Source organism: Schistocerca americana, chromosome 9 (genome assembly GCF_021461395.2).
Source record: "Schistocerca americana isolate TAMUIC-IGC-003095 chromosome 9, iqSchAmer2.1, whole genome shotgun sequence".
NCBI lineage: Eukaryota > Metazoa > Arthropoda > Insecta > Orthoptera > Acrididae > Schistocerca > Schistocerca americana.
The window spans coordinates 9,909,855-10,153,855 of NC_060127.1; the positions used below are offsets into that span (position 1 = coordinate 9,909,855).

General features: G+C 40.3%; 2 protein-coding genes and 1 non-coding gene across 6 annotated transcripts; all 3 read right to left on the reverse strand.

Annotated features, from left to right (window-relative positions):
* Window positions 1–41,681: 41,681 nt before the first annotated feature.
* On the reverse strand, window positions 41,682–132,163 carry LOC124551273 (mitochondrial 2-oxodicarboxylate carrier-like). Of its 3 annotated transcripts, none has more exons than XM_047126273.1 (8): window positions 132,109–132,163; window positions 97,153–97,270; window positions 80,953–81,176; window positions 79,170–79,232; window positions 70,532–70,684; window positions 62,496–62,615; window positions 58,720–58,901; window positions 41,682–42,058 (listed from the first exon to the last, which is right to left on the reverse strand). In XM_047126273.1, the coding sequence occupies exons 2-8, from the start codon at window positions 97,196–97,198 to the stop codon at window positions 41,938–41,940; spliced, it is 909 nt and encodes a 302-aa protein (XP_046982229.1). In that variant the 5' UTR covers window positions 97,199–97,270; window positions 132,109–132,163; the 3' UTR covers window positions 41,682–41,937. The 3 variants fall into 3 exon arrangements, with proteins under 3 accessions (XP_046982229.1, XP_046982228.1, XP_046982230.1); XM_047126272.1 differs by lacking the exon at window positions 132,109–132,163 and adding an exon at window positions 118,279–118,502; XM_047126274.1 differs by lacking the exons at window positions 97,153–97,270; window positions 132,109–132,163 and adding an exon at window positions 81,889–81,919.
* A 10,834-nt stretch (window positions 132,164–142,997) lies between these two features.
* On the reverse strand, window positions 142,998–235,317 carry LOC124551060 (mitochondrial 2-oxodicarboxylate carrier-like). 2 transcript variants are annotated; one of them, XM_047125938.1, is made up of 8 exons: window positions 235,299–235,317; window positions 211,885–212,002; window positions 204,165–204,388; window positions 202,392–202,454; window positions 188,661–188,813; window positions 174,407–174,526; window positions 170,590–170,771; window positions 142,998–143,355 (listed from the first exon to the last, which is right to left on the reverse strand). In XM_047125938.1, the coding sequence occupies exons 2-8, from the start codon at window positions 211,928–211,930 to the stop codon at window positions 143,235–143,237; spliced, it is 909 nt and encodes a 302-aa protein (XP_046981894.1). In that variant the 5' UTR covers window positions 211,931–212,002; window positions 235,299–235,317; the 3' UTR covers window positions 142,998–143,234. The 2 variants fall into 2 exon arrangements, with proteins under 2 accessions (XP_046981894.1, XP_046981893.1); XM_047125937.1 differs by lacking the exon at window positions 235,299–235,317 and adding an exon at window positions 234,990–235,173.
* On the reverse strand, window positions 203,522–203,594 carry Trnaa-cgc. The gene has a single exon. It is a non-coding gene; the product is annotated as a tRNA-Ala (tRNA).
* Window positions 235,318–244,001: the final 8,684 nt, after the last annotated feature.

Genomic DNA, 244,001 nt, shown 5'->3' on the forward strand with positions numbered 1-244,001 from the left:
ATCCATTAGATGGCACAGAACTCTGATAATGACTGTAGGTCACTTTTTCATCCAGAAATGTCGTGTACAAGAAAGGTATTGACCACTTTACCTGTAGAAAATATCGTACCTTCTCATAATATGTATTTGGCACTTTTTTGTGGCTACAATTCTATTTGTAAATAAGTATAAACAAGTTTCATTCTCAAATGCTGTTGCTACATGCCTGATTCATGTAAGTTCATGTGTTTTTATTTATTTATTATTTTTTCAGAGCCACTGTACAAGTGGCCACCGGGCGATTAGGTTATGGAACTGGTAGCATGCACATTGTGTCCCCTCTGCCCTGAGCTGTTACTGACGAACGGTGGGTTGGGCTGACTAGCAGTTGCTGGACTCTTAGGTGACATAGTGACCCCAGCAGTTCATAGCAGTCCCAGTATTCCCTGGTCAGTCATCTTGGATTTGGACATCATAGTTATGCTGGTTACTTGTATTCCAAGACAGCCAGCAAGGCATGAACCATTTTGAATTTTCCACCAACTCGTACTTAGAACAACAACACTACTTCCACAGAAACACAATGGTGCTACTGGACTATTTTTTGAATTTCCTGCCAATTTGTACATAGGGCAATTGGCCTCTGTAAGAAGTGGAATGGGTGGGGAAATCTCATGCCTCACAGATAACATCAACATGCCACAACCCTCCTTACTATATTACTGTCTCACACAAGTCTGCACACCCAGGAGGTGCTCGCAAAATTTTAGTGAGCTCTTCTTCCTCACCCACACTATAGCCTGAACCTCGCATCCCACAACTTCCATCTGTTTGGGCCAGTGGAAGATGTACTCTGTGGAAAGCAGTATGTGGATGACAGGGAAGTTATTGATACAGCAAGATGTTAGCTCTGAGGTTGACCAATAGAGTGGTACCATGTGGACATCCCTCCCATTAAGATGGCATAAAACTATCGCAGTGATTGGAGATTATGTCGGAAAATAGAGTTTTGTAGCCAAAAGAGTGCGGAATAACATGGTGCATTACACACACACACACACACACACACACACACACACACACACTCTCCCCTCTCTGTCAAAATTCTTCTATGGAAATGGAGTAGTCACGCAGAAATGATTTCTTTCTGTGTTTACAGTTAATTTTTTTATCTGTTAAATTGTTTATCTCACTAGATAGGTGCCACACTACAGATCAATGAAGGATTGTTTTAGTTATTTCTTCTTCTAGTATTATGTTTATTGTTGTTTTCAACATGTGAGTGATTGCTGACAACAAGCTTCTGAGGAGACTTAATGTGCTGCGAGGCATGATGATTTTTTTTTTTTTTTTTTTTTTTTTATGATTCTGACTACAGACAGAGTTCTTTAATTTGTAAAATTAGATAGGTTAGTATTTAAATAGTGAGAGTCCAGCAAGCGAGCGTCTGCTGCAAGGCCAGCCACCAAAGCGGTCATTGGGATGATCCGGTGGCTACAAGGTAAGGCTGCATCTACAAGCTGCCATTTGTGGCAGACAGGAAACCAAGGACACTAGCTGTGTCACTCACATATAAAGCTGCTATTTCTGCAAACAACACTTCATTTGTGTTGCCTTTGTAGCTGCACTTTTTTCCAGCTCATTGTATCCCTGTAGGCATGGTTGTTTCAGTGTGCTGTTGTGGCCCTCATGGCTGATGAAGCAGTCACAGTGCCCATGAAGTTCGAATGGTACCTGACCCTCAACGGCAGTTGCCTACTTTACCATGCTTCTTCATTTAGACATATCATTGTTAACTACACCTTTAACCTACATTCTGTTGCTGCAACAGAATTTTCAACATATTACCGACTTTCTTTTGTTGGTGTTTTTTCTTGTATATTTTATAATACTCATCTTTCACATATTCTGTATATTCTTGTGCATTATCATTTCCCTTTTTGTTTATAACACAAATGATATAATTTCCAAGTATCCATAATATTACATTATTTTTTATGTTTGTAGGAGTAATTACACTACATAAAAGAAAACGCTTGCATGGATTTTACACTGGAAAAAGATCACTTTTATTATGCCGCACAAACACAATACAAACATACGTTGACACAGGAAAATGAACACTCCTTTTCTCCAAAGAACCTCATTCACAAAGAGAGTGTTTCAGTGTCCTCTTGACTATCGACTTGTCACTCTGCACAGCCCCTCCCCGAAGTGCGGAGCACCAGGTAAGGTGGGGTACTTACTAAACTTCACCTCTCGGCGCCAGAGAGGGTGGGTGCTGCTCGATGATTCCACTGATGCATTAGGTCCCGTGGTGGGGAGCTCCAGTGGGTCACGCTGTCTGGCTCTGTGACGGGTGTGGGCTCGTTGCGAGGTGTGTCTAACGTTGTCTGTGAGGTTGCAGTCGGTGCTGTCATTGTCCAAGTAGGTTTTACCTGCTCAATGGAAACCTTGCTCGGCTTCCCCTGGAGGAGGCTATCCATTGTGTGTGTGTCCCGTCCTAGCACTTGGTATGGTCCGGTGTACAGCGGCTGTAAAGCGTGACGTACCGGGTCTGTGCCGAGCATGATGTGGGAACAAGTATCGAGGGACTTGTGTATGAACACTGGGTGCATGCCATGCTGAGGCATCGGGGGTGTACGTAGCATCCCTGCCTGTTTCCTCTTTTCTTGCAAGAGGTGGGGTAGTTTTGTCTCATTTGGGAAAGGAACTGGTGTGAGGAATTCCACTGGAACACGTAGTGGTTCTCCATACACCACTGACGAAGCATGTTGGTCCAGGTTCCATATCACTAGCGTAAACTGTTCAAAATCATCGACTATTTGTTTCTGCATGAAAATGTTCTCCATAGTATCGAATCAAATTTCTGTACATTCAGGAACGAAAGGCGGGAGCCAAATTTGTAATCGCGATGCGGGTGGGATGCAAGAAAAATGGCTCTGAGCACTATGGGACTCAACTGCTGTGGTCATAAGTCCCCTAGAACTTAGAACTACTTAAACCTAACTAGCCTAAGGACAGCACACAACACCCAGCCATCACGAGGCAGAGAAAATCCCTGACCCCGCTGGGAATCGAACCCGGGAACCCTGGCGTGGGAAGCGAGAACGCTACCGCACGACCACGAGATGCGGGCTGGGATGCAAGAGCCGGCGAACGGAAAGTCTGAAACTCGTGGGAGCAGCATCGATGTGGGTGATGAAAGCGCGAGCACATTTGGTTTATCGGCGTGTCCTGCAGGCTGATTGTGTGAGGCAATACCCTGTGGGGGCGGCGTGGGAACTGCCGGTACATGCGGCACGGTTGGAAACGTAACGTCATGGATGAACTCGGTATGAGGTGTAGGAATCTGTGGCACTGAGAACTGTGTGAACTGAGGGGTTTGCTGCATCATGTCGAGCTCATCCTTGATATTCTGGATGATGTCGTCGATGTCGCAAAAGAGGTTCTGTGCAGACGACATGCCGATATGAAACGTCGTGGAAACTGTGTAAACAAACTTGTCTACTGCCACACCACTGGTGTTCAGGGGTCACCACTTATCTACGAGTAATTACACTACATAAAAGAAAACGCTTGCATGGATTTTACACTGGAAATGATCACTTTTATTATGCTGTACGAACACAATACCAACGTACATTAACACAGGAAAATGAACACTACTTTTCTCCAAAGAACCTCATTCGCAAAGAGTGTGTTTCAGTGTCCTGTCGACTATCGACTTGTCACTCCCACATGTTTAACTCTGTATTTATTATTTCTCCTCTGTCTCCCTGTCAAAAGAAAGTAACCTGCATTGCAACTTCATTCCACATATCTTTGTATCCATCACACAGTTTCATTGCAGTTTGGACATACAGTTGCAGCCTTGTGTCATACTGCAAACAGTTTTTTGTTAAGACTAATGATATTACTTATGATTCTGTACCATTCTACTTGCACATCTATTGTTTGCATTTTATTGTTTGTATTTTTCCATATTGTTTTCCAATGTTTTGGGAGAAGTTTTTACTTCCATCTTATTTCGGTTTTCATTTGATTTTAAACTCTCCAATACTCTTTATTTGTCTTCTATAATACAACTCAAGTGAATTATTTCTAGATAGAAATGCCTTATGTGTTCAACTTGTAATTAATTCTGCTAACATTTGCTGGTGGGTTTGAAAAGTTCCAATAAAGCTTCAGTGATACTGTTCAGAAGATTCTCAATGAGTCGTATTTTTTCCCAATTGTCTGTCAGTTCTAGTCCTCCATCCACAGGTTTTAAGGCAGTTGTGCCCAATGTTACTCTAAGGACATCGCCTTGTCAGACATATTTACAGATTATATTGTGTTCATGATAGCTTTCACTGTTTCTTTGGGTGCTAGTAATATATGATCTACATTTCTAGCTTTTGACAGAAGTGAACAGTTTATGAGGTTTATTCTTTGCCCGACATTCAGTTCTCTTGTTTTATGTAATATTAGGGCATATCTGATTTTCCCCAAATCCTGTCTCCATACTGAAGGCTATTTTTCTTAATGGGCAACTATTGAAACACCAAAGGCAGTGTGATGTTTCACCCGATTCGCCCACGATAGCTGCACCTTTAGAGACTCTTCAGATTTAAACATAAACTTTAACTCCCATTGTGTTACCATACAGGAGTAGTTTTTCCATTAGCTGGGTGGTGTCTTTATTGCTAATCAACAGAGTATGCACTTGTCACTTTTTCCATTTGACATATTATTATACCCTCTAATGTTGAATTCAAATTTCATATGAGTGGCTCTAGGGATACTATGCAAAGAACCGTTGATAAGGGACTTCCTTTTGGGACTCCATTTGAAATTGTAATGACATTGGTACATTATACATTAATCAACAAAATAAATAAATAAATGGCTGTGAGCACTATGGGACTTAACTTCTGAGGTCATCAGTCCCCTAGAACTACTTAAACCTAACTAACCTAAGGACATCACACACATCCATGCCTGAGGCAGGATTTGAACCTGCGACCATAGCGGTCGCGTGGTTCCAGACTGTAGCGCCTAGAACCGCTCGGCCACTCTGGCCGGCCATTAATCGACATCTTTGTTTTTCTTCCCCTTACAGTATTCATTAAAACAGTCAAGTTGTTCTCATTAAAACTTGCATGTTTCAGAGTTTTGAAAAAATATCCATGGTTAGTCATATCAAACACCTTTGCAGACTCTTTAAACGCATGGCAGGAGGACAAGAGGTTTCCACATGACACAGTTGTCAAGAAGTGATAACAAGCATATTCCCTTGCTCTGATATAACACTACTCAGCTTAAAACTACGAAAACTGAAGGACAGAGCAATTTATTACTGTTATTATTATCATCATATGCACCAACCACAACAAAAAAATCAACACATATTTTTAAAAAATATACAAGTGCAACTATTTATACTGTAAAAACATTAAATGGCTCAGACTCCACATGAATGTCAGTAGACTGAATCCGGTGGAGTACCTTGTTGGATGCTTCAAGTAGATTCTTGGGCCCACCAGGGAAATGTCTGTTAGGACACTCATTTACAATGTGGCTTGTTATCTGAATGTCACCACAGCCACATGTAGTGGTAGTGCAAAAGGCCCATTTGTGTTCTATTTACACATACCTTCTCCAGACCACAATCTGTTAAACTGTACCCACACTCTAGGACCATGAAAGCCTGGAACTTAAATAGTTGGGTTTTCATGGCTTGCCACATGTTTTTCTGTTCAGCATCCCAGATGAACCCAGTGCAGAGTGTTTGGATTCCTCGTTCATATGCTGCCCTTCAGGATCTGAGGTGTTTCCCGGACAGTGAGAGTAAGTCTTCGTGAAGAGGTATTGACTCATTTTTGGAAACATGCTGGCAAAAGTTGCAGGGAGGCACTTTTTGATGAAGGTGAACTGATGTTCTGTGGTTGGTAGCCAGCGTGTAGTTGTAGACCTGACTGTGTCACTAATGGTTCTCACAACTGCATTCAAACAAACATAAACTGCCTTCACATGAGCACTTCAGAGCCTGCCTGGTGTGCAACACTGTGCTGCAGAGTCTTCCAAGGCAAGAGGTGCTCTGCAGTGAATTGATAAGTTTGCTTCGACTTTTCTAAGTGCCAGCTTCCTCTGTAGGTTCACTCATGTTTGTACCGTCTTAGCTGTGTCGGAAAGGTGTTTACGACATGTCAGCGGTCTGTCCAATGCGACACCAAGATATTTTGACCTATCACTGTATCTGATTATGCAAAAGGGCCAAAGTGTGGGCTGATCTTTGCAGCTGCTAGACAATTAGAGATGTCAAAAAGACACACGGCTGTTTTAGAAACATTAGCTCCGAGTCACCACGTCTTAAAGTACTCATAGAGTTTACTGAGGCTGTTTGTTATGAGTTCTTCACATTCAGATAGATCTTCACTCTTAATATGAAATTTTGAGGCCATCTGCTTACTGGAATTTCCAGCATGTCAAGTTCAGCAAGCCTGTTCTGTAGAAATTGAATAACACTAGAACAAGAACAGAGTCTTGAACCAATACATCAATGAGTTCAAGTCATCTGCTCTTATTTTCCACCTTGGTGTACTTTAAACCGATAGTTGCTTAAGAGGTTACCTAGAGTTTTACAAGGTAATATTCCATAAATTTCGGTATTATATCCCCATGCCACACTGCATTATCAGCTGCTGACAGTGCAACGGAAACTACCCCAGTCTTGAATTGTTCCTGACAGACAGTTTCTATGTCACTAATCAAGGAGAGCTCTTGCATCACAATGAATTATGGGTACAATAGAAACAAACATACACAGGGGCTACATGTTGCTACTTTCTGCTACCACAAAACTCACACACTACTTTGCTTGAAATGATGAGAATGAAACTGTAAATTATGACTGCTCTTGACATACATATTTTATTACCCAATTTTTTCTATTAAAGAACGTCTAACTTGCTGTCTTCAATTTCAGTACTACTGCACACACAACACTCTGAAAAGTCATCAGTGTAGTAAACACACTGTGTACATAAGAAATGGCAATACTGTAGAACATCATTTTCACGGAGATATTAAGTAACAAGGAAATGCCATAACTTCAAGTGCTTGACATAGATATAATTATAAAGAAGCTTAAGAACAATCAAAATGCCAGAATGACACAGCAAAGAATTAGACACCAATATTTCCAACACTGGAAAACCCAGAAATGGTATAGCCATTGGTGTTGTTGTTGCTGTTGTCTTCAGGCATATTGGCATTCAGATATACACACTCCAAAAAAAGTTTTGATCACACCGGTTCCCAGAACTCGTGAAGATGGATGCTGACTGTGGATACTGTATCACAGACACAGTCCCTTTGATTATCCAGAGACGTCACTAAACCCACCCAATGATGTAAACAACCATGCATGAGCAGCACCTATTAGACAGAGGGGGTCCAACAGCTGATCAGTTCCAGTCATTCCACCGGGAAGGAGGTACAAGGTTATCTGTAGTTCGACCGTGCCTAGACGATCAATACTGCCATTCGATCGTGTCCACATAGTTACTCTGTACCAGGAAGGGCTAACACCAAGGGAAGTGTTCAGGCATCTTGGAGTGAACAAAAGGGATGTTGTTCAGACATGGAGTAGTTACAGAGAGACAGGAACTGTCAATGACATGCTTCACTAGGCCACCCAAAGGCTACTACTGAAGTGGATGGCTGCTACTTACTGATTACGGCTCGAAGGAACCCTGACAGCAATGCCACCATATTGAATAATGGTTTTTGTGCAGCCATAGGACGTCATGTTACAACTCAAACTATGCGCAACAGACTGCATGATGTGCAACTTCGCTCCTGACGCCCCTGGCGAGGTCTATCTTTGCAACCACGACACCATGCAGTGCGGTACAGATGGGCCCAACAACATGTCAAATGGACCGCTCATGATTGGCATCACGTTCTCTTCACCAATGAGTTTCACATATGCCTTCAACCAGACAATCATTGGAGACGTATTGCTTTCCTCTTCATGGATGACAATTCGCGCCCCCATCGTGCACATCTTGCGAATGACTTCCTTCAGAGTAAAGACATCGCTCAACTAGAGTGACCAGCATGTTCTCCAGACATGACCACTATCAAACATGCCTGGAATAGACTGAAAAGGGCTGTTTATGGACGACGTGACCCACCAACCACTCTGAGTGATCTATGCCGAATCGCTGTTTAGGAGAGGGACAATGTAGACCAACAGTGCCTTGATAAACTTGTGGATAGTATACCATGACAAATACAGGCATGCATCCATGCAAGATAATGTGCTACTGGGTATTAGAGATACCGATGTGTACAGCAGTCTGGACCACCACTTGTGAAGGTCTCGCTGTATGGTGGTACAACATGCAATGTGTGGTTTTCATGAGCAATAAAAAGGGCACGTTTATGTTGATTTCTATTCCAATTTTCTGTACAGGTTCCACAACTCTCAGAACCGAGGTGATGCAAAACTTTTTTTGATGTGTGTATTTAGCAAAACAATTGCACACCTCATAAACAAATATGTTTATATGTTTTCCATCAGCTAATAATTAAATAAATGCTTTCAAAACATTTTTTATTTTGTCTCAAAGAACTAATAGAACAAAAAATATGGAGTTTTGAACCTTTAACAAAACTACTCAAAAATTCATAGTCCTCCAATTTACAGGTTTTCACAATACTGCTTTCTGACCTGGGAAGAGTACTGCATACCTTTTTTTTTTTTTTTTTTTTTTGCAGATGTAGAAAACATGTGATGTCTTCTTTTTCTTGCTAACAGGACAGACTCTGCATGTTTTCCTATTCTTTGGGCCTACATCTGCTTCCACTGTTTCTTCTGTTGGAGCATCTAGGCCTAAGATCTGGCACGTTGTTAGTCACAACTCATGCAGAAATCATGGGTCCTGAGCCCAATTTTGCATAATGTTTTAACACAAGACTATAGGCTAGTTCTCTTGGAAACATGTGTGTCAACACGAGCTCCACCTGACACACTCTTCTGTAGAACATATGTATTTACTGTGCTGACACCCAATCACACACATTCGCCAACATTGAGTTCTTCAACTGCGGAAGTATACGGAGCACTTCAATCCAGTTCATCGACACCTCATTTAGTGGCATGTAATACGATATGAATTCTGGGTTTAGAGAAGACAAATCCTCATCAGGGCTATGATTTACAAATGAAACACGAAGACCCACTTTGTTTGTCTTTGATATATATGACAAAAGAGTGGTGCATTTCATAAAACAATACAAAGCTGAACCATCTCACCTATGCTTATTTGGTTGAAATGCTTCAGGAGTCTCTCTCTTATTCTTTTTTCAAGCTCCTACAAAAGTCAATCATCTATTTCTCAACTCTTCCACAGTCTGTGTTGAGCTGAATCAGCTATCAGCAGCAGTGTTCCAACTGTACCATGATGAATAAGACCACTTCTGCTGTACAAGAAATCTTTATTTGTGATACAACTAGTTTCATGGCATTAAAGCCACGTCTTCAGGGTACATACTTATTTCATAACTTTCTCCAAACAATAACCAGTGGATGACCCACCATTCTCTGTCCAACTGTGATAAAAATATTTAACTATCAAGAGATTGGTAGTCCAATTTAAAATGGAACAGAATGCAGGGATCATCATCTTGGGAGAGGAAATCTAAAGAACAACACTGTCATGACAACATGAGGTCTGTAGTCATCATCTAAACGAACCACAATACAAAAATGTTCTGTAGTGTTGCATTACAGTAACATTTCCGTGATAAATCATTAAAGTTCTAGTAATATTAATGGGATACATCAGTAAGGCAAAGACACAAATCGTTAGTGAACCTCCTGAAGGAACTCGTGGAGGCTATAGAAGCAGTGACAAGTCAAATATGCTTTAACAGTTGATTTAATTTGTGCGAGAAGTTTATTATAAATAACTTTCCCATATACAGGGTTCCTTTTTTATTCAGGTTGGTGGGCTCTAGATGAAAGTCTCCTTTTTGCCTGGTGTTATAGGAGTGGATATTTTCATTTTTCTGGAAAAGAGTGGGATTTTCCACTGAATATTTTTTCACAAACACCGTTATCTCATACACGTATATACATGGATGTGGGAGGATTTCTACCTTTTTAAAGAGTGGTCTACAGATTTTATTCCATTTTACACTTTCCATTATTCTTATAATTCTTTTTTTGTAGGCTAAAGAGCATTTGGCTAAGAGGCGAGTTACCCCAGAAAATAATTCCATATTTCAGTTGTGAGTATACATATGCATAATATACAGTTTCCAGAGAATCTTTGTTCCAGCATCCCTCTAATATTCTCATTAAGTATCATGTAGTGCTTAATTCCTTACAAACTTTTTCAATATGCGTCCCCCATTTAAGGTTGTGCTGGAGCCATACTCCTAAGAACTTAATGTTGTCTACATTCTGAAGGTCTTTCTCAGATACCTGAATCTGAACAGTTTGCTCATGTTGTTTTCAGATTATAGAAATTTAGTGCCACTGTCTTACTTGCATTTATTACCAATTTGTTGTGACTGAACCAGTTTTCAATATTGTTCAGTGTCTCTGTTGTAGACTTCTTAAGCACTTCCATTTCTTCCCCACTCACTAGCACTCTTGTATCATCAGCAAACTGGATGACGTTCCCGCAGAATTTGTTCAGGTCATTCACATATAATAGAAATGGAAGAGGTCCCAGAACTGAACCCTGTGGCACTCCACTATAATCGTTTCATAGTTTGAATAGTGTTGAGCGAGTTTGATGAAATTTTGATGTTGCACTTCAGCCACTTGTTTTCGACCATTTAGGTACCACTTTATCCAGTTGTTAGATGTCCCTCTATTCCCCATGTCGTCAAGTTTAGGCAATAGTTTTGTGTTATCTATGATATCAAAAGCCTTAGAGAGATCTAGACATATTCCAATGACATTTTCGCCATTATCTAGTCTCTGAAGTACTTCACTTAATAGTTCAAAAATTGCTGTATCAGTTGATCGGCCTTTCCTAAAGCCATGTTGTGCTGTGGATAGTATTTTGTGCCCTTCCAGATAATGTACTACTATTCTTTGAAAAAAAATTTTCTATGACTTTTGAGAATACAGATAGTACAGAAATGGGCCTGTAGTTAGCCACTTCATCCTTTTTACCTTTTTTGAATAGTGGTTTGGGCTTAGCTGCTTTTAGGCATGGTGGGAAAATTTAGGTTTGAAAGGAACTATCATAAAGGTGAGCTAATGGTTCACTAATGAGATCTCCACATTTTTTAATAAGGCTGTCTGGGATGCCACCTATTCCAGTGAAATGATTCACTTTTAAAGTTCTGATAACTGACAGGACTTCTTTCTGGGTTGTTGGAAAGAGAAACAGTGAAGTAGGATTTATGTTGGTATTTACAGATGATACGGGGCAGTTTATATTGCAAGGTTTGATTTCAGTGATTAATTGCTCACTTATATTGCTAAAATAAGTATTGAACACATTTGATATTTTTTTAGGATCATTAATTTCTTTGCCATTACAATTCAATTTAATATTGGAATTTTGAGGAGAAACATTGTCAGTTTGCTATTTCACTATACTCCATACAGCTTTCGTTTTGTTATTCGCATTATTTATATAGCAGTCATTTGCCATTACTTTAGCTTCTTTGATCACTTTTAAAGTATCATTTTATAATTCTTGAAATATGCAAGGAATTCATTTGATACTATGGAAGACTTGGAGATCTCATATAATCTTCGTTTTTCAGCACATGACTCTTTTATACCTGTTGTCAACCAGCAATTTTTTTCTGTTAAGCTTACTACACTTGATTTTCTGATTTTTAGCTGGAAATGTCATGGTAAAATAATGTGTAAACATATCCATAAATATGCTGAACTTCTCGTCTGTGTTTTCGTATCTGTACATTTCAGTCCATGTTTCCTTCTTTAGTAAATTCCTAAAGTATTCAATGTTTTGATGGCTGAAGGTGGTTAAGTTTGGTACTGAAGATATTTCAAGAAGCTGTGCATAGTGGTCACTGAAGCCTGTGTTGAAGTTTCTAGTTGCATATTCATGGCTATCATTGCTTATCAGTATCATATCAATAGTGGTGCTGAATACACTTGTAACTCTGGTAGGGGAATTTATAATTGGGAGCAAGTTGTATGTTGCACAAATAGCCATAAGATGACCACTATCTTTTGAAACTTTGTTAAAGTCTCCACATATTATAACTGTTTTGTGTAGGTCACTGATACTGTCAAGTTGGTTAAAGAATATTTTTACGTTTGAGCTTGAACTTCTGTACAGGCAAATAATGATTGTTTTTACTGAGGTTAGTTCTACAGCAAATACTTCAAAATCGTCTTCTTTTCCTAAATTTTCAAGAGATTTTAGGCAGCAATAGCTGATACTGTCTTTCACAAATATACATGTTCCTCCATTCCTCCATGTGTAGATATTTTTCTATAGAAATGAGATGTCATAACATAAACCTGTATACTTGTGATTGCTAACATCTCATCTGTTAGCCAATGTTCACTAAAACACATTACAGATACTTCTTTGAATTGATCTGACAGTAATACCTCTAGCTCATTCACAAACCCTAGGCAGTATGATGTTCTTATTGAGACTTCTGCCCCAATTTTTTATTTTTATTTTTTTTATTTTTTTTTGGGGGGGGGGGGGGGGGTGGTGGTCCTTTTTGCCAAATCTTCATGACATAATCGAGAATTACATCGAAAAGTGGAGTGTTTAATGCATCACCTTGTCTTTAACACTCGATTTTATTGTGAAATCTTTTGAAATTTTTTCTCTCACTACACCTTGGAATTTGTGTCAGTTAAGGTTAGTTCCATGAGTTTTATTTTCCATGGCCAAATGTCTGAGGGGGCATCTTCAGATGATGATGAGAGATAAAGAATGATGCTGTTATTTAATACAGATTTCTTTTGTTTTTGATCACTAACGTCACAGACATAGCCAACCAAAGGAACAAATATATCATATTATAATAAAAATGGGAAGTCAGAGCAAATTGTTTTGCTAGGCCACTACCTTTTGGAAATTTATTCAGTACGGACGGTTTTTCAGTTATTCACTCCAAATCTGAAGAAAAACTGTCAAACTATTCTTGTAACATGTTTTTGAGAATGCCAATTACACAATGTTTGTCTACACTTCTGTCAGTTTGGGCTTGGTTTCCACTTTATTTTCAGATCATACAAGTTTTTTCTTCTCGAGGGCAACTTTTTCTGAAGATATACGTTACAAGTGACAAGTCCATGAGAAATACTTATGTGGTGGACCTTATTAGTCTCTTTCTGGAATGAAATTAGCCAAAGCATTGAAAATAATTATATATAAATAAAGAATAATGTACTTACTCAGGCAGGTGGATATTTTTTAAACAAACTGAGCTTACCAACACTGCATGTCTTTGTCCCATAATTTAATAATGATGCAATGTGTTACACATACGCAAACAGAAAGAGAATAGTACACTGGCAACATTTCTTTTGTGTCTATATTACTTTCTGAAAATTAGGCTGTAGTGACAGGTGTATGTACTGCAATCCAAATCCCAAGTTAGGTTGGAACTGGCAGCTTTGTTGAGAGTTGATTGAAGCCAACGAATTTGAACATGAAATGCTGGATCTGATGACATACTCATCTGCAGCTTAGCCTACTTTGGTTGTGAACTAGTAAAGAGGTATTGAATACTTCAGTTAACCCACTTTTTTCTATATCTATCACTATATTCAGTTGTCTAGCGTTTCCTGTGTACAGTGTGCACACATTTTTTCTAAGTGTTTTGGATTTTACTGTGCAGCCCTCATAAATTTCTTTCGTACCAATGCACCATTGCTTGTTATCCTAAAATTTTCTTCCTATCATGTAGTATACATAAACAAAGCACCCTTTCCTGAAACTCTGAGAGGAAAGTCTTACTTACTGACTGGGTGAAAGGCATGATATCACAACTCCACAGACACTGCAATTATGTCTGATGATATCACCAGTGAGCTCACAGGACATTACTGAGGAACTTAGACCACAGATCCTATAGTCTAAGCTCAGTGCAGCTGTTCCCATGATACAGGAAAATCTCTATGTCCTGTAAAGTCCTGTTTGATGGATTGACTGAAAGATAATGACATCATTTAGAATAGTACTCTCAAGGGGTTACTAAAAATTCTGGTTTTCGATTTTCAGTCATTCATTTATGACAATTATTTCCACAAGAGAATTCTGTATAGTATTTTATGTCAACAAAAGAGAGGAAGCACAGAAAATATAATCAGTTATACAAGAAAATGTGAAATTCCTTGCAATTTTTCTAAGTTGCATCAATAGCTTCTGAAGGAGTAAGCTGTATTTCATATTTGAATGCATGGTTTATTTTAGTGAACTGACAGATGATGATGTTCTGAGTACATTCTTTTGAAACAGAAAATTAACTGTTTGCGGATACATCAACAAAAAATTTAAGGTTTCACTTACTGTTTACATGATACCACACTTGTTAGGGGTTGCAGTTATCGACCACGGTCCGTACAAGTATCACTGGACCTGCGAGTCATGACTAGTGCCACTCTGCAGCTTGTAACAAGTCTCTAGCGAGTGCTCGTCCACTCTTGCTTGGGACGTCAACTGGAAAAGTAGGATAGCCGTCACCTGATTGGAAGCAACCTCTAAAAAGGCGCTTAGTTAAAGTATGGCCTATGTGATGCCTCTATAGCTTTATGTTTGTAATTATATTCATCCTGACTATGAAGACTCCTGTACCACCAGTTAAGTACAATATGTTATTTTTTATCAATGCCTTCTAATTATTTTAGTCACTGTAGACCTAGACCATGCACCCAGCTCCTTATCGACTTCACTGACAAACCTGCTGTATATGCAAAGAACAGATTTGTACGCTTCTATTTAGCATTGGCCACCAGTCATTCACATTGGCGACGATTCATTCATCATCATCATCATCATCATCATCATCATCATAACAACTGGTGACGAGGGTAAAAGTATTTAATCGTTATTTAACAGTGTCGACAACATACAGTGTATATCTCTTGTTCGTTTCTTCCATCGTTATATGGGAGCAGAACAGTGAAAGCAGAGCTGATTCAACGATACATTGGAGACGAGACATTTATTTCATTTGTGTTTACACTATCTCTATTTACATGTGTTTACAGACTATATACCCAGCTGCACCACCCATCCTCTCTGCATCGTGTGACTGAAGAGTAAAAGACATTTTTCCTACTACCATTTGTGATTATTTGATTTATTTGTGATGGCAAATCTGGAGGAACACAAATGTACTGGCAGACCCGTTACGATTACAGAATCAGCAGTCCAATGCCCTACTGCAAGTCTTCGGACAGCTCATCCAGGGACAGCAACACGCTGTGCCACACGTACCGGCTGCACAGGAGCAGCAGGCCACAGCCCCGCCATTTCGAGCATTCGACGCCAGTGTGGAAATCTGGCAGCAGTGGCACGCGCAGTTTTCACACCGCCTTGCTGCATACGACATCCGACGTAAAACAAAGCTGCATGCACTTTTATCTCGTGTTGGAGTGGCATCGTACAGAATTCCCCTCAAAATCTTCCCAAGACGTTCTCAAGATCAGCACAGTTTCGAAGAACTTGTTCGGGCATTAACCAATTATTACAAGGAAAAAAAATATTGTGGCTAAGCGGTACATATTTTTCTGCACAACACGTGCCCCTCAGCTGAATTACCATGAGTGGGTAGCCACTTTTCAAGGCCTCACTTGCGACTGTGAATTTTCATGTTCTTGTGGAATATCATATTATGATATAATGGTAAGGGACACTATTGCGCAAAACGTGTTGGACGCGTGCATTAGAGAGCAAATTCTTAAATCATCCAACCCCACTTTAGAACAAGTGTTGGACATTTTGGACAGACAGGACACTTTGGACTTTGCTGCAAATTCTTTCGAATTGCCTCCTGCTGTCTGTCAGTTAGGAAGCCAGCTGCATGCGCATCACACATACATGCTGCTATATTGGCTCGGCACACTCCTGCCTAATTCACTTCCGGGAAACAGACACCTGTTACGTGCCGGCAGCAGCCACCTGCTTTGGGCTCATGCCTGCAATGTAATTCAAAGCACTCACACCAGAATTGTCCATCCCGCAAGGCCGTCTACATTTTTGCAACGAGAAGGGACACGTCCAGGCAGTGTGCCTCAAAGGACAAAAAACTGGCACTCAGTATCACGTTTCCAGAGAAAGTAACTTCTGCCAGACCGGTTCCTGATATAAGACTTCCTATCACAACGAGCCACAAGCAGTGGAAATAAACGTTGTAAATTCACCTCCAGTATCTGTGCTTTTGCCCAATTGTGACAATTTTGCTTGTAAGGCTAGTGCATGCCGACGAAAGGTGTCCCGCCATCCCCGATCTGCCTGTCCACATTTGCCAGTGAACATGGCTTCTCAGACTGACATTTTTTGCCGACGGCAGAACCAACTTTTTGTCGACTTGAACATTCAGAATCATATGATTCCTTTTCAGTTGGTCACTGGAGCGTCTGTTTCACTAATGAATTGTGAAACGCACGAATTGCTTGGTTCACCTCCATTGCATTGAAAGTGTTACATTAGATACCTACAGTGGTCAAAGTATCCTGGTATTAGGACTGTATAGTTTGCCAGTAACATACTGTGGACAAACTAAAGTGGTTTCTTTTCATGTACTGTGTTCCCCCTCATCTGTAAACATTTTTGGTCTTGATTTATTTGATGTGTTCTCCTTAACTGTGAGCAATGATGTACTAGCCTCACTAAAAGTGTTCCCCACAAACTGTGTTTCTGAACTATGTAAAGATTTTGCTGACATTTTTTCGCCAGGTTTAGGCTGCACGAAAAATTTTCACGCGCTTATTGAATTGTAGGACAATCCACAGCCTAAATTTTTCTGTGCTCACACAGTGCCTCACGTACTTTGCGAAGAAGTTGCTAAAACACTGCGTATCAACTTGAGGATCAAGGAATGATTGAACCAGTGACAGCATCACTATGGGCTTCACCGATGGTTATCTTAACAAAATCATCAGGCAAATTGTGACTCTGCATGGATTTTAAAGCCACCATCAATCCTCAAGTTGTTGTTGCAACATTTCCTTTGCCACATCCAGAAGACTTGTTTGACAAATTGTGTCCAGGCAAATATTTTTCTAAGTTCGATTTGCAAGATGTATATATTCAAATTCCTGAAGATTACCAGAAGATTCTTGGAGTGAATATCCATTTATGTCTCCACAAATTTAAGAGACTTCTGTTTGGATGTGCCTCTGCCCCGGCACTATTTCAGCAGTACTTTCAGACTCTTTGTGTGTCGATTCCTTTGGTGTGTAATTACCTATATGATGACATAGTTTCTGGTTCTACACAGCATGAACATTTGCATAATTTGAGACAGTTATTTGAAGTGCTACGTGAGAATGGACTTAGACTCAATAGAGACAAGTATAGTTTTTTTTTCTGGACAGTTATCCTACTTGGGACACATAATAAACTCTCAAGGCATCCATCCAAGTCCGGATCATTTACGAGCAATATCAGAGCTACCAGCACCCAGGACAGTTAAAGAATTACAATCCGTCCTTGGAAAGCTCAATTCTTATCACAGGTTTTTGCCTCACGCATCACCTCTTGCAGCACCATTACATCGACTACATTGAAAGAACGTTCCGTTCATTTTCTCACCTGAATGTGAACGTGCCTTTCAGCAGCTTAAATCTGCAGTGTTATCTCTTACACGTCTTGCACCCTTGATCCTACAAAACGTCTTGTCCCCATGGTTGAAGCTTCAGATTTCGGGATCGGAACTGTTCTTGCTCACAAATTTGGTTTGCGCGATCGCCCTATCGCATTTGCATCATAGCTACTCTCCTCTGCACAGCATAACTACTCGCAGATCAAGAAGGAAGATCTCACTTTGATTTTTGGAGTTACAAAATTCCACGGCTTTATATATGGTTGCAAGTTTACAGTTCTTACCGACCATAAGCCTTTGACGTCTTTGTTTCACCCGTCAAAGCCCGTGCCTCCGCGTATGGCTCAAAAGTTTATTCGTTGGTCACTATTTTTGTCGCAGTACCATTACGTCATCTACTGCCCAGCACGGTAATGCCGATGCATTATCTTGATTGCCAATAGCTGAAGACATGCTGTTCGACTCTTCTGAACAGGCTTGTATGTTCATAGATGTGCAAAATAATGATGTTGTGGAAAGTTTTCCTGTTGACTTTCGTCATATAGCCACACCAACAGCTACCGACCTAGTATTAAGTCTTGTTCTGTGTTATGTCACTATGCAATGGCCTTTGTCTGAAAATCAGATTGAAGATTCGTTGGTTCGTTGTCTTTTTGTGCACAGACAACAACTTTTTGTCCAACATGGTGTCCTCTTGCTCCGCACGGAGTCGATTGGTCTCGTGTTGTTGTTCCATGTTCTTCACAGTCAGCTGTGCTACGACTTCTTCACCAAAGTCATTGGGGGTATCGAACGGACAAAACAGTTAGCTTTTCGTCACTGTACCTGGTTTGGAATTGATGCTGACATAACCAAGAACTGTTCTTCTTGTTCTGTGTGTGCAGAAAACCAACCTGCACCTCCATAGAAAATTTTCTCTTGTCTTAAGGCAACTTTGCGGTGGAATCCTTACATTTAGATTTCGCTGGTCCTTTTTGGTACGCATGATGATTAATTCTTTTTGATTCTTTTAGCGGTTTTCCATTTGTTGTTCGCAAGTCATCAACGACATCGTCTGCTACAATCAAAGCTTTGTCTTCTATATTTTGCATACATGGGTTGCCACAAGTCACTGTCACCGACAATGGACCTCAATTTGTGTCTGCGAAGTTCGAAACCTTTTGTGAATATAATGGTATTCAGCATTTAACTTCAGCACCATTCTCTCCTCAATTGAAGGGAGCTGGTGAAAGATTCATTCTGATGTTTAAGTTGGAAATGTGTAAATTGCGCGCCTCTCATTCTCGCGAGGACGCTCTTTTGTTGTTTTTATCTTCGGACCAAAAGTAGCCCCGTGATGGTTCTTCGCCGTCTTAATTGTTGCATGGTCATCCTCACAGAACTTTGATAAATTTGTTGCATCCCCCGCACCGCGTTTCTTTGCCACAGCAGAGCCACAAATTCTTGCCAGATGATATTGTCTATTTTCATCATTTCCGTGGCAATCGCTGATGGTTGAAAAGGGTGCATTCTTCGCCATCTTGGCTGCACTATGCTTGTCATATCAGATCCACCTGGTGAAGTGTGCAGGCATCAGAATCAGATGTGCCTCTTTAGTCGTGAGGCCTCTGCCGCTTACTCTATGTTTCCAGTGTCGGCACCGACGGGGCTGCCCCCATGGGGACCTCTTCCTTGCTCTCCTCACCCCTGGGTGCCAGGGCCCATAGCTCCGCCTTTGCCACGTGCCGATGCGCTGGCACGGACGCCATGTCTCGCACTGGAGTCGCCCGCAGTACCAGCATTGCTGCGTCGAGCAGAGGAGCATATGGACATATGGACCAGGTGCCTTCAACTGTGATGGTGCACAGTGAAATTCCGGTTTCAGCGCATCACCCACCATAGAACAGTCTGCACTTCTGAGTTTCCAGTCCTTGTTGCCAGTCAGGTGCCCCGACCCGATGGAGGTTGGCCCTTTGGTTCCTCCCATAATTGCAGAAGTGCAGACACCTCATGTTGACGTGCACCCTGAAGTAGGTTTCCAGGTGTTTCCACTCTCCCCTTGGTCTGAATGGCAAGGTGGAGGTGGGCATGCCTTGCCTGCAGTCAGGCTCCCCGCCTCCTCAACTACATCAGCATGGGGTCCTCCACCCGGCGGTTGTAAGCCATATTCAACAGCCATTCGCAGGTTTGCGGGAGAGGAATGTCGTATCAACATTCGATACCACACTTGTTGGGGTTGCAGTTATCGACCGCGGTCCGTACAGGCATCAGTGGACCCGCGAGTAGCAACTAATGCCGCTCCGTGTCTTGTAACAAGTCTCTAGTGAGCACTTGTCCACTCTTGCGCCGGCCGTTATGGCCAAGCGGTTCTAGGCGCTACAGTCTGGAACCGCGCGACCGCTGCAGTTGCAGGTTCGAATCTTGCCTCGGGCATGGATGTGTGTGATGTCCTTAGGTTTAAGTAGTTCTGAGTTCTAGGGGACTGATAACCTCAGAAGTTAAGTCCCATAGTACTCAGAGCCATTTTTCCGTTCTTGCTTGGGACATCAAGTAGGAAAGTAGGATATCCTTCAGCTGATAGGAAGCAGCCTCTAACAAGGTGCTTAGTTAAAGTATGGACTATGTGATGCCTCTATAGCTCTCTGTTTGTAATTATACTCATCCGGACTATGAAGGCTCCAGTACCACCAGCTAAGTACAATATATAATTTTTTACCAACGACTTCTAATTATTTTAGTCGTTGCAGACCCAGACCATGCAGCCAGCTCCTTATCGACTCCACTGACAAATCTGCTGTATGTGGAAAGAAGAGATTTGTATGTTTCTACTTAGCACTGGCCACCAGTCACTCATATTGGCGACTATTCATTCGTCGTCATCATAACAGTTTATATACAATCTATCTACAAGTAGTTTATGTCAGATGGTAAATATTTTTGACAGTTTGATTTCATTTTTTTTAACTGTGTCTTAGGAGGTGGCTAACTGTATTCAAAATGTAGTTACTTCACCTACACCTGCTGTTAATAATTCCTAAAGTGACGTACATTTTCATATCGGCATGTCACAAAGAAATGAGATCCTCAGGATGCAAATAGTAAGACAAATGGAACTTATACAACATGTTTAAAAATGCAGAACTAATAATAGAACTAACTGGGATGACGACGAAAAAGAAGTTTGTAAACGATATCAGCAAAGTGAACTACATTGAATTTCACTGTTTCTTTTCAGACTTTTACAACAAATTAGTTTAAAAACAAAGCAATCCAGAAAATAAAGTGACTCAACAAAGTAAGATGCACTCTCTTTGCATTTTGTTTCTGACAGCAAATGTTTCTCTGTGAGTTTGTGAACTTGGGTTTCTACTGTAAGTTTTTTTATTTCTCAAAACAAAATGACAGTCAAAAATCAGCTGAATGAGTGTGCCTTAATTTGCAAATTTCAATTAGAAAGACTTCAGTTTGTGAAATTTCCATTTACTAAAAAGTTAAAGCAGTGCATGGTTGATTAATTACATCAGTTCACTTGTTACAAATATTGATATATAAGCAGTATTTGATTCTACAACAGGTTAAAAAATTATATCCATAGGGTAATGATATGAAACAGGATAGATTGCTACTCACCACATAGAGATCTCTCGAGCGACAGGCAGCAGCATTAAAAGAAGACTGTTAGATATTACAAGCTACCAGAGAGAATCCTTCAGATGTGGAAACACACACACACTCGGCCTCTGTCATCTCAGGGCACTAGTGCCCAACCGCAACAAATAGCGACCTCAGCTGGGCGGCTAATGGAAGTATATTAGAGGTATGGAGCAGGAGGCAAAATGATACTATAGTGCTGCCTGAGTGATTCAGCAGGGGGAGACAAAATGGTGGCAGATCCACTTGGGGATACACGGCATGTGTGAGGCTGGGCACAGAGGTAGATACAGGGACTAGCAAAGGTTAAGATCAGAGGGGCTATAGGAACAAATGACATACACTCATGATCGTAAAAATCACACCACTTTGAACGACTAGAGATAGGATATTCATATTCACAGGATGTGTACATTAGTATGCTATGCAGAAATGAGTAGCATTTGAACCATGTCGGCCTGCGAGTTCGAGGTCAACATCAATATCACAGTGCAACACCACCTACAGGTAAAATGTGCACGCGATTCTCATTGTCACTATAAACCGATGGTAATGTATCAGTGACAGCTGAGCAGGCATGCAGCATGCCTAGCAAATGTATGCACGACCCGTACTGTCAAACCAGCGAGTTTGAAAGAGGGCGCATTACTGGTATGAGAGAATGTATGCATCCATCTGGGAAATTGCAGCTCATGTAGACACAGTGCTTCAGTAGTGCAACAGATGTGTGCAGAATGGTTCACGGATGGACATACAACAGAATGAGATGGGTCAGGTCACACCACCCAGACAGCCCCCACCACCCGAGAAGATCGACACCTTGTCTGAATGGCACTGTAGGACACATCTGCGTCCTCCTCAGCTCTGGCACAACAATGGAGAAGTATAACACATTGTAAACTATCATGGGTGACAGTCGGTTGCCATTTATTACGTGTGGTGTGGGTTACATGTGTGTCGTTCACTTCTCCACCTACCTTTGAGGAATGTGCAGAAACATGCTTGATGACAACAGTGTATGAAACAACGTCACTGGAGACAATAATGGCTTCAGATAGTGTTTTCACATCAATCCAGGTTACATTAGTTTGAAAATGATGGCCACATTTTGGTTTGCTGCAGGCACGGAGAGTGGCATCACAGTGACTGCATTCACACAATATATACATTGCCAACTTGAGGCCTTATGATGTGGGGTGCTATTAGGTACAACCACAAATCAAAGTCGTCGTCTGTCCAGGGCACTGTGACAAGGGTGACATACGTGAATGAATCCTGCAACCCATAGCCATACTCTTTCTATACAACACCATTTTTCGGCAAGACAATGCACGATCACACTTTGCTGCAAGAACATGTGCCTTCTTGGTGTCACAGGACATCACCCTGGCCTGCCAGATCACCAAACTTTTAGCCAACAGAAGACGTGTGGGAAATGGCAAAATGATGGGTGCAGCGCTGTGACCCAGTGCTAACCACCACAGATGAACCATGGAACCAGATGAATGCAGCACAGATGGCTTATACACATCGATGCCATCACGCTTGGAACAAGTTATTAGGGCCCATTGCAGATCCTGTGGCTACTAGCTAACAGGACACTTGCTGAACCGAGGTGACTGAAATGCTAATCATTTCTGCAGAACATACTAATGTACACGTCCTGTGAATATAAACATCCTATCTCTAGTTGTTCAAGATGTCGTTTTTTCTGAACACGAGTGTACAATGGACTGAGATGCCACTTGTACTGATACATAAGGAAAAGCCCCGACACGGTACGATAAAAGTTATTACCAATGACAACAAACACTAGTGCGGCCACTGTAAGCGTCAGCAAAGATGTATTCTGCTACGCCGGAAGGCGAGTGACAAATGATGGAAACTCCATTAATTTTTTTTAGATGGGCTTTGTCTTTAGTTTTCTTGGGGAGAAGACATATTCTTGTGAGAAGTGTGTAGTAGACATTGTGATACCTGAATAATAATTTTTATGAAAGTATGAAGTCTGAGAGTTCTTTTTGGTGCAAAACCACGAAAGTTTTTTTTTTCTTCTGCGCACTATGCTAATGTCATATCACTTAGCTGCCTGCATCTGAAGAGGAAGTCTGATAAAAATCAGTATTGTATTCACAGTCAAAAATGGGAAGTATTTATAGCAGAAGAAGAAGCATATAACCAAACTGCATAAATCTCAACAGCATAGAGAATACATGAATCAATGTAAGTTCACTCCATCACTGACTCACAATTTACGAGATTTGTGAATTAAAAGTGAAAGAAAATTCACTAGCTGCAAAATCTATAAAAATCAAACATGACAATAGTGTAATTAGTTTGTTTAATTATATATTTATATATATATATTTGCACACACTGTCCCTTTTTTATAATCTTTGTTAAATGCTTTAGCGTTAAATCAAGAGATTCGAATAAGACTTCAACTTTTCCAAATGCTTCTACCTCAGACAACATTCCCTACTTGTGAATTATTGTTCCATTTTCTTCTGACAGGCAACTGTATCATTCAGTACATTACTCAGCTTTCTTTCGATTATTTCCTCTGAACAAGCATTTGCTACCAACTACGTTTGTAGAAACAACTGCTCCACTGATGCACACTCGAAAGTAACTGACCGAAAAACTCATTTGTCAGCCCAGAAATACTTATCAAACTTAACAGACATAGTGTTTGCACTCTTATTGTTAGTGAGACCCCACAAAATGTTCAAATGTGTGTGAAATCTTATGGGACTTAACTGCTAAGGTCATCAGTCCCTAAGCTTACACACTACTTAACCTAAATTATCCTAAGGACGAACACACACACACCCATGCCCGAGGGAGGACTCTAACCTCTGCCGGGACCAGCCGCACAGTGAGACCCAACAACAAGCACGTTTTTTTCTTCCCAGGAAACAATGGAACAGTATCAAAGGAATTTGGAAGTCAGCAAACTTGGCATCAATCTTAGCCCTGCTATCTGCTACTACACGGATGTAAGTGATTGAGAGAGTGCAAAAGCTTTCACACGACTAGTACTTAAGGAACTCAATGGACTAACATACCGACAAATAGAATTGTGCGCAAATGCTTAATACGTTCCAGATTTCTCAATGATATTAATGTCACTGAGACTGGTCAGTCATACTGTACAGTTGCCTTGTGGTGCTTATTAGAACCTGGAATGACATGCAGCATTTATAGTCATCTGGAATGCTTCATTGTGTGTGTGTGTGTGTGTGTGTGTGTGTGTGTGTGTGTGTGTGTGTGTGTTTTTTTTGGGGGGGGGGGGGGGCGGGGGGCTTACAGGCGCTCAATGTCTAGGTCTTTGGCACCCTGACACACATTAAAAGAAATGAATGTCAACAAATTTAGTAAAATGGAAGAATACACACAAAGAAAGCGGGGAAAGATGCAAAACAGAACGTAAGGAAAACGAGAAAGGAGCGTCAAGGATGCCACAGGCACTGGCTGGCCATTTACGTAAAATATGGGCGAGCCAGTTATCCTGTGAACAAATTAAGACTCTCTCTCTAAAATCTTGGTAAAAACATTGGACAAGTCACAGAACTTTAAAACTTTAACCACATTCATTTGAGTATTTCCTAAAAGAGATGGCATATCCGCCGGCAAGTCAGCCGTGGCCCGCTGGTCAGAAAATAAAACACAATCCAATAAAATGTGGCACACGGTGACCTGGACACCACAAGTACCACACATTGGAGGGTCCTCTCGCCGGAGCAGGAAGCCGTGCGTCATAGGACTGTGGCCTATCCGAAGCCAAGTAAGGATAACCTCGTCTCGTCTACGGGCCTGGAAAGAAGTACGCCACACATGAGTTGTAGGCTTACCTAAATGGAGCTTATTGTCAATCATTCCCAACCGCTCATCCTCCCACCGACGCATGATTCGTGAGCTCAACAGCAAGGAGAGTGCATGCACAGGGAGGGCACATTGAAATACTTGCGGATTGAGACAAGCCTCCTTTGTTGCGAGATCTGCCCTTTCGTTCCCAGAAATGCCAATGCGCCCTGGAACCCAGCAGAAAATCACCTCCTTCCGCAGTCATTGTAGTTGGAGGAGGGCATCCTGGATGTCCTGGACTATTTTATCTGCTTGATACAAACATTGCAATGAGTGAAGGGCACTTAGTGAATCGGAACAGACGAGAAATTTAGGATGGGAAGAGCATCTCATCTGCTCCAGTGCCTGCAAGATTGCAGACAATTCTGCATCAAAGAAAGTAAATGCTTGAGGCAGTCGGACATCGAGGACACGATCTGGAAAAACAACAGAGCAACCAACAGAATCCTCCTGTTTCAACCCATCCGTAAAAACAGCTACATAGTCTTGGTGCTCGGATATAATGGCAGAAAATGTTGCATTAAACACGGTGGCAGGAGTGCAATCTCTCTTGTAACACACCAAATCTAAAATCACTCTGAGCCTCTCCAGTAACCAGGTGGCAGGCAGTTAAAACCCTGGATTTGGGGCTGCATGGGCTCTACACCAAGGGACTCCAGCACACATTGCACACAGATCCCTAACAGCATTGTGGATCATGGGCAGTTGGAAAAAAGGCACTCCAGAGGCGGACGAGCAACAATATGGTGAGTGGGTGAGGTTGGAGCTGCAAGAAACTTACAAGCCTGGTGAACCAACAGGAGCTGCTGCCAGATGGTAAGTGGTGGTTCTCCCGCCTCAGCACAAAGGCTGGGTATGGGACTAGTCCGAGAAGTGCCCATGGCCAGTCAAATACCCGCACTGTGGACAGCGTCAAGCATCCGCAAATAAGAGGGTCTTACTGACCCATACACCGTGCACCCGTAATCCAGCTGCAAATGCACAAAAGCTTGATAAAACTAGAGAAGATGTGCTCTATCTGCTCCCCAAGACCTGTGGCTAAGGCACTTAAGGATGTTCAGCACCTTCAGGGTTCTGGCTTTCAAGTCTCGCAGGTGTGGCAACCTTGACAATCTGGAGTAAAAAATAAGGCCCAGAAACTGCACAGTGTCTCTGAAATGTAGGATAGTGTCCCCTACATGCAAGGGAGGCAAATTAAAAGGACGACGAGAACTATTAAAATGAACACGCACACACTTATTGGCAGCCCACTCCCCTAACCGTTGCACTGTAAGTTGCAACTGACGGCTTACCATTGCAACACTGGAGGAGGAACAGGAAGCAGCAAAGTCGTCCACAAATAAAGAGAACTGTACTGGACTGTTTACCCTAGATGTTATACTGTTGATGGTGATGGCAAAGAGGGTAACATTTAAAACACTGCCCTGGGGGACACCATTCTCCTGCTCAAATCGATCAGACGGTGTGTGACCAACTCTGGTCCGAAAAAACCACTGAGACAGGAAAGACTGAATGAAAATGGGGAGGTGGCCATGACAGCCCCATTGATGCAGTTGTGCGTGAATACTGTGTCTCCAAGTAGTATCGTAAACCTTACTGAAACTTAAGGAATCCACACTGAGAGCGGCTAAGGAGTTGCCTGGTCTCTAAAAGCCGGACGAGATGATAGTTAACCATCCATTCCAGGGTCTTTCTTACACAGCTCATCAAGGTGATACCCCGATTAATACTGAGACGTGTGCGATCCTTTCTTGGTTTGAGGATAGGGATTAGAATTGCCTCCCTCCACGAGTTGGGGAAGACACCTGTCTGCCATATTAGATTAAAACATTCGAGGAGGCTTTCCTTTGATGCACATGTCGAAGCATGAAGTACCAGATGTGGTCATGACCGGGTGCAGTGTCAGAAGTCTCAGTCAGTGCCAATTCTAGCTCCCACATTGAGAAAGGGGAGTTGCAGGCCTCAGAACTGTTCAACCTAAAGTCCAACTTTTCCCTCTCGACAGTCACGCGGTAGTGACGAAACGCTGGATCCTGGCTTGCATTGGCAGTAGTTTGTGCAAAATGCTTGGCCAGCGCCTGAGCAATGTTTCTAAGTGTTGAAACTTCCTGGCAGATTAAAACTGTGTGCCCGACCGAGACTCGAACTCGGGACCTTTGCCTTTCGCGGGCAAGTGCTCTACCATCTGAGCTACCGAAGCACGACTCACACCCGGTACTCACAGCTTTACTTCTGCCAGTACATCCCCCAGGCTGTGGCTAAGCCATGTCTCCACAATATCCTTTCTTTCAGGAGTGCTAGTTCTGCAAGGTTCGCGGGAGAGCTTCTGTAAAGTTTGGAAGGTAGGAGACGAGGTACTGGCAGAAGTAAAGCTGTGAGTACCGGGCGTGAGTCGTGCTTCGGTAGCTCAGATGGTAGAGCACTTGCCCGCGAAAGGCAAAGTTCCCCAGTTCGAGTCTCGGTCGGGCACACAGTTTTAATCTGCCAGGAAGTTTCATATCAGCGCACACTCCGCTGCAGAGTGAAAATCTCATTCTGGAAACATCCCCCAGGCTGTGGCTAAGCCATGTCTCCGCAATATCCTTTCTTTCAGGAGTGCTAGTTCTGCAAGGTTCGCGGGAGAGCTTCTGTAAAGTTTGGAAGGTAGGAGACGAGGTACTGGCAGAAGTAAAGCTGTGAGTACCGGGCGTGAGTCGTGCTTCGGTAGCTCAGATGGTAGAGCACTTGCCCGCGAAAGGCAAAGGTCCCCAGTTCGAGTCTCGGTCGGGCACACAGTTTTAATCTGCCAGGAAGTTTCATATCAGCGCACACTCCGCTGCAGAGTGAAATTCTCATTCTGGAAACGTCCCCCAGGCTGTGGCTAAGCCATGTCTCCGCAATATCCTTTCTTTCAGGAGTGCTAGTTCTGCAAGGTTCGCGGGAGAGCTTCTGTAAAGTTTGGAAGGTAGGAGACGAGGTACTGGCAGAAGTAAAGCTGTGAGTACCGGGCGTGAGTCGTGCTTCGGTAGCTCAGATGGTAGAGCACTTGCCCGCGAAAGGCAAAGGTCCCCAGTTCGAGTCTCGGTCGGGCACACAGTTTTAATCTGCCAGGAAGTTTCACATCAGCGCACACTCCGCTGCAGAGTGAAAATCTCATTCTGGAAACATCCCCCAGGCTGTGGCTAAGCCATGTCTCCGCAATATCCTTTCTTTCAGGAGTGCTAGTTCTGCAAGGTTCGCGGGAGAGCTTCTGTAAAGTTTGGAAGGTAGGAGACGAGGTACTGGCAGAAGTAAAGCTGTGAATACCGGGCGTGAGTCGTGCTTCGGTAGCTCAGATGGTAGAGCACTTGCCCGCGAAAGGCAAAGGTCCCCAGTTTGAGTCTCGGTCGGGCACACAGTTTTAATCTGCCAGGAAGTTTCATATCAGCGCACACTCCGCTGCAGAGTGAAAATCTCATTCTGGAAACATCCCCCAGGCTGTGGCTAAGCCATGTCTCCGCAATATCCTTTCTTTCAGGAGTGCTAGTTCTGCAAGGTTCGCGGGAGAGCTTCTGTAAAGTTTGGAAGGTAGGAGACGAGGTACTGGCAGAAGTAAAGCTGTGAGTACCGGGCGTGAGTCGTGCTTCGGTAGCTCAGATGGTAGAGCACTTGCCCACGAAAGGCAAAGGTCCCCAGTTCGAGTCTCGGTCGGGCACACAGTTTTAATCTGCCAGGAAGTTTCATATCAGCGCACACTCCGCTGCAGAGTGAAAATCTCATTCTGGAAACATCCCCCAGGCTGTGGCTAAGCCATGTCTCCGCAATATCCTTTCTTTCAGGAGTGCTAGTTCTGCAAGGTTCGCGGGAGAGCTTCTGTAAAGTTTGGAAGGTAGGAGGCGAGGTACTGGCAGAAGTAAAGCTGTGAGTACCGGGCGTGAGTCGTGCTTCGGTAGCTCAGATGGTAGAGCACTTGCCCGCGAAAGGCAAAGGTCCCCAGTTCGAGTCTCGGTCGGGCACACAGTTTTAATCTGCCAGGAAGTTTCATATCAGCGCACACTCCGCTGCAGAGTGAAAATCTCATTCTGGAAACATCCCCCAGGCTGTGGCTAAGCCATGTCTCCGCAATATCCTTTCTTTCAGGAGTGCTAGTTCTGCAAGGTTCGCGGGAGAGCTTCTGTAAAGTTTGGAAGGTAGGAGGCGAGGTACTGGCAGAAGTAAAGCTGTGAGTACCGGGCGTGAGTCGTGCTTCGGTAGCTCAGATGGTAGAGCACTTGCCCGCGAAAGGCAAAGGTCCCCAGTTCGAGTCTCGGTCGGGCACACAGTTTTAATCTGCCAGGAAGTTTCATATCAGCGCACACTCCGCTGCAGAGTGAAAATCTCATTCTGGAAACATCCCCCAGGCTGTGGCTAAGCCATGTCTCCGCAATATCCTTTCTTTCAGGAGTGCTAGTTCTGCAAGGTTCGCGGGAGAGCTTCTGTAAAGTTTGGAAGGTAGGAGGCGAGGTACTGGCAGAAGTAAAGCTGTGAGTACCGGGCGTGAGTCGTGCTTCGGTAGCTCAGATGGTAGAGCACTTGCCCGCGAAAGGCAAAGGTCCCCAGTTCGAGTCTCGGTCGGGCACACAGTTTTAATCTGCCAGGAAGTTTCATATCAGCGCACACTCCGCTGCAGAGTGAAAATCTCATTCTGGAAACATCCCCCAGGCTGTGGCTAAGCCATGTCTCCGCAATATCCTTTCTTTCAGGAGTGCTAGTTCTGCAAGGTTCGCGGGAGAGCTTCTGTAAAGTTTGGAAGGTAGGAGACGAGGTACTGGCAGAAGTAAAGCTGTGAGTACCGGGCGTGAGTCGTGCTTCGGTAGCTCAGATGGTAGAGCACTTGCCCGCGAAAGGCAAAGGTCCCCAGTTCGAGTCTCGGTCGGGCACACAGTTTTAATCTGCCAGGAAGTTTCATATCAGCGCACACTCCGCTGCAGAGTGAAAATCTCATTCTGGAAACATCCCCCAGGCTGTGGCTAAGCCATGTCTCCGCAATATCCTTTCTTTCAGGAGTGCTAGTTCTGCAAGGTTCGCGGGAGAGCTTCTGTAAAGTTTGGAAGGTAGGAGGCGAGGTACTGGCAGAAGTAAAGCTGTGAGTACCGGGCGTGAGTCGTGCTTCGGTAGCTCAGATGGTAGAGCACTTGCCCGCGAAAGGCAAAGGTCCCCAGTTCGAGTCTCGGTCGGGCACACAGTTTTAATCTGCCAGGAAGTTTCATATCAGCGCACACTCCGCTGCAGAGTGAAAATCTCATTCTGGAAACATCCCCCAGGCTGTGGCTAAGCCATGTCTCCGCAATATCCTTTCTTTCAGGAGTGCTAGTTCTGAAAGGTTCGCGGGAGAGCTTCTGTAAAGTTTAGAAGGTAGGAGACGAGGTACTGGCAGAAGTAAAGCTGTGAGTACCGGGCGTGAGTCGTGCTTCGGTAGCTCAGATGGTAGAGCACTTGCCCGCGAAAGGCAAAGGTCCCGAGTTCGAGTCTCGGTCGGGCACACAGTTTTAATCTGCCAGGGAGTTTCATATCAGCGCACACTCCGCTGGAGAGTGAAAATCTCATTCTCTTTCTAAGTGTTGTTTGGAGGCACCCCTGGTTCAACACTGAAGCTATCGATAAATGGCTGTGTTTACCAGAAATCCTCCGGATCGCTTACCATACTTTTGAGGAACAAGTGGTATGATAGATGGAGTTTAGGAACTCATGCCAAGACCGTTTTTTGCTCTCTTTAATGACACAGTGTGCTTTGGCTCTCACAATTCAAAAGGTTGAGAGATTGTCCGCTGTCGGGCGGTGTTTAAACCATCGAGGAGCCGAATGCCTGTACTGGATGTCTAAATAGCACTCTTCTGTCCACCAAGGGACAGGTCGCCTCTGAAGAGGGCCGAAAGACATTAGTATGGATAGATCAGCAGGGTGATGGATCACATGCGTGATGTGATTCACACATCCTGGACGCTGTCACGGTGTTCAAACACAGCCAACTGGCCGAACAGCGTCCAGTTAGCCCTAAAAATCATCTACGTTGGTGGCTCCTGTTCCAGCAACACACCATTGGGTAGCTGAAGGCGGATCAGGAAGTGGTCGCTGGAATTAAGGTTGTCAATGACCTCCCAGTGAACAGAGTTGGTGAGGGCTAGAGAGCAGAGAGATAGGTCGATGGCTGAGAATGACCGAGTAGCATCATAGAAATGAGTCGGAGTACCAGCGTTTAGGAGGCACAGCTCTCGAGATGTCAGGAGGCTCTCGAAAACTTGATCCCGATGGCAAGTAGATGTTGAGCCCCACAAGACACAGTGGGCATTGAAGTCTCCCAGGAGGAGAAATGGTTGGGGGAGTTGCGCGATAAGATCTGTGAGAGCCTCAGAGTTTACTGCATCCAGTGAAGGTAAATAAAGAGAAGAAACTGTAAGCCGCTGACGTGCAGAAATTTCAACTGCAACTGCTTGCAGGTCGGTATCCAGGGGAAGAGCAGAGGAGTGGTGCACATTATTGACAAACACAGCAACCCCTCCTCTGGCTCTTCCCCCGGCCATATCATCCTTGCGATCCTGCAGGGGCATCAGATGCTCTGAAATGTGTTTCCTGCAAACACAAGCACAGAGGGTGTTGCTGCGCTATCAGTTTCAGTTTCTCCATGTGCGTACTGAACCCATTCATGTTCCACTGTATAATGGGAGCTATCTATCGGGGATGGGGGGAGGGGGGGGGGGGTAGTACTACTTTCATCTTGACTTTCTGATGGGGAGGGGAACCCACAATGGGTGGAGGCTCAGGTTTGGAGCGAGATGGTTGCCCCAATACGACATCAAGCTCCATAGCCTCTACAGAAAAATCAACTGAGATATCAGAGAGGTCTATGTTGACATCGTCAGGCTGTTTTCTGCCCGATTCCTCTGGTGTTGGATGTTTTGCCTTAGATTTTTCTCCCTGGGTACACTTTGCAGCCACAACTGCAGTTGAGGGTGTGGCAGCATTTGACAGCATACCAAATGGAACCTTTGGAGAGACTGGGAGCTCCACAATGTCAGCAACCACAGCTTTTTCTGAAGTTCTCGGGGGAGGGACAGGCTTAGGCACAACTGCAGCAGCACAAGTGCAGGGACACACGCAGGTGCTTGTGCTGACAGCAGCAACCTCCGTTTGTGTAGCGGCATCAGTTTTCAGGACCTGCTGTTTCAGAACGGAAGAAAAGGAGGTGGCGAACGTGGGTGGCTGCATGGACTTATATAGCTTCTTCACTTCACCGTACGGGATGCACTTTGTGGTTTTAATCTCCTGGATCTTCCGTTCCTCAAGGAAAACTCTGCAGTCCCTGCTCCACACAGGATGATCCCCAGAGCAGTTGACACACTTGGGAGGAGAGGAGCAAGCAACTCCCTCACGGGTGGCTTTACCGCATTTGCCGCAAGTGGCTTCCCCTCGACAGCCGAGAGTAGTGTGCCAAAAGTGCTGGCATTTACAACACCGCGTTGGATTGGGGTAATAAGGCCGTACACTGAGACATAGGAGACCTGCCTTCACGTGCCCTGGTAGTTGGTGCTGTTAAAAGTAAGGATAAAGAAGTTTAACTTCACGAGAGTGCCATCCACCCGTTTCATAACATGTTGCGTGTCGACAATACCTTCCCGGGACCATTCAGCTTTCGGTTCTTCTTGGGGAATGTCAACGTGGTCCCTGCAAGTCACAACATCTTTGCTGTAGTTCAAGGTGTTGTGAAATTCAGTTTCTATCGCAAACTACCCAAGGCAATGTTCTTTCTGAAGGTTCTTGACTTGTTGGAAGCTAGATGTTTGAGCTAACAAGGTCCCATTTCGCAAGCGCTTAACAGATTTCAAGGTGCCAGAAATGCCTCCTAAGCTTTTCTGTATATAAGATGGTGAAAACTCCCCTCTTTTCTTTTAACTATAAGAAACACATTCTGCAAAGCAGCATGCGTTCTGTTACTACTGACTGAATCAGGAGGACTGTCTACAAGAGCCTTCTCGTTGGATTGGGTGTTGATACCTACCTAGCAACCCACCCTTTCTGCTGGGAGGAGGCAAAGACCATTTCAAAGGATCCATCTTTGTCCCATGAACAGCTAGTGTACTAGAAGTCCACCGAGACAAGAGCCACGCATGCCGCATGCCTAGGTAAGCCTTATACAACTGAGGTGCGGCAGGTTCCCCAAAGGTTGCCCGCTAACGACTGTTCCAATTCAACAGCCACGCATCTCATCAGCGTGCAGCACGTCTTGAGACTGAGGTTCTTTTTTTATAGAGGTCTATCTCATCCTCGCAGTCTGGGTGGTCGAGCCGATCCCCATTCTCTGAGACACACAACATTCCACCGCCGCGCCACACGGTGGTCGCTGAAGCATGCCCAGAGCTTACGGTGACAGGACACTGGCGGTGCTTACCAGTCCCCAGCTCAGGAACCCCAGGGTCGCCAAGCCAGTACTCAGCAAATGAATGCCAAGCCCCTGGGGGCATTGTGTTGGCAACAGTAGTTCTTAGAACTGTTATAAAAAGGGGCCATATCACCCACATCTTTAATTCTGAATAGAATAGCATCCCAAAGTGCCCAGTGTCCTGAATTGATGTCAGTTTCACACCTAGCTATTTCTATACTTATCACTTTAGCATGTGTAAAATAGTTAAACTTTGGGGCTGTTTGTCTTCAGTGAAGCAATTTTGAAAGACAAAATTCAGCATTTTAACTCTTCTTTCTTTCAAGTGAAAGGCTTTTTACACAAACTTTTACGAAGGAATTGAAAGGGAACCTTAAATATAATGAAATGTTGGTTGAGCTGCAGCAAACAAAGCCTACTACAGAATTTCAAATGAGATGATTATGGAACACTAGTACCTTAATGACAATATCCAAAAGCTGAACATTTCACATCTGGGAAGCCTTACATGTGTAACACCTAAGTCCAGTATTACACTATCAAATTTCTTTGTCAAAACTGATGTGTCAAATATTTATGTCAAAGAAGTTTGATGGTGTAATAGGGCACTTTGTCAAATATCGTCTGTCGTCAAATAAATTTGATTAAATCTACGGCCTCACTGTAGGTTTGATCATAAAAGTCTCTTGTCTTCTGTTCACTGAAATGCGAAATGTTACCACGTGGAGCACTAGCATCGCTGCAGCATTCTGTCATCTGTAGTGTGCTTATAAACATGGCCAGTAAATGCAATTGGTGTGTACCATCAACTACTAAATTAATAGGGATGTATGAAACTGATGAGGCGCTTTACAACATGAGGCACCCTGAATTCAAAAATAGATTAAGAAGATTGGAGCGCTATAAAAATATTGCGGAGGTCATTAGCCGTGAGATATGGTTTTCGGACAAAAAATGTAATTGATTTGTTTATAAAATAAAAATAGTTCTTAATGCACATAAAGTGTATCAAAAATTTATTTACATTCAGTCATTGGTCCTTTAGTTCTTTAATAAATTGCTACACACATTTCACGTATTATTTTCGTTAATGTGCACTGTGGTATTCGAGTGCTGTACCGTAAGCTAGAGTAACTCTCTCCTGTAGCAAGGAATCAGAGTGTTACAGTGAGCCCCTCTTCTGCAGATATAGCAGTTCTTAAATGAGTATTGTGCTCTGTGATGTGAGGATACACTTCACTGAGCACATACTGAAATATGTGCTCACCCATTTTTAAGTAATTTATGTATGACTTGACGTCTTCCACTGCACGCTCACATAACACGTTTTGTTGATGCTTTTATTGTCTCGTCGTAAAACCCACGGCTGCACCCAGGTAGGTTTGCTTTTTTTCCCCCACTCCTCTTCCACATCTGCACACAGTGCAATTGTGGTACATGGAAACTGCTGTGGTTAATAACAAGTAGTAGTTGTTGTTGTTGTCAGCCATCTTGATCTTTGATGAAAAATATGATGGCAGTGTAATACTCCTTTTTAGCGCTATGTCAAAGATCTTTGTCAAATAAATTTGATGAATATTTAATCATATCTTTGATCAAATCTTTGACAAAGAAATTTGATAGTGTAATACGGGTCTAAGCAATATCATCAAAACAAAATGTGTACACATATAGTAGCACAATAACCTAGATCGAGCTTCAAGAAGCCTCAGAGAGCTATTGGCAGCCGACTGGCAGAGACATTTACAACTCCTGCCTGTGAACAGTGGTTGCTCTGGCTGCCAGCAGCTGGTTGTAATAATGCGACTCAGCACTGCAGTTATTAAAGGTTGTGTCATCATAAAAGAGCCCCTGTTAAACAGCACAAGGTGAGCTGTGTGACAAAGTCTTTCAGGCATTTTTCTTGTCTGCCTGTCATCCCACATACAAGGAGAGGTAGCAGTGGAGTCATCTTTTTGAAACCATCTACACAGTGATGTAGGTTAAGAGCCCAGCTATACCACCTTGGAGCCATTCACCCTGGTGGCCCTTCATTTACAAGTTATGGGGGGGGGGGGGGGGGCAGAATTGATAATTTTGCATGACACTCAGTAACATTAGAAAAGTAGTATCATATTGACTGGTTGTGTGGTGTAATGGATAGGATAAGACATTGATGTGATGGATAGGGTAAGACATTGATGCGCGTACGGTCGTGGGTTCGGTTCTTGTAAGGTACTTTCATTTTCTTTTCTTTTTAAATTTCTATCAACATTATTCTGAACATTATTTTTATTCAAATAATTGGTTCAAATGTAATTTTTATTTCTATTCCTTTGTCACATCATTTTAATCGTTGTTTCAACTTCTTCATTTGCTCTCATTTTTCTCCCTATAATTCTTTTTCCACTTGAAATCTTTGTTCATGTGATTTTAATTAATTTTAAGTATTAATTTCAACTTAATCTGTTTTATCATCCTTTTCTATTGTCCATGTTATTGCATTCATTATTTCTATTCCTCATTTTGCTTGAATTTTGTTTTATTTATAATCCCTTCTTTCATTTAAATCTTCATCTGTGTTCATTTTTTCATAGCCCAATAGGAATTTAGGCTGTGTTTTAAATGCTTGTACAACAATTACACACACATCTTCTGCCAAAAAATACAATTTTGATACCATTGCACAGTCAATATAGATAGAGTGTTTCGTCTTTTGATTTTTAACCAACAGATCAGAATTCTTAAATATATAGTAGATAAGTATGATTAAATTCACATTCGAAAAAATTCCGAGTGGAAAAAGAATGATACAAACAAAAACTGAGAAGAAATATAAATAAAAAAACTACATTTAAACAAATTAATTGAATAAACATAATGATCAACGTCATTTAGACAAAGATTTTTAAAAAAATTTAAAATACCTAATGAGATTCGAACTCACAATCTTCAGCTCGAGAAGGCCTTAACCCTTTCAATTACATCACGCAACATGTCTACAAAATTTTTCTCTAAACACTACTAAGTGCCATGTAAAATTTCAGAACTTTTTTTCCATCGATTACTCACAAATGAGGGTCTACTTGGGTGTATGGCTGCAGCATGTAATACCTGAAATCATAACCTATATCACCTCTCCTTGTTAGCCCTGGATGGAAGGAGCACTGCTACCTCCACATTAAATGCGAAGTCATTCCACGTGGGGGGTTACAGCAATGTGTATATCACAAATGAGAGTTCAGGGTGGCTACTCAATCTTTGGGGGAGGTGGGTATAAAAATAAATAAATAAATAGCTGAGAATTCCTGGTTTCAGGAGGAAGATGGTGTCAAGAAGTTCCTGATAAATTAATAGTGAGTGGGAGGGGGAGGGCGGAAGTATACAACAATACTGACTTTTCTTTCCTCTCACTTGAGCTATATACCAGGCATGAACTGTATTTTATCCACCGTTTTAAACATTGATAATTTATACAGAATAATATCCATACAATTACCACAGTTTGAAATATTAAGTATTTTAAAATTTGTGTTTTATAAAACTGAATCTCAATGCTAGGTTAAAATGCAGGATTCCCAGAGATTTTACGAAATTCCCTGATTTTTCCAGATAAAATGTAATTCTCTGAGAATTCCGGGTTTTCCAGGAGAATCGCCACCCTCGAGTTACATACGTGGTCATCCTTCAAACACAGATATAGTGCCAATAATTAGCCAGCATACTCTGGTAATGTTTTATGTAATATGGGATGAGCAAGGACATGAAGAGGAATCTGTAGTAAGTATTTGTAGAACTGAAAATTGAGAAACACTGATAACTTTGTTTATTGTGATAACATATTCGAATTGTTGTGTCGTTCACACTTGCTCCTCGAGCATGTCACTCAGGCTATTTCCTCTTCATCCACAAATCTCATACTCACTTCCCCGTAATTATGTTTCCTCCATTGCTAATGGAAATGTCCTGACGGGATTTGTTGGGAACCTGTTAACAGTAATTCTTGTGTAATTAAAATGTGAAACCTATCAATGTGGGTACTGGATGGAAGGCTTTGTTCAACCCAACACGTGAAAACAATGTTTAAAACTCCAGAAATTGACAACATTCTTATCTGAAAGTTACAATAAGCAAGTGATTCAATTGGAGGTGAGGACAGTAATGTAATTGTAGTTTGTTTTCATTATGTCCTGTGTTTCTCTTTGCAACATGGTAATTTTACACTGCCGAATGTGTGAAACAGTCAGAAAAGTGGTTGGCCTATTATGTTACCAAATTCAACAGTGTGCAAGAATATAGAATGTGTAACTGTATCCAGTACAGAACCGCACAGCTGGTACCACATGTGCACTGTAAGGGTGAACCAATAACACTGCCCCCTTCCACAATTAAGTATCAATGCCTTTGTTGTTTCTACCTTGGTGTGTAGGATGTCCCATTTATCTTCATCACCACAAATAACTTTTGCCCAGAAGCAAAATAAAAAATAAATAAAATAAATAATAAAAATAAAAAAATAAATAAATAAAAAAAATGTATCAAGTAATTAATATTCTATAATGAGTAGACATTAACCAGCGTTACTGCCTCTCTGGTAACTATGTTTGTTATGAAGATAACAGCAGCAATAAGTCTTTTCTAAGTAGCAGCCTATATTTCTGACTTGGGAATTCACTTGCTATCACAGTGCATTTGTCACACAAACATCACATTATTACAAATGTAGTGGAGTAACTTTGGCAGATTCATCTGTGTGAGTTTAACGATGTCTGCTTTGCCTCATGTCAAAACTTCCTCTTTCCTGGAGCATCACAAGGCGAGAAATACTCTGCCTGAGTAGCGTTATGCCCACCTTCAATAACAGAAGAAAAGTAATGAAGATGCAGCTTTGAATCAAGGATTGCTAGTACTGTGCACAAGATATTACTTGAAAGCTGTAGTGCTGTCCTAAATACCTATAGTGTCAATAAGAAATAATTATAGCACTTACTGAATAAAAATTTCTCAGCTCATTAGCCACATCAAATTTGGATAAAATTCCAAGCTTTCAATGATATCCTCTATCACCTTCATCAGCGACTAAAACTAGCTGCCATGAAATGGCAAGATTTCCTCTGTTACACCCACAGAAGAACATCTGATTGGCCGGATTACACTACGATGGCACATACAGAGGTGGCGCCCCTCTACATCTGTAGATTTTGCTCGCACTCTATACCTAGCATTGCTTGCAGTAACACCCATCGCATCAGGTGGTGAATTGTGAGTATTCCTCTGTGTTTTTTCCTTATCAAGTGCAAGCTTCCATGCATTGCTAAGGGCATAACTGGTGTCTCTATTGAAATTGTTTTCACAAAGTCTAGTTTCAACTGCTTCTCCAATCATAGGGTCCCAATAGTTTGATTTGTGAGCAATTATTCTCGTACGTTCAAACAAAATCTTGTGCGTATTTGACAGGCTGTGCCCTCTGCCAGCACATGGAATTATTGGGACTCATGATCAGAGAAGCAGTTGAAATTAGACTTTGTGAAAACAACTTCAAAAGAAACACCAGCTGTGCATTTAGCAATGCACGGAAATGTGGACATGACAAGGAAAAAAACTCAGAGGAATACTTCTCGCAATTCATCACCTGAAGAGATGGATGCTGCTGCTAGATAGAGCGCACAAGCAAAATTCGCGGACATAGAGGACACCACCTCAGTACGCACCATCGTGATGTAATCCAGCCAAACAGGTGCCATTCTGTGGGTATAAAAGAGGGAACCTTGTCAGTTCGTGACAGTCAGTTTTAGGAGGATATTACGGAAAGCTTGGAATTTTATCCGAATTTGACACAACAAATGAACTGAGAAATTTTTATGCATGGACTCTGTCATGAAACACTTCATAGTCATTATTCTACTTACTGTTCTGCTAACTTACATTCTCCATAGATGAGTAGTGTTTCTACTTTCTCTTCATTAGTGAACACTGTACTCACACACTCCTTAACTAAAGACGGTTGACTGGATGATCAGGGTGCATTTTTTTTTGTGTGTTTCAATTTGCTTACTGTCACCTCCAGCAAGTGGACGAGTTAAGTTACCTCGCATACCTGCGGTGTATGCCAGTACTTGAGAGTCAAAGTTAATTTTCCATTATGTTCAAATAACACCACGTTTAAGTGAATATTACACTGTGATATGTTTCAGAGCATGTCTTGAGGAGAGGAAGTGAATTATCAAACAGAAAATATAGGCAGCTATTTAAAAAAGACTTAATGCTGTCCATATCTTCATAATTAACAAAGTTACAAGAAACTCCAGGTATGCAGAAAAAGACAGACTGCTATTTACCGTGTAGACGACATGTGAAGTTGCAGACAAGCACAATTAAAAGACACTTAACAAAGCTTTTGACTGCAGCCTTCATCAGCAAAAGAGAAACACGCACCATTCACACACATTAGCAAGCACACCACCAACTCTGGCAGAGTGAGACCCTCAGCATACAGAATAGGGAGTTCTCGCAACTGCAGATACGCCTTCCCCATCTCGCCAAGGGCTTCACAGACACTATGCCCCAGACCTAGTCCACAAACAGATCTCCCAGGCCATTTCCCCTCACACCCCCAATCCCCCCCCCCCCCCCCCCCCCCCATCCCCAAGAATCAGATCCAAAGGAGTGCCCCCTTCATCACCCAGTAACACAACACACTGGAACAACTGAACCACATCCTTCACCCTGAAATGAGAAACATTCTACCAAAGATCCTTCCCACCCCTCCTACAGTGGTGTTCAATGGCCCACCCAACCTCCAAATACCCTGGTTCATCACTAAGCCACTCCCAATTCCAACTCCCTGTGGAAGATCCAGGTGCCAGACCTGCCCAAATCCCTCCCTCCAAGCCCTTTCTACACCAGTCCTGTCACAGATTTACCCTACCGCATCAGGGACCCTGCCACCTGTGAAAGCAGCCAGGTCATTTACCACCTCTACTGCAATAATTGCACAGCTTTTTATACGGTATGACTACCAACCAACTGTCCACCAGAATGAACAGCCATCACCAAACTGTGGCTGAAAGCAAATTAGACCACCTGGTGGAACAACATGCTGCTGAAAATTACATGCTCGATTTCAATGGCTGCTTCACTACCTGAGCCACCTGGAACCTCCCATCCACCACCAGCTTTTCTGAACTGTGCAGATCAGAGTTATCGTTACGATACATTTTCTGCTCCCGTGATTACCCTGGCTTCAACCTAGTGTGACACACTGTCCCCACATCCTCCACCCAACAGTTTCGACCCCTCTGTCCTACTCTCTCCTCCCCATTCTCGTCTGAATGGTGTATGTTTCTCTTTTGCTGATGAAGGCTGTGGCCGAAATTTTTGTGTAAGAGTCTTTTAACTGTGCCTGTCTGCAACTTTGTGTCATTTTTATGGTAAGTAGCAGTCTATCTTTTCCTACATTGTTAGTAGAAAGCTGACTGTGCTGGTCGATGGCCCCCTCGTAGCTAAACAACATTTGCTTGATACATTTTTTATTTTGCTTCTGGACAAAAAGTTATTCAGGGTGGTCAAGAGAAATGGAACAGCTTGTAACTGGCCAAACACCTTTTGACATCAAATTATCAAAATTCCCGTCACCAACTTCTGTATTTCTATAAACACTTCAGTCATTTACCTCCTCCTCCTTTTCTGATCTGGGAAGAATGTTAAGTTTTCTGTCACCGAGCATGCTGACTGCTCATGGACATGACTGTCAGTCACTTTAACCAACAACAACACAAAATCAGTCTGTCCAATAAGTGTGACACCGAGACTGACAGTGCACAAAGAAAAACAATTTATATAAAATATGAATCCATAAGTTATTTTCATATCAAATTTCACATACAAAAATAGCATATCTGAAAATTTGAAATACATTTCTACACTCAAAACTACCAAATGGCCAAGACGGTTACAACTCCGTTACCTTGGAAGACTTTGCACACAAACACGAGTTAGCACCAATAATATTCTACACACATTGTAGGAAATGTTAAAATCTTTTCAGTGTTAAAAAAAAAAAAATCCATAAAGCAATCGCCAATATTTTCATTCAGCTCCCAAAGCGTTAACAGTGATCAAGGCACAGATAAGTTTCACAACCTGTTACCACATCACTTGCTCAGCTTAATGGCTACTGCCATATGAAATGTTCTAAAATACTAGTGTTTAAAATCCCAGGAAAAAGACCCGTATGCTCCCATGCAATTCTGTTGATGCACACACTCCGTTGCTGACTGGACTAGAGAAACTAGACAAAAACTGTGATTATATCACCAACAGAACTACTCTGAGAATCCATTGGTAAGGTACCGATACGTGTAGTCATAAGCAGCCACCATTAGGGCACTTCCAACACCTCTTCGCAGAAGTCTCGGAAGCAGACCTTTGAAAAGAGCTCGCAGTCTGTAAGAGGAAAAAATGCTTAGTTACACACAAGAAGATAATTTACAAAATTTTATATTTCTTATTTTTATGAGGTTTTTCAATAAATAAAGTCTTTTTTTTTTTCTTTTTCTTTTCCCAAGCTGTTAATATATATGGGGAACGTCCCTTTAGGTGCTTCAAATTCTATGTTTTTTCTGCTTGTGTGTGAAGTTTCAAACAATTCCAACAGATGACAGAGCTGTAGTGAAACACCATAATGGTATCAACACAAGACATGATTTACAAGGAATGTGCTGTAATTAAATTCTTGGTTGCAGAAAAAGAAACTGTGTTGAACATCTATAAACAATTGTGTGCAGTGTTTGATAATGATGCAATTAACAAGAGTACTGCTGGACAGAAACTGAGCTTCACGGCTGGCCTCGTTCAAGACATCCTGTAACAACAGCTGTTCCCCACAAGGCAAATCACGCAGATGCCATTATTTGTGTAGACCGTCACATCACAATTGACAGTTGGCTCTACAGGTACCAATGAGCACTGGAAGTGAGTCTACTATGATTGACACTCTTGGATATTCAAAGGCATCCTCAAGATAGCTTCAATGAACACTCATAACAATCTACAATTTTCAAAGAAAAGCCATTTCATCTGAACTGTTGGGGCAATTTGAGGCTGATGGAGGGGCCCTTCTGTCACAGATCATTGCAGATGATACAGACTGGATGGAATGGGAACAAAAGGACAGTCACTCGAGTGGCATCACCCAAAATCGCAAAGAAAAAGAAAGAAAGAAATTAAGGCTGCTCCCTCCGCTGGCAAAGTCGTGATGACAGTCTTCTGGCTGTGAAGGAGTCATTCTCATCAATGTGTCGGCAAAAGGATCAAACATTACTTCAGAGGCATATGTAATGACTGAATACTGGGCTGGTACCCACGTAATACCTCAGATAAACAATGTGTAAACATTTAACATGAGACTCAGGATGATGCCCACAGATGGGTGCACAGACTCCATCCCAGACGTGACCCTGTAGATATATGGGACAAGGCGAAGAAGAAGAAGAAGAAGAAGAAGAAGAAGAAGAAGAAATGTGAATACTGAACAAACTCTAGAATTGTTTTCAATGTGTTAGGTCTGACAAGAATACAAAAAAAATCTTCCTCCACACAACAATGCACATCCACACACAAAATTCAGGTCCTGGGAAGACATCGCCAAACTGGGTTGGATACAATTTGTCATCCAACCTACAGCTCAGACCTGGTGTCCTTGGACTTCCATCTGTTTGGGCCACTGAAGTATTATCTATGTAAGACACATTTTGAAGATAATGAGATCATAAGTTGTGCAGTGAAAATGTGGCTAACAGCACAGGAGAAGAGCTATTACCAACAGGATATTCATGCTCTTAAAAACACAGGCATAAGGCCATAGAATGTGATGGAGACCATGTACAAAAATAGTACATGTAAAAGAAATGTTGACTGATATTTTCTCCAAATTGTAACTACTGACACTTGGGCGACTGTGCCCGAGCATAGGTCGGGCCACTGAACTGCTTCAAAATGACCGCACCCGAGTATAGGTCGGGCGGCTGCTGCACACCACTCACAGCCTATTAGCCGTCTGGGAGCAGGCCAGCTACTGTGGTAGTGCTTCGTGGAACACCTTCCTATATGTCCCTCAACTGCTGCTTCCCTCTGCGTTCCGGTTTTAGAACTACGGCAAAAGAAATGGCAAGACACGCATAGCAACTTCCGTGACACGCTGCGCCATTGTGCATTGGTGTAGATGTGAGTTTCAAATGTTCTCATTACTGTTTGCCATTTCTTGTTAATTTTTCTCAAATATGTCATGTTTTCTGAGTGAGATAGAAATTTTAGAAGCCTTAGAAGAAGAATTTGATGATTCTGGTTCTCAGTGGGAATTGTCTTAATGTGAAGAGAATGAAGAAGACCCAGATACAGGTAAGGAGCTGTCTAGTGCAGCTTTTTTTCAGTGTTATTATTACAACTTATATTGCTCGAGTTGCTTCAGTTAGCAGAAAATTTATTTCTGTTCGTCTTGTCTATCTTGCAGAGGAATCTGATGAGCCTGCATCTGTGCAGTCAGTGTTAACTGACCAAAGTACATCCTCTGCAACACAGACATTGGCTGCAACAGAGCTGTCTGTACCTCCAACAAAGAGGCAACGAATTTTGCCGGAAAAACCCACTGGTGCCGAATTAGGCTGTAAATTTGCTGACAATCAGGGTATAGTGCCACAATTTGTAGAGAAAAACAGAGGAATGGCAGCTGTTCATGAGAATTCCACTCCTCTCAATGTGTTTTCAATCTTTTTCCCCGATTCCATAATGAAACACACAAAATCCGAAACGAACAGATATGCAAAGTCTGTTTATGACAAACTCAAAGCAGCTTCCAGCGTAAGGCCTCACAGTTTTTGTAATTTGTGGGTGGGAGTAAAGCTGCACGAAATGTATTTGTTTTTTGGCATATTTATACACATGTGTCTTGTGAAAAAAAGCAAAACTGACAAATTACTGGTCTACCAACAATTTTATTTTAACCCCTATACCTGGTTCTGTTATGGCCAGAAATATATTCAATGCAATATTATCAAACCTGCATTTGAATGACAATGCAAAATACATTCCAAAAAGTCAACCTCAGCATGACCCCATGCATAAAATCAGGCCAATCCTGGATCATTTCTTATTAGAATCACAAAAATCATTTTACCCATCAGAAAACCTCACTATTGACAAAGGCATGTGTGGTTTTTGTGGAAGAGTGGTATTTCGGGTTTACATAAAAAATAAACCTGACAAGTATGGAATCAAGATGTTTATTGTGTGTGATTCCAAAACTGGTTAAGTTATTAGATTGGATGTATATGCTTGGAAAGGAACACACGACAACTCTGTACTAACATTATTGGAGAGGTTGCTAGCAGATTACCTGGGAAAAGGCCACACAGTTTACATGGACACATTTTGTAGTTCACCAGCAGTATTCGATTTTCTGTGAAAACATAAAATGAAAGCAATAGGTTCATGCATGACTAAATGGAAAGAACTACCAAACGAAATTGTTTCCAAAAAACTGAAAAGGAATGAGTCTGTGTCAATGAGGAGGAATCATCTGCTTTGTCTGAAGTGGAAAGACACAAGAGATGTACCAAGCCTGTTCACTGTGCACAAAATGACCAGCTCTGACACATCTGTTCATACAAAGGAAGGTATCAAAGTACAATCAAAACCCAGATGCCATTCTTGACTATAATATTTACAAATCAGGGGTCGATAGGAGTGATCACATGACTTCTTACTATGCATTTAGGAGGAAACAGATGATGTGGTGGAAGGAATTGTTCTTCACATGCTTATAATGGCTGCAACAAATGCATTTGTCTTATACCAGGAAACCAGGACTCCTGCTCAAAGAAAGAGCTGCTATTTTTCCAGTTTTCTACAACAAACTGGTGAAGGACTGATTCACAAAGGTATAAATTTGGCACTAGACAATGTTCCTAATGAAACTCACAGCAACAGACTTCTAGGACACCACTTTGCAGAAATATTCCAGCCACTGAGACGAGGGAGCGTCCAACTAGAGTGTGAGTTTGCTCTGAGAAAACAAAAAAACTATCTAGTGGTAAAGCAGGTAGGAAGGAAACCAGCTGGTGGTGTCCAGACTGCAATGTACCACTCGGTGTGCCAGAGTGCTTCAAACTCTTCCACACTGAAGCTAATTGCTGTGAATTTACACAAAACTTAAAAAAAAAAAAAAAACACTTTTTTTTTGTGAAACTGAAACCATACATTTTATGTTTGTTGTTACTAATTTTGTCATCAACCAATATAATTAAAATAAACATTTAAAATAAACCATAAAGACTGTTATTTCATAATATGTTTTATGTTTCAAGATACCTTAAATAGAAACTTGCCAGTGACATTTTAAAAAAACGCTAAAAATGGCTGGTCCACTGGAGCAAGAATGTGTCTAAGCTGCCGGTCCTCAAGGTGTTAAGAACAAATATGTTCTGAGAAAAAAATTTTGAGTCCTTATTTACTGACTGACTCTCAAATATAACAAAATTCTGTCTGTTGGATCAAAAATTCTACTCACATCAAGATTTTCCCACTTCACAGTTCATTTACGAATTTATTGTTCTAAACACAAATGATCTCAGGAGAGAGGTTACGGAACTTAGCGTTGACTTGCACCCTTGCAGTTAATTTCCAGAAGTGTTTTTTTTTTTTTTTTTTTTTTTTTTTTTTTTTTTTTTTTTTTTTTTTTTTTTTTTTTTTTGCACTGAAGCACCTCCCTAACTGTGTTAGTGCTCAATGGAAGTGCCCCATAGTGTTCCATACACAGCCCACCACACACTGGGCCCTGCACCATCAATGCTAAACTGAGACATTGGTGCCAGCATCTGGATTGGACAATGGTCCTCTTTTCATATTTCCACTTGTAAGGAACTAGTCAATGACATTTTTCTTTAATGTACTTTTCGATACACCCAAATAAATGTACTACTCGATACACGGACATCATTCAAAAATCATAATAATCTTAATTATGGTTTAATAAGGTATAGAGTATTATTTTACTTATGTACAAATGTAAAAACATGTAACAAGAAATTTTTTCAAAAAGAGAATCTAACCAGTGAAGTTATGTCGAACATTTTTTGTTTTAATTCTGAAAAACATCTGAAATTATTATTATTATTATTATTATTATTATTGTTATTTTTCATGCTTTCCCAGCAATCTGTTGACATCTTGGATATTTGGGAATCCAGCCGGATGTTCGCATCGTTTTAGCACGATATTTCAACAGCGTGCCTCGCTGTCTTCTTCAGGTGCTACCTGAGACTGGTCCTTGGGTCGATCGAGTCCAGTATTTATGCCTGGAAGGAGCTGGGGATTCCCTAATTGGTCCACACCGAGTCGACTGCTCCGTCTGTGGTCTGTGCCTGCCAGACTCGGCTTCAATGGACCCCTCCAGTCGCAGACGTTCCGACTGTGCCCATTTTGGCCGTCCTCAACGGTTGTGGTCGTCATCTGAGGTGTGTCAGACCCGATCTGCGATGTTGGGTACTCTGTCTCATGACTGTTACTATGATTTCCACTTCTGTTTTGTGCTGGGTGCTCCATAATCGGTCTGCACCCACCAGACACGGCTACATTGGCCCTCTCTTGTCACCGGTGTTCCGACCGCCGTCTGCACCTGGCCTGGCCGTCTTCTGAAGTCGAGTTCATGATCTGGGGTGTGTCAAATCTGGTCTCTAATGTCCAACACTTTGTCTCACGGCTGTTCTCTCGGCCTCCACTTCTATTTCTTGTAGAATCCTGGAGTGTCCTGCGTTGAGTTTTCACAAGCTCAAGTGCTGGATTCCAGGCAGTGCTGATTTGGTATCCTGAGTCACGGTTGATTAGGTTGTCTGTGACCTTAATCTCAATGGCTTCTTTAATGACACTGTCCCAAAATCTTGAGGTCTTTGTCACAATCTTGGTGTCATTGTAATCCATTGAATGACCAAGTTCCAGACAATGCTCTGCTATGGCTGATTTAGTTGCATGTCTGAGTCTGGTATGTCTCTGGTGTTCTTTACACCTGATGTCCACAGTTCTGGTGGTCTGGCCAATGTATGACATCCCACACTGGCATGGTATGTTGTAAATACCTGGCTTGCATAGCTCCAGGTCATCTTTTACATTCCCCAGCATAGCCTCAATTTTGGTGGGTGGGCAAAATATGCTCTTGATGTCATATTTCTGGACAATCTTGCTGATTTTGGCAGAGATAGGTCTGGCATATGGCAAGTATGCCATCTTCTTTACCTCTTCTGGTTCTTCTTCTGGATCCTTTGGCTGATTGGCAGGTTGAAGTGGAGACAGAGAGAACAGCCGTGAGACAAGGTGTCGGACATTAGAGACAAGATTTGACACACTCGAGATCATGAACTCGACTTCAGAAGATGGCCAGGCTGGGCATGGATGGCAGTCGGAACACCGGTGACCAGAGAGGGCCAATGTAGCCGTGTCTGGCAGGCGCGGACCGCAGACGGAACATACAATGCAGCACAGACCGATTATGGAGCGCCCAGCACGAAACAGAAGTGGAAATCATAGTAACAGTCATGAGACAGAGTACCCAACATTTCAGATCGGGTCTGACACACCTTAGATGACGACCACAACCGTTGAGGACAGCCAAAATGGGTGCGGACGGCAGTCGGAACATCCGCAACTAGAGGGGTCCATTGAAGCCAAGTCTGGCAGGTGCGGACCACAGACGGAACACTCGACTCGGCAAGGACCGATTAGGGAATGCCCAGCTCGTTCCAGGCATAAATACTGGATTTGATCGACCCAAGGACCAGTCTCAGGTAGCACCTGAAGAAGATAGCGGGGCACGCTGTCGAAATATCATGTGAGAATGATGCGAACATCTGGTTGGATCCCTGAATATCCAAGATGTCATTATTATTATTGTTGTTGATGTTGTTATCATTGTTGTTGTTGTTGTTATTTAAATAATTTTTGTATTACAATTTGAAAAGCATTTCTAATGTAAATTTTATGAAATATTAATTGCATGTAACTTTTACCTTTGGATGCACAGATTGATGTCTAGATATAAATAGATCTGCCCTGTGAGTTAAGCATCACTGATCACTTTTGTTAGTCTCACATTTTTAGTGTGACTCAACACAGTTCTGTAATGTGGTATGGTTCAATTCTACATCTACATCTACATCCATACTCCGCAAGCCACCTGACGGTGTGTGGCGGAGGGTACCTTGAGTACCTCTATCAGTTCTCCCTTCTACTCCTGTCTCGTATTGTTCGTGGAAAGAAGGATTGTCGGTATGCTTCTTTTGTGGGCTCTAATCTCTCTGATTTTATCCTCATGGTCTCTTCGCAAGATATACGTAGGAGGGAGCAATATGCTGCTTGGCTCTTCGGTGAAGGTATGTCCTCGAAACTTTAACAAAACCCGTACCGAGCTACTGAGCGTCTCTCCTGCAAAGTCTTCCACTGGAGTTTATCTATCATCTCCGTAACACTTTCGCGATTACTAAATGATCCTGCAACAAAGCGCGCTGCTCTCCGCTGGATCTTCTCTATCTCTTCTATCAACCCCATCTGGTACGGATCCCACACTGCTGAGCAGTATTCAAGCAGTGGGCGAACAAGCCTACTGTAACCTACTTCCTTTGCTTTTAGATTACATTTCCTTAGGATTCTTCCAATGAATCTCAGTCTGGCATCTGCTTTACCAACAATCAACTTTATATGATCATTCCATTTTAAATCACTCCTAATGCGTACTCCCAGATAATTTATGGAATTCTAGAAATGCTGTGCTGTTCTGTTATGTGCAATGCTGAAGTGCTTTACTACTTAATCCAGTAAGTTGTTGTGAAAACAAGACATTATGTAAATAATAAAAATCAACAAGGCTCTGTTATATTTTATTTCTAACATTTATGCTTCAATAACTAGAAATCTGGATTCCACCAGGTAAAGCAGGAATATATCCTGAATTTGAGGAAACTGAAACAAACTGAGAAAATAACAGAAAGGCAATATATTACATAGCTTTTTTTTTATTATTTCAAATACTGCTTTCTAACCATATACACTAATTTGCCATATCTTTCTATTTTATCATATGCTGCTCTAAATAAAACTCGCCATTAAAGATTGCTGCACAAATACAAATATTAATTTTTGATATACCATCAATAGAAAGATGAGAATACACACTGTAATTACTTATGTCTCTGTATGTGTCTGTAGATGGTAGTTCTTTGTTTTTTGTGGTTTAGCTAGTAATTCTGCACTCACTGGCACTCCAAAATAGAAACCATTAAAGAGAGTACGAATGCAATTGTGAAAAGCTAGAACTCATATTTATGTAACATGAAAAATATGAAATACAAAATTACAAAACGTTTTCCTTGTCATCCCTTCCGGTAAGTCTCCCCTGATCCAGGATTCTGGGTAACATTGCCAGCCTCTACAACTTTTCCTAAACCTCTCCAGTCCTTTTCCTTCATCCCTCTTCTTTCCCCTTCAACCCTACTGCCAGAAGAAGGAGCCACTGGCTCCAAGACCTTGCATATGTAATACCTTTTTTATACTTGTATTCTATTGCCACCGCTTGCTTAGCAGATTTTTTTATCTATACAGTTACATTATATTTTCAAAAGCACAAGTAATCAAGTGAAGCACGACACATAGAAATCTATGGATATCGTTTGTGATACAGGTAGCTGCATGTGTCAGGGTCATCAGCTGTTGCAAATGTTTCAACATATGTCCCTTCTGGACTATACTGTTTGTAAACAATTGATGACAGTATTAGCAAAAGTCACAGTAAGATGATATTTGAGGGCTCAGGTTTTCACACTGTGACCCATTAATGGTGTGCTTCAGGTTGTTCAGTCTAGTTGTCGATTGAATTTTTCTACACAAGACTTTGATGACCGACCCATTTGTCTCCTTCAGGTGGTGCAAGTTGTGCTGTTGTGTGTACTTGCTGCCTGAATTCCAATCAGACTGTCACCTACTGTCAGTCCCAAGCTGCTACTTATAGTTGAATTTGACTCTCAATGCCTCTTTTTCCTTTTTGCTCATTTGTTTTTCATAGGCCACACTGACACTCTGTGAAATGCACTTTCCCTCCATTTCCCAACTCTGGTGAATATGACGCCCGGCAATATCTTAATTACTCGAGTGCCAGACCCCAAGCCCCTTTTTTAAACTGAAACCTCTAACCTGGCTCATCAGGTCTTCCAAAATCTTTATTTCGTTATTGGATAGGTAAAAAATCTACTCACCAAGTGGTGGCAGGAGAACAAACATACAAAAGGTACAACAGTGTGCAAGCTTTCAGAGTCAGTGGCTTCTCCTTCTGGCAGAAGGGTTGAAGTTGAAGGAAGAGTGGTGAAGGTAAAGGACTGAAAGATTCCTGCCCAGGCTTCAGGGCAGCTTTTTCAAACTCTACTATTTTCCAAAACCTCACCACTCCTTTTCCTTCGCCCCATTTCTCTCCCTTCAACCCTACTGCCAGAATGAGGAGCCACTGGCTCTGAAACTTGCATACATTTTATGTGTGCGTTCTGCTACTGCTTGGTGAGTAGATTTTTTACAACCCAATTATGTTTTCAAAAACTGATTATTTCTGTTGATATATTAACATCTTTACTTCAATAGACTGCTTAATTATACTGCCCCAGAAACATGGCATTTACACCACAGTACTCACCTCATCATATTTCAATTTCATGACTGTATTTGAGGCCTTGCACAGCGACAGCTGATTTGCTCGACTGAGTTAGCCGAGTGTGTCGTTATGTGTGTGATCTTTGCATATCATCCCAATTGTTCTAACAGTCTGCACCAGATAAGTCATTTCACATTGACAAGGAATGTGGTACCCAACCGAATTTTGATAACTAGAGTGTTGTAATGTTGCAAAGAAGACTTTTTATCTCTCCTGAAGAGAGCAAAATAAATAGGCACCAAGTTCCCAAATGAGTCTACTGATGTATCTGCAGACTGGGCCAATGTAAGGTAAATAAGTCATTCTTGGTTTTGTCTTTCTTTCTCAATTATAGTCTCTTCCTCAGTAGTTGATTTTGGCAGCATCAGCCATTTAATTGGTCAAATGGAATAGTTCTTTTTTCAGAGCTGTTGATATTCTTCAGTGAGGCTCTCCTTGTCTGAAAGTGTACAAGCTTTATGGTCCAGAATCTTCGGCACGGAATATCTTTCTTACAGATTGTGATAGCTCAAGGGATGGAGACAGAGGTCAGTGTTCCTGGGTTTTTGCATACACTGAGACCTAGAGATCCTAAATGTGAAGAAAATGTTGCTGGCCCCCTTTTTCAAGTTCATACCTTGAGCCATCATCAGCCATCACAAACAAATTTGGTGCTACAGACTTTCAGAGAAAGAGAGCCTCACCGAGCAATTAGATTAGAACACCTACGAATAGTGATCCACAACAATGGGTACTCTGATCGAAATACTGAGTGGGTGTTGCAATCAAAATGAATAATACTTGAAAAAGTGCTAGAAAGCATGACAAACAGAGAGAAGCCAAGAATCACTACCTACCTTCTGTTGGTACAATATCTGGAAAGACTGCTGGACTCCTACAGAAACATGGCATGCAGTGTATTTCACTGACATTAACAAATTCAAAAGGTGTTCTCTGTACTGTTAAAGATGATCTCGGTCCCCGAAAGCCAGGTGCACTGCGTGCGAATGTGGCACGCTGTAAGTGGAGCACACTATCAGAACAGTCAAGGAGAATGTAAGAAATATCAGCAACACAACCTGACAAAACAACCAAACGAATCAGCTGTCACTAAGTACTGCCTCAAATATAATCATGAAATAAATACAACAAGACCAATGTTGTGGTGCAAATGTCACGTTTCTGGGATGTCACGGTTAAGAAGTCTGTTGAAATAAAAATGTTGGAAAACCAAATAGCTGAGAGGGTGGTTTTAATTTAAATGGGGCTTGGGATGCGACAATTGATTTAGTAAGATCTCGCTAGCCATCATACCCACCAGAGCCAGAATAAGCTGAGAGAATGCGTGTTTCACGGGACATCAGTGTGGGCTCCTGGAGAGGAGCACATGGAATAACAGTGGGTAAAGTTTAAAAAAACAGTTGACCAGGTACTTGATAGATATGGATCTAGGAGAACAGCTCGTGAAGGAAATGACCACCATGGTACACAGTCACTGTAAATCAACTTCTAAAGAAACAGAGACAACTGCATAATAGGTGTAAAACAAACCACGCAGCTATAGACAGAGAGATGATGAATAAAACGTATCTGCCTGTATGAATTCTCCTTATTCTCCCCCCCCCCCCCCCCCCCCCCCACTCCTCCATGGATGGATTCTGTGCACCCCACCTGTCTGTGTCTGGAGTTAATCTCATATGAAAGCATGAGAACATTATCCCAATGTTTCCACAAAGTGTATCTGGAGCGGGACATGGGTACGTGCCAACTGTTCACCTACTGCAATGTCAGAAATGGCCTAAAAACCACAGCCAGGCTGACCAGTTCACTAGCCTTCCTTGTTAATTCACAAGGCAGATTTGATATGGATCAGTCTCACCTTCCTGTGTCCTGGAAGCAGTGCTTTAATGCGCTTGGCTATCAAGGCAAGTAACTTAATTTCTGAAAAGCATTTGACTCAGTACCACACTCATGCTTTTTACCATAAATATGATCATATGGAACATCAACTGAAATTTGTGACTGGGCTGAGGATTTCTTGGTATTGGTACGAACAATGCAACATCTTATTTCAGCTGGAGAGTCATCAATAACTGTACAAGGTTGTTATAATTAAAGTGCAGCAACTCACAGAGTTTGTGTGGATGGTAATTATTATATGGCAGTGACACTTGGTAGACTCTAATGCATTAATACACAACCAACTTTTTCCGAGTTGGGGGGGGGGGTCAGAGGGGGGGGGGGGGGGGGGTGGAATAGTTCAAATCTGACACGGTGAATGCAAGAAAGATGTATAGAAATGTTTCCATGTGTAACAGGTTAAGAACCGAACATGGGCAGAGAATGTTTAACAGGTGAGAAAGGCATAATGTTGATTTTATTAACTCCTGTCTACACAATTTGTTCTGTATGAGCACCAGAGACATCAACAAGATGCTGATCCATAAAACGGCATGATCAACAGTTGCTTGCAGCAGTTCTGGTGGAATCTAAGCAACATATTCCTGTATAATGAACTTCAGGTCAGGTAGAGACTGAATGGGTCCCTGGTAAACACATTCTTTAGATATCCCCAGATCCATAAGTTTCAGGGCATCAGATCAGGTGATCTTGCAGGCCATGCATCTGGAAAACCTCTGGAGATAACACATTTGTAGAAGGTTGCATTAAGCAGATCTTTCACTGGGCCCTCTTGGTGTACTCTCTTCAAAGAAGAACAGACCGAGAATAAAAACGTTTGTGAATCTACATCATACAAAAATATACGGCAAGTGCAGTGGCTCTTCACATACAACATGTGGTTTAAAAGTATCAAAATTTGGCACTTCTGTGTATTCACTGCACACTTAAGTGTAAAATGTGCTTTGTCACTCCATAGAATATTACATGGCCACATGTCGTCAACTTGGATCCGTGCCAGACACTGAAGAGCAAATTCAGAACATCAGAACATTGCTGTACATTATGAGTTTTCAGTGACTGCACCGCCTAGTTCATGTTTTGGTACCAGTATAGCCTAGATCTTGTGCTGGTAACAGTGTAAAACAGACTGCAAAAATTTCTGCATGTTGGGACTATGGTGTGGACAATTCTCATGACACTGTACAATAACTAGCACTACGTGGGGAACATGGTGCATGGTCAGTTACCTTGTCAATAACTTCCACCAGGATAGTAAACTCCCTCTTCCAGGTTTCACACAAAGCTCACCTGTGTTTTCAAATTTCATTATCATCTTCTTTTATCCGTTTAGTGATATCTGGCCTCTCCTCAAGCCCTTCAGTTGGTGATAATCTCTCAATGCAGCGCAGTAATTGCTGTTGTTCACATAAAACAGTTTCACTGAAAGCACACGGTCTCTCTTATAGATAGTCCTACTATTTACTCACCTTGTCAAATGACAGTGTGGATATCATAGAAACAGTGTACAGCATCAAATTTGCACCTGGTGGCAAAAACTGGAACTAATTTTTTTCTGGCATAAATCGGGTCTGCAATCACACGTCAGCATATGTGCCGAGTTTTTCTGCCATGAGGCAATTACAGCCCACACTGGACCCCTGTGAATTGCTACACTTTAATTATGAATATCTGATAGAAGTAAGTTCAGGTGTGCCTTAGGGAAGTATGTTGTGACCCTAGCTGTTCATGTGGTATGTTTATAACCTTTCAGACAATATTAATAGTAACCTTTGATATTTTGCAGATGATGAAGTTATCTACAATGAAGTATTGGCTGAAAAACATTTCTACAAATATTTAAATCGGATCTTGATATTATTTCACAGTGGTGCAAGGACTAGTGTCCTGCTTTACATGTTCAGAAATGTACACTCTGGACTTCAAAAAACAGAAAGGTGTAGTATCCTATGACCATAATGTCAAATGAGTCATAGTTGGAATTGGTCAACACATGCAAATACCTGGCTGTAACACTTTGTATGGGTATGAAATTGAATGGTCACTTAGTTCAGTTGTAGGCACAGCAATGGGCAGAATTCAGTTCATTGGTAGATTATCAGGAAAATGCAAATACTCTACAAAGGCATTGATTACCAAATAGTTGTACAACCTATCCCAGAATACTGCTCAAGTGTCTGGGACTCATAACAAATGGCACTGACAGCAGATACTGAATATATACAGAGAAGGACAGCATGGATGATCAAAGGTTTTTCTATAGTATCTGGCTTTTTCCAGATATTCTACATTGTCACTTGAAGCTCTGCACACTACACTTGTAGCTATTCAAAGCACTCAAGGGAAGAAGATCTGTAAGCTTGACAATGTGCCCGAGTACTGAAACAGAAACGCTGCACGAGCCACCGCGAACATCGCATAGGCCAGCATTATGCAGGGATCTGCTCTTATACAAGTGGCCCTTGCCACACTAAGTGCATCAGCTACCTTTCAGGACTACACACACTTCTGATGATGGCAAAATGTCTGTACATCTGAGACAATATAAAACTATTGAACTAGTTTAGATTCTTATCATTACACTCAGAAGATACTGGACCTGAATACTGTGGTGCAATTAGTTTTGCAGACAACTAATTAGCTCAGGAGATAAGATTCTGTAAATATGGAAGTCAAAAATTAATACCTAGCCAGTTTCTTTGTAGCCAATTTTTGCAAATTCTGAGAGGGTATTAAGTTCCTCCTAAAATGTTATATTTTAATAGCTATTTGCTAAATAATTTAAATTTTGGGCACCACTAATTCTTATACTGAGTCATATTTCTGAAATACGTGTCACAAACATTATAGCCCGAAATTTTCCAAGCACAATGGGGGTTTTACATTTCCAATAGCTCGTATCTTAAGATAAATACCCTAAATTTGAACCGAAATTCAGGGAACACTGCAGATGAAGCTGCACTGTCAACAAAGTAATGTCTTGTTTTCTAGAGAAATACCATTATACAAATTATGTTGCACTTGGAATTATTAGTCTTAAAATTAAGTTTGATGGACTTTATATTATTCAATTTTTTGTTTTATTATTCAAATTATCAATTATATGTAATTAAACAAAACAAAGAAGTTGTTAATTCCCGCCAAGGGGCTTATCTATAAATAGTGGGAATCGAAAGCTGACATGGCAATCACACAGTGTTTCTGGTTGAATACAGTCTACACTATACATATTGCTGAACACTGTAGTAATGTGTGGCAGGTATGAATACTGTAATAGAATATGAGCATTCCATATTACAAAGAAAATAGCAGGCAAGCTTTTATTGGGTTAGGAGGATTGTCAGGACATCACCATGGTAGGTGGTGTGAGTAAATAAACTGACCATAAGTTGTAATTAATTAATTCCAGTGTTTTTTTTCCATACCTGATGTACCACAAATGATGTAATTTTAGAAACTCAGTTCACAGTGTTACCTGACCCTGAGTGAAAGGATACAGAAAGGAATGGAAATGTTCCAGTAAAAAATCTGTTACAAGTGTCACTGCATACTACACACAGTATCATGAGAGCATACAGAGTAGGGAAGATTTAATCTGCTAAACAAAATAAGGGAAGAGGAGTTAAGCTAAGTGAGAATGACAGAAGGGCATTAACAATGGAAAGGCGAGGATGGAATAAAAATAATATCACGAAAAGGATAGATTACTAATTGCCATATAGAGGAGATGTTTAGTCGCAGACAGGCACAATGAAAAGACTGCTATACATTTTAGCTTCCAGCCAAAAGGCTGTCTTCTGAAGTAGAAAACAATACACATTCACACAAGCACAACTCTGTCTCTGGCTGCTGTGGCCAGACTGAGTTGTAACTGTGCCTGGTGGGAGTGTAGTGGGGGTTCAGAGGCAGCATGGGGCAAGTAGGGAGGGAGGGGGGATAGCAGAGTGGAGTGGGGGGAAGGTGAAGTGCTGCTTGTTGAAGCTTGCAGGGGCATGGTGGGGGCAGGATATAGCTGCTAGGTCCAGCTGGAGGTTGGGGGCAACAGAAAAGGGAGAAGTAGAGAAAGGGAAAAGGACTCGTGGATGCGGTGGTAAAACAGAAGGCTGTGTCGTGTTGGGGTGGGAGAAAGGAAGGGGAAAAGCTGGCGTCGGTAGGAAGGATCCAGATGGTGCCTACCATAAGAAAGAGTGCTGTAACTATGTCAAAAATAAATCACAACATATAAGGCAAAGTAAAGAAGCCACTGAAGTGCGGGATACCATTAGAAATACAATGTTGGAAGGAACACGAACAGAAAACAGAGAAGTGAAAAGAACAAGGAATAAGAAAGCGTGGATGACTGGAAATATATTGGATAAAATGGATGAGTTGGAAACCGAAAACTGACAGTTTGGGAGAAGGGACAAGACAGTAGAGAAAATTGAACTATGAACAAAGAAGGTCAACTGGCCAGGCTAGAGAGGAATAGGTGGGGACACCAATGAGAAGAATTAGAAGAATTGGAAAACAAAGGCAAGCTGGAAGAAATGCACAGAACAGTGAAATCTTTAATGAATAGAGAAGTCTGGAAAACAAGCAAACAAGGGCTGTTAAATAAATATGTGAACAATACAGTATGTACAGAAGAGAAGTAAGTTCGGACGGATTATGCAAAAAAATCATACGGTGCACAGGCAGATAACAGAAAATAGTTCTGGAAGGTGAAGAGAGAAAGATGGGAACTGGAAAAAACAAGTCAAGAGCTCCGGGAAAAGAAAGCATTGGGCTGTGACAGAATACCATCTGAGGCAATGAAATGCATGGATCTAAACTCAGTAGCCAGATTCACTGATGTAGTAAGCAGAATTTATGGACAGGAATCTGGCCCCAAGATCTACTTAAGATTACGATGGCTGTAATGAAAGTCCTTCTGAGGAGGATCAAAAGAAAACAGAAGAAAATACTGTGGAAGACCAGTACAGGTTAAGAAAGGGTAAAAGCAAGGAGATGCTATAGGCTCCATGACAGTGATTGGAGAAAGAATGATAGAAATGAACACAGAGGTGTGTAGTTGTTTTATTGACTGGAAGAAGGCATTCAATGAGTCAACTGGTGATACAGCTGAGAATTTTAAAGATGATGGTACAGACAGGAAAGATCAGAAAATTAATAAAAGGCATTTCAGAGCCCACATTTACTGGACTTTTCTCCCGTTTCGACCCATACTACCTCCTCTCAAAACATGGAATACTTTTTTAAACATTTTGTATATGCATCCCTACACTTACACAACATCGAAAAAACATATTACCTCAGGCATTAATCTATTTGGAGTTTCTTTACGAAGGAGATCATACATGTTGGATGCATGAAACATTGCACATGGGGAACCTTCCTCAAACTTACATTCAGCTTTAGGGAAAATATAGCCTCAAAACTGCACAATTTGTACTTACTCTGAATAAATAATATAGTTTGTAATACAAACCTCTCTTCTCTGTAAATAGTTGCCACAGTAGCAAGGGGGGACCGGTATTTTCTGACACCAGGTTCTGGCTGAGGGCCCTGTATTCGAGTCTTCGCAACATCAAATGGATTACTGGCTATGGATGCCAGCGTACCAGCTGCAAAGCCAATGCCCATTATGTGGTACAGATACAGCATTTCATCCTGCAGCACAGAGTAACTTAGATCAAACACTTACATCAAGTATCCTGTCTAAGGATGTTTTCATTATATGTTTTTCACATGTCACACACCTGAGTCCATTAAATAGCAATTATAATGTAGTTATTGTGTGTCAGGGATGTTCTACGAGAGTTTAGACTGTAAAAGGAAACAAGATTTAAAATAAAATGTTTATTTTATGTTCAGTTTCAGTGTTTTCCATGTGATGCTATTATATACACACAAGTCTGCCAAAATTCCACCATCCTTCTCATTGGGTATGAGGAGCTCTTTCTGAAATATCTTTGGTTTTGTTGTCATAGTAGCTGTTTCAGCTGTAACTATACTTATTCTGCAGCTCCATCTTTCAGATGAATTTACTCTAAAAAGGTTTGGTGACCCTCTGTTGTTTAAAACCATCATTTGGAACCTTCAGTAGAGATAAATTGTATTGAATTATCACGTTCTGGTGCTCTGTGCTCTGCACTGTCACAGCTCTCATCTTGTAAAAGAAGCTCATGTAACAACAGAGGGAGGTCCAGGTAACAATTTGGACCACAAGCCTGATTAGACATCAGAGGATGACATCAAGCACAATGCTGAGAATGCGCTCTTTGAGTGATATGATGCAGAGCTTGGAAAATCACTCAGGGAAGAGGTACGTTTACACACGAGTGTGGCCAATGCAGCGCCCAACACTCAGTTGCATAGTATATGTGTCAATTTATGAGGGGTGTTAAAAGAGGAAGGGTACAAAACAAAACTGTGGATGTAATTGAAGCCTTTATTCAAAAGTAATTTCCAGAGGCCGAAACACAACTATCAGACACTGTTTCAACAGCTGAAGGATTCCCTGTTCCCAGAATTTCTGCGGCTGTGATGGGAGTCAGTCCTCCACTGTGTCCTTCAGTTCGTTGTCGGAGTCTAAGTACTTCCCTCCAAGATGTTCTTTTAGTGAACCAAACATACGGAAGCACGTGAAAGGCGCAGGATGACACGTCTGCATCTTCATCTACAGGGTGACAATTATTGAACTATATGAAATAAAATTGTTATAACTTCTGAATGGTTTGCATTAGGATGTCAAACTGCACAGTCGGCTGCGGGGCACGATGCGAATTAGTATGCACTATACGGCTTCGTTTAGCAACGAAGTCGATTTTAATTTGGACGGGTTTGTCAATAATCACAATTGGTGCTCTTGGGGGACTGAGAATCCACATTTCGCAATCGAGAAGTCTCTTCACCCTCAGTGGGTGACGGTGTGGTGTACAGTGTCCGGTCACGGTATAATTGGTGTGATATTCTTTGATGGCACAGTGACTACTGAACGGTATGCGAAGGTTTTGGAAGATGATTTCATCGGCATTATCCAAAGTGACCTTGATGTTGACAAGACGCGGTTCACGCAAGACGGAGCCCGACCCCACTGAAGCAGGAGAGTGTGTGATGTTCTGGAGGAGCACTTTCGGGGCCGCATTCTAGCTCTGGGGTACCCAGAGGCCACTGGCATGGGCCTCGATTGACCACCACGTTCTCCGGATCTGAACACTTGCGACTTCCTTTTGTGGGGCTATATCAAAACCAAGGTGTACAGCAACAGCCCCAAAACCATTGCTGAACTGAAAACAGCGATTCAGGAGGTCATCGACAGCACTGATGTTCCGACACTTCGGCGGGTAATGCACAATTTTGTTATTCGTCTGCGCCACATCGTCACCAATGGTGGCAGGTGTATCGAACGTGTTATAACCAAAATCTGAATATCTGTAGTGACGTTTACGTGTTAATAACATGTGTGCATGCCATAATTTGGAACTAATTTACGTTCTGTTTTCATATTGTTCAATGATTGTCACTCTGTACATCTATACTCTGCAAACCACATCTGGGCTGTAGGATGGATGCTCAAGTGCTCCCACTCAAAATTGGCCATTACACTTTGTGTGACCTCGGAGATGTGTGGACACGTGTTATCGTGGAACAGGATCACTCCCTCTACGAGCAGCCCAGACCTTTTGGTCTCAACGGATTTGCATAGGCTATGGATTGTCTCACAGTACACCCCACTGTTAACGGCTCTTCCCGTGCTCAAAGAATTCAATGAGTACCGGACCTCTGATGTCACAGAAGACTGTGAGCATCACCTGCCTGGTCAGGGCACAGCTTTTAATTTTTTTGTAGGAAGTGACGACATATGCTTTGACTGCATACTGTCCCGATTTCTCTATGGCTCGAAGTGATGGCAACAGCTCCTGTCACTGGCAACTATCTACTCCAGGAAAGCGCGGTCCTCACGATAGCGGAACAGGTGTTGCAGTGCTCCATATGGAGCTCCTCTTGCGGTCTGTTGCACTTCTTCGGAACCTACTGTGCACACACCTTCCGGTAACCCAACCTGTCATGCACGGTCGTCCACACTGTTCCCCATCATCACAATCACCATGCGCATCGAGACAGGCCGATCACTTCTCCTCGAGTTGTTCACCTTGTCGATGAGTTTGGCCGTGATTACCGTGTTTGCCTGGCCTGTCACTCAAACACTCCTTACCTTCAAGAAAATGGCCACTAAAGATTATCACTGACTGTTAATATGACATCCTGCGATGAATATCGGCTGGTTTAACCCCTTTCACAGTGATAAATCTGATATTGCCTCACTGCTCCTCAATCGCTGAATCTTGCAATGTGAACACCACAATGTCCTCACACGCACTGCCACATCAGACGGACCAGATGGACAGAATACAACTGCCTGCTTCTCACCAGTCACGAGTCTGTGTGTGTGCACAACCACGGCGGGCACTACATTTGTCCCCCTGGATGTCTCACTACATTTTCCCAAAGAGGCATATGCAAATTTCAACTGGTTTGGTTGTTGCAATGTTTCATACCTTTTTATTTGAGCACTGCGTAATCCCCTCACCACCACCCTTCTTCCAGGGTTTACCATACCTCTCAAAGAGTGGCACACTCCACACACTAGTGCACAGCATTCTCAGCAATGTGCCTGATGTCTAATTGAGGTTACAGTCCAAAATGTTACCTGCACCTCCTACTATTATTACATGTGCCTCTTTTCCAAGATGAGAACTGTATTAGTGTAGATCACAGAACACCAGACTGCAAGGATTCAGTACAATTGACCTCTACTAAAGCTAGAAAGAGCTGCTAGTTCTAAATAGTGGTTTTAACAAGTTACCACACATTTACATAGTTATATTTCTCAAGTCTTACCCCCTGGCAGAATAATACTGACAGTTGCTTGGAACAAACATTATGGCAATTTGGATGTGGTTGTTGTCAGTTTAGGAATCCTGATGATAGTCTTGTCCCAAATTCCAGTAGAATAAAAATAATCTATTTTTACAAATGGATCATTTATCAAGAATATGAAAGCTGCATAGTGCTGATTATCTAAAATGTTACCTACAATTTTATGTAGACTGTATAAATATTTGTCACCACATTCACACCATATATGTGCTCGACTTTTCACTTTATTGACCATATTAACTTTTAATGAATAGTTTGGAAATTTATACAAATATTTTCATACACATAGGATTTCTGAGAATGTGGAAACAAAGAACTTACAGAAAATGGTCGAAGACGGCTCTTGAGCGTCTTAAAGACACCAAAATACACCATATTGAAAATCCCATGACTAATTATAGTAGCAGACATTCCCCTGTTGAGGCCTTCCACACCATAGCCCTGCAAAGAATGTGAGAGTGCTTAATTAATATTTATAACACAAAAACGATCAATTATTGATACAATTATTATATTGGATACATAAAAATCTACTCACCATACTCACCAAGCAGTGGCAGAACACACACATAAAAGACTGTTGTGATTGGCAAGCTTTCGGAGCCGGTGGCTCCTTCTTCGGGCAGAAGGGTTGAAGGGGAAGGAATAAGGATGAAGGAAAAGGACTGGAAATGTCTAGGAAAAAGGGTAGATTTTGGGAAAGTCACCCAGAACTGCTGGTCAGGCGAGACTTACCGTACTGGATGAGAAGGAAAGACTGATTGTTGGGGACTGTATCGGATGAGATTTGAAAACCTGAGACCTTACAGATGGAAGACAGGGTATTGTGCAAGACAGAGATTATTACTAAAACATTGTGCACAAGTTTATAAGAGTGAGAAGCTAAGTGCAATGTACGTAACATAGGTGGGAGCGGGCAGTGAAATATAGACAGGAAAGACAATGAAAGATGTTTGTGGTTATGTCATACAATGGCGCGTTTTCCGACAGAATTGCGCAGGCCTCCAGGAAAAACAAAAATTAAAATTGGGTTTCAGACAAAAGGTACAATTGGTTGTAAGCTATGGCACAAAGTTGGCAACTACAGCAATAAATAAATGGGATCTGGTGTTTATAAGATTAGCTGCCAGTACTGTGATAGATTTTACATCGTTCAGACAGGAAGAAATTTCCACTCGTTTTGGAGGACATACATACAGTCAAAATAAGAGCGCTTTCGCTACACATTTGGACAGAGCAAGACATTCAGTAGGATATATAGACAGTAATATGAAAGTGTTGCATAGGGCGTCAAAGGGATAGTTAAGAACCTGCTCGAAGAAATGGAAACTTATGTGCACAGAAAACAACAACCAGAATTACTGCTGAATGAACAGAAGGAGTTTAACCTGAATGCTCACTTTGATAAATTCAGAGACCTACTAGTTTGAATAGTGTGGAGCACCCCAGCAGATTGGCATGTGCCGGCCGCTGGCAACGAGGAGACTGGGCCGTCCTCCGTTAGCTCAGCCACAGGAAAACAAGGAAGTCATGCAGCGAAGCCATGACATATTTGCAATCAATGCCACACACTAATATAATATTGATTATAGATTTTCTATTTTTAACTAAGGGGTACTACTTTATTAATTGTATTATGATTACGTTCACTGTTAACTGATCTCTTAGGATAGAAGATGTGATTTTTTATTTTTATACTTTTTATATTGGCATTCAAAAAAGGTTGTATGTTACCTACCCAGGCTAGGGGCTGTATTGTGTAGTATTTGTGCTTTTTATGGGTTTCAAGTATGAGTCCAATTTCACATATAGTATATCAGCAAATGTTTTTAATGTCAGATGCTCATTTAGCCAAAGGAAATTTTTTAACTAAAGACAGTGCATACTGCATTTTAATCTTTATACTGGCGACATTGTTTTACTATGTACTCTAGCTAAAGTGCCCTCTGCTGGCATTAGGTTCTTGTATTAAATACCTGACGCAATCTGAGTATTATCAGCATGTACCATGTACTCACATGTTTAACTTGACAATGATTTTTATCAGAATATTTTAACGGTATGTATAACTGCTACACACGGCTATACATATTTTATATTTTTATATTTCATGCATCACTGATACTTGTATAGATTTAGTCTTAACTAATTGAACCTGGTCACTTAAACAACATTTATATCTACAACAGATCTTAAGATGGCCATAAGCCGAAACCGGTAATAATGTGTAAAGAAGTCTGTGTGAACAGGACAGACTTGAGAAAACAAAAGTGCCAAAAATAAAATGATTGCTGACTCATTTACAGACTTCATGTCTTTAATTGATAAAGATGCGAGAAATTAAAACGGAGTGAAGCAAAGAGTAGTTGCAATGAAGAAAACCTGAGACAGAAGAAATTAACCTAAATTAAGGCCACGTGAGTGGCAAGAACCAAGGACATGTTGTAGTGCTAGTTCCAACCAGCGAAGTTCTAAGAAACTGGTGTCTAAGGGAAGAATCCAGATGGCATGCGTGGTGAAACAGGTGCTGATGTCACGAATGTCATGTCGTAGAGCATGCTTTGCAACAGGATATTGTGAGTTCCCAGTATATACCCCGTGCCTATACCTATTCATTCTAATTGATAATTTGGTGGTAGTCATGCTGATGTAGAAGGCTTAACAGTCTTTACATAGTAGCTACTATATGACGTGTCATTTTGCAGGTGGCTCTCCCATTCATGGTATATGTTTTGCCAGTTACAGAACTGTTGTAAGTGGTGTTAGGAGGCTGCATAGGGCAGGTCTTGCAGTGGGGTGGTCACAGGAGTAGGAGCCACAGGGTAGGGAGATGGGTGCAGAAGGAGCATAGGGTCTAACAAGAATATTGCAGAGATTGGGAGGACGACGGAAAACTATTCTAGGTTCAGGCAGAATGGGTCTCATTTCAGGGCATGATTTTAGGAAACCATGGCCCTGTTGAAGTGGCTGATTAACACATTCCAGACCAGGATAATACTGAGTCACCAATGGTGTGCTCGGAAGCTGTTTTGTGACGGGATCAGGAGTACCAGGAATGGATGCGACGGCCTGGGAAATCTGCTTTTTTAACGAGGCTAGTGGGGTAATTGCGTGCAGTAAAGGCTGAGGTGAGAATGGTGGTATATTGCTGTAAACAGTCTGCATCTGAACAAATATGTTTGCCTCGGATGCGAAGGCTTTATGGGAGGGAACGTTTAAAATGGAAACGATGGCAACTGTCAAAATGTAAGTACTGTTGTTTATTGGTAGGTTTAATGTGGAAGGAAGTTGGTAGTTGGCCTTGTGACGACGAGAATAACATCAAGGAAAGTGGCGTGGGTTTCAGAATATGACCATGTGAAATTTAATTGGGAGAAGGTATTCAGGGATTCCAGGAATTGTAGCAGGTCAGCCTCACCATGAGTCCATATGGTAAAGATGTCATCTATGTATCTAAATCAAACCAGGGGCTGAAGACATGGATCCCAGAAAGTCGTTTCCAAGCGACCCATGAAAAGGTTGGCATAGGAAGGAGCCATCCTGGTTCCCATGGCCATACCCCTGATCTGTTTGTGTGTCTGCCCCTAAAAGGTGAAGTATTTGTTGGTAAGTACAAAGTTGATTAAGGTGAGTAGCAAGGATGTCAAAAGTTGAGAATCAGGTGGGCACTGACTGAGGAAATGTTCAGCAGCAGACATCCCATGTATGTGTGTGATGTTGGTATAGAGGGAAGTGGCATAAATGGTGACATGCAAGGTGGGAGTGGGATGGGTATGGATTTTAGACGATCTAGGAAATGGTTAGTATCTTTGATTTAGGAGGAGAGTTTTTGTACTATGGGTTGCAGGTGTTGATTGACTAAGGCAGATATAAGTTTGGTGGGTGGTTTGAAGCCAGCAACTGTAAGATGGCCAGGATGATTGGGGTTGTCCTCTGCAGAACTCCAGGCTCTATGTTCCCTAAAAGCTGATGACTCCATCATTATCCTGCCAGCAGTCAGAGGGTCTACCACTGTGGTACTTGACCAAAGGAAATATGCTAATGAAGATCTATGCCAGCTGTCTGACAACTCTACATACAGCGTCTGCCATCAAGATCTCATCCCTGTGATGAAACTGACCTGCAGATCCTCCTTAAAACCCAATCATCCTGGCTGTCGTATAGTTGCTTCAAACCACCCACCAAACCTATATCTGCCTTAAGTGAAACACCTGCCACCCATAGTACAAAAACTCCCTCTTACATCAGATACCAACCATTTCCTAGATCGCCTGAAATCCGTGCCCGTCCCACTCCCACCACACACCTTGCTTGTCACCACTGATGCCACCTCCCTCTATAGCAACATCCCCCATGTACATGTTCTGTCTGCCGCTGAACATTTCCTCAGGCAGTGCCCAACTGATTCCAAACCTATGACATCCTTCCTACTAACCTTAATCAAATTTATATTAATGAACAACTATTTCATCTTTGAGGGGCAGACATACAAACAGATTAGGGGTACGGCCATGGGAACCAAGATGGCTCCTTCCTATGCCAGACTTTTCGTGGGTCGCTTGGAAGGGGCTTCCCTGGGATGCATAAGTCATCAGCCCCCGGTTTGGTTTAGGTACATTGATGACATCTGTTGATCTCGTCCTCACTAAAGGCCAGCTACACACTTCCGTCCGCATTAAATCTACCAACAAACAACAGTACTTACATTTTGACAGTTGCCATCCTTTCCATGTCGAACATTCCTTCCCATACAACCTTGGCATCTGGGGATTTGAGGAGATGGGACCTGGATAAACTGAAATAACCAGAGGTTGTACAGAGTTTCAGGGAGAGTGTTAGGGAATGATTGACAAGAATGGGGGAAAGAAATACAGAAGAAGAAGAATGGGTAGGTTTGAGAGATGAAATAGTGAAGGCAGCAAAGGATCAAGTAGGTAAAAAGATAAGGGTTAATAGAAATCCTTGGGTAACAGAAGAGATATTGCATTTAATTGATGAAAGGAGAAAATATAAAAATGCAGTAAATGAAGCAGGCAAAAAGGAATACAAACGTCTCAAAAATGAGATCGACAGGAAGTGCAAAATCGCTAAGCAGGGATGGCTAGAGGACAAATGTGAGGATGTAGAGGCATCTCCCACTAGGGGTAACATAGATACTGCCTACAGGAAAATTAGAGAAACTTTTGGAGAAAAGAGAATGAATTGTAGGAATATCAAGAGCTCATTCTGAAACCCAGTTCCAAGCAAAGAAGAGAAAGCAAAGAGGTGGAAGGAGTATATAGAGGATCTGTACAAGGGTGATGTACTTGAGGACAACATTATAGAAATGGAAGAGGATCTAGATGAAGATGAAATGGGAGATATGATACTGCGTGAAGAGATTGACAGAGCACTGAAAGACCTAGGCCGAAACAAGGCCCCAGGAGTAGACAACATTCCATTAGAGCTACTGATGGCCTTGGGAGAGCCAGCCCTGACAAAACTCTACCATCTGGTGAGCAAGATGTATGCATTGAACTTACATGGAATGGATTCATAGCTTTGGCTGATGGAAGTCCTGGGCCTAGCTCTGGCTGGCATTCTCTCCACGATATGACACTTGGCATAAGTCTAAGGACACCCAACAGAGCACCAAGTACAGAACAGCACTGAAAATGCTTTTTTTGAAAAAATGGCACTTAACATGTTTTTTCCATTTTCAATCTACATTGATTCATCCATCTTTAAATATCAGCATGCAACTGATGTCAACCGTAATTTTTAAAAATTCCATATAACATTAGGAAACAAGGTCACTTATTCTATAGTAATATGCCAGGTGATCAAAAAGTCAGTATAAATTTGAAAACTTAATAAACCACAGAATAATGTAGATAGAGAGGTAAAAATTGACACACGTGCTTGGAATGACAAGGGGTTTTATTATGGAGGGGGAGGGGGGGGGGGGGGGGGGTAAGGTCACAAAATGTCCGACGGATGGCTCTGGACAGCAAAATGTCAGTGACTGTGCATGACAATCGTGTATAAAAGGAGCTGTAATGAGAGAGAGAATCAGATGCGCCAGAAGTCGCAGCATGTTGACTTTACCTGAAAAGGGGCCTTTAGTGAAGTTGTATTATCAGAATGGGGAATGTGCTAGTTCAGTGATACAATCCTATCGCCATATGAAGGGGATTCGAACGGGTAAAGGTCCATTGACAAATGCAGCTGTGGCGAGAATGACTTCGAAGTTCGAAGCCACAGGTTGTTTAGACAACAGACCCCGTAGTGGGCGACCGAGCACAAGGCGTAATGCTGCTGAGACCGTTCAGGAAGAAATGGAGACTATAGCGGGTTCGTCTATGCACGGGGAAGTCAGCGCTCGTGCAGTCGCACGTCGCACCGGCATTCCATACACTACTGTTTGGAGGGCACTTAGACGTACCCTCCGATGCTATCCGTACAAAATCCATCGGCATCATGAACTGTTACCTGGCGGTTTAGTGAAGCGGAGTGCATTTGCGGTGTGGGCGTTTCAAAAGATGGCGGAAGAAGATGACGATTGGTTGAGTAAAGTGTTGTGGACCGACGAAGCTCAATTCATGCTCCGAGGGTCTGTCAACGCCCACAACTGCGGAATTTGGGCTACCGAAAATCCTAGAACTGTCGTGGAAACTCCACTGCACGACGAGAAAGTGACGGTATGGGTTGGATTTACCACATCTACCATTATCGGGCCTTTTTTCTTTGAGGAAATGCGTGATTCTGGTTTTGTAACTGCTGCCGTGACGGGTGAGAAGTATGCCGATATGTTACAGAATCAAATCATCCCCAGCCTGGCTGATAAACACCTGCTGGAATGTACGATGTTTATGCGGGATGGCGCTCCACCCCATATTGCTAGACACGTGAAAGATCTCTTGCAAGTGTCGTTTGGTGACGATCGTGTGCTCAGCCGCCACTTTCAACATGCTTGGCCTCCCAGGTCCCCAGACCTCAGTCCGTGCTATTATTGGCTTTGGGGTTACCTGAAGTCGCAAATGTATCGTGATCGACCGACATCTCTAGGGATGCTGAAAGGCAACATCCGACGCCAATGCCCCACCGTAAGTCCGGACATGCTTTACAGTGCTGTTCACAACATTATTCCTCAACTACAGCTATTGTTGAGGAATGATGGTGGACATATTGATTATTTGCTGTAAAGAACATCATCTTTGCTTTGTCTTACTTTGATATGCTAATATTGCTATTCTGATCAGATGAAGCGCCATCTGTAGGACATTTTTTGAACTTTCGTATTTTTTTTGGCTCTAATAAAACCCCATGTCATTCCAAGCATTTGTGTCAATTTGTACCTCTCTATCTACATTATTCCATGATTTATTCAGTTTTTAAATTTATACTGACATTTTGATCACCCGGTATATACTATAAACTGAAGTGTATCACAAGCAAATGGATGTATATAAATAAAAGAACACTACACAAGAACAACTACATAATCCTTGAATGATGCTACAATCAGTCTTACAAATTACATGGTAATTAAAATCAGCTTTCACACATTTTTGAAATTCAAGTGTATAAAAAGCCTTTTCTTTCAGCCACTTCTACCAGAGAGACCTGATGCGCCTGTGACGGTAATTTCTTAAAATGCTTTATACATAGACATTCATAGTTGTACTGCATTTTTTAAGGCTGGTTATACGTATATCTACTTTTAATGTTTGGCAATTTATGAATACATTGCCTTAGGCTATTTCTGTTAGGGTCTTCTTTTATACACAAGAGACTAGTGTGTGTGAAAGTCTGCATCAAAGAACACCACTGCTCTTTCTTAATGCTTCCACAGTGCCACAGTGGTGTAGATTATGACATTAGCTCGATACAAGCAAATACTTGAGGCACTTCTTTACTGCCAGTTTTGGGGAGCCCTGTAAGTGATTACATTATCTTTGGAAGCAAAAGTCCTCGTCTGTCACATGATTACTCAAACAGCACCGGTCCCTCTTTTAGACATGACTGCATTCATTGCTTTGTATTCCCAGTTTGCATTAAGAGATGAACTGTTCAACAAAATATCCTTAGTATTCTTAGTCAAATGTTAATAACTTTAGTTAGTTATTCTGTGTGAATGTAGATTCTTTTGTTGCAGCCTCCATTCAGACTACACATATCGCTCACTTTGAGAATGTCGACCACACACAAAAATCATTATTGAAAACTGATGCAAACTCACTCTGCTCAAAAGTTCTCAAAACATTGCCAAATAAAATGTAATTGCTCCCAAAGTACAACTGAAGAGGCTGGGCTAGACTAGCAGCAGCTCTCAGAATGGACCAATACGGCTTAAGAAAGCTGTGTGCGTTGGCTACCTTGTTGCTGACGATCTTCTTTAGGACATCCCACGTGCTGGGCGCCTTCTCCACAGGTGACCTGTCTGCCATCAAGGTCACTTTCACATGCTCGAATGGATTCATCACAATCGCTTCGGTCACACCGACACACAACCCTGCTGTAAAATATGTCTGAAACATGTCACATTTCAAAACATTTATTACTTTTGTTCATCATATACCGTTGTGCAACTTTATACCTTTGTAGATAAATATGCAATAAAAGACATTAGAAACCAGTCGATTAATCTAGTTATTTTCTTTGGAGTGGACAATTCTCTACAGAGTGTTAAAAAAAGAATGACCTGACTTCAAAACTCCAATTTCAAAATAATCACAAAATCTTAAAGTTTTAACTATGCTATTACAAATGCTCTTCGTGCCCCACAGCAGGAGCACAAACTGCATCTAGACAATAGCTAAATTCATCACAATGCATCTGCTTTTACAGAAGTTGTGGCAGCTAATATTCTATTCTTCCCTTCTACTATGCCATGACATAAAGGAAGGATCATCATACCTTCCTTCACATATCCCTATAAGAAAAAAATCTCAGGGGGTCATGTCTGGCGATCTTGGAGACCACAAATGTAGAACAGCATCTCTGGGTCCCCGTGCACCCTATCCAGCATTGAGACACAATGTCATTGAGAAACTGACATACACTGTTTTCGCAGTGTGGTGGAGCTCGATCCTGGTGGGAAATGAAGTCATTGGAGCCCTCTAGAAATTTTGGAAAAAGCCAATTCTGCAGCATTTGAAGACAGCTCACTCCAGTCATAGTGTTTTCCTCATAAAAAGAAGGCACAAAAAATGTTCACTTCAGCTGAGTCTCTTTCATACTCAACAGAGTCATGAGGGTTCTGGAGCCCCATATGCGCACGTTTGTTGATTTATTTTACTGCTAAAATGAAATGTTGCTTCATCACAGAAAATTAACCGTGGTAAAAATGTATCGTCTTTCATGTCCTTTAGCAGACGGGAGTATACATGGACAAGGAAAAAAAATTCCCGGATTTCATGGTTAAAAATACGCTTTTTCCATGTTAAGTGACAGTATACTTTTCTTCAGAACTGTAAAACTTATCAGTCGTTTGAATGGTTATGGTTTCATACACCAGCGTAGAATTTCCCCAACACTTTAGAAAATGAAACTCAGGGGAAAAAAAAAACACATTTTGGAAAGATGTCTCATGTGCAGCAACATGTCTGATGGGCAGCAACATGTAAACAGCATATTTTTGTATTTCGAAAGTGTAAATTCGAATTCCACCAAACACCGCACTTTACTTTCCCAAGCATTGAAATCGAGATTGCATTGCGCTTATGTAAACCAGTCATAGCTCATGTCACGTGATCTTGCCAGCCAATGGCAGTGGCTGTTCAGAGCATAGGGCACATGATGTAGTCGGCCAATAGCAACATCACTGTTAAGTAGCGAGAACACACAAATATGAAAAGTTAATGCTTTAAATTAATATACATAGTGTTGCTACAAGAAAAGTAAAGTTTCACATATAATATTGGTCTCTAAGATTAATAAGCTGCAAGAGAAGCTAAGCTTTCACATATAATGTTGATCTTTTGTTTGCGTATTACACTTAAAGAAAGATACAACACACAAATGTGCCAGTAAAATTTTTAACGACTACATAAATGTCTTATCCTCTGGGCTCGAAATTATTCTAAATGGTCGTCCTCAAAGAGCTGGTAAATGTCTTATCCTCTGGGCTCGAAATTATTCTAAATGGTCGTCCTCAAAGAGCTGGTTTTTAAATGGGAGTCAAACGCTCTGTGATTTAAAAAATTCATCGTACATTCTCACACATAGTTCATCTTGTGTAAAAGGAAATTTACTTTGAAAGTAACACTTCTCAAACCACCACTCGCAATATTTTCCCGCAACCTGTTAAAAATAGACTTGTTTCAGCAGTTGCCAGAGAGCGCCAGATAATAGGCGTCACTGTGCTTGCGCAGCAATGATGACGCAGGAAGCCTGTATGTTCATATGTGTAAAACATTAGAAGATCTTACATTATGTCATTAAAGAAACAAGACATCAGAGGATACTCCTAGAGCATCGGAAACTCGTGAACCATACAGAAATGCATACTTCGGCTTAAAGTGCACATGCGTATGTCCAGAGTCGGATGTGAATTTTCTTGGAGTACCAGTACCGTATTAACTCATGTTTGGTTCCTTATAATGGCATAATGTGATACGTGCTAGAAGATGAAAATGTGCACTTGAAATGCAGCGAACATTTGAAACTAGCCAATTGTGTGGATTTAAACATGTCGTTTCAAATAAGTGGGCTGCCTCAGTGGAAAAGATTAATGAAAGCCAAATTTCTTTAGCAAACCGACAAATATAACTTCATTGTTCTGCGAGGCGATTAATGCTTGACTGTCAGAAAGGTGGACATAAAATAAAATCTGAAACTAATAACTTATTTTAGCCTTGGGTAATTATGTGAATGTATTTTAATTCACCTGATAGCTCCTGGCCATAGAAATCCGTTTCGTTTTCATTTGACATGACAGCAATAAACGAAGAGGAAACAGCAGAATCACTAAACGTAAACACAGGTCACGTGGAGACTACTCACCTCCGCACTACAACTCCGACTGCTTTGTTGATCAGTCCGGGATCTACGACATTTCCGAACCGGGGCAATACTAGATACTGGCACCCCCCTTTCCTCGAGCGTTTGAGGTAGGTCGGGGGAAAAAAAAAAAAAAAAAAAAAAAAATCGACTTTCCAAAAATATGTTTATTTTGTAGCACACATCTTTCTGTAGAGTCTGATACATAAGACATATATGTAAGACATATATGTTAGAGGAAATGTAAGACATGTTATTTGGCCTAAAGTGTGTCAAAGTGCAGTGCCATGCCTCTTCACACAGCAGTCTTCTATCGCATGTCACTGTATTTCACTCTGTGGGACTCAAATGTGTAATATTTTGTAATGGGTGCCATCAAACTACATTCAGGACAGTGGAAATTAAATGCCCTGTGGCGCCTCTATTGCTCCCAACTCGCAATTAATAGCGGATGGGATTAATTGGAACCTGGAGAACAAGAACTCTTCAGAAAATTTCCACTCTTTATTACCTATTATCTAATAACTTGCTGTTTTGTGAGACATCAAATTAAATATAACATACATAAAACCAGTAAAAACAAGAGACAAAAAGGATAGTAACATTTCTTCCATCCTTAACTCATAGCATTTTTTTCTCTCTAATCTTGCTATGGCTTTACATGGCGTGCTTTCCTTTCTGGGAAAGGATCTATTAAATATTGAAAAAACTGTTAAAACAATAGTATCCAAGACTAATGTGGTTTCTCGATCTGATTCCATGTATTTTCTCACTGTCTGCTAAATAAAACTAAACAAGCCTGCCTAATATTGCAGCAATTGTAACACACACCAAATAAACGAGACTGTTTTGGCACAAATGGTCACCTTTATAACGCAACTCAATTCACAAAGTACCAATATCAGATGCCTATTAGGCTTACTACAAGCAAAAAGTTTTATATTAGGAAATAGTTTCACATTTCATTCACATGCTCTAGCTTCTGAAGAATGAGATCAAAAAGCAGTAGTACGAAATTTTTATATAAATTTGGAATCATCATATTATTCCATAATTTATGTGATGCCCCAGTTTCTCCTCAATCCACTTTCTAACAAACGATCTTCTCATCACTAATTCTGTAACTATTCCCGCTGGTGTCAAAACTGTATTCTCCAGTTACATTCACTAACCCTGTTACAATCACTGGTTTAGTTATCCCGCATTTATTCTTCGGTTAGGTGTTATTACGTGTTCATACGTGTTTTCTGTGCTACTCCCAGAATATAACTTTAGCATCTGCTAGCTGGTGACTGTACAAATGGCCTTTACTAGTGGAGCGGTCTGGCCAAATATTTTCTGTCAAAATTTCATTTTCTTAGATACACCAAGAAGATAATACGTGATATTTCTTGCCTGTTACTCCAATTAATCATTTATTTCCACTCTGGTAGTCTGAATCTATGGATTTTGTTAGTAATTATAACAATGCTGATCATTCTCAAACCCTTTCAACCACATTGGCTTTCACACGTTTGGTTTTATTCCGCTTAACTCGTATAGCCCCGTCCCCTTTTGTCTGCAGGAAAGTTTATCTCTAGATGCCACAGGGATTCCCATAACAGAGACATCACGTACACTAGGAACGCATTAAAAAAAAAACTTACGATTCATTCAGGATCATCTTAGAATTTGTTCAAAAATGTTCAAAAACCAACAGGGATGTGTTTCAAAATCATACGAATAATCGACAGACCAACGTGCGCTGGATGCTAGGCGTTTTGTGAAACATGGTCTTTTTCCTCAAGAATATGAATTTGCCCTCCCCCCTCCCCTGAAATTGCCGCCCAGGGTAGATACCCCAGTTTGTCCCCCGACCCCTAGAGAAAGGCCTGTTGACCATGCATGAATCTGGCACCTTAGATGTGCCAGTAAAATTTTTCTGAGTAGTATTGGCTGCTTGCTGCTATTGCTTATACAGCTAACTTCCACACTTCTGTAGCTAGAAACGAGAGAAGATGCTACTCATATGCGACGCTACAGTACATGCGCAAGAGCTCGCTCGCAACTACTCAAACGCTACTGCAGTTGTGACGTCACACTCATCGGAAGCAATTCATTGTTGTGAAGCACTGCATAGTCTTCCTAAAGCCTTTGACACAATTTGCTGCTGGCAGACGATTGTATGAGCACTGAGTTTTGTAGTTGTATATAGCGCAATTCCTTTGCAACTTAAGTTTTATTTTCTTTTTTTTTTTTCTCTCGTTCATGTTTTATTGCTTCAATATTATTATTCAGTAGCGAGATACAGTAATATTCTTTGGTAGAGTATTGGTTCTTACCAGTCAAAGTTACAAAAATTTAACTGAAAACTAAAACAATAAAAATTCCTGGATTTCTCCCAGATGAAAAAATTCCCGGATTTTTTCCGGATCTCCTGGGTCGTATAAACCCTGAACAGAGCACTACTGAAGTCAATCTATTTCCTTTCATCATCAACCCAAATAGTTTGCACTAACTGTAGTCTGTATGGTTTACAGACCAAATGATGTCTTAACATTTCCCAGTCGTATGAGGCATTGTCAGTTCTCTGCCTGTGTGGCAAGCAGACTTTTGGACCTCGCTTAAACATTTATCGAATTCTTTCCACCGAGTGCGAGATCAACCTAGACTCTTACTTTCATACGAGCACACTGTCTCTTCAAATTGGCAATACTAATGACAAATGTTTTTGGGACAGGTAGATCAATGCTAAAACATGAATGAAAAGCACTCTGGACCAAAATCAATGACTCAGTCTTTGCAAACTGCAGCACACAAAACACTTTCTGTTGAGCAGATGTCATCTCACTTCTGACTCACTGCTAACTGAGACAACACATTGACTGACATCTAACGCTTATTTTCTGAAACTCTAGACCAGGCTCGTCCAAACTGCGCTCCTGGGGCGCTAGCGCCCGCATCGCCCACGGCCAGCGCCCCGGGAGAATTCGTTTGTTGTCGCAGTGACCGAGCCGTGTCGCTTAGCTGGCCGTGCGGACCGCCTGCCGAGCCTCGCCATGCCACTGTACGCGCGCTTCGTGCCCACAGAGTAGAAGATAAGGTCTCAGATATGGAGCAGCAATTAATGGAGAGAGCGGCAAACTTTATTTCACTTTCTATCGCTCTTGACGAGTCCGCTGACGTTGCGGACATATCTCAGCTCGTCATATTCATTCGAGGTGTTGACGACAATCTGCGTCTCGCCGAAGAATTTCTCGCTCTTATACCATTAAAAGACACAACCACAGGCATGGATATTTTTTCTAGCCATGGAAAACGTGTTAGAGTCAATGGGCTTAAAATGGGAACACCTGACCAGTGTAACAACGGATGGAGCCCCTGCGCTACGAGGGATATGACAGTCGGCTGTTCCTTATTCGCGGCAGTCCATTGTCTGATACACCAGGAGGCACTTTGTGAGAAGATTGTCAACATAAAAACATGTTATGGACACATTTCTTCGAATGGTTAATTATCTTCGATCGCAAGGACTCACCCATCGCCAATTAAAAGAATTTCTGGCTGATATCGAGGCGGAATACCCGGACATCCCCTACCACGCCGAAGTAAGATGGCTGAGCAGAGGAAAGGTGCTTCATCAGTTTTTCTCCTTGAGGGGTGAAATAAATACCTTTTTGGAAATGAAAGGACGTCCAGAAGTATTACTTTGTGATCTTAAGTCCGTGGTGAATTTGGCTTTTTTGAGTGACCTTACTGGTCATTTAAATTCTTTGAACATTTCACTCCAACGCGAAAATCACTATGTTGTTGATTTAGTGCAGATGATTGAAGCATTTAAAAAAAACTTATTTTTTGGGAAAAACAATTGCACAAGAAGAATTGTGGACACTTTCCTGCACTACATAGCGTTAAAGAAGATGCGGATTTTTCAGATTATGTTGAAATCATTTGCAAATTACAAGAACGGTTTGAAAACAGATTTTTGGAGATAAAGTGAGCTTCAATCGGCCTCAGATATATTTGTTCGCCCCTTTTCCCTTCAGCATAGGACGTCTCACAAGTGCTTAGCCGAGCGGTCTAAGGCGCTGCAGTCATGGACTGTGCGGCTGATCCGGGCGGAGGTTCGAGTCCTCCCTCGGGCATGGGTGTGTTTGCGTTTGTCCTTAGGATGATTTAGGTTAAGTAGTGTGTAAGCTTAGGGACTGATGACCTTAGCAGTTAAGTGCCATAAGATTTTAAAAAAAGAAGTTTCACAACTGCGTCAACTAGAGCTGATTGACCTGCAGTGCGATATCCGCCTCAAGGACCACTTTCTTTGGATGGCTTTTACAGCTGTCTTCCACGAGAGAAATATCCTCTTTTGCACAAGCACGCTGCCAAAGTTCTCTCAATGTTTGGTTCCAAGTATATCTGTGAGCGCTTTTTCTCTCTTTTAAAGCTTGCTAAAACTAAGAACCGTTCATAACTTGGCAATAAAAATTTGACTAATTCTTTGAGGTTATCAGTGTCAGGGAATATTGAACCAAACATAGACAAAACCGTTTCCTCAAAAAAGAAAAAAAGTGTAAAATGTTAATTGTCTTCTTTAACAATGTTAACTGTACGTATTAAAGAGCTTTAAAGCCTTAATTATATTTTTAGTAAGATTTCAAACTTGGTCGTTTAAAATTATTACGTACAAAACAGAAACTAAGGATCCGATTTCTAAACTCTGAAAAGGGATACAAAAAGATGTAGCCCAAAGTATAACAAAAAATATTTACTTGTAACTGCTAACAGTAAGAATTAGACTCTATATCCCTTACAGAAAATTATTTCTAAAATAGAATATTTATGACTCTAGTTCATTTAAGAAACTGATATATTTTTCAGAAGACGCCCACTGTACATATGACAAGTGTGCATGTGCAGTACTAATAGAATGAACCTGTGGCCCAGAAAACAACTCAGATGTTCTTCGATTCTTGTTTTGGATATTGTCGTCTAAAGCTTTGAGTAGTAATTCTGCCACACGGGCACTAGTTGTTACCTAAACAGTAAATCGTTTGCTTGTTTTACCGCTCATCGGCCTCTTTTACAGAGGTGCGCTTCCTCTGTTATCTTGTTTGCATTGGATCTGACTGCGGGACAGTCCACCGCAGAGCAGTGCTGTGCGGTCTCACTCACTCCGCAACTCTCTCTCTCTCGCTCCTATGCCGACACTAGCGACACGCGGTCGTGGCCGGGATGCTGAACTACACTGCCTGGGGCAATTCTTGGATGATCCTGCTCTAGACCGTGCCCATTCCAACACACTCTTCCTTTCTGGCACATCCCAATGTTTTATATTTACTGCCATTCAAAATCATGTCATTCTTTTTGAAACACCCTGTATTATTGGTACTACCTCCCCCACAATAGATTCATACACCATATTATTACTCATTGAGAAGTTCTTCCATGGAGTAGAAGTAGTTGTCAAGCATACATAACTTCAGTTTGTACGTATCAAGCAAACACAATTTCAATTTGTATTTGTCAAGCATACACAATTTCAGTTTGTATTTTAAGTTCATTTTATTATCTGTCGAATTCTTTACGTCAAATGGATAGGGGGGTCAAATATTTTTATGGCTCAATTCATTTATTTCTGCACTACCCCAAGGCTGAGGGAAGGATAGTGTACGCCATTACTCTTTCTAGTATTATATTTATGAATATTACTGTTATTTTCAAACTGTGTTTGATTGTTGACAACAAAGTTCATATGACATCTGAGGATGTTGTCAATATACCCAACAGTTTTATGAGCTGCCTAGAAAAGGTTCTAGCTCTGAGGGAAAGTTTTGCAATGCTTTCGATCTCATTTACTGTACTTGTAGATTAGGCTGTCTCAACAACATGGTGAGTCGGAGTGGTCTACAACTAAAATACAAGAAATAGTCTTATTTTTTACTCCTTCCATTATTTACAGATCCACATTTCTTTTATAAACACATTGTTAATAAAAGTAGTATAAAACAGGATCAATCTACAACATGTTATACTTACCAATGGTTTTGCTGTTTCAGCCCCAAACAAGAGGTACTGCTCATAGTTTTCAAAGAGAAGAAACTGTAATATGAGATAATTAGTTCAGATTAGTGATACGCAATACACTATGTCAGTCGTAAATTACAAGATGTAAGTGAAATATGCAAAAAAGAACAGAAATTTATCAATTACAAGCAAATAAGCATACCTGTGACAGACACAAGTACCAAATGAATTAAATACTATAATGAGCGCAAGAAAAAAAAAAGGATTTGAAATTTGGGAAAACAACACATGTGTCACTGAACAATATCTGCAACATTTAAAAACAAAGGAATACATGGGATGGATAGGCTGTCTGTATACTAGTGCCCCATATGATTCCAAGTCTCTGCTTGGCGTACTGAAGTTGCTCTGCAATATTTGTGTGCTATGCCCTTTAACCACCATGACATAGCCAGCCTGCTACACATTTTTAAATAGTATCTGCATGTAGCCTGCCAAAATTAGATGTCCTTGCACATATCTAGAAATCTAACACTTGCCTCCTTAGATTTCTGTCATTATTAGTTGAAGAAAAAGAGTTGTTATAACATCAGATTGAGGCAATTATGCTTCGGATTGGAAAAACTATTTCACAGGAAATCCCCAAAATTCAGCCTTAGGCTCCATTTTGTTTGCATTTTACTTAAATGATCTACTGCTTAATAATGACTGTCACTCAGTTCTCTTTTCAGTGATACATCTGTACCATTGAAACTACCAGTGCTAACTAAATTCCTCAAACTGCCATAAATGCGACATAAAATTAGACAACTGATTTAACCTGGATGGTTTAAAATTAAAACAGAAAAAAATCAGTTAATGCAGTTTTAAACAAAACAAAGAAAGTTAAATGAATTTCGAATCCATTACAAAAACCAGGATTTGCAGGAAATTCCTACGAATGCAACTGGACATAAACATGGTGGGTGGTGGTGGTGGTGGTGGTGGTGGTTAGTGTTTAATGTCCCGTCGGCAACGAGGTCATTAGAGACGGAGCGCAAGCTCGGGTTAGGGAAGGATGGGGAAGGAAGTCGGCCATGCCCTTTCACAGGAACCATCCCAGCATTTGCCTGAAACGATTTAGGGAAATCACGGAAAACCTAAATCAGGATGGCTGGAGACGGGATTGAACCGTCGTCCTCCCGAATGCGAGTCCAGTGTGCTAACAACTGCACCACCTCGCTCGGTATGGGACATAAACATGTCATGGAGCTCACACATTCAGACCCTGCAAATATATGAAACAGCCTGGCATTTGCACTGATGAGATTATACAATGCAAACCAGCATGAATATAAGCAATAATAATATACCCAGAACTATATTTTGAGGCAGCTTGAACAATATGTCCCAACCATTAATGCTTCAAACATCATCATTAGAAATTGCACAATGCAAAGCAAAGAATGTCGTGCCACCTACTTAAAAATAATCTCCTCATTATACTAAATGTTCCCTTGCTGTACATTTATGAACTGGTTATACAGGGTGTGGTGTGGGAACTTCCTTATTTGAAACATGCACCACACACCAGCCATTACTCATTCTTGTGTGGGGTTGATATGAAAGGATGGGACCTAATGTTTTTCTGAAGATCAGTTAAGTAGTTATTATTAACAACAATTTTGGTTGAAGCAAAATTATTACATATAGTTCTGAAAGAAAACATACAAAATAAGGTGAATACTTATATAAAACTACAGTGCAGTGACTATACTAGGAAGAGATTATCTCAGAAGCAAATTGAGTGACTCACATTCATTGCTCTCCTCGGAGTCTCAATGAGTACGGGAGGGACAACTCCCTTCCACAGTGAGAGGAAGCTCTCCTGGCGGTAGACAGTCCGAACACAGTTGACAACGCCAGTGTAGTAGTACTGGGCTACGCCCTTGGGCGTGGATCCGGCCACCGGTGAGTGCTGCAGCTGCAAACGCGTCTTCACCACGTCAAGGGGGTGCATAACGCATACTTCCATAAATGCTGTAACATTGTGCACGTCCAGGTAAGAGTAATGTGACCGTGTAAAATCTTGAACAAAATAAACATGACAAACGGGTAAACTATATACATAAAAAATGACTGACTTGCAGTTTCTTTTTAACCCTCCCCACACTATCCCCCAGGGAAGGTGCTATATTTCCTAAAGCTAGAAAGTGCCTCACTTTCACTTGGGTAGTTGTAATATAACAACCCTAGATTTTCATATAGTAGTAGCTGATACAGGCTTCTACTGAAGCACGTGATATGCCATCAGTTTTATTAACTCGTTGTATATTAACAATTATGTTTCTTCCTGTCATAATACCATAAAACTGGGCAGTATTGTGAGCAAGGTATTACTTTGTGATAACAGTGTGTTCCAGCTTTTTAAAATTCAGTCTTAATCACACCACGTACGTTACAAGAACATAGGTGACCGGTTTCAGTCATATCACATGACCAACATCAGACCCATGGCATCCTTCGAAGATGGTAGGTGGAGCACACTTCTCAGCTGCTGTGATATCACGTATGTTGTTGTAACATACCTGATGTGATTAAGACTGAATTTTAAAAACAAAAAATTTAAAAACTTTTTAATCACTGTTCCAAAAATGTTTATTACAATTGTTCCAGCTTTTTATTCTTGTATACTGTAACTTGGGTCAACATTCGACAAATACTTCTGTCACAGTGTGTTTTCAACATTTACCTTTGCTGCAGTGCATTTCTCCACAATGCTGCTATTAGTGATGGAAGCTGCGAACTGAAGGTAAGTTGGTATAAATAAGTGATATGTGCGAACCACTGTGTACGAGCTGAATTTTATAAAATTTTTCTACAGCCATAGAAAAGAAAAAAAAATTATTTCTGCAGATTATAGGGGTAACTTTGTGACAGCACACACACCTGCAGAAAGAAGTGTGAAAATTATAAAAAACAAGTCTCATTAAAGAAATTAGGGATGTTTGTGAATAGTTCACTAAAAAAGACAGTTTTATCTTACATTATGACTTTGTTTCTAAATATAACAGAGATGCTCAGAATATTGTATTTAAAGTATTGTGACCTTTTTTTATTTTTTATTTTCCATGCTGCTGAACTTGTTAAATGTCTAAGAATTTGAAATAACTACCTCGCTTAGAGGGCACTTTGTTAAATGTAAATGTTGTAAGCTGGTTCCACTGAACAGATGCATAACTACATGTGTGAGAGTTTTGTTTAATTACATTGCTTAATGCAGTTTCGTCTTTTTTCCATTTTTATTTTGTATCAATGATGATAAGTCTAGAATTGTTTCAATTTTAAGAACATTATAAGAAGAAATCTAGCCAAATTCAGAAATGATGAAAACATTTTACTGTGTGTGGGTAAAACAAAACTCATAAAATAGCACAAATACGTAACAAAGCTAAAAGAACCTAAAGCAGGCCATCTTCGAGACTGATGAATTTAACTCCACTTCCCTCATCTCAGACTTCACGTCACAAAGTTATGCAGAGCTGGAGAGAAACTTTGTGACATTTAATATTCGATGTTTGAAATACCTTATCGTATATCAGACTTCACTGCTATCGAACTTAAAGGTTAAATGTTATGAAATTCCAAATACGAGGAAATTAAACGTTGCAGTACATATCTGTGTAATGTTATGTTAAAAAGTGCTAAAAATGCCACAAAGCTGCCCAGTTTTACTGTATATTAATTATCACAGAACACTATTTGAAGTAATATAATGAACTGCAGTAGAAAAGTTCATTACCCCAAGTCTTCTGAAGACTTATATTCAGTCATATCAATAGTGGTAAATCCAGGAAGATAGAATCTCGTTAATAAAATGCAATTTTGTATACAATATGTAAAATGTTCTGATGGCAATTTCTGGAAAACATTATAAAACAACACAGCCAAACATTCAAAATGTAAATATTTAGCTCGTTAATAGTTTTCAGCACAATTTTGAAGACCGTTGTCTGTATAAAATGATACAGCTTTACTAAGGGGCAGCGGCGAGAAGGGGAGGGGGCAGAGGGGCGACAATCACACTACCGGACCTCCTCAGGTGTGAAAAACTGCAAACAACGTGTAAGAAGTGGGGATGGTGCCCCAGTTGCTGTCTTTCTACAAGGGTACTGTTCTCCAATAGCACTGGTAATGCATTGTGCAGAAAATGATGATACACTGCACCTGTTAATCTATTTGGTCCTACGCGCCTGTCAGAAACAATTCCCACAGATGCATCGATACTAGTGATATTGATGCCTCGTTTCCACAACTGCTCGAGGATATGCACCTGCCCACACGTTTTGTGGAAATACAACGTGCCATCTCTTCTGAATCCTGCCTGCACTACCAAACACTACACATTACCTGTCACAAGTGAAACAGTCCATGTCTCAATGAGTATTGGTTTCTGTATATATAACTAAAAACTTTTCTTTTGGTTTCTGACCAGTATTACTTTCTGTAGAAATAAATGACACTTTTTTCTTTGTGTGTGATTTACTGATGAAAAATGGAACGTATGTGCATAACTTTTTGAGACTGTCTCCCTGACATTCAAGATACCTCCTCTATTTTACAGGAAGTCAGAAGATTCCTCTGGGAAAAAAATTCTAGTGTCTGTATGCTCAAACACCTCGTGTGTCACCTGGTGCAACTCTTCATTGGAACTAATTTTCTTCCCTCTCATCTCTTCTTTCTGTGGTTCACCCTTTTGGTTATGAGTTGCAGGCAACGTAAAGTGAGCATCAGGGTGCAGGGGGGGGGGGGGGGGGGGGCGGAGTGTGTAAAAGTACTGAAATGTGGACCAGTGACAGATGAAACTGTTGCACAAGCAGTACTAAGTCGAACATCGTTATGTTGCAAAATGACAGCTGTAGACATATGTCCACATTGCAGACTGAAGATGATTTTTGGACATGTCGATGTGATGCACTGGTGACGTTGTTTCTCCTAGGAGTGCGTTGATACTTCCTGATGTGAACGAAAATCAGACATAAAATACTATGAGCAACGTCTTACATAATGAATTATCTAGAAATCAAGCTATCCATTTCATTAGAGACAACAGATGATGTTTTATATCAATGAAAAGAAAGACATCTGGTGACAAAAGTACACATTTTTGGTTGTTTGAGTTGGACTTGAAATACTTTCAACAATTAACAAGCTCATGATATTTACAATTGGTTGTTCTGACCAAATCAATGTATAGTAGTAGTAGTTGTAGCAGTAGTATTATTCATTCATAGATTGCTTTTACAAGGATATTGGACATACTGTGATATTATAATTCAAGAACAACCCGACAAGTAAACATTATTCTGAATATGGAAAAACTTGGTAGAAGCCTGCAGCTTCTCACTCAGCAGTCAAAGGTAGTTCTCAGCCAAATATTACAAATTTAGATTTTGGGACAATTTTTGCTATTCTTAACTATGGGACTGTATTATAGGGCTGTGTTGTGAACATACATTTAAACTGAAAATTGGTCTTACAGAACATGGCAATAAGACTCATACACGAGTTAGGCATGAAATTTTTGCGTAACATCAATACATAATAGTATATTCCTTATTCTTTTTAAAAATTGATTATACCTTTTGTGGCCCAACAAAATGAAGAAATAAATGCATTGGTGGAGAGGATAACAGCACTATGACAAAAGAACTGCTTTCAACAATACTAAAAATTATAGAGCAGAGCCATTTATTGGAGGTTTGACTTCATTTAAAATTCACCTAAATTTTCTTATCATACGTAAGGGAGCAATTTGAGCACAAAATTAAAATATTTTTTGTCAGAAAAATGTTTATATTCCTTCAAAGAATTTTATGAAGATGTCATGTATTAAACGAAATTACAACAATATTATGAAAATCACGGTTTGCTACTTGCCACATAGATGAGGCATTGAGTTGCAGACAGGCACACTGAGAAAACTACTACACATTTCAGCTTTCACACACACACACACACACACACACACATACACACACACACACACACACGGTCACTGTCTCTGGCTGCTGTGGCCTGACTGCAGGCTGGAACGTCTGACATAAGCAGCAGTCCTGGGTGGTGGGGATACGGAGGCGGCACAGGGTGGGAGAAGATACTGTGCTGCCTGTGAGAATGTAAAGGGATGTGGTGGGGACAGGATAGGTGGATGGAGAGGAGGGAAGGGGGAGCAGAAAAGGCAGAGGAGAGAAGTGGAGAAGGGGAAGAGAATAGTGCGTGCAATGGTGGTGTGGAGGCATGTGTAGTGCTGGTGTGGGAGCTGGGAAGGTGATAGGTAGGTGGAGAACAGAGAATAGCGAAGGTTGAAGCCAGGGGGGTTGCAGGAACAACGAAAAGGTTAGGGCGGGCTCCCACCAGGCCAATTCAGAAAAGCTGGTGTTGGCAGGAAGGATCCAGGTGGCACAGGCTATGAAGCAATTGTCAAAATGAAGTACATCATGTTGTGCAGCACATTCAGCAACTTGAACGGTCCAGCTGTCTCTCAATGCCCGTTTGTGAGTGATCATTTGCACCGACAGACATCTACTTACTTGTCATACCACATGGTACAATGGTTGCAGCTTAGTTTGCAAATCACATGGCTGCTTTCACAGGTAGCCCTGCCTTTACTGGAATAGGAGATGCCTATGACAGGACTGGAGTGAAGTAGGTGCTGGTGGGAGGACGTACGAGACAGGTTTCACATTGAGGTCTATTGCATGCAAGGATATAAGCCGTGGGACAAAGAATTGGGAGCAGGGGTGCAGTAGGGACAGAACGGTTGGTCGATTTGGGGGAAGAAACCAAACAACGAGGTCATCGGTTTCATCAGATTAAGGAAAGAATGGGGAAGTAAGTCGGCCGTGCCTTGTCAAAGGAACCATTGCAGCACTTGCCTGAAGCGATTTACGGAAATCGCCGAAAACCTAAATGACGACGGCCAAACGCGGGATTGACCCGTTGTCCTCCCAAATGCGAGTCCAGTGTGCTAACCACTGTGCCACCTCACTTGGTAGTAGGGACAGAAATGGGTACTGTGCAGTCTGGTTTGTGCTGGAATACTGATATGGGAGGGATGGGGCAGATAGTGGGAACAACAGTGGGTAGGACACTCCTCATTTCAGGGCACAAGGAGAGTTGGTCAAAATCCTGGTGGAGATTCGATTCAGTTGCCCGAGTCACGGACGGTACCGAGCCACAAGGCGAGTGCTCCTTAGTGGCCGCACAGTGGGACGTCGTGGTCACTGGAGAGACAAGGCATAGGAGACCTGTTCCTGGACGAGGTCGGGAGGGTAATTTCGGTATATGAAGACCTCAGTACCCCCCATGAACCGTGGACCTTGCCGTTGGAGGACGTTTGCATGCCTCAGCGATACAGATGGCCGTACCGTAGGTGCAACCACAACGGAGGGGTATCTGTTGAGAGGCCAGACAAACGTGTGGTTCCTGAAGAGGGGCAGCAGCCTTTTCAGTAGTTGCAGGAGCAACAGTCTGGATGATAGACTGATCTGGCCTTGTAACACTAACCAAAACGGCCTTGCTGTGCTGGTACTGCAAACGGCTGAAAGTGAGAGGAAACTACAGGTGTAATTTTTCCCGAGGGCATGCAGCTTTACTGTATGATTAAATGATGATGGCGTCCTCTTGGGTAAAATATTCCGGAGGTAAAATAGTCCCCCATCCGGATCTCCGGGTGGGGACTACTCAGGAGGACGTCGTTATCAGGAGAAAGAAAACTGGCGTTCTACGGATCGGAGCGTGGAATGTCAGATCCCTTACTCGGGCAGGTAGGTTAAAAAATTTGAAAAGGGAAATTGATAGTTTAAAGTTAGATATAGTGGGAATTAGTGAAGTTCGGTGGCAGGAGGAACAAGACTTTTGGTCAGGTGAATACAGGGTTATAAATACAAAATCAAATAGGGGTAATGCAGGAGTAGGTTTAATAATGAATAAAAAATAGGAGTGCGGGTAAGCTACTACAAACAGCATAGTGAATGCATTACTGTGGCCCAGATAGACACGAAACCCATGCCTACTACAGTAGTACAAGTTTATATGCCAACTAGCTCTGCAGATGATGAAGAAATTGATGAAATGTATGATGAGATAAAACAAATTATTCAGGTAGTGAAGGGATACGAAAATTTAATAATCATGGGTGACTGGAAGTCGACAGTAGGAAAAGGAAGAGAAGGAAACGTAGTAGGTGAATATGGATTGGGGCTACGAAATGAAAGAGGAAGCCGCCTGGTAGAATTTTGCACAAAGCATAACTTAATCATAGCTAACATTTGGTTCAAGAATCATGAAAGAAGGTTGTATACATGGAAGAAGCCTGGAGATACTAAAAGGTTTCAGATAGGTTATATAATGGTAAGACAGAGATTTAGGAACCAGGTTTTAAATTTTAGGACATTTCCAGGGGCAGATGTGGACTCTGACCACAATCTATTGGTTATGAACTGTATATTAAACCTGAATGAACTGCAAAAAGGTGGGGATGTGAGGAGATGGGACCCGAATAAACTGAAAGAACCAGAGGTTGTAGAGAGTTTCAGGGAGAGCATTAGCTAACGATTGACAGGAATGGGGGAAAGAAATACAGTAGAAGAAGAATGGGTAGGTTTGAGAGATGAAATAGTGAAGGCAGCAGAGGATCAACTAAGTTAAAAGACGAGGGCTAGTAGAAATCCTTGGGTAACAGAAGCGATACTGAATTTAATTGATGAAAGGAGAAAATACAAAAATGCAGTAAGTGAAGCAGGCAAAAAGGAATACAAACATCTCAAAAATGAGATCGACAGGAAGTGCAAAATGGCTAAGCAGGGATGGCTAGAGGACAAATGTAAGGATGTAGAGGCTTATCTCATGAGGGGTAAGATAGGTACTGCTTACAGGAAAATTAAAGAGACCTTTGGAGAAAAGAGAACCACTTGCATGAATATCAAGAGCTCAGATGGAAATCCAGTTCTAAGCAAAGAAGGGAAAGCAGAAAGGTGGAAGGAGTATATAGAGGGTCTATACAGGGCCGAAGTTCTTGAGGACAATATCATGGAAATGGAAGAGGATGTAGATGAAGATGAAATGGGAGATATGATACTGCGTGAAGGGTTTGACAGAGCACTGAAAGACGCAAGTCGAAAGAAGGCCCCGGGAGTAGACAACATTCCATTAAAACTACTGGTAGAGCCAGTCCTGCCAAAACTCTACCATCTGGTGAGCAAGATGTATGAGACAGGCAAAATTCCCTCAGACTTCAAGAAGAATATAATAAATAATTCCAATCCCAAAGAAACAGGTGTTGACAGGAGTGAAAATTACCGAATTATCAGTTTAATAACTCACAGCTGCAAAATACTAATGCGAATTCTGTACAGACGAATGGAAAAACTTGTAGAAGTTGACCTCGGGGAAGATCAGTTAGGATTATGTAAAAATGTTGGAACACGTGAGGCGATACTGACCCTACTACTTATCTTAGAAGAAAGATTAAGGAAAGGCAAACCTACGTTTCTAGCTTTTGTAGACTTGGAGAAAGCTTTTGACAATGTTGACTGGAATACTCTCTTTCAAATTCTGAAGGTGGCAGGGGTAAAATACAGGGAGCGAAAGGCTACTTATAATTTGTACAGAAACCAGATGGCAGTTCTAAGAATCGAGAGACATGAAAGGGAAGCAGTGGTTCGGAAGGGAGTGAGACAGGGTTGTAGCCTATCCCCGATGCTATTCAATCTGTATATTGAGCAAGCAGTAAAGGAAACTAAAGAAAAGTTCGGAGTAGGTATTAAAATCCATGGAGAAGAAATAAAAACTGACGTTTGCCGATGACATTGTAATTCTGTCAGAGACAGCAAAGGACTTGGAAGAGCAGTTGAATGGAATGGACAGTGTCTTGAAAGGACGGTATAAGATGAACATCAACAAAAGCAAAAATAAGGATAATGGAATGTAGTCGAATTAAGTCAGGTGATGCTGAGGGAATTAGATTAGAAAATGAGACACTTAAAGTAGTAAAGGAGTTTTGCTATTTGGGGAGCAAAATAACTGATGATGGTCGAAGTAGACAGGATATAAAATGTAGACTGGCATAGATTTAAGTGTCAGGAAGTCGTTTCTGAAAGTATTTGTATGGAGTGTAGTCATGTATGGAAGTGAAACGTGGATGATAAATAGTTTGGACAAGAAGAGAATAGAAGCTTTCGAAATGCGGTGCTACAGAAGAATGCTGAAGATTAGATGGGTAGATCACATAACTAATGAGGAGGTATTGAATAGAATTGGGGAGAAGAGTAGTTTGTGGCACAACTTGACTAGAAGAAGGGATTGGTTGGTAGGACATGTTCTGAGGCAAGAAGGGATCACCAATTTAGTACTGGAGGGCAGCGTGGAGGGTAAAAATCGTAGAGGGAGACCAAGAGATGAATACACTAAACAGATTCAGAAGGATGTAGGCTGCAGTAGGTACTGGGCGATGAAGAAGCTTGCACAGGATAGAGTAGCATGGAGAGCTGCATCAAACCAGTCTCAGGACTGAATACCACAACAACAACAACAACAACAACAACAAGACCTCAGTGAAATTACTTGTATTATATGAAATTATTTGTGTTGAGAATCAGTTCCAAGTGGAAGCTCATGAATTGCAACGTACTAAATATATAAAGCAGATATAAAATGGATCTGTCGTCTTATGTAAGATATAAACACACGAGAAAAAAAAAAATTTTCACGCCTTAAAAGAACACACTGGTCGCTAAGATGGTGTAGGACAGGCACCAGACAGTCATCTTGCCCTCCAGCACTGGCATTTTGAGGACATGACAGAATGGTAGGAAGGAGCCATAGTGTTTGGATGTGCCTGTCATTACAATGTGAATCGAGTGGTTCGATCTGTCGGTATCAATGCAGGCTGTTCGACACATCAACAGGGGTGGTTTGAAAATTGCAGAATCACCACCGGATGTCGATGGTAGGGTGACAATGTACCCCAGTAATAATATTTCGTAATTTACAAATAAACATGTGCCGCACTAGTGCTCTCGATAAGAGATCTACGGTGTGGGCATCCCGTGAAGTGATTTCTGAAGACGGCAAAAACCCGAGATTCAAGGAGTGATTATGTAGTTCATAAAGAAAGTATGAAAATGAAGGAAATTTGTGCTGATTTCCAGAACACAATGGGGGACTCTGCTCCTCCTCATTTGACTGCTGCAGAATGGAGGGACGAGTCGGATGGTGATCTGCAGTGTGATGCCACTACCCCTAGTATTTCTGCAAAATTGCATAAAATGGTCACAGAGGATAACTGACTGAAACTGCAAGGAATTGCCAAAGATGTAGGGATGTCACCTCAAAGCACTTGTTACATTTTAACAGTGAAATCAGACACGAGAAAAATAACTGCCAGACTGATGTCGTGACTCTTTAAGAGTCCAGGCTCAAAAATGGATCAAAATGGAAATGTCCGAACAATGTTTCACTTGTTCTCAGAGCAACTGATAAGATTTTCTGCACTGGTTAGTAACTGCACGTGAAACATGGGTCCACTGTTATACCACTCAAAACAGTGGAAACTGCTATACCACTCAAAACAGTGGAATTATGACAATTAACTGTCAGCAAGGAAAGCAAAGGCAATACAGTTGGCCACAAAGGTCAAGGCATCAGTTTTCTGGAATGTGAAAGGCATTTGCCGAATACATTATTTTCTCACTTGTCAAATAATTACAGAATAATACTACACCAATCTTACCGACTGACTACAGTGAAAGATACACAAAAAGAGACTCAATTTGGCAACAGAGAAAGTCATCTTTCATAGTGACAATGCACCCACACACGAGTATCACAGCCACGGCAAAAATATATGAACTAAGACACGAATTGTTGCCACAACCACCTTTTTTGCCTGATTTGGCTGCATCAGGCTTCCATCTCTTCCTCGAGCTTAAAATTTACCTCAGTGGACAGAGATTCTCTTTTAATAATAAACTGACAGCTGAAGATGATAGATATTTTGCAGAGCTGGAGGAATCAAATATCTGAGATTGGATCGAGGCATAGGAACATCACCAGATCAAGTGCAGTAGTTTATGGGAAGTCTAGATTGCAAAATAAAAATATTTCACTGAGGTAAGTCATTCCTTTCTACTCCGTTCTGAGAACTGTTCAAACTACCCTTGTATGAGGAATGGGCTATCACTCCCAGTCATGAACTGGGACCATCAGAACAGTGGGCACAAAAAGATCCTAACTGACAGGGAACAAAGAAGAACGTCACATCTCATCAATGACAACCGGTTTTGAACTGACAGGAATTGCTGCTGTCAGTAAATGCAGGCACAAGTGAACTATAGGGGCTGTCATCAAAATAGACACTTTAGGATCATCTCACCATCTTACAGCAGTGCCAGTTAGTGATAATTTCCAATGTTAATAAAAAATTCTGAAAAAATATTAGAGATTTCTATTTTTAATCTACAGTATTACAGAGTAATTTCCTTGCTATGAAAGAAAATAAAAACTAACGTTACACAAAATTTTGGAGAAAAATAATTTTTTACTTCAACATGTGAAAAAACCACTGACATATTTGGATTAAAAAAATATAGGAACATTTTCAATGTTTTTAGATGCACGTGGTACATATTTCACTGTGAAAACAGAAAAGTATTCTGAGTCAGAATAAAATAACTTAGAGGTTTGAAACTTTTCCACCTGTGTAATGAAAAATGTCGTTGCTGATGACTTTGCATTCTGTTGGACCTAATAGAAACTTTCAGTGAGAAAGTTACTAAGAAAACTGTAAAATTAATTTTGGTAACATATATATTGTATTATGTCACCCAAGACTGCATTTTATTTACAAGAGACTCCATGTGCGATAGTACGTGATTAATCGTATGCTGCCGCCAGGACTTTAGTTCCGACAGCTCACCTAAAAGACAGTGAATATTCTCGATCTTCCAATTACCCCTTTTTAATTTGCAGCTATTACAGACCATTCATCACTGCACCCAGCACCCAAATTGCCGCACCCAGCACCCAAATTGCCAATATATGCCTTACAGAAGTAACTGTACATATTTTCAGCCCACTATTTCCATTGCAGTAGAGTGAAAGATATTTGTTTGTATGGTTTTGTGAAACCCAAGTTTTACTGAAGAATACTACGAGACAGTTGTCGTCAACACACATTAAGTGCATTCTACACAAAAAGTTCAACCTTACTGTTCCAATGTGTGTCTCATTAAAAATTTTCGTCCATCATTACACTTTCTGAGCCAAAAACCAAATAACCGGTGAAGCCAAAAAACGGAATTATTTCACAGAGATCACCCTGTATTTTTCTATCCGTCAGATGCTCTCCTATGCTGCAGTAACCAAGTACACTTCTCCACAGTAAACTTTTTTTTTTAAAAAAATCATCAAATTCTGTAGATTTCCATTTTTGTTTGTATCCCTTTCTTGGAGGATCAAAGTACACGCTCACATCTGGAGACTCTGCCGACATCACTGCACTGTTTACACGGAATACAGTTGATTCGGAAACACAACGAGGTTTTACTGTCAGTTTATTAATTTGTGCAAAATTTATATTATTCCTGGCTTCTTTAGTGCCAGCCATATCAGGGGGGAAAAAAACTTCAGTATGTTGAATAAAACAATCTTAGTTTATTTTCAAATGTCTTGTCATCCTTTACCAGTTGGACCCTCGCTCCTTCCTTACCTCCACTATAACACACAAGTCAACGCACCTTTCTACAGAAGAGAGAAACCACACGCAAACACACAATATCACACGGAAACACTGAAAATGCAGGTGGCGCTGACCTCCATTGTCGTCATAGCACGTAAATGGCAACAGAGCTGTAAAGTGGACAAATTACAGCAGTTTGTGCCTGACGCTGTGACAGCACAACCTCGAGATGCTTATTTAGGTGACAACTGCTATAGTTCCTGAGAGAATACTGTGAAGGAAACTGTACAGAATGGACATCTGAAGTCATATAGCATTGCTCACAGCGGCACAGTAAGCTGCAAGTCTCCAGTGGGCCAAACAGCACAGTAACTGAGTGGAGGTGTCTACTGTGGTTTGACAAGTAATGAATTTGCCTCTGCTCAAACAACACGAGGCGAAGTGTCAAGTGGACTAATAGCCTAGTGATGTGTTCGACCACAGTGTGTGGAGGGTGCAGGACAGGCCAGAGTTTGTTCCCTGATGCTCTCTCGGGTGTGCTTTTCGTTACGACGACTCGGGCTCACTCGTTCAAGTTACGGTGAACATCAACCGTGATGTTTATTTGTGCATTCCTGGTGAATGAACATTAAACTTTCTTGTACATCTTCATGATGAGACCGTATGCAGTGCACATCTCTGTCTTCCAACATGACAATGGCTGTGTCCACAGAGCTGCACACACACATTCCCGGTTCAACAAACACCCACTCGGGAACTCTCTCACACCTCGAGTGGCCCTCGAAACCAGTGACAGTCAACATGGTCCCTATCGCCCGCTAGAGGGCCCTCCAGCTTTCACAGTGGATGGTATGCAGTAGGCGTTTAAAATAATTTTCATTAGGTATTCATAAAATTCGGGCATGAAATATTTGCTATTTAATTATTGTTATGTTGGTGCATAATTGATAGCGGTTTTGTTTTGCATGTTGGTGTTCTCACAGCTGTGGCTTAATTTATCATTTGCTATTTTTTATTTCTAGTTCACTGTTGCTATCTGAGATTACATCTTGTCACTTTGTCCTTTGGAGATAATGAGCAGAGCTGTGGACACTAGAAAATGGGAGTGCCAAGTGGAGAAATCAGAACATTTCCCATGTATTCTTCTGTTTGCACTGTGTATGGTGATAGCACCACTGGACAGAGCATGGCAAGAAAATGGTTTTCTCGGTTTAAGGAGTATCATTTTAACATTAGTGTCTCTCCAGTATCAGGAAGGCCTTCGGGGTTTCGTGAAGCTCACTTAAACACATTAATCCACAATGATCCACATCAGTGTAACCGAGAACTGGCAAATGTGATGAACTGTGATCATTCCACCATTGTACGGCATTTGCACGGAATGTGGAAGTTTCAAAAACCGGGTGTAGGGGTACCCGAACGCTCTGAGCCAAAATCATAAAAATCAAAATGTCCCCATTTGTGCATCTCGGCTTGTTCATCATCAACTGGTTCGAGGAAATAGGCTGACCATTCCTATTCTGTATTATTACTGGTGTTAAGAAATAGTGTCTTTATGTAACATCAGGAAAAGAAAGGAATGGCTGAGCCCAAAAAACAGCAGCAACTCCCGACACAATGACCTGCATACAACCACAAAAGATCACTACACAGGAGTTGGGTTGCGAAGTCATTCTGCACCCACCTTGTTCACCTGATGTGGCACCCTCAGATTTTCACCTTTTCCATTCTCTATCAAACATTCTTCAAGGAACTTCATTTCTGGATGAAAATAAGTGCTTAACATGCCTCAACAGGTTCTTCACCACAAAACCACACAACTTCCAGTCGTGGAATCATAACGTTACCCCAGCGTTGTAGATTATTGTAAATAGTGAAGAAGAATATATTACTGACAACCAAAGTCTCTACTATGTGTGTGTTATGTGTTTATTAAACTTACGCAAAAAGGTTAGAAACTTTTGCACCAACCCAACATTATAAGCTGTAACTTACTATAGCTCTGTTTTATACATTTCATAAAGTTATTTCCTACTTTATAAGTTGCTAGAAAATTTTACTACCAAAAAGGTATAAAAGTGAGTAGTAGATAAAAAAGGGTTGACTACCCCTGCTCTAAATCCTCAAATCTTAATCTCAAAGGAAATTTCTTGCATTATTTGGAGCAGCAGGTGTATAATGTGTCTGGTGTTACATATAACCCCAGAGGAGTGATGTGTTCCGTACGTGTTGTTATGGAGAAATGATACTTGGGAATGAAAGCAGTAAAACAAGTTATAGTAGAGAAGAGCACAAATATTGTGCAGATTTTTTATTTCATTTGGACACGTGGAATCATGCCAAGAGATGACGTGTGTCTTCCAGATGGGGCGGTGACTGCAGCACCTTCGTGAAAGGAAGTACTTGTGCAGATGTGAATACAGAAGCTCCTAGCATCATCGCTCTACTTCAGAGAGGTGTGAAATCCTCACAGAATATAAATATTTTTTACAATAGTTAAGACTGATCAGGCAAATGAAATGTCACTCATATTCATTCATTCTTTGAACAGACTTATATGTCTCAGATGTTAAGATCTGACAAAAGCTACATGTTATCCAGTCAATCAATTTACATTTATAGACAAAACAATGTAAGAAATGCAGTATTAAATTTCCTTACAGTGATAATTACGCATGGAAGAGACAAAGTCCATAATAGCTGCATACAAGGTGACTGTCAAGCAGTGAAAAGATAACAGAAAAACAATATTAAATCTCAGTTAAAGAAATCATTTCCATTGAAAATGAGCACTACATGCTGCAGTCAAAATCCCCATAATTTGGTAGCTCTACAGGATCTGACGATTAGTGAGTATCATCAGCTGGATACAGTGCACCTGAAGAAACTTGCTAACTTTTTGTCTAGTGCGTTTATTTTCAGAGCATAATTATTGTACTCTGATATTTACTACACTAGCAAAAAAGGAAAAATAAAAAGATAAGTGAGAATTCTAAAGAATAAAATACAGTAACATAGACATAAATGTGAGAATCATTTGGTGCAAATTGATGACAAAAGATGAAAAGATGACATTGACAAGTGAGGCAATTTCATCAATCAGCTGAAAGGAACGAGGGAAGACCACACAGAAGATGAATCCTGGACAGCAAGTAACCTAATTCATTACATGCAGATGAAAAGAAGAAGCAGCAGCCGAGAACCTAAGCTGCGGTGATAAATGAGTAAGCTATTTCCCTGTCAGCTACTGAGTGTCACTCTCTTGTTGTTGTCTTACCTTGTAACAATGTTTACACATATATTTTCAGTACACAGCTTGCCTTTAAAACTCCAACGCCAGATATAATAGTAAATAATCCAGTTGTACTTAATGTGCATATATAGTATGTGATTTTGGACTGTACAGCAGTGCACAATTCATTACATAGAGCTGTAACCTCTGACAGCAACTACGGCCTTAACCTGGTTGGACCGAGTGTCCAATTGAGCCCCATGCCAGAGTTCATCAATCATAGTGACTGGTGAGTATCAGTCCCTCGACCACAAGTTTTCACTGTGTGAGAGATCCAGAGAATGTGTTGGCCAGAGCAACAGACAGCAAAGCAAAGGCGACACCGTATGGCCTCACTTAATCACTTCGAACAATATTGTCACAGAGACCTTGAAGATGAGGCACCAGCCTACACTTTAGAAATAGGTCCAGAAAACCATCAATACAAACTGGAGGTGACCTCTCAAAAAATGTTAACTCGAGCCTGTAGTAAACTTCCATATTTGATTCTTTGCACCAGCGAGATGTGATATCTTTGTGTTACTTTGCTTAGAGCGTGTCTTTGTAGAGTCATGGTCGTGAACAGACACCGGAAATTAGGACTGTGATATGGCTTCATGCTGATGAAGTGTAATTTTATCCTGTGAACTAAATGTGGTCAAAACCACACGTAAAAAAGATGTCAACTTTTGTAAATCACTGATTTCAAGAAGAAATACAAATTCACCACTCTTAAAGTTAGACTTTACTTTAAAAGTGGCCCTTTATATCCTGTTTCATCATCTTCTTCTTCTTCTTCTTCTTCTTCCAAGTCATGCAACAACCAGCTTTCAAATTCTTCAGTGCTGTCTTTCCGCACTGACTCATCGCACTTACATGTGCAATTGAAGTGCAATTGAAGAAATGTTGCTTTAAAACTTAAATTTCATCATTTTGATATTTTTGTATTGTTCGAACTGAGGGGACAGCCAATTACAAATTGAGGAGTCCGTAAGAAAACTTACCTGTAATGCCACCTGCGGCTATCATCATTGCAGTGTTGTCCGACATCTTCAGCTATGGACGTCCCTTCCACTGAGACACACCGAAATGAGCCTCTCTTCAACTGGTCACATGCAATATCTGTCAACAATACAGACGTTACTAGTAGTTATCCTAATGAGCAACGAGCCGTGACCACAGTAAATACTATTATTACTTTGTGTGCAAATTCTTGACTCATTTTGCACAAGCATTGGGAAAACATAGCTTCTCCAGTTTCACACTGTCGAAAATATACCACCCTTATCTCGGGTAGTGTCACAACAAGAAATAATGAACAGCAAGCTGTTAGCTCCAGTAGCGGTGCACCTAAATTAAAACAATGTTTATTCATCAAAACTGAACAGGGAGAATGTTATGTAAAGTAGATGATTGCACATTTTGCAGAGTGGTGTTCAAGGACCTTGGTATACTTACATTCACTTCCATTACATTTACTTTCTAATGGCATTTGTTGGTAACAATAAAAATCAGTTCAGATTAACTGTGACCCTTAGGGTGTGATCACAGTGTTAAGCTTTTTCCTATGCTCCATGTACAACATGTAGGACGCAGTAGCAGTAGTAGTAATAGCAGTAGTAGCAGTAGCAGCAGTTGTTACATGGATGAAGGTCACAGCGTATTCACTCGTTCGTTTAGTCCCTTCGGGAAGAAAAACCTTCTGCAAAGTGGAACAAGTCATGGTATACATTTACAAAATACAAGGAAATTGTAGAAAGTTAATCTGTGTGCTTCTAGCAGTGAGCTGTCATTTTAGTGTTTATGACAGAAAAATTTAATCAAGTCAAAAGAAATAAAGTGATTACTTTGGAAAAAGCTGCTGTTTCCTCAGTGATACTAAGTAGCTGCACCTTAATATTTACATGGTCATGAGAAAATAGGTAGCTACATTTGTAAAAACTGAGTCCAATCATAGCACACTAGTACCTGTCACACAGCTAACAGGACAACTGGATTCTCAGGTCTATATAATGGCAGAGTTCCAATACCTTCCCACCAGAATACATAACTCTACCAAAAAGTCTATGTATAAATTATTTTTGTGTCTTGTACTGTTTGTGTGTAGCTTGCAGCCGTGCTTAAACTAAGGTTACTGTCAGTAACAAAAGTCGCGATGGAGTAAATGTGTTGAAAAATGAATGTAAGAATTCTGACATTCTTAAAAAAGATTCTGTGAGATGTACAGTTATCTCCTCTAAACAGTATTCTGTATGCTCTCTTTGATGAACAAACATTTTATTTACTGTAGGTTCACTGCCCCAGAAGATAATTGCATATGACAACAGGAGTAAAAATATCCAAAGTAATGCATCACTGGTCTACAGATGAGGGATGTTTCTATGGGCATAACAGAGTCAACTGACTTTCTTGCTTTGTTTATTCATGTTTTGAACCCACTTTCCCTTGTTAACCATCTAGAGCCCAAAAAATTTTATACAGGGTGGTCCATTGATAGTGACCGTGCCAAATATCTCACAAAATAAGCATCAAATGAAAAAGCTACAAAGAATGAAACTCGTCCAGCTTGAAGGGAGAAACCAGATGGCACTGTTGTTGGCCTGCTAGATGGCACTGCCATAGGTCAAACGGATATCAACTGCGTTTTTTTAAATAGACACTCCCATTTTTTATTACATATTCGTGTAGTATGTATGGAAATATGAATGATTTAGTTTGACCACTTTTTTCGCTTTGTGATAGATGGCGCTGTAATAGTCGCAAACATGTAAGTACGTGGTATCACGCAACATTCCACCAATGCGAACGATATTTGCTTTGTGATACATTACCCGTGTTAAAATGGACCATTTACCAATTGTGGAAAAGGTTGATATCGTGTTGATGTATGGATATCGTGATCAAAATGGCCAACAGGCGTGTGCAACGTATGCTGCTCGGTATCCCGGACGACATCATCCAAGTGTCCGGACCACTCGCCAGATGTTGTTGTTGTTGCTGTGGTCTTCAGTCCTGGGACTGGTTTGATGCAGCTCTCCATACTACTCTATCCTGTGCAAGCCTCTTCATCTCCCAGTACCTACTGCAGCCTACATCCTTCTGAATCTGCTTAGTGTATTCATCTCTTGGTCTCCCTCTACAATTTTTACCCTCCACACTGCCCTCCAGAACTAAATTGGTGATCCCTTGATGCTTCAGAACATGTCCTACCAACCGATCCCTTCTTCTAGTCACGTTGTGCCACAAACTCCTCTTTTCCCCAATTCTATTCAATACCTCCTCATTAGTTATGTGATCTACCTATCTAATCTTCAGCATTCTTCTGTAGCACCACATTTCGAAAGCTTCTATACTCTTCTTGTCTAAACTATTTATTGTCCATGTTTCATTTCCATACATGGCTACACTCCATACAAATACTTTCAGAAACGACTTCTTGAACCTTAAATCTATACTCGATGTTAACAAATTCCTCTTCTTCAGAAACTCTTTCCTTGCCATTGCCAGTCTACATTTTATATCCTCTCTACTTCGACCATCATCAGTTATTTTGCTCCCCAAATAGCAAAACTCCTTTACTACTTTTAGTGTCTCATTTCCTAATCTAATTCCCTCAGTATCACCCGACTTAATTAGACTACATTCCATTATCCTCGTTTTGATTTTGTTGATGTTCATCTTATACCCTCCTTTCAAGACACTGTCCATTCCGTTCAACTGCTCTTCCAAGTTCTTTGCTCTGTCTGACAGAATTACGTCATCGGCGAACCTCAATGTTTTTATTTCTTCTCCATGGATTTTAATACCTACTCCGAATTTTTCTTTTGTTTCCTTTACTGCTTGCTCAATATACAGATTGAATAGCATCGGGGAGAGGCTACAGCCCTGTCTCACTCCCTCCCCAACCAGTGCTTCCCTTTCGTGCCCCTCAACTGTTAGAACTGCCATCTAGTTTCTGTACAAATTGTAAACAGCCTTTCGCTCCCTGTATTTTACCCCTGCCACCTTTAGAATTTGACAGAGAGTATTCCAGTCAACACTGTCAAAAGCTTTCTCTAAGTCTACAAATGCTAGAAATGAAGGTTTGCCTTTCCTTAATCTTTCTTCTAAGATAAGTCATAGGGTCAGTATTGCCTCACGTGTTCCAACATTTCTACGGAATCCAAACTGATCTTCCCCAAGGTCGGCTTCTGTTAGTTTTTGCAGCTGTGACTTATTAAACTGATAGTTCGGTAATTTTCACATCTGTCAACACCTGCTTTCTTTGGGATTTGAATTATTATATTCTTCTTGAAGTCTGAGGGAATTCGGCCTGTCTCATACATCTTGCTCACCAGATGGTAGAGTTTTGTCAGGACTGGCTCTCCCAAGGTTGTCAGTAGTTCTAATGGAATGTTGTATACTCCCAGGGCCTTGTTTCGACTCAGGTCTTTCAGTGCTCTGTCAAACTCTTCACGCAGTATCGTATCTCACATTTCATCTTCATCTACCTCCTCTTCCATTTCTATAATGTTGTCCTCAAGTACATCACCCTTGTACAGACCCTCTATATACTCCTTCCACCTCTTTGCTTTCTCTTCTTTGCTTAGAATTGGGTTTCAGAATGAGCTCTTGATATTCATACAAGTGGTTCTCTTCTCTCCAAAAGTTTCTCTAATTTTCCTGTAGGCAGTATCTATGTTACCGCTAGTGAGAGATGCCTCTACATCCTCACATTTGTCCTCTAGCCATTCCTGCTTAGCCATTTTGCACTTCCTGTCAATCTCATTTTTGAGACGTTTGTATGACTGAAGATGGCTGACTGAATATTCGAGCATCAACTTTTCCTTTATACAGGGTGTTAGAAAAAGGTACGGCCAAACTTTCAGGAAACATTCCTCACACACAAAGAAAGAAAATATGTTATGTGGACATGTGTCCGGAAACGCTTACTTTCCTTGTTAGAGCTCATTTTATTACTTCTCTTCAAATCACATTAATCATGGAATGGAAACATACAGCATCAGAACGTACCAGCGTGACTTCAAACACTTTGTTACAGGAAATGTTCAAAATGTCCTCCGTTAGTGAGGATATATGCATCCACCCTCCGTCGCATGGAATCCCTGATGCGCTGATGCAGCCATGGAGAATGGCGTATTGTATCACAGCCGTCCACAATACGAGCATGAAGAGTCTCTACATTTGGTATCAGGGTTGTGTAGACAAGAGCTTTCAAATGCCCCCATAAATGAAAGTCAAGAGGGTTGAGGTCAGGAGAGCGTGGAGGCCTTGGAATTGGTCCGCCTCTACCAATCCATCGGTCACCGAATCTGTTGTTGAGAAGCGTACGAACACTTCGACTGAAATGTGCAGGAGCTCCATCGTGCATGAACCACATGTTGTGTCTTACTTGTAAAGGCACATGTTCTAGCAACACAGGTAGAGTATCCCATATGAAATCATGATAACGTGCTCCATTGAGCGTAGGTGGAAGAACATGGGGCCCAATCGAGACATCACCAACAATGCCTGCCCAAACGTTCACAGAAAATCTGTGTTGATGACGTGATTGCACAATTGTGTGCGGATTCTCGTCAGCCCACGCAAGTTGATTGTGAAAATTTACAATTTGATCACGTTGGAATGTAGCCTCATCTGTAAAGAGAACATTTGCACTGAAATGAGGATTGACACACTGTTGGATGAACATTCGCAGAAGTGTACCTGTGGAGGCCAATCAGCTGCTGATAGTGCCTGCACATGCTGTACATGGTACAGAAACAACTGGTTCTCCCGTAGCACTCTCCATACAGTGACGTGGTCAACGTTACCTTGTACAGCAGCAACTTCTCTGACGCTGACATTAGGGTTATCGTCAACTGCACGAAGAATTGCCTCATCCATTGCAGGTGTCCTCATCGTTCTAGGTCTTCCCCAGTTGCGAGTCATAGGCTGGAATGTTCCGTGCTCCCTAAGACGTCGATCAATTGCTTCGAACGTCTTCCTGTTGAGAAGGAGCTCTTTGCGGTGTGGGGGAGTAGCCATGTATGTGAAAAACGGTATCCCATTTGAGTCAATTGACGTTTCAAAGTACTGCACTGAAAAGGTGTTTTAATGTTGTGCAGGTGTGGTTAATTTAGTAGAGCTAAACTTCTTACTGTTTTTATTTATAGATCCCCAGACTCCGATTTCACAACATTTTTACTAAAGCTAGAGGAGGTTCCTGGTTCACTTTATAGGAAATACAAAAAGTTAGTTATATTTGGTGACTTCAATATTAATTGTATAAGTGATTGTGCTGGGAAAAGGATGCTGGTAGACCTCCTTAATTCATATAATCTTATGCAAACTGTATTCTTTCCAACGAGAGTGCAAGGGAACAGTAGAACAACCATAGACAATATTTTTGTTCATTCCTCATTACTAGAAGGGCATTCTGTTAGCAAAAAGGTGAATGGCCTTTCAGATCATGATGCACAAATTTTAACTCTAAAATATTTTTGTGCTGCAACACATGTTAAATATAGTTATCAACTTTTTAGGAAAGCTGATCCAGTTGCTGTAGAGACCTTTGTAAACCTTATCAAGGAACAAGAGTGGCAAGATGTGTATAGTGCTGATACAGTAGACGATAAATATAATGCTTTCCTCAACACTTTTCTCGTGCTCTTTGAAAGTTGCTTTCCGTTAGAACGTTCAAAACAGGGTACTAGCACAAACAGGCAGCCTGGGTGGCTGACTAAAGGGATAAGAATATCTTATAGAACAAAGTGGCAATTATATCAAAACGTTAGAAACAGTCAATCTAAATGCAGCAGCCCATTACAAACAGTATTGTAAGGTTCTTAAAAAAATTATTAGGAAGGCAAAAAGTATGTGGTATGCAGATAGAATAGCTAAGTCTCAGGATAAAATTAAAACCATATGGTCAGTCGTAAAGGAAGTGGCTGGTCTGCAGAGACAGGTCGAGGATACAGAAACAGTGCGTAGTGGAAATGTTCGTGTTACTGATAAGTCGCATATATGTACAGTATTTAATAATCACTTTCTAAATATAGCAGGTGAACTAAATATAAACCTAGTCCCAACATGGAATCATATAGCGCTCGTAGAAAAAAGTGTTCCGAGACTGTTACCTGAAATGCTCCTCTCCATGATACTGAGATTGAGTTAATAATTAAATCACTAAAGACCAAGAACTCTCATGGATATGACGGGGTATCTAGCAGAATAATGAAGTATTGTTCTATGTATGTTAGCCCAGTACTTAGCCATATCTGTAACTTTTCCTTTAGGAGTGGTCGGTTTCCTGACCGATTAAAGTACTCGGTAGTGAAGCCACTTTATAAAAAGGGAGACAGAGATAATGTTGACAATTATAGACCTATTTCTATGCCATCGGTGTTTTTTTCTGAAGTTATCGAGAGGGTTGTATATACAAGGTTACTGGAGCATTTAAATTCACATAATTTGCTGTCAAATGTACAGTTTGGTTTTAGAAATGGCTTAACATCTGAAAATGCTATATTCTCTTTTCTCTGTGAGCTTTTGGACGGATTAAATAAAAGGTTGCGAACATTAGGTGTTTTCTTTGATTTAACGAAGGCTTTTGACTGTGTTGCCACAAAATATTACTGCAGAAGTTGGACCATTATGGAGTAAGGGGAGTAGCTTACAATTGGTTCGCCTCTTACTTTAAGAACAGAAAGCAGAAGGTAATTCTCCACAATATTGAGAGTGGTAGTGATGTTCAGTCCCAATGGGGCACTGTTAAGTGGGGCGTTCGAGGGTTGGTGCTGGGGCCACTGCTGTTTCCTTATTTATATAAATGATATGCCTTCTAGTATTACAAGTGATTCAAAAATATTTCTGTTTGCGTATGACACCAGCTTGGTAGTGAAGGATCTTGTGTGTAATATTGAAACATTATCAAATAATGTAGTTCATGAAATAAGTTCGTGGCTTGTGGAAAATAATTTGATGCCAAATCACAGTAAGACTCAGGTTTTACAGTTTCTAACTCACAATTCAACAAGAACTGATATTTTGATCAGACAGAATGGGCATATTATAAGCGAGACGGAACAGTTCAAGTTCCTAGGCGTGCAGATAGATAGCAAGCCGTTGTGGAAAGCCCATGTTCCGGATCTTGTTCAGAAACTAAATGCTGCTTTATTTACCATTAGAACAGTATCTGAAATAAGTGACATTTCAACACGAAAAGTAGTCTACTTCGCATATTTTCATACGCTTATGTCATATGGTATTATTTTTTGGGGTAATTCTTCTGATTCAAAAAGGGTATTTTTGGCTCAAAAACGGGCTGTTCGAGCTATGTGTGGTTTAAGTTCGAAAACCTCTTGTCGACACCTATTCTATAATCTGGGAATTTTGACATTGCCCCCACAGTATATATTTTCTTTAATGTCGTTTATTGTTAGCAATATTAGCTTATTCCCAAGAGTTAGCAGCTTTCACTCAGTTAATACTAAGCAGAAATCAAATCTGCATGTGGAATGCACTTCCTTGACTCTTGTGCAGAAAGGAGTGCAGTATTCTGCTGCATCCATTTTCAATAAGCTACCACAAGAACTCAAAAATCTTAGCAGTAGTCCAAACATTTAAGTCTAAACTGAAGAGTTTCCTCATGGCTCACTCCTTTTAATCTGTCCAGGAGCTCCTGGAAGAGCTAAAAAATTAAGCAAATTCCAGTGTTACATTGTTGATTTTCTTTATTTAAACTTACACTTGTCACCTGAATATGTTTCTTATATTTCATTTTATCCGTTTCTACAATCGTGTTATAATTTCATGTACTGACCTTGGAGACTTTTCGTTAATGTGGTCCCACGGATCAATAAATAAATAAACACCTTCGTTCTGGAAATCTGTCTCGATACAAATGTACTGCGTCACGGCTACTGCCCAGTGCTAATCCATACATCAAATGGGCATCTGCCAACTCCGCATTTGTAAACATTGCACTGACTGCAAAACCACGTTCGTGATGAACACTAACCTGTTGATGCTACGTACTGATGTTCTTGATGCTATTACTGTAGAGCAATGAGTCGCATGTCAACACAAGCACCGATGTCAACATTACCTTCCTTCAATTGGGCCAACTGCTGGTGAATTGAGGAAGTAAAGTACATACTGACGAAACTAAAATGATCTCTAACATGGAAATTAAGCGTTTCTGGACACATGTCCACATAACATCTTTTCTGTATTTGCTTGTGAGGAATGTTTCCTGAAAGTTCCGCCGTACCTTTTTGTAACTCCCTGTATACTCCTTCCACCTTTCTGCTTTCCCTTCTTTGCTTAGAACTGGGTTTCCATCTGAGCTCTTGATATTCATGCAAATGGTTCTATTTTCTCCAAAGGTCTCTAATTTTCCTGTAGGCAGTATCTATCTTACCCCTAGTGAGATAAGCCTCTACATCCTTACATTTATCCTCTAGCCATGCCTGCTTAGCCATTTTGCACTTCCTGTTGATCTCATTTTTGAGACGTTTGTATTCCTTTTTGCCTGCTTCACTTGCTGCATTTTTGTATTTTCTCCTTTCAGCAATTAAATTCAGTATCTCTTCTGTTACCCAAGGATTTCTACTAGCCCTCGTCTTTTTACCTACTTGATCTTCTGCTGCCTTCACTATTTCATTCCTCAAAGCTACCCATTCTTCTTCTGCTGTATTTCTTTCCCCCATTCCTGTCAATTGTTCCCTTATGCTCTCCCTGAAACTCTGTACAACCTCTGGATTAGTCAGTTTATCCAGGTCCCATCTCCTTAAATTCCCACCTTTTTGCAGTTTCTTCAGTTTTAATCTACAGTTCATAACCAATAGATTGTGGTCAGAATCCACATCTGCCCCTGGAAATGTCTTACAATTAAAAATCTGGTTCCTAAATCTCTGTCTTACCATTATATAACCTATCTGAAACCTTTTAGTACCTCCAGGGTTCTTCCATGTATACAACCTTCTTTCATGATCCTTGAACCAAGTGTTAGCTATGATTAAGTTAAAGGTGGGAATTTAAGGAGATGGGACCTGGATAAACTAAAAGAACCAGAGGTTGTACAGAGATTCAGGGAGAGCATAAGGGAGCAATTGACAGGAATGGGGGAAATAAATACAGTAGAAGAAGAATGGGTAGCTTTGAGGGATGAAGTAGTGAAGGCAGCAGAGGATCAAGTAGGTAAAAAGACGAGGGCTAGTAGAAATCCTTGGGTAACAGAAGAAATATTGAATTTAATTGATGAAAGGAGAAAATATAAAAATGCAGTAAGTGAAACAGGCAAAAAGGAATACAAACGTCTCAAAAATGATATCGACAGGAAGTGCAAAATGGCTAAGCAGGGATGGCTAGAGGACAAATGTAAGGATGTAGAGGCCTATCTCACTAGGGGTAAGATAGATACCGCCTACAGGAAAATTAAAGAGACCTTTGGAGATAAGAGAACGACTTGTATGAATATCAAGAGCTCAGATGGAAACCCAGTTCTAAGCAAAGAAGGGAAAGCAGAAAGGTGGAAGGAGTATATAGAGGGTCTATACAAGGGCGATGTACTTGAGGACAATATTATGGAAATGGAAGAGGATGTAGATGAAGATGAAATGGGAGATACGATACTGCGTGAAGAGTTTGACAGAGCACTGAAAGACCTGAGTCGAAACAAGGCCCCCGGAGTAGACAATATTCCATTGGAACTACTGACGGCCGTGGGAGAGCCAGTCCTGACAAAACTCTACCATCTGGTGAGCAAGATGTATGAAACAGGTGAAATACCCTCAGACTTCAAGAAGAATATAATAATTCCAATCCCAAAGAAAGCAGGTGTTGACAGATGTGAAAATTACCGAACTATCAGCTTAATAAGTCACAGCTGCAAAATACTAACACGAATTCTTTACAGACGAATGGAAAAACTAGTAGAAGCCAACCTCGGGGAAGATCAGTTTGGATTCCGTAGAAACACCGGAACACGTGAGGCAATACTGACCTTACGACTTATCTTAGAGGAAAGATTAAGGAAAGGCAAACCTACGTTTCTAGCATTTGTAGACTTAGAGAAAGCTTTTGACAATGTTGACTGGAATACTCTCTTTCAAATTCTAAAGGTGGCAGGGGTAAAATACAGGGAGCGAAAGGCTATTTACAATTTGTACAGAAACCAGATGGCAGTTATAAGAGTTGAGGGACATGAAAGGGAAGCAGTGGTTGGGAAGGGAGTAAGACAGGGTTGTAGCCTCTCCCCGATGTTGTTCAATCTGTATATTGAGCAAGCAGTAAAGGAAACAAAAGAAAAATTCGGAGTAGGTATTAAAATTCATGGAGAAGAAATAAAAACTTTGAGGTTCGCCGATGACATTGTAATTCTGTCAGAGACAGTTAAGGACTTGGAAGAGCAGTTGAATGGAATGGACAGTGTCTCGAAAGGAGGATATAAGATGAACATCAACAAAAGCAAAACAAGGATAATGGAATGTAGTCTAATTAAGTCGGGTGATGCTGAGGGAATTAGATTAGGAAATGAGGCACTTAAAGTAGTAAAGGAGTTTTGCTATTTGGGGAGCAAAATAACTGATGATGGTCGAAGTAGAGAGGATATAAAATGTAGGCTGGCAATGGCAAGGAAAGCGTTTCTGAAGAAGAGAAATTTGTTAACATCCAGTATTGATTTAAGTGTCAGGAAGTCCTTTCTGAAAGTATTTGTATGGAGTGTAGCCATGTATGGAAGTGAAACATGGACGATAAATAGTTTGGACAAGAAGAGAATAGAAGCTTTCGAAATGTGGTGCTACAGAAGAATGCTGAAGATTAGATGGGTAGATCACATAACTAATGAGGAAGTATTGAATAGGATTGGGGAGAAGAGAAGTTTGTGGCACAACTTGACCAGAAGAAGGGACCGGTTGGTAGGACATGTTCTGAGGCATAAAGGGATCACCAATTTAGTATTGGAGGGCAGCGTGGAGGGTAAAAATCGTAGAGGGAGACCAAGAGATGAATACACTAAGCAGATTCAGAAGGATGTAGGTTGCAGTAGGTACTGGGAGGTGAAAAAGCTTCCACAGGATAGAGTAGCATGGAGAGCTGCATCAAACCAGTCTCAGGACTGAAGACCACAACAACAACAACAAAGTTATGCTCTGTGCAAAATTCTACCAGGCGGCTTCCTCTTTCATTTCTTAGCCCCAATCCATATTCACCTACTATGTTTCCTTCTCTTCCTTTTCCTACTGTTAAATTCCAGTCACCCATGACTATTAAATTTTCATCTCCCTTCACTACCCGAATAATTTCTTTTATCTCATCATACATTTCATCAACTTCTTCATCATCTGCAGAGCTAGTTGGCATATAAACTTGTACTACTGTAGTAGCCATGGGCTTCGTGTCTATCTTGGCCACTATAATACGTTCACTATCCTGTTTGTAGTAGCTTACCCCCACTCCTATTTTTTATTCATTATTAAACCTACTCATGCATTACCCCTATTTGATTTTGTATCTGTATCTAACTATACCTAACTTTATCTATCCATTTCCCTTTTTAAATTTTCTAACCTACCTGTCCGATTAAGGGATCTGAAAATTCCTCTTGAGTAGTCCCCGACCGGAGATCCGAATGGGGGACTATTTTACCCCTGGAATTCACAGTATCAAAACAGCAAGGCCGTTTTGGTTAGTGTTACAGGGCCAGATCAGTCAATCATCATGACTGTTGCCCCTGCAACTATTGAAAAGCCTGCTGCCCCTCTTCAGGAACCACACGTTTGATACCCCTCCGTTGGAAACAGGAAGTGTTCAGCCACATGCGAAACGTCAAGCATGACCTGCAACAAATGATGATGCTCAAGTAGGTGTTCTAGCTGCTGTTGCGGCTAATCTGCACGTCAGTAGCAGACAAATTGCGGGAGAATCTGGAATCTCATAAACGTCCGTGTTGAGAATGCTACATCAACATCGATTGCACCTGTACCATATTTCTATGCACCAGGAAGTGCATGGCGACAACTTTGAATGTCGTGTACAGTTCTGCCACTGGGCACAAGAGAAATTACGGGATGAACACACATTTTTTTGTATGCGTTCTATTTAGCAACGAAGCGTCATTCACCAACAGTGGTAACGTAAACCGGCATAATATGCACGATGGCTGCAACAAGTGGAACATCAGCGACCTTGGCGGGTTAATGTAAGATGCAGCATTATGGGAGGAAGGATAATTGGCCCCCATTTTATCGATGGCAATCTAAATGGTGCAATGTATGCTGATTTCCTATGTAATGTTCTACCGATGTTACTGCAAGATGTTTCACTGCATGACAGAATGGCGATGTACTTCCAACATGATGGATGTCCGGCACATAGCTCATGTGTGGTTGAAGCAGTATTGAATAGCATATTTCATGACAGGTGGACTGGTTGTCATAGCACCATACCGCAGCCCGCACGTTCACCGGATCTGACATCCCCGGATTTCTTTCTGTCGGGAAAGTTGACGGATATTTGCTATCGTGATCCACCAACAACGCCTGACAACATGCGTCAGCGCATTCTCAATGTATGTGCGAACATTATGGAAGGTGAACTAATCGCTGTCGAGAGGAATGGGGTTACACGTATTGCCAAATGCATTGAGGTTGACAGACATCATTTTGAGTATTTTTTGCATTAATGTGGTATTTACAGGTAATCACGCTGTAACAGGATATGTTCTCAGAAATGATAAGTTCACAAAGGTACATGTATCACATTGGAACAACCAAAATAAGATGTTCAAACGTACCTATGTTCTGTATTTTAATTTAAAAAACCTACCTGTTACCAACTGTTAGTCTAAAATTGTGAGCCATATGTTTGTGACTATTACAGCACCATCTATCACAAAGCGAAAAAAGGGGTCCAACTAAAACATTCATATTTCCTTACGTACTACACGAACATGTAATAAAAAATAGGGGTTCCTATTTAAAAAAACGCAGTTGATATCCGTTTGACCTATGGCAGCACCATCTAGCGGGCCAACCATAGCACCATCTGGTTACCCCCTTCAAGCTAGACAAGTTTCGTTCTTTGTAGTTTTTTCATTTGACTCTTATTTCGTGAGATATTTTGCCCAGTCACGATCAATGGACCACCCTGTATAGTATGTTTCATTTAGTGTACAACCACTAATGTCTATTTCTAGTGTTGACAGGTTATTATTGCTTGTCTGAAATCGTGTAATATTAGTACTTGTGAGTTTAGATCTTGAACCATTACCTGTGATCCATTAGTAACTCTATTTAATAGCTTCCTATCTCTGTTAATTTAAGTCAGTGTAGTTCGTAATTAAACAATCAAAATAATCATAAACTATTAAAAATTGGTATAAAGGGAAGTGCACAGAAGGCTGTAAAAAGCTGAAAGAGACCCAAATAGCAGGGTCACTTGGTTACCTTGCAGAAGCAGTTAAGCATTGCTCACAACATTCTGTTAAGAAAGTTGAACAGATAAAGCACAATTCAGATGTGGTACACTGTGTGCCTTCACTTAAAACAGAATGTATGTCTGTAACCAAATTATAGACTGTCCTCTCTGGTGTAAACTGTATGTACTCTCCTACATGTAGCATACATCACAAGCACTGAACATAATTTGAATACTGGGGCAACTTTTGAAATTTTCAGTGAACTTCTGAAAACTTTATATTTTATAAACGTTTATTAAAAATAAAACTTAGTGGCCTACTTATCAACTGAAATGTTCTTTTAATAATACAGACACAGCAAGCAGCAGTCCATACTTTTGGAATTAGTGAATTCAGAAACTTTTTTACACACATCATTGTGTGTGACCACATTCCAATGAAAGACAAATCCTTCAGACAGCTGAGCAACTAGCACATCCCCACATACGTGTCTGAAGCCTTCATATTGTCTCAAGTTTTTTGACTGTTCTGTGAAACAGGCAGTCAGTTTTCCTGGATCAAACAAAGTTTGAAACATCTGGCTGGATGAATGATCTTGCCTAATAATTTACAACATGCCTTACATTTATCTGGAGCTCCTTCTATGTACCTTTCCAAGCTGCTTTTTTGGCTTATAAGAGCTTAACTTTGTAGTACTATTTACTTTTCAAATAAGCATTGCAAACCATATTCCTCTGCTCAGTACCTCAATTATCATCACTCTTATGTATTTGGTACAGTATGAGCACATTTCTCTAATTTGTGCCAATTCTTTTGCGTACCAATTAACTTTTTTAGTTTTAAGTTTACCTGAAAAGCTAACATCTGCTTCTGCCAGTGAACACATAACTTGACTCATCCCACATTTGTGAAGCCTCTTCTTCATAGCAGACTTTACGGAACATGATGCATGAACAAATGGATGATTTACACTAACACAATACAAAATGTTGTAACAATAATTTCCATGTAGACTTTGCATCTTTGTTTAGGGTGAGACAGGAAGCTCTTTAAGTATTTGATGAAACAAAAACATTCAACAAGCTATGATAAGTCATCAAACAATCAACTGGATATCCATATACACCCAAAAGAAAATAAAGAAGTTTTCTCCTTCGTTGCTCCTATAGCATACTGGATTTCTTGTGTACAGCTACTGAATGTTTCTGTTAGTTGCATGACAAGTGTCATTATTCTTGTAAAGATATCTCTACTCTTACATCACATAAGTAACTGTCATCTCCAAGTTTTTCTTGGCACAATTTCATTTTTCTGTAAGACATTTTGATGACCAATCCAGTAACCTTCTTTAGGTGTTGCAAACTGTATTGTGGACTCTGCCTCGTCTTCTCTAATACCCACCTCTGTGCTCATGTAGAGGTTCAGCACACAATATGCAGCAGTAATGTAATATAATTGAGGAAGAGATGGTTTCACTTCAATATAGCACCCTTCCTGCTAATTTCACTATGTTACATTTAACCTGGTAACACATAAATAACATAAAATAGGACTGTGATAGTTAATATTAATCTTCGCTCATTTCATATACCTAAATGCTCTATGCTGCGATTGATGAAGATGTCTTGGGTTTGTGTATCACTGGAAAAAAATTGGGGCTATCAAAATGTTCAGATACTTGCGCCACAAGGAAAATTGGCTACGTCGCAGGTACAGAAATCACATATTTTGTGCAATTTCATTCATCAGTGCATCTGGGATTTGATTTTGGGGCAACCTTTCATTTAGGCAAACAGTGTCCATCATATGTGCGTTCCGAAATGGGAATTCCACAATAACAGCAATTGCAACCTTTGTCCATGAACTGCTAAACAGACTGGATAAAGGAAACAAAGTCACTGGGGTTTCTAGATTTGTCCAAGGCCTTTCATTCTGTGACTCATGCAATTCTATTACCCAAATTAGAAAGTTACAGTATAAGAGGAGTAGCACTTAACTTCTTACAACTGCATCTCCGATATACTGTAGTAAACTGCATTATAAGAATGAAAGTGAAATCCTAATTGTAAAGCCAGCATACAAAACTCTCAGCCGTGGAGTTCCTATGGGAAGTATTCTTGGGCCACTTTCATTTACTGTATATATTAATGACACAACTTGGCCACAAAACTCAAACCCAGTTAATTACGTTGGTGATATGCAATTTATTAACTGGGGCTGTACTGATCAGCTAGCCCTTATAAAGCAATAAAGAGAACTCTGAATTGATCACAGAACCTCTGACAATGAGTAAACTTACAGGACTGTTGTAATTACATTCTTGTTGAATTAAAACCAATCTCATACTTAATCATAATCTACAGTTGGAACATCTGATAAATGTGTCTTTAGGCATTGTGATTGACAAACATCTTAAATGGGAAGAGCATTTACTTACTGAAACATCTCTCAAATATAATAAATTCTCCTGTTCTTAAACAAGTGTATTATGGATTAATTCACTCGTATTTGCAATACGAGACTTGAAATTTGGGGTGGGGCATCCACACTCTACATGGACAGAATATTCAAGCTTAAAAAAAAAAAAAAAAAAAAAAAAAAAAAAAAAAAAAAAAAAAAAAAAAAAAAAGCAGTTAGGATGACTGCCAATATAAGGAAATGCCAGTCCTGTAGGGAGTACTTCAATAATTATAATTTATTGACTGTGTATTCATTGTAGGTACTTTATATGTAAAAGAGAGTGATGAAGTAAATGTAATTAACACAGGCATTCACAAGTAAAAGAGAGTGATGGACCAAGTGTAGTGAATAGACATCCATAACTAGCATACATTAACCAGATGTGATTACCATAGGATACTAATAAAAAAGCTATAGATCACAGTCCACTTGAAGCTGGAAGACAATTTTATACTAGTTTGCCAAATTATATAAAGTAGCTCCATTAAAATCTTTTTAAAGAAAAATTAAAACAGGTCTTAAGTAAAAAATATTTATACTCAATGAAAGATTTCTGGGCTCCATTACAAACAATTCTAGTTTTATATACCTCAGCATACTAACAGTGGCAAATGCTTATATAATGTATAAATCTGCTGTACACATCCGTTATATTTGTGGCATGATATCTTTGTAAATGTACTAAACTGACAATGTCTAAGACTGTGAAGTTATTATGGACAAGTAAATATTATTATTATTACATAAAAGAAAGTAATTAAAATTCCTGGACCAAGATTCTGTAGAGGTTGTTCATCAGTGTGTGCCAGACATAAAGCCTTTATACTTAGCAATAAAACTGCTGACACTGTTTAATTCTTTGTCTTTTGATAATTATTCTGTTTTTGATTTTCTCATCACTGAATTCTCAGATTGAGGTGTACACACACATTTTCAATTAAATGTTCCAATACGGTTAGGTTAACTCAAACTGCAACATTTTTGGTGAGCCCCAAAGTGATCTTAGGCACCAAGTGACATAATCTCAGTTGACAACAAATATCAATTGATGCAATATGCATAATGTTGCATACCAAACATTGGGTGTAAACAAACTGCACCGCCTGCACCATGTGCCACCCACATACTACAATGTTTACTTGTTTTTAATGTCAAGCACGAGTCTTTCATGCCAGATGTGTGTGCACCACCCATGTATTGAGTGACAGCAACATCAGACCAGACACTGTATGTTGATGTACCTGTCACATTTACATACCACCTTTTTGGCAACAGAATTCAGTTCTACAGTTCATGCAGCTCAAGAGACAATTTGTGCTCGATAACATCACAGCTGATGTAAGCAAATGTGACTATGTTGTGGCTGCGCTAAATGAAGATGGCTTTTGAGAGACTAGATATTTTGGCCTTACCACCAGGGACTGACTGATGCGAGACTTACGAATGCCCTGATAACTTGCCTTTCATAATCGGAAGCAAAGCATCTTGAGAAGTTCCTGTTAGGAGACCACACTCCCTGGCAGTCAATTGCCTTCATCGACAAAACTTTGCTGGTACCACAGGCGGTTTTGTTCTCAACTGCAGAAATGCAGTCCTCCATGTGAAATTAAAAACGCAGTAGAAGTCATAACAACAGTGACTGGCTTACCGAACAGCAGCTGTCAACTGTTTGTCAATGATCTTTACACAAAGCTCCAGCTCTCGGCAGACACAGGTGCATACGTGTCTGCATACCCATCCTCTCAACTGCGTCGTCGTAGTAGTGATGACTGTCATCTTGACTGTCAACGGATCTACGATACAGACATATGGCCGCCTAACACGATAGTGACCACTGAACCTAGGTATGCGCTGTTAAGTTTGAATGGCAGTTTATTGCAGCACACGTGACATATCTTATACTCAGAGCTGACTTTCTGTCATTTTAGATCCTGCTACCAGACCTCCGACATCATCGTCCCCTCGACAGCACTCCCAGTCTGGCCAGTCTGGGGTGTGTACATTGTGTGGACAATACCACACTGGTGACTCTTCTTACGTATAACTTCTTAAACAGTTCCCAGAGATAACCCGATGAATAACTACGCTATTTGGCAGTTTATTATATCCTAACGACACCGAGGCCTCTGACCACGCTTGACTGTGATGCTTGACACCAGAGAAGTTGCAAGTAGCCAAACACAAAATTTCTTTCATGCTTGCACACGGAATTGCAAATATTGTTGGCACTGGGAGAGGGGAATGAATGTAGTGGTTGTGCATCAACGTGTAGAAGTGTGCAAGATGTAAAGTGCCTACACTTAGCAGTAATTCTGTTATTGATTTTCTCATTACTGAATTCTCGAATGCAGTGTACACATATGTATGCAATTAAAGTTGCAATACAGTTATCTGGAATTGCAACAATTCTTTCCCATTTATGAATGTCCTCAATTGGTCCAATGGACACTCTGGCCATCAGGGTATCCTGTTATGGCTTAGTTTATGACAAACAAAGGACAAGATGTCATCTGCTTACATCTATAGAACGCACAGCAGAGACCTGACCAGTATCGGCAAGTTTAAAAATGTACTTCAATCTCAAACCTGGAATATTGTTTACGAGGAAGATGATGTCAGCAAGAAAACTGACATCGTGTGTTATTATTCCAACATTGCCTTCCCATTAAAATGAGTGAAGGTACAACATTCAGCCAGGGACATTCAAAATGGCTGGATCATAAAGAGTATAAGAATATCATGTACGACTAAGAGGACACACTGTGAACAAAGCATAACTACAGAAGATCCAAATTTCCACAGTTATTTCAAACTGAACAAGAAAGTCATTTGTACAATAGTACATAAGACAAAGGACTAGCAAATAAAGCCTACATAAATTATTCAAAGAACAAATGCAAAACTATATGGGATATTGTCAGAAAAGTTTTACAAACTGATATCAAACAGGAAACACCAGAATCTCTTCAATGTAATGGTTAATAAGTAACAGACACCAAACTCATTTGTGATACATTTAATAAACATTTTTGTGGGATACCTAGCATCAACAAAAACTTGCCTTCTAAAGTGTACAGTACCTGAGAAATCATATTTTCTTGTGCCTGTAATACTGAAGAAGGTTCTCTTAATTATTACGAATATGAGAAATCCCCTCTCATCTGGCCTTGGTGGTTTACCTACCTACAAAATACAACACGTTGCTAATGAAATAGACAATCATTATGCAATATACTCAGCAGCTACATGATTGCCGACATTTTCCCTCAACCACTCAAAACCTGCAAGATAGGGAACATGCACGAGGTCAGCAACTATCAATCTGTAACCCTCATCCTAACTATATCCAAAATAACAGAAAAAATGGTACGTCCTTTCTTGAAAATAACTCCCTGAAATGGTACAGTAGTTTGGTGTTTGGAAAAATACATCCATGAAGCTCTCTTTTCAATTACTGACCGGAGAAATGAAAATACAATTCTTCTGGACTTTTTATTGATATTACAGAGTCATCTACATTACTAAGCTGCTAAAATAGGGTATGGTTACCGGGTCCCACTTGCATGTTGTCTACCTTATGGCCTTCACAGGCGTCAAAAATATTATACAATTATTTACTGTATTTAAAAATTTTAAATAGTGTTGTAATCTAGAATAATGTTATGTGAAAGGTTTAACAAAGCAAGACAAATGTCACAGTTATGTTATAAATTCCTTCCAAGTGCGCCAGGAGCTATGTGGGCCTGTCTAAATGGACGGTTGCCAATCTTGGTGTCAAGCATCATCACCTTAAATACCGGCATTTGGACAAATCAGTGATGGCACAGCACAGCCAGGTAAACAAACACAAGATTTTGTTTGAACAAATGAGAATACTTGCTCATGTTTCGAACTATTAGGACTCTGTGATCAGAGAAGCAGTTGAAATTACATTCTGTGAAAACCGCTTCGATAGAGACACCGGCTATGCACTTAATTATGCACAGAAGTGTACACTTGACAAGCAACGCTAGATAGAGAGCACAAGCAAAATCTATGGACATAGAGCGTGCCACCTCTGCAAGTGTCATCGTGACATAATCCAGACTATCAGATAAGTGGACCCCTTTTCTTGTGGATCTGTGGAAGGCAATATAATCTAGCAGGATGGTAGTGGGGTGGGAGTGTTCGAGGGCAGCACAATAGTTCTTGACAGCCTTTCGAGACAAGGAACTTTCTTATGTCTATACATATACTTAGTCCACTACAGTACACATACATCTAAAGGCAGAGATCACTGTATGAAAACTGCTGTAACAAAAATGTATGCATATTCTGTCATTTACAGTGTGTGTGTGTGTGTGTGTGTGTGTGTGTGTGTGTGTGTGTGTGGACATCTTTTAGTGGACAAGATACTATGGATATATAAATTATCTGTGGAGTTCACAAACATACATTTTCTAACAATTTTTACACATAAACATGTTTTGCGGGCTACCTGTAAGAGAGTTTAGGTTATAAATAAGTAAAAATAATGTAACCAGTCACAAAACATGAATCATTCAACTATCTTTCTTTCTTCTTGCGTTACGGCCTCTGTAGGACCACGGTTAGCCCCTTCGTGGACTACATTTTCCTCTTCTTCTCCCAGAACCCCTTCATTCTTTCTCTTCTCTCCCACTCTTCTTCCGAGATCTTCCGTTTCCGTTTCTCCTGGCGGCTCCACTGGTGACATTCTAATCTTTTCCTGTATTCTTCTCTGTCACTGATCTCCGGCATATTTGTCGGTGTATATTTGTTCCCCCAATTTTCCTTTCCTTTGACCTTGATCCCCAATTCCAACCAGTCTTTCTGAAGTTCAACAACCACTTGGTTCCTGTCTTTCCCCTTGTCCTCCCTGTTGTTTCCCACACTCTCTTCGTCATTCTGTCCATACTCATCCTAACTACATACCCAGCAAACCTTGCCCTTTTGAGTCTGATTTCCCCTGATATTGTTCTCATGTTCCGGTACAATTCTTCCCTAGGTCTTCGCATCCACCTCTCTCCACTGCTTTTGGGACCTCCATTCAACTATGATGTATTCTGTGACCTTTACTCTGTCATCAAATGACAGTTTTTGTATTTAGATCAGCAGCATTGCAGCTAGGAAGCCAGCAACGTTGAAATTTCTACACTGTTTTAATTTTATCAATTTGATTTCAAATATTTTTTGGCAGTTTAGCAAAAATAAACACTTTAAGAACTGATGGTTACACGTCTATGTGAGAGTATGTATCACCACTCACCAAATAAAGAAATGGAGTCAGACAAGAAGAAATACTCAGTTAGCTGTGAAGCTTTCAAAAGATATCGTCGATAAGAGAGCTAATGTAAACACAGCCGCTTATCTTCCTGGAACTGTGGCCTGGCTTGACAACAGCAAAAGAAAAGTAAACAAATTTTTGAGGTTCAGTGTCAGTGAGAGCAAAGAATTTTCTTATGCTCAAGGAAACAGAATCCAGTTCATGCAGATATCCTACATTTGTAGTGGCTAAGTCAGACTTATACACATCTTTTTCTATACATTTAAAAGGCCACTTTTGGAGGTTATCTAATCACACAGTGATAACAACATGTCACTTTCTGAGAGGTCTGCACTTGTTCCATAGCAGTTTTTATCTGAATCAGCTGTCATGTCCAGTTGCAGATAACTGATGCATGTCAAGCCAAGCAATTGGCCAAGTACAGAATACTATGAAACCCTTCACCACAACTATCTTACTCTCATTTCTTACAAGACCAGATAAATTAAATTCATTCTCTCAATTTATTGAAACTTTTTGAAGCAGCATCTTCCTAATTATGTCCATTTTTTTTAGACTGACACACTTATTTTTTGGATCCTCAGAAAGACTACACTTTCATGATCAATATACTGTCCTGAATGATACAAGATACAATTTAAAGTGAATCAGTTCTTATGGCTAACTGTTGCATCAGAGTTTTCTGTCTCAATAGCTACTTACCTTAAATCACACAATAACACAACCACGTGGAGATGTCATTCTTAGTCACCCATGCAGTAACTCTTTTACAATGTTGAAAGTGAACACTGGTGCCTAAAAATTAAGTTTAATGGGGAGCAGAGAATTATGTCTTAACACAACATGGAAAATATGACTTATAATGCCCGCTTTACAGCCCGAATCATCTACATGAATAGTATGCTGTTGGAAACTGTTTTATTCATTCATTCAATTACCATGTATTGTGAAACCCATCATGAAGGGGAGCCTTTTGGATGTGGAATGAAAAAGGTAAAAACTGCTGGCTGCAAACAACAAATTATGATTATGATTAGTGGTAACATACTCAAAATCTTCTAGATTAATTATATATGTATACATAAAGCAGAAGAAAAATACCTGCTGTAAGAAAAGCAACTACTACCCCTCTTACCCTTCTCATCTGTTGTTTTTTATCATACACTTCAAACAAAGAACTTATGACTTTATAGTGACCACAACTAGCTGTCTGTATCTGACGAAGTCAAGCACTGTTTAATAGAAACATTAGTTAAGTGGAATTTGCATCCCCAAGTCCAAGTATTCTGATAAACTGCGGTACTGGCTAATGAGATCTATCTGAGGATTTTCAGTTTCCAGTCTGTTGTCTACTGGCAACCTGTTAAAAGACTTTTGCACCACAGTATAGACCTCCATTCAGAACCCTAGAGAGGGATGCATAACCTAAACACAAATTATTTCTACTTCTAATATGGCTTTTCTGAATTTTAGAATTGCTCCTAAATTCGCTTTTGTTGCTAATCACAAATATCATTAATGAGGATATGTATTTGTATGTAATTGTAAGAATCCCTAGGTCCCTGAAAGGATGCCTGAAAAATGTTTAGTTGACAACTTCACATAATATTCTTACTGCACACTTCTTTAGAATAAACAGTTTTTCCACACTGGCTGCATTGCCCTAAAATATGATGTTGTTGTGGTCTTCAGTCCTGAGACTGGTTTGATGCAGCTCTCCATGCTACTCTATCCTGTGCAAGCTTCTTCATCTCCCAGTACTTACTGCAACCTAGATCCTTCTGAATCTGCTTAGTGTATTCATCTCTTGGTCTCCCTTTAGTATTCACCCCTTGGTCTCCCTCTACGATTTTTACCCTCCACGCTGCCCTCCTGTACTAAATTGGTGATCCCTTGATGCCTCAGAACATGTCCTACCAACCGGTCCCTTCTTCTTGTCAAGTTGTGCCACAAACTCCTCTTCTCCCCAATTCTATTCAATACCTCCTCATTAGTTATGTGATCTACCCATCTAATCTTCAGCATTCTTCTGTAGCACCACATTTCGAAAGCTTCTATTCTCTCCTTTCCAAACTATTTATCGTCCATGTTTCACTTCCTTACATGGCTACACTCCATATAAATACTTTCAGAAACGACTTCCTTACACCTAAATCTATGCTCTATGTTAACAAATTTCTCTTCTTCAGAAACTCTTTCCTTGCCATTGCCAATCTACATTTTATATCCTCTCTACTTCGACCATCATCAGTTATTTTGCTCCCCAAATAGCAAAACTCCTTTACTACTTTAAGTGTCTCATTTCCTAATCTAATTTCCTCAGCATCAACCGACATAATTCGACTACAATCCATTATCCTCATTTTGTTTTTGCTGATGATTATCTTATATCCTCCTTTCAAGACACGTTTCACTCCGTTCAACTGCTCTTCCAAGTCCTTTGCTATCTCTGACAGAATTACAATGTCATCGGCGAACCTCAAAGTTTTGATTTCTTCTCCATGGATTTTAATACCTACTCCGAACTTTTCTTTAGTTTCCTTTACTGCTTGCTCAATATACAGATTGAATAACATCGGGGAGAGGCTACAACCCTGTCTCACTCCCTTCCCAACCACGGCTTCCCTTTCATGCCCCTCGACTCTTATAACTGCCATCTGGTTTCTGTACAAATTGTAAATAGCCTTTCGCTCCCTGTATTTAATCCCTGCCACCTTCAGAATTTGAAAGAGAGTATTCCAGTCAACATTGTCAAAAGCTTTCTCTAAGTCTACAAGTGCTAGAAACATAGGTTTGCCTTTCCTTAATCTTTCTTCTCAGATAAGTCATAGGGTCAGTACTGCCTCACGTGTTCCAACATTTCTACGGAATCCAAACTGATCTTCCCCGAGGTCGGCTTCTACCAGTTTTTCCATTTGTCTGTAAGGAATTTGCATTACTATTTTGCAGCTGTGACTTATTAAACTGATAGTTCGGTAATTTTCACATCTGTCAACACCTGCTTTCTTTGGGATTGGAATTATTATATTCTTCTTGAAATCTGAGGGTATTTCGCCTGTCTCATACATCTTGCCCACCAGATGGTAGAGTTTTGTCAGGACTGGCTCTCCCAAGGCCGTCAGTAGTTCCAATGGAATGTTGTCTACTCCCGGGGCCTTGTTTCGACTCAGGTCTTTCAGTGCTCTGTTAAAGTCTTCACGCAGTATCATATCTCCCATTTCATCTTCATCTACATCCTCTTCCATTTCCATAATATTGTCCTCAAGTACCTCGCCCTTGTATAGACCCTCTATAATAGTGATTGCCAAACTGTCGACTGCAAGCTACTAGTAGCTTGTGGGGTCATTACTGGTAGATTGCTGCAATGCCCAGGACAGCTAATGTGGACTGTTTCGCTGAGCTCAGACCACACTCATGGCAACAACAGCTTGTTTCCCCTGTGCAGCTGCCATTATTAGTCAAGGATACTTGCTGTTAGCCTCATAATTGATCGCATACACACTGAGGTTGTGCATGTTGTTTTTCGTGTGTATATCAGAAAGTTATAAAAAAACTTGTACAGACACAGACTTACCGATGAACATCTGGACAAATGTATTTGAACGGTACCCACTCATCCATTTTTTTTTTTATTTTTTTTAAAGCCTTGATAACAAAGAATGAGTATTATCCTTCTTTGAACTTAATAAGTGAGTAAAAAAAAAAAATCCGTCCTCTAAATTGGGTCATTCCATGTCAGTTCAACCAACTTGAGAAAATGTTCCAGCTGATAGTCTCAGATTTGGCTGAAATTTAGCACACCAATGCTACCAAAGTGTGGAACACTCATGTACAAAATTTTAAGTTCCCCTGCAAATTAGTTCCAGAATTATGGCTTATGAAAGAAGGTGGCATGACCCGGAAATTGCAACCCGCATCTGGCAATCTATGTTCAGACCCAACTTCAGGTCTTAATAACTTTGGAACTATTCCGCACACTCCAGTGAAATTTTTACAACTCAGTAACATCCACTTAGAGAACACACTCTATGAATCAAAACACCAACAACAAGGTCTAGGTCCAGTAGAGCCAGGCCACATTGTAATATGTAAGGGGGGGGGGGGGGGCATCCCACATGTGACTTTTACCGGAAAAGGAGACAATGAGCATTATCTGCTGAAAGACACTTGCGTATCTAGGGAAAGAGTCATTGCTACCAATTTACTTTTTCAGTTAAGCAGTATGGAATAAATAAGATACAAATTAATTTTGTTACCTTGTCCAGCCTGAATGTTGTTGAACACTATGAGCTTTTAGTATACACAGATACCAGCAGGTAAAGTAACCAATCACTAATTACTGTCTTGAAATATTTATTTTTCCATGAACTAGTTTCAAGCCACCCTGAGGTTCATTATCTGAAGGGGTTGATTGCACAAGCATTATTCTGCAAGGGTCTCAACAGTACATATTGTCACCAGTCTTGTGGCATTGCAGTAGTCTAGTATGTATTGAGAAATATTGTGATCTCAAACGTAACGGTACCGTACGCATCTGCAAGTGGGAGGGGCAGGGTTCAAATGGCTCTGAGCACTATGGGACTTAACATCTGAGGTCATCAGTCCCCTAGAACTTACAACTAACTAACCTAAGGACACCACACACATCCATGCCCGAGGCAGGATTCGAACCTGTGACAATAATGATCGCGCGGTTCCAGACTGAAGCGCCTAGAACTGCTGGACCGCAGTGGCCAGCAGGGGCAGGGTCATTCCACATCAAAACACGCAATAATTCACGGATTTGTAACTCTCAGATTTTCACAGAACTTGCACATTTGCTTATACATATAACATACAAACTTCTGCAAAATTTTTTTGGTCTCAGGCTACAACTTTATTTTGCATCGAATTTTAAATGTAGTGATATTCTGATAACAGGGCTCTGTAAGAACGTCAATGCAAAATAGTACTTATCTACATAAATGCCTGTAACTCAGGTGTTTATGAAGCTTTTGCTTTGAAATTTGTTCAGCAGTTAGGTAAGGCATATAGTTAACAGAAACCCAGTTATTGAAGCAGTAAAGTAACAAAGAAACGTTTTAAAAGATATTAATGTAGGTCAATTTTCGATTTCATAAAAACTGTGAGGATATGGAAAAATACTTATATCACATTTCTCCAACCTACTGGGAACCTGATTTTGGTCTTAAATAACCCTCTAGATTGTAAAATAAAATAAAAATTTAACAGTCTTCTGCTAATTGATACGCACATCTGAAATCAAAGTACTTTTTGCTCTGATCAAAAAAGGTCATTTTAATTAAGTTCAACCACTCACTGTCTCACTGTGTCAGATGCAAGGGTATCAAATTAGTATATTTAAGTATAGCTCATTCTAGACAGGAAATTTAATTCTAAGTGTGAAAATTTATTTCCATTCATTTGACTAATTCAGTAATTTTTCAAAGACTATAATATATATGATTTGTGTGTCCAGTCAATCACCTGCTCACAGTGATTAAAAAAAGTGTTCTTAAGACAGCAGTAGATCATTTGCAACCATTATAGGCATGAAAACAATGCAACAATTACTGAAATTTATTGTTGAGAATAAATGGCATGCGGCAATTAGTCTGTTTGACCTCAGCTGCTTTCTGAGAGATAGATAGGTCATACCTGTTTGTGGTGCAGCACTATTGTTTCACTTGTATAAAGTATGTTTCAAGTGAATCACTGCGTTAATTGCAATGGAGAATGTGAATTCATGCACTGTTGGAAAATTACTAAAAACACCATGTCATTTGACAACCTATATCTTAGTAAAAACTCTGCAAAAAATAGAAGAGCTGTGTGCATACCAGTGAGATTTGATATTGCTGTGACCCATATATAAGCATCCCACAAGATCAATAAAGTGCTACTATATGTGGACATCACAGATACTATTACTTAAAAGTGTTTGAAAGTCATCAAAGAACTTGTTGTGGTCTTTTTTTAAAAAAAAAAAAAAAAAAAAAAAAAAAAAAAAAAAAAAAAAAAAAAAAAAAACTCTGAGGTCAGTTTACTTGTCTTAGTCTAAAACAGTAAGCGCTAAAAGAATCTATGTAAAACCAGGCCAAAAACTGTGCACAACATGTCGTAAGATTTGTGAACAGAAAACTGACATCAGTGATGGAAATGAAAGTAATGCAGATGACCTGGAAGTGACAGTCCACAAATCAGTAAATCAAAGTATTGAGGGTGCAAATAAAACTTTACACGATTTGGAGTGCTCTCCCTTAAGACTTCACTACATTCCAAATCACAGCAAGGCTTCATATGGCAAAAAGAAGCTAGAAAAAGTGAAGAATGTTTGGAAAGAAAAGTGTGCCAGGCGTTGAAGATCCTGACCATAGAGAAGAAACATTTGATGATGAAATTGTTAAGATAGCCAAACATTTTGATGGCCCTGATATTGTTAATGAAAGAAAAGGTAGCTAGTGTAAGAGTACCTGCAAAATTTCAGATTTTAACTTTAGCTCCACCCTCTTGGCCAAAAGAAAACATAATGTTAGAATTCAATGATAGTGAGTATGTGGTTCAACAAGCAAGGAAACTGAAAACAGAAATGGGTGTTTTATCAGTTCCTACACCAAAAAGGGAGGAAGTTATTGCTGATGAAGTGGTAAAGATTTCTAACAAAATGATGAATATACTCGAATGTTACGAGGAGCAAAAAAAGGTAGGATTCCAAAGAATGTGTAAATGCAAAAAAAGACTCATCCTTTCAACTTAAGATAACTGTACTCTTGTTTTAAATGGGAGAACTAAAACATTAACATTGGTCTTTCTAAATTCTGCTCACTGAGACCGAAGTGGTGCATTTTAGCCAGTGCTACAGGCACTCATTCAAAGAGAGAGAGAGAGAGAGAGAGAGAGAGAGAGAGAGAGAGTGTGTGTGTGTGTGTGTGTGTGTGTGTGTGTGTGTGTGTTTGCACCAAAATGTAAAACTGCTGTTGGATGTGGAATAAGAAGAAACATACAAAGAACTTATAATCACTGTGATAACTGTCCCAGTAATGACAAACTATCAGAATTATTTACCAAAAATTAGCTTACAAAGATGCTGACGATGAAATTGAATTCAGCCAATGGATAAACATAGATCATCAGGCAGAATTGGTAAAGCAGTCTACAACTGTTGCGGAATACAAAGACTGGTTGGTAACAAAATTACAGGCACTTAATCCACTCTCATTTGTATCTGTCAGTCAAACTGATTGAAAAAATTGAAAGAAAATCTAACCCTGGCAAAAGCAATTCTGTTCATGGACTCTGCTGAAAACTACAGTTTTGTAATTCAGAATAAAATTCAGCGTTACTACTGGACAAGAAGCAGCTGTACAATCCATCATGTTTGTGTTTATGTGGTAAATGAAGAAAGTGAATTGGCAATAGTGAACCACTGCTTTGTAAGTGATGATATGGAACATGATGTAGGATTTGTAAATGCTGTCCAGAAAGAAGTGGGTAAGTGGCTGGCAGAGCATTAGCCAGAAGTGAAGAAAGTGCATTATTTCACTGATGGATGTGCTGCTCAATATAAGAATAGAAAAAGCTTTAAAAATTTGTGGGAGCACAAAAACGATCTTTCTATTGATGCTGAGCATTCCTTGTTTGCTACAAGCCACGGTAAATCTATGTGCAGTGGTTTGGGAGCAATTATAAAATGTATATTGAGAAGAGCTAGTCTTCTATTAGCGGATGACGCACAAATAACAACTGCACATTTTACATTAACATTAGTGTGGCTAGAATAATTGTTGTTTAAAGACGCTAATTTGGCACCCTAAATAAAGTTAACCCATTTAATGAAAAACTTTCAATTAAATTTAAAACTTTTGGCTCTGTTCTTTCATGAGGCAGCCTTACTATAGGTTGTCAGTTTACATAATCTGATTTGAATGATCTTCTGAACAATGATCAATGATGTGATGTATGTTAAATGAACATTAAATACCTATCAAAACAAGGCGTACTTACCTCCTCTTCTATTTAAAAAAAAATTCAGAGTTCCCATAAAAATAAATCTTGTATCAGCTTTTTTATTTGAGCGGAGCTTCGATTATTTGCCTTGAACTGGTAAATCTGGTATTAGCGAATATTCAAGCATTTGCAAGGCTGAATATCATAGGGTGACATCTGATTCACAATGGAAAGGAAATACGTAAATCGGACTGTTCAGAATTCGAGCCTAGTGAACAATGAAAGCCATGAAGTGTGACTTCACATGTTACGTACATGTCGTATGGCATGGAATTAAGTGTATGTTTCACTTGTAGAGGTCGGTCATTTGGTTTGTTTATAATAGGTCAACGCTGTTTATTTCTTGTGGTTGGTGACCCAGATCGTGTTGTGCACGATACTTGGGTAGATGTAGTAAAGCTGTCAATCCATTTAGGGAAAATGTGTTTTGGGTTACCTTTTGAAGAAAGCTAGTAGTACAGACATGGGCCTAGTGTAGTCCGAGGTCTAGATTAGGATGGAAGGTGACAGTTTCGTTACGGGGTGGAGAAGCAACAAATGCAATATGACAAACTCGAATTTCGTATACATTGCACATTTCCTGGTAACATTTATGCCTTTAATCAAAAGCCTGTTTTTGCACTTTGGTCTCATATTTGCAAGCTTCTAACATAATTGAAGGGATTAGTAACAAGAACATTCCCATCCCATAGCTCCTCTATTCCTGTGGGGATCCCGTTCATTCTTGGTTTTTATTTTGAAATTTTTTTCGTGTTGTTAGCGACAACGAACATTTGATCGTTCTTAAGGGTTGTATGTGTGCTAAGTTAATTATGTCAATGATCTATTGGTGGAGTGTGACGTTGGTAAGTAATGGCCAATATTCCTGAGTGTGCATACCGATCAGTACTTGGCTTGTAAACAACATTTTATAGATCTTCTCAAGACCTTGACATCAACATTTCCTTTGTGTAATTGTTGATTTTATAGATGAAAGCATTATAAGATTAACTTACTTCTCATTCTCTCATTGACTGATATCATATGGAATAATTTTCTGGAACAATTCCAAGCACAGACACAAGGTACTCTTTGTACAGGAACCTGCTGCGAGTTTAATATAAAATGTCCTTTCCTGAACTTCAGGTATGCAACTATTTAAAAAGATTAGACATTCTATAATATGAGGGACAAATACAGCATCCATTATCAACATCTTAGCCCAACTCTTGCACAGAAATAAGTGTGCAGCTATAAAAAAAAAGGTTAGCACCTCCCGTGTGAATTAGCGAGTCAGACTGGTTATGAAAGTCTTAAATACGATTGACACCATTTCTGTTGATCATCTGCTCCAACTCCGTGGATGAATATTTGAACAGGTATCACCTGATTTACTTTTTAAAATTTTGTTCAAGATTTAAGATGTATAAAAAAAAATCACGAAGTTATATACAGGGTGTTTCAAAAATGACTGGTATACTTGAAATGGCAATAAAAACTAAACGAGCAGCGATAGAAATACACCGTTTGTTGCAATATGCTTGGGACAACAGTACATTTTCAGGCGGACAAACTTTCGAAATTACAGTAGTTACAATTTTCAACAACAGATGGCGCTGCAAGTGATGTGAAAGATATAGAAAACAACGCAGTCTGTGGGTGCGCCATTCTGTACGTCGTCTTTCTGCTGTAAGCGTGTGCTGTTCACAACGTGCAAGTGTGCTGTGGACAACATGGTTTATTCCTTAGAACAGAGGATTTTTCTGGTGTTGGAATTCCACCGCCTAGAACACAGTGTTGTTGCAACAAGACGAAGTTTTCAATGGAGGTTTAATGTAACCAAAGGACCGAAAAGCGATACAATAAAGGATCTGTTTGAAAAATTTCAATGGACTGGGAACGTGATGGATGAACGTGCTGGAAAGGTAGGGCGACCGCGTAGGGCAACCACAGAGGGCAACGCGCAGCTAGTGCAGCAGGTGATCCGACAGTGGCCTCGGGTTTCCGTTCGTCGTGTTGCAGCTGCGGTCCAAATGACGCCAACGTCCACGTATCGTCTCATGCGCCAGAGTTTACACCTCTATCCATACAAAATTCAAACGCGGCAACCCCTCAGCGCCGCTACCATTGCTGCACGAGAGACATTCGCTAACGATATAGTGCACAGGATTGATGACGGCGATATGCATGTGGGCAGCATTTGGTTTACTGACGAAGCTTATTTTTACCTGGACGGCTTCGTCAATAAACAGAACTAGCGCATATGTGGAACCGAAAAGCCCCATGTTGCAGTCCCATCGTCCCTGCATCCTCAAAAAGTACTGGTCTGGGCCGCCATTTCTTCCAAAGGAATCATTGGCCCATTTTTCAGATCCGAAACGATTACTGCATCTCGCTATCTGGACATTCTTCGTGAATTTGTGGCGGTACAAACTGCCTTAGACGACACTGCGAACACCTCGTGGTTTATGCAAGATGGTGGCCGGCCACATTGCACGGCCGACGTCTTTAATTTCCTGAATGAATATTTCGATGATCGTGTGATTGCTTTGGGCTATCCGAAACATACAGGAGGCGGCGTGGATTGGCCTCCCTATTCGCCAGACATGAACCCCTGTGACTTCTTTCTGTGGGGACACGTGAAAGACCAGGTGTACCGCCAGAATCCAGAAACAATTGAACAGCTGAAGCAGTACATCTCATCTGCATGTGAAGCCATTCCGAAAGACACGTTGTCAAAGGTTTCGGGTAATTTCATTCAGAGACTGCGCCATATTATTGCTACGCATGGTGGATATGTGGAAAATATCGTACTATAGAGTTTCCCAGACCGCAGCGCCATCTGTTGTTGACAATTGTAACTACTGTAATTTCGAAAGTTTGTCTGCCTGAAAATGTACTGTTGTCCCAAGCATATTGCAACAAACGGTGTATTTCTATCGCTGCTCGTTTAGTTTGTATTGCCGTTTCAAATATACCGGTCATTTTTGAAACACCCTGTAAATGGTCACATTGTAACCATTTTTCACAGAGAACTGTTTTATTCCTTAACCTACTGTCACATTCCATGTTATAGGAAGTTGTCGCGAATATTATCCCTCAAAAAACACAAGAAATTAAAGTTGGAAACTAGATTTTTGAGCTATGTGCATATTTTCCCTTACGTTGAGGAACAGTGGTATGATCCGGAAGGTTGTGTAAAATTTTTTAGACACATTTTAACAAAAGATCATTTAGTATTTAGTTATCTACACTGTTGCATGTGTCCTCCTGGAATCTAGTGTAAAGAGTTGTTATTCATTACAGAATTCTCGTACTTTTAGAAGCGAGTGGATAACCATCGGTTCTGATGGATGTAATAGGCTTCAGTGTCAGCTATAAAATTTGTTGTATCATGACATGTCTTGAAACTGGCTCATTTATATCAGAAATGGCTATTTTAGAAATCCCCCCCCCCCCCCCCCCACCCCTCCGGATAAATCTCTGTAGCTGCCTTTGCACTGGCATGTAATCAGGAGGCAGCAAGACTAAATTTGTCGAACATAAGTTATACAGCTATTGCTAAAGCCATAGTATTATTGTACTACTATCAGCAAATAATGCTGCAACTGACTAAACGAGAGGTGTAATGGGAATATGGGATATCACTTCTAGGACTATATGATGAAACTTTGCACTTTTGCTTATTCTTATAACATAAGAACTTGTGCCAAATATTTTTGTTTACAGACTAAAACATTTTTTATATTGAATTTTAAATGTAGATATTCTGATAACTGGGCTTTATAGGAGTGTTAATGCAAAATGGCACTTATCTACACAAACGCCCATAACTCAGGTGTTAGGAGCCACAGGGTAGGGAAGGTGGTTTGGGGCTCCTACCCTTGTAACCGCCCCCGGTGTAAAACCTGTCCCATGCACCCTCCCACCACCACTTACTCCAGTCCTGTAACCCGGAAGGTGTACACGATCAAAGGCAGAGCCACGTGTGAAAGCACCCACGTGATTTACCAACTGACCTGCCTACACTGTGACGCATTCTATGTGGGAATGACCAGCAACAAACTGTCCATTCGCATGAATGGACACAGGAAGACAGTGTTTGTTGGTAATGAGGATCACCCTGTGGCTAAACATGCCTTGGTGCACGGCCAGCACATCTGGGCACAGTGTTACGCCGTTCGAGTTATCTGGATACTTCCCACTCACACCAACCTATCCGAACTCCGGAGATGGGAACTTGCCCTTCAATATATCCTTTCTTCTCGTTATCCAACAGGCATCAATCTCCGCTAATTTCAAGTTGCCGCCACTCATACCTCACCTGTCATTCAACAACATCTTTGCCTCTGCACTTCTGCCTCGACTGACATCTCTGCCCAAACTCTTTGCCTTTTAATATGTCTGCTTGTATCTGTGTGTGTGTGTGTGTGTGTGTGTGTGTGTGTGTGTGTGTGTGTGTGTGCGCGCGAGTGTATACCCGTCCTTTTTTCCCCCTAAGGTAAGTCTTTCCGCTCCCGGGATTGGAATGACTCCTTACCCTCTCCCTTAAAACCCACATCCTTTCGTCTTTCCCTCTCCTTCCCTCTTTCCTGACGAAGCAGCCGTTGGTTGCGAAAGCTAGAATTTTGTGTGTATGTTTGTGTGTGTTTGTGTGTCTATCGACCTGCCAGCGCTTTTGTTTGGTAAGTCTCATCATCTTTGTTTTTAGATATATTTTTCCCACGTGGAATGTTTCCCTCTATTATATTGATATCATCTTTGTTTTTAGATATATTTGTTTATATTTAGTTTTCCCCCACCCAAAAACACCCCATTTCCCGCGCTTGTCCCGTTAGTGTCATTAAGCTTTTTGTGGAAACTGTGTGTGTTTGTTTTGTTTTTCGATATATTTTGGTCCTCATAATGTGTACATAGCGACTTTATATGCACGGTATTGGAATTGTGGTTTAAGGTCGTTTCCGTCATATTTGTGATGTCAGATGGGCGGGATGAGACGCTTCCATATTTCCCCAGAAAAAATACAGATACATTGAAAAATACTTAACCTGGTGGGAACTTACAATTGGTCTTAAATAATTCCCAAGATAGTACATATTGTAATAAAATTATTAATGGGTTTCTATGAATGGACACATAAAATAAATCTGAAATCACAATACTTTATGTTGTGATGGAAAAACAATAATTCTAAGTAAGATCATCCAAACATGACACCCACTGCTTCAGATTTTTACAAAACTTTTTTCTATTTGTTACTTTCTGCATGGCAAAAGTGAATGCAAAATTTCTCCACATAAATGCTCCAACTGAAATTTGTCATTTGAATTGTATTACTTCAGACAAAAATAATAAAACAGAAAGTATCTTATTTTCTAAACATCACTGTGATATTTCCCCAGATGTCACAGAAGGGATGTGTCTTTATTAGAAAACAAATTAATAACTATTCTAGACTTAAGCTGTTGTGGTCCAAACAATGATTTTAAAATCAAGTTCAAGACAAATAACCGAAGCTACCCTCAAATAATCATTAATATTAAAATTCGTCTGTTATGACATTACAACTGACTTTTAACAGGGTGAGTGTGGTCTACCATTTCTAATCAATTGATACTATGTACATTTTTAGGCATTTCGTCACTTAAGTTTGAGTCACGTATGATTCAATGACATGTTTGTACATGTCGTAGATACATTCAAAAGGTCCGGCATGCTGATCCAGAACAGAAACGGTGACAATTCACAGACTTTACAAATATCCCATACAGTACTCGTCATAGTACGAAGAAACAAACCCATTCATACCAAATTTGTTTACTTTACCAATGCCTATAGACTCCAAGAGATGACACTTCCATATGACATGGATGCTAGCACAGACTAGTTGATACGTGGAGAAGTTCTTTCGTAGGCACAATACTCACCAGTTCATAATGTGCAGCAGATAAGCTTATCATAGTGTAAACAATGATTGCAATCCTGTCCTTACTGATAACCAACCAGACGTTCATCTCCAACACAGTGTTTCAAAAATCATTCCTTTCCCTAGGTGCTCTGCTAATTGTGATCAAGTAATGATTATTGTTAAATGCATGACAAAAACCAAATCAGCAGAACGTTAAATGCCTAATTCCTGTGTTTTGGCAACTGATAAATCTCTCATGGTTTAAAAAGTCTTTAGATGTCAAATGTCAGAATATTACGGGGCAACGTCTAGATACTACATGTATGGAATAGAACAGCCAAATACAAGCACTCCATGTCAGTGTTCTAAGAAAGAAGTTTTTTCTGCCCTTGAGCATCTTTGTCTACACTGATTTGCACGCTGTTATCTTGTGGAAATCTAAAGCGTTTAGATAAAATCTGTGGTCATCTAACATACGGAACTCATATCACGGCCTACCGATAGTTGTGTCACTGTCTAGGTTTTGAACGATGTCATTTTGATTACAAGAGGATTGCAGTTGAGGTAAATTTTTGCAGATAACACATTTAACTACGTATTTGAGAAGTATTTGCAGGATCTCCCTAAATGCACTGAGAAATTGAACATTTGCACTTAAACTGCCAGATTAGTCGTATCAGAAGGAATTTTTAAAACCTCTTTTAGTATACTGTCATCGCCATGTATCAAAACATTCAGAAACAAACTGTCGTCTGCTTGGTTATAAATTTTAATTAATTTCTAAAGAAAATATTGTTGTCGGTATTGATTTTGCTAATATGACTTAAATATGCTGCATACACCTATTTATATAACCACCTCTAATTAGACTCATTTCATTCCTTCAGTTCCCTTTATACTGCAAATCTTTGAGAAAGTGGTCTATAATACAGTACTGACGTTTATCTCAGCAGAACTTGTTAACTGTCTTTCAACGGCCAGACTTCGGTCCTCTCGCAGCGTAGTGTAATGCAGTGTCAAGTTGTGTCGTGTGCGCGTGAACTTAAAGCGTATGTAGAAGTATCATTACCGCACAGTTGTCGATCGGCTTTCTGTGTCAGCAGCCAGAGGCACCGGTATTGTCGGTGAATTATTCCGAGCAGTCATAGAGATTTTATTATTTTTTATATACGTTCTTGTGTTGTTCTTTTCCTTAGTGACAAGAAATAGTTTAGTTCAGATACATTTATTGATTCTAGGATGGTGTGTCTTACCCATGAGCTTGCCACTTCCTTGTAAAGAGCTTGACTCCTTAGGCGAACTCAATAAACAAATGGTTCGCCTCTGGTATGATGGATTCATTGGAGGCGACGATTCCGTCAGTTTCAGAGCACTTACCCCTATTCTGGCCACACGGCCCGGCACTATGGTTCCGTAAGTGGAAGCTGCTTTCCTCTCTGCTGGTATTATGGCAGACGCCACCAAATTTGCGTTGGTTGTAAATCAGCTGGAGAATTGTTACACCACTGAAATGGAAGACGCGATCACCACACCACCTAGAGTCGACATGTTATAAAAGCTAAAATCAGAATTGATACATTGGGTTTCCACATCACAAGATGAATGGCTCTGGCAAGCATTAAGCCACAAGGACATAGGAGATTGAAAATCTTCCCAATATTTATGGCATTCGCACAGGAATGTGGACACTGGAACAGAGCCAGACAACCAGCTGCACACTTTGTAGAGCAGCCACTTGCTGCCACAGACGAAAGCCATCATAGCATTGCAGACAGAGGTGCTTTTGGATGCGGTGGCTGACTTGGCCAATTGGGTAGTGGACTGTATAGTTCCTGCTCCGATTGGCTCATCAGTTGCAACGTGTGACAACATGCCGACAATGTCAAGTAATCGAGTTCATCAACGATGTTCTCTATCCCAACTGATGCACTGGCTGTGTCTCATAGCGTAGTATCAAAATGGTCACATGGGCAGATTACGACAATCTGGCAGCTAAGTTCGAGACCCTCACCAAGTGAATTGACAAGTTGCTATCTTGGTGTGACAGCAGCAGTGACAGAAACTGGTACCAAAAGAGGTCTCGAAGTAATTCCCCTCCTCAATATCCGGACAAGAACAGCAACCAGTCTGCTGATATCACAGAAGATTTGGGGACCGGGCACACAAGCACATATCACCATGCACGTACCAAAAACCAGCAACAGTTGGACGTAGTCACAGCTTCTGGTTGCCAAGCATTGTCCTGGCGCCAGAATGAGGTTTTCACTCTGCAGCGGAGTGTGCGCTGTTATGAAACTTCCTGGCAGATTAAAACTGTGTGCCGGACCGAGACTCGAACTCGGGACCTTTGTCTTTCGCGGGCAAGTGCTCTACCATCTGAGCTACCCTAGCGCGACTCACGCCTCGTCCTCACAGCTTTACTTCTGCCAGTACCTCATCTCCTACCTTCCAAACTTTACAGAAGTTCTCCTGCGAACCTTGCAGAACTAGCACTCCTGAAAGAAAGGATATTGCGGAGACATGGCTTAGCCACAGCCTGGGGGATGTTTCCAGAATGAGATTTTCTCTCTGCAGCGGAGTGTGTGCTGTTATATCCTTTCTTCCAGGAGTGCTAGTTCTGCAAGGTTCGCTTCTGTAAAGTTTGGAAGTTAGGAGACGAGGTAGTGGCAGAAGTAAAGCTGTGAGGACAGGGCGTGAGTCGTGCTTGGGTAGCTCAGTTGATAGAGCACTTCCCCGCGAAAGGCAAAAGCCCTGAGTTCGAGTCTTGGTCCGGCACACAGTTTTAATCTGCCAGGAAGTTTCATTGTCCTAGTGCTTTTTAATCAGTGATCGGAATTTAGGCTGCAAATATCTAGTGGATACTGGGTCAGGAGACTGCTACATTGTTGTAGAGCAGCAACCTTATTCTATGTGTCTGCTGTGAACAATTTGTCAGTAGCAATGTACGGCACCCACCCAATGTATGGAAGTAGACCTGGAGCTGCGCCCAGCATTTATATCGGATTTTAAAGTCACAGATGTCGCTGAACCCATCGTCGGTGCTGATCTATTGGTGAACTATCACCTGCTACAAGATAAGGTGAACACAGTTAGTGGATGGCGTAACCATTCTGGTGGCTTTGGCGTTCCGTCGCTACTCGGTGGTGCACTCAGATGAAGATATGCAGGCAGATGCTGCAGAGTATGGTTTCCAGCCTTGACGTGACCCTCAGGAGCACCGAAAGCTGTATATCATGATACTGTACATGATATCAATACCACAGATAGCTCACCAGTTTCCTGTCGACCATGACGTCTGACCCCAGAGGGGTTACGATCACAAATGCACAATTTAATGACATGCAGGGGGAGAGAGGATTATGTGGCTATCCAGTGGTCCATGGTCCTCTAACATACACCTACTGCGAAAGAAAGATGGTGCATGGCGCACTTTGGGGATTACAATATCTTCTACACCCAGATGTTGCCAGATTGTTATCCTGTTTCTCTACTGTTGGATTACAACTATGCATTATGTGATGTGACAGTTTACAGTGTACTATACTGTATTAAGGTGTGTACACAAATACATGTAGTGAAAGAAGACATTCTAGAAACAGCACTCACTACCCCATTCAGATTGTTTGAGAGTCTGTATATGACATTGGACTTGCGAAATGCTGCACAAACGTGGCAGCAGTTTATTGTTGCGGTACTGCAAGGACTACCCTTCTGTTTAACATACTTACGTGACATGCTTATCTTCTTGTCAAGCATGGAACGACATGAGCAATACCTGACAAGTCTTGGAAAGGCTCAATACATAAGACGTGTACTAAACACAGCCAAGTGTAATTTTGGACAGCCACATAGCGATTTTTTAGGACACTGTATTCCATTGAAGGGCTCATTTCCTCTGGCTGAAAAGGTAGAAGCATTTTGCAGATGGTGCGCCCACATACTGTTTGGGAGTTCCGACGTTTTCTAAACATGCTGAACTTCTATCAGCAACTTCTTCCACACTCAGTGGCATTATAAGAACCTTTTACCACAACACGTATTGGCAGTACTCATGTACATGCACTGTGCAAGACTTACCTCCACCTCATCCATGCGGGAGCTTCTCGCTGTAGTCCTCATACATCAGTTGTATTGTTGAATGGTATCATCCCTAGCTTCGAAGTATTTTACGAACTGTGGTAGAAGTGAAGTTTAATGCTCCATTTGCTGTAAAAGTAAATGCAATTGGTGTGTACCATCAACTACAAAATTAATAGGGATGTATGAAACTGATGAGGCGCTTTACAACATGAGGCACCCTGAATACAAAAATAGATTAAGAAGATTGGAGCGCTATAAAAATATTGCAGAGATCATTAGCCATGAGATATGGTTTTCGGACAAAAAATGTAATTGATTTGTTTATAAAATAAAAATAGTTCTTAATGCACATAAAGTGTATCGAAAATTTATTTACATTCAGACATTGGTCCTTTAGTTCTTTAATAAATTGCTGCACACATTTCACGTATTATTTTCATTAATGTGCACTGTGGTATTCGAGTGCTGTACCGTAAGCTAGAGTAACTCTCTCCTGTAGCAAGGAATCAGAGTGTTACAGTGAGCCCCTCTTCTGCAGATATAGCAGTTCTTAAATGAGTATTGTGCTCTGTGATGTGAGGATACACTTCACTGAGCACATACTGAAATATGTGCTCATCCATTCTTAAGTAATTTATGTATGACTTGACGTCTTCCACTGCACGCTCACATAACACGTTTTCTTGATGCTTTTATTGTCTCGTCGTAAAACCCACGGCTGCACCCAGGTAGGTTTGCTTTTTTTCCCCCACTCCTCTTCCACATCTGCACACAGTGCAATTGTGGTACATGGAAACTGCTGCGGTTAATGTTGTTGTTGTTGTTGTTGTTGTTGTCAGCCATCTTGATCTTTGATGAAAAATATGATGGCAGTGTAATACCCCTTTTTAGCGTCATGTCAAAGATTTTTGTCAAATAAATTTTATGAATATTTGATGATATCTTTGATCAAATCTTTAACAAAGAAATTTGATAGTGTAATACGGGCCTAAGCAATATCATCAAAACAAAATGTGTACACATATACTAGCAGAACAACCTAGATTGAGCTTCAAGTAGCCTCGGAGAGCTATTGGCAGCCAACTGACACAGAGACATTTACAACTCCTGGCTGTGAACAGTGGTTGCTCTGGCTGCCAGCAGCTGGTTGTAAGATCCCAGCTATACCACCTTGTAGCCATTCACCCTGGTGGCCCTTCATTTACAAGTTAAGGGGGGGGGGGGGCAGAATTCATAATTTTGCGTGACACTCAGTAACATTAGAAAGAAGGTAGTAAAAGTAGTATCATATTCACTGGTTCTGTGGTGTAATGGATAAGGTAAGACACTGATGTGATGGATAGGGTAACACATTGATGTGCATACGGTCGTGGGTTCAATTCTTGTAAGGTATTTCGATTTTCTTTTCTTTTTAAATTTCTATCAATGTTATTTTGAACATTATTTTCATTCAACTAATTGGTTCAAATGTAATTATTATTTCTATTTCTTTGTCACATCATTTTAATCATTGTTTGAACTTCATTTGCTCTCATTTTTCTCCCTGTAATTCTTTTCCAATTGAAATCTTTGCTCGTGTGATTTTAATTAATTTTAAGTATTAATTTCAACTCTTTTTATTTTGTTTTATCATCATCATTTTCTTTTGTCCATGTTATTGCATTCATTATTCCTATTCTCCACTTTGCTTGAATTTAATTTTATTTATAATCCCTTCTTTCATTTAAATCTTCATCTGTTTCTATTTTTCCATAGCACAATAGGAATTTAGGCTATGTTTTAAATGCTTGTACAACAATTACACACTCATCTTCTGGCAAAAAATACAATTCTGACACCACTGCACAGTCAATATAGATAGATTGTTTCGTCTTTTGATTTTTAATCAATAGATCAGAATTTTCAAATATATAGTAGATAAGTATGATTAAATTCACATTCGAAAAAATTCCAAGTGTAAAAAGAATGATATAAACAAAAACTGAGAAGAAATATAAATAAAAAACTACATTTAAACCAATTAATTAAATAAAAATAATGATCAAAGTCATTTAGACAAAGATTTTTTTTAAATTTAAAATACCTAATGAGATTCGAACTCACAATCTTCAGCTCAAGAAGGCCTTACCCTTTCCATTATAGCCCGTTTACAAAATTTTTCTCTTAACACTACGAATGTCATGTAAAATTCCGAAACATTTTTTCCATCGATTACTTGCAAATGAGGGTCCACTAGGGTGTATGGCTGCAGCACGTGATACCTGAGATCAAAACCTGTATCACCTCTCCTTGTTAGCCCTGGAAGGAAGGAGCACTGCTACCTCCACATTACATGGAAAGTCATTCCATGTGGGTGGTTACAGCAATGTATATATCACAAATGAGAGTTAAAAAAATTAGCGGAGAATTCCTGGTTTCAGGAGGACGATGGTGTCAAGAAGCTCCTGATAAATTAATGGTGAGTGGGAGGGGTAGGAGGGGGAGGGGGGAGGCACACAGCAATATTGACTTTTCTCTCCTGTCACTTGAGCTATATACCAAGCATGAACTGTGTTTTAACCACAGTTTTAAACATTGATAATTTATATGCCACGCTTTGAAATATTAAAGTATTTTAAAATTTGTGGTTTATAAAACTGAATCTCAATGCTAGCTTAAAAAACAGGATTCCCAGAGATTTTACAAAATTCCCTGATTTTTCCAGATAAAATGTAATTCCCTGAGAATTCCGGGTTTTCTAGGAGAACCGCCACCCTGAAGTTACATATGTGGTCATCCTCCGAACACAAATATAGTGCCAGCCAGCATACTCTGGTAATGTTTTATGTAATATGGGTTGAGCAAGGACATGAAGATGACTCTGTATTAAGTATTTGCAGAACTGAAAATTGAGAAACACTGATAACTTTGTTTATAGTGACAGCAATGTAATTGTAGTGTGTTTTCATTATGTCCTGTGTTTCTCTTTGCAACATGGTGATTTTACACTGCCGAATGTGTGAACCAGTCAGAAAAGTAGTTGGCCTATTATGTTACCAAATTCAACAGTGTGCAAAAATACAGAATGTGTAGCTGTATCCAGTACAGACCCGCGCACAGCTGGTATCACATGTGCACTGCAATGGTGAACCAATAACACTGCCCCCTTCGACACTTAAGTATCAGTGACTTTGTTGTTTCTACCTTGGTGTGTGGTAGGTCCCATTTATCTTCATCACCACAAACAACTTTTGCCCAGAAGCAAAATAAAAAAAAAAGTATCAAGCAATTAATATTCTATAATGAGTAGACATTAACCAGCGTTACTGCCTTTCTGGTAACTATGTTTGTTATGAAGATAACAGCAGCAATAAGTCTTTTCTAAGTAGCAGCCTATATTTCTGACTTGGGAATTCACTTGCTATCACAGTGCATTTTTCACACAAACATCACATTATTACAAATGTAGTGGAGTAACTTTGGCGGATTCATCTGTGTGAGTTTAACGATGACTGCTTTGCCTCACGTCAAAACTTCCTCTTTCCTGAAGCTTCACAAGGCGAGAAATACTCTGCCTGAGTAGCGTTATGCCCACCTTCAATAACAGAAGAAAAGTAATGAAGATGCAGCTTTGAATCAGCTTCGCTGTGCACAAGATATTACTTGAAAGCTGTAGTGCTGTCCTAAATACCTATAGTGTCAATAAGAAATAATTATAGCACTTACTGAATAAAAATTTCTCAGCTCATTAGCCACATCAAATTTGGATAAAATTCCAAGCTTTCAATGATATCCTCTATCACCTTCATCAGCGACTAAAACTGGCACAGAAGAACATCTGATTGGCCGGATTACACTACGATGGCACATACAGAGGTGGCGCCCCTCTACATCTGTAGATTTTGCTCGCACTCTATACCTAGCATTGCTTGCAGTAACACCCATCGCATCAGGTGGTGAATTGTGAGTATTCCTCTGTGTTTTTTCCTTATCAAGTGCAAGCTTCCACGCATTGCTAAGGGCAAAACCGGTGTCTCTATTGAAGTTGTTTTCACAAAGTCTAGTTTCAACTGCTTCTCCAATCATAGGGTCCCAATAGTTTGATTTGTGAGCAATTATTCTCGTATGTTCAAACAAAATCTTGTGCGTATTTAACAGGCTGTGCCCTCTGCCAACACATGGAATTATTGGGACTCGTGATCAGAGAAGCAGTTGAAATTAGACTTTGTCAAAACAACTTCAAAAGAGACACCAGCTATGCATTTAGCAATGCATGGAAATGTGCACTTGACAAGGAAAAACTCAGAGGAATACTTCTCACCTGAAGAGATGGATGCTGCTGCTAGATAGAGAGCACAAGCAAAATTCGCGGACATAGAGGGCACCACCTATGTACGCACCATCGTGACGTAATCCAGCCAAACAGGTGCCATTGGCTATAAAAGAACCTTGTCAGTTCATGACAGTCAGTTTTAGGAATATATTACAGAAAGCTTGGAATTTTATCTGAATTTGACACAAGTGAACTGAGAAATTTTTATGCATGAAATCTGTCATGAAAAACTTCATAGTCATTATTCTACTTACTGTTCTGCTAACTTACATTCTCCATAGATGAGTAGTGTTTCTACTTTCTCTTCATTAGTGAAAACTGTACTCACACACTCCTTAACTAAAGACGGTTGACTGGATGATCAGGGTGCAATTTTTTTTTGTGTTTCAATTTGCTTACTGTCAGCTCCAGCAAGTGGACGAGTTAAGTTACCTCGCGTACCTGCGGTGTAAGCCAGTACTTGAGAGTCAAAGTTAATTTTCCATTATGTTCAAATAACACCACGTTTAAGTGAATTTTACACTGTGATACGTTTCAGAGCATGTCTTGAGGAGAGGAAGTGAATTATCAAATAAAAAATATAGGCAGCTATTTAAAAAAAAACTTAATGCTGTCCATATCTTCATAATTAACAAAGTTACAAGAAACTCCAGGTATGAAGGAAAAGACAGACTGCTATTTACCATGTAGACGACATGTGAAGTTGCAGAGAAGCACAATTAAAAGACACTTACACAAAGCTTTTGACTGCAGCCTTCATCAGCAAAAGAGAAACACGCACCATTCACACACATTAGCAAGCACACCACCAACTCTGGCAGAGTGAGACCCTCAGCATACAGAACAGGGAGTTCTTGCCACTGCAGATACGCCTTCCCCATCTCGTCAAGGGCTTCACAGACACTATGCCCCAGACATAGTCCACAAAAAGCTCTCCCAGGCCATTTCCCCTCGCACCCCCAATCCCCCCACCATCACCAAGAATCAGATCCAAAGGAGTGCCCCCTTCATCACCCAGTAACACAACACACTGGAACAACTGAACCACATCCTTCACCCTGAAAAGAGAAACATTCTACCAAAGATCCTTTCCACCCAACCTCCAAACATCCTAGTTCATCACTAAGTTACTCCCAATTCCAACTCCTTACCACAAACGAGGATTGTGTCCCTGTAGTAGATCCAGGTGCCAGACCTGCCCAAATCCCCCCCCTCCAAACCCTTTCTACACCAGTCCTGTCACAGATTTACCCTACCGCATCAGAGGCCCTGCCACCTGTGAAAGCAGCCAGGTCATTTACCACCACTGCTATAATCACTGCACAGCTTTTTATTCAGTATGACTACCAACCAGCTTTCCACCAGGATGAACGGCCATCACCAAACTGTGGCCGAGAGCAAATTAGACCACCTGGTGGAACAACATGCTGCTGAAAATTACATGCTCGATTTCAATGGCTGCTTCACTACCTGAGCCATCTGGAACCTCCCATTCACCACCAGCTTTTCTGAACTGTGCAGATCAGAGTTATCGCTACGATACATTTTCTGCTCCCGTGATTACCCTGGCCTCAACCTAGTGTGACACACTGTCCCCACATCCTCCACCCAACAGTTTCGACCCCTCTGTCCTATTCTCTCCTCCCCATTCTCGTCTGAATGGTGTATGTTTCTCTTTTGCTGATGAAGGCTGTGGCCGAAATTTTTATGTAAGAGTCTTTTAACTGTGCCTGTCTGCAACTTTGTGTCATTTTTATGGTAAGTAGCAGTCTATCTTTTCCTACATTGTTAGTTACAAGAAAGCTGACTGTGCTGGTCGATGGCCCCCTCGTAGCTAAACAACATTTGCTTGATACATTTTTTATTTTGCTTCTGGACAAAAAGTTATTCAGGGTGGTCAAGAGAAATGGAACAGCTTGTAGCTGGCCAAACACCTTTTGACATCAAATTATTGGTACAGCACTAGCCTATCAAAATTTCCATCACCAACTTCTGTATTTCTATATTCAGTCATTTACCACCTCCTTCTTTTCTGATCTGGGAAGAATGTTATGTTTTCTGTCACCAAGCATGCTGACTGCTCGTGGACATAACTGTCAGTCAGTTAAACCAACAACAACAAAAAATCAGTCTGTCCAATAGGTGTGACACTGAGACTGACAGTGCACAAAGAAAAGCAATTTATATAAAATATGAATCCATAAGTTATTTTCATATCAAATTTCACATACAAAAATAGCATATCTGAACATTTGAAATACATTTCTGTGCTCAAAACTACCAAATGGCCATGACGGTTACAACTCCGTTACCTTGGAAGACTTTGCACACAAACATGAGTTAGCACCAATGATATTCTACACACATTGTAGGAAATGTTAAAATCTTTTCAGTGTTAAAAAAAAATTCCACAAAGCAATCACCAATATTTTCATTCAGCTCCCAAAGCGTTAACAGTGATCAAGGCACAGATAAGTTTCACAACCTGTTACCACATCACTTGCTCAGCTTAATGGCTCCTCTATAATACTAGTGTTTAAAATCCCATGAAAAAGACCCCTATGCTCCCATGCAATTCTGTTGATCCACACACTCCATTACTGACTGGACTAGAGAAACTAGACACAAATTGTGATTATATCACCAACAGAACTACTCTGAGAATCCATTGGTAAGGTACCGATACGTGTAGTCATAAGCAGCCACCATTAGGGCACTTCCAACACCTCTTCGCAGAAGTCTCGGAAGCAGACCTTTGAAAAGAGCTCGCAATCTGTAAGGGGAAAGAAAGCTTGGTTACATACAAGAAGATAATTTACAAAATTTTATATTTCTTATTTTTATGAGTTTTTTCAATAAATAAAGTCCTTTTTCTTTTCCCAAGCTGTTAATATATATATATATATGAGGAACGTCCCTTTAGGTGCTTCAAATTCTATGTTTTATCTGCTTGTGTGTGAAGTTTCAAACAATTCCAACAGATGACAGAGCTGTAGTGAAACACCCAAATGGTATCAACACAAGACATGATTTACAAGGAATGTGCTGTAATTAAATTCTTGGTTGCAGAAAAAGAAACTGTGTTGAACATCCATAAACAATTGTGTATAGTGTTTGATAGTGATGCAATTAACAAGAGTACTGCTGGACAGAAACGGAGCTTCACGACTGGCCACGTTCAAGACATCCTGTAACAACCGCTGTTCCCCACAAGGCAAATCACAAAGATGCCATTATTTGTGTAGACCATCACATCACATTTGACAGTTGGCTCTACAGGTATCAATGAGCACTGGAAGTGAGTCTACTATGATTGACACTCTTGGATATTCAAAGGCATCCTCAAGATAGCTTCAATAAACACTCAAAACAATCCACAATTTTCAAAGAAAAACTATTTCATATGAACTGCTGGGGAAATCTGAGGCTGATGGATGGGCCCTTCTGTCATAGATCATTGCAGATGATGCAAACTGGATGCACTGGGAACTAAAGGACAGTCACTGGAGTGGCGTCACCCAAAATCACAAAAGGGGGAGGGGGGGGGGGGGGGGGGGGAAGAGAGAGAGAGAGAGAGAGAGAGAGAGAGAGAGAGAGAGAGAGAAATTAAGGCTGCTCCCTCTGCTGGCAAAGTCGTGATGACAGTCTTCTGGATGTGACGGAGTCATTTTCATCAATGTGTTGCCAAAAGGATAAACCACTACTTCAGAGTCATATATGATGACTGAATACTGGGCTGGTACCCACGTAATGCCTCTGGTAAACAATGTGTAAAATTGAACATGAGACTCAAGACGATGCACACCTCCATCATGGAGGCGATCCTGTAGATATACGGGACAAGGTGAAGAAGAAGAAGAAGAAGAAGAAGAAGAAATGTGAATACTGAACAAACTCAAGAACTGTTTCCAATTTTTTAGGTCTGACAAGAATCCAAAAGAAATCTTCCTCCACACAACAATGCACATCCACACACAAAATTCATGTCGTGGGAAGACATCGACAAACTGGGTTGGATATCACTTGTCATCCAACCTACAGCTCATACCTGGTGTCCTTGGACTTCCATCTGTTTGGGCCACTGAAGTATTATCTATGTAAGACACATTTTGAAGATAATGAGATCATAAGTTGTGCAGTGAAAATGTGGCTAACAGCACAGGAGAAGAGCTATTACCAACAGGATATTCATGCTCTTAAAACCACAGGCATAAGGCCATAGAATGAGATGGAGACCATGTACAAAAATAGTACATGTAAAAGAAATGTTGACTGATATTTTCTCCAAATTGTAACTACTGACACTTGGGCGACTGTGCCCGAGCATAGGTCGGGCCACAGAACTGCTTCAAAATGACCGCACCCGAGTATAGGTCGGGCGGCTGCTGCACACCACTCACAGCCCATTAGCCGTCCGGGAGCAGGCCAGCTACTGTGGTAGTGCTTCGTGGAACACCTTCCTATATGTCCCTCAACTGCTGCTTCCCTCTGTGTTCCGGTTTTAGAACTACGTCAAAAGAAATGGCAAGACACGCACAGCAACTTCCGTGACACGCTGCGCCATTGTGCATTGGTGTAGATGTGAGTTTCAAATGTTCTCATTACTGTTTGCCATTTCTTGTTAATTTTTCTCAAATATGTCATGTTTTCTGAGTGAGATAGAAATTTTAGAAGCCTTAGAAGAAGAATTGGATGATTCTGGTTCTCAATGGAAATTGTCTGAATGTGAAGAGAATGAAGAGGATCCAGATACAGGTAAGGAGCTGTCTAGTGCAGCTTTTTTTCAGTGTTATTTTTACAATTTACATTGCTCGAGTTGCTTCAGTTAGCAGAAAATTTATTTCTGTTCGTCTCGTCTATCTTGCAGAGGAATCTGATGAGCCTGCTGCATCTGTGCAGTCAGTGTTAACTGAACAAAGTACATCCTCTACAACACAGAGGTTGGCTGCAACAGAGCTGTCTGTACCTCCAACAAAGAGGCAACGAATTTTGCGGGAAAACCCCACTGGTGCCTAATTAGGCTGTAAATTTGCTGACAATGAGAGTACTGTGCCACAATTTGTAGAGAAAAGTGGAGTAATGGCAGCTGTTCATGAGAATTCCACTCCTCTCAATGTGTTTTCGATCTTTTTCCCCGATTCCATAATGAAACACTCAAAATCCAAAACAAACAGATATGCAAAGTCTGTTTATGACAAACTCAGAGCAGTTTCCAGGGTAAAGCCTCACAGTTTTTGTAATTTATGGGTGGGAGTAAAGCTGCACGAAATGTATTTGTTTTTTGGCATATTTATACACATGTGTCTTGTGAAAAAAAGCAAAACTGACAAATTACTGGTCTACCAACAATTTTATTTTAACCCCTTTCCCTGGTTCTGTTACGGCCAGAAATAGATTCAATGCAATATTATCAAACCTGCATTTGAATGACAATGCAAAATACGTTCCAAAAAGTCAACTTCAGCATGACCCCAGGTGTAAAATCAGGCCAATCCTGGATCATTTCTTATTAGAACCACAAAAATCATTTTACCCATCAGAAAACCTCATTATTGATGAAGGCATGTGTGGTTTTTGTGGAAGAGTGGTATTTCGGGTTTACATAAAAAATAAACCTGACAAGTATGGAATCAAGATGTTTATTGTGCGTGATTCCAAAACTGGTTAAGTTCTTAGATTGGATGTATATGCTTGGAAAGGAACTCAAGACAACTCTGTAATAACATTATTGAAGAGGTTGCTAGCAGATTACCTGGGAAAAGGCCACATTGTTTACATGGACACATTTTGTAGTTCACCAGCAGTATTCGATTTTCTGTGACAACATAAAATGAAAGCAATAGGTTCATGCATGACTAAATGGAAAGAACTACCAAACGAAATTGTTTCCAAAAAACTGAAAAGGTATGAGTCTGTGTCAATGAAGAGGAATCATCTGCTCTGTCTGAAGTGGAAAGACACAAGAGATGTACCATGCCTATTCACTGTGCACAAAATGACCAGCTCTGACACATCTGTTCATAGAAAGGAAGGTTGTTATTGTTGTTGTTGTTGTCTTCAGTCCTGAGACTGGTTTGATGCAGCTCTCCATGCTACTCTATCCTGTGCAAGCTGCTTCATCTCCCAGTACTTACTGCAACCTACATCCTTCTGAATCTGCTTAGTGTATTCATCTCTTGGTCGCCCTCTACGATTTTTACCCTCCACGCTGCCCTCCAATGGTAAATTTGCGATCCCTTGATGCCTCAGAACATGTCCTACCAACCGGTCCCTTCTTCTTCTCAAGTTGTGCCACAAACTCCTCTTCTCCCCAATTCTATTCAATACCTCTTCATTAGTTATGTGATCTACCCATCTAACCTTCAGCATTCTTCTGTAGCACCACATTTCGAAAGCTTCTATTCTCTTCTTGTCCAAACTAGCTATTGTCCATGTTTCACTTCCATACATGGCTACACTCCATACAAATACTTTCAGAAACGACTTCCTGACAGTTAAATCTATACTCGATGTTAACAAATTTCTCTTCTTCAGAAACGCTTTCCTTGCCATTGCCAGTCTACATTTTATATCCTCTCTACTTCGACCATCATCAGCTATTTTGCTCCCCAAATAGCAAAACGCCTTTACTACTTTAAGTGTCTCATTTCCTAATCTAATTTCCTCAGCATCACCCGACTTAATTCGACTACATTCCATTATCCTCGTTTTGCTTTTGTTGATGTTCATCTTATATCCCCCTTTCAAGACACTGTCCATTCCGTTCAACTGCTCTTCCAAGTCCTTTGCTGTCTGACAGAATTACAATGTCATCGGCGAACCTCAACGTTTTTATTTCTGCTCCATGGACTTTAATACCTACCCAAATTTTTCTTTTGTTTCCTTCATTGCTTGCTCAATATACAGATTGAATAACATCGGGGAGAGGCTACAACCCTGTCTCACTCCCTTCCCAACCACTGCTTCCCTTTCATACCCCTCGACTCCTACAACTGCCATCTGGTTTCTGTACAAATTGTAAATAGCCTTTCGCTTGTATTTTACCCTTGCTACCTTTAGAATTTGAAAGAGAGTATTCCAGTCAACACTGTCAAAAGCTTTCTCTAAGTCTACAAATGCTAGAAATGTAGGTTTGCCTTTCCTTAATCTATTTTCTAAGATAAGTCGTAGGCTCAGTATTGCCTCATGTGTTCCAACATTTCTGCGGATTCCAAACTGATCTTCGCCGAGGTCGGCTTCTACCAGTTTTTCCATTCGTCTCTAAAGGTATCAAAGTAAAATCAAAACCAAATGCCATTCGTGACTATAATATTTATAAACCGGGGGTCGATAGGAGTGATCACATGATTTCTTACTATGCATTTAGGAGGAAACAGATGATGTGGTGGAAGGAATTGTTCTTCACGTGCTTATAATGGCTGCAACAAATGCATTTGTCTTATACCAGGAAACCAGGACTCCTGCTCAAAGAAAGAGCTGCTATTTGTCCACTTTTCTACAACAAATTGGTGAAGGACTGATTCACAAAGGTATAAATTTGGCACTAGACAATGTTCCTAGTGAAACTCACAGCAACAGACTTGGCTCTGAGCACTACGGGACTTAATATCTATGGTCATCAGTCCCAGCAACAGACTTCTAGGACACCATTTTGCAGAAATATTCCAGCCTCTGAGATGAAGGAGTGTCCAACTAGAGTGTGAGTTTGTTCTGAGAAAACAAAAAAAACTATCTAGTGGTAAAGCAGGTAGGAAGGAAACCAGCTGGTGGTGTCCAGACTGCAGTGTACCACTCGGCGTGCCACAGTGCTTCAAACTCTTCCACACTGAAGCTAATTGCTGTGAATTTACACAAAACTAAAAAAAAAAAATAAATAAATAAATAAATGAATAAAAATAAAAAAATAAAAAAAATCACATTTTTTTGTGAAACTGAAACCATAAATTTTATGTTTGTTGTTATTAATTTTGTCATCAACCAATATAATTAAAATAAACATTTAAAATAAACCATAAAGACTTATTTCAAAATATGTTTTCTGTTTCAAGATACCTTAAATAGAAATGTGCCAGTGACATTTCAAAAACACACTAAAAATGGCTGGTCCACTGGACCAAGAATGTGTCTAAGCTGCTGGTCCTCAAGGTGTTAAGAACAAATAAGTTCTGAGAAAAAAATTGGAGTCCTTATTTACTGACTGACTCTCAAATATAACAAAATTCTGTCTGTTGGATCAAAAATTCTACTCACATCAAGATTTTCCCACTTCACAGTTCATTTACGAATTTATTGTTCTAAACACAAATGATCTCAGGAGAGAGGTTACGGAACTTAGCGTTGACTTGCACCCTTGCAGTTAATTTCCAGAAGCGTTCTTTTTTTATTTTTTGGTTTTTGCTCTTGCACTGAAGCACCTCCCTAACTGTGCACCAGTTAGTGCTCAATGGAAGTGCCCCATAGTGTTCCATACGCAGCCCACCACACACTGGGCCCTGCACCATCAATGCTATACTGAGACATTGCTGCCAGCATCTGGATTGGACAATGGTCCTCTTTTTATATTTCCACTTGTAAGGAACTAGTCAATGACATTTTTCTTCAATGTACTTTTCGATACACCCAAATAAATGTACTACTCGATACGTGGACATCGTTCAAAAATCATAATAATGGTTTAATAAGGTATAGAGTATTATTTTACTTACGTACAAATGAAAAAACATGTAACAAGAAATTTTTTCAAAAAGAGAATCTAACCAGTGAAGTTATGTCGAACATTTTTTGTTTTAATCCTGAAAAACATCTGAAATTATTATTATTATTATTATTGTTATTTTTTATGCTTTCCCGGCAATCTGTTGACATCTTGGATATTTGGGAATCCAGCCGGATGTTCGCATCATTCTCGCATGATATTTCAACAGCGTACCTCGCTGTCTTCTTCAGGTGCTACCTGAGTCCAGTATTTATGCCTGGAAGGAGCTGGGCATTCCCTTATCGGTCCACACCGAGTCGAGTGTTCTGTCTGTGGTCTGTGCCTGCCAGACTCGGCTTCAATGGACCTCTCCAATCGCAGACGTTCCGACTGCCGTCTGTGCCCGTTTTGGCCATCCTCAACGGTTGTGGTCATCATCTGAGATGTGTCAGACCCGATCTGAGATGTTAGGTACTCTGTCTCATGACTGTTACTATGATTTCCACTTCTGTTTCGTGCTGGGCACCCCACAATCGGTCCGCACCCGCCAGACGTGGCTACGTTGGCCCTCTCTGGTCGCCGGTGTTGCGACCGCCGTCTGTGCCCAGCCCGGCCGTCTTCTGAAGTCGAGTTCATGATCTGGGGTGTGTCAAATCTGGTCTCTAATGTCTGACACCTTGTCTCACGGCTGTTCTCTCGGCCTTCACTTCTATTTCTTGTAGAATCCCAGAGTGTCCTGCGTTGAGTTTTCACAAACTCAAGTGCTGGATTCCAGGCAGTGCTGATTTGGTATCCCAAGTCATGGTTGATTAGGTTGTCTGTGACATTAATCTCAATGGCTTCTTTAAAGACACTGTCCCAAAATCTTGATGTCTTTGTCACAATCTTGGTATCATTGTAATCCATTGAATGACCAAGTACCAAACAATGCTCTGCTATGGCTGATTTAGTTGCCTGTCTGAGTCTGGTATGTCTCTGGTGTTCTTTATACCTGATGTCCACAGTTCTGGTGGTCTGGCCAATGTATAACATCCCACGCTGGCACAGTATGTTGTAAATACCTGGCTTGTATAGCCCCAGGTCATCTTTTAGATTCCCCAGCACAGCCCCAATTTTGGTGGGTGGGCAAAATATGCTCTTGATGTCATATTTCTGGAGAATCCTGCTAATTTTGGCAGAGATAGGTCCGGCATATGGCAGGTATGCCATCTTCTTTGCCTCTTCTGATTCTTCTTCTGTATCCTTCGGCTGATTGGCAGGTTGAAGTGCCTTCTGGATATCTCCAGAGGAGCACCCATCCCTGTTGAACACAGATCATAAGTTTTCCATTTCTGTGGCCAAATTATTAGGATCTGACAGAGTTTGTGCTCTGTGGACCAGTGTTCTGAGCACTTGGAGAATGGAACTCTCGACTCGGCACAGACCGATTAGGGAACGCCCAGCTCGTTCCATGCATAAATACTGGACTTGATCGACCCAAGGACCAGTCTCAGGTAGCACCTGAAGAAGATAGCGAGGCACATTGTTGAAATATCATGTGAGAACGACGTGAACATCAGGCTGGATTCCTGAATGTCCAAGATGTCATTATTATTGATGTTGATGTTGTTATCGTTGTTGTTGTTATTTCCATAATTTTTGTATTACAATTTGAAAAGCACTTCTAATGTAAATATTATGAAATATTAATTGCATATACCTTTTACCTTTGGATGCACAGATTGATATCTAGATATAAATAGATCCGCCCTGAGAGTTAAGCATCACTCGTCACTTTTGTTAGTCTTGCGTTTTTAGTGTAACTCAACACAGTTCTGTAATGTGGTGTGGTTCATTTCTAGAAATGCTGTGCTGTTCTGTTATGTGAAACGTTGAAGTGCTTTACTACTTAATCCAGTAAGTTGTTGTGAAAACAAGAAACTATGTAAATAATAAAAATCAACAAGGCTCTGTTATATTTTATTTCTAACATTTATGCTTGAATAACCAGAAATCTGGATTGCACCAGGTAAAGCAGGAATACATCCTGAATTTGAGGAAACTTAAACAAACTGAGAAAACAACAGAAAGGCAATATATTACATAGCTTTTTTTATTTCAAATACTGCTTTCTAACCATGTACACAAATTTGCCACATCTTTCTATTTTATCATATGCAGCTCTTGTAATCTCCCCACGGAAAATTACCCTCTACCACGCAATAATTAATAATGGTCAATCAAATCATCCACATTTATTCGCTTTTGAAAAGCATCTGATCGGATTTTCTAGTAATATATGCGCCGACAGCTCGTCGACGCCAAGGTATTTTCCAGTACGTTTGTTCTTTGGAATAACAGAGATACATATATGTATTCTCCATGGTTATTATAGACGGGTAACGAGGACAGCTTCGGAAGTATCTATTGGAAGATTGTCGGGTTTCTAAAAGAGACATATTTGCTCTTCTTCTTGCTAAAGCGAGTTATTAACGTTTGTGCCATTAGCGGGTTATTCGAAGAGAGAGAAAAACTGTAAATGCAAATTAAGTAAGACTTGGAATCAACAGAAAACGGAACATGTAATGGAGATGGATTGAATATACAATTTTCCTCAAAAATAAGGTTTGTGACCCTTTTATTCTAGAGTGAATGACGAATGAGTTTTTTGTCTGAATCATTGATGATTGTCTTGGCCCTGTAATTAGTGGGGAAGTTTCAGCTGTGACGAAGAGAGCCTGCAATCGACAAGTCTTTATAAAATCGTCCAAAAAGGCTTCGGACACATCTGAAATTCAAAATCTATCGTAAAAGGAACGAATTGTTCAAACGATCGATTTTCCCAACTGAATGCAGCGCTTAACAATAATAATAGATATACAGATCTTTTACAGCAAGCCAGCCGCTGAATGTTAAGACGAAGGGCTCCACCAGAGATTCTATTGGGCTGGTTTCACGTAATGAAATATTATATTTAAAATCGTACATAGATAAAGGGGAGAGAGAGAGAGAGAGAGAGAGAGAGAGAGAGAGTGAATGAAATTAGAGAAAATACTCAGAATCCTCCATTAGTATAATTGTTTGCCTGTCTTATCACGGATCAGCCTAAAGACAAAACAGGAGGCCCTTACTTTACGGTACAGATTTATGTGTGAGAGTGAAGGAATCATAAAGGCAACAAATACACGTCTTTACAGACAAAACATTACACCAAGTTAGAGGCAAGCTGCATCCCCAATAACATTATATAATTCATTATAATGGCCAATCCGTGACAGGACACGTTTTTGGACGTTGTTAAAATAATTTTGTTCTCTGTTTCATGTGAACTACGACGAGCCAACTTAACTGACGCTTGGAAAAGAGAGGAAATACTCGCAGTCAAATTAAGTGGATCTACAAATAAGAACATAAAACAACACGCTGGGCGCAGAGAAAAGGCCAGATCTATAATTTTATTATTAAAGCTTGCTAGTATAGATGAAGTATACGCTTTTCTATTTAGTATTATTGGATATTTGAACATTGATTAATTGTGTTCATGCTAGATGTAATTTGATTGACCTGCCCCAGTTGCATTTATCTGTATAAGTACAGTAAGAAACTAGCCACAAAAGTACTCTTGTGTGAATGGAGTTACATATAGTGACAGTAGAAGGAAGATATATATATTGACGGTAGAATATTTATATGGTTTTAACTAGGGCAATGTTTAAGATGAGTCAAGCAGAGCAGAGCAGCACGCAACAGCCTTCAGCTGTTAGCACTGATAATAATGATGCAGTAAGAAGTGTTGTAGAACCGATGGCTACAGATAGTGCAATAGAACGCCCCGTAGATACGGAGGGACATGTAACGGCAAGTACGCAACATGGATTAGATCCATTAGTCATTATCATGAGACAGATGCAGATGATAACCGAGAGCATGAATAATATGAATACAAAATTAGCCTCAGTTACTGAAGGGCAGGAAAATTTGAAAACCGACATGAACGCGAAATTAGCCTCTGTTACTGAGGGGCAAAATGATTTGAACGCGAAATTAGCCTCAGTTGCTGAAGGGCAAAATGATTTGAATACAAAATTAGCCTCAGTTACTGAAGGGCAAAATTATTTGAACGCGAAATTAGCCTCAGTTACGGAAGGACAGGAAAATTTGAAAACTGAGATTAAGCAGCAGTTACAAGACAGTTTTTCCGAATTAGAGCAGCGGATAGAGGCGAAGACCAAGGAACTTAAAGATCAGGCCGAAGAGACGGAACGAAAATTAACTGCACAAATAGAATTGGTGAAAGCTCAATGTGAGGAATCTACTCACCGTGTACGTGTAGAAATGCAGGAGTATGTGGCTATTAAGATAGATACTGTACGGGAACAGGTGGAAATGGTTCCGCAATTAGTACAAAAGCAAGATGCCATGTCATGTGCAATTGCGCAACTTCCTGAATTGGCACGTACGCAGACTAACCTAAAAGAAAGTGTTGAACATCTGACAGAGCGTCAAGACGTTATAGACCACCAAATTAATGTATTAACGGGTAAATTATCCGAAATCACATTAGAAAATAAAAGGCTAATGTGTGAAAACGTTCAGCAAAATGTTAAGGCAGCATTCCAGAGTCTATCTGGCAAACAGGAAGAGAATTTGTTTGCGAAAGGACTTGAGGAAGTGCGACAGCAGTTAGGTGCTGATTTAGAGCATTGGAAACAAACGATAGAAGAGTCGATGCGCGTTTCACAACAAAGCTCAGAACAAATGAATACAGGTCAGCAGCAGAAGTTGGCAGCGACTATAGAGCCAGTTACTGTACATTCGCACACGATACCAACTGGTGTAAGTAACTCAAACATTAAATTGCCACGAGCTAGTTGTTCGCGTGAATTTTTATCTAACGGAGCTTACGAAAGCCTTTGCCATGCCAAAGAAAAAATGATAAAGCATCGGCAATTCCAGATTTTTAACACTGACAAAAGGGGGGTCCATCCAATTGTTTTTATTCGAAGTTTCAGAGGAGTGCTACCCAGAAATTGGTCGGAGTGGCAGAAGATCAGTTTCGTTACAGGATATATACAAGGTTCGGGGGCAATCTGGGCCTCGGACATGACTTCTGTTTGCTCGACATATGACGATTTTGAGAAGGCGTTTTTAGCAAAGTTCTGGTCAGAAAGGGTACAGGAACACCTGAGGCAGGAGGTGCTCTACCCAGAGCCTTTCTCCTTTTCAAAAGGAAGCCTTAGGAAGTATTTTGAAAAATATATAAATAAAACAAGATACTGGGACAGACCTATGCCCTTGCCAGATATAATAAACATACTTAAGGCAAGACTACCAACCAGCATCCGGAATCAATTGATTTACGGCAACGATAAAGACTTGGAGTCGTTCCTCACGACGTTAGTCCATATAGATATTATCGAAGAGAACAACCAGAAAGCCCGTAATAACAGATTCCAATATAGGGAGATAGAACCTCCGCCAAACGATAGGCAAGGGAATGCACAGAGATCATTAAATAGTGGAGAAACCCCTCAGAATCTCAATAGTAATACCGGCTATAGCCTTGCGAGGGGGTATCCAAGGAACAACAGAAATGGGAAAAGATACAATCCCGTGTGGGGGAACAAAAGGAATTTCAGACCTCAAGCCTGGAACAATAACAATAATAGAAAGTGGAATCAACTGGGGGGGGGGGGGGGGGGGGGAATGAACTCAAATAACCAGCATCAGTGGGGACTGACATCTGCGAATCAACTGGTAATTACCGAAGTGACAGACGATGTCAACCAGCAGGCGAATCAAAATCCAACAAACTTGTAAGGACCCACTCGTGCCCCGGAGGAGCAGTCAACAATTGGTTGAGGGGCAACAGGATGTGTGTACCCATGCTAACGTATAATGATGGACGATTACTGGCAGATGAATTGACCGAGGACTTAGAACCCCAAGATGAGGATAAGGAACAGGTGGCAGTAGCCGAAGTGCAAGTCATTTTGGAGACTGTACCTATAGTGGCGGTTTTAGACACAGCTGCAACCACAAATGTTATTTCGGAGGCTCTATTCAACAAGATCAGAAATATAAGACGAGTACCAATTTTTCCAGCTCAAAATTGCAGAATAATAGGCGCCGTGGGGGCTCGATCGGCTAATGTAAAAGTGCAGTCACTACTTAGTGTAGAAGTCAGAAATGTAGCAATATTAAGCACATTCCTTGTTGTGAAAAATTTGGTGGTAGATTGCATTATCGGAGTCGACAGCCTATGTCAATACGGATGCAGAATAGATTTTAAAACAGGAAAAATTTGGTTGAATGTAAATAAACAAGAAATTGAGTTGGACTTGTTGAAAAAAGAAAGCCTTACCAGAAAATATAATAGTGGGATCAGTGTGCAAGTAATCAGGACGGCACAAAATTCTAAACAGCACGTAATTAATGAGTTCCAAGTCAAAGGAGATTTCGGTCAATTAGTGTATGAGAAGTTAAATGAATCCGACTGCATTATTGAAGATCAGAAGAAGCAGCTCAAAGAATTATTATTAGCGTATGAAAACGTGTTTGATGAAAGGCCAGGAGTTATTAAGGGATACATATGCCATCTCTACGTTAAGCCGCACGAAACGTATTGTAGAACTTTCTATCCTGTTCCCTGGAGGTTAAAGGCTCAAGTTCAGAAAGAAATAGATCGCATGTTGAAATGGGGTTTGATCGAACCCTCTACAAGCCCATACTGCTCCCCATTGTTGGTCGTGCCAAAAGCAAATGGGACTGTGAGACTGGTACTCGACGCCAGAGAAATAAATATAATCATAATTCCAGTGAGGACACATCCGGAAAACATAGACGAACTTATACAACGATTCCAGGATGTCCAATATTTGACGAGCATTGATTTGCGGAGTTCTTATTGGCAAGTCAAGCTGGACGAGTCATCAAGGAAATATACGGCTTTCATTTATTCCGGAAGAAGTTACCAATTTACTGTAGTTCCTTTCGGACTCAACATTAGTGCTGGAATCTTTATAGCAGCTCTAGATTATGCACTAGGCCCAGAACTCAGAAGCAGGATAACAGTGTTTGTTGATGATTTGCTTATTGCATAAAACAACAATTTGACAAATCAATCAAGAGGGTACAGACATACCGTGTCGGAGAAAAGGCACTAGTCAAAAGACGTACCAAATCATCCTTAATAAAGAAGAGTATAAAGAAATGGCCCATACATTATTGTACAAATTCCGAATCCTGGGGCTTATCTGTTAGCATATCCGGGATCGAACAAAATAAAAGGATTATTTTCCCATAACGACTTGAAAAAATTTAATGAAGATTAGGAGATAGGGAGGAATGGTGTTGCGAGTGACAGAGATGAACACTAGTAAAAACATAACAATAAACTGTGTGTGTAGTGTTAGAAAACTTTAAACTGAAATAATTAATCAGTGACATAGATTATAGAAATAGTGACTAACAATTACTATCGAGTGCTACAAAGAAGATAGTGGAGATAGGCTTCACCTGTGGTTTGGGTGAACAGGGAACTTTAGCATTGCTAATGTCATCAAGATTTATAAAGGATCTAACTGACCTTCAAGAAGAATGAAATGTTTCCTGCAAATGACGCTGAATAATCAAAAGAGGTTCCGAGTGAATGTTCATATATAATCTCAAGCGCACGCTTAGATGTGTAAACGTGTGAAAGGATGTGTTGAGGCAGTGAACCGTGAGTGACGGTTAACGCCGCAAAGATAATTTCCCGCGCAAAACAGTTGACGTCGGCGCGAGAGTTAAAATCGATATAAACGACACAGATATGCTTTGTAAGAGACTCGCATCAAACGCGAGGGTAAACTGATTCATGTTGAACTTTAAAAAGAAAAGGTGTTATAATTAGAAGTTAAGAGTTTTTAATTTATTAATGAATGATTAAAGAAAGTAATATTCATAGAATTAGTAGTTATTTAATGGTTCGTGTTCGTTTGGGAATTGTGTTTGAAAATCCATTTCCATATATGTGCATGTATGAACGCCGTATGAATCAGAGAATAAATGAAAGAAGTGAATCTGCATTCCTCAATGCTAATAACTTTTACATTACAGCATTCAAGCGGAGAAATATACGTATTTAGGATAAAAAGTTTTTGAGTATAGATAAATTATATGACTTTTCATGGAAATGATGGATTATGCCTTTGTATAAAATGAACCACACTTTCCATTATTTGATGATTTGAATCCAAAATCTACTGTAAGTTGCATGAATCCTTTAAATTACGAAGAACAAATCAGTGATAGAAAATGTGTCAGAATTTTTTGGACTTATAAGCAAAAGTGGGGATGCAAAGTCAAAAAGAATATTCAAATGAGAGTAAATATGATGATGTTTTTGGCAACATCATAGAATATTCAAATGAGAGTAAATATGATGATGTTTTTGGAAACATCATTAGTTAATGCCTAAATTCCTTGAAGTACGTCGTAAGAAAAAGGATGCGTGAAGCCATAAGGATTTTGCTTTCAAAAAGGAGAATCTTGGACGGTGCAACCTAACCAGTTCTCTTACAGGAAGAGTTTCCCTTTTGGTCATTGCTAATTCTTTTGGAATGAATGTCGCATGTGAATTCGAGTATCCCTGTCCCTTCTACTCTTCCCATTGTGGGCCGCGTAGAAGACCGACTACAAAGTGGGCCGCGTAGAAGACCGACTACAAATGTGAACGTCGGGGACATGCAAGACCCGGGGGAGTTTTAGCACCGCAAGATATTGTCCTAGGAACAAGATTGTAAAACGAAAACTTACGTTATTTATTGAAAAAAAAATTTTTTTTTGCTAGAGGCACAAATCACTCTTCTCCAAATCGTTATATAAATCGATCCCTATCTTTCCTTTAGAGATCTATTTCAAAATTATTATTTTTTCTTCTATAGGCTTTCCTATCTTCTATGTACCGTAGGCTGGGGGTCTAGGCTTAAGAGGTTTTCCAAGGTTTCCCTGCTTAAGAACGTTCCCGAATGGGTAGACCCCTATAACAGTTGCATGAAAGATCATCTTCCTTGGTTGTGCACAGCAAACATAACACCTAGATGCACGTAAAAGCAATACAACCGCAGTACCTGTCTCTTCATTTCTTCTGTTTTCAATATTTCTTTTCTTCATCTGTCTTAAACACAATATTCTTTTTCAGTCGGAGGACTGACAATCATCACTTCCGGGTTATCCACACTAATAGATAGCTCGCGAAGTGTGTTCGGTAAATCAAAATTGAGCTCACAAACTTCGCTCGCTGCGAGGGGCATTGTAATCTCCCCACGGAAAATTACCCTCTACCACGCAGTCATTAATAATGGTCAATCAAATCATCCACATTTATTCGCTTTTGAAAAGCATCTGATCGGATTTTCTAGTAATATATGCGCCGACAGCTCGTCGACGCCAAGGTATTTTCCAGTACGTTTGTTCTTTGGAATAACAGAGATACATAAATGTATTCTCCATGGTTATTATAGACGGGTAACGAGGACAGCTTCGGAAGTATCTATTGGAAGATTGTCGGGTTTCTAAAAGAGACATATTTGCTCTTCTTCTTGCTAAAGCGAGCTATTAACGTTTGTGCCACTAGCGGGTTATTCGAAGAGAGAGAAAAACTGTAAATGCAAATTAAGTAAGACTTGGAATCAACAGAAAACGGAACATGTAATGGAGATGGATTGAATATACAGTTTTCCTCAAAAATAAGGTTTGTGACCCTTTTATTCTAGAGTGAATGACGAATGAGTTTTTTGTCTGAATCATTGATGATTGTCTTGGCCCTGTAATTAGTGGGGAAGTTTCAGCTGTGACGAAGAGAGCCTGCAATCGACAAGTCTTTATAAAATCGTCCAAAAAGGCTTCGGACACATCTGAAATTCAAAATCTGTCGTAAAAGGAACGAATTGTTCAAACGATCGATTTTCCCAACTGAATGCAGCGCTTAACAATAATAATAGATATAAAGATCTTTTACAGCAAGCCAGCCGCTGAATGTTAAGACGAAGGGCTCCACCAGAGATTCTATTGGGCTGGTTTCACGTAATGAAATATTATATTTAAAATCATACATAGATAAAGGGGAGAGAGAGAGAGAGAGAGAGAGAGAGAGAGAGAGAGTGAATGAAATTAGAGAAAATACTCAGAATCCTCCATTAGTATAATTGTTTGCCTGTCTTATCACGGATCAGCCTAAAGACAAAACAGGAGGCCCTTACTTTACGGTACAGATTTATGTGTGAGAGTGAAGGAATCATAAAGGCAACAAATACACGTCTTTACAGACAAAACATTACACCAAGTTAGCGGCAAGCTGCATTCCCAATAACATTATATAATTCATTATACTCTGAATAAAACTTGCCATTAAAGATTGCTGCACAAATACAAATATTAATTTTTGCTATACCATCAATAGAAAGATGAGAATACACACTGTAATTACTTAGTATGTCTCTGTATGTGTCTGTAGATGGTAGTTCTTTGTTTTTTGTGGTTTTGCTAGTAATTCTGCACTCACTGGCACTCCAAAACAGAAACCATTAAAGAGAGTACGAATGCTACTGTGAAAAACTAGAACTCTTATTTATGTAACATGAAAAATACGAAATACAAAATTACATAACGTTTTCCTTCTCATCCCTTCCAGTAAGTCTCCCCTGATCCAGGATTCTGGGTAACTTTGCCAGCCTCTACAACTTTTCCTAAACCTGTCAAGTCCTTTTCCTTCATCCCTCTTCTTTCCCCTTCAACCCTACTGCCAGAAGAAGGTGCCACTGGCTCCAAGACCTTGCATATGTAATAACTTTTTTATACTTGTATTCTATTGCCACCACTTGCTTAGCAGATTTTTTTATCTATACAGTTACATTATATTTTCAAAAGCACAAGTAAGCAAGTGAAGCACGACACATAGAAATCTATGGATCTCGTTTGTGATACAGGTAGCTGCATGTGTCAGGGTCATCAGCTGTTGCAAATGTTTCAACGTATGTTCCTTCTGGACTATACTGTTTGTAAACCACTGATGACAGTATCCGCAAAAGACACAGTAAGATGATATTTGAGGACTCAGGTTTTCACATTGTGATCAATTAGTGGTGTGCTTCAGGTTGTTCAGTCTAGTTGTCGATTGAATTTTTCTACACAAGACTTTGATGACCGACCCATTTGTCTCCTTCAGGTGGTGCAAGTTGTGCTGTTGTGTGTACTTGCTGCCTGAACTCCAATCAGACTGTCACCTACTGTCAGTCTCAAGCTACTACTTATAGCTGAATTTGACTCCCAATGCCTCTTTTTCCATTTTGCTCATTTGTTTTTCATAGGCCACACTGACACTCTGTGAAATGCACTTTCCCTCCATTTCCCAACTCTGGTGAATATGACACCCAGCAAAATCTTAATTACTCGAGTGCCAGACCCCAAGCCCCTTTTTTAAACTGAAACCTCTAACCTGGCTCATTAGGTTTTCCAAAATCTGTATTTCATCATTGGATAGGTAAAAAATCTACTCACCAAGTGGTGGCAAGAGAACAGACATACAAAAGGAATAACAGTATGCAAGCTTTCAGAGTCAGTGGCTTCTCCTTCTGGAAGAAGGGTTGAAGTTGAAGGAAGAATGGTGAAGGTAAAGGACTGAAAGATTCCTCCTCAACCCATCTGGTAAGTCTCCCCTGACCCACACTTCAGGGCAACTTTTTCAAACTCTACTATTTTCCCAAATTTCACCACTCCTTTTCCTTCGCCCCATTTCTCTCCCTTCAACCCTACTGCCAGAATGAGGAGCCACTGGCTCTGAAACTTGCATACATTTTATGTGTGCATTCTGCTACTGCTTGGTGAGTAGATTTTTTACAATCCAATTATGTTTTCAAAAACTGATTATTTCTGTTGATATATTAACATCTTTATTTCAATAGACTGCTTAATTATACTGCCCTAGAAACATAGCATTTACACCACAGTACTCACCCCATCATATTTCAATTTCATGACTGTATTTGAGGCCTTGCACAGTGACAGCTGATTTGCTCGACTGAGTTAGCAGAGTGTGTCGTTATGTGTGTGATCTTTGCATACCATCCCAATTGTTCTGACAGTGCACCACATAAGTCATTTCATATTGACAAGGAATGTGGTACCCACCCGAATTTTGATAACTAGAGTGTTGTAATGTTGCAAAAAAGACTTTTTATCTCTGTTGAAGAGAGTGAAATAAATAGGTGCCAAGTTCCCATTGAGTCTACTGATGTATCTGCAGACTGGGCCAATGTAAGGTAAATAAGTCATTCTTGGTTTTGTCTTTCTTTCTCAATTATAGTCTCTTCCTCAGTAGTTGATTTTGGCAGCATCAGCCATTTAATTGGTCAAATGGAATAGCTCTTCTTTCAGAGCTGTTGATATTCTTCAGTGAGGCTCTCCTTGTCTGAAGGTGTACAAGCTCTATGGTCCTGAATATTTGGCATGGAATATCTTTCTTAAGGATTGTGTTAGCTCGAGGAATGGAGACATGAGGTCAGCATCTCATCAGCACGCAGCACACCTTGAGATCATCCATATTGTCCTTCTCTGTATGTATTCAATATCTGCTGTCAATGTCATTTGTTATGAGTTCCACACACTTGAGCAGTATTCTGGGATAGGATCCCTAGGTCTCAGTGTATGCGAAGAAAATATTGCTGGCCCTCTTTTTCAACTTCATACCTTGAGCCATCTTCAGCCACCACAAACAAATTTGGTGCAACAGACTTTCAGAGAAAGAGAGCCTCACCGAGCAATTAGAACACTTACGAATAGTGTTCCAGAACAATGGGTACTCTGATTGAAATACTAAGTGGGTGTTGCAATCAAAATGAATAATGCTCGAAAAAGTGCTAGAAAGCATGACAGAGAGAAGCCAAGAATCACTGCCTACCTTCTGTTGGTACAATATCTGGAAAGACTGCTGGACTCCTACAAAAACATGGCATCCAGTGTATTTTACTGACGTTAACAAATTCAAAAAGTGTTCTTTGCACTGTTAAAGATGATCTTGGTCCCCGAAAGCCAGGTGTACTGCATGTGAATGTGGCATGTCGTAAGTGGAGCACACTATCAGAACAGTCAAGGGGAATGTAAAAAATGTCAGCAACACAAACTGACAAAACAACCAAACAAATCAGCTGTCGCTAAGCACTGCCTCAAATATAATCATGAAATAAATACAACAAGACCAAAGTTGTGGTGCAAATGTCACATTTCTGGGGTGGCACGGTTAAGAAGTCTGTTGAAATAAAAATGTTGGAAAACCAAGTAACCGAGACAGTGGTTTCAATTTAAAAGGAGCTTGCGACGCGGCAATTGATTTAGTAAGATCTCGCTAGCCATCATACCCACCAGAGCCGAAATAAGCTGAGATAATGCGTGTTTCGCGGGACATCCTGGAGAGGAGCACATGGAATAACAGTGGGTAAAGTTTAAAAGAACAGCTGACCAGGTACTTGATAGATATGGATCTAGTAGAACAGCTCATGAAGGAAATGACCACCATGGTATACAGTCACTGTAAATCTACTTCTAAAGAAACCGAGACAACTGCATAATAGGTATAAAACAAACCACATGGCTATAGACAGAGAGATGATGCATAAAACGTATCTGCCTGTATGAATTCTCCTTATTCACATCCCCCCCCCCCCCCCCACTCCTCCATGGATGGATTTTGTGTACCCCACCTGTCTGTGTGTAGAGTGTCTCATATGAAAGGATGAGAACATTAGCCCAATGTTTCCACAACATGTATCTGGAGCGGGACATGGGTACGTGCCAACTGTTCACCAACTGCAATGTCTGAAACGGCCTAAAAACCACAGCCAGGCTGGTCAGTTCACCAGCCTTCCTTGTTAATTCACAAGGCAGATTTGATCTGGATCAGGCTCACCTTCCTGTGTCCTGGAAGCAGTGCTTTAATGCGCTTGGCTATCAAGGCAAGTAACTTAATTTCTGAAAAGCATTTGACTCAGTACCACACTCATGCTTGTTACTAAAAATATGATCATATGGAACATCAATTGAAATTTGTGACTGGGCTGAGGATTTCTTGGTATTGGTACGAACAATGCAACATCTTATTTCAGCTGGAGAGTCATCAATAACTGTACAAGGTTGTTATAATTAAAGTGCAGCAACTCACAGACTTTGTGTGGATGGTAATTATCATATGGCAGTGACACTTGGTAGACTCTAAGGGAGGGGGGGGGGGGGGGGGGGAGGGGGGGGAATAGTTCAAATCTGGCACGGTGAATGCAAGAAAGATGTATAGAAATGTTTCCATGTGTAACAGGTTGAGAACTGAACATGGGCAGAGAATGTTTAACAGGTGAGAAAGGCATAATGTTGATTTTATTAACTGCTGTCTACACAATTTGTTCTGTATGAGCACCAGAGACATCAACAAGATGCTGATCCATAAAACGACATGATCAACAGTTGCTTGCAGCAGTTCTGGTGGAATCTAAGCAACATATTCCTGTATAATGAACTTCAGGTCAAGTAGAGACTGAATGGGTCCCTGGTAAACACGTTCTTTAGATATCCCCAGATCCATAAGTTTCAGGGCATCAGATCAGGTGATCTTGCAGGCCATGCATCTGGAAAACCTCTGGAGATAACACATTCGTAGAAGGTTGCATTAAGCGGATCTTTCACTGGAAAATCGACATGAGGCGTTGCCCCACGCTGCACAAGTAGGCCTTGATAACGTGGAGATATCTTGACAAGCCCTCTTGGTGTACTCTCTTCAAAGAAGAACAGACCGAGAATAAAAACGTTTGTGAATCTACATCATACAAAAATATACGGCAAGTGCAATGGTTCTTCGTGTACAACATGTGGTTTAAAAGTATCAAAATTTGGCACTTCTGTGTATTCCCTGCACACTTAAGTGTAAAATGTGCTTTGTCACTCCATAGAATATTACATGGCCACATGTCGTCAACTTGGATCCGTGCCAGACACTGAAGAGCAAATTCAGAACATCAGAACATTGCTGTAGATTATGAGTTTTCAGTGACTGCACCGCCTAGTTCATGTTTTGGTACCAGTATAGCCTAGATCTTGTGCTGGTAACAGTGTAAAACAGACTGCAAAAATTTCTGCATGTTGGGACTATGGTGTGGACAATTCTCATGACACTGTACAAGAACTAGCACTACGTGGGGAACATGGTGCATGGTCAGTTACCTCGTCAATAGCTTCCACCAGGATAGGAGCCTTCCTCTTACAGGTGTCACACAAAGCTTACCCGTGTTTTTAAATTTCATCATCTTCTTTTATCTGTTTAGTGATATCTGGCCTCTCCTCAAGCCCTTCAGTTGGTGATAATCTCTCAATGCAGCGCAGTAATTGCTGTTGTTCACGTAAAACAGTTTCACTGACAGCACACGGTCTCTCTTATCGATAGCCCTACTATTCACTCAACTTGTCAAATGACAGTGTGGATGTCATAGAAACAGTGTACAGGATCACATTTGCACCTGCTGGCAAAAACTGGAATCAATTTTTTCCTCACATAAATTGGGTCTGCATTCACACGTCAGCTTATGTACAGAGTTTTTCTGCCATGTGACAATTACAGCCCACACTGGACCTCTGTGAATTTCTGCACTTTAATTATGAATATCTGATAGATGTAAGTTCAGGTGTGCCCCAGGAAAGTATGTTGTGACCCTAGCTGTTCATGTGGTACGTTTATAACCTTTCAGACAATATTAATAGTAACCTTTGATATTTTGCAGATGATGAAGTTATCTATAATGAAGTATTGGCTGAAAAACATTTTTTACAAATTATTTAAATCAGATATTGATATTATTTCACAGTGGTGAAAGAACTAGTGACCTGCTTTACATGTTCAGAAATGTACACTTTGAACTTCAAAAAACAGAAAGGTGTAGTAGCCTATGACCATAATGTCAAATGAGTCATAGTTGGAATTGGTCAACACGTACGAATACCTGGCTGTAACACTTTGTATGGATATGAAATTGAATGGTCACTTAGTTCAGTTGTAGGCACAGCAATGGGCAGAATTCAGTTCGTTGGTAGATTATCAGGAAAATGCAAATACTCTACAAAGGTATTGATTACCAAACAGTTGTGCAACCTATCCCAGAATACTGCTCAAGTGTGTGGAGCTCATAACGAATGGCATTGACAGCAGATATTGAATACATACAAAGGAGGACAGCATGGATGATCAAAGGTTTTTCTATAGTATCTGGCTTTTTCCAGATATTCTACATTGTCACTTGAAGCTCCGCACACTACATTTGTAGCTATTCAAAGCACTCAAGGGAAGAAGATCTGTAAGCTTGACAATGTGCCCGAGTACTGAAACTGAAACGCTGCACGAGCCACCGCGAACATCGCATAGGCCAGCATTATGCAGGGATCTGCTCTTACACAAGTGGCCCTTGTCACGCTAAGTGCATCAGCTGCCTTTCTGGACTACACACACTTCTGATGAGGGCAAACTGTCTGTACATCTGAGACAATATAAAACTATTGAACTAGTTTGGATCCTTATCATTACAGTCAAAAGATACTGGACCTGAATACTGTGGTGCAATTAGTTTTGCAGTAAACCCATTAGCTCAGGAGATATGATTCTGTAAATCTGGAAATCAAAAATTAATACCTAGCCAGTTTCTTTGTAGCCAATTTTTGCAAATTCTGAGAGGGTATTAAGTTCCTCCTAAAATGTTATATTTTAATAGCTATTTGTTAAATAATTTAAATTTTGGGCACCACTAATTCTTATACTGAGCCATATTTCTGAAATACGTGTCGCAAACATTATAGCCCGAAATTTTCCAAGCACAATGGGGGTTTTACATTTCCAATAGCTCGTATCTTAAGATAAATACCCTAAATTTGAACCGAAATTCAGGGAACACTGCAGATGAAGCTACACTGTCAACAAAGTAATGTCTTGTTTTCTAGAGAAATACCATTATACAAATTATGTTGCACTTGGAATTATTAGTCTTAAAATTAAGTTTGATGGACTTTATATTATTCAATTTTTTGTTTTATTATTCAAATTATCAATTATATGCAATTAAACAAAACAAAGAAGTTGTTAATTCCTGCCAAGGGGCTTATCTATAAATAGTGGGAATCGAAAGCTGACAGGGCAATCAGACAGTGTTTCTGGTTGAATACAGCCTACACTATACATATTGCTGAACACTGTAGTAATGTGTGGCAGGTATGAATACTGTAATAGAATATGAGCATTCTATATTACAAAGAAAATAGCAAGCAACCTTTTATTGGGTTAGGAGGATTGTCAGGACATCACCATGGTAGGTGCTGTGAGTAAATAAACTGACCATAAGTTGTAATTAATTAATTCCAGTGTTTTTTTTCCATACCTGATGTACCACTAATGATGTAATTTTGGAATCTCAGTTCACAGTGTTACTTGACCCCGAGTGAAACGATACAGAAAGGAATGGAAATGTTCCAGTAAAAAATCTGTTACAAGTGTCACTGCATACTACACACAGTATCATGAGAGCATACAGAGTAGGGGAAGATTTAATCTGCTAAATAAAATAAGGGAAGAGGAGTTAAGCTAAGTGAGAATGACAGAAGGGCATTAACAATGGAAAGGCGAGGATGGAATAAAAATAATATCACGAAAAGGATAGATTACTAATTGCCATATAGAGGAGATGTTTAGTCGCAGACAGGCACAATGAAAAGACTGCTATACATTTTAGCTTCCAGCCAAAAGGCTGTCTTCTGAAGTAGAAAACAATACACATTCACACAAGCACAACTCTGTCTCTGGCTGCTGTGGCCAGACTGAGTTGTAACTGTGCCTGGTGGGAGTGTGGTGGGGGTTCAGAGGCAGCATGGGGCAAGTAGGGAGGGAGGGGTGATAGCAGAGTGGAGTGGGGGGAAGGTGAAGTGCTGCTTGTTGAAGCTTGCAGGGGCATGGTGGGGGCAGGATATAGCTGCTAGGTCCAGCTGGAGGTTGGCGGCAACAGAAAAGGGAGAAGTAGAGAAAGGGAAAAGGACTCGTGGATGCGGTGGTAAAACAGAAGGCTGTGTCATGTTGGGGTGGGAGAAAGGAAGGGGAAAAGCTGGCATCGGTAGGAAGGATCCAGATGGTGCCTACCATAAGAAAGAGTGCTGTAACTATGTCAAAAATAAATCACAACATATAAGGCAAAGTAAAGAAGCCACTGAAGTGTGGGATACCATTAGAAATACAATGTTGGAAGGAACACGAACAGAAAACAGAGAAGTGAAAAGAACAAGGAATAAGAAAGCGTGGATGACTGGAAATATATTGGATAAAATGGATGAGTTGGAAACCGAAAACTGACAGTTTGGGAGAAGGGACAAGACAGTAGAGAAAATTGAACTATGAACAAAGAAGGTCAACTGGCCAGGCTAGAGAGGAATAGGTGGGGACACCAATGAGAAGAATTAGAAGAATTGGAAAACAAAGGCAAGCTGGAAGAAATGCACAGAACAGTGAAATCTTTAATGAATAGAGAAGTATGGAAAACAAGCAAACAAGGGCTGTTAAATAAATATGTGAACAATACAGTATGTACAGAAGAGAAGTAAGTTTGGACGGATTATGCGAAAAAATCATATGGTGCACAGGCAGATAACAGAAACTAGTTCTGGAAGGTGAAGAGAGAAAGATGGGAACTGGAAAAAACAAGTCAAGAGCTCCGGGAAAAGAAAACATTGGGCTGTAACAGAATACCATCTGAGGCAATGAAATGCATGGATCTAAACTCAGTAGCCAGATTCACTGATGTAGTAAGCAGAATTTATGGACATGAATCTGGCCCCAAGATCTACTTAATATTACGATGGCTGTAATGAAAGTCCTTTTGAGGAGGATCGAAAGAAAACTGAAGAACATACTGTGGAAGACCAGTACAGTTTAAGAAAGGGTAAAGGAAAAGGAGATGCTATAGGCTGCCTGACAGTGATTGGAGAAAGAATGATAGAAATGAACACAGAGGTGTGTAATTGTTTTATTGACTGGAAGAAGGTGTTCATTAGAGTCAACCGGCGATACAGCAGAGAATTTTAAAGACGATGGTACAGAAAGGAAAGATTAGAAAATTAATACAGCAGATGTACGCAAAACAGAAAGTTACAGAAGAGGGAAAGAGATAGAAGAGGTGAACACTGGAAGGGACCCAAGGCAAGGATGTTGCTACACAATATGTCAGAGCACCAATGTTACTCACAATCAAACAAAGTGAAACACGTTCCTTGTGGAGTAACATTGGTACTCTGACACACCGTGGAACAAAACACCCTGCTATTTCATGTAGTAAAACACCTTGCTACCCTGCTGAGCCCTATAGTAGGTCCATGTGAGCACCACATTAAGAATCTGGCAGATTTCTTACATCAATTAGATGAAATGTGTTTGACTGACTGATATTATAGTAAATGTTGATGTGATTTCTCTCTTCACTCTTGTTCGTCTATCTGATTTGTTATGGCTGATTGAGGTTAGGTTTAGTGCTGAATTAATGAAGCTATTTTGACACATATTGACTTCCACTTATTCAATGACCAGTTCTACAAGCTGTAATGGATCTGGGAGATGTTATTTTTTTACCGTATTTGTCGATGCCGAATTGTAAATGTTTTCTTATATTTTTGTCAGAATTTATTATAATTTGTCTTATTATATGTTAATTTACTTCTGTTTTTGAGAGTAAAAGCATATTGATTACTATTAGAAAATGTATCGAAGAATAGCAAAGAGACTGATTACAAATGGAAACTTGTGAATTGTGTAAAATATCTTTGACGATGGAGTCGTCTTTGACTATAGTCAGTCGGCAGCTAACTCTTGGTGTGTGTTGACGGAAGAACAATGTGAAGGTCGCCGTCATAAATAATTTTGAATTATGTTACTATTATTTTTGTATTAACTAAAAAGAAGAAACTACATTTGAAGAAACTGTATTTGAAACACCAAAATGAGAGAAACACGTTGAACCACGTCATTTCTGCAGCTGACATAGATGCATTGTGGAATCATACTTAGACAACTGAAGCCAAGACTAATATCGCCTTGCAAACGTCTAATGGAAAAGGTACTGTCACGAAATATGGCAAATTTAAGTAAATAAAAAATAGTGACCATATTTTCAACTTGTGTCTTAGCCGGGATGCCATATTTCAAAGCATACAGACGGAGTTGTGATTCGAAACTTGTTATCACCTATTAGCAACTATTTGTTTATAGAGGATTACAAACAACCTATGGAATGCAGTAAACAAATGAGGATACAGCATGCAGTAAACATCTCTTAGTGTTACTGCTGTTAACCAAATTCACAGTCTGATTAAATGAAGCACATACATTAGCTGTAGTGGAACCAGTATGTGTTTTGGTAAGTTTGTGAAATGCTTTTACATTACAGTATAAAGAAATTAGGCAGATGGCTACTCACCATATGGATCACACATCGAGGCAGCAGCTTGGACTGGAATGGCGGTTATGTGTGCACGAGATGTGCTTGCTTATGTGAATGAATGTGCCTGCATTTCCTTTTCTGATGGAAGCTAATGTGTAATTGTCTTTTCATTGTGCCTCTCTGCAACTCAACATGTCATCTTTATGGTGAGTAGTAATCTATCTTTTACTTATACTGTCGATATCCCAATCTGGAGTTTCCATCGTTTAATTTTGCATTACAGTTTTAGTTTTGCACTTACCAGTATAATGGAAGCCTATTACTCCAAACAGAAAAAGGCACACATGATCTTCTGTTGTGATCTGGCAAATAGAAGGTAGTAGGTTACATCAGAACCTCTGCCCTTTCACAGTAACGTAACAATATGTTCTCATTTGTTTACAGCATTCCGTAGATCGCTCGTAATGGCAAATAGATTGCAGCAGAAGATATGTTTTCCACAGTAGCGAAGGTGAGCAAGTACTCATAGTTCTTACAGTAGGCATTTCAGAGCCCACGTTTACTGGACTTTTCTCCTGTTTTGATCCATACTACCTCCTCCCAAAACACGGAATACTTTTTTAAACATTTTGTATATGCATCCCTACACTTATACAACATTCAATAAACACATTACCTCAGGCATTAATCTATTTGGAGTTTCTTTGTGAAGATCATACATGTTGGATGCATGAAACATTGCACATGGGGAACTTTCCTCAAACTTACATTCAGCTTTAGGGAAAATATAGCCTCAAAACTGCTCAACAATTCATACTTACTCTGAATAAATAATATAGTTTGTAAGACAAACCTCTCTTCTCTGTAAATGGTTGCCACAGTAGCAAGGGGGGACCGGTATTTTCTGACACCGGGTTCTGGCTGAGGGCCCTGTATTCGAGTCTTTGCAACATCAAATGGATTACTGGCTATGGATGCCAGCGTACCAGCTGCAAAGCCAATGCCCATTATGTGGAACAGGTACAGCGTTTCATCCTGCAGCAGAGAGTAACTTACATTAAATACATACATCAAGTATGTTTTCATTATAATGTGTTTTTCACATGACACACACCTGAGTCTATAAATAGTAATTATAATGTAGTTATTGTGTGTCAGGGATCTTCTACTAGTGTTTACACTGTAAAAGGAAACAGGATTTAAAATAAAATGTTTATTTTATGTTCAGTTTCAGTGTTTTCCATGTGATGCTCTGATATACACACAAGTCTGCCAAAATTCCACCATCCTTCTCATTGGGTATGAGGAGCTCTTTCTGAAATATCTTTGGTTTTGTTGTCATAGTAGCTGTTTCAGCTGTAACTATACTTATTCTGCAGCTCCCTCTTTCAGATGAATTTACTCTAAAAAGGTTTGGTGAACTCTGTTGCTTAAAACCATCATGTAGAACCTTCAGTAGAGATAAATTGTATTGAATTGTCACGTTCTGGTGCTCTGTGCTCTGCACTGTCACAGCTCTCATCTTGTAAAAGAACCTCATGTAACAACAGAGGGAGGTCCAGTTAACAATCTGGACCACAAGCCTGATTAGACAACAGAGGATGACATCAAGCACAATGCTGAGAATGCGCTCTTCGAGTGATATGATAAACACTGGATGAGGCATTCTGTGGAATTTGTTAATGCAGAGCTTGGAAAATCACTCAGGGAAGAGGTATGTTTACACACAGGTGTGGCCAATGCAGTGCCCAACACTCAGTTGCATTGTATACGTGTCAATTTATGAGGGGTGTTAAAAAAGAAAAGGTACAAAACAAAACTGTGGATGTAATTGAAGCCTTTATTCAAAAGTAATCTCCAGAGGCCCGAACACAACTATCGCATACTGTTTCAACAGCTGAAGGATTCCCTGTTCCCAGAATTTCTGCAGCTGTGATGGGAGCCAGTTCTCCACTGTGTCCTTCAGTTCATTGTCTGAGTCAAAGTACTTCCCTTCAAGATGTTCTTATAGTGAACCAAACATACGGAAGCACGTGAAAGGCGCAGGGTGACACGTCTGCATATTCATCTACAGGTTGACAATCATTGAACTATATGAAATAAAATTGTTATAACTTCTGAATGGTTTGCATTAGGATTTCAAACTGCACGGTTGGCTGCGGGGCATGATGGGAATTAGTATGCACTATATGGATTAGTTTAGCGACAAGGTGCATTTTAATTTGGATGGGTTTGTCAATAACCAAAATTGGTGCTCTTGGGGGACTGAGAATCCACATTTCGCAATCGAGAAGTCTCTTCACCCTCAGTGAGTGACGGTGTGGTGTACAGTGTCCGGTCACAGTATAATTGGTGTGATATTCTTTGATGGCGCAGTGACTACCGAACGGTATGCAAAGGTTTTGGAAGATGATTTCATCGGCATTATCCAAAGTGACCTTGATGTTGACAAGATGTGGTTCACGCAAGACGGAGCCCGACCCCACTGAAGCAGGAGAGTGTGTGATGTCCTGGAGGAGCACTTTCGGGACTGCATCCTGGCTCAGAAGTACCCAGAGGTCACTGGCATGGGCCTCGATTGACCACCACATTCTCTGGATCTGAACATTTGCGACTTCCTTTTGTGGGGCTATAACAAAACCAAGGTGTACAGCAACAGCCCCAAAACCATTGCTGAACTGGAAACAGCCATTCAGGAGGTCATCGACAGCACTGATGTTCCGACACTTCGGCAGGTAGTGCACAATTTTGTTATTCGTCTGCGCCACATCTTCACCAATGATGGCAGGTGTATCAAACGTGTCATAACCAAAATCTGAAAATCTGTAGAGACGTTTGCGTGTTAATAACATGTGTGCATGCCACAATTTGTAACTAATTTACGTTCTGTTTTCATATTGTTCAATGATTGTCACCCTGTACATCTGTACTCTGCAAACCACATCTGGGCTGTAGGATGGATGCTCAAGTGCTCCCACTCAAAATTGGCCATTACACTTTGTGAACCTCGGAGATGTGTGGACACGTGTTATCGTGGAACAGGATCACTCCCTCTGCGAGCAGCCTAGGCCTTTTGGTCTCAACCGATTCCCATAGGCTATGGAGTGTCTCACAGTACACGCCACTGTTAACGGCTCTTCCCGAGCTCAAAGAATTCAATGAGTACCGGACCTCTGACGTCACAGAAGACTGTGAGCATCACCTGCCTGGTCAGGGCACAGCTTTTAATTTTTTAGTGGGAATGACGACGTAAGATTTGACTGCATACTGTCCCGATTTCTCTATGGCTCGAAGTGATGGCAACAGCTCCTGTCACTGGCAACGATCTACTCCAGGAAAGCAGGGTCCTCACGATAGCGGAACAGGTGTTCCAGTGCTCCATACGGAGCTCCTCTTGCGGTCTGTTGCACTTCTTCGGAACCTACTGTGCACACACCTTCCGGTAACCCAACCTGTCATGCACGGTCGTCCACACTGTTCCCCATCATCACAATCACCATTCGCATCGAGACAGGCCGATCACTTCTCCTCGAGTTGTTCACCTTGTCGATGAGTTTGGCCGTGATTACCGTGTTTGCCTGGCCTGTCACTCAAACACACCTGACCTTCAAGAAAATGGCCACTAAAGATTATCACTGACTGGAAATATGACATCCTGCAATGAATATCGGCCGGTTTAACCCCATTCACAGTGATAAATCTGATATTGCCTCACTGCTCCTCAATTGCTGAATTTTGCAATGTGAACACCACAATGTCCTCACACGCACTGCCGCATCAGACGGACCAGATGGACAGAATACAACTGCCTGCTTCTCACCAGAGTCACGAACCTGTGTGTGTGCACAACCACGGCGGGCACTACATTTGTCCCCCTGGATGTCGCACTACATTTTCCCAAAGAGGCATATGCAAATTCCAACTGGTTTGGTTGTTGCAATGTTTCATACCTTTTTATTTGAGCACTGCGTAATCCCCTCACCACCACCCTTCTTCCAGGGTTTACCATATCTCTCAAAGAGTGGCACACTCCACACACTAGTGCACAGCATTCTCAGCAACGTGCCTGATGTCTAATTGAGGTTACAGTCCAAAATGTTACCTGCACCTCCTACTATTATTACATGTGCCTCTTTTCCAAGATGAGAACTGTAGTAGTGTAGATCACAGAACACCAGACTGCAAGGATTCAGTACAGTTGACCTCTACTAAAGCTAGCAAGAGCTGCTAGTTCTAAATAGTGGTTTTAACAAGTTACCACACATTTACATAGTTATATTTCTCAAGTCTTACCCCCTGGCTGAATAATACTGACAGTTGCTTGGCACAAACATTATGGCAATTTGGATGCAGTTGTTGTCAGTTTAGGATCCCTGATGATAGTCATGTTCCAAATTCCAATAGAATAAAAATAATCTATATAAAGTGTATAGGTGTTTTTACAAATGGATCATTTATCAAGAATATGAAAGCTGCATAGTGCTGAGCATCTAAAATGTTACCTACAATTTTATGTAGACTGTATAAATATTTTTCACCACATTCACACCATATATGTGCTCGGCTTTTCACTTTATTAACTATATTAACTTTTAATGAATAGTTTGGAAATTTATACAAATATTTTCATACAAATAGGATTTCTGAGAATGTGGAAACACAGAACTTACAGAAAATGGTCGAAGACGGCTCTTGAGCGACTTAAAGACACCGAAATACACCATATTGAAAATCCCATGACTTATTATAGTAGCAGACATTCCCCTGTTGAGGCCTTCCACACCATAGCCCTGAAAAGAATGTGAGCGTGCTTAATGAATATTTATAACACAAAAATGATCAATTATTGATACAATTATTATATTGGATATAATAGAGGGAAACATTCCACGTGGGAAAAATATATCTAAAAACAAAGATGATGTGACTTACCAAACGAAAGCGCTGGCTGGTCGATAGACACACAAACAAACACAAACATACACACAAAATTCAAGCTTTCGCAACCCATGGTTGCTTTGTCAGGAAAGAGGGAAGGAGAGGGAAAGATGAAAGGATGTCGGTTTTAAGGGAGAGGGTAAGGAGTCATTCCAATCCCGGGAGCGGAAAAACTTACCTTAGGGGGAAAAAAGGACAGGTATACACTCGCACACACACCCATATCCAACCGCACATACACAGGCCCAAGTAGTAAATGTCTGCTTGAACCGGTCATATGTATAAAAAAATTTTGCAATCAAGACGGATTATATTATCTAGCCTTTTTCCTAGACTGTTAGTCTAGGAAAAAGGCTAGATTTTGGGAAAGTCACCCAGCACTGCGGGTCAGGGGAGATTTACCGAACGAGATCAGAAGGAAAAACTGATTGTTGGGGACTGTATCGGATGAGATTTGAAAACCTGACACCTTAAAGATGGAAGACAGGGTATTATGCAAGACACAGATTACTACTAAAACACTTTGCACAAGTTTATAAGAGTGAGAAGCTAAGTGCAATGTACGTAACATAGGTGGGAGCGGGCAGTGAAATATAGACACGAAAGACAATGAAAGATGTTTGTGGTTATGTCATACAATGGCGCGTTTTCCGACAGAATTGCGCAGGCCTCCAGGAAAAACAAAAATAAAAACTGGGTTTCAGACAAAAGGTACAATTGGCTGTAAGCAATGGCACAAAGGTGGCAACTACAGCAATAAATATATGGGATCTGATGTTTATAAGATTAGCTGCCAGTACTGCGATAGATTTTACATCGTTCAGACAGGAAGAAATTTCCACTCGTTTTGGAGGACATACATATAGTCAAAATAAGAGCGCTTTCGGTACACATTTGGACAGAGCAAGACATTCAGTAGGATATATAGACAGTAATATGAAAGTGTTTCATAGGGCGTCAAAGGGACAGTTAAGAACCTGCTCGAAGTAATGGAAACTTATGTGCACAGAAAACAACAACCGGCATTACTGCTGAATGAACAGAATGGGTTTAACCTGAATACTCACTTTGATAAATTCAGAGACCTACTAGTTTGAATAGCGTGGAGCAGCCCAGCAGATTGGCGTCTGCCGGCCGCCGGCAACGAGGAGACAGGGCCTTCCTCTGTTAGCTCAGCCACAGGAAAACAAGGAAGTCATGCAGAGAAGCCATGACATATTCGCCATTGATGCCGCACTCTTATATAATATTGATTATAGATTTTCTATTTTTAATTAAGGGGCACTAGTTTATTAATTGTATTATGATTAGCGTCACTGTTAACTGATCTCTTAGGATTGAAGATGTTGTGATTTTTTATTTTTATACTTTTTACACTGGCATTCATAAAAGGTTGTATGTTACCTACCCAGGCTAAGGGCTGTATTGTATAGTATTTGTGCTTTTTATGGATTTCAAGTATGAGTCCAATTTCACATATAGTATATCAGCAAATGTTTTTAATGTCAGATGCTCATTTAGCCAAAGGAAAATTTTTTAACTGAAGACAGTGCATAATGCATTTTAATCTTTATACTGGCGACACTGTTTTACTATGTACTCTAGCTAAAGTGCCCTCTGCTGGCATTAGGTTCTTGTATTAAGTACCTGACGCAATGTGAGTATTATCAGCATTTACCATGTACTCACATGTTTAACTTGACAATGATTTTTATCAGAATATTTCAACGGTATGTATGACTGCTATACACATATTATATTTTTATATTTCATGCATCACTAATACTTGTATAGATTTAGTCTTAACTAATTGAACCTGGTCACTTACACAACATTTATATTAACAACAGATCTTAAGAAGGCGGTAAGCTGAAACCAGTAATAAAGTGTAAAGAAATCTGTGTGAACAAGACAGACTTGTGAAAACTAAAGTGCCAAAAATAAAATGATTGCCGACTCATTTACAGACTTCATGTCTTTAATTGATAAAGATGCGAGAAATTAAAACGGAGCGAAGCAAAGAGTAGTTGCAATGAAAAAAACCTGAGACAGAAGAAATTAACCTAAATTAAGGCCATATGGGTGGCGAGAACCAAGGACATGTTGTAGTGTTAGTTCCAACCTGCGGAGTTCTGAGAAACTGGTGTCTGAGGGAAGAATCCAGATGGCACGCGTGGTGAAATGGGTGCTAATGTCACGAATGTCGTGTCGTAGAGCATCCTTTGCAACAGGATATTGTGAGTTCCCAGTATATACCCTATGCCCATTCATCCTAATTGATAATTTTGTGGTAGTCGTGCTGATGTAGAAGGCTAAACAGTCTTTACATAGTAGCCAGTACATGACGTGTCGTTTTGCAGGTGGCTCCCCCATTCATGGTATATGTTTTGCCAGTTACAGGGCTATTAATAGGTGGTGATAGGAGGGTGCATAGCGCAAGCCTTGCAGCAGGGTGGTCACAGGGGTAGGAGCCATAGGGTAGGGAGATGGGTGCAGAAGGAGCATAGGGTCTAACAAGAATATTGCAGAGATTGGGAGGGCGACGGAAAACTATTCTAGGTTCAGGCAGAATGGGTCTCATTTCAGGCCATGATTTTAGGAAACCATGGCCCTGTTGCAGTAGCTGATTAACACATTCCAGACCAGGATAATACTGAATCACCAATAGTGTGCTCCAAAGCTGCTTTGTGGAGGGATCAGCAGTACCAGGAATGGATGCGACTGCCTGGGAAATCTGCTTTTTTAACTAGGCTAGTGGGATAATTGCATGCAGTGAAGGCTGAGGTGAGAATGGTGGTATATTGCTGTAAAGAGTCTGCATCCGAGCAAATACACTACTGGCCATTAAAATTGCTACATACCCGAAATTTAACTGACAGGAAGAAGATGCTGTGATATGCAAATGATTAGCTTTTCAGAGAGTTCACACAAGGTTGGCACCGGTGGCGACACCTTCAACGTGCTGACATGAGGAAAGTTTTCAACTGATTTCTCATACACAAACAGCAATTGAACGGCGTTGCCTGGTGAAACGTTGTTGTGATGCCTCGTGTAAGGAGGAGAAATGCGTACCATCACGTTTCCGACTTTGATAAACGTTGGATTGTAGCCTATCACAATTGCGGTTTATCATATTGTGAGCGACACTGCTGCCCACGTTGGTCGAGATCCAATGACTGTTAGCAGAATATGGAATCGGTGGGTTCAGGAGGGTAGTACGGAATGCCGTGCTGAATCCCAAAGGCCTCGTATCACTAGCAGTCGAGATGACAGGCATCTTATCCACATGGCTGTAACGGATTGTGCAGCCATGTCTCGATCCCTGAGTCAACAGATGGGGACGTTTGCAAGACAACAAGCATCTGCACAAACAGTCTGACGACGTTTGGAGCACCATGGACTATCAGCTCGGATACCATGGCTGTGGTTACCCTTGACGCTGCATCACAGACAGGAGTGCCTGCGATGGTGTACTCAATGATGAACCTGGGTGCACAAATGGCAAAATGTCATTTTTTCGGATGAATCCAGGTTCTGTTTACAGCATCATGATGGTCGCATCCGTGTTTGGTGACATCGAGGTGAACGCACATTGGAAGCATGTATTCGTCATCGCCATACTGGCTTATCACCCGGCATGATGGTATGGGGTGCCATTGGTTACATGTCTCGGTCACCTCTTGTTCGCACTGACGGCACTTTGAACAGTGGACGCTACATTTCAGATGTGTTATGACCCGTGGCTCTACCCTTGATTCGATCCCTGTGAAACCCTACATTTCAGCAGGATAATGCACGACTGCATGCTGAGGGTCCTGAACGGACCTTTCTGGATACAGAAAATGTTCGACTGCTGCCCTGGCCAGCACACTCTCCATATCTCTCACCAACTGAAAACATCTGGTCAATGGTGGCCGAGCAACTGGCTCGTCACAATACGCCAGTCACTACTATTGATGAACTGTGGTATCGTATTGAAGCTGCATGGGCAGCTGTACCTGTACATGCCATCCAATCTCTGTTTGACTCAATGCCCAGGCATATCAAGGCCGTCATTATGGCCAGTGGTGGTTGTTCGGGGTACTGATTTCTCAGGATCTATGCACCCAAATTGCGTGAAAATGTAATCACATGTCAGTTCCAGTATAATATATTTGTCCAATGAATACCCGTTTATCATCTGCATATCTTCTTGGTGTAGCAATTTTAATGGCCAGTTGTGTATGTTTGCCTCAGATGCCAAGGCTGTATGGGAGAGAATGTTCAACATGGAAAGGATGGCAACTGTCAAAATGTAAGTACTGTTGTTTGTTGGTAGATTTAATGTGGACGGAAGTGTGTAGCTGGCCTTCAGTGAGGACGAGATCAACAGATGTCATCAATGTACCTAAACCAAACCGGGGGCTGATGACTTATGCATCCCAGGGAAGCCCCTTCCAAGCAACCCATGAAAAGTCTGGCATAGGAAGGAGCCATCTTGGTTCCCATGGCCGTACCGCTAATCAGTTTGTATGTCTGCCCCTCAAAGATGAAGTAGTTGTTTGTAAGTATAAACTTGATTAAGATTAGTAGGAAGGATGTCATAGGTTTGGAATCAGTTGGGCACTGCCTGAGGAAATGTTCAGCAGCAGACAGACCATGTATGTGGGGGATGTTGGTATAGAGGGAGGTGGCATCAGTGGTGACAAGCAAAGTGTGTGGTGGGAGTGGGACGGGCACGGATTTCAGACGATCTAGGAAATGGTTGGTATCTGATGTAAGAGGGAGTTTTTGTACTATGGGTGGCAGGTGTTTCACTTAAGGCAGATATAGGTTTGGTGGGTGGTTTGAAGCAACTATACAACAGCCAGGATGATTGGGTTTGTGGATCTTAGGAAAAAGGTAAAAGATGGGGGTGTGTGGTTTAGGTGGCATGAAAAGTTCTATGGATCGAGGTGTTAGTCCTTGTGAGGTTTTAAGGAGGATCTGCAGGTCAGTTTCATCACAGGGATGAGATCTTGATGGCAGACGCTGTATGTAGAGTTGTCAGACAGCTGGCGTAGATCTTCATTAGCATATTCCCTTTGGTCAAGTACCACAGTGGTAGACCCTCTGACTGCTGGGAGGATAATGATGGAGTCATCAGCTTTTAGGGAACATACAGCCTGGAGTTCTGCAGAGGACAACCCCAATCATCCTGGCCCTCTTACAGTTGCTGGCTTCAAACCACCCACCAAACGTATATCTGCCTTAGTCAATCAACACCTGCAATCCATAGTACAAAAACTCTCCTCCTAAATCAAAGATACTAACCATTTCCTAGATCGTCTAAAATCCGTACCTATCCCACTCCCACCTTGCATGTCACCATTGATGCCACTTCCCTCTATACCAACATCCCCCACATACATGGTCTGTCTGCTGCTGAACATTTCCTCAGTCAGTGCCCACCTGATTCTCAACTTTTGACATCCTTGCTACTCTCCTTAATCAACTTTGTACTTACCAACAAATACTTCGCCTTTTAGGGGCAGACACACAAACAGATCAGGGGTATGGCCATGGGAACCAGGATGGCTCCTTCCTATGCCAACCTTTTCATGGTTTGCTTGAAAGGGGCTTTCCTGGGATCAATGTCTTCGCCCCCTGGTTTGATTTAGATACATTGATGACATCTTTACCATATGGACTCATGGTGAGGCTGACCTGCTACAATTCCTGGAATCCCTGAATACCTTCTCCCAATCAAGTTTCACATGGTCGTATTCTGAATCCCACGCCACTTTCCTTGATCTTAATCTCATCGTCACAAGGCCAACTACCAACTTCCTTCCACATTAAACCTACCAATAAACAACAGTACTTACATTTTGACAGTTGCCATCGTTTCCATTTTAAACGTTCCCTCCCATACAGCCTTCGCATCCGGACAAACATATTTGTCCAGATGCAGACTCTTTACAGCAATATACCACCATTCTCATCTCAGCCTTTACTGCACATAATTACCCCACCAGCCTAGTTAAAAAAGCAGATTACCTAAACTGTCGCATTGTAATGGATCTGGGAGATGTTATTTTTTTTACCGTATTTGTCGATACTGAATTGAAAATGTTTTCTTATATTTTTGTCAGAATTTATTATAATTTGTCTTAATATATGTTAATTTACTTCTGTTTTTGAGAGTAAAAGCATATTGATTACTATTAGAAAATGTATCGAAGAATAGCAAAGAAACTGATTGTGTAAAATATCTTTGACGTTGGAGTAGTCTTTGACTATAGTCAGTCTGAGTCGGAAGCTAACTCTTGGTGTGTGTTGACGGAAGAACAATGTGAAGGTCGCAGTCATAAATAATTTTGAATTATGTTAACTATTATTTTTGTATTATCTGAAAAGAAGAAACTACATTGGAAGAAACTGTATTTGAAACACCAAAATGAGAGAAACACGCTGAACCACGTGATTTTCTGCAGCCGACAACGATGCATTGTGGAATCATACTTAGACAACTGAAGCCAAGACTTATATTTGCTTGCAAACGTCTAATGGAATAGGTACTGTCACGAAATATGGCAAATTTAAGTTTATAAAAAATAGTGACCATATTTTCAACTTGTGTAATAGCCGGGATGCCATATTTCAGCATCCAATCCTGATACTTCCGATCCCTCTGCAAAACAGCTTCGGAGCACACCATTGGTGATTCAGTATTATCCTGGTCTGGAATATGTTAATCAGCTACTTCGACAGGGCCGTGATTTCCTAAAATCATGCCCTGAAATGAGGCCCATTCTCTCTGAACCTAGAATAGTTTTCCGTCGTCCTCCCAATCTCTGCAATATTCTTGTTAGACCCTAAGCTCCTTCTACACCTATCTCCCTACCCTGTGGCTCCTACCCCTGTGACCGCCCCACTAGAAAACCTGCCCTATGTAACCTCCTAACACCACTTATAACAGTCCTGTAACTGGCGAAACACATACTTTCAAAGGGAGAGCCACCTACGAAATGACACGTCATATACCAGCTGTTATGTAAACACTGTTCAGCCTTCTATATCTGCATGACTACCATCAAACTATTAATTAGGATGAATGGGCATAGGCACATGGTATATACTGGGAACTCACAGTATCCTGTTGCAAAGCATGTTCTATGACATGACATTCATGACATCAGCACCTGTTTCACCACGCGTCCACCTGGATTCTTCCCTCAGACACTAGTTTCTCAGAACTCCGCAGGTGGGAACTAGCACTACAACACATCCTTAGTTCTCGCCACCCCTGTGACCTTAATTTAGGTTAATTTCTTCCATCTCAGCTTTTCTTCACTGTAACTAGTCTTTGCTTCACTCTGTTTTAATTTCCTACATCTTTTATTGTTTTTCCTGTCTATTTTCCACTGCCCCCTCCAACCTCTGTTACGTACAATGCACTTAGCTTCTCACTCTTATTAACTCATGCACAATGTTTTAGTAGTAATCTGTGTCTTGCATATTACCGTGTCTTCCATCTTTAAGGTCTCAGGTTTTCAAATCTCATCCAATGCAGTGTTCAACAATCAGTCTTCCCTTCTCATCTCGTACGGTAAGTCTCCCCTGACCCACAGTTCTGGGTGACTTTCCCAATATCTAGCCTTTTTCCTAGACCTCTCCAGTCCTTTTTTCCTTCACCCTTCTTCCTTCCCCTTCAACCCTTCTGCCTGAAGAAGGAGCCACTGGTTCCGAAAACTTGCCAATCACAAGAGTTTTTTATGTGTGTGTTCTGCCACTGCTTAATGGATATTTAAACACTCAAAATATTGTGTTTACAGTATAATGATTCTCTCAAACATAACAGCTTTTCAAGTTATTTACTATTCTGTCAACACATATCAAAATCTCACTTCACTCCTAAAACATTACTCTTCTAATTAGACAATGGAAATTTGTGGATGGAATAACGAAAATGTTATGAAAATAATAGATTGCTTCTCTATATATTGGAAATGTCGAGTCAAAGACAGGCACAACAAAATGACTGCTAAACAAGTAAGGTTTCGGTCAATGGCCAAAAAGTCTACTTCTAAATTAAGACACACACACACACACACACACACACACACACACACACACACACACATGTGAACCCTGTCTCTGACTGCCAAGGCACAACTGTGGGCAACAAATTACAATTCTAATTAGAAATTAGAAGAGCCAATGAAAATTTTGTGTGTTCATATCTGCACTTCTAGCACATTGTTGTTGTTCTGATCTTTGGTGTGAAGACTGGTTTGATGCAGTTCTCCATGCTACTTAATCCTGTGCAAGCCTCATCATCTCCGAATAACTACTGCAACATACATCCTTCTGAATCTGCTTACTGTATTCATCTCTTGGTCTCCTCCTATGATCTTCCCTCCCCTCCTCCCATTTCCCTCTAATACTAAGTGGTTGATCCCTTGATGTTCCAGATTGTGTCCTATCGACCAACCCCTTATTCTAGTCAGGTCGTGGCACAAATTTCTTTTTTCCCCAATCCTATCAAGTACCTCCTCATCAGTTACCCAATCTACCCACCTAATCTTCAGCATTCTTCTGTAGCATCACAAGTCAATAGCTTCTATGCTCTTCTTGCCTAAACTGTTTATCATCAATGTTTCATTTCCATCAATGGCTACACTCCAAGCAAATACTTTCAGAAAAGACTTCCTAACACTTCAATGTTAACAAATTTCTCTTCTTAAGAAATGCTTTTCTTGTCATTGCCAGTCTGTATTTTATATCCTCTCTACTTCAGCTACCATCACTTCTTACTCAGCCCTAATAGCAAAACTCATCTACTACTTTCAGTGTCTCATTTTCTTATCTAATTCCCTCAGCATCACCTGATTTAACTTCACTACATTCCATTACCCATGTTTTGCTTTTGTTGATGTTCATATTATACCCACCTTTCAAGACACTGTCCATTCCCTTCAAGTCCTTTGCTATCTGTTACAGAATTACAATGTCACTGGCAAACCTCAAAGTTTTTACTTCTTTTCTTAGTTGAAAAGCGGAAGTGTAAAAAGTTCTACGTGCCAAATCTCACATTTGCTAGGACATTCAGAAAACAGTGTATCTCTTTTTGCACATCAATGATTTGTACAAAAATATAAAAAATAAGTAATTGGGCGGGTAGGTTAGAAAATTTAAAAAGGGAAATGGATAGGTTAAAGTTAGATATAGTGGGAATTAGTGAAGTTCGGTGGCAGGAGGAACAAGATTTGTGGTCAGGTGAATACAGTGTTATAAATACAAAATCAAATAGGGGTAATGCAGAAGTAAGTTTAATAACGAATAAAAAAAATAGGAGTTCGGGTAAGTTACTACAAACAGCATAGTGAACGCATTATTGTGGCCAAGATAGACACGAAGCCCATGCCTACTACACTAGTACAAGTTTATTTGCCAACTAGCTCTGCAGATGATGAAGAAATTGATGAAATGTATGATGAGATAAAAGAAATTAGAAATTATTCAGGTAGTGAAGGGAGACGAAAATTTAATAGTCATGGGTGACTGGAACCTGATGGTAGGAAAAGGAAGAGAAGGAAACGTAGTAGGTGAATATGGAATGGGAGTAAGGAATGAAAGAGGAAGCCGCCTGGTAGAGTTTTGCACAGAGCATAACTTAATCATAGCTAACACTTGGTTCAAGAATCATAAAGGAAGGTTGTATACATGGAAGAAGACTGGAGATACTGGAAGGTCTTAGATAGATTATATAATGGTAAGACAGAGATTCACGAACCAAATTTTAAATTGTAAGGTATTTCCATGGGCAGATGTGGACTCTGACCACAATCTATTGGTAATGAACTGTAGATTAAACCTGAATGAACTGCAAAAAGGTGGGGATTTGAGGAGATGGGACCCGAATAAACTGAAAGAACCAGAGGTTGTAGAGTGTTTCAGGGAGAGCATTAACTAACGATTGACAGGAATGGGGGAAAGAAATACAGTAGAAGAAGAATGTGTAGCTTTGAGAGACGAAATAGTTAAGGCAGCAGAGGATCAAGTAGGTAAAAAGATGAGGGCTAATAGAAATCCTTGGGTAACACAAGAGATATTGAATTTAATTGATGAAAGGAGAAAATATAAAAATGCAGTAAATGAAGCAGGCAAAAAGGAATACAAACGTCTCAAAAATGAGATCGACAGGAAGTGCAAAATGGCTAAGCAGGGATGGCTAGAGGACAAATGCAAGGATGTAGAGGCATCTCTCACTAGGGGTAACATAGATACTGCCTACAGGAATATTAGAGAAACTTATGGTGAAAAGAGAATGAATTGTAGGAATATCAAGAGCTCATTCTGAAACCTAGTTCCAAGCAAAGAAGAGAAAGCAGAAAGGTGGAAGGAGTATATAGAGGGTCTGTACAAGGGTGATGTGCTTGAGGACAATATTATGGAAATGGAAGAGGATGTAGATGAAGATGAAATGGGAGACATGATACTATGTGAAGAGTTTGACAGAGCACTGAAAGACCTAAGCTGAAACAAGGCCCTGGGAGTAGACAACATTCCATTAGAGCTACTGATGGCCTTGGGAGAGCCAGCCCTGACAAAACTCTACCATCTGATGAGCAAGATGTATGCATTGAACTTACATGGAATGGATTCATAGCTTTGGCTGATGGAAGTCCTGGGCCTAGCACTGGCTGGCATTCTCTCCACGATATGACACTTGGCATAAGTCTAAGGACACCCAACAGAGCACCAAGTACAGAACAGCACTGAAAATGCTTTTTTTTGAAAAAATGGCACTTAACATGTTTTTTCCATTTCCAATCTACATTGATTCATCCATCTTTAAACATCAGCATGCAACTGATGTCAACCGTAATTTTTAAAAATTCCATTTAACATTAGGAAACAAGGTCGCTTATTCTATAGTAATATACTGGGTGATCAAAAAGTCAGTATAAATTTGAAAACTTAATAAACCACGGAATAATGTAGATAGAGAGGTAGAAATTGACACACATGCTTGGAATGACACGGGGTTTTATTAGGGGGGGGGGGGGGGGGTGTTCACAAAATGTTCGACAGATGGCACTGGACAGCAAAACGTCAGTGACTGTGCATGACAATCGTGTATAAAAGGAGCTGTAATGAGAGAGAGAATCAGATCCGCCAGCGTTCGCAGCATGTTGACGTTACCCGAAAAGGCGCTTTTAGTGAAGTTGTATTATCAGAATGGGGAATGTGCTAGTTCAGCGTTACAATCCTATCGCCATATGAAGGGGATTCGAACGGGTCAAGTTCCGTTGACAAATGCAGCTGTGGTGAGAATGACTTCGAAGTTCGAAGCCACAGGTTGTTTAGACAATAGACCCCATAATGGCCAACCGAGCACAAGGCGTAATGCTGCAGAGACGGTTCAGTAAGAAATGGAGACTGTAGCGGGTTCGTCTATGCACGGGGAAGTCAAGTGCTCGTGCAGCTGCACGTCACATCGGCATTCCATACATTATTGTTTGGTTGGCACAGAGGCGTACCCTCCGATGCTATCTGTACAAAATCCATCAGCATCATGAACTGTTACCTGGCGATTTAGTGAAGCAGAGTGCATTTGCGGTGTGGACGTTTCAAAATATGGCGGAAGATGACGATTGGGTGAGTAACGTGTTGTGGACTGACGAAGCTCATTTCCCGCTATGAGGGTCTGTCAACGCGCCCAAGTGCAGAATTTGCACTTCCGAAAATCCTAGCACTGTCATGGAAACTCCACTGCACGACGAGAAAGTGATGGTATGGGTTGGATTTACCACATCTACCGTTATCGGGCCTTTTTTCTTTGAGGAAATGCGTGATTCTGGCTTTGTAACTGCTACCATGACGGGTGAGGGGTATGCCGATATGTTACAGAATCAAATCATCCCCAGCCTGGCTGATGAACACCTGCTGGAACGTACGATGTTTATGCAGGATGGCGCTCCACCCCATATTGCTAGACGTGTGAAAGATCTCTTGCGCGCATCGTTTGGTGATGATTGTGTGCTCAGCCGCCACTTCCATCGTGCTTGGCCTCCCAGGTACCCAGACCTCAGTCTGTGCTATTATTGGCTTTGGGGGTTACCTGAAGTCGCAAATGTATCGTGATCGACCGACATCTCTAAGGATGCTGAAAGGCAACATCCGACGTCAATGCCTCACCATAAGTCCGGACATGCTTTACAGTGCTGTTCACAACATTATTCCTCAACTACAGCTACTGTTGAGGAATGATGGTGGACATGTTGAGCATTTCCTGTAAAGAACATCATCTTTGCCTTGTCTTTCTTTGTTAGGCTAATTATTGCTATTCTCATCAGATGAAGCGCCAACTGTCAGACATTTTTTGAACTTTTGTATTTTTTTGGTTCTAATAAAACCCCCCATGTCATTCCAAGCATTTGTGTCAATTTGTACCACTCTATCTACATTATTCCATGATTTATTCAGTTTTTTTAATTTATACTGACATTTTGATCACCTGGCATATACTATAAACTGAAGTGTATCACAAACAAATGGATGTATATAAATAAAAGAACACTACACAAGAACAACTACATAATCCTTGAATGATGCTACAATCAGTCTTACAAATTACATGGTAATTAAAATTATCTTTCACACATTTTTGAAATTCAAGTGTATAAAAAGCCTTTCCTTTCAGCCACTTCTAGCAGAGAGACCTGATGTGCCTGTGACGGTAATTTCTTAAAATGCTTTATACATAGACATATCTAAAAACAAAGATGATGTGACTTACCAAACGAAAGCGCTGGCAGGTCGATAGACACACAAACAAACACAAACATACACACAAAATTCAAGCTTTCACAACAAACTGTTGCCTCGTCAGGAAAGAGGGAAGGAGAGGGAAAGACGAAAGGATGTGGGTTTTAAGGGAGAGGGTAAGGAGTCATTCCAATCCCGGGAGCACAAGCTTGTGTCTGTATATGTGTGGATGGACATGTGTGTGTGTGCGCGAGTGTATACCCGTCCTTTTTTCCCCCTAAGGTAAGTCTTTCCGCTCCCGGGATTGGAATGACTCCTTACCCTCTCTCTTAAAACCCACATCCTTTCGTCTTTCCCTCTCCTTACCTCTTTCCTGATGAGGCAACAGTTTGTTGCGAAAGCTTGAATTTTGTGTGTATGTTTGTTTGTGTGTCTATCGACCTGCCAGCGCTTTCGTATGATAAGTCACATCATCTTTGTTTTTAGATATATTTTTCCCACATGGAATGTTTCCCTCTATTATATTTATACATAGACATTCATAGCTGTACTGCATTTTTTAAGGCTGGTTATAAGTATATCTACTTTTAATGTTTGGCAAGTATTATGTTTATGAATAGATTGCCTTAGGCTATTTCTGTTAGGGTCTTCTTTTATACACAAGAGACTAGTGTGTGTGAAAGTCTGCATCAAAGAACACCACTGCTCTTTCTTAATGCTTCCACAATGCCACAGTGGTGTAGATGATTACATTAGCTCGATACAAGCAAATACTTGAGGCACTTCTTTACTGCCAGTTTTGGTAAGTCCTGTAAGTGATTACATTATCTTTGGAAGCAAAAGTCCTCGTCTGTCACAATGACTACTCAAACAGCACCGGACCCTCTTTTAGCCATGACTGCATTCATTGCTTTATATTCCCAGTTTGCATTAAGAAACGAACTGTTCAACAAAATATCCTTAATATTCTTAGTCAAATGTTAATAACTTTAGTTAGTTATTCTGTGTGATTATAGATTCTTTCTTTGCAGCCTCCATTCAGACTACACATATCGCTCACTTTGAGAATGTCGACCACACACAAAAATCATTATTGAAAACTGATGCAAACTCACTCTGCTAAAAAGCTCTCAAAACATTGCCAAATAAAATGTAATTGCTCCCAACGTACAACTGAAGAGGCTGGGCCAGACTAGCAGCAGCTCTCAGAATGGACCGATACGGCTTAAGAAAGCTGTGTGCGTTGGCTACCTTGTTGCTGACGATCTTCTTTAGGACGTCCCACGTGCTGGGCGCCTTCTCCACAGGTGACCTGTCTGCCATCAGGGTCACTTTCACTCGCTCGAATGGATTCATCACAATCGCTTCGGTCACACCGACACACAACCCTGTTGTAAAATACGTCTGAAACATGTCACATTTCAAAACATTTATTACTTTTGTTCATCATATACTGTTGTGCAGCTTTATAGGGTAAACGACCTTATTATTGGCACCCCACCAGTAATTGGCACCCTGCTAAGAAACATTTTGTAATAAGGAAATTTTTAAGTTGGTAGTGCTATTTTAGAAACAGATGAAGACCTCTGTTTTTGCTTGTTGCGCTGCATTTGTTTCAACGCCTTCTGGGGACTGGTTTGGCGGGAAGCTGACCTGAAGTCGATTGTTGTGAAGTTCCCTGTGCAAGAAAGGATTTTCTAAGAGGTAAGTTAAGAAATACTGCCGTATTATATTAAGTGCTGTAATTGTGTGGACATCTCATATTTCAAAATTATGATACCATGGTTATCAAATACAATCAGTATGGAGTTACTGGAATAAACTGAAACATTCTAACCTCAAAAGTGTAGAAGTTTAAACTGTGCCAATAACTGGATTTTGCAAAGCATGTAATTCTAATTATTGGCACCAGGTGCCAACAACTGGTATTTTGCATTGATTCCCTTTCATAGTGAAATTAATTTTAATCTTGATAAGAATGGGAAATAAATCTAACTGTAAAAACAGCAACTTCAAATGATAACTGTAACCAGTAAATGGCACTGTGCCAACAACTAGAAAATTGTGTGCCAATAGCCGGAAAATTATGTACCAATGACTGGAAAATTATTAAGCAATAATTGGCATTGATTTTAACATTTTTTGCATCTCTCTCATTATAGAAGTAAACTGAATGAAATACGGGTCCTAGGCGAAAAGATTCATACAGTGAAGAAAGCCTTCAGAAAGCATTCCAAGGAGTAAAGAAAGGCATCTCATTCAAAGCAGCGTCCAGAATGTATGGAATTCCCAGATCAACATTACAATTCCGGCTGAGTAATAAGGATACCAAAACATCCCATGGGCCAGCGCCTATACTGAGCACAGAGGAGGAAAACACCCTTGTTTGGTGAGTATTGCTACCCGTGTAGATTGACTCATTGAAAATTTACAAGCTAATTCATTATATCTGACAATATTCTTAATTATCTTTTCAGGTGGATCTTTGAATGTGCTCGGAAGGGATTCCCACGGCGAAAACAAGATATTCAGGCAAGCGTGTGAGAATTTCTTCATAACAGTAAACGTCCTAATCCTTTTAAGGATGACACCCCTGGTAACAAATGGTATTCTGCCTTTTTAAAAAGGCATCCGGAAGTTTCTGAAAGAACACCTGAGGGTGTAACTGCTGCAAGTGCTTGTGTTAATGAACAAGATGTGAGAGGATGGTTTACGTCCACAAAAGACCTCCTTAAGGAGAAAAATGTATTTGATGTGCTGTCATGTCCAAGCTGTATTTTCAATGGTGATGAAACTAATTTTGTTCTATGGCCTAAGAAAGATATTGTACTTGCACCCGCAGGCTGTAAAAATGTCTATGAAGTAGAGAAAGGTCCAGCCAAAGCTACTCTCACTGTCATGTCCACATTCTCAGCAGATGGAAAGATGTTAATGCACCCCTATCAGAGAATTACTACCAACGTTATCAGCAAGGTTCCTGAAAAGTGAGGCATCGGGAGAAGCGACAATGGATGGATGGGTTGGGTTGTTTTGGGGAAGGAGACCAGACAGCGAGGTCATCAGTCTCATTGGATTAGGGAAGGACGGGGAAGGAAGTCGGCCGTGCCCTTTCAAAGGAACCATCCCGGCATTTGCCTGGAGCGATTTAGGGAAATCACGGAAAACCTAAATCAGGATGGCCGGACGCAAGATTGAACCGTCGTCCTCCAGTGTCCAGTGTCTAACCACTATGGATGGATGAAATCTGAAGTTTTCTTCGAGTTCATTGCTAACGTTTTTCATCCATATCTCCAAGAAAATAACATCCTATGAGCAGTAATTCTGATTGTTGTTGGGCATAAAACCCATTTAACATACCACTTGAGCGAGCTATGAAAGATCTTTGTATCCCAATTCTACATGAATATTACAGCCTGCTGATGTTGCTGCCTTCAGATCTCTCAAAAGTGAATGGAATAATGCTGCATTCACATGGCAAACAAACAACGGTGGAAAAGCTATAACTAAAGAGGACTTTGCACCAATCTTGAAAGAAATGATTGAAAAAATGGACCTTGAAAACACAATTAAAAATGGTTTCAGAGCTACCGGGTTGTCCCATGGAAGCCAAATAACATTGATTTCTCAAAGTGCTTGGGTAGGGATGTTTCTAACCGCAATAATATTAACAGCAACAGCAGGAAGTCAGAAATCCTGCCTCTTCTATATGACACTTTTGTTCAGGTTGTTGGAGAAGAGAAAATAAATGAATTTGAGACTATACAGAATGTGACAGAAAACGATCATGGAGAAGATTTCTTTCTTCTATATGGGCTATGGAAATGTTATCAAAATGAAAACCAAAAACAGGAACAGAAAGCTACTGAAATCACGCCAGATGCCAACGTGTCCCTTTCTGATGAAAATCTGAACATTTCAAATCCACAACATGCCTCGAGTGAAGAAGCTAGCCAGAGTTCATCAGGAAGAGATGACACAGAAGATACGCCTATAGTAAATAAAACTCCAACCAAATGTATAAAAGAAGTGCTTCTTTGGCCAGAAACGCCAAAAAGGAAAAGAAAGCGACAATTGGAACGAGTCCCATTTGTTTTAACCTCAAGAAAGTGGAATAACCTGCACGAGGAAAAGGTAAAAATGAAGGAGGATGCCATGAAACAGAAAGAAAAACGAAAGCACGAAAGAGAAGAGAAGGAAATGAAAAAGCAAGCTACTGAACAAATTAATAAAAAGAAGAAAATGAAGAGAGATACCAGCATTTTGACATAGCTGACATCCCAAGCTAAGCATTCAGAGGTTGAGAACGCTCCAGCTTCTACAAGTGGTTGCATGCGGAATAAAGAAAAAGAGTTTTGTGAAATGTGCTTCAAATGTACAAGAAGTGTTTCTTCCAAGAAGGGATATGAATGTAATTGTGGTGTCACCACCAGACATCACACTTGCTGGGTGGTAGTTTTAAATCGGCCGCGGTCCATTAGTACATGTCGGACCCGCGTGTCGCCACTGTGTGATCGCAGACCGAGCGCCACGACAAGGCAGGTCTCGAGATACGGGATAGCTCTCGCCCCAGTTGTACGGACGACGTAGCTGGCGACTACACTGACGAAGCCTCGCTCCTTTGCCGAGCAGATTGTTAGAATAGCCTTCAGCTAAGTCCATGGCTACGACCTAGCAAGGCGCCATTAGCCTTACATAGCTTGTATCTAAAGAGTCTCACTTATATCGTCAATAGCGATGTACCAAGGATGGATTAAAGTTAAGTATTCCAGAAGCTACGTACTTTTCTTTATAGCATTCATTACGTATCCTGTTACAGACCTATCTCTTGCCTGCGTGAACTAAACGCGTGCCTTTCGGCTACTTCCGTGGCGTGGCTGTCTTGCTACGCCACAACAGTAATAGCTGTAAAAAACTTTTCCACTCTACATGCATCCCCAGTGGGCATCAAATACATATCCCAGATGATGATCTCGTTGTATGCCATAATTGTTACATGGTACATGATAGTGACAATACTGATGCCTTTGAAGATGAAAGTGATTTCTCCGAATCGGTGGAATAAATTCTTACTGCTTGCATCACACAAAGGCCTATGCATAGCAGTTCTTCAGGAATAGTACTCACACAAAGGAAAGGACTGAGAACAAACTTAATTTGGTGTTTCTGTAATTCATAGTTGTATTTGTATAGAGTGTTATGTAATTTTACTGAATTAATAAATTGATTCTCAGTTTTTCTTTATTTTCTGAATTTTCACCTTCTATTGCATTACCAAGTATTAGGAACAGCTTGTGATAGCTAGTTGTGAGTAATAATATTATTAATAATAAGTAAAGTCCTTATAAATTGGGGGTGCCAATGACTGGTAATGTGCATGCCAACTACTGGAAAATTGTGCCAATAACTGGTAAAATTTTACATATTTTTAAGCAACTTATTTCACATGGAAAATAAAGTATAAAACTTTCGTAATTGTAGTATAATGTTACTTTAATATTCTGCTATGTTTTGTGTTAGAATTATACTTCAAGCAAGGAAAGTATTGAGGATACATAATTTACCCTACAAACATGTTCTTAAAGTGCCAATAATTGGGTGGTTTACCCTACCTTTGTAGATAAATATGCAAAAAAAGACATTAGAAACCAGTTGATTAAATCTAGTTATTTTCTTTGGAGTGGACAATTCTCGTTATGCAGTCTACAGCGTGTTAAAAAAAGAATGACCTAATTACAAAACTCCAATTCCAAAATAATCACAAAATCTTAAAGTTTTAGCTATGCTATTACAAATGCTCTTCGTGCCCCACAGCAGGAGCACAAACTACATCTAGACAATAGCTAAATTCATCACAATGCATCTGCTTTTACAGAAGCTGTGGCAGCTAATATTCTATTCTTCACTTCTACTATGCCATGACATAAAGGAGGGATCATCATACCTTCCTTCACATATCCCTATAAGAAAAAAATCTCAGGGGGTCATGTCTGGCGATCTTGGAGACCACAAATGTAGAACAGCGTCTCTGGGTCCCCGTGCACCCTATCCAGCACTGAGACAATATGTCATTGAGAAACTGACATACACTGTTTTCGCAGTGTGGTGGAGCTCGATCCTGGTGGAAAATTAAGTCATTGGTGTCCTCTAGAAATTTTGGAAAAAGCCAATTCTGCAGCATTTGAAGACAGCTCACTGAAGTCATAGTGTTTTCCTCAAAAAAAAAAGAAGGCACAAAAAATGTTCACTTCAGGTGAGTCTCTTTCATACTCAACAGAGTCATGAGGGTTCTAGAGCCCCATATGCGCACGTTATGTTGATTTATTTTACTGCTAAAATGAAATGTTGCTTCATCACAGAAAATTAACCGTGGTAAAAATGTATCGTCTTTCGTGTCCTTTAGCAGACGGGTGTATACACTGACAAGGCAAAAAAAAAAAAAAATCCCAGATTTCCCGGTTAAAAATACACTTTTTCCATGTTAAGTGACAGTATACTTTTCCTCGAAACTGTAAAGCTTATCCGTCCTTTGAATGGTTATGGTTTCATACACCAGCGTAGAATTTCCCAACACTTTAGAAAATGAATCTCAGTGGGGGGGGGAAAAAAAACACGTTTTGGAAAGATGTCTCATGTGCAGCAACATGTCTGATGGGCAGCAACATGTACACAGCATATTTTCGTATTTCGAAAGTGTAAATTCGAATTCCACCAAACACTGCACGTTACTTTCCCAAGCATTGAAATCGAGATTGCATTGCGCCTTTGTAAACCAGTCATAGCTCATGTCATGTGATCTCGCCAGCCTATGGCAGCGGCTGTTCAGAGCATAGGACACATGATGTAGTCAGCCAATAGCAACATCACTGTTAGGTAGCGAGAACACACAAATAGGAAAAGTTAATGCTTTAAATTAATATACATAGTGTTGCTACAAGAAAAGTAAAGTTTCACATATAATATTGGTCTCTAAGATTAATAAGCTGCAAGAGAAGCTAAGCTTTCACATATAATGTTGATATTTTTTGTGTGTATTACACTTAAAGATACATCACACAAATGTGCCAGTAAAATTTTTAACGACGACATACATGTCTTATCCCCTGGGCTCGAAATTATTCTAAAGGGTCGTCCTCAAAGAGTTGATTTTTAAATGAGAGTCAAACGCTCTGTGATTTACAAAATTCATCATACATTCTCACACATAGTTCATCTTGTGTAAAAGGAAATTTACTTTGAAAGTAACACTTCTCAAATCACCACTCGCAATATTTTCCCGCAACCTGTTAGAAATAGGCTTGTTTCAGCAGTTGCCAGAGAGCGATAGATAATAGGCGTCACTGCGCTTGCGCAGCTATGATGACGCAGGAAGCCTGTATGTTCGTGTATGTAAAACATTAGAAGATCTTACATTATGTCATTAAGGAAACAAGACATCAGAGGATACTCCTAGAGCATCGGAAATTCGTGAACCATACAAAAATGCATAATTCGTCTTAAAGTGCACATGCGTATGTCCAGAGTCGGATGTGAATTTTCTTGGAGTACCAGTACCGTATTAACTCATGTTTGGTTCTTTATTATGGCATAATGCGATACGTGCTAGAAGATGAAAACGTGCACTTGAAATGCAGCAAACAGTTGAAACTAGCCAATTGTGTGGATTTAAACTTGTCGTTTCAAATAAATGGACTGCCTCAGCGGAAAAGATTAATGAAAGCCAAATTTCTTTAGCAAACCGACAAATATAACTTCATTGTTGTGCAAGGCGATTAATGCTTGACTGTCAGAAAGGTGGACATAAAATAAAATCTGAAACTAATAACTTATTTTAGCCTTGGGTAATTATGTGAATGTATTTTAATTCACCTGATAGCTCCCGGCCATAGAAATCCGTTTCGTTTTCATTTGACATGACAGCAATAAACGAAGGGGAAACAGCAGAATCACTAAACATAAACACAGGTCACGTGGAGACTACTCACCTCCGCACTACAACTCCGACTGCTTTGTTGATCAGTCCCGGATCTACGACATTTCCGAACCGGGGCAATACTAGATAGTGGCACCCCCCTTTCCTCGAGCGTTTGAGGTAGGTCGCCAAAATTAAACAAAAAATCGACTTTCCAAAAATATGTTTATTTTGTAGCACACATCATTCTATAGAGTCTGATCATCATCATCAGTTATCTGCTACATTAGCAGGTCCTTTGCCTCTCCATTTTCTGCGATCCATTGCTTCCTTCTTAAGGCTGCTGTATGTTGTACCGTCCATCATGTCATCCAGTATCTGGAATCTCTTCCTTCCTCGCTTCCTTTTCCCTTCTACATAACCTTCTAAAACTGTTTTTATCAGTCCGTCATTCTTTCTTAATATATGCCCAATCCAATTTCTTTTTCTTCTCTTTATTACATCTAGTAACTGTCTTTTCTCTCCCACTCTTCTCAGTACCTCTTCATTTTTTACTCTGTCCATCCAACTTATTCTTTCCATCTTCTGCTATGTCCAGATCTCAAAAGCCTCCAGCCTTTCTCTGTCTTTTTTCCTCATAGTCCATGTTTCAGCGCCATATAGAAGAACACTCCATACAAGACATTTGATGAGTCTCTTTCTGAGTTCTCTGTCCAGACCGCTGCAGAAGATTCTCCTTTTCTTATAAAACGCCTCTTTTGCCATTGCTATCCTTGTTTTAATTTCTGTGGTGCACTTCCAGTCAGTGTCTATCCTGCTTCCAAGATACTTAAAATTTTGCACCTGTTCTAGTGTTTCTCCATTCAGCACAATTTTTATTTCCTTATTTCCTCCTATTGCCAATACTTTTGTTTTATTTGTGTTAATTTTCATTCCATATTTTTTTCCGTTAGTTGCAATGGTGTCCACCAAATCCTGTAATTCTTTTTCCCCCGTGGCTAGAAGGACCATGTCATCAGCAAATCTCAAGCACCCTACTCTTCTTCCTCCAATTTCTACTCCTTTGTCATCTAATGAGCATTGGTCAATCATATTTTCCAAGTACAGGTTGAAAAGAGTAGGTGATAAACAGCATCCTTGTCTTACTCCTTTCCCTAGTCTGATCCAGTTTGTACTTTTTCCTCTCACTTTAACTGAAACTTTTTGATTAAGGTACAATGAGTTTATAAGTCTTCTGGTTTTCCAGTCCACTCTCTTTTCCCTCATAATAGTCGCCAGCTTGTCCCAAACCACAGCGTCAAATGCCTGATACATACGACATATAAGACATGTTATTTGGCCTAAAGTGTGTCAAAGTGCAGTGCCATGCCTCTTCACACAGCAGTCTTCTATCACACGTGACTGTATTTCACTCTGTGGAACTCAAATGTGTAATATTTTGTAATGGGTGCCATCAAACTACATTCAGGACAGTGGAAATTAAATGCCCTGTGGTGCCTCTATTGCTCCCAGCTCGCAATTAATAGCGGATGGGATTAATTGGAACCTGGAGAACAAGAACTCTTCAGAAAATTTGCACTCTTTATTACCTACTATCTAATAACTTGCTGCTTTGTGAGACATCACATTAAATATAAGATACATAAAACCAGTAAAAACAAGAGACAAACAGGATAGTAACATTTCTTCCATCCTTAATTCATAGCAATTTTTTCTCTCTAATCTTGCTATAGCTTTACATGGAGTGCTTTCCTTTCTGGGAAAGGATCTATTAAATATTGAAAAAGCTGTTAAAACAATAGTATCCAAGACTGATGTTGTTTCTCGTTCTGATTACATGTATTTTCTCATTGTCTGCTAAATAAAACGAAACGAGCCTGCCTAATATTCCAGCAATTTTAACACACACCAAATAAACGAGACTGTTTTGGCACAAATGGTCACTTTTATAACACAACTCAATTCACGAAGTATCAATATCAGATGCCTATTAGGCGTACTACAAGCAAAAACTTTTATATTAGGAAATAGTTTCACATTTCATTCACATGCTCTAGCTTCTGAAGAACAAGATCAAAAAGCAGTAGTATGAAATTTTTATATAAATTTGGAAACGTCATATTATTCCATAATTTATGTGATGCCCCAGTTTCTCCTCCATCATCTTCTAACAAACAATCTTCTCATCACTAATTCTGCAACTATTCCCGCCAGTGTCAAAATATATTCTCCAGTTACCTTCACTAACCCAGTTACAATCACTGGTTTAGTTATCCCGCATTTATTCTTCGGTTAGGTGTTATTACGTGTTCATACAACGTGTTTTCTGTGCTACTCCCAGAATAGAACTTTAGCATCTGCTAGCTGGGGACTGTACAAATGGCCTTTACTAGTGTAGCGATCTGGCCAAATGTTTTCTGTCAAAATTTCATTTTCTTAGATACACCAAGAAGATAATACGTGATATTTCTTGCCTGTTACTCCAATTAATCGTTTATTTCCACTCTGGTAGTCTGAATCTATGGATTTTGTTAGTAATTATAACAATGCTGATCATTCTCAAACCCAGTCAAACACATTGGCTTTCACCCGTTTGGTTTTATTCCGCTCAACTTGTATAGCCCCGTCCCCTTTTGTCTGCAGGAAAGTTTATCTCTAGATGCCACAGGGATTCCCATAACAGAGGCATCACGTACACTATGCACGCATTCAAAAATAAACTTACGATTCATTGAGGATCAACTTAGAATTAGTTCAAAAATGTTCAAAAACCAACAGGGATGTGTTTCAAAATCATACGAATAATCGACAGACCAACGTGCGCTGGATGCTAGGCGTTTTGTGAAACATGGTCTTTTTCCTCAAGAATATGAATTTGGCCTCCCCCCTCCCCTAAAATTGCTGCCCAGGGTAGATACCCCAGTCTGTCCCCCGACCCCTATAGCCAGGCCTGTTGACCATGCATGAATCTGGCAGCTTAGATGTGCCAGTAAAATTTTTCTGAGTAGTATTGGCTGCTTGCTCCTATTGCTTATACAGCTAACTTCCACACTTCTGTAGCTAGAAACGAGAGAAGATACTACTCATATGCGACGCTACAGTACATGCGCAAGAGCTCGCTCGCAACTACTCAAACGCTACTGCAGTTGTGACGTCACGCTCATCGGAAGCAATTCATTGTTGTGAAGCACTGCATAGTCTTCCTAAAGCCTTTGACACAATTTGCTGCTGGCAGACGATTGTATGAGCACTGAGTTTTGTAGTTGTATATAGCGCAATTCCTTTGCAACTTAAGTTTTATTTTCGTTTTTTTTTTCTCTCGTTCATGTTTTATTGCTTCAATATTATTATTCAGTAGCGAGATACAGTAATATTCTTTGGTAGAGTTTTGGTTCTTACCAGTCAAAGTTACAAAAATTTAACTGAAAACTAAAACAATAAAAATTCCTGGATTTCTCCCAGATGAAAAAATTCCCGGTTTTTTTCTGGATCTCCTGGGTCATATAAACCCTGAGCAGCGCACTACTGAAGTGAATCTATTTCCTTTCATCATCAACCCAAATAGTTTGCACTAACTGTAGTCTGTATGGTTTACAGACCAAATGATGTCTTAACATTTCCCAGTCGCATGAGGCATTGTCAGTTCTCTGCCTGTGTGGCAAGCAGACTTTTGGACCTCACTTAAACATTTGCCGAATTCTTTCCACCGAGTGCGAGATCAACCTAGACTCTTACTTTCATACGAGCACACTGTCTCTTCAAATTGGCAATACTAATGACAAATGTTTTTGGGACAGGTAGATCAATGCTAAAACATGAATGAAAAGCACTCTGGACCAAAATCAATGACTCAGTCTTTGCAAACTGCAGCACACAAAACACTTTCTGTTGAGCAGATGTCATCTCACTTCTGACTGACATCTAACGCTTATTTTCTGAAACCCTAGACCAGGCTCATCCAAACTGCGCTCCTGGGGCGCTAGCGCCCGCATCGCCCACGGCCAGCGCCCCGGGAGAATTCGTTTGTTGTCGCAGTGGCCGAGCCGTGTCGCTTAGCTGGCCGTGCGGACCGCCTGCCGAGCCTCGCCATGCCACTGTACGCGCGCTTCGTGCCCACAGAGTAGAAGATAAGGTCTCAGATATGGAGCAGCAATTAATGGAGAGAGCCGCAAACTTTATTTCACTTTCTATCGCTCTTGACGAGTCCGCTGACGTTGCGGACATATCTCAGCTCGTCATATTCATTCGAGGTGTTGACGACAATCTGCGTCTCGCCGAAGAATTTCTCGATCTTATACCATTAAAAGACACAACCACAGGCTTGGATATTTTTTCTAGCCATGGAAAACGTGTTAGAGTCAGTGGGCTTAAAATGGGAACACCTGACCAGTGTAACAACGGATGGAGCCCCTGCACTACGAGGGATACGACAGTCGGCTGTTCCTTATTCGCGGCAGTCCACTGTCTGATACACCAGGAGGCACTTTATGAGAAGATTGTCAACATAAAAACATGTTATGGACACATTTCTTCGAACGGTTAATTATCTTCGATCGCAAGGACTCACCCATCACCAATTAAAAGAATTTCTGGCTGATATCGAGGCGGAATACCCGGACATCCCCTACCACGCCGAAGTAAGATGGCTGAGCAGAGGAAAGGTGCTTCATCAGTTTTTCTCCTTGAGGGGTGAAATAAATACCTTTTTGGAAATGAAAGGCCGTCCAGAAGTATTACTTTGTGATCTTAAGTCCGTGGTGAATTTGGCTTTTTTGAGTGACCTTACTGGTCGTTTAAATTCTTTGAACATTTCACTCCAACGCGAAAATCACTATGTTGTTGATTTAGCGCAGATGATTCAAGCATTTAAAAAAAAAAAAACTTCTTTTTTGGGAAAAACAATTGCACAAGAAGAATTGTGGACACTTTCCTGCACTACATAGCGTTAAAGAAGATGCAGATTTTTCAGATTATGTTGAAATCATTTGCAAATTACAAGAACGGTTTGAAAACAGATTTTTGGAGATAAAGTGAGCTTCAATCGGCCTCAGATATATTTGTTCGCCCGTTTTCCCTTCAGCATAAGACGTCTCACAAGTGCTTAGCCGAGCGGTCTAAGGCGCTGCAGTCATGGACTGTGCGGCTGATCCGGGCGGAGGTTCGAGTCCTCCCTCGGGCATGGGTGTGTGTGTGTTTGTCCTTAGGATAATTTAGGTTAAGTAGTGTGTAAGCTTAGGGACTGATGACCTTAGCAGTTAAGTCCCATAAGATATAAAAAAAAAAGAAGTTTCACAAGTGCGTCAACTAGAGCTGATTGACCTGCAGTGCGATATCCGCCTGAAGGACCGCTTTCTTTGGATGACTTTTACAGCTGTCTTCCGTGAGAGAAATATCCTCTTTTGCACAAGCACGCTGTCAAAGTTCTCTCAATGTTTGGTTCCACGTATATCTGTGAGCGCTTTTTCTCTCTTTTAAAGCTTGCTAAAACTAAGAACCGTTCATTACTTGACGATAAAAATTTGACTAATTCTTTGAGGTTATCAGTGTCAGGAAATATTGAACCAAACGTAGACAAAACCGTTTCCTCAAAAAATAAAAAAAGTGTAAAATGTTACAATCTTCTTTAACAACATTGACTGTAGGAATTAAAGAGCTTTATAGACTTAATTCTATTTTTAATAAGTTTTCAAACTTGGTCATTTAAAATTATTACGTACAAAACAGAAACTAAGGATCCGATTTCTAAACTCTGAAAGGGGATACAAAAAGATGTAGCCTGAAGTATAACAAAAAATATTTACTTGTAACTGCTAACAGTAAGAATTAGACTCTATATCCCTTACAGAAAATTATTTCTAAAATAGAATATTTATGACTCTAGTTCATTTAAGAAACTGATATATTTTTCAGAAGACGCCCATTGTACATACGACGAGTGTGCATGTGCAGTACTAATAGAATGAACCTGTGGGCCAGAAAACAACTCAGATGTTCTTCGATTCTTGTTTTGGATATTGTTGTCTAAAGCTTTGAGTAGTAATTCTGCCACACGAGCACTAGTTGTTACCTAAACAGTAAATGGTTTGCTTGTTTTACCGCTCATCGGCCTCTTTTACAGAGGTGCGCTTCCTCTGTTATTTTGTTTGCGTTGGATCTGACTGCGGGACAGTCCACCGCAGAGCAGTGCTGTGCTGTCTCACTCACTCCGCAGCTCTCTCTCTCGCTCCTATGCCGACACTAGCGACACACGGTCATGGCCGGGATGCTGAACTACACTGCCTGGGGCCCGCGGGTAATTCTTGGATGAGCCTGCTCTAGACCATGCCTATTCCAACACACTCTTCCTTTCTGGCACATCCAATGTTTTATATTTACTGCCATTCAAAATCATGTCATTCTTTTTGAAACACCCTGAATTATTGGTACCACCTCCCACACAATAGATTCATACACCATATTATTACTCATTGAGAAGTTCTTACATGGAGTAGAAGTAGTTGTCAAGCATACACAACTTCAGTTTGTACGTATCACGCAAACACAATTTCAATTTGTATTTGTCAAGCATACACTATTTCAGTTTGTATTTTAAGTTCATTTTATTATCTGTCGAATTCTTTACATCAAATGGATAGGGGGGTCAAGTATTTTTATGGCTCAATTCATTTATTTCTGCACTACCCTAAGGCTGAGGGAAGGATAGTGTACGCCATTACTCTTTCTAGTATTATATTTATGAATATTACTGTTATTTTCAAACTGTGTTTGATTGTTGACAACAAAGTTCTTACGACATCTGAGGATGTTGTCAATATACCCAACAGTTTTATGAGCTGCCTAGATCAGATTCTAGCTGTGAGGGAAAGTTTTGCAATGCTTTTGGTCTCATTTACTGTACTTGTAGATTAGGCTGTCTCAACAACATGGCGAGTCAGACTGGTCTACAACTAAAATACAAGAAATAGTTTTATTTTTTACTCCTTCCATTATTTACAGATCCATATTTCTTTTATACACACATTGTTAATAAAAGTAGTATAAAACAGGATCAATCTACAACATGTTATACTTACCAATGGTTTTGCTGTTTCAGACCCAAACAAGAGGTGCTGCTCATAGTTTTCAAAGAGAAGAAACTGTAATATGAGATAATTAGTTCAGATTAGTGATACGCAATACACTATGTCAGTAGTAAATTACAAGATGTAAGTGAAACATGAAAAAAAGAACAGAAATTTGTCAATTACAAGCAAATAAGCATACCTGTGACAGACACAAGTACCAAATGAATTAAATACTATAATGAGCGCAAGAAAAAAAAAAAGGATTTGAAATTTGGGAAAACAACACATGTGTCACTGAACAATATCTGCAACATTTAAAAACAAAGGAATACATGGGATGGATAGGCTGTCTGTATACTAGTGCCCCATATGATTCCAAGTCTCTGCTTGGCGTACTGAAGTTGCTCTGCAATATTTGTGTGCTATGCCCTTTAACCACCATGACATAGCCAGCCTGCTACACATTTTTAAATAGTATCTGCATGTACCCTGCCAAAATTAGATGTCCTTGCACATATCTAGAAATCTAACACTTGCCTCCTTAGATTTCTATCATTATTAGTTGAAGAAAAAGAGTTGTTATAACATCAGATTGAGGCAATTATGCTTCGGATTGGAAAAACTATTTCACAGGAAATCCCCAAAATTCAGCCTTAGGCTCCATTTTGTTTGCATTTTACTTAAATGATCTACTTCTTAATAATGACTGTCACTCAGTTCTCTTTTCAGTGATACATCTGTACCATTGAAACTACCAGTGCTAGCTAAATTCCTCAAACTGCCATAAATGCGACATAAAATTAGACAACTGATTTAACCTGGATGGTTTAAAATTAAAACAGGAAAAAATCAGTTAACGCAGTTTCAAACAAAACAAAGAAAGTTAAATGAATTTCGAATCCATTACAAAAACCAGGATTTGCAGGAAATTCCTACGAATGCAACTGGACATAAACATGGTGGGTGGTGGTGGTGGTGGTTAGTGTTTAACGTCCCGTCGGCAACGAGGTCATTAGAGACGGAGCGCAAGCTCGGGTTAGGGAAGGATGGGGAAGGAAGTCGGCCGTGCCCTTTCAAAGGAACCATCCCAGCATTTGCCTGAAACGATTTAGGGAAATCACAGAAAACCTAAATCAGGATGGCTGGAGACGGGATTGAACCGTCGTCCTCCCGAATGCGAGTCCAGTGTGCTAACCACTGCACCACCTCGCTCGGTATGGGACAAACATGTCATGGAGCTCACACATTCAGACCCTGCAAATATATGAAACAGCCTGGCATTTGCACTGATGAGATTATACAATGCAAACCAGCATGAATATAAGCAATAATAATATACCCAGAACTATATTTTGAGGCAGCTTGAACAATATGTCCCAACCATTAATGCTTCAAACATCATCATTAGAAATTGCACAATGCAAAGCAAAGAATGTCGTGCCACCTACTTAAAAATAATCTCCTCATTATACTAAATGTTCCCTTGCTGTACATTTATGAACTGGTTATACAGGGTGTGGTGTGGGAACTTCCTTATTTGAAACATGCACCACACACCAGCCATTACTCATTCTTGTGTGGGGTTGATTTGAAAGGGTGGGACCTAATGTTTTTCTGTAGATCAGTTTAGTAGTTATTATTAACAACAACTTTGGTTGAAGCAAAATTATTATATATACTTCTGAAAGAAAACATACAAAATAAGGGGAATACTTATATAAAACTACAGTGCAGTGACTATACTGTGAAGAGATTACCTCAGAAGCAAATTGAGTGACTCACATTCATTGCTCTCCTCGGAGTCTCAATGAGCACGGGAGGGACAACTCCCTTCCACAGTGAGAGGAAGCTCTCCTGGCGGTAGACAGTCCGAACACAGTTGACAACGCCACTGTAGTAGTACTGGGCTACGCCCTTGGGCGTGGATCCGGCCACCGGTGAGTGCTGCAGCTGCAAACACGTCTTCACCACATCAAGGGGGTGCATAACGCATACTTCCATAAATGCTGTAACATTGTGCACGTCCAGGTAAGAGTAATGTGACTGTGTAAAATCTTGAGCAAAGTAAACATGACAAACGGGTAAACTATATACATAAAAAATGACTGACTTGCAGTTTCTTTTTAACCCTCCCCACACTATCCCCCATGGAAGGTGCTATGTTTCCTAAAGCTAGGAAGTGCCTCACTTTCACTTGGGTAGGTGTAATATAACAGCCCTAGATTTTCATATAGGAGTAGCTGATACAGGCTTCTACTAAAGCACGTGATATGCCCTCATTTTTACTACGTCATATGTTAACAATTATGTTTCTTCCTGTCATAATACCTTAAAACTGGGCAGTATTGTGAGCAAGGTATTACTTTGTGACAACAGTGTGTTCCAGCTTTTTAAAATTTTTTGTTTTTAAAATTCAGTCTTAATCACACCATGTATGTTACAAGAACATAGGTGACCAGTTTTGGTCATATCACATGACCAACATCAGACCCATGGCATCCTTCGAAGATGGTAGGTGGAGCACACTTCTCAGCTGCTGTGATATCACGTATGTTCTTGTAACATATCTGGTGTGATTAAGACTGAATTTTAAAAACAAAAAAATTAAAAAAATTTTAATCACTGTTCCAAAAATGTTTATTACAATTGTTCCAGCTTTTTATTCTTGTATACTGTAACTCGGGTCAACATTTGACAAATACTTCTGCCACAGTGTGTTTTCAACATTAACCTTTGCTGCAGTGCGTTTCTCCACAATGCTGCTATTAGTGACGCAAGCTACTAACTGAAGGTGAGTTAGTATAAATAAGTGATATGTGCGAACCATTGTGTACGCGCTGAATTTTATAAGATTTTTCTACAGCCATAGGAAAGCAAAAAAAGTTATTTCTGCAGATTATAGGGGTAACTTTGCGACAGCACACACACCTCCAGAAAGAAGTGTGAAAATTATAGAAAACAAGTCTCATTAAAGAAATTAGGGATGTTTGTGAATAGTTCACTAAAAAGGACAGTTTTATCTTATATTATAACTTTGTTTCTAAATATAACAGAGATGCTCATTATATTGTATTTAAAGTACGAGGTGCATTCAAGTTCTAAGGCCTCCGATTTTTTTTCTCCGGACTGGAAAGAGATAGAAACATGTGCATTGTTTTAAAATGAGGCCGCGTTCATTGTCAATACGTCCCAGAGATGGCAGCACCGTACAACAGATGGAATTTTACCGCCAGCGGCGAGAATGAGAACGGTTTTAAATACTTAAAATGACGACGTTTTCCTTACTTGAACAGCGTGTAATCATTCGTTTTCTGAATTTGCGTGGAGTGAAACCAATTGAAATTCATCGACAGTTGAAGGAGACATGTGGTGATGGAGTTATGGATGTGTCGAAAGTGCGTTCGTGGGTGCGACAGTTTAATGAAGGCAGAACATCGTGTGACAACAAACCGAAACAACCTCGGGCTCGCACAAGCCGGTCTGACGACATGATCGAGAAAGTGGAGAGAATTGTTTTGGGGGATCACCGAATGACTGTTGAACAGATCGCCTCCAGAGTTGGCATTTCTGTGGGTTCTGTGCACACAATCCTGCATGACGACCTGAAAATGCGAAAAGTGTCATCCAGGTGGGTGCCACGAATGCTGAGGGACGACCACACGGCTGCCCGTGTGGCACGTTGCCAAGCAATGTTGACGCGCAACGACAGCATGAATGGGACTTTCTTTTCATCGGTTGTGACAATGGATGAGACGTGGATGCCATTTTTCAATCCAGAAACAATGCGCCAGTCAGCTCAATGGAAGCACACAGATTCACCGCCACCAAAAAAATTTCGTGTAACCGCCAGTGCTGAAAAAATGATGGTGTCCATGTTCTGAGACAGCGAGGGCATAATCCTTACCCATTGCATTCCAAAGGGCACTACAGTAACAGGTGCACCCTACGAAAATGTTTTGAAGAACAAATTCCTTCCTGCACTGCAACAAAAATGTCCGGGAAGGGCTGCGCGTGTGCTGTTTCACCATGTGAAAAAACCACTAACATATTTGGATTAAAAAAATATAGGAACATTGTCAATGTTTGTAGATGCTTGTGGTACATATTTTACTGTGAAAACAAAAAAGTATTCTGAGTCAGAATAAAATAACTTAAGAGGTTTGAAACTTTTCCACCTGTGTAATGAAAAATGTCGTTGCTGATGACTTTGCATTCTGTTGGACCTAATAGAAACTTTCAGTGAGAAAGTTATTAAGAAAACTGTAAAATTAATTTTGGTAACATATGTATTGTATTGTGTCACCCAAGACTGCATTTTATTTACAAGAGACTCCATGTGCAATAGTGCATGATTAATCGTATGCTGCCACCAGGACTTTAGTTCCGACAGCTCACCTAAAAGACAGAGAATATTCTCGATCTTCCAATTACCCCTTTTTAATTTGCAGCTATTACAGACCATTCGTCACTGCACCCAGCACCCAAATTGCCGCACCCAGCACCCAAATTGCCAATATATGCCTTACAGAAGTAACTGTACATATTTTCAGCCCACTATTTCCATTGCAGTAGAGTAAAAGATATTTGTTTGTATGGTTTTGTGAAATCCAAGTTTTACTGAAGAATACTACGAGACAGTTGTCGTCAACACACATTAAGTGCATTCTACATAAAAAGTTCAACCTTGCTGCTCCAATGTGTGTCTCATTAAAAATTTTCGTCTGTCATTACACTTTCTGTGCCAAAAACGAAATAACCGGTGAAGCCAAAGAACAGAATTATTTCACAGAGATCACCCTGTATTTTTCTATCCGTCAGATGCTCTCCTATGCTGCAGTAACCAAGTACATTTCTCCACAGTAAACTTTTTTTTTAAAAAAAAATCATCAAATTCTGTAGATTTCCATTTTTGTTTGTATCCCTTTCTTGGAGGATCAAAGTACACGCTCACATCTGGAGACTTTGCCGACATCATTGCACTGTTTACACGGAATACAGTCGATTCGGAAATACAACGAGGTTTTACTGTCAGTTTATTAATTTGTGCAAAATTTATATTATTCCTGGCTTCTTTAGTGCCAGCCATAGCAGGGGGGAAAAAAAACTTCAGTATGTTCAACAAAACAATCTTAGTTTATTTTCGAATGTCTTGTCATCCTTTACCAGTTGGACCCTCGCTCCTTCCTTACCTCCACTATAACACACAAGTCAACGCACCTTTCTACAGAACAGAGAAACCACACGCAAACACACAATATCACACGGAAACACTGAAAATGCAGGTGGCGCTGACCTCCATCGTCGCTGTAGCACGTAAATGGCAACAGAGCTGTAAAGTGGACAAATTACAGCAGTTTGTGCCTGACGCTGTGACAGCACAACCTCGAGATACTTATTTAGGTGACAACTGCTATAGTTCCTGAGAGAATACTGTGAAGGAAACTGTACAGAATGGACATCTGAAGTCATATAGCATTGCTCACAGCGGCACAGTAAGCTGCAAGTCTCCAGTGGGCCAAACAGCACAGTAACTGAGTGGAGGTGTCTACTGTGGTTTGACAAGTAATGAATTCGCCTCTGCTCAGACAACACGAGGCGAAGTGTCAAGTGGACTGATGGCCTAGTGACGTGTTCGACCACAGTGTGTGGAGGGTGCAGGACAGGCCAGAGTTTGTTCCCTGTTGCTCTCTCGGGTGTGCTTTTCGTTACCACGACTCGGGCTCACTCGTTCAAGTTACGGTGAACGTCAACCGTGATGTTTACTTGTGCATTCCTGGTGAATGAGCATTAAACTTTCTTGTACATCTTCATGATGAGACCGTATGCAGTGCACACCTCTGTCTTCCAACATGACAATGGCTGTGTCCACAGAGCTGCACACACACATTCCTGGTTCAACAAACACCCACTCGGGAACTCTTTCACACCTCGAGTGGCCCTCAAAACCAGCGACAGTCAACTTGGTCCCTATCGCCCGCTAGAGGGCCTTCCAGCTTTCACAGTGGATGGTATGCAGCAGGCGTTAAAAATAATTTTATTAGGTATTCATAAAATTCTGGCAGGAAATATTTGCTATTGAATTATTGTTATGTTGGTGCATAATTGATAGCAGTTTTGTTTTGCATGTTGGTGTTCTCACTGCTGTGGCTTTATTTATAATTTGCTATTTTTTATTTCTAGTTCACTGTTGCTATCTGAGATTACATCTTGTCACTTTGTCCTTTGGAGATAATGAGCGGAGCTGCGGACACTAGAAAATGGGAGTGCCAAGTGGAGAAATCAGAACATTTCCCATGTATTCTTCTGTTTGCACCGTGTATGGTGATAGCACCACTGGACAGAGCACGGCAAGAAAATGGTTTTCTCGGTTTAAGGAGTATCATTTTAACATTAGTGACTCTCCAGTATCAGGAAGGCCTTCGGGGTTTCGTGAAGCTCACTTAAACACATTAATCCACAATGATCCACATCAGTGTAACCGAGAACTGGCAAATGTGATGAACTGTGATCATTCCACCATCGTAAGGCATTTGCACGGAATGTGGAAGTTTCAAAAACCGGGTGTAGGGGTACCGAACGCTCTGAGCCAAAATCACAAAAATCAAAATGACCCCATTTGTGCATCTCGGCTTGTTCATCATCAACTGGTTCGAGGAAATAGGCTGACCATTCCTATTCTGTATTATTACTGGTGATAAGAAATAGTGTCTTTATGTAACATCAGGAAAAGAAAGGAATGGCTGAGCCCAAAAAACAGCAGCAACTCCCGACACAATGACCTGCATACAACCACAAAAGATCACTATACAGGAGTTGGGTTGCGACGTCATTCTGCACCCACCTTGTTCACCTGATGTGGCACCCTCAGATTTTCACCTTTTCCATTCTCTATCAAACATTCTTCAAGGAACTTCATTTCTGGATGAAAATAAGTGCTTAACATGCCTCAACAGGTTCTTCACCACAAAACCACACAACTTCCAGTCGTGGAATCATAACGTTACCCCAGCGTTGTAGATTATTGTAAATAGTGAAGAAGAATATATTACTGACAACCAAAGTCTCTATTATGTGTGTGTTATGTGTTTATTAAACTTACGCAAAAAGGTTAGAAACTTTTGCACCAACCCAACATTATAAGCTGTAACTTACTATAGCTCTGTTTTATACATTTCATAAAGTTATTTCCTACTTTATAAGTTGTTAGAAAATTTTACTACCAACAAAGGTATAAAAGTGAGTAGTAGATAAAAAAGGGTTGACTACCCCTGCTCTAAATCCTCAAATCTTAATCTCAAAGGAAATTTCTTGCATTATTTAGAGCAGCAGGTGTATAATGTGTCTGGTGTTACATATAACCCCAGAGGAGTGATGTGTTCCATAAGCGTTGTTATGGAGAAATGATACTTGGGAATGAAAGCAGTAAAACAAGTTATAGTAGAGAAGAGCACAAATATTGTGCAGATTTTTTATTTCATTTGGACACGTGGAGTCATGCCAAGAGATGACGTGTGTCTTCCAGATGGGGCGGTGACTGCAGCACCTTCGTGAAAGGAAGTACTTGTGCAAATGTGAATACAGAAGCTCCTAGCATCATCGCTCTACTTCAGAGAGGTGTGAAATCCTCACAGAATACAAATATTTTTTACAATAGTTAAGACTGATCAGGCAAATGAAATGTCACTCATATTCATTCATTCTTTGAACAGACTTATATGTCTCAGATGTTAAGATCTGACAAAAGTTACATGTTATCCAGTCAATCAATTTACATTTATAGACAAAACAATGTAAGAAATGCAGTATTAAATTTCCTTACAGTGATAATTACGCATGGAAGAGACAAAGTCCATAATAGCTGCATACAAGGCGACTGTCAAGCAGTGAAAAGATAACAGAAAAACAATATTAAATCTCAGTTAAAGAAATCATTTCCATTGAAAATGAGCACTACATGCTGCAGTCAAAATCCCCATAATTTGGTAGCTCTACAGGATCTGACGATTAGTGAGTATCATCAGCTGGATACAGTACACCTGAAGAAACTTGCGGCCTCCACGCTGATTTGAACCCATTATGAGAGTTAAAGGCAAGGCCTGATGATTCCTGAGGGAGAGTAACTTTTTGTCTAGTGCGTTTATTTTCAGAGCATAATTATTGTACTCTGTTATTTACTACACTAGCAAAAAAGGAAAAATAAAAAGATAAGTGAGAATTCTAAAGAATAAAATACAGTAACATAGACATAAATGTGAGAATCATTTGGTGCAAATTGATGACAAAAGATGAAAAGATGACATTGACAAGTGAGGCAATTTCATCAATCAGCTGAAAGGAACGAGGGAAGACCACATAGAAGATGAACCCTGGACAGCAAGTAACCTAATTCATTACGTGCAGATGAAAAGAAGAAGCAGCAGCCGAGAACCTAAGCTGCGGTGATAAATGAGTAAGCTATTTCCCTGTCAGCTACTGAGTGTCACTCTCTTGTTGTTGTCTTACCTTGTAACAATGTTACACATATATTTTCAGTACACAGCTTGCCTTTAAAACTCCAACGCCAGATATAATAGTAAATAATCCAGTTGTACTTAATGTGCATATATAGTATGTGATTTTGGACTGTACAGCAGTGCACAATTCATTACATAGAGCTGTAACCTCTGACAGCAACTACGGCCTTAACCTGGTTGGACCGAGTGTCCAATTGAGCCCCATGCCAGAGTTCATCAATCATAGTGACTGGTGAGTATCAGTCCCTCGACCAGAAGTTTTCACTGTGTGAGAGATCCAGAGAATGTGTTGGCCAGAGCAACAGACAGCAAAGCAAAGGCGACACCGTATGGCCTCACTTTATCACTTCGAACAATATTGTCACAGAGACCTTGAAGATGAGGCACCAGCCTACACTTTAGAAATAGGTCCAGAAAACCATCAATACAAACTGGAGGTGACCTCTCAAAAAATGTTAACTCGAGCCTGTAGTAAACTTCCATATTTGATTCTTTGCACCAGCAAGATGTGATACCTTTGTGTTACTTTGCTTAGAGCGTGTCTTTGTAGAGTCATGGTCGTGAACAGACACCGGAAATTAGGACTGTGATATGGCTTCATGCTGATGAAGTGTAATTTTATCCTGTGAACTAAATGTGGTCAAAACCACACGTAACAAAGATGTTAACTTTTGTAAATTATTGATTTCAAGAAGAAATACAAATTCACCACTCTTAAAGTTAGACTTTACTTTAAAAGTGGCCCTTTATATCCTGTTTCATCATCATCATCTTCTTCTTCTTCTTCTTCTTCCAAGTCATGCAACAACCAGCTTTCAAATTCTTCAGTGCTGCCTTTCCGCACTGACTCATCGCACTTACATGTGCAATTGAAGTGCAATTGAAGAAATGTTGCTTTAAAACTTAAATTTCATCATTTTGATATTTTTGTATTGTTCGAACTGAGGGGACAGCCAATTACAAATTGAGGAGTCCGTAAGAAAACTTACCTGTAATGCCACCTGCGGCTATCATCATTGCAGTGTTGTCCGACATCTTCAGCTATGGACATCCATTCGACTGCAACACGCAGAAGTGAGGCTCTCTTCAACTCGTCACGTGCAATATCTGTCAACAGTACAGATGTTACTAGTAGTTATCCTAATGAGCAATGAGTTGTGACCAGAGTAAATGCTAAAATATTGCATCGTGTGCAAATTATCGATTCATTTACCACAAGCTTCGGGAAAACATAGCGTCTCCAGTTTCACACTGTCGAAAATATACCACCCTTATCTCGGGTAGTGTCACAACAGGAAATAATGAACAGCAAGCTGTTAGCTCCAGTAGCGGTGCACCTAAATTAAAACAATGTTTATTCATCAAAACTGAACAGGGAGAATGTTATGTAAAGTAGATGATTGCACATTTTGCAGAGTGGTGTTCAAGGACCTTGGTATACTTACATTCACTTCCATTACATTTACTTTGTAATGGCATTTGTTGGTAACAATAAAAATCAGTTCAGATTAACTGTGACCCTTAGGGTGTGATCACAGTGTTAAGCTTTTTCCTATGCTGCATGTACAACATGTAGGACGCAGTAGCAGTAGTAGTAATAGCAGTAGTAGCAGTAGCAGCAGTTGTTACATGGATAAAGGTCACAGCGTATTCACTCATTCGTTTAGTCCCTTCGGGAAGAAAAACCTTCTGGGACATGGAACAAGTCATGGCACACATTTACAAAATACAAGGAAATTGTAGAAAGTTAATCTGTGTGCTTCTAGCAGTGAGCTGTCATTTTAGTGTTTATGGCAGCAAAATTTAATCAAGTCAAAAGAAATAAAGTGATTACTTTGGAAAAAGCTGCTGTTTCCTCAGTGATACTAAGTAGCTGCACCTTAATATTTACATGGTCATGAGAAAATAGGTAGCTACATCTGTAAAAACTGAGTCCAATCATAGCACACTAGTACCTGTCACACAGCTAACAGGACAACTGGATTCTCAGGTCTATATAATGGCAGAGTTCCAATACCTTCCCACCAGAGTATGAAGAACCCTTCACAAGAAGGTAAAGTCTATGTATAAATTATTTTCGTGTCTTGTACTGTTTGTGTGTAGCTTGCAGCTCTGCATAAACTGAGATTCACTGTCAGTAACAAAACTCGCTGTGGAGTAAATGTGTTGAAAAATGACTGTAAGAATTCAGACATTCTTAAAAAAGATTCTGTAAGGTGTACAGTTGCCTACTCTACCCAGTATTCTGTATGCTCTCTTCTGCTGAACAAACATTTTATTTAATGTAGGTTCACTGCCGTAGAAGATAATTGCATACGACAATAGGAATAAAAATAGTATCCAAACTAATTCATCATTCGTCTTCAGGTCAACACGATGAGAGATGTTTCTAAGGGCATAACAGTCAACTGGCCTTCTTCCTTTGTTTATTCATGTTTTGAATCCACTTTCCCTTGTTAACCATCTAGACCCCAAAAAATTTAATATAGTATGTTTCATTCAACCATTAATGTCTATTTCTAGTCTTGACAGGTTATTATTGCTTGTTTGAACTCGTGTAATATTACTACTTGTGAGTTTAGATCTTGAACCATTGCCTGTGATCCATTAGTAACTCTATTTAATAGCTTCCTATCTCTGTTAATTTAAGTCAGTGTAGTTCGTAATAGAACAATCAAAATAATCGTAAACTATTAAACATTGGTATAAAGGGAAGTGCAAAAGCTGAAAGACACCCGAACAGCAGGGTCGCTTGGTTACCTTGCAGAAGCGGTTAAGCATTCCTCACAACATTCTGTTAAAAACGTTGAACAGATAAACCACAATTCAGATGTGGGACACTGTGTGTTTTCACCTAAAACAGAGTGTATGCCTGTAACCAAATTATAGACTGTCCTCTCTGGTGTAAACTGTATGTACTCTCCTACATGTAGCATACATCACAAGCACTGAACATAATTTGAATACTGGGACAACTTTTGAAATTTTCAGTGAACTTCTGAAAACTTTATACTTTATAAACATTATTAAAAATACAACTTAGTGGCCTACTTATCAACTAAAATGTTCTTTTAATAATACAGACAGCAAGTAGTAGTCCATACTTTTGGAATTAGTGAATTCAGAAACTTTTTACACACATCATTGTGTGTGACCACATTCCAATGAAAGACAAATCCTTCAGACAGCTGAGCAACTAGCACATCCCCACATACGTGTCTGAAGCCTTCTTTTTGTCTCAAGGTTTTTGACTGTTCTGTGAAACAGGTACTCAGTTCTCCTGGATCAAACAAAGTTTGACACATCTGGCTGGATGAATGATCTTGCCTAATAATTTACAACATGCCTTACACTTATCTGGAGTTCTTTCTATGTACCTTTCCAAGCTGCTTTTTGGCTTATAAGAGCTTAACTTTGTAATACTTTTTACTTTTCAAATAAGCATTGCAAACCATATTCCTCTGCTCAGTACCTCAATTATCATCACTCTTATGTATTTGGTACAGTATGAGCACATTTCTTTAATTTGTGCCAATTCTTTTGCATACCAGTTAACTTTTTTACTTTTATGTTTGCCTGAAAAGCTAACCTCTGCTTCTGCCAGTGAACACACAACTTGACTCATCCCAAGTTCGTGAAGCATCTTCTTCACAACAGACTTTACAGAACATGACGTTTTAGCAAATGGATGATTTACACTAACATAATACAAGATATTGTAACAATAATTCCCATGTAGACTTTGCACCTTTGTTTAGGGTGAGAGAGCAAGCTCTTTAATTATTTGATACAAAAAGCATTCAACAAGTTATGATAAGTCATTAAAAAATCAACTGGATATCCATATACATCCAAAAGAAAATTAAGAAGTTTCCTCCTTCGTTGCCCTTATAGCATACTGGATTTCTTGTGTACAGCTACTGAATGTTTCTGTTAGTTGCAAGACAAGTGTCATCATTCTTGTAGAGATATCTTTACTCTTACGTCACATAAGTAACTGTCATCTGAGTTTTTCTTGGCATGATTCCATTTTTCTGTAAGGCATTTTGATGACCAATCCAGTAACCTTCTTTAGGTGTTCTAAACTGCATTGTGGACTCCATCTCGTATTCTCCAATACACACCTCTGTGCTCATGTAAATGTTCAACACACAGTAGTATGCAGCAGTAATGTAATATAATTGAGGAAGAGATGGTTTCATTTCAATATAGCACCCTTTCTGCTAATTTTACTATGTAACATTTAACCTGTTTATACATAAATATCATAAAACAGGACTGTGATAGTTAGGCTAATACTAATCTTCACTCATTTCATATACCCAAAGGCTCTATGCTGTGATGGATGAAAATGTCTTGGGTTTGTGTATCACTGGAAAAAAATAGGGCTATCAAAATGATCAGATACATGCGCCACAAGAAAAATTGGCAACTTCGCAGGTACAGAATGACATATTTTGTGCAATTTCATTCATCAGTGCATCTGGGATTTGATTTTGGGGCAACCTTTCATTTAGGCAAACAGTGTCCATCATATGTGGGTTCCAAAATGGGAATTCCACAATAACAGCAGTTGCAACCTTTGTCCATGAACTGCTAAACAGACTGGATAAAGGAAACAAAGTCACTGGGGTTTCTAGATTTGTCCAAGGCCTTTCATTCTGTGACTCATGCAATTCTATTACCCAAATTAGAAAGTTACAGTATAAGAGGAGTAGCACTTAACTTCTTACAACTGCATCTCCGATATACTGTAGTAAACTGCATTATAAGAATGAAAGTAAAATCCTAATTGTAAAGCCAGCATACAAAACTCTCAGCCGTGGAGTTCCTATGGGAAGTATTCTTGGGCCACTTTCATTTACTGTATATATTAATGACACAACTTGGCCACAAAACTCAAACCCAGTTAATTACGCTGGTGATATGCTATTTATTAACTGGGGCTGTACTGATCAGCTAGCCCTTATAAAGCAATAAAGAGAACTCTGAATTGATCACAGAACCTCTGACAATGAGTAAACTTACAGGACTGTTGTAATTACATTCTTGTTGAATTAAAACCAATCTCATACTTAATCATAATCTACAGTTGGAACATCTGATAAATGTGTCTTTAGGCATTGTGATTGACAAACATCTTAAATGGGAAGAGCATTTACTTACTGAAACATCTCTCAAATATAATAAATTCTCCTGTTCTTAAACAAGTGTATTTTGGATTAATTCACTTGTATTTGCAATACAAGGCTTGAAATTTGGGGTTGGGCATCCACACTCTACATGGGCAGAATATTCAAGCTTCAAAAGAGAGCAGTTAGGATGACTGCCAATATAAGGGATTGCCAGTCCTGTAGGGCCTACTTTAAAAATTATAATTTATTGACTGTGTATTCATTGTAGGTACTTTATATGTAAAAGAGAGTGATGAAGTGAATGTAATTAATACAGGCATTCACATTTTTCATCGCGGCGAGATCTATTTACGAAATTTCAGTCACCAACTTTCTCTTCCGAACACGAAAATATTTTGTTGAGCCCCAGCTACATAGGTAGGAATGATCATCAAAATAAAATAAGAGAAATCAGAGCTCGAACAGAAAGGTTTAGGTGTTCGTTTTTCCCGTGCACTGTTCGGTAGTGGAGTGGTAGGGAGATAGTATGATTGTGGTTCGTTGAACCCTCTGCCAAACCTCAAAAATTATAATTTATTGACTGTTTATTCATTGTAGGTACTTTATATGTAAAAGAGAGTGAATGTAATTAATACAGCTATTCACAAGTAAAAGAGAGTGATGGACCGAGTGTAATGAATAGACACCCATAATTACCATACATGAACCAGAAGTGATTACCATAGGATACTAATAAAAAAGCTATAGATCACACTCCACTTGAAGCTGGAAGATAATTCTGTACTAGTTTGCCAAATAATATAAAGCAGCTCCATGAAAATCTTTTTAAAGAAAAATTAAAACAGGTCTTAAGTAAAAAATATTTATACTCAATGAAAGATTTCTGGGCTCCATTACAAACAATTCTAGTTTTGTATACCTCAGCATACTAACAGTGGCAAATGCTTATATAATGTATAAATCTGCTGTATACATCTGTTATACGTATGACATGATTTCTTTGTAAATGTACTAAACTGACAATGTCTAAGACTGTAAAGTTGTTATCTACATCTACATGATTACTCTGCAATTCACATTTAAGTGCTTGGCAGAGGGTTCAACGAACCACAATCATACAATCTCTCTACCACTCCACTACCGAACAGTGCGCGGGAAAAACGAACACCTAAACCTTTCTGTTCGAGCTCTGATTTCTCTTATTTTATTTTGATGATCATTCCTACCTATGTAGGTTGGGCTCAACAAAATATTTTCGCATTGAAATTTCGTAAATAGATCTCGCCGCGACGAAAAACGTCTTTGCTTTAACGACTTCCATCCCAACTCGCGTATCATACCTGCCACACTCTCACCCCTATTACGTGATAATACAAAACGAGCTGCCCTTTTTTCCACCCTTTCGATGTCCTCCGTCAATCCCACCTGGTAAGGATCCCACACCGTGCAGCAATATTCTAACAGAGGACAAACGAGTGTAGTGTAAGCTGTCTCTTTAGTGGACTTGTTGCATCTTCTAAGTGTCCTGCCAATGAAACGCAACCTTTGGCTCGCCTTCCCCACAATATTATCATGTGGTCTTTCCAACCGAAGTTGTTCGTAATTTTAACACCCAGGTACTTAGTTGAACTGACAGCCTTGAGATTGTACTATTTATCGAGTAATCGAATTCCAACAGATTTCTTTTGGAACTCATGTGGATCACCTCACATTTTTCGTTATTTAGCGTCAACTGCCACCTGCCACACCATACAGCAATCTTTTCTAAATCGCTTTGCAACTGATACTGGTCTTCGCATGACCTTACTAGACGGTAAATTACAGCATCATCTGCGAACAACCTAAGAACTGCTCAGATGGTCACCCAGGTCATTTATATAGATTAGGAACAGCAGAGGTCCCAGGACGCTTCCCTGGGGAACACCTGATATCACTTCAGTTTTACTCGATGATTTCCCGTCTGTTACTACGAACTGCGACCTTCCTAACAGGAAATCACGAATCCAGTCGCACAACTGAGATGATACCCCATAGGCCCGCAGCTTGATTAGAAGTCGCTTGTGAGCAACGGTGTCAAAAGCTTTCCGGAAATCTAGAAATACGGAATCAACTTGAGATCCCCTGTCGATAGCGGCCATTACTTCGTGTGAATAAAGAGCTAACTGTGTTGCACAAGAACGATGTTTTCTGGAACCATGCTGATTACGTATCAGTAGATCGTTCCCTTCGAGGTGATTCATAATGTTTGAATACAGTATATGCTCCAAAACCCTACTTCAAACCGACGTCAATGATATAGATCTGTAGTTCGATGGATTACTCCTAATACTCTTCTAAAACACTGGTGCGACCTGCGCAATTTTCCAATCTGTAGGTACAGATCTATCGGTGAGTGAGCGGTTGTATATGATTGCTAAGTAGGGAGTTATTGTATCAGCGTAATCTGAAAGGAACCTAATCGGTATACAATCTGGACCTGAAGACTTGCCCGTATCAAACAATTTGAGTTGCTTCGCAACCCCTAAGGTATCCACTTCTAAGAAACTCATGCTAGCGGCTGTTCGTGTTTCAAATTCTGGAATATTCCATTCATCTTCCCTAGTGAAGGAATTTCGGAAAACTGCGATCAATAACTCCGCTTTAGGGGCACAGTCGTCGGTAACAGTACCATCGGCACTGCGCAGTGAAGGTATTGACTGCGTCTTGCCGCTTGTGTACTTTACATACGACCAGAATTTCTTCCGATTTTCTACCAAATTTCAAGACAATGTTTCGCTGTGGAACCTATTAAAGGCATCTGGCAAAAATCCGTGCCAAATTTTGTGCGTCTGTAAATTTTAGCCAATCTTCTGGATTTTGCGTTCTTCTGAACTTCGTATGCTTTTTCCGTTGCCTCTGCAAGTAAATATTATTATTATCATTACATAATAAAATTGCTGACATTGTTTAATTCTTTGCCTTTTGATAATTATTCTGTTTTTTATTTTCTCATCACTGAATTCTCAGACTGAGGTGTACACACACATTGTCAATTAAATGTTCCAATATGGTTAGGTTAACTCAAACTGCAACATTTTTGGTGAGCCCCAAAGTGATCTTAGGCACCAAGTGACATAATCTCAGTTGACAACAAATATCAATTGATGCAATATGCATAATGTTGCATACCAAACATCGAGTGTAAACAAACTGCACCCCCTGCACCATGTGCCACCCACATACTGCAATGTTTACTTGTTTTGAATGTCAAGCACCAGTCTTTCATGCCAGCTGTGCCATGCACCATCCATGTACTGAGTGACAGCAACATCAGACCAGACACTGTATGTTGATGTGCCTGTTTCAATTAACTGAGTCACGTTTACATACCACCTTTTTGGCAACAGAATTCAGTTCTACAGTTCATGCAGCTCAAGAGACAATTTGTGCTCGATAACATCACAGCTGATGTAAGCAAATGTAGCTATGTTGTGGCTGCACTATATCAAGATATGGCTTTTGAGGGGCAAGATATTTTGACCTTACCACCAGGCACTGAGTTAAGAATGCCCTGGTCACTTGCCTTTCACAATCTGAAGCAAAGCATCTTGAGAAGTTTGGTAAACAGAGGATATAGGAGACCACACTCCCTCGCAGCCAATTGCCTTCATCGACAAGACTTTGCTGGTACCACAGGCGGTTTTGTTCTCAACTGCAGAAATGCAGTCCTCCATGTGAAATTAAAAACAAGGCGGAAGTCATAACGACAGTGACTGGCTTACCGAAAAGCAGCCGTCAACTGTTTGCCAATGACCTCTACACAAAGCTCCAGCTCTCGGCAGACACAGGTGCATACGTGTCTGCATACCCATCCACTCAACTGCATCGTCGTAGTAGTGATGACTGTCATCTTGACTGTCAACGGATCTACGATACAGACGTATGGCTGCTTAACACAATCCTGCCCACTGAACCTAGGTATGCGCTGTTAAGTTTGAATGGCAGTTTATTGCAGCACACGTGACATATACTCACAGCTGATTTTCTGTCATTTTAGATCCTGCTACCAGACCTCCGACATCATCGTCCCCTCGACAGCACTCCCAGTCTGGCCAGTCTGGGGTGTGTACATTGTGTGGACAATACCACACTGGTGACTCTTCTTACGTATAACTTCTTAAACAGTTCCCAGAGATAACCCGACGAATACCTACGCTATTTGGCAGTTTATTATATCCTAACGACACCGAGGCCTCTGACCACGCTTGACTGTGATGCTTGACACCAGAGAAGTTGCAAGTAGCCAAACACAAAATTTCTTTCATGCTTGCACACGGAATTGCAAATATTGTTGGCACTGGGAGAGGGGAGTGAATGTAGTGGTTGTGCATCAACATGTAGAGGTGTGCAAGATGTAAAGTGCCTACACTTAGTAGTAATATCACTGACATTGTTTTATTCTCCACTTGTGGCAATTATTCTGTTATTGATTTTCTCATTACTGAATTCTCGAATGCAGTGTACACATATGTATGCAATTAAAGTTGCAATAGAGCTATCTGGAATTGCAACAATTCTTTCCCATTTATGAATGTCCTCAAATGGTCCAATGGACACTATGACCATCACGGTATCCTGATATGGCTTAGTTTATCACAAACAAAGCACAAGATGTCATCTGCTTACATCTATAGAACGCACAGCAGAGACCTGACCAGTATCGGCAAGTTTAAAAATGTACTTCAATCTCAAACCTGGAATATTGTTTACGAAGAAGATGATGTCAGCAAGAAAACTGACATCGTGTGTTATTATTCCAACATTGCCTTCCCATTAAAATGAGTGAAGGTACAACATTCAGCCAGGGACATTCAAAATGGCTGGATCATAAAGAGTATAAGAATATCATGTACGACTAAGAGGACACACTGTGAACAAAGCATAACTACAGAAGATCCAAATTTCCACAGTTATTTCAAACTGAACAAGAAAGTCATTTGTACAATAATACATAAGACAAAGGACTAGCAAATAAAGCCTACATAAGTTATTCAAAGAACAAATGCAAAACTATATGGGATATTGTCAGAAATTTTTTACAAACTGATATCAAACAGGAAACACCAGAATCTCTTCAATGTAATGGTTAATAAGTAACAGACACCAAACTCATTTGTGATACATTTAATAAACATTTTTGTGGGATACCTAGCATCAACAAAAACTTGCCTTCTAAAGTACCTGAGAAATCATATTTTCTAGTGCCTGTAATACTGAAGAAGGTTCTCTTAATTATTACGAATATGAGAAATCCCCTCTCATCTGGCCTTGGTGGTTTACCTACCTACAAAATACAACATGTTGCTAATGAAATAGACAATCATTATGCAATATACTCAGCAGCTACATGATTACCGACATTTTCCCTCAACCACTCAAAACCTCCAAGATAGGGAACATGCACGAGGTCAGCAACTATCAATCTGTAACCCTCATCCTAACTATATCCAAAATAACAGAAAAAATGGTACGTCCTTTCTTGAAAATAACTCCCTGAAATGGCACAGTAGTTTGGTGTTTGGAAAAATACATCCATGAAGCTCTCTTTTCAATAACTGACCGGAGAAATGAAAATACAATTCTTCTGGACTTTTTATTGATATTAAAGAGTCATCTACATTACTAAGCTGCTAAAATAGGGTATGGTTACTGGGTCCCACTAGCATGTTGTCTACCTAATAGTCTTCACAGGCATCAAAAATATTATACAATTATTTACTGTATTTAAAAATTTAAAATAGTGTCATAATCTAGAATAATGTTATGTGAAGGGTTTAACAAAGCAAGACAAGTATCACAGTTACATTATGAATTCCTTGCAAGTGCGCCAAGAGCTATGTGGGCCTGTCTAAATGGACGGTTGCCAATCTTGGTGTCAAGCATCATCACCTTAAATACCGGCATTTGGACAAATCAGTGGTGGCACAGCACAGCCAGGTAAACAAACACAAGATTTTGTTTGAACAAATGAGAATACTTGCTCATGTTTCGAACTATTAGGACTCTGTGATCAGAGAAGCAGTTGAAATTACATTCTGTGAAAACAACTTCAATAGAGACACCGGCTATGCACCTAATTATGCACAGAAGTGTACACTTGACAAGCAGCGCTAGATAGAGAGCACAAGCAAAATCTATGGACATAGAGCGTGCCACCTCTGCAAGTGTCATCGTGACATAATCCAGACTATCAGATAAGTGGACCCCTTTTCTTGTGGATCTGTGGAAGGCAATATAATCTAGCAGGATGGTAGTGGGGTGGGAGTGTTTGAGGGCAGCACAATAGTTCTTGACAGCCTTTCGAGACAAGGAACTTTCTTATGTCTATACATATACTTAGTCCACTACAGTACACATACATCTAAAGGCAGAGATCACTGTATAAAAACTGCTGTAACAAAAATGTATGCATATTCTGTCATTTACAGAGTGTGTGTGTGTGTGTGTGTGTGTGTGTGTGTGTGTGTGTGTGTGTGTACATCTTATAGTGGACAAGATTCTATGGATATATAAATTATCTGTGGAGTTCACAAACATACATTTTCTAACAATTTTTACACATAAACATGTTTTGTGGGCTACCTGTAAGAGAGTTTAGGTTATAAATAAGTAAAAATAATGTAACCAGTCACTAAACATGAATCATTCAACTATGATGTATTCTGCGACCTTTACTCCGTCATCAAATGACAGTTTTTGTATTTAGATCAGCAGCATTACTCCTAGGAAGCCAGCAACGTTGAAATTTCTACACTGTTTTAATTTTATCAATTTGATTTCAAATACTTTTGGCAGTTTAGCAAAAATAAACACTTTAAGAACTGATGGTTACACGTCTATGTGAGAGTATGTATCACCACTCACCACATAAAGAAATGGAGTCAGACAAGAAGAAATACTCAGTTAGCTGTGAAGCTTCCAAAAGAAATCGTCAATAAGACAGCTAATGTAAACACGGCCGCTTATTTTCCTGGAACTGTGGCCTGGCTTGACAACAGCATAACAAAAGTAAACAAATTTTTTAGGTTCCGTGTCAGTGAGAGCAAAGAATTTTCTTATGCTCAATGAAGCAGAATCCAGTTCATGCAGATATCCTACATTTGTAGTGGCTAAGTCAGACTTATACACATCTTTTTCTATACATTTAAAAGGCCGCTTTTGGACGTTATCTGATCACACAGTGATAACAATATGTCACTTTCTGAGAGGTCTGCACTTGTTTCATAGCAGTTTTTATCTGAATCAGTTGTCATGTACAGTTGCAGATAACTAACGAATGTCAAGCCAAACAATTGGCCAAGTACAGAACACTATGGAACCCTTCTCCACAACTAACTTACTCTCATTTCTTACAAGACCAGATAAATTAAAATCTTTCTCTCAATTTATTGAAACTTTTTGCTTACTTTTTGAAGCAGCATCTTCCTAAGTATGTCCATTGTTTTTTTTTTTTTTACACTGACACACTTTTATTTTTGGATCCTCAGAAAGAATACACTTTCATGATCAATATACTGTCCTGAATGACACAAGATACAATTTAAAGTGAATCAGTTCTTATGGCTAACTGTTGCATCAGAGTTTTCTGTCTCAATAGCTACTTAGCTTAAATCACACAATAACACTTACAACCACGTGGAGATGTCATTCTTAGTCACCCACGCAGTAACTCTTATACAATGTTGAAAGTGAACACTGGTGCCTAAAAATTAAGTTTAATGGGGAGCAGAGAATTATGTCCTAACACAACATGGAAAATATGACTTATAATGCCCGCTTTATAGCCCGAATCATCTACATGAATAGTATGCTGTTGGAAACTGTTTTATTCATTCATTCAATTACCATGTTCTGTGAAACCCATCATGGAGGAGAGCCTTTTGGATGTGGAATGAGAGAGGTAAAAACTGCTGGCTGCAAACAACAAATTATGATTAGTGCTAACCTACTCAAAATCTTCTAGATTAATTATATATGCATACGTAAAGCAGAAGAAAAATACCTACTGTAAGAAAAGCAACTACTACCCCTCTTACCCTTCTCATCTGTTGTTTCTTATGATACACTTCCAACAAAGCACAACTAGCTGTCTGTATCTGCCAAAGTCAAGCACTGTTTAATAGAAACATTAGTTAGTGGAATTTGCATCCCCAAGTCCAAGTATTCCGATAAACTGCAGTACCGGCTAATGAGATCTATCTGAGGATTTTCAGTTTCCAGTCTGATGTCTACTGGCAACCTGTTAAAAGACTTTCACCAGAGAATAGACCTCCATTCTGAACCCTAGAGAGGGATGCATAACCTAAACGCAAATTATTTCTACTTCTAATATGGCTTTTCTGAATTTTAGAATTGCTCCTAAATTCGCTTTTGTTGCTAACAACAAATATCATTAATGAGTATATGTATTTGCATGTAAGTGTAAGAATCCCTAGGTCCCTGAAAGGATGCCTGAAAAATGTTTAGTTGTCAACTTCAAATAATATTCTTACTGCACACTTCTGTAGAATAAACAATTTTTCCACATTGGCTGCATTGCCCTAAAATATGTTGTTGTTGTGGTCTTCAGTTCTGAGACTGGTTTGATGCAGTTCTCCATGCTACCGTATCCTGTGCAAGCTTCTTCGTCTCCCAGTACTTACTGCAGCCTCCTGAATCTGCTTAGTGTATTCATCTCTTGGTCTCTCTCTACGATTTTTACCCTCCACGCTGCCCTCCAATACTAAATTGGTGATCCCTTGATGCCTCAGAACATGTCCTACCAACCGGTCCCTTCTTCTTGTCAAGTTGTGCCACAAACTCCTCTTCTCCCCAATTCTATTCAATACCTCCTTGTTAGTTATGTGATCTACCCATCTAATCTTCAGTGTTTTTCTGTAGCACCACATTTCGAAAGCTTCTATTCTCTTCTTGTCCAAACTATTTATCGTCCACGTTTCACTTCCATACAATGGCTACACTCCATACAAATACTTTCAAAAACGACTTCCTGACAATTAAATCTATACTCGATGTTAACAAATTTCTCTTCTTCAGAAACGCTTTCCTTGCCATTGCCAGTCTACATTTTATATCCTCTCTACTTCGACCATCATCAGTAATTTTGCTTCCCAAATTTTACTACTTTAAGTGTCTCATTTCCTAATCTAATTCCCTCAGCATCACCCGACTTAATTCGACTACATTCCATTATCCTCGTTTTGCTTTTGTTGATGATTATCTTATATCCTCCTTTCAAGACACGTTCCATTCTGTTCAACTGCTCTTCCAAGTCCTTTGCTGTCTCTGACAGAATTACAATGTCATCGGCGAACCTCACTGTTTTTATTTCTTCTCCATGGATTTTAATACTTACTCTGAATTTTTCTTTCGTTTCCTTTACTGCTTGCTCAATATACAGATTGAATAACATCGGGGAGAGGCTACAACCCTGTCTCACTCCCTTCCCAACCACTGCTTCCCTTTCATGTCCCTCGACTCTTATAACTACCATCTGGTTTATGTACAAATTGTAAATAGCCTTTCGCTCCCTGTATTTTACCCCTGCCACCTTCAGAATTTGAAAGAGAGTATTCCAGTCAACATTGTCAAAAGCTTTCTCTAAGTCTACAAGTGCAAGAAACATAGGTTTGCCTTTCCTTAATCTTTCTTCTAAGATAAGTCATAGGGTCAGTATTGCCTCACGTGTTCCAACATTTCTACGGAATCCAAACTGATCTTCCCCGAGGTCGGCTTCTACCAGTTATTCCATTCGTCTGTAAAGAATTTGCATTAGTATTTTGCAGCTTATTAAACTGATAGTTCGGTAATTTTCACATCTGTCAACACCTGCTTTCTTTGGGATTGGAATTATTACATTCTTCTTGAAATCTGAGGGTATTTCGCCTGTCTCATACATCTTGCCCACCAGATGGTAGAGTTTTGTCAGGACTGGCTCTCCCAAGGCCGTCAGTAGTTACAATGGAATGTTGTCTACTCCTGGGGCCTTGTTTCGACTCAGGTCTTTCAGTGCTCTGTTAAAGTCTTCACACAGTATCATATCTCCCATTTCATCTTCATCTACATCCTCATCCATTTCCATAATATTGTCCTCAAGTACCTCGCCCTTGTATAGACCCTCTATAATAGTGATTGCCAAACTGTCGACTGCAAGCTACTAGTAGCTTGTGGGGTCATTACTGGTAGATTGCTGCAATGCCCAGGACAGCTAATGTGGACTGTTTCACTGAGCTCAGACCACACTCATGGCAACAACAGCTTGTTTCCCCTGTGCAGCTGCCATTATCAGTCAAGGATACTTACTGTTAGCCTCATAATTGATCGCATACACACTGAGGTTGTGCATGTAGTTTTTCGTGTGTATATCAGAAAGTTATAAAAAACTTGTACAGACACAGACTTACCAATGAACATCTGGACAAATGCATTTGAACGGTACCCACTCAGCCGTTTATTTTTTATTTTTTTTAAAGCCTTGATAACAAAGAATGAGTATTATCCTTCTTTGAACTTAATAAGTGAGTAAAAAAAAAAAATCTGTCCTCTAAATTGGGTCATTCCATGTCAATTCAACCAACTTGAGAAAATGTTCCAGCTGATAGTCTCAGATTTGGCTGAAATTTAGCACACCAATGCTACCAAGTGGGGAACACTCATGTACAAAATTTTAAGTTCCCCTGCCAATTAGTTCCAGAATTATGGCTTATGAAAGAAGGTGGCATGACCCGGAAATTGCAACCCGCATCTGGCAATCTATGTTCAGACCCAACTTCAGGTCTTAATAACTTTGGAACTATTCGGCACAGTCCAGTGAAATTTTTACAACTCAGTAACATCCACTTAGAGAACACACTCTATGAATCAAAACACCAACAACAAGGTCTAGGTCCAGTACAGCCAGGCCATATTGGAATATGTAGGGGGGGTGGGGGGGGGGGGGGTCCTCCCACACGTGACTTTTACCGGAAAAGGAGACAATGAGCATTATCTGCTGAAAGACACTTGCGTATCTAGGGAAAGAGTCATTGCTACCAATTTACTCTTTCAGTAAAGCAGTACCTTGTCCAGTCTGAATGTTGTTGAACACTGTGAGCTTTTAGTATAGGCAGATCCCAGCAGGTAAAGTAACCAATCACTATTTACTGTCTTGAAATATTTATTTTTCCATGAACTAGTTTCAAGCCACCCCGAGGTTCATTGTCTGAAGGGGTTGATTGCACAAGCATTATTCTGCAAGGGTCTCACCAGTACATAATGTCACCAGTCTTGTGGCATTGCAGTAGTCTAGTATGTATTGAGAAATATTGTAATCTCGAACGTAATGGTACCGTACGCATCTGCAAGTGGGAGGGGCAGGGTTCAAATGGCTCTGAGCACTATGGGACTTAACATCTGAGGTCATCAGTCCCCTAGAACTTACAACTAACTAAGGACACCACACACATCCATGCCCGAGGCAGGATTTGAACCTGCGACCGTAATGGTCACGCGGTTCCAGACTGAAGCGCCTAGAACTGCTGGACCGCACTGGCCAGCAGGGGCAGGGTCATTCCACGTCAAAACACGCAATAATTCACGGATTTGTAACTCTCAGATTTTCACAGAACTTGCACATTTGCTTATACTTATAACATACAAACTTCTGCAAAATTTTTTTGGTCTCAGGCTACAACTTTATTTTGTATCGAATTTTAAATGTAGTGATATTCTGATAACAGGGCTCTGCAAGAACGTCAATGCAAAATATTACTTATCTACATAAATGCCTGTAACTCAGGTGTTTATGAAGCTTTTGCTTTGAAATTTTTTCAGAAGTTAGGTAAGGCATATAGTTAACAGAAACCCAGTTATTGAAGCAGTAAAGTAACAAAGAAACGTTTTAAAAGATATTAATGTAGGTCAATTTTCGATTTCAGAAAAACTGTGAGGATATGGAAAAATACTTATATCACATTTCTCCAACCTACTGGGAACCTGATTTTGGTCTTAAATAATCCTCTAGATTGTAAAATAAAATAAAAATTTAACAGTCTTCTGCTAATTGATACGCACATCTGAAATCAAAGTACTTTTGCTCTGATCAAAAAAGGTCATTTAAAGTAAGTTCAACCACTCACTGTCTCACTGCCTCAGATGCAAGGGTATCAAATTAGTATATTTAAGTATAGCTCATTCTAGACAGGAAATTTAATTCTAAGTGTGAAAATTTATTTCCATTAATTTGACTAATTCAGTAATTTTTCAAAGACTATAATATATATGATTTGTGTGTCCAGTCAATCACCTGCTCACAGTGATTAAAAAAAGTGTTCTTAAGACAGCAGTATATCATTTGCAACCATTATAGGCATGAAAACAATGCAACAATTACTGAAATTTATTGTTGAGAATAAATGGCATGCGGCAATTAGTCTGTTTGACCTCAGCTGCTCTTCGTCTTTCTGAGAGATAGGTCATACCTGTTTGTGGTGCAGCACTATTGTTTCACTTGTATAAAGTATGTTTCAAGTGAATCACTGCGTTAATTGCAATGGAGAATGTGAATTCATGCACTGTTGGAAAATTACTAAAAACACCATGTCATTTGACAACCTATATCTTAGTAAAAACTCTACAAAAAATAGAAGAGCTGTGTGAATGCCAGTGAGATTTGATATTGCTGTGACCCATATAAGCATTCCACAAGATAAACGAAGTGCTACTATATGTGGACATCACAGATACTATCACTTAAAAGTGTTTGAAAGTCATCAAAGAACTTGTTGTGGTCTTTAAAAAAAATGCTCTGATGTCCGTTTGCTTGTCTCTGTCTAAAACAGTAAGCGCTAAAAGAATCTATGTAAAACCAGGCCAAAAACTGTGCACAACATATCGTAAGATTTGTGAACAGAAAACTGACATCAGTGATAGAAATGAAAGTGATGCAGATGACCTGGAAGTGACAGTCCACAAATCAGTAAATCAAAGTATTGAGGATGCAAATAAAACTTTACACGATTTGGAGTGCTCTCTCTTAAGACTCCACTACCTTCCAAATCACAGCAAGGCTTCATATGGCAAAAAGAAGCTAGAAAAAGTGAAGAATGTTTGGAAAGAAAAGTGTGCCGGGCATTGAAGATCCTGACCATAGAGAAGAAACATTTGATGATGAAATTGTTATGAAAGCCAAACATTTTGATGGCCCTGATATTGTTAATGAAAGAAAAAGTAGCTAGTGTAAGAGTACCTGCAAAATTTCAGATTTTAACTTTAGCTCCACCCTCTTGGTCAAAAGAAAAGATAATGTTAGAATTCAATGATAGTGAGTATGTGGTTCCACAAGCAAGGAAACTGAAAACAGAAATGGGTGTTTCATCAGTTCCTAAACCAAAAAGGGAGGAAGTTATTGCTGATGAAGTGGTAAAGATTTCTAACAAAATGATGAATATACTCGAATGTTACGAGGAGCAAAAAAAGGTAGGATTCCAAAGAATGTGTATATGCAAAACAAGAGTCATCCTTTCAACTTAAGAGAATTGTACTCTCGTTTTAAATGGGAGAACTAAAACATTAACATTGGTCTTTCTAAATTCTGCTCACTATGACCGAAGTGGTGCATTTTAGCCAGTGCTACAGGCACTCATTCAAAGAGAGAGAGAGAGAGAGAGAGAGAGAGAGAGAGAGAGAGAGAGAGAGAGTGTGTGTGTGTTTGCACGAAAATGTAAAACTGCTGTTGGATGTGGAATAAGAAGAAACATACAAAGAACTTATAAAATTTCTTGTATGTGACTCTGAAAACTACGACCGCATGCTTAATCACTGTGATAACTGTCCCAGTGATGACAAACTGTCAGAATTATTTACCAAAAATTAGCTTACAAAGATGCTGACGATTAAATTGAATTCAGCCTATGGATAAACATAGATCATCAGGCAGAATTGGTAAAGGTCTACAACTGTTGCGGAATACAAAGACTGGTTGGTAACAAAATTACAGGCACTTAATCCACTCTCATTTGTATCTGTCAGTTAAACTGATTGAAAAAATTGAAAGAAAATCTAACACTGGCAAAAGCAATTCTGTTCGTGGACTCTGCTGAAAACTACAGTTTTGTAATTCAGAATAAAATTCAGCGTTGCTACTGGACAAGAAGCAGCTGTACAATCCATCACGTTTGTGTTTATGTGGTAAATGAAGAAAGTGAATTGGCAATAGTGAACCACTGCTTTGTAAGTGATGATATGGAACATGATGTAGGACTAGTAAATGCTGCCCAGAAAGAAGTGGGTAAGTGGCTCGCAGAGCATTAGCCCGAAGCGAAGAAAGTGCATTATTTCACTGATGGACGGGCTGCTCAATATATGAATAGAAAAAGCTTTAAAAATTTGTGTGAGCACAAAAACGATCTTTCTATTGATGCTGAGCATTGCTTGTTTGCTACTAGCCACGGTAAATCTATGTGCAGTGGTTTGGGAGCAATTATAAAATGTATATTGAGAAGAGCTAGTCTTCTATTAGCGGATGACGCACAAATAACAACTGCACATCTTAAATTAACATTAGTGTGGCTAGAATAATTGTTGTTTAAAGACGATAATTTGACACCCTAACGTAAGTTAATCCATTTAATGAAAATCTTTCAATTAAATTTAAAACTTTTGGTTCTGTTCTTTCATGAGGCAGCCTTACTATAGGTTGTCAGTTTACATAATCTGATTTGAACGATCTTCTGAACAATGATCAATGATGTGATGCACATTAAGTGAACATTCAATACCTATCAAAACAAGGCGTACTTCCCTCCTGCCTGCATCTCGTGGTCGTGCGGTAGCGTTCTCGCTTCCCACGCCCGGGTTCCCGGGTTCGATTCCCGGCGGGGTCAGGGATTTTCTCTGCCTCGTGATGGCTGGGTGTTGTGTGCTGTCCTTAGGTTAGTTAGGTTTAAGTAGTTCTAAGTTCTAGGGGACTTATGACCACAGCAGTTGAGTCCCATAGTGCTCAGAGCCATTTGAACCATTTGAACTTCCCTCCTCTTCTTTAAAAAAAAAAAAAAAAAAAAAAAAATCAGAGTTTCCACAAAAATAAATCTTGTATCAGCTTTTTTATTTGAGCGGAGCTTCGGTTATTTGTCTTGAACTACTAAATCTGCTACTAGCGAATATTCAAGCATTTGCAAGGCTGAATATCATAGGGTGACATTTCATTCACACTGGAAAGGAAATACGTAAATCGGATTGTTCAAAATTCGAGCCTAGTGAACAATGAAAGCCATGAAGTGTGACTTCACATGTTATGTACATTTCGTATGGCACGGAATTAAGTGTATGTTTCAGTTGTAGAGGTCGGTCATTTGGTTTGTTTATAATAGGTCAATGCTGTTTATTTCTTGTGGTTGGTGACCTAGATCGTGTTGTGCATGATACTCGGGCAGATGTAGTAAAGCTGTCAATCCATTTAGGGAAAATGTGTTTTGGGTTACCTTTTGTACAAAGTTAGTAGTACAGACATGGGCCTAGTGTAGTCCGAGATCTAGATTAGAATGGAAGGTGACAGTTTCGTTACGAGGTGGAGAAGCAACAAATGTAATATGACAAACTCGAGTTTTCGTATACATTGCACATTTCCTGGTAACATTTATGCCTTTAATCAAAAGCCTATTTTTGCACTTTGGTCTCTATTTGCAAGCTTCTAACATAATTGAAGGGATTAGTAACAAGAACATTCCCATCCCATAGCTCCTCTATTCCTGTGGGGATCCCGTTCATTGTCGGTTTTTATTTTGCAATTTTTTTCATGTTGTTAGTGACAACGAACATTTGATCGTTCTTAAGGGTTGTATGTGTGCTAAGTTAATTATGTCAATGATCTATTGGTGGAGTGTGACGTTGCTAAGTAATGGCCAATATTCCTGAGTGTACATACTGATCAGTACTTGACTTGCAAACAACATTTTATAGATCTTCTCAAGACCTTGACATCAACATTTCCTTTGTGTAATTGTTGATTTTATAGATGAAAGCATTGTAAGATTAACTTACTTCACATTCTCTCATTGACTGATATCATATGGAATAATTTTCTGGAACAATTCCAAGCACAGACATAAGGTACTCTTTGTACAGAAACCTGCTGTGAGCTTAATATAAAATGTCCTTTCCTGAACTTCATGTATGCAACTATTTAAAAAGATTAGACATTCTATAATATGAGGGACAAATACAGCATCCATTATCAACATCTTAGCCCAACTCTTGCACAGAAATAAGTAAGCAGCTATAAAAAAAGGTTAGCACCTCCCGTGTGAATTAGCGAGTCAGACTGGTTATGAAAGTCTTAAATACGATTGACACCATTTCTGCTGATCATCTGCTCCAACTCCGTGGATGAATATCTGAACAGGTATCATCTGATTTACTTTTTAAAATTTAGTTGGAGATTTAAGACGTGTAAAAAAAAAAAAAAAAAAAAAAAAAAAAAAAAAAAAAAAAAAAAAAAAAAAAATCATGATGTTATATAAATGGTCACATTGTAACCATTTTTTTTACAGAGAACTGTTTTATTCTTTAATCTACTGTCACATTTCATGTTACAGAAAGTTGTCGCAAATATTATCCCTCAAAAATGCAAGAAATTAAAGTTGGAAACTTGATTTTTGAGCTATGTGCATATTTTCTCTTAGGTTGAGGAACAGTAGTACGAACCGGAAGGTTGTGTGAAATTTTTTTGGACACATTTTAACAAAAGATCATTTAGGATTTAGTTATCAACACTGCTGCATATGTGTCCTCCTGGAATCTAGTGTAAAGAGTTGTTATTCATAACAGAATTATCGTACTTTTAGAAGCGAGTGGATAACCATCAGTTCTGATGGATGTAATAGGCTTCTGTGTCAGCTATAAAATTTGTTGTATCATGACATGTCCTGAAACTGGCTCATTTATATCAGAAATGGCTATTTTAGAAATCCCCCCCCGGATAAATTTCTGTGGCTGCCTTTGCACTGGCATGTAATCAGGAGGCAGCAAGACTAAATTTGTCGAACGTAAGTTATACAGCTATTGCTAAAGCCACAGTATTATTGTTCTACTATCAGCAAATAATGCTGAAACTGACTAAACGAGAGGTGTAATGGGAATATGGGATATCACTTCTAGGAGTATATGATGAAACGTTGCACATTTGCTTTTTCTTATAAGAACTTGTGCCAAATATTTTTGTTTACAGACTAAAACATATTTTATATTTAATTTTAAATGTAGTGATATTCTGATAACTGGGCTTTATAGGAGTGTTAATGCAAAATGGCACTTATCTACACAAACGCCCATAACTCAGGTGTTTATGAAGCTTTTGATTTGGAATTTTTTCCTTAGTTAAGAGAAAAACACACTTAAAAGACATGTAATTGTTTAAGCAATAAAGTTACAAATAACAATACAAAAAAATTTAATGTGTGTCACTTTCCGATTTCCAGAAAAAAGGGTCAACAGAAGTGTCCGATCCCACGCGTCAGCTTTGACCCGTGACATAAGGGTGCTGTCGTGTGTGAAGTCGTGACGGCGCAGAGTTTGGTTTCTGAGTGTGGCGTATTTGTAAATGTCATCGGGTTGTGCTCTCTGGTGGTATGTTCAGGGTTTTCGTTTGTGTGGTGTAATGGGCTCAGTTTGCTTTCGCTCGTTATCCAGAATTGTTCGAGTGTCGGCTGTTTTTGTAGTGAAATTCGTTTCAGTGAATTAATGATTTTGAGTGAAGGTTTAGTGTTGTTCGCTGTACATAGTGTGGTAATTTCAGTAAAATTAATCGGTTGTTGTTTTTGTTCAGGAATGGATATGACGGATAAAATTAACAGTGCGCAGGTCAAGTGAACTGTTCGATCCCATTGTGTGGCTGTGTATGTTAATATTGGTATCGGGAGACGTTTGTGAGCTATATAGGCCAAGGGAAGTGATTGATCCTAATTTATAGGATCGGGAGCTGCTGTTGAGTAGCCTAAATGTCCGATTCCAGACGATATTGTGTTTAGTGGTATTTGGGGAGGTTTGTGATGTCGGTTTTTTTCTTCGTTTTGAATGGGGGTGGATGTCTAAATCTGTTTACATTTAGTTTGCCCCCACCCAAAAACACCCCATTTCCCGCGCTTGTCCCGTTAGTGTCATTAAGCTTTTTGTAGAAACTGTGTGTGTTTGTTTTTCGATGTATTTTGGTCCTCATAATGTGTACGTAGCGACTTTATATGCACGATATTGGAATTGTGGTTTAAGGTCGTTTCTGTCATATTTGTGACGTCATGGGTCAAAGCAGATGGGCGGGATCAGACGCTTCCATATTTCCCCAGAAAAAATACAGATACATTGAAAAATACTTAACCTGGTGGGAACTTACAATTGGTCTTAAATAATTCCCAAGATAGTACATATTGTAATAAAATTATTAATGGGTTTCTATGAATGGACACACAAATAAATCTGAAATCACAACACAAGTGTTGTGATGGAAAAACAATAATTCTAAGTAAGATCATCCAAACATGACACCCACTGCTTCAGATTTTTACAAAACTTTTTTCTATTTGTTACTTTCTGCATGGCAATAGTGAATGCAAAATTTCTCCACATAAATGCTCCAACTGAAGTTTGTCATTTGAGTTGCATTACTTCAGACAAAAATAATAAAACAGAAAGTATCTTATTTTCTAAACATCACTGTGATATTTCCCCAGATGTCACAGAAGGGATGTGTCTTTATTAGAAAACAAATTAATAACTATTCTAGACTTAAGCTGTTGTGGTCCGAACAATGATTTTAAAATCAAGTTCAAGACAAATAACCGAAGCTACGCTCAAATAATCATTAATATTAAAATTCATCTGTCATGACATTACAACCGACTTTTAACAGCGTGAGTGAGGTCTACCATTTCTAATCAATTGATACTACGTACATTTTTAGGCGTTTCGTCATTCAGTTTGAGTCACGTATGATTCAATGACATGTTTGTACTCGTCGTAGATAAATGCAAAAGATCCGGCATGCGGATCCAGAACAAAAACGGTGACAATTCACAGACTTTACAACAATATCCCATACACTACAGTACTCGTCATAGTACGAAGAAACAAACCCATCCATACCAAATTTGTTTACTTTACCAATGCCTATAGACTCCAAGAGATGACACTTCCATATGACATGGATGCTAGCACAGACTAGCTGATACGCGGAAAAGTTGTTTCGTAGGCACAATACTCACCAGTCCATAATGTGCAGCATATAAGCTTATCATAGTGTAAACAATTATTGCAATCCTGTCCGTCCTGATAACCAACCAGACGTTCATCTCCAACACAGTGTTTCAAAAATCATTCCTTTCGCTAGGTGCTCTGCTAATTGAGGTCAAGTAATGATTATTGTTAAATGCATGACAAAAACCAAATCAGCAGAACGTTAAATGCCTAATTCCTGTGTTTTGGCAACTGATAAATCTCTCATGGTTTAAAAAGTCTTTAGATGTCAAATGTCAGAATATTACGGAGCAACATGTATGGAATAGAACAGCCAAATACAAGCACTCGTATCAGTGTCCTAACATATTACAAACAATAACAGAAAGAAGTTTTTTCTGCCCTTGAGCATCTTTGTCGACATTGATTTGGGCGCTGTTATCTTGTGGAAATCGACAACGTTTAGATAACATCTGTGGTCATCTAACATACGGAACTCGTATCACGGCCTACCGATAGTTGTGTCACTGTATAGGTTTTGAACGATGTCATTTTGATTACAAGAGTAGTGCAGTTGTGGTACATTTTTTGCAGATAACACATTTAACCACGTATTTGACAAGTATTTGCAGGATCTCCCTAAATGCGCTGAGAAATTGAACATTTGCACTTAAACCTCTATATTAGTCATAACAGAAGGAATTTTTAAAACCTCTCGTGGTATACTGTCATCGCCATCTATCAAAAAATTCAGAAACAAACCGTCGTCTGCTTGGTTATAAATTTTAATTAATTTCTAAAGAAAATATTGTTGTCGGTACTGATTTTGCTAATATGACTTAAATATGCTGCATACACCTATTTATATAACCACCTCTAATTAGACTCATTTCATTCCTTCAGTTCCCTTTATACTGTAAATCTTTGAGAAAGTGGTCTATAATACAGTACTGATGTTTATCTCAGCAGAACTTGTTAACTGTCTTTCAACGGCCGGACTTCGGTCCTCTCGCAGCGTAGTGTAATGCAGTGTCAAGTTGTGTCGTGTGCGCGTGAACTTATAGTGTATGTACGAGGGCGGTTCAGAAAGTAACCTCCGATTGGTCACAGTGCGGGTTGTGGGGGGAGTAGCGACGCCATCTGTGCGTTCACGCACTCAACAGGTCAGTCGGCATCAAGCCGTGGTCGAGTGAACGTCGTACCTGCGCTAGTTTAGTTTTTGTGGCAGTTTGAAATGTGTGCTGCAATAGAAAACCCCGCCAAATGTGAAGTGCGTGCTGTCATAAGGTTTTTTACAGCCAAAGGATATTCTGCAGCAGCTATTAATCGTGAGCTTTGTGCCGTGTACGGACCAAGAGTTATGAGTGAAGGAGTTGTCCGGGAATGGGTACGTTTATTTAAAAGTGGACGAGAAAACGTTCATGATGAAGAGAGGAGTGGTAGACCATCATTGGTGACTGACGAACTCGTTCAGACAGTTGATGCAAAAGTTCGTGAAAATCGACGTTTCTCAATGTCGGAGTTGTCTACTGGTTTTCCACAGATTTCTAAGACTCTCTTGTACGAGATAGTGACAGCAAGATTGGGTTACCGTAAGTTCTGTGCACGATGGGTGCCCAAAATTCTTACCGACCACCACAAAACTCAAAGAATGGCCTCTGCATTAGACTTTCTGTCACGTTAAGAGGACGAAGGAGAACCATTGTTAAACAGAATCGTGACCGGTGACGAAACCTGGATTAAGTACGTGAACCCTGAGACAAAAGAACAATCAAAGATGTGGGCACATTCAAATTCGCTTACCAAACCAAGAATAGCCTCACAAGATTTTTCTGCCAGAAAACTGATGGCAACGGTGTTTTGGGATGCCAAAGGGGTGTTGTTGGTTGAATTCATGGAACGTGGTACGACCATTAATCAAGGCGTGTACTGTAAAACAATAAAAAAGTTACGACGGGCTATACAGAACAAACGCCGTGGTATGCTGACTTCCGGTATCGTTTTTTTGCACGATAACGCCCGTCCTCACTCTGCTCGCAGAACAACGGCCCTTCTTGAGTCCTTCAAGTGGGACGTTATCAACCATCCACCTTACAGCCCAGACCTGGCGCCAAGTGATTATCACCTCTTCATGCATTTGAAGAAATGGCTCGGGTCACAGCGGTTTGATGACGACGAAGAGCTCAAAGATGCGGTCACAGGCTGGCTCCAGGCACAAGCGGGTGATTTTTATGCAGAAGGAATTTCAAAGCTTGTGAAGAGATACGATAAGTGCCTCAATCGCTATGGAGACTATGTAGAAAAATAGTGCAAAGATGTAGTTGTAAGATGTATATATTAAAATATTTTTATTTAACTTGGTGTATTTTTTTAAATCAACCGGAGGTTACTTTCTGAACGGCCCTCGTAGAAGTATCATTACCGCACAGTTGTCAATTGGCTTTCTGTGTCAGCACCCAGAGGTGCCGGTATTGTCGGTGAATTATTCCGAGCCGTCATAGAGATTTTATTATTTTTTATATACGTTCTTGTGTTCTTTTCCTTAGTGACAAGAAATAGTTTTAGTTGAGATACATTTATCGATTCTAGGATGGTGTGTCTTACCCATGAGCTTGCCACTTCCTTGTGAAGAGCTTAACTCCTTAGGCGAACTCAATAAACAAATGGTTCGCATCTGGTATGGTGGATTCATTGGAGGCGACGATTCCGTCAGTTTCAGAGCGCTTACCCCTATTCTGGCCACACGGCCCGGCACTATGGTTCTGTAAGTGGAAGCTGCTTTCCTCTCTGCTGGTATTATGGCAGACGCCACCAAATTTGCGTTGGTTGTAAGTCAGCTGGAGAGTTGTTACACCACCGAAATGGAAGACGTGATCACCACACCACCTAGAGTCGATATTTTATAAAAGCTAAAATCAGAATTGATACATTGGGTTTCCACATCACAAGATGAACGGCTCTGGCAAGCATTAAGCCACAAGGATATAGGAGATTGAAAATCTTCCCAATATTTATGGCATTTGCACAGGAATGTGGACACTGGAACAGAGCCAGACAACCAGCTGCACACTTTGTAGAGCAGCCACTTGCTGCCACAGACGAAAACCATCATAGCATTGCAGACAGAGGTGCTTTTGGATGCGGTGGCTGACTTTGCCAATTGGGTAGTGGACTGTATAGTTCCTGCTCCGATTGGCTCATCAGTTGCTACGTGTGACAACATGCCGACAATGTCAAGTAATCCAGTTCATCAACGATGTTCTCTGTCCCAACTGATGCAATGGCTGTGATGTCTCATAGCCTAGTATCAAAATGGTCACATGGGCAGATTACGACAATCTGGCAGCTAAGTTCGAGACCCTCACCAAGTGAATTGACAAGTTGCTATCTTGGTGTGACAGCAGCAGTGACAGAAACTGGTACCAAAAGAGGTCTCGAAGACATTCCCCTCTTCGATATCCGGACAAGAACAGCAACTAGTCTGCTGATATCACAGAAGATTTGGGGACTGGGCACACAAGCACATATCACCATGCATGTACCAAAAACCAGCAACAGTTGGACATAGTCACAGCTTCTGGTTGCCAAGCATTGTCCTGGCGCCAGAATGAGGTTTTCACTCTGCAGCGGAGTGTGCGCTGTTATGAAACTTCCTGGCAGATTAAAACTGTGTGCCGGACCGAGACTTGAACTCGGGACCTTTGCCTTTCACGGGCAAGTGCTCTACCAACTGAGCTACCCAAGCACAACTCACGCCCCATCCTCACAGCTTTACTTCTGCCAGTACCTCATCTCCTACCTTCCAAACTTTACAGAAGCTCTCCTGCAAACCTTGCAGAACTAGCACTCCTGAAAGAAAGGATATTGCGGAAACATGGCTTAGCCACAGCCTGGAGGATGTTTCCAGAATGAGATTTTCTCTCTGCAGCGGAGTGTGCGCTGTTATATCCTTTCTTCCAGGAGTTCTAGTTCTGCAAGGTTCGCAGGAGAGCTTCTGTAAAGTTTGGAAGTTAGGAGACGAGGTACTGGCAGAAGTAAAGCTGTGAGGACAGGGCATGAGTCGTGCTTGGGTAGCTCAGTTGATAGAGCACTTCCCCACGAAAGGCATAAGCCCTGAGTTCGAGTCTCGGTCCGGCACACAGTTTTAATCTGCCAGATAGTTTCATTGCCCTAGTGCCTTTTAATCAGTGATCGGAATTTAGGCTGCAAATATCTAGTGGATACTGGGTCAGACACTAGTGCCTTTTAATCAGTGATCAGAAGTTAGGCTGCAAATATCTAGTGGATACTGGGTCAGGAGACTGCTACATTGTTGTAGACCAGCAACTTTATTCTATGTGTCTGCTGTGAACAATTTGTCAGTAGCAATGTACGGCACCCACCCAGTGTGTGGAAGTAGATCTGGAGCTGCACCCAGCATTTATATGGGATTTTACAGTCACAGATGTCACTGAACCCATCGTCGGTGCTGATCTATTGGTGAACTATCACCTGCTACCAGATAAGATGAACAAAATTAGTGGATAACGTAGCCATTCTGGTGACTTTGGCATTCCGTCGCTACACGGTGGTGCACTCAGCCGAAGTTATGCTGGCAGATGCTGCAGAGTATGGTTTCCAGCATTGACATGACCCCCGGCAGTATATCATGATACTGTACATGATCTCAATACCACAGATAGCCCACCAGTTTCCTGGTGACCATGATGTCTGACCCCAGAGGGGATACGATCACAAATGCACAATTTAATGACATGCATTGGGAGAGAGGATTATGTGGCCATCCAGTGGTCCATGGTCCTCTAACATACACCTACTGCGAAAGAAAGATGGTGCATGGCGCACTTTGGGGATTACAATATCTTCTACACCCAGATTTTGCCAGATTGTTATCCTGTTTCTCTACTGTTGAATTACAACTATGCATTATGTGATGTGACAGTTTATGTGTACTAGACTGTGTTAAGGCGTGTACACAAATACATGTAGTGGAAGAAGACATTCTTGAAACAGCACTCACTACCCTATTCAGATTATTTGAGAGTCTGTATATGACATTGGACTTGTGAAATGCTGCACAAACGTGGCAGCGGTTTATCGTTGCAGTACTGCAAGGAATACCCTTCTGTTTAACATACTTACATGACATTCTTATCTTCTTGTCAAGCATGGAACGACATGAGCAATACCTGACAAGTGTTGGAAAGGCTCAATACATAAGACGTGTACTAAACACAGCCAAGTGTGATTTTGGACAGCCACATATCGATTTTTTAGGACACTGAATTTCATTGAAGGGCTGATTTCCTCTGGCTGAAAAGGTAGAAGCATTTTGCAGATGGTGCTCCCACATACTGTTTGGGAGTTCCGACGTTTTCTAGGCATGCCGAACTTCTATCAGCAACTTCTTCCACACTCAGTGGCATTATAAGAACCTTTTACCACAACATGTACTGGCAGCTACTCATGTACATACACTGTGCAAGACTTACCTCCACCTCATCCATGTGGGAGCTTCTCGCTGTAGTCCTCATACATCAGTTGTATTGCTGAATGGTATCATCCCTAGCTTGGAAGTATTGTACGAACTGTGGTAGCAGTGAAGTTTAATGCTTCATTTGCTGTAAAAGTTTAAAAATGGGAGTAGGCACAATGAACTTTTTACATCATAAAAGGAAAACCATCCTCAGCGTTTCTTGAAAGAGAAGGTAAATGTGATTGATGTACCTATAGTTGTAGTGATATGCTATAAACCTGAGATAACAACTGAACTCTTAATTTTGTGGTTCCTTCAGGGTGAAAATTGATACCATCAAAAGCTGACGTTGGAGGGAAATCATCAACTTGTGACCTTACATTCTCCTGTCACTGCTCCTGTTTACTTCACACTCGCAATCTTTGCTGGAGAGAATCAGACCTATTTCTGTGGCAATATCGACCATGATGTCCTACTCCTTGACCTTCATTAGGATTTTTCAATCTTTGTTCGAAGTCTACGTTTATTACTTGAAGTAATAATACTAAAAACACCTAGATAAGACTCCCATAACCTGACCTGAACTATCCGCCGTGTTTTCTCCATAGTATAGGATAGATTGAAGAATTCGTCGTAAGTATCGGTTGCTGCTCAGCTGTGAACTGCACTAACTATTGCAAAAATGGTTTAGGCGTGTTTAGTTTTCCTAGTGGCCCTGAACGAAGAAAAAGATGGGCCATAGACTGCCAAAGAGAGAACTGGGCATCACCTGGCGCTCAGCTCTGTATTGTAAATATACGTTAATAAAAGTAGTTATAAACATGAAACCAGTTGTATACAATTGCATTTCTTCCTAGTTGAAAACTGTTCTGAAGTAGTTAGTCTCAACATTTTTCAACTCCTGAGATATTTTCGCAATGGACAAAGTGGAGAGGAACATCTTTCATGTATTTATACGTCTTATCATAAACACACATACAAAAACTGGACAATACTTGTAGTGTTTATGTCTAAAATAAGGTGTGATATATACGTCTAACAAAAAAGAGTTATATTAAGTGGTGTGCTGATGGTGTATCTGATTACGTATATCTGACCCTCTTGTAAACAATCTGTCTACTAGCAAGAAAGCAATGCCAGTAAACCCAAACCGATTAAAACTTGTGTGCGATAATGACAAATTAGATGTAAGTGCACTCAGATCTACTCGATCTTGCTACTGCCATGTAAATCTGAATAAGTACGAAAGTGGTCCCGGTGCGAAAATCCATAAGCTGTGTGAAATAAATTTCTTACCTCGTATTGATGTCAGCTCGGATAACGCTTTGTTCTGCTCTCAGCACTACTAAACTAACTACAGTTGCAGAAGCCAAAATGTAAGATTTTTGACTGAGACACATTTAGAATTTGTTTATATAAAAGCGACTTGGAACTGGGAGGCAGAACATGACTGAGCAGAATGACTGTGATATCTTACTTCAGAATCTTACTGTATTGTGAAACTGACTTGCAAATTGTTAAGCCATATCATAAAAATTACATTTACGCAATAAATGATCTTTACAAAAAATACAATAAAAAACTTGGGTTTACATATAAAGCTGGTCTTATTCAAATTCATTCTACAGCAAAAACGCATAAATACATGCATATTGATTACCTTACTGCAGATCGATGTAATAACTGTAGAAAGATTCTTCATCAAAATTTCATAATAATGTTTGTAGCATTTTCTTAATTTTACTTCAAATCTTATTTCTGCCATAAATCATTAATAAACTACAATGAAATTATTACACTGAGTATTTAATACTAAGTGACTGCCCACTCCGGAGCATCGCAACATACACTGCCAGTTTCTGACGCATTACTCCCGCTACTCCAGAGCGACAACTGCCCACCACTGCGCAATCTAACATAAGCTCTCTGTTACACATACTCTGCCCCAGCGATAGTTTCCCCACAGGGTTCTTACATACATACATCTTTGTAATCGATATATCGCTTATGCTCTTGGATAATACATTAAAATTTACAATTTTCATTATATATACCTATTTCACACTTAACTCCACTTCTTATATCGGTACGGTAGAATGAGTGGTAATAAGGTGGAAAATGAATACTGGTTGAATGATAGATGAAACTATCAATAAAAATTCGTTTCGGTGTGTGCTGCCCCCCCCCCCCCCCCACACAGTAAAATAAAAATGCAGCATTTCTTAAAGTATCTTCTTTTGAATAAAATAATAAACACCTCTCTTACAAGTGGCTATATACAGGCAAAACTAATAAATAGCCACAAGTTGTTACTGCATAACAACCATATTTGAAGAACATTGGTTCCGAGCTTTTAACTTGTTACATTTAATATTTACATACCACCACACAAGTTCTACTCTACATTTCCATAACCGTGCAATATTACGTTTCAATTTTTCTATTATATGAGATAGGCATTTTGAATATCTCTATGAACATTAATTACTATTTGGTTCACTTCACACATGCAATATAAAATACTTTATAAGTAAAACTGTAAAAAGTTGTGTGTATGTGTTAACCACCCACAAGGTAACCATTGCTGAATCCCCAGAGATGGAGAAAACATGGAGGACAATTCAGCCTATTATGTAGGAGCTTTACGCTTACAGCTGTCCGAGGCGGTGCAGAAGGACCCTGCAGTGCTGCAGGCTGTGTTCGAAGGGGGCGGGTACCGGGCTGTGCACCAGGATAGCAGAGCTACAGAGAGAGCCAAGTCAACATGTACCTCGCATCACGTGGCAACATATCTAAAACAGTGTGCCGAAGTGGGACTGTGATGTGTGACCCTCGCTTTCTGTAGGCACATAGTCTGCTGAGAGAGCTACTCAGGCGCGACCCAAGATTTGCTCACAGTTTTGCTTCTCCCAGGTCCACTCTCCCACTTTTACAGCTTCAGTGAAGTTCTCCAGCATACCTCGCTGGACTAGCGTTACTGGAAGAGAGAATGTTGCCGACATGGCTTTGCCCAGCCTAGGAAATTTACATTGTGTAGCAAAGTGTGCGCTGATGTGAAACTTCGTTTCTTCCAGCTGCAAAGCATTCAGGAGAGCTTCTGTGAAGTTTGGAAATTAGGAGAGAAGAAGTTTTCCGTTAGGGTAGGTCATGAGTCGCATCTAGATATCTAAGTCTGTAAGAGCTTTCATCACTAAAAGTCAAGGGTTCCGGGTTCGATTCCCTGTCTGACTCGCAGTTTCCTCTGCCAGTAAGTTTC

What these genes read in the sequence shown, in the direction of transcription:
- LOC124551273 (XM_047126273.1), bottom strand. Translation starts at nt 97,198, where the DNA reads ATGTCGGACAACACTGCAATGATGATAGCCGCAGGTGGCATTACAG. An exon ending in AGCCGCAGGTGGCATTACAG is followed by an intron (nt 81,177 to 97,152) that starts GTAAGTTTTCTT and finishes ACAATGTTACAG; the next exon opens with CATTTATGGAAGTATGCGTT. An exon ending in AGAAGATCGTCAGCAACAAG is followed by an intron (nt 62,616 to 70,531) that starts GTAGCCAACGCA and finishes CATTCTTTGCAG; the next exon opens with GGCTATGGTGTGGAAGGCCT.
- LOC124551060 (XM_047125938.1), bottom strand. Translation starts at nt 211,930, where the DNA reads ATGTCGGACAACACTGCAATGATGATAGCCGCAGGTGGCATTACAG. An exon ending in CTGAAACAGCAAAACCATTG is followed by an intron (nt 188,814 to 202,391) that starts GTAAGTATAACA and finishes GACATGTTTCAG; the next exon opens with ACGTATTTTACAACAGGGTT. An exon ending in AGAAGATCGTCAGCAACAAG is followed by an intron (nt 174,527 to 188,660) that starts GTAGCCAACGCA and finishes CATTCTTTTCAG; the next exon opens with GGCTATGGTGTGGAAGGCCT.